The 288,358-nt window shown below is 42.0% G+C and overlaps 5 protein-coding genes, 1 long non-coding RNA gene and 1 pseudogene across 25 annotated transcripts; 3 read left to right on the top strand and 4 right to left on the bottom strand.

The window, feature by feature from the left end:
• Window positions 1-18,759: 18,759 nt before the first annotated feature.
• On the bottom strand, window positions 18,760-47,132 carry LOC123276971 (protein disulfide-isomerase-like protein of the testis). The gene is made up of 11 exons (XM_044747488.2): window positions 46,931-47,132; window positions 39,897-40,103; window positions 33,412-33,545; window positions 32,390-32,527; window positions 29,347-29,457; window positions 29,141-29,266; window positions 26,323-26,520; window positions 23,376-23,496; window positions 20,734-20,912; window positions 20,233-20,322; window positions 18,760-18,993 (listed from the first exon to the last, which is right to left on the bottom strand). The coding sequence occupies exons 1-11, from the start codon at window positions 47,130-47,132 to the stop codon at window positions 18,760-18,762; spliced, it is 1,740 nt and encodes a 579-aa protein (XP_044603423.2).
• A 6,571-nt stretch (window positions 47,133-53,703) lies between these two features.
• LOC106839038 (uncharacterized) lies at window positions 53,704-69,056 on the top strand. Of its 2 annotated transcripts, none has more exons than XR_011494236.1 (8): window positions 53,704-53,812; window positions 55,864-55,965; window positions 56,317-56,377; window positions 56,492-56,527; window positions 56,796-56,890; window positions 58,050-58,118; window positions 61,945-62,109; window positions 68,618-69,056. It is a non-coding gene; the product is annotated as an uncharacterized lncRNA (long non-coding RNA). The 2 variants fall into 2 exon arrangements; XR_006513556.2 differs by lacking the exon at window positions 68,618-69,056 and adding an exon at window positions 57,033-57,144.
• A 9,330-nt stretch (window positions 69,057-78,386) lies between these two features.
• On the bottom strand, window positions 78,387-128,225 carry LOC106839008 (acyl-CoA synthetase medium chain family member 1). 7 transcript variants are annotated; one of them, XM_070484713.1, is made up of 16 exons: window positions 127,776-128,220; window positions 123,121-124,950; window positions 118,045-118,287; window positions 110,447-110,657; window positions 107,931-108,138; window positions 105,944-106,084; window positions 103,538-103,697; window positions 100,105-100,184; window positions 97,662-97,785; window positions 95,259-95,339; window positions 94,644-94,745; window positions 82,346-82,473; window positions 81,184-81,283; window positions 80,192-80,311; window positions 78,613-78,733; window positions 78,387-78,494 (listed from the first exon to the last, which is right to left on the bottom strand). In XM_070484713.1, the coding sequence occupies exons 3-15, from the start codon at window positions 118,234-118,236 to the stop codon at window positions 78,647-78,649; spliced, it is 1,734 nt and encodes a 577-aa protein (XP_070340814.1). In that variant the 5' UTR covers window positions 118,237-118,287; window positions 123,121-124,950; window positions 127,776-128,220; the 3' UTR covers window positions 78,387-78,494; window positions 78,613-78,646. The 7 variants fall into 7 exon arrangements, with proteins under 7 accessions (XP_070340814.1, XP_070340815.1, XP_070340816.1 ...); XM_070484714.1 differs by having other exon boundaries at window positions 118,045-118,283; XM_070484715.1 differs by having other exon boundaries at window positions 78,387-78,733; window positions 97,662-97,779; window positions 127,776-128,225.
• Window positions 128,226-133,323: 5,098 nt separating this feature from the next.
• On the bottom strand, window positions 133,324-208,289 carry LOC106839009 (acyl-coenzyme A synthetase ACSM2B, mitochondrial-like; annotated as a pseudogene).
• On the top strand, window positions 208,264-216,647 carry LOC106839003 (ERI1 exoribonuclease 2). 6 transcript variants are annotated; one of them, XM_070484708.1, is made up of 10 exons: window positions 208,264-208,730; window positions 209,274-209,345; window positions 209,976-210,043; window positions 210,128-210,211; window positions 210,729-210,856; window positions 211,346-211,502; window positions 212,385-212,485; window positions 212,759-212,840; window positions 213,444-213,532; window positions 213,734-216,647. In XM_070484708.1, the coding sequence occupies exons 5-10, from the start codon at window positions 210,833-210,835 to the stop codon at window positions 215,069-215,071; spliced, it is 1,791 nt and encodes a 596-aa protein (XP_070340809.1). In that variant the 5' UTR covers window positions 208,264-208,730; window positions 209,274-209,345; window positions 209,976-210,043; window positions 210,128-210,211; window positions 210,729-210,832; the 3' UTR covers window positions 215,072-216,647. The 6 variants fall into 6 exon arrangements, with proteins under 6 accessions (XP_070340809.1, XP_014708917.1, XP_014708918.1 ...); XM_014853431.3 differs by lacking the exon at window positions 209,274-209,345; XM_044747336.2 differs by lacking the exon at window positions 209,274-209,345 and having other exon boundaries at window positions 208,687-209,273.
• LOC106839004 (acyl-CoA synthetase medium chain family member 3) lies at window positions 215,427-239,139 on the bottom strand. 4 transcript variants are annotated; one of them, XM_044747339.2, is made up of 15 exons: window positions 239,000-239,139; window positions 238,183-238,282; window positions 233,720-233,989; window positions 232,904-233,114; window positions 228,579-228,786; window positions 226,130-226,273; window positions 225,859-226,015; window positions 225,504-225,583; window positions 224,119-224,242; window positions 223,147-223,227; window positions 220,424-220,525; window positions 219,297-219,424; window positions 219,087-219,186; window positions 216,498-216,617; window positions 215,427-216,106 (listed from the first exon to the last, which is right to left on the bottom strand). In XM_044747339.2, exons 3-15 carry the CDS (start codon window positions 233,918-233,920, stop codon window positions 216,020-216,022), a joined length of 1,743 nt encoding a protein of 580 aa, XP_044603274.1. In that variant the 5' UTR covers window positions 233,921-233,989; window positions 238,183-238,282; window positions 239,000-239,139; the 3' UTR covers window positions 215,427-216,019. The 4 variants fall into 4 exon arrangements, with proteins under 4 accessions (XP_044603274.1, XP_070340810.1, XP_014708919.1 ...); XM_070484709.1 differs by lacking the exon at window positions 226,130-226,273; XM_014853433.3 differs by lacking the exon at window positions 238,183-238,282.
• Window positions 239,140-255,240: 16,101 nt separating this feature from the next.
• On the top strand, window positions 255,241-287,255 carry LOC106839005 (heparan sulfate glucosamine 3-O-sulfotransferase 4-like). Of its 5 annotated transcripts, XR_011494233.1 has the most exons (4): window positions 255,268-256,513; window positions 264,043-264,095; window positions 269,867-277,316; window positions 279,059-287,255. XR_011494233.1 is itself a non-coding variant. In XM_070484699.1 (3 exons), exons 1-2 carry the CDS (start codon window positions 256,224-256,226, stop codon window positions 264,062-264,064), a joined length of 312 nt encoding a protein of 103 aa, XP_070340800.1. In that variant the 5' UTR covers window positions 255,265-256,223; the 3' UTR covers window positions 264,065-264,095; window positions 264,741-269,859. The 5 variants fall into 5 exon arrangements, 2 of the variants coding, with proteins under 2 accessions (XP_070340799.1, XP_070340800.1); XR_011494232.1 differs by lacking the exons at window positions 264,043-264,095; window positions 269,867-277,316 and having other exon boundaries at window positions 255,241-256,513; window positions 279,059-281,116; window positions 285,869-287,239; XM_070484699.1 differs by lacking the exons at window positions 269,867-277,316; window positions 279,059-287,255 and adding an exon at window positions 264,741-269,859 and having other exon boundaries at window positions 255,265-256,513.
• Window positions 287,256-288,358: the final 1,103 nt, after the last annotated feature.

Below are 288,358 nucleotides of genomic sequence, written 5' to 3'. Positions count from 1 at the left end.
CTTATCTGGAATACCTATAATTCTTATGTTGCATTTCCTAATTGAGTCAGATATTTCTCAGAGACTTTCTTCATTTCTTTTTAGTCTTAGTTCTCTCTCCTCCTCTATCTGGAGCATTTCAACATGTCTATCCTCGATTATGCTGATCTGCTCCTCTGTGATACGCACTCGAGCATTCAGGGTATCCATATTTTGTTTTATCTCTTCCATTGTGTCTTTCACCTCCAATATTTTGGAGTGATTCTTCTTTATAGTTTCAGTCTCTTTTGTGATGTAGCTCCTGAGCTCATTGAATTGTTTCTCTACATTCTCTTTTAATTTGTTGAGTTTTTTGATGACACCTATTTTGAATTCTCTGGCATTTAGATTACATATTTCTGTGTCCTCAGGACTGATTTATGGGTATTTGTCATTTTCTTTCTGGTCTGGAGATTTAATATAATTTCTGATACTGCTAGAGGGTGTGGTTCTGTTTTTGTGCATAGTGGTATTATTTGGTCACAGTTACTGCCTATTGCTACTGGATGGGGGTCAAGAGCCATGACCTCTGAGCCTTCTGAATTCTGCTGAGATCCCAGGCACTGGAGCCAGTGCTGGGCTGGTGGGGGAGAGGGCCGCTTTCTTCTGTGTGCTCTCGGGGTTTTCTCACTCTGCTCTCACTATCTGCTCTCCTGGGATGTTGGCTTGATGAGGTCACCCCCCCAAGATAGATTTCATCTCAATAGAGGGCTTCCCTCTAGGCCTTGAGGGCCCTCAGGGATCTTTGATGTTCCCTTAAACGAACCTCCCCTCCCCCTTTCCTTCCCTCTAGGAGGCTGTCTGGGGTCCCAGATGGCAGTCTTTTGGGTAGAGAGAGAAATTTTCTCTTACCCCATTCCACCTCCTCTGAGGGGGGCTCCAGCCTCTCTGCCCTCCATCATATGGCTGCATGGGTCTCTCAGACAACTTTTGTGTGGTGTTTGGATGTCCTCTGTTGGGGTATGAATGTCTTTTTTGTTGTATGGTGGAGGGGAGAGATTACTGGGAAAGCTCATTCTGCCATGATGCTGACGTCACTCCTCTAAACTCACCCTAAAATATTTTAGAGCAGAAACAATACTGTTAAAACAAAAGTGTAGTCCCCCAGGGTGGTTCATTTGCAGTGTGAATTTGAATGTTTGTACTACTTTCTTTTAGGATTCTTCTCTGGTCTTCTAGCTGAAAGGAATTTCTTTTTCTTCTGAACTCCTTTATCAAATTATCTAGGACGTTTGTGATTGCATTAAAATTGCTCCTCCATTTATCTTGTCTCCCCTAGGGTAGTTTCAGGTCCTCAAAGGGTAAAGACTTTGTCGTATTCATTTTTATAATACCAGCTCTTAGCTCAGTGATTTTCACTCTCCAGACTTTGGGTAACATTTCAGAATAAATGTTAAGAAGAAACATATCATTGCTATTTGGCCAAATAGTGGCATTAAAAAATATATGTTATTTTACACTGTGGTTAGAAGTATGGCCTCTGGAGTTAGACTTCTTGGGCTTGAAAGTAGACATTGACACTTATTAGCTGGATAATCTTGGAAAAACTACCCAACCTCCCTATGCCTCCATTTTCTCATCTGTTAAATGGGGATAATAATAGTACCCTCACTCTAGAGTTGCTGCCATGAGAAAATGCAGTAATGTTGCTAAGTGGTAAGGACAGTGCCTGGCGCTCAGTAATAGCTCAATTAACAATGCTTTCCTAATCATTACTTATGATCTCTTACCTGGACAATATAAGGCGGCAATGGTTTCTGTAGAGAATCGGGCTTCAATTATGTTCTTTTAGAAGTGGCACAGGACAGCCCATGTTTAAAGAAATGTGGATAAGTTTTTTGCCTTTGAAAAAGCAGTGAATTAATGGATCTAGTCCTTGATCACCAATGGCTGCTGTCATCATGAAAAAAGAGATAACTAAATGTTAATGTGCCTCCTGATGAAAGAACACCATATGACCTAAGAAATAGTCTTGACAAAAAGAAACAATCAGGCAGGAATCTGATTAACCTCTAGATCTATCTACCAATTTTCAGCAAATACAGAGGACAGAGGAACATGTTAAGCACCACAGGGATGCAATTAGCAAATTCTAGGCTGTGAACTATTAAAAACGACCAATGACTCAGTTTCTTCAAGTAACAAATTGCAACAATAAAAAAGGAGGCAATGAAGGAATCCATAGATTAAAAAGATACATAAAAAATTTATCAACTAATCACAATGTGTGGACCTGACTCAAACAAATGGTAAACAAGAGAGCATTCATGACTTGTTTGATGGATGAAAATGAACAGTGGACATTTGATGATAAGAGGAAATTATTAACTTTTAGATATAATAACAGAATGTTTGTTTTTAAAAAGTCATCATCTTTTAGAGGTATATACTGAAACTGTTTATGGATAAAATATGGTTTCTGGAGTTGGTTAGGCAAAATGATGAAACAAGATTAACCATAAAGTAATAATGACTGAAATTGGGCAATGGATACATGGGAATTCATTATTTTTGTATATCTTTGAGATTTTTCTATAAAAAGTGCTTCAAAAATAGGTAATTGTTTCAGGATGCTGAGAGATACTTCAGCACAGTGTGTGGGACTCCCAAAGGGAGCACAGATATCTTCCTTAGAGGACATGAGAATTGAATCTTGTATGAGTGAGTCATGGGTATAATGAGATAGAGAATTTTTTATACACCAGAATTTTACAGGAACCAGGGAAGATGGACTTATTAGCAGGAGAGCCTGGTTCCTATGAGAGAAATATTCTGAGCGGAGGGCTTGGACTACATTTCCTGGAGTGCCGAATATTGTGGGAAAGTTTAGGAGCTCAGGCTTCTGAAATGCAAGGTGGAATGATCAGCAAGATGACAGGAGGCAAGCAGTGCATGATGGGATTCCTCTCCATAGTTCCCCAGGCTACACCAACGCTACTTCTTTTGTGAATTTACACATGTGATTGGTGTATTTTGGAAAACAGCAAGGGACAAATGGAGTTAGCACCCACAGATGTAGGAAAAGAGAGAGGGAATCATGTGGAAGTAAGGTCAGAATTCACACAAATCAGACAGGGCCCTGCATTTTAACAGGTTTTTTGGATTTCAAGGTTCAAACTCAAAGGGACATGAAAGCCCACAAGTGACTTCTGAGACAGATGTAGTATACTCATTAGAGTAAGGACTGATCCTGTTCACTTTATTTTGCAATTTTGGTGCTCCAAGATTTTGCACTTGTTGGTTTTCTACCCTGACCACTTTCTCCATCCACTTCCCCTTCCCATCCCAAGAAGCTGTCTCTGATTCCCCAGGCTTAGTTAGGAGTCCCTTCTATGCACTCCCAGTGTAACCTGTGTTTCTACTTTATCACACTTTCCCCACTATATTACAATTGCCTATTTCCTTGATTGCAGTCTGTGAGAGCAGGGATCCTATCTTGTTCATAGTTATGTCCCCAGCACCTATTGCCGAATCTTGCACATAAAATCACTTAAAAATTTTGGTTGATATTGAGTCGTATTTACCTGATACTATCCACTTGGGGCCCCCTAGACTCTTCAATATTTTCAAAGATGGCCCTAGGGATCCCCCTGTAGTGGACTGTAGCAACTATAGTTTATTTCTACCTTAAAGACCTTCCCATCTCTTATTTTCTGGTTCCTTTAAGAATTCCTCCTCCTCTCCATGTAATCCCAGCGAAACTGGCAATCTTGGTTCTTCAACCCGCCCCCTTGGAACAAACAAATATTCCAGGTTGAACCTCTTAAGACACAGTCTCAGGGACAACCATATGACAGAAACCTGGCCAATCAGAGCCCTTTCTAAGAATTTTCCAAAGTGGAGGTGGAAAAGTAAGGCTAACTAGACCTTGAACTGAAGAGATGTGAGTCTAGGGTTGCTAGCGGCCATTTTATCTGCTTTTTGGAGGAAACCCTTCAGAAAACTACTCACAGAGAAAAGCAGACAGAGAGATTGAGAGCAAGAGGGAGAGAGAGAAAGAGTGGTCTGAGGTTATTTAGTTCTGCTTTTTGTGCCAGAATTATGACTCCTTCAATCTGTTATAAGCCACCCTGATGGTCTGCCCAGCAGAATGGATCTATCATTCCCCTCTTTTGCTCAGGCTAATCTCTGTTACATGTATCCCAAATAATGCTGGTTAACACGAGGTTCTTTAGCTGCTGCTGGTATTGTACAATTGGATGGAAGGTGTACATTTTCTGCTTTGCAGGCTGCATGGCTAACTAAAAATACCAAGTTTGTTAGCTATGCTGGAATCATATCAACTCAATGTGTCGACTTTGCTCATTTCAGAAATTCTGAGTGTCAGTCATATCTGTCTTTCATAAAAAGAAAGATAAAGCCAAAATTAATATTGCCTATGACATGCAGTATCTCACTAGACAGAATTTTTCACAACATGAGATCAGTGGAGGGAAAGAGTGCAATCAGTCGAAGATGACTAACATGTCAAGTGTTTGGACTTAATTAACTGGATCTATGAGTATGGTATAGACAGAGTCTGAGATGGAATTGGGCCACTTCTCAAGTTCCCTTTTTCATGGTTTTGAATCGTAACCTGCCTACCATTGTGTGATCTTGGCTATGAGGTCTTGAAGATTTGAATCCTGTCTTCTGAGTTTTCTTTAACGTTCTAAATGAGAGCATTTCCTGAGCCACATGGGACCAGATGGTTCCACCAGAGTCCTCAAACTATAAGCCTCCCCCCAGGGCCTGGGCAATCAATCTAGACTGCCTTTGTCTCCCTCCAGATAGGCTGGGGTTTTCCACTCATCACAGAATGCCTTTGGATGTATAAGGGCAGAACTAAGCCCTATAATAAGGCTTTGGTGTTACAAAGATTACGGAATTCCTTTCTCAATGTAATTCATAAAAACAATAGTAATATATGAAACAAATGTAAGACATTCCAACAACACCCTTATTTTTTCCATGTTGACTATTTCAATGTTTTTTATTTTATTTTTTATTTTTTTGCTGAGGAAGATTCACCCTGAGCTAACATCCACTGCCAATCCTCCTCTTTTTTTTGCTTGAGGAAGATTAGCGCTGAGCTAAAATCTGTGCCAATTTTCCTCTTTTTTTTGTATGTAGGACGCCTCCACAGTGTGGCTGGTGAATGGAGTAGGTCCATACCTGGATCTGAACCTGCGAACCCACGCTGCTGCAGCAGAGCTTGCGGAACTTTGACCACTCGGCCATGGGCCAGGCTCTCAATGTTTTTTAAAAAGTATTGGATGTTAAATTCTTTCAAAGAGTATCTTGTGCACTCTGGCTTCTCAGGTATCCTGTTTTAGGGACCATCTAGCAGTGAATGCAATTAACTCAGACAGCATCTCTCTATTTTCTATTGCTTCTATCCACCAGAAGAACAATGAGATGAATTCTTGTAAAACTTTGGCAGCCAGAAAAATGTGCCCCCTCTCACATTCACATTATCTGAAGTATATCCATTATATGAACACCTCTACTTAATTCTCTTTTCTTTCTATCTCAACCTCATTTGCACAGGAATAGGACTTTTTGTTCCCTGCCCCTTACTCTCCCTCCAAATCTTTGCATGGTACCCTCTAGATTGAACATCAGTTGAGTGGTTAACAAACTCTTCTACTTTCACATTTTCTGCATCCTCTTCGCTGAATGTTCTTTTTGTCGTTTGCATTATAGAGATCTGGCTCTTTATGAGAATAGATTACTATTTCCCCCTTTTAAGTGGAGGCTGTTGATTCTTCCATAATCCTTGTGTTTGGCACCCTCCGAGCTTCCAGTATGACCTCCTGACCATTACCCCTCTCACCCTATCTACAATCCCTCTCTCTCTTTGAGACTCACGCCATTTACCTTAACCACCCTCTGACACTCCTGGTTGTTGTAATTTACCAACCTCCCAGTCATTCCTTGTCCATTAAAGCCTTTAGCATAAGGTTCTTGATCTTTCCTTTGACTCCATGTCCCACCATTATCCTGAGTGACTCCTACATCTATATGGATGACCAATCCTACACTCTAGTCTCTTCCTTCCTTGACTTTTACCATCAGGGAGTTTCATGACACTTACCCCCTCTTGGCCATGCTTCTGACTTTGGCATCACTTGTAAATGTTTCGTCTCTGAAATCTTAAGTCCATGCATCTCATGTTTTTATTACTACTGCTGTGGACTTAATTGGTCCCCCTAAAACTTGTATATTGAAGCCCTAACTCCCAATATGATGGTATTTGGAGGTGGAAACTTTGGGAGGTAATTAGGTTTAGATGAGGTCATTAGGGTGGGGCCCTCACGATGGTATTAGTATTTGTATAAGAAGAGACACTAGAGAACTTGGTCTCTCTTTCTCTCCACCATGTGAGGACACAGAAAGCAGCTGTCTGCAAGCCAGGGAGAGAGCTCTCACCAGAACCCAATTATGCTGGCACCCTCATCTTAGACTTGCCTCCTCTAGAATTGTGAGAAATAAATATCACTTGTGTAAGCCATTCAGTCTTTGGCACTGTTATGGCAGCCCAAGCAGATTATGACAATTACCTTCACTCCTTCCACCTCTACTAACGCATTCAGTACCTTGTCTTCTCACCATTGATCTGCCTTTTTCTTGAATTCACTTCCTTGCCTAATCAGCTTGGATTCTTAGTCCTTCACTTTAACCATTTTCTTGCCAACTTCCCAAGATCCCTTGCCGACTGCCTTTTTATTTTGCCTTCTTGGAAAAACCTTAATCCTGGGTCATTCCTACTCTTCACTTGTATTTGTGATTTTCTGCAATATTTAAGGGTGATGTTCTCAAATATTAGAGAATATTTCTCCAATATTTTAGAGTGAGTTGGCAGAAATCACACAACCACATAGAGAGTGACTTTGAAGATGGATGATCACCAACCTCAAATGTGTCCTTATCATCACCCATTTCTCCTGCATTTCTGGCATCTGCTCTCTCTTCCGTTTGCAGCAGTGATAATTTTTTTTAAAGATTTTATTTTTTTTCCTTTTTCTCCACAAAGCCCCCCAGTACATAGTTGTATATTCTTCATTGTGGGTCCTTCTAGTTGTGGCATGTGGGACGCCGCCTCAGAGTGGTTTGATGAGCAGTGCCATGTCCGCGCCCAGGATTCGAACCAATGAAACACTGGGCCACCTGCAGCAGAGCGCACGAACTTAACCACTTGGCCACGGGACCAGCCCCCAGCAATGATAATTTTAAACGTTGTCCACTCAGACTTCTACAGCACCTTTTTCCCCCATTCTCATCAGGTGATACTGAGTCCTATTTCACAGAGAAAATAGGATTCATCAGGTGGAAACTAGCTGAACTTCCTACTATGGAATCTACAAGCTTACATTTGTCTGTACCCCAGAATCTTTTGTCTTGTGATGGAAGAGGGATCCCTTTAGTTTAAGTCAGTTTCTCTTCCCATGTTTAAGATCCAGCTAGTTGCATTTCTAGTGTGTGCCTTGTGCTTTGACGGTGCGTTTATGTAGTGGATGGACAAGTTTGGCCATCTGGCTGAATGGCAAATCAGCATCACCCTACAGTTTTGGCCTGCCCATAGCCTTCAGAGATGTCCTACTTAGTGATGTTTCCAGCCCTCCATCTCCTCAGGGCTGATGAATCTTCTTGCAGCCACACAGTGCTTCAGACTCTTGAATCCATAGCAAAAGCGATCAAAAATTGTTCTTGCACTTCGTGAATATTTCTACCTGTAGTAGGTCTGTTGTAAGGAGGAGTCTTGGAGAAATGATGCAGATATTGTCAAATATACGAGGCACTCATTAAGTAGTAGTTGATGTTCTTATTACCATTCTAATAGATAATCTATTCAGACATCCCATTTGGATCGACTTCCCTGAAGACACTCTTCTTGAGAAGAGGAATTAGTGTTAAACGTGAGTCAATCAAATGATAGTACTAACTGAAGGAAGCCAGCCTTCTGAAGAAACCCTTCTGAGTTTCCTTTACTTCTCCAAAGCCTGAGCTGTGTGAAGGATGTGTCAGAAATGGTAATATAAAGCAGAATCTACTTTTCTGAACTCTGAGGATAAAAAGAAAGCTGTTTATTTTACAAACTGGGCTCAACATCTCTGGATATTATGAGAAGTTTCCACAGGGCCCCAGGCATAGATAGGATAGTGGTGAACACCTTTTATAAACCCATAATTCATTTTATGAGTATTTGATTTTGGTGAGAGTGGAAGAGTCAGATGTGGGAAGAAGATTGGAAGAAAACTCTTTGTGGTCTCAGATAGAGGCAGAGTGACCCGTTGTATTTTGAACATGAGAGTGTCAATTAGTGGTTACCTGGTAGCTCATCTGTGTAGAGAATATCTGACTACCCATTCAGTTCCTGAGAGTAAGAAAGATCAAAGTTGGAGAACTGTTTCTAAATTAATTCCAAAATCATCATTATGTCCTTGCCTTTGCATTATCATTAATTTCAGGGCACAAGTGAGAGTTGACTATTTTGAAATTTTTAAGTGCTTCTCTTTTAAGAGTGTAAGAAATAATCCAGTCATTTCATAAGGTGATAGTATGTTGGTGAATGAAGATATGCCATATTTAACATAACACATTTTTTGCTGCTCCATAAAATGACAATGAATTAGGTCATGTGCTTTCTTCATGTAATCATAATGTAATATGCTAATATTATTTCCTACCACAAACGCTTCCTTCTGTAGAATATGTGTCCTTGTCCACATAGCTATAGTGAAATTTAGAGTGAAGTGATTATTTAGCAAACTCTGAGGCCTGATACAATGCTTTGGGCCTGTGATTTCTCACTAATCTTCATTGATGATGATGAACAATTCCACTTTGCAGGTATCCTAGAGAATTCTAGGGTATATGCAAAGATGCTGTTTTTAGCAGCTTGGAAAAAATCCAAGTATCTTTGATAGGCACTTTGATAGTTCCATACTAAGGGACATTATGCAATAATTTAAAAGAATAAGATGTACAATCACATGCTGTCGTGAATAAAGCTCTAAGGTACAGTGTGGAGAGAAAAATGCAAGCTTCACCATGACATACAGAATGATACCTTCTACGTAATCCACCCCCCAATATTAGAATGTATTTCTACGGGGATAGATAGATATAGGTTTAGATATACATTTATTTTTAAAATGTCTAGAAGGATCTATATCCAGTAGGAGAGGTGGTCTTTTTCTTTAATGTTTCCATTTTTTTTTACATGTAATATATTTTTCTTTAATGTTTATATTTTTAAAGGGAGGTATGATTACAAATTAATTAAACACATCCAACCTTTTGTTTACAATTAGGTTTTATATTCCTAACTACTTTGGAGCCAGTAGATATGGATTCAGAAGTGTCACGGGAATAAAAAATCTCACAACCTAGTGGAGTTATTGTCATAAATGGCAACAAGACAGATGCTTTAATGAAGGGTAGAATTGGATTATTTCAATAACTTGAGGGTTCCTAGTCTCATTTGCGGCACCATGAGTGGAAGTGGACTCTTTGGAGAGATCTTCTGTTACCTGGCAAAACACTTGTGTAGAAGCAGTTCCTGGTACGTCCCTGGATTTCTAGGTAGGATGATGATGGGAAACCTGCACAGGGCCTGGGCCCCCAAGGAGGGAAGAAAACAAAATCTGTGTGTGAAGATGGGAAAGCCAGTGAGACAGTTGTGGAAATGTCCAGGGGACAGGATCACTAACATCAAGACTCAGCTGGAGCAAGTCCTTTATCTTAATGAGCCCTGGAAGAGGATTTAGCTGTTCCTATCTGGATCTAGGAGCTACAGTGTTAACCATCCAAGAACCGAATGGATACACAGCTTGGCCTTTACTTCTGGATCCCAGAAGCCTTTTGCCTAGGTTTATTGTTTTGAATAATAATCCTGGATCTTGTCACTGAAATTTTAGATTGTGAAGATATTTTAGAGATTAACACAGCAGTTTAGAGATTGTGTGATGGAATCCAATAGGCCCAGTTTTATTTCTGGTTCCAGCTCTCATTCCTTGGGCTAGTTAGTTAATCTCTCTGAGCCTCAGTTTCCATGGTTTCTACCTCACAGTGCTGTTGGGGAGATGAATGAAATAATGCATGTTAGGAGCCAGTATCTGGTGAATAAAAGATAGTGGATATTAACATTATCATCTTCATTATCATTATTGTCTGTTAAAATTTTCATTTTCAGCGATTCAACTGAAGCAGCCAGCTCCTCCTGATTTCAAACAGCCTAGAGAAGTGAGAGGACATTGTTCTCAGAAGGAGGGAGAACATCTTCGGGTCAGGATCACATTTCAAATTTAGTTGTTGATTCATCTCATGTTGGGACGAGTCGCTGGGCCATTGCTAATGTTTCCTTTCTGGCCTTTGCCCGGCTCTCACAGGGAACTGGTCTAACGTTTAGAAGAGACTCAGGGTGGAAGGTTTGGTTGTGATCCAGAAACACACAGCTCCTTAAAGCCAAGTTCCCAAGACATTGCTCAGAGACAAAGTTTCACCAAGAGTGTCACCCAAACACCACAAGACATCTGCTGCCTGAAAGTCTGTCTAGTGTCTAAAGAGGAATGGGAAAAACATCTGAATTCTCTTGCGTTGGTACTAGCAACAACAAGAAGAATTGCTAGTTGTCAAGCACTAACCTGTGGAAATAAAAACCATTCAAATGAGAACAAGCAAAGGCTATTTACTCAGAGTTTGCTATAGCAAGGGATTCGGCCCCCATCATTTGCAGTTTGGCAGACATTCAGGCAGGCAGAGGACTGTAAAGCTTTATAGTGGAGAGAAGGGAAGGATCTGGATGCCCCCTGAGTGGAGGCTGTTGGCATGGGGAAGCTGTAGGCGGGCTAACTAGAGGTGGACGTCCTATGTGATCGGTTAGGGGTGCACGTTTGGCTGTCACTGGTTGGTCCTATGTTAGAAGCGGGACAAAAATTAGGGAAGCTGTCAGTTATTAATTAATCCCTGGCCATTTGGGGCTGATTGCTGCAGGGGTTATTGTTTGGCTTCCTGGGCTGGTTGCTGGAGACAGTGGTCTGACTTCCTCCAGGTCTGATTTGGAGATAGCAGGCTGGCTTCCTGGGCTGGTCTGTAGATAATGGGTTGGTTTCCTGGGCTGGTTGCTGCAGACTGTGGGTCAGAGTTCTGTTTTAATATGTGATCTGGCCATTGTCCATTTGTATATTCAGGCTCTTACGCTGTATGTGTGGTACTGTGTTCACTGCTTTACACACGTCAACTTATTGAATACTTCCTTCTATACAAACAGCACACTCTCCACAATGTTCTGCACTGCTTGTTCTCCTGCACAGTGCATGCTGAAGATCTTTCCATATCAAACATATAGAAGTGCTATATTTTTAAAATAGTGGCATAATATTTCATTGGATAGATGTACCATTATTTGTTTAACCACCCCCCAAACCCAATCTTTTGGCTATTACAAATTAGGTTGCAACACCTATCCTTGTGGTGATGACAGCTTGCATGTACAGCAAGGGATCTGTGGGATACATTCCTGGAAATGGACTGCTGGGTAAAAGGGAAGGTGCATTTGTAATCTTGAGAGATGTTGCTAAATTTTACCCCAAATGATATCTAATTTAATTCTTATAAAAACACTATATGATTGGCGTTTTGATAGACGAGGGAACTGTCTCATAGACATGAAATAGCTGGTCCACAGCGGTGAGTGCAGCCTTGGAATTGGAACCTCGGTCTAGCCAGTGGGCTCTGAAGCACTGTGTCCTACTGCCTCCTCCCCGTGTTATGGTGGCTACTGTTATTAACCTCCAGCCTCAGGCCAGGCACTGAGCTAAGCATGCTCTGTACAATAGCTCATTTAAATCTCACAACCTTGGGAGGTAGATGGTACTGTATTTAGTCAATCTAAGCTGCCATTAATTGTGAATCACACCATTGCTCTATGACTCATCAAGAAAACACAAAGCAATGCTACTTAAACTTGGCCATGCTGTTGATTGTAAGGCACTTTCTGATTTTAAGAGAGTGAAATGTAAAGAAATGTGCCTCTTGGAGTCCACAAAATACAACATGATCCTGTTTTACAAGTGAGGACATTGAAGTATCGTGAGGTGAAATGACTTGCCTAAGGTCACGCTAGGCACTGGCAGAATTGAGGTTTGAAAGCTTATCCGTTTAATGCCAGAGCCACCTCAGTACTCAACCCTTACCTTGCTCTTGTGCTGGGAGCAAATAATTCTTTGGTATCTGAGCTTCTCCAAGTAAAGTAGTGGTACCAGGGAATTCTCCAGGTTTAGATGGCAGAACAGGAGGGCTTGGAAATGTGCAGGGTTGTTATCCTGGCTGTAATGAGCTGAACTGCCACAGACTCTGCCTCCTGGTCTAATCATCTCGTGTTCTAGAACTCTGTTGTGATTATCACATTTTCCTGCTTTAAAAAAAAAATCCTCCAATGGCTCCTCACTGCTGTCATGTTAAGGTAAGGGTTATATTCTTTTCTGATAATCAAGTCCATGTGACTTCACCCTCACCTCTCATTTCTTTTCTTTCCACACCTTATACTTCAGCCAAACTGGCCTTGTGCTCCGTACATCATCTTGCATTTTCTCTTCCAGGCTTTGGCCTGATTTACACTGTCTCCTTTGCTCTGAGTGCTCTTTCCACTCTCACCTCCACGTAATCAAATCCCATATACAGAGTTCACCTCCAATGCTTTATATGCCCCTCTCTTTTGGAAATGATTGCTCTGTCCTCTGAGCCTCCTAATGCTTTCTCCTAAAAAACCACAAACTTTCTGCCATGAATTAGTTATTCATATGCTTGTCACGGCTCTCTGACTAGCCTGTGGACTTCTTGAGGGTAAAGTTCACACCTGACTCATCTTTGAGCCCTTCCTTTCACCTGATCTAGTGACCAACACAGAGTAGAGATCAGATACCACCCTTACTGTATGGAGCCCTACAATGAACACAGAATTGGAAATGACATTAGATAGAGACTTTCAAACCTGCTCTCAATTCCTGTACTCTTTGACTGACGTCTTTAAGGCAAGTTGATTCTGCAGGGTCCTAAATCTGTGTTTGGATCTCCTTGATTGCTTATATCTTCTGATATTTGCTTTAGAACACAAGATGTGTTAAACACCTGCCTGTAGGCCTCTGACCTGGTTTCAGCCCTCCAGGTGCCTCAGGTCCCCTCTTGTCTCAGTATCCCCATCACAGTGATGTGGATGGTTCTGGTGTTGTGTTGTGAGGGAGGTGGAATTGGAGACCAGGGACTTGGCACAGATTCTAATCCTAGATCTTAAAAAATCACTGTGAAAGCTCCTTTCTTTCTAGATCTGTGTGACTTGGGGACATTTCCTGACTCTCAAGGTATAACCGTGAGGCCAATAGAATCTCCTTAAATTCTTAATTTTTTCTTATTGCAGTAACGTTGGTTTATAACACTGTATAAATTTCAGATGCACATCGTAATATAGTTCAAATTCTGTGCAGATTATATCATGTTCCCTACTCAAAGACTAATTGCAATCCATCACCACACACATGTGCCCTGTCACCTCTTTTGCCCTCCTCCCTCCCCACTTCCCCTCTAGTAACCACTAATCCAATCTCTGTTGCTATGTGTGTTTGTCCTTGTTTTTATCTTCTACTTTTGAATGAGATCATATGGCATTTAACTTTCTCCCTCTGACTTATTTTACTTGGCATAATACGCTCAAGGTCCATCCATGTTGTCACAAATGGCTGGATTTCATCATTTCTTATGGCTGAGTAGTATTCCATTATGTATATATACCACATCTTCTTTATCCATTCATCCCTTGATGGGCACCTGGATTGCTTCTAAGTCTTGGCTATTGTGAATAATGCTGCAATGAACACAGGGGTGCATGTATCTTTATGTATTTGTGTTTTTATGTTCTTTGGAAAAGTACCAGCAGTGGAATACCTGGATCATATGGTAGATCTATTCTTAACTTTCTGAGGGAACTCTGTACCCTTTTCCGTAGTGGCTGCACCAGTTTGCACTCCCACCAGCAGTGTATGAGGATTCCCTTCTCTCCACATTGGCTCCAACACTTATTTTTTCCTGTCTTGTTAATTATAGCCATTCTAATGGGACTGGGGTGATATCTCCTTGTAGTTTTCATTTGCATTTTCCTGATAGTTAATGATGTTGAACATCTTTTCATGTTCCTGTTAGCCATGTATATATCTTCTTTGGAGGAATCTCAGTTCAGGTCTTTTGCCCATTTTTTAATTGGGTTGTTACTTTTTTGTTATTGAGATGTATGAGTTCTTTGTATATTTTGGATATTAACCCCTCATCAGATATATGGTTTACAAATATCTTCTCCCACTCGTTAGATTGTTTTTTTCGTTTTGTCAATGGTTTCCTTTGCTGTGAAGAAGCTTTTTAATTTGATGTAGTCCCGTTTGTTTATTTTTTCTATTGTTTCCCTTGCCCAGTCAGACATGGTATATGAAAAAAATGCTGCTAAGATCAATGTCAAAGAGCATACTGCTTATGTTTGCTTCTAGAAGTTTCAGTTTATTTTATTTCCCCATCTTTGAAAAGAGATTAAATAAGAATCTCATTGAAATAGGATTCTTATTTCCATATTTGTTTCCTACATTTAAAATGCCACTAGCTAAAACTTGTTTTCTTCAGGGATCATAGTCATGTTAAAAAGTTATTTATGCTCATAGTGCCAGATAATGTGCTTTTGCTGTTGACACATTGAGGTAATTACATTTTATTGGTTTTGGTAATAATCTTAGAAATGGGTTTTTTTTATCTCTTTTTAGTTAATTTCCATCACATTTCTGAGAAGATTAGGAATTAAGTGAAGGAAAACTCAGAAATGGTCTAAAAAGTAGCCATCTGTGAACAGAAGGTATAATCATCCTTTAATTTTTATTTTCATGGCTTCTCCTTGAAGTACTTCCCCTTTCTTCTAGTTCACTTATTTTTCTCTCTCTTCTTTCATGCTAGTGTCCCATTTCATTACATTGTATAACAGTCTAAATTCAAAGCAAGCGTCTTATATGTAAAGCACCACTTTTTAAAATTTCTGTATGAACTTACGCACGGGAGATAGGCTTCACTATCACTGTAAATAATATTTTTGAATTCTGAATCCATTATTACATATCTGTATAGATCAATGAAGCGAAGAAACATGCTCAAGAAACAAAGGGGCAAAATAAGATTCTCTGTGATGAAGTACATAAATTTAAGGTAAAAATCCTTTCTTTTTCCTAGATTGCACTCTAAAAACAGAAGTAAAAGTAATAAGTAAATATTACTAATCTCTATGTTTTGTTGAAGAATAACATCGAAACACCTGAAAGCACTAATGAAATTGTTAACGACATCCTTCCACGTATATGGGCTAAGTTGCAGTGAGAGAGAGATGGGAACATGCAGAACTGGGACTTGGTGCGAGTTATGACCATAATTTGACTTTTGAGATTTTGTTCACTGGGTAAATTGAGCCCTGCATTCCTCCATGCTGTTCACTGCTGTTTCAAGTACTAATACCCACAATGCCTTTTTTATTTAAGGACTTAGGAAGAATTTTTTTTCTGATTTTACAACCCTGGGTTAATTGTTTATATCATTCAGCACTCCCTCCCCTCCAAGAAATATAGAACTGAGAAACTGTAGGAAAGAGTACTAGAGACTTCTAGCCATGTTGAGCAGTCCTAGCCCCCTGAATGCAGAGCAGAGAATTTTCAAAGTGAATCTAGTGACAATATTTATCTCCCACTAAGAAACAGTTCCTTTCAGTTGTTTGACTTCAAGATTTTAGACTTTCTTTACTTTTGCCTCATCAGCCAGTCCAGTATCCCATTGTCTTGAAAGTAGGAACGTTGGAGCGCCCACGAGATATTTGTGACTTCGGTTATTCTTTTAGTTCCTCATTTCTTTCTGTGTTTGACTTTTCTTCTCGACTTAAACTGGATCAGCTGCTTTTAATGATTCAGGGGCTGATGTATGCTTTGTTGGCATTTCTTCTTTTTAGCATATCGTCCAGATTTCGGTTGAAATCTAATACATTTTGTTTCTATTGTACGTGCAGAGAGTAGAAAAGAAAAATATACAGAGAGTTAAAAGGTGATATTTCAGTGAACACCTCAGGAATTTCAGAAGTAAACTACCTATATTTGCTGCAGGATTTTCATTGTACACCTTAGCTTTGATGAAGAACAAATATGACATGTCTTAGAGTATTAAATTTGTATGTCAGCTATTAGGGATTTTTCTTCTTGGGAACTAAGTCATTAGTGAGAGTGTTTTGCTTAAGTTCGAATCCCCCTTAATGAATTTCATGTCAGTGAAGCGAAATTGAAGTCTGAAGAAAAACATGTACAGAAGGAAAATGCTCAGCTTAAGGTCAAGTAGGAGCAGAGAACAAAAAGTTACTTCCATAGGTTACATAAATCAGAGAACTAAACATCATTACTTCCTTTTTAATTTTCTTATTTTTAATTGTGGTAAAATACACATAACATAAAATTTACCATCATAGTCATTTTTAAATGTACATTTTAGTAACATTAACTACATTGACATTATTGTACAATCATTACTTCTTGAATACCTTTTCTCAGATCTGTCTTCAAGTCCAGAGATATGAGTGTAGGATTCAAGGAGTCCAAGCAGAGAGCCTCAATACCTAATAAATGTACCCTGGAAGGTATGTTGTTTGTGGGGAAGAAAACCCCATATAGTAAAAATGAGTTTTCATTGGGAAGGTAAAAAATGGCTTCTTGCCCTCAAGATTCTCTCCTTTCTCCTCTCCCCTCCACAACCCAGTTCTTGGGAACATGTGCACACACACAAACAAAATTGTTTTATGTTTTACAGAAAGGAAAAAGAAGCTAGAAGACAACTGTGAGGCATTGAGATCTGTTAAAGTGACAAAGAAATCAAATTAAAAATGTTAAAGAACAACATAGGTGTGATTGATGAAATCTGTGGACAAAGAAAGATGGTCACAGAGGAGTAAGATATTCACGTGTTGTTACAAATACTGTTGTGTTAGTGAATGTGGGGAACAATGTAGATAATTATAATTTAGAATATTAACCACCATATTTTTGCCATATTCATTCTATAGAGAAATGTTTCCCGTTTCTGCCTTGACTTTTGTAATCTGTACCTTCCGTTCCATTCTCACTGGTTATCAGAGATTCTTATTTGTAATTAATTTCAGATTGGATGGAGTATTGGTACCAGCTTTAATCACTTCGTTGTCTGGAACCCTGTGGGGGCATTTACGTTGTACTCTAGGTTTCAATCCCGTCATAGTATCATGACCTGCCATATGTCTATCATTTCTTATTAAATTCTAGACATTGGGTAGAAAATATGTAGAGAAAAATTGAGGCCTCTTGTTGTGTTATCTTGCTGCAGAAAATCTGGGAGTTTACATCTGGCGGGTGATCAGGGATGCCAGCAGTACTGAATCCTATTCATCCAGTTAGCAATTCAGACCATTCACTGAAGGCTCAATCCCTCCTAAGGCCAGTGTGTTTTCTGTCCACCTTTATTCTTCGTGTGTAATCTCCTGGGACCCAGCTAAGGCCTGCACATTTTTCTAGGGATGACCTTCATTTAGTGACCGTGAACTCCAGTTGTTTCACTTCTGTGCCCGTGGATGTGTGCAAACGCTGCTCAGCTTCTTCGCATCGCAGTAGTCTCCTCTAGAATTACTTGATGAACCCTGGGGAAAGTGGCCCCAAATGCCAGGCTGACCGTAATCCTGGGCTTCCTTCTTCTCCATCTTGACCTCATGTTTCTTTATTGGCTTGTTAGTAATTTGGTGCAATCATGAATTTCCTGTCTTGGCCAGTGTTTTCTCTTGTTCTCAGGGGGAGATGAGGGACTTCAGACCCACTCATCCATGTTCAAATGCAAAATTTTTCTTATATTCCCTCAGGAGTCAGGTTTGTGTTATCCCTTCCCAAGCCTGAGGGGTTGCTCTGTCCTCACTGACATCTTGTTTGCATTAAACTGTGAGATGTTTTAGGGTGGGAATAGTGCCCTGCTTCCCTCTGTGTCCTCAACACCTTATAGTGCACCCACTACATTCCAACAAGTCCAGAAAGCATTTGCTGAAAGATTGCTGGGTGGAGTCACATGAAGTGAAGTAGGTGGAGTCAACATCTCACTTATTGAGATGGGGAAGACTGGGGACAAGTTTGGGGTTTGATCTCTTTCCTACTGTGCCAAGATACAGCGTAAACAAATCAGTCCACCTCATTTGAAAGTTTTAGCCAAACTCTTGGAACCCAAACCTGGTGGAGGTGGTGTGCATAGTGGTCAAATGCGGTATCCGGAGTGAGATTGCCTGGAATTATCTCTCAAGGGCTTTCTAGCTGTGTGATCCTGACTGGTTGCTTAACTTCTCTTTGCCTCACTTTCCTCATCTGTAAAATGGGGATAATGAAACCCGGCTCCCAGTGATGTTGTGAGAACTAGATGAATGCACAGCCTATTGTAAACACTCATCAGAGGTGCCTATTATGGCTTCCCTTGCAGCCATGTCTGAATTCCAAGCCAAACAGCTCTTCTAAGGCAGCACCAACCAGGAAAAAGTGGGAATGAGTAAAACAGGATCGAAGACACTCAGGGGCTTTTATTATCCAGCCCCTACCCACCCACCACAATGATAAATAATTTTATTGGAATAGATCACCTCAGAAAATGATGCCAGGACCTAGAAGATGGGCACCTTCCCTCCTGGCTTTGGAGAAGCTACAGTTCTTCCTTGACTCTTGGTTTCTTCTCTTGTCTTGGAGGTCCTTTTGGCTTAGCCACTTTCCTCTCCTTCTCAGCTATTTCTTTCTGCCCAGCTGGGTATTCTGGCTTGGTCCCATTCTCCAGCTCAGGCAGCTTCTGCTCAGGTAACTCTTTCTCCATAAAAGGTACCTCTTCTTCCTCAGCTAATACCTCCTCTTCTATCACCGCACTTTGCTCAATAGACAATAGCTGTTCAAGAAAAGGAAGGAGGAAGGGAAGAAGGAAGATAAAGGAAGAGGTAAGATGGGCCAGTCCAGTGGCATAATGGTTAAGTTTGCACACTCTGCTTCAGTGGCCTGGGGTTCACGGTTTGGATCCCAGACATGGACCTACACACTACTCATCAAGCCATGCTGTGGCAGCATCCCACATACAAAATAGAGGAAGATTGGCACAGATGTTAGCTTAGCAACAGTCTTCCTCAAGCAAAAAGAGGAAGATTTGCAACAGATATTAGCTCAAGGTCAATTTCCTCACCAAGAAAAAAAAAAAGATAGATTGTAATTGCCAAGGCCACTTTTTCTAGAAATGCCCAGAGAGAGGCATCTGGAGGATCCTCTTAGATGCAAAGTCCATTTGGCTTGGGTGGGGATGTTCTCATCTGTGATTTTACCCCTCCAATAACAGGACCTTTGGGGAACCACCATTTGTCCACTCTTTAATCCACAGATGTGGCTGCCCCCTTGCCTAGCTCAAGGCTGGACATGTGACCCAGGCCTTGCTAATGAGGTCCCTTGTCAAGGACATTTGCTAGGACTACTAAGAAGTAGGTTCTTTCTTTCTAAGATAGGAGGATATTAGTTTAGAGCTGTGGGGCAATCTTTGACCCTCTGTGGGGAAGTGACTGCTTTGGAAAGAAGCAAACATAGAGGAGAACAGAGATGGGGAGATGGAAAATGAGCTTGAGCTCTGGATCCACCCATGCCTGAAGTTCTACCCGTTATGTAGGATAAATTCCCAATGTTGCTTAAGCCAAAGAGTAGTGATTCTGACATTGGTAACTGAAGGGTCCTAACTAATACAGATGGCACCTTCCAGCAGATGGCCTCACTAAGGCATGAACAGGATTAGGAGAAAATGGGGAGTGTCATCCCATCCATCAGGAGAATAATGCCACAGGGCAGTATGCCATCAAGACATCTGGTTACCAACTCAGGAACAGTGGACCCAGGGAAGCAGCCTTGGGAGCTGTGTGAGACCACAGAACCTTTGCCCTTCTGAGTGTTTCTAAATTCTGCCATTTCTGCTTCCTTGTAGTAAGTGCCTTTGAAATAAAATCATCCAAACTGGATGGTTGTTCAACCATCTTCAAGTATCTCCTGAGTGCACAAGAATAATGGAACTCTTGGCACACTCTTTCCTAGTCCATTGAGGTCTTGATGATTCTGTGTGGGAAAGAATAACCCAGGGTGCTGCTATTTGCCTTACCTCATCTTCATCCTCAATCCTGGTCTTGATTTGACTTTCCAGAAAGTCTGAAAAGCCCTTCATGGTGTATTCTCCCTTATATGGTACAGCCTAGGAAGAAAACAGAACAGGGTCAAAATGGTAGCCTCTTCCTGCAGAATACTCAGGGGCTGTTCCATAGGTAAATCCAGAGTCCCATTCCTAACCACCTGAGTACAGTGGGCAGGTTCCTTAACCTTTCTGAGCCTCTATTACCATGGCTCCAAGAGAAGGATAATAAAAACTCCTCCATCCACAATGATTGGGTCAGGGATGAGCAACTGACCTAAGCTGGACTCCATCTGAGTCTTGGGACATTGTGGAAACCAATGGAAAACACTCTTGAACTTGAGAAGGTAATAGGAGCTGGAGCTAAGAACGAAGCTGATTTGGTAGAAGGCAGAGCAGGAGAAAGGGAGGAATTGAGTCTATGCTAATAAAGCAACAACATTTCCAGTTATGTGAGTCCCAAGAGCCCCTCACTTGTTGAGAGTCGGTGGGGAAGAGCCTGAAGAAGGGGTACCGGTCCAGGTTCATCAGCTGAATATCATTTGCCGTGATGTCGATCTTGGCGATGGAGACTGTGGAGTGGTTTTGATATTTTCTGCCCAACTCCTCCAACACTGGGAACAGCGCCCTGCACTTTTCAGACCAGGGTGCATCTGGAAGAGAGGGGCCATTGCTCAGGCTCACACTAATGAGGACTCTGAAAGCCAACACTCCCCATAAACACCATCACTGTGTTCTACTAATGGTTCTGCTGCTTTGCAAATTGTACTCCTTATTTCTTTTAATGATATATTAGGGTATTTTACATTTTAAACATAGAGGCTTGTCATTATTAAATAAATCAGAAAAAAATTAACCTACTCTCCTTTTGCCCAGACACTAACACTTTTAGCATGTTGGGACATTTTCTTCTATTCTTTGTTTTTCCTTTTACATAGCTTTCCACTCCAGATGAAGAAGAAAACCAAGAAAAGTATTTATGCTAGATGCTTCCTCATGTTCTGCTAGAAAGCATGTGTGTGTGTGTGTGTGTGACAGCACTAAAAGTTTCCAATGGAGGTTAGACTTGTAGCCTAAGGTCACCCAGTGAGTTAAGCAGAGGAAGGGGGATTTGAAGACAGGTTGCTTTGACTTGTGACCATCACACCATACTGCCTTTCAGTCTGGTGGAGAGAATCCGCCCAAGAAGTGAACAGAGGTTGTGACAAGTACCACTACCCCAAGAAAGGGGACATTGGACTTCCCTGTGGGGCAATTCCTTGAGCTGTGATTTTGGACCAGGCACCCAGCCCTTTGGAGAGAAATCAGGGACCAGCTCCAACACGAAAGGGAAATCGAACCTTGCCTGCTGGTCGTTCTGTTAGTTTCTGGCTGTGTGGGAGGAATGGCCTCAAAGGCCCCGGACACTCCACATTTGGATGATCACCCCTCCATTTACAAACCAAGTGCCTCCAGGACCACCTGCTCTCCCAGCAGCAGACCCGCAGCTCCCCTGGAGCCCGATGGGCCCTGAGTTGGAGCAGGAGGGAGCATAATGGCTGCAGTCCCAGGGGGCCAATGTGACAGTCCTGCTTCCAAGAAAATGAGGCTGCTTTTACCTTTCCCCAGAACCAAGTGGGCACTCTCATAACTCCAGGTGTCAGGTAAGTACAGAAAGGGCCACTGCAACCTCTCACTTAAAGGCAGCAGATCATGATTATTTAGCCACGCAGACCTTAAACACCTCACCCTGTGGATGAGAGTCCATTTCAGTGAGATTTAAAAGGGCTGCATGATGCAATCCAGCCCTCCTTTCACCCTCCAGGAAGTGATTGAATCAGAGCTCAAACTGACCTTTTTGCCTTGCAGCTTACTTACAGTGTGGCCTAGGGTAAGGCAGTTAACCTCTGTAAGGCTGGGTTCCCTGATCTATATTGTGGGGCAATCCACTGGGCCATCCTAAGAGGCTTGTTTTGAGGAGGCAATGAGAGCAGGTGTGTAAACAGCAAACCCATGTCTGGCTCATGGTATGTGCTCAATAAAATGGTAACTGCATGTTAAATAAAAGAGATGTCTGAAGCAGCTTCATTATCATCCTTCTCTGTGTCTCAGGATGAGAGACAAGGTCCCTGGCTTTGGCTCTCATGGGCAAATCAGAAACAGTGGGGAAAGGGCCAGAGTCCTTAGGTGAGCACTGGAAATAATTATAACAAAAGAAATAATAATAGCAATAATAACTGTCATTTGTCAAGTGCTTACAACATGCCAGACACTGCTAAGTCCTTTACATGCATGATTCGGGTCCCCCGCTTGGCCGCACCAGCTCAGGTGGGTTAAATACAGCACATTTGGTAAGTCACATAAAGCCAGAAGCAGCGGGAATCCGTATGGCAGTTACCAGCATAGGCACTGGAGTCAGGCTGCTTAACTTCCAATTCCAGTTCCAGCACTTACTAGCTGCCTGATTTTGGAAGTTTCTTCACCTCCTGGGACTCTGTTTAGTCATCTGTAAAGTGGGAGGAGCAATAATAGTAGCTACTTTCAGAAGTATGTTGTAAGGATTAAATGAGATAATGTGTAACAAGGCCTGGTGTATCTTGGCATTCAGCCAGTGTTAGCCATCAGCATTATTATTGATGTAAATAACCACAGTCCTGGATTCTGTGGAAAGAATTCTACCCGTTCCAAGAATTCAGCTTTTGAGGAGAGTTGCACTGTAGCTGATTAGCATCATGTTTTTTAAGATTGGCCCTGAGCTAACATCTGTTGCCAATCTTCCTTTTTTTTTTTTCTTTTTAGGTTTTCTCCCCAAAGCCCCAGTACATAGTTGTATATCCTTGTTGTAGGTCATTTTAGTTCTTCTATGTGGTACGCCACCACAGCACTTGATGAGCAGTGCATAGGTCTGCGCCCAGGATCCAAACTGGCGAAGCCTGGGTGGCTGCAGAGCACACAAACTTAACCACACTGCCAAGGGGCTGGCCCCTGATTAGCATCTTGATCCAAACTCTTTGGATATCTGAAGACCATCTGTGCCATGATGCTTTGATAGATTTTGGTGCCCAAGAATGCAGGAGCAACACTTGTAAAGTAATGTCAGGGCCATTGCCTCCCGTGGCCTCTGTGGAAGTACTTACAGAACATCACAAATACATCCCTCTCCTTGTCAAAGACGACGACATTGAAATTCTTCCCAACAAGCTGCTTAACTGGCCCTTGGTCCCAAAATTTTGGAATCTCTTCACTGGATTGATGTTTCTAGGAGGCAAATTTGAGAGGTCTAGCAATCTCCAGAAAGGGATTGGCATTTGTTGCTTCAAAACCAACTGAACCAGCATCAAAATCAAGATAATTTACATGACCTATAAGATCTTTATCACATTTCGGTTCCTGCCAACCTCTCCAAGCTCCTCACCATTCCCTTGCTTTCTTTAGCTACACTGGTCTTCTATACCCCAGAGGACTAGCCTTCCTCCCACCTCAGCCCTTTGCTTATGCTGTTCCTCTGCCTGGAGGGACACCCCCACCCATTCTTACATTCCCTTCTCCATCTAGTTAACTCAGATTTATCCTTCAGAGTGACCTCAAGGGAGGACTTCCCTGACTCTCATCCAGACTAGAGCAGATCCTGCCAGCATACATTCTCATAACACTTGGTACTTGTCCTTGTATCACTTATTCAAGTATATCATTTATATTTATTTTTCCGGATATTTGATTAATGTGTCTCTACTACACTGGACAGAATGTCACAAGGGACTTTTCTTCCCCCATCTTTGAATATCCACTGCCTGGTACATACTAGGACCTCAATAAATATTTTATATATAAATATTTTGTAAATGAAAGAATGAACCAAGCTCTTGCTCCCCTTTGAAGGAAGTGGTACAAATTTCAGAACCTATGTTTCTCTCTACAGCCATTACTTCCTGACTATCTCTTGAGTCCACACCCCTCTCTCTGTTTGCACTGCTGCTACCCTAGTCCAGGAAGCCTTCCTCTCTCATCTAGATCACTGGGATAGCCTCCTAGTGTTCTCTTTGCATCTCCTCTTAATCCTCTACATGCCTGTATTCTCCTACAAGCAGCGTTCTGCCTTCACCATGCAAATGTAGCTTCCCATTGCTTTTAGGATACCAAACCCTTAATATGCTTACGTGTCCTTGCTGTCAGGTCTGCTCAGCTCACCAGCCTTATCTCCCACATTGCTCTCCCTCATTTCCACCCCAGCCTCTGGAAAGGACTTGAAGATTCTTTCCAAGGGGGCATACAGGGGAGTGGGGGCTGGGCATGGGAGATGGGAAACGGTGAACATGATGGAGAATTAGGAATGGGCCAGATCAGGCAGACCTCATCACTCATGTGAACATCTTCATTCCAAGAGCACAAAAGGACCCCTGTTGTCCCTAGAGAGGGAGACAGACACCTTCTGAGGTATAACCAGGGGGAAGAGAAAGAGGATGGGTAGATCTCCACGTACGTTTGTAGATGTGGGGAGGGAAAGTGAGATGCCTTCTATTTTCTTAATGATACGTGAGTCAAGTACTCAGCTGAGACTTGGGGTATGAAGAGAAATAGATTTAGAGATTAAGAGAATGAACGCACTAAGAGAAATTGACATAGAAATATTAGGAAATTTCTAAGAGCCCATGGGAGATTTGGTTTATGATTCCATGAAGGCAGCCTGCCTCACAGTGATGTTCTTTTTTCTCCAGGATAGGCCTGGAAGCAGTCAGGAAGGTAAGTGGGTTCAACTGGGGTTGTGATTTTGCTTGGTAGATACTACAGGATGTAGAGGAGCTAGAAGGTGGAGGGGATAAAGGAGCTAAGGGGATCAAGACCAGAGTGATGAACGATGGAATTGGAGTTCACAAAGGAGGGCACTAAAGAGATTGTGAAATGACATCAGGAGGTTGGAGTCCGTGAAAAGGTAAGGAATTGTACCAGTGTGTATTCTAGAGAAGGGATCTAAGAGGATGAGAAGCTTGAAACCGGACTTTCAGAGGGGTTGCCATCTCTAGAGTTTGGCCATGAGTGGCTGAGATGGCATAGACACGCCAATTATGGGAGAAAAGACCAAAGTTTTAGATATGGACATCCCTGGAACTGATAGCAGAGTAGGGATGAAGGGCAAGTGAGGAGCTGAAGTCCTCAGAGGGTGAGAGGGAGGTGATCAGAGGACAGCAACAGGGAGTGGGATCAGGTAATCTAAGGTCCAAAGGCATGGACTCCACAGGGTCTGGAGTTGCTCAAGGTAGGAGTACAGATGGTTTGGAAGTGGTGTGGAGGACACCAACGTCACCACTTGACCTGTGACAGCATGCATCAGAGAAAGAACAGCTTTCACTTCAGAAAGCTGCAAGGGAGGCAGTGTCTGTGGGAGAGCAGACAGAAGGTAATGAGTGTCCTCAGAGGTGACCATGCATTCTGGTTTGTCCAGAGAGTCCCAGTTTTTTCCTGCTGTTCTAGAATAATTTTAAAGAATGCCCCATTACTCTCAAAAGTGTCCCCATTTAGAAAGTAAAAAATATAGTCACCTAACTCTGCAGGGAAGTTGAGGATACAGCAAGTGTTCAATAAATGGCAGGTGATATTGTGTTATGTAGCCATCATTTTGCAGCCTCTCCTCCCTTTTAGCAAAATAGGCTCCCTTCTAACCCCTCAAACAAAAGGTCCCTAAAGTCTTTGAGGTTAAATCCTGATTGCTGAATACGTTCCACCCCATCTTCTCCCCAAAAGCAAGCTCTAGCCTTGGGCCAAGTGAATCTTTCACGTTAGAGTCTGAAAGAAGATTAAGAGCCCCATTTTGGAGGATGTTAGCCCTGGAAGTGCCTGCATTTCAGTTGTAAATAGCTGCAGAGGAAACATGCTTACGTTAAGAATAAAGAATTAATGGTGGAATTATAGAGTCAAGACAGATCAAAAGTTGAATAGATTTGAGGTGGGAGATGGAGGTATTTCCTCACATTGAGCCATAAGGTTCATCTTTATCCTGCCTCCGCATTCAGACGACCAAAGCCAGCAGAATTACCAAAAAGGGACGATTTGTGATTCTGGATAAACCTTGTCAAAGAACAAACTTACCTTGGCACTATTATTGAGGAAGCTGCGGCCGAATTTCTTGAGGTTTTCATAGGTTATCTCTTCAGAAGGCATTTTGTATCTCGCATCAGAGCTTAAGTTTAGGATCTGGACAGATGGGATATTGACCTCTGTGATCCGGAAGTATTTGAAGACATGTCTGTTTCTGGGTTCATCTGCATCCACAAGGATGAAAAGGATCTGCCAAATCAAGTGAAACCTGTGTCTCTCTGGATTCAAGGCCATGAATAAGGTAAGGATTTGAAATTGGGTAAGGAATCCCTTACCAAGGGAGAGAAAGTGTTGGGAAGTTGTAGGAGGGGACTAATGGAATGCAAGTAGCAGGGTCTATGGAGTGCGTCTGAAAGACTTGACAAAGCCTCCCTTCCATCAGACAAGTGTGGCCCTGTGCCCCAGTGCAGAGACAGGCATCGGCCTTCAGCCTGGTGTTGCCATCCTTGTGCAGGGCACCAGCCACACAACTGTAGCAAGTCAGGAGGTCCTGAGCTTTCATCTCTCAGTTCCTTGGGCAAAATATTAACTTCTCCTCTCTGTACCTCAGTTTCCTTATCTGTAAAGTGGTGATTATAATAGTACCCACTTTGTAGGGTTCCTAAGAATTGAACAGGACAATGTATGTACAGGCTTAGTTCAGTGACTGGGAGGTAGAAAATGTTTAATACATGTCAACTCATCATTATTCTAAATTATTCTTCTATCAAGGAAATTCATGACTTCATTCACTCATTCATTCAACAGGTATTTGTGGAATACCTACTAGGCATTTTGGTAAGTGCTGGGGGTACAACACTGCCCAAGGCAGACAAATCTGTGCCCTCATGAAGCTTATGTTCTCGTGGAGAAGACAGACAAAAATGTGTAAACAAATTAATAAATTCAGATAGCGATGAGTGCCAACTAGACCATAAAACAGGGCACTGTGTTAGAGTGATTACACAGACAGGGTGAGGTAGGGGCTCAGCATTAGGTAGGAAGGTCAGGAGGAGTATCTGAGGAGGTGACATTTTAGCTGGGACCTAGGAGATGAGTAACAAGGCAGGGGAACCTTGATTCAGGCAGTGGAAACTGGGAATGCAAAGGCCTGGGAGCTGTTGTGGGGGAAGTTTAGAGTGTTCTAGAATAGAAAGGAAAGGCCCATGTGGCTTCAGCACCACGAGGGAAAGAGTCATGGTAGACAAAGTCAGAGATGTGTCAGAGATGAGGTCAGAACTCCAGCACAGAGCTTGGGTTTTGTCTGAACAAGATAGGAGGCCACTGAAGTATAGGAAGCTGGAGAGTGACATGATAATTTTTAAAAGATTATTCTGGTTGCAGAGAAGAAACAAGAGTGGAAGCAGGGAGACCAGTTAGAGGCCGCAGAGAGTGACATCAGACACTCTCAGGTCATTCACTGATCAAAATATGAAGGAGCCTACTATGTGCCAGACACTCTTCTAGGGGGTAGGGAGACTGTGAAAAACAAAGCAGACCTATGAAAACCATCCTTGTATACTTTCAACAAACACTGCTAGAAGTGAATAAGATAAGATATGGGGGACATGAACTGTTGGAATAATATTCATCCAATGCTTTATCTTTGGGTTTAAAATGGATCCCAAATAATAAATAGCATTTGGGAAGCTTGTTAATGGAGGTAAAGACAATTTAGAACTTCATCTCACAATATATAGCAAAATAAATTCCACCTAGATTAAAGAGTCAAATTAAAATATAATCTAGAAGAAAATGTGGGTGAATATTGACTATTATAACATGGGAGAAATATAGGGAAAGTAATCAGATTGTGATCAATTTAATTACATCAAAAATCTTAAGGTTTAAAATTGAATAAGCCAGGAAATATATTCACTAGAAGTTTTCCTGTAATTGGAGCAACTTTCCTGGAGGACAATGTGGTGGGATATAGCATGAACATTAAATATGTTCATGCCCTAATGTTCATGCCCTAGTGGCTTTACTTTGTGCTTATTTTGGGTTTCCAGGATTTTATTTGTTTCATTTGATTTCCAGAATAATTTTCTTCAAAAGAAAAAATCTTCCATTACTGTGTTTCTTATAAAAACACAGAGAAAAATAAATAGCCCCCATAGTCCAGGTGGTGATAACTACCTAAATTTAGATATAGTGCTTAGGAAAAACAGATTTGTTTCTAATGATGATAATGATAGCAATAAGAAGAAGCACTGTGTATCATACTTTTGCTCATTGCTTTACATATAGCGCTTCCAATTCTGCACAGAAATTCTCTGTTTTACGCATGAAGTGATTGAGACTGAAAAGTTAAGAAACTCACCTAAGACAAAATCACTTGTAAGGGGAGGAGAATTTGAACCCAGGTCTGTGTGATGCTAAAGCCCAGAATCTCAGCAATTCCTTGTCAGATCATCTGTGCTGTGTCACACCTTCAGGCTTTTCACACTCCCTGACCTCAGGCAGGAGGGATCTTTCATGCCCCTCACTTCCAGGCCAAATGCTACCCATACTGCAGTCACCCGCGCTTAGTCCATCAAAAAAGCCAGCTGAACCATCATGTTCCCGTAGTAGACTTATCAAAAAGATGAAAGAAGGAGGAGCATGCATTTGGAAAGAAAGAAAAAGACACTGGACAAGAAGAAGGGAGGGGGCTGGTTTAAATAGTGAATAATACATAGCATCTATATGCAAATCAGGAAATTGGTATGCAAATACAAATCCTTCCTGGGTTAATTTATAATCAGTAGGGCAGGCAAATGGCATCAGAGTCTAGAGGTGTTGGATCCCCATCTAAGAGCCCCAAAGAGCAATGGCACCTTCCACAAACCTTGTTTTGGAATTCCTTCAATGCCAACTTATAATGCTGCATTATCGTACCAAATGACTTGGAGCTTTTGGAGATGAAGAGCAGCATGTGGTTCAGGATGTTCAATTCGTAAATCAGATCCTTATTCTGAAATTACAAGGAAAAGAGGTCATTCTATGCATACAGCTGCCCCAGCTCCCCGTCTCCCAGGGTCTCTGCTCACTGACCTCAATGTTGTATTCAATAACAAAATCTGTGAGGTGCTCTTTTATGACTTGACTGAGGACTTGTTTGTTGGTACTGTCATAAATAAGCTCCTGGCGTTTCGCAATTTTTCCCTTGGACAAAAGAAGAAAAACATTGGAGGGTGGTAGCTTCCATAATGTAGGCACTTAGTAAATATGAATAACACAAATTTCCCCTTGGATAAAAGGAACACACCATGGTGACAAGTATAATCCATAATCTAGGTACTTAATAAATATGGATGACTGGGTAGATTAGCCTGTGGGTAGGATATGGGAATGTGGCAGCCATGAAAATCTCCTATCCACAAAGACAGGGAGTGTGACTGACAGCTGCAGCTGCCTTGCTCTGAAATCCATCAACATATTCATGCTGATGCTGAGCAGTTTCTCACACACTGCTCCTAACAAATAACTGAACGTGTCAGGGATACTATTTCTGAGAGATGCAGGACTTGTCTGATGATGACTTTGACAAACTTTCTAAGAACTTCACTGCAGTCGAAGACTCTTTCACTCAACCTTCTTTCCTTTTGAAGGGTCAGACCTACATCCTGGCCTGATGGCTCTCTGAGTCTCCCTCAGCATCCTCTCTGTTTTCCTTCACGGGCATTTTCTCTAATAAATCTTTGTATGTCTGATCCTATTTGGTGACTGCTTCTTGGAAAGACCTGAGGACTAACACAGGGAATGATATAATTCTCTGTAGCCCAGGATCAAAGTTTTGGGGGAAGGAGAAAGAAGCAGCTATCTGCTAATTTCCCTCTACTCTATCTCCTTCTCTTCATCTCCACCAATCCCATCCTGTAGTCCAAACCTCTTCCAGGACTCCCGCAAAAGTCTCCTGATGGTCTTCCAACTTCTCCCCTTATTTCTCTCCAATGCATCCCCCACACTTCAGCCAGATTGATGATATTAGAACGCAAATCTGATCATGTCATTCTCTTGCTTAAACACTTCATAGCCCCCATTGTCCTCTGGATAAAGTCCAAATTTTTCTGGTCATAACAATAGTCTAATAATACTAATTAGACTTATTGAGAGCTCATATTGTACCAGCCACTGTTCTAAACGTGTTATATGCATAAACTCATTTAATCTTCATGACATTTCCTTGAGCTATATATTATTATTTCTCTCATTTTAGTTGAGGAAATTGAGGCACAGAGAAGTGAAGTGACTTGCCCAAGTTTGCTAAGCTCATAAGAGATGGAGCCAAGATTCCAACCCAGACAGTCTGATCTAATGCTCATGCTTTTAACCATTAAGATAGACCAAGTCTCCCCTCAAATGCCTGATCTGAGTTTGCTGTTTGTCTTTTGATTTTGTGATGGGGTTTATTCTGCAGAACTTTTAAATTTTTATGTGGCCCAAATTTATCAGTATTACTTTCGATAGTTTCTAGGGTTTCTGTCATGCCTTGCAAAGGGGCTTTCCCATTCCAAGTTTAGAAAGCAAACTCTCCCATGGCATCTTCTAGTTTTTACATGGTCTCAGTGTTATATTTTTAAATCAGAGATCAATCTGGAATTTAATTCGATGGAAAGAGTGATATATGGATTTAGCTTTAGGTTTTTTTTTTTCCAAATGGCTACCCAGTTCTCTTAACACCAGTCATTGAATAACACAGATTTTTCCTGCTGATCTAAAATATCATCTTTATCATATACTAAATTTCCAAATGTATTTGGAACTATTTCTGGATTCCATGTTGTCCCGTTCAAAAACACAAATCACGTTGTTCTCCAACTTAAAACCTTTCAATAATTTCCATGGGCCCAAGTAAAAATGAAGTGGCTCACAGTCTTCTCTGAATGTCAAGCAGATCTGGCTGTCACTCCACCTACCTCCTATATGGCCTTGGGCAAGCAACCTAACCTCTTTTAACCCACGTCTCTCAGTAACGTGGTTATTGTAAGGATTTGGCTTTGTGTGGGAGGGAGGAAGGCATGTTTCGGGAACCAGACTACAGTATCTAGACTAACACTCTTCAATAGAACTTTCTGTGATGATAGAAATGCTCTGTAAATCTATGCTATCCAATATAGTAGCCTTTATCCACATGTAGCTAGTTTGATCAAGGAATTAAAATTTTAATTTAATAAATCTTGATGTAAATGGTCACATGTAACTAGCAGCTGCCATATCGGACAGCTCAGATCTAGAATCCAGAGAGGGAGAGGAGGAAGGTGTGTAATAGAGGCTAGACTGTGGAAGGCCTTGTGGGCCTCTTTAGGGACTTGAGTCTTTATCCTAAGAGTAACAGGAAACCATTAAAGATTTTCAGTGGGAAGGAGGAAAGTGACCATCAGATTTGAATTTTAGAAAGTTTACACTTCAGAGGACAAGAGAGAATGTGGCATGTTGCATTAGGGTGGATGCTGCATTAGTTTGTGGGAGATGATGGTCCCTTGACCTAGGATGGTAGCAGTAGAGAGAAACGGATAGATTTAAGGGGTATTTTGTATTTAAAATGAGCAGGATTGGGGTGGTGGATTGGTTATGAGGGGTAGAGAAGAGGGAGGTGTTAGAATGATGCCTGGGTGTTCTGGCTTTGCTCAGATGGGAGATAGGAGAGATGGTGGCACCATTCATTGAGAGAGAAATGCTGGAAACAGATTTGGAGGAGAGATTATGACTTTAGGCTTGGCCATCTTGAGACATCTGATGATAGATATAAAAGTCTGGAGATTAGAGAATTCTGGCTGGAGATAGAGATTTGTAAGTCATGGGTGTATGGATGGTAATTGCTGATACAGGGTGTGAAGGGGGTGCATGGAGCAGAGTAATACACAGGGCAGAGGATTAAGCCTTAATGAATTATATTTACTGGTTAAGGAAAGGAGGAGGAGCTTACAATGGAGAATGGTTGGAAAGGCCAGAGAAACAGTGGGAGAGTGATTTTGCAGAAGGCACTTAGCTCACAGGTGGAAGAAACAGAATTGGTACCCAAGCCCTTCCATACATGCGTAGTCCACTGTTTTGAACTAGAGACCGCTCACCAGCAGTAAGGTCAAAGTCCTACCTTTTTGAACACCAGAACACTGTCCAGGGTGACGTGGAAACGCCCAATGGCATTGCTAATTGATGTCACTCCAAATGTCAGCTCTGGGAAGTCTTTGATCACATCGTAGAACAACTCCGCTACTTCTTCCTCTAAATCCTGTTTGGGAAGGATGTTTGGTGAGGCTTCGGTAGGAAGCAGAATGCCTGGCTTTTTTAAGGGCAAGGCAGAAATGGTGACCAATTCATCTCCCCTCCTTTCCAAGTTCTGGTATTTTGCTGGGTCACCTAAATCCTCTTCTCTGGCTATGACTGAGGCCAAAATAGGCAAATTCACAGAGAAGAATGGAGAGAATTGATAAACTTGACCTTTTCTGAATAGAACAGTGTTGGATGTTCTAACATGGGTTGAGATTTTTAAATGTTTATCCTGTTACTGCTTTCAGAAGAAGCAATTGATTTGACCACAGGTGGTACCAAATACAAACTTGGTATCAAGATATGGCTGTAGTTCCAGCCTTCATTCTTTAGCCTGAAAGAAAATTGGGACTGAAAAACGCTGTCAAAAAGTGGGATGGGAGAGAAAGAGGCACATACTCTCCCCATGTATAAATATAACGCCAAAGTTCTAACTTCTACTGAGAGAAGCGGTGAAGTCATCAGATTATGGAAAATGAATTAAGACGTGTAAGAAACTCATTCTCCAAAAGGAAAAACAATTTGCAAATTATTTATTATTCAGTCATGTTCTAAATGAACCCCAAAAGTTCCGTTACACTATCAAAACCAATTCAATGAATATGTCAGTCTCCTCTCCTCTCTCTCCATTCCTCTCCACTTTCTAGTTAGCTTCTCCTACCACTTCAGCTTCCATTTTTTCTTTATTCATTTTAACTGTGCAGTTCCTCCAGAAAACCAGCTCAGTGGGAAAGGAAGAATGGGCCTGCAATTAACTCAAATAGACCTCTCCTCCCACCACCCCCATCCCAGACAGAGGGCTCTTCACCAGTCAAAAAGGCACCTCCCACCTCTTGAACCCAGTACCTGGAAGAAGCCAATGATGACCAAGGGCCTGGATTTCACAAATTCTACCACCTGCTGGGTATCAGTGAACAAAAATGCTTTCTGGCTAATTTGTCTTCTCAACCAAACAACCAAGGCAGTAGATTCAACCACTCCTGGAGAGAGATACAGTTAAACGGATCCCAAGGAAGTTTCCTCTTGAACTGGAGCAAGGCCTGTCTTCCCCAGGTTTAATGAGTAGAAGCATCTTGTCTTGGGCTCCCACCCCTGGAAGGCCAAGTTCAGTTCTTCAACTCTCCCCTCCCCCACGCTCAAGTTCCATGGCATGAACATTAACAGCAGCAGCCAAACTGTATTGAGTGCTTATCAAGGACCAGGCACGGTGCTGAGAGTTTTGCATGTATCCCATCCCCAGAGCAACTCCACAGGATAGATATTCTTACTCTCCTCATTTTGAAGGTGAGGCTATTGAGGCTCAACTTGCCAGTGGCCACCCCTCCAGCAAACCTGGGAATCAAACCCAGGAGGAAGCATGCCCAGCCTTCTTTTTTTATATACTCTCCAATGTGACAGGAAGATGGATGTATTTTTAAAATATATAAGTAAATAGAATGTAAATTAAAAGACTAGCTAGCTCTGTGACCTTGGGAAAAAAATTCTGTTATCTCCCTGTGCCTCCAATTTCTCAGCTGAGCCACAAATGTCTGCTAAGGCCATAGATTTCAACTTCCATTTCTCAGCTATCATGTGGGAGGTGCCAAGCACACGAAAGTCTTAGCTTCTGAAATTGGGGCACATATAGCATATCTGGGGAGACATAATGGTGGGCCAGAATGTGCACAAGACTACAGATGGACTGTGTTTGCCAGGATCCTCAATTTCACATGATGGCAGGTAATGTAAAATATTATTTTATATTAAAGCCCGCTGTAGAATAAAATGGAACATTTGAAATGAGTTTATGAGATAAAGCAATGTGTGTTGTGAGGAGATTTGGACCACACGTGCAGGCCTTTACTCCTGCACTCAGTCATTCATTCCTTCACTCGTTCGTTCATTTGACAAATGTGCATTGAGGGCCTATTATGTTATCAAGAGCTGTGCCACTGTTTTGCAGCTCTCATTCTGTTAAGTAGGCAACTCATCAAATAATTACACCAACAAGTGTATAAGTACGCCTAAAGAAAGTAGTCAAAAGCAAAGTTCTTTGAGCCTGTAGCAAAGATACATGACCTAGACTGTGAAGTCAAAGAGGGCTTCCTGGAGGAAGTCACTTATGAGTTGAAAACTGGAGGATGCGTAGGAGTTAATCAGGAGGCAATAAGGAGAGGGGAAGGCTGCCAGGCAGAGCAAACAGCTTGTGCAAAGGCCCTGGAGCAGGACAAATTTCTGCATGGGGCTTGGTGAATGCACACTGAGTTGGTAAATCAGCTGGGAAGGACTCTATTTTCAATGTCTTTGCTTACACCTCCTAAGAACATTAGGCCATTTTTAAAACTTATAATGAAGTACATTTACATACAGAAAGGTGCACAAATTATAATGTATAGTTTGATGAATTTTCACAAAATGAACACATCAGAGTGTTGACGTGTTCAAAATGAACATTACCGCCCTGATCAAGAAACGGAACATTATCAGTCCCCCAGAAGTCCCAGCCGGGCCTCCTCCCAGCCCAGCCCACCTCACCTAGGGGTAACCAATATCCTGACCTCTAATGGCATGCATTAGTCAGCCCGCTCTTGCACTTCATGTAAATGGGATCCTACAGTGTGTGTTTTGGGGTCTGGCTTTGTTACGTTTGTGAGCGTCATCCATGTTGTTGCGTGTCCTCGTAGATTCTTTCCCAATGCTGTGTAGTATTCCATTGTCTGAATATTCCACAATTTATTTATCCATTCTCTGTTGATGGGCATATGGATTGTTTCCAGTTTGGGGTTATTAAGAATTAATTCTTGGGGCCAGCCCGGTGGCGCAGTGGTTAAGTGCGCATGTTCCGCTTCTGTCGGCCAGGGGTTGCCAGTTCGGATCCTGGGTGCAGACAGGGCACCGCTTGGCACGCCATGCTGTGGTAGGCGTCCCACAGAAAACAAAAAAGTAGAGGAAGATGGGCATAGATGTTAGCTCAGGGCCAGCCTTCCTCAGCAAAAAGAGGAGGATTGGCAGCAGTTAGCTCAGGGCTAATCTTCCTCAAAAAAAAAAAAAAAAGAATTAATTCTCATGCATGTCTCTGGGGGCACATTGTACCCACTTCTGTTGAGCACATGCCCAGGAGTGGAATTTCTGGTCATAGGAGATGCTGTATTAAGCTTTGGTAGATACAGATTAGTCCATTGTAAAAGCCACAGTGAGTCAGGCCTAAGGAAGTTCATTGAAGGAGGATGTGATGGCCTCAAGGGACACAGAGGGCTGGCGAGGCTTCATGCCACCCTCAGACCATGCCACTCCGCCCCACTGCAGTCACCCCCTCCAAGTGGACTCCAGCCACCAGGTTGAGTTTCTATTTTCACGGTGTTCTGAGCCAACTTTCAGGAAGAAACAGGCACAGATCATCAAAACAAACGTTCTCTTATAGGCTCTTGTCTGAAAAAATTATGTTGTAAGTGCCCTGAAAATAATTTGTTTAACAATTCTGAAATATCAAAAAAGGTGAACAAAACCCCTCCAAACAGGTTAGAATTTCAGGTCATCAAAATCATTGCTCTGTTCTCACTTCACACCGCTCTCTCCCTCTGTCTGAGCTCCCGCCACACCCTTACCCTCCAGCACACCAGGCTCTGGCATCCACCAGTCCCTCCGCCTGGGCTGCCCTTTCCTCAGCTCTCAAGGGCATCTCCTCCTGCTTATTCAGTTCTCAATTGGTCTTAACACCCTTCTTGTCATTCTCTATTTTATGACCTTTTGTATTTTCTTCATTGAGTCTGTCTCTTTCTGAAATTATGATTTTTGGCTAACTTGCTCAGTAGCTCCTGTAATGTCTGGCCCATACTTGGTGCCCAAGAAATAATTATTGGATGAATGGATGGGTTGAATGAATCATTAGATAAGCCAGCTTGAAGGAACTTGATCTTGGACTCTCTTCTCTGGAATGCATGAGTTCTGTTTGCCCTGCTGGACCCCATGGGACTGAGGTAGCTCTCAACTTGGCATATGGTTTGTCCCTGAGCGCCTGCAAATTGAGAACTGCCCCTGTTGGGCAGGTGCCTCTCCTGGCACTTGGCTCTGAGCCAGAGGACACGGTGACAACCAAAGTGTGAACACTATGTCCATGATTAACTGGGGCTGTCGCTCTGCTGCATATTTCCAGGCACAAGCTGTGAATGCGTCATTAGCTGAGGACCTGGAGGCCACCTGATTCTCCCTCCCACCAGGGAGATGGCCAAGGCCAAGCTCCCACCATCAATCCACGGAGGTTAGAGGACGGGGACTGGGGCTTTGACCCAGCAAGGACTAAACTCCACCTGCCTCCTAGGGAAGTTTTCATAAAAGTCACAGTGCAGGAAACCAGTAAAGCACTGTCGTCCCTCTCAGCTCAGGGAAGCCCTGTCAAGTCCGCCAAACTGGCACTGTTCATCCTGCTTAGAAAATGAGAAATTGGAAGGCTGGCTCAAGTTCTCACAGCTAGTGCTTGTGCTGAATTCCAGGCCCTGGCTCCTCCCAGCATCCCGCTGTCTCTTTCCCTGGTGGGTGGTAACACTGAGGAAGAAGGGGGATGGGCAAGCCCAGCAGAAATATGGGCTGGCTTCTTACCCCATGCCTGCCTGCAGTGGGTCCCTGCAATTCCATCCCATTCCAACTCAAAAACCATTCCTTAAGAACCTAAGCGTTCCAGGCACTGGACCAGGGTCAGGAAACTAATAGTTGATGATAATAATAACCATATCTGCCATTTCCTTAGAGTGCAGCACAATGTAGAACAGGGGTCAGTCAAGTGCAGCTCATGGGCTAAATGTGGCCTGTCAAGTGATTGTATAATAAAGTTTTATTGGAACACAGCCACGCCCATTTGCCTCCGTGTGGCTGCTTTCACACCGCATCAGCAGAGTTAAGTAGTTGCGACAGAGGTTGTCTGGTCCATAACCCTTAAAATATTACCTGGTCCTTTACAGAAAAGATTTATGGATCCCACTGCTTATTAGCTGGGGAGACTTAGGAAGTTTTTCCACTCCTCCATGCCTCAGTTTCTCCAGCTGTAAAAGCACCTCCTACAGTGGGTTGTTGTGACATGTGAGAAGGGACTAGAACAGTGCCTGGAATACAGTAAATGCTTCTGATATGTGTCGGAAATACATATGCTTGTGCTTTGCAAACTTATTTCATCTTCCCAGTAACCCTAGGAGGTAGATGGCTTTCACCATCCTCACGTTACAGATGAGGACATCGAAATTTGACAAGAAGAAGTGGTTGTTCCTCTTGGAACAGTGGTACGCAGTGTACAAGTGGTACTTAGTAAGGATTTGAAGCCAGGGAGCATCTGCCAGTTCTGGCAGGCTCTTTGGAGGACCCAGGAAAGGAAGTGAGATCCTTGCCCTTGTTGTGCTCTCCGGCAGGTAGACGATGAGGAACAGATGCAATTCTGTGAGGTGAGGTCGTTGATGGAGGAAGCTCAGGTGCTGTGGGACCAAGAAGAGGGGCAGGCACTCCAACCCGGGAAGTCAGAGAGGCTTCTTGGAGGGGGTGATACTGAAGCTCCCTCCATGGCAGAGGAGGTTCCAGGCACTGATTCATACCACAAACGGGGCTCAGACAGTCTGGAAGTTGCCACATTGTCACCTGTTGCCTCTAACTCTCACCTGGCCTTCAGGAGGTGAGGGCATCGCAGAACCTGAGCCACTTCATGAGCAGATGTGGACTCTACTAAAGTGACCTGGGGCTTCTCGTTTCTTCTCAGCCCTCCTCAAAGCCAACACTCACTAAGGGCTCCTTGCTTGGGCTCAGGGGGTCACCATCCTTGACAGTGGTCACTCAGTATCCGTAGGAAGCAGCAGTCTCTGTCCTTTCTCTCACTGCTCCTGCCCTCTCTCCCATCTCTTCTCTTACCCCCTGCACATGCCACCCTCACACAAGCCTACTGGGAGCCACAGCACTGCCTGGCCCTTTATGTCACCTGCCCTGAGGTTGGCCCTTTTGCAGCACTGTCCTCTGCAAATCTGGCCTGTGTGTCTCATGCCCCTTTGTGTCCATCCCGAGAACTGCAAGGCATGGAGCAGCCCATGCAGGAGATGGCTCTCCCCACCCCCACCCCTTTGGTTCCTGCAGTAACACTCAAACAGGCTTCTTACAAGCCTGCTAAATACCAGAGCTGCAAAAGGCAATCTCAGTTTCCTGAGATTCAGTCATTCAATACGTATATAATGGGAACATCCTAGTCATGAGCCATGTGATGACATTTCGGTCAACAATGGACCACATACACAATGGTGGCCCCATAAGATTAGTACCATACAGCCTAGGTGTGTAGTAGGCTATACTGTCTAGGTTTGTGTAAGTGCCCTCGATGATGTTCGCACAACTAATGGTGCATTTCTCAGAGCACATCCCTATTATTAAGTGACACATGACTGTACTAGCATAGTAGGGACTGTGCTGGGCACTTCTGTGTTCATCAGCTTTGTTCCATCCATCCATTCATTATACATACATTTATGCATTTATGTATTTAACATTTAAAAAGTTAGGATGTACCATGTGCCACACTGAGGCACATAATCCTTCAAGCATCCTCAGCATCAAGACCGGCTTGACACATGGTAGGTTCTCAATAAAAGTGTGTTAAATAAGTGATTGAATGAGTTAATGAATGAAATGGATGATGACAGAAGCTAAAGTGTTTGGTAGTCACCCTGCCCCAAACCCATCTTGTTCCATCATCTCCCAGTCTCCCTTTAGGTTTGCCAGTGTTTCCTTGGCCTAGGACCCTGTCAAAACCATTCTAAAGTAGATCAGGGCGGGGTCTTGGAGCTGGAGGTAGGGACTTACTTTCTGGTCTCTGGTAGTTTGTAAGCCATGCACCTCACTCTCCCACCTCTAGGGCCCACCAGCTGAGATGCAAGCTGTGGTGAAGGCAGCTACATGTTCACTAAAATCTATTTTCTTTTCCTTATGGACACAGAGCAGCATCATATTTCGCAGTTTTCAGTCGGGTGGGACCATGTAACAGAATTTTGGTCAATGGAATGAGAACTGAAGTAATGTTTGCCACTTCCAGGCCTGGGCCATGAACACCACCAGTGGTGATACCCTGTCTCCTTGTCCCCACTACTGGCTGGATAAAGAGGAAACAGCAGGGGTCTCAGAGGCTGTAGGGGAGGGCAGAGCCACAAGCTGGAAGGAGCCTGGGTCCATGAAAGACTGTGTGGAGCAGAGCCCTCACCTCCACCCTCTGGCTGCCATCTGGGCTTTGTGTGGCAAGAAATAAGTGTGTAATTGTGTTAAGCCCCTGAAATGCTGGTGTTTATGTGTTTCCTTGGCTAGCATTACCTTGACTGATGCCCGCGTACCATTACCTTTGCAGCTGATGGGCTCTGATCTGTTCCCCTCAAAAAACAGCTTCAAATCTGGGGTTGTCTTAATGTCAAACTCCTTCTGAAGTTCTTTCTCGATGGTGATGTCCACTTTGCCAAAGCCAACCCCGTTCTTGCCTTTGCCCATGATCTCCACAGCTTTGCCCAGCTCCTCAGCCATGTTCCTGGATTGCTTCGAGGATGGGTTGTCTGAAAGAGCCAGTGTGAAGACAGAACTCGCTAGAGCCTCACCCCCTCCCCCTCTCCCAAGGAGGAGGCTTTGTTTGGTCTGCTTAGCTCCTGGGCCTTTCACGTGCTCTGCTGCTAATGGGTAAATTTTCAGAAGAGTGACAGGATGTGAGACACGAGATTCATGGAATTGGCCAATTTGGAAGACACACATCAGGGTTCTTTGGGTTCAGCAACACTGGGCAACTTTGGGCAACTCGCTCAATCTCTCTAAGCTCCACGTTCATCACAGGTAAAATGGGGAAAATAATAGTGGCTATTTCATGGAGTTGTCAGAGTCGAATGAGATGTATTTAACAACGAGTGATACAGTGCTTATGATTTTCTAAGAGCTTTGCGTGGATTAAGTCACTTAGTCCTCCCAGTCCTCCTATGGGGTGGGTGGTGGTGTTATTATCTCAACTTCCTAGATGAGGAAACTGATGCACAATGAAATGACCTGCTCACCTGAGGCCATGTGGCAGTGAGGGGTATAGCCAGGATCCAGACCTGCTCAGCTCTCTAACCTCACTGGGTCTGTAAAACCCTTAGCATAATGCCTGGCATGTAGTAAATACACAATGCATTATTATTACTACAGACATTATTATTGTGAAATTTCCATGGTAAGAAATTATATGGAAGAGAGAGAGTTTGGGGGGGGGGGGGAGGTTGGGCGAGAGAGAACAAGAGAGCATGGGTGCCATCAGGTGGAGAGTTCTGGAGCTAACAGGCCAAATTGGGCCCTGCCAGTTGCCCTGTAGCTGCATATAATGTCAGGTGACTCTCAAGTAGAGAAGGCCATGTGTGGGAAGGGTTGAAGTCGGGGGGAGGTTATGATGCCCCTTACCCTCTCTGAGTCCATCCCCTTGGGGAGAGCATTGAAGAGACCTTGACATTCTCGATTAAGATTCCTTCACCCCTTACATTGCTGAGCCAAGTGGGGTGGGGGTAAGAAGGGGGAGCCCTTTTCTGGAAACAGCCTCAGGGAGCTGGCTCTTGATCCTGGCAGCGGGAGAGGCCTTCCTGGTCTAAATGGGAGGGGACCAAATGGCTCTCAAGTTTGCCTGCCTTCGCCGGATAACACTGTGAGTCTGCAGGTCCCTCTGCTGGCCCCGGATGTCTGCCACACGTGGGCCAAGCCAGGACGAGGGCTCACTGATTCCCTTTCAAGCCAGAACACTTTATCTTTTTCAAGCCCCCTTGTCCATCTGGAGCACTTGGAGAAAGTACAGAATACCACCACTGCCATGGACAAGTTCCAAGTCCAACAGAGAGGTCTTTTGTAAAGGAAAACCAGAAAGCTGGCCCCAGCAGGCACACGCCCCATTGCCAGTCAGCATACCTGCTCCTGTGACGGAATCCGAAAGTGAAGGATCATTTTCGTTAAACCCTTGATCAATGGACAGGAAGAGGGACTTTTCACAGATCGATGCCTCTCCACTGCCTGCTCTGTCACCCTCATTGCCTTCGATAGCCACCATCCATCACTCCAGCAGGTGCTGTCCTATGGCTGGCCACCAGCTCTGGCCCTCGGGGCTCTCCCTGGCTTCCTTGTGGATTCAGTCATGCCCCGCTCAGGGTTGCTGATCGACAAAGCATCCAAATCTGAGTTTCTAAGGGAAGAACCTCAGAGCAAGACAAACACTTGGAGTGATTGTCCAAATGGTGGGGCTTTCAGAGGTGCCACACCTAACCCTGAGCTCCTGGGTGTCCGCAATGGAAGTGAGAGAAAGGTGTGACAGCTGGAATGCTGGGACCTGAGAGCTAAATGGATGGGACCTAACACTAATAGTAATGAGGATTCATTCGTTCATTCATTCCTTCAACAAATCTTTTTTAGGATCCACCATGCGCCAAGCACTATGCTAGGTGCTGGGGATTTAACAATGAACAGATCGATAAAAATCCTGTTCTCACTGGAGAAGGCAGAAAGTATACAAAATAAGGAAGTAGAATCTATGCCACGTTAGATGCTAAGTGACGATGCTCTAGATGCTCTAGAGAAAGAAGCAGCAGAGCTGCAGGTTGGGAGTGTCAGGGGAACTGTGAGAGCAGGCAGGGAGGCCAAAGGAGGCCTCACTGGGAAGGAACGTTTTAACAAAGACTGAAGGAGGTGAGGGAGCAAGCTATGCAGAAATCTGGAGGGAGAACGTTTCAGGCAGAGGAACTGTAAGTGCAAAGGCCCTGAGGTGGGAGTGTGGGGGACATGTTTGAGACATGACAAAAAGTCCTCTGGGCCTGGAGCAGAGTGAGCTGGGGTGGGGGTCTATAGTATAAGCCCTGATAGTTGGGGATTTTTCTCTTGTTTATAATGCAAGTGTCTGACTTAAGCTTTGATTGCCAAGGCATTCATTTCAAAGAGGCATCCACTGCAAGAGGACTATCTGGAATAAACACATTGCCTGCCACACACTAGGTAAAGAACCAGGCTGCCTGCCCCACTGAGTGAGGCCCCTTGATTCGGAGATCTTGGTTGATTTCAATAATTGATCATTTGGGCCACTTTTTTTTCTCTCTCTCTCTCTCTTTCCTGTGCTTTAAATTCCTGCTCTTATGTTTTAAAGTCACCAATAAAGAGTGAGCCCAAAAACCCAAGGCCCCCACCCTCGACCCTAGTAAAAGCAGAACCCCAGGCCCACGCACTCTCTCTCTCTCTCTACTTGTGACCTCACTGTTTGGCCTCAGATGTGCTGTGTAATTTCCGGGTCTTATAAGTAACAAACTTCTATTTTTTCAAACTTTCCTGATGGTTATTGGTCTTGCAATCATAATCAGAACCACAAGAGACAGTCTAACCGCAACATTGGTTACTGATGGGCTGGGACCAGCACACAAAAGGGTCAAATGACGTAGGGCCTTGCAGGCCACTGAGTGGACTTTCCTCTGAGGGCTGTGGAAAGGGACTGGAGTGTTTGGAACAGAGGTAGATGCGATTTGACTTACTCTTTAACTGGATTGTTCTGAATGTTATATGGAGATTAGACTGAAGGAGAAAAAGAGTGGATCTAGGTAGACCAGTTGGAGGCCACGGTGATAATCGAGGTGAGAGACAGTAATGGCCTGAATCAGGGTAGTGGCAGTGGAGGGGGTGAGAAGTGGTCAGAGTCTTGATTGACTTGATTGACATTGAACATTCAATGAATGATTGAATGTTCCAGTTATCAGGGCAGTTTTGTAAGAGGGATTGAGCACCAATTTTGGTGTCAAACTTGGTCTAAAATCCAAGCCTCATCACTTATCAGTTATGTGACTTTGGGCAAATTATCCAACCTTTCTGAAACTTATTTGCTCTGATGTAAGATGGAAGCAATGAGACCAAGCACAGTGCCTGGAATGCAGGTCTCAGTAAATGGCAAAGTCATTATCATCACCGTTGTTGTCATTATCATCATCATCACCATAAGTATCTTCATCACCATCCTCATCCACATAACTATCTTCATCATCATCACTCTCATTGTCTCACCTGCTCCCAGAGCAGAGTCTTGCTGCCTCTGCTTTAGGGACAATTACTAAATGATCCTAGACATTGCTCCTGATAAATCTCATTTTGGCTTCTCCCCACTAAATGTATTCTTCCTTATTCTCCTTGTCTCATTCATGGAGAACATTATGGACCAAAAGAAAGCTCATTTCATTCACTCATTCATTCGTTCAGCTTCTCTCCAGGCCTGCCATTCTCTAAGCACAGGACCAGATGTTAGCAATCAGGAGATGAATAAGATTTGGCCCCTGTGCCCCATGGAGCTCACAAGTTTAACAGCAGTTTCAATGCAGTGTGGCAAATGCTATGAAAGGAAGGGTGCAGAGGGCTGTGTGAGCACGTGGGAGGACCTCCTAGCCCAACTAGGTGGGAGTGAGGGTGAACACAGACTCCTGACAAGGTGACTCCATGAACTTAAGCCTCACAATCCAGGTGAAGAAGTTCAGGAAGGACACCATGGGCAGAGGGAACTGTAAGTGTAAAGGCCCTGAGGCCCGAGTCAATGTGCCCTATCTGGTAACCACAAATCACTGAGGGTCTAGACCATAGAGTTCAAGTGGAGTGAAGAGGTAGGCCTAGGTTAGCTCCAGCAGAGGATGTTGTAGCCACATTAAGGAGTTTGGGGTCTTAGAGAATCTTTCAGGGTTTTTAATTAGGGAGTGACCCAATCAGATTTGCATTTTAGAAAAAAATATCTCTGGGAATACTGTAGAGACAGTGCTGGAGGGGAAGGGAGACCATCTAGAAAGATGCTGCAGTGGATCAGATGGGGAATGATGAGGCCAGAACTAAGGCAGTGGCTGGGGGAAGGGGGAAAATTGGTGATTGCAGAGGGCTTTAGGAGGCGGTATCAGCAGGACTTGGTGGCTGATTAGAGGTGCGAACAGAGAGGAGTCAAGAGTGACCTTGAGACTTCTGACTTTGACATTGGGTGGATAGTGGTGCTGTCGGTAAGGCAGGACGTAAAAAGAAGCAGGTTGTTGAGAGTGAATCAAAGACGCTGAGGTCTATTTTTGACACATGTGGCCTTTGAGACAAGTGAGGGACATCCAAGAGGCAAGGTTCTGCTGACCATTGGCTCTTGAGCCTGGAATCCTCAGAGAGATAAGAAACTGGGCAGCAGCTAAGGATCTGAGAGTTACCCGGGCAGTATTTCCCTCAGGACAAGATTTGAAAAATCCTTTCTGTAAAGAGCCAATCTTTCCCTGGAAAAAAGCTATTGTAATGCTTTCCCCAAGTAATTACCTTTTCCACAGGTCACTCTAGAAGGCCTGCCAGTTTTTGAGAATTCATTTTGATTTAAACTGTGTATTGGAAGGAATCAAATATTCAAAGGTAATGAGTTTGAGTGTCTCTTCTAGATAACAAAAACGCTGCTGGTGTTCACTGCTTTGAAATACCCTCTGGTTGGAATGCTTTAAGTTCAAAGAATTCAAATGGGTGGTTATCAAATGCAATTAAAGAATGTAAAATTGAGAGGCTCCCTGTGCATCCCCAGGTTCAATCAGCATCAATCCCTAAGTTATAAGACAACAGAGCCACGAACTTGCCCTTCTGCCCTGATTAAAACAGAGTAATCATTGGACAGTCTCGCATTCTCATGCAGACGGGGCAGGTTCCCAGTCTTGTCCACCTGCTGTGCCATTTTTGGAAGGCTAAATGTGTGTGGAGACGTGGGTTGTGTTGTGCAAAGTGCGTGGCTCTAAATCCTTCAACACCCCCATTGGGCCCAGGATTCAGAGATTAGGGCTGCGGCAAAAACGAGCAGCTGGCTTAGATGTCTGACCTGTGCACATCCTTAGCTTACAATTCCACCGCAGGCGGAGGAGGGCTGCAGGGTTCTCACTTCTTCCCTGAGAAGAGAGCCATGAAGCAGATGCTCAGGTGGTGGCCCGAGTCCTGGTGTGGATGGGGGCTGTGGGGAACCGGCTGGAGGAGTCGTTCAGCAAAGCAGACTGCTTGCCCTGCTCACAGACTCTCGTAAAGAAAATGGCCCAAACTGGATCATTCCTGCAAGATCTTGCTCCATGGGCTTGAAGTAAAACTGAGCACATCCCCTGGCACTTAGGTCAAAGGAAACCATGAACAGCCTGGGCTAGACAGAGGTCAGAGGCTTGCAACCATTTTGATGGAACTTTATGCAGTAGGCACGCTCCATGTTGGATGGAGGCAAAAATGAGCTGATCAGATTTTCCCTTCTGGGAGCTGTCAAGGTTAAGGGCACAAAGAGAATGTTTTTGTTCTCTCTTGGTATGAAGTGGCTGCGCAAGCCCGCTGAGGAGGCAGTGAGACCCAGGGCAAGTTGATGCTGTCACATCCTCAACTCCCCCATTGAAGTGGCATCGCTCACAGAGAAGGTATCAAATGAGAAGAGACAAGAGTCGAGGAAGGAGTGGGAAGGCCTGAATTTCAGGCAGTGGACACAAACTTGAATGTGCTGGGATGCGGCAGGGGTGTGCTGTGTGGGGGTGGCTGGATAAGGAAACTGACAGCGTGTTTTCTGACCAAGAGGGGACATCATTACTCAGCTCCAGCCAATTATCACGTGGCAGGAATGTGAGCCAATGCTGCCTGGTTTTTTTAAGAACAGATGTACATTCAACTTTAATTGTAACATGTCCCCAAATAGGGACATGAATAGTGCCACCACACTGGGTTGTCGTGAGGATTCAATGACTTCACATTTAATGAGCTCCAAAGGACAGTGCCCCACACACAGTGAGGGCTTGCTGTGTGAGAGCTGTTATGAAAATCCCTCCCACCCTGTGCCAAGGCCAGGTCTGTGCCAACGCCTCAGGAAAAAGAAGCCTGTTCTTGCTGCCAAAGTGTCTGCTGAGGCAAAGAGCATCCGTCCAAAGAATGAAAGTGGGCATGCAAAACTCAGATGATAAAGGTGGTGGTCTAAAAATCTTTTCTCAAGAGCTTGCCCATAGCTGCCATCGTTTATTGCGCTCTATTGTGTTCCAGCAACTTATCATATGGTCTCATTTAATCTTCACAATAACTCAGTGTGGGCGTTATGTTCATGCCCACTTTACAGAGGAGGGAACTGAGGTTCCAAATGGTGAAAGACACCTGAGGGGAAAGCCTGGCTCCTTGCCTTCAGTGGGACAGAGGACCCACACAAATCGAGACTAAATGGCAATGTAGATCTTGCAAATTGCTTGACCTCCCCGGACCTCAGTACTCTCTCTGGAAATAGGGATGATAAGATATTAACCATACGTGTTGAAGCCAGATATGAAACTCCTCTGGCCCCGGGAGCAAGGAGGTAGGTCTCAGCCCACCCCTCACCTCCGCCTAGTGGGTGGGGGACACTCACAGAAAAGCACCATGAGGAAGCGGGTCTGGTTCAGCATGTGGGTCAGGCCGGCAGGTGTGAGCACCAGCAGGTTGCGTTCCACCAGGATGTGCAAGGGCTGGGACGTGTTGATGCTGGCCTCCTTGACATCCACCTCTCGTGAGCCCTGGACAGTGGAGGTACAAGAGGCCACCAGCAGCAGAGACATCCGGAGCCACTCCATGGCTGTCCTGCAGGGGCAGGAGGAAGGACAGGAGTCCTTATCAACATAGGTGGCGGGCCCCCATGTCTTCACTCCCTCCCCATCTCCTTCCCTGGCCAGTCCATGAATGGAGAACAGGGCCTGAGCATGGCCACTGCCTCCCTAGCAGTGCCCACAGCTCAGCAGCGGCGCTGGAGCAGAGGCAAAGTGTTACGTTAACCTCAGGGTCCATGAATACTACACAGGGGTAGTTCAGGTGGCAGGGCCCCACTCAGAGCAGCAGGAAGCTGAGTCACATGCTCACCTCTCGAGGCCACTTTAGTCCCATTCCAGAGTCCTAGGGTGAGCCTCTGGATCTCAGAGACAACTTGTCCAATCCCCCATCACAACCTCTCCTTCATGCTTCTCCAGCTCCTGCTTGAATGCCTCTTTTGATGGGAAGCTCACTACCTCACAGTGTACCCCATTTGATTTTTGAACAGATTTTCCCCTCAAGTACAAATATTTCTTTCAAAAGTCATCACCATAATATACACTTCTGAAAATTCCAAACAATACAATAAAAATGTGTTAAGTAGAAAATAAAAATCTCTCCCCTAATCCTACCACTGAGAAAGCTACTGTTAGTAGTTTGGAATGAATCCTTACAGACAATTACAAATGCCTATATGAATGCAACTTTGAATGTACACATTGAACATAAATGGAATCAGGTATGTGTATCATTCAGTGTTCCAATTTTCTTACCGAATCATGTGAAATATGGCCTAGATTCCTTCCCATAAGAATGCATATCAGATCTATAACATGATTTCCTTCCTCTCTTTTCCTTGGCCTTTATTTATCTATTTGACCAATCTTCACTGTTCGAATGGTCTGGTCAGCAGCTGCCTTCCTGTGAGTTCCACTCTCTCTAATAACATATGTCTTTCCCAGCAAGTTAGAGCATAGAATCAGCTCCTCAGCTCTTGGCATGTTCTCCTCAAGCCTAGAGCCGTTTCCCCATGTAGCATGCAGCCTACATGAGTGTCTCAAATAAGAAGACGGACAGCAGGTGTGCTCTAGGTCCCTCCTTCAGACAGCTTGATAAGGACCTTAGCTTCTTTGCTGACTGCTGCATTTCTAGCACCTGGCATTTTGGTAGGAAAATCAACATGAATGAATGAATGAATGAATACACACTTGATATTTACCTGGGAAATATGTTTGGCAGATTGTGTGAAGATTTTTTTAAAGTAGATCTTCTAATGTAATTTTTTTGGCCTAATATATAGAGAATTGTGACCAATTCTCAGTGCTAAATTTTATAAACACCTGTAGCTAAACATACTTGTCATGCACCAGACACTTCTAGTGCTTTCTGTGTCATCACCTCTCTTATGACAATCCTATGAGGTAGGTGTGGTACTATTATAATCCCCATTTAGTGAGCATAAAATGAGGCATAGAGAGGTTAAGTAATTTGCCCAAGGTCACACAGCTAACAGATGACAGAGTCGGGATTTTAACCCAGGCAATCTAGCTACAAAATCCATGCTCTTAACCGCAATGACGTACCGCCTCTCTAGTGCCCCGCTGCAGAATGGAGGCAGGGAACAATGTTTTGAGACATTAACTGAGGCTCCCATCCTCCCACCCTGGTATCCTTTAACCTCTCTCCACCATTCAACGTGGCATTCTGTCCTGCCTCAGAAGGGGAGGGCTGAGGCTGGCAACAGAGAATAAAATCAGATTTTTGGTTTTTGGTTGCAAAGCAGGCCTTTAAAAGCCATAGCAGGGACAAGGCACTTGTAAGCCAGGGCTCAGATTGCAAGAACTGGGCAAAAGAAAGAAAGATGTTTTTGCTGTAAACTCTGGGTTTGGAAGAGCATGTTGTCAGAAGGAGCGGTTACCTGCCCCAAAGGAGATAAAGGCTTGCCTTCCCGTCAGGAGGAGGAGGATGGGGAAGAGGGGAGAGCCCTGATGCTGCCGGGGTCCTGAGAAAGGGGTCCCGCCCTCTGTCCCTTCTCCGGGCTGAAACCCCAGCCCCCTCTCTCTTCACTCCCCATGGCAGCCCCAGTTCCCAGGGCCGGGCCTGCCCACAGTAATAAATAAGTGACTGTGTATTAGGCCAGTATTGGAGCTTTACTCTCACCGTCCCATTAATCCTCACGGTGCAGCTGTGAGGTGGGTACAGTCATGGTGCCCACTTCACAAAGGTGGAGACCCACCCAAGATCACCCAGCTGGTGGATGAAGGAGCATGACCTGGGCTCAGGTATATTTAAGCCCAATGCCCATGTCTACACCGGGGGTCAGCAAACAATGACCTGCTGCCTGTCCTTGTAAAGACTGTTATCGGATCACAGCCACGCCCACTCCTTTACTATTGTCTATGGCTGCTTTTACTACAATTCCCAGTTAAGTAGTTGCAACAGAGACTGTGTGTGGCCAGCAAAGCCAAAAATATCGATCATCTGGCCCTCTACAGGGAAAGCTTGCTGACCTCGGGTCTAAATCACCAGACCATGCTGCCCTCACACCCGCACCTCAGATCCTGGACTTTGGCGATGTTCACAGATCCTCAGACTTGCAAAGCCCACCGTCAGAGTGTAGCGTCCCCATCTGTAGAATGGGTGAATAGTCCCTGCATCCAGGGTCGTTGTGAGAACATGATGATGAGCACTTCTTATACCTAGATGCACATGAAAATTCTCTCGGGAGCTTTTAAGACAATACTGATGCTTCGTCTGACCAGTTAATTCGGAATTGCTCAAGGTGGGGTCTAGATATCTGTATGTTCTGAAAGCTCCTCAGAGGATTCTTTTGTTCTCTTTTTTAACTTTCTATGTGGTTTTTCTCTTTGCTTTCTCCAGTTCACTCCCCACACAACGGTTAGCAATTTCTCTTTTAAACGTAACTTAGATCACATTGCTGTCTTGTTAAGGGGTCCATGACTTGTCATCACGTGCAATCCTACCCTGTGCTGGGTTCTATCAGGCCCCACTGGCCAGCTCTGGACCCCACTGTCCTTTTCACAGCGCACCAGCCATGCTGGTCTCCTTCTCTCTCCTCAAGCACACCTGCCTCAGGGCCTTTGCCTCTGCCTGGAACACCCTTACCCTGCTCTTCAGCCTTTTCTGGTCATTCAGGTTCCAGTGAAAACACCAGCAACTCAGAGGGATCTTCCCAGGCTGCTCTGTCTCCCCCTGCCTCTGCTTCCAGCGTTCTCGGCCCCATGACCCCTGTTTGCTTCAAATTGTGTATGATTATTTTCTTTTTTTTCTAAAGATTGGCACCTGAGCTAACAATTGTTGCCAATCTTTATTTTTTTTAATGCTTTATCTCCCCAAATCCCCCCTGGTACATAGTTGTATATCCTAGTTGCATGTCCTTCTAGTTGTGGCATGTGGGATGCCGCCTCAACATGGCCTGACGAGCAGTGCCATGTCTGTCCCCAGGATCCGAACCAGCGAAGTCCTGGGCTGCCACAGCAGAGCACGCGAACTTAACCACTCAGCCACAGGGCCAGCCCCCTGATTATGTTTTTGTGTACCTTGTTTATGTTTCTAAACTTTTTAATGCAAGTGCCTTTCTTCGTGGCTGTTTCCTGCCTCCTAGGACAATGCCTGGCCCAGATTTGGAGCTCAATTAATGTTTCTTGAATTAATTAATGAATAAATGACCTAATTTAATTCTCACACAAACTCCACAGTCCATTTCAGTGCTTCTCAACCATGACTGGTATTAGAATCTCTCAGGGAGCTTTAAAAAATTACTGATGCTCAAGCCCAAACCCGATGGATTCAGTTTCATTGGTCTGGGGTGGGGTGAGTCTGGGCATCTTTTTTTCTTTAAGCCCCCTAGGTGATCCTAATGTGCAGCCATTTAGGCTGAAATCCACACTTACATCTGTGACCCCCTTGGCAGAAGGACGGCTGCCGGGGCAGGGCCCATCAGTCAGAATTGCCACTTCACTCAAGCTCATACCTGCAGGAAGCCTGGTTACTCTGAGGCCCACTGGGGCCCTACCAATAAACTCTGGGGCACTTGAGGAAGGAAGTCGTGGCCTGAAGAACAGGCTCCTGGTTCCCTTTGTGACCTGAGCAGGACCCGCAGGCAGCTGGGTGTTCTAAAGAAATCCAGAGGCAGAAATGGAGTCCCTTCCTGGACACACTGAGGCCACAGCAGCCTCAGCCACAGTGTTCTGAGTTCCGGGGTGCTGGAGGCCCAGGGGTGGCCCTGGGGAAGAATGGGCCATTGTTGAGTAAGAGGGGCCCTGCCCTGCCCTTGCTGAGAGGAGCTTGCCCATGGACAAAGGCGGGGGCTGGGGGTCACATGGGGGGCCAGAAACAAAACACTCTGGGGCACGGTGTGGCATTGAATGTTCCTGAACTCAGGCATATAGATTGGAATTTGAATCTCAGCTCTTTTTTTTTTTAATTGAAGTAACATTGGTTTATAACACTATTTAAATTTCAGATGTGCAGCATTATATTTCAACTTCTGAGTAGACTGCATCCTGTTTACTGCCAAAAGTCTGGTTCCCGTCCATCAACATACACATGTGCCCCTTTACCCCTTTCACCTCCCCCCACCTCCCTTCCCCCTGGTAACCACCAAGCTGTTCTATGTATCTCTGTGTTTGTTGTTGTTGCTTTATCTTCCTCGTGTATGTGAAGTCATATTTGTCTTTCTCTGTCTGACTTATTTCACTTCACATAATACCCTCAAGGTCCATCCATGTTGTCACAAATGGCAAGCTTTTGTCTTTTTTATGGCTGAGTAGTATTCCATTGTATATGTATGTACCACATCTTTATCCATTCATCATCAGTGGGCACTTTGGTTCTTTCCAAGTCTTGGCTATTGTGATAATGCTGCGGTGAACATGCGGGTGCATATATCTTTTTGAATTAGTGTTTTCATGTTCTTTGGATAAATACCCAGAAGTGGACCAGCTCTGTCCCTAAGCAGCTGTGTGGCCTTGGGCATGTCACTTATGCTTTCTGAGGCTCAGTTTCAGATGGATACAACTCACAGGGGTGTTGGAAGAGTTAAAGGAGATGATTCGTGCCAAGTGAGCTGCTCAGCACCTGGAAGGCAGAAGCCCTGCCTGGCCTCACCCCCTAGTGATAGTCATCTACAGCGTACACACATGTCATCATCACATTGTACACCGTAAATATATACAAGTTCATTTGTCCACAGACCTCAATAAAGCTGGAAGAAATAAAAATAAAGTGTGTTTAAAAAATATATTGAACATTAGAAAGTGATACATTCTGAGGAGGAACGTCAAGCAGGGAATGGAGAGTGGGAAGTGTCAGACGGGAGAGGCATCCATTCTTGGTTAGGGAGCTCGTTGAAGGCTCGCTGAGCTGAGACCTGGGGGTGGCGAGGCAGTGACCCCTGTGGAGCGTCCTGGCAGAGAAACCAGTGAGCACAAAGGCATGAAGAGCACTGCCTGGAGTCAGCTTGCAGGGCCACACAAGAGGCTTAAGATTCAGGAACTTCACAAGCTGGTTGTTAAAACTTTGTTAGCTTGAAATTGGCCATGGTGAGAAGATTTACTCACAGATATTGGTGAACACTATAAGTGGGGACATTTTTGTTTGTTTGTTTTGCTGAGGAAGATTCCCACTGAGCTAACATCTGTTACCTATCTTCTTCTTCTTTTTTTTTTTCATGTGAGCCACCACCACAGCACAGCCACTGACAGATGAGTGGTGTAGTTCTGCTCCTGGGAACCAAACCCAGGCCACCAAAGCAGAGCTCACCAAACTTTAACCATTAGGCCATAAGGGGACCATAAGGCCAAAGTGGGGACATTTTTGCTGTTGTTCACAGAGAGCCAGTTTACCAGCAGCTCAGCTGCAGGCCAGAATTTCAAAGAACAGGCAGCAGGGAGACCAGTGTAGTTAGAGCAGATTGGGCAAGGGGGTGAGAGAGGAGTAAGAACCGTGCCATCGAGTGGGATCCTGCAACCTGCTCTCAGGACTTTGGTGTTGACTCTGAGTGAGATAGGGAGCTGTAGGAGGGTTTGTTAAAAAATAGCTTTATTTCGATATAATTTAATATCATAAAATCCACTCATTGTAAGTGTGCAATAACTATTATTATTACTATTTAGTAAATTTACAAAGTTGTGCAGCCATGACCATAATCCAAATTTAGAACATTTCCATCACCTCCAAGAGCTCGCTCGTGCCCATCTACAGTCATCTCCCATTCACGTGCACAACCAGAGGCAACCACCGATCTGCTGTCTGTCTCTGTACTAGAGGGTTTGGAGCAGAAAGGAACGGGGTTGAACTTATATTATTGTTATGATTGTATCCTTCCTGTACAATATCATAAACTTTCTGTTCCCTTTTCAGATGAGGTGGTGGCTTGAATTTTCAGGGACAACCTCTACCAGGTCCAGGACACTCACCAGGCACTGGAGCTGGAATTTAATCTCCCAGCCACTGTGAGCTGTGAGCAAAGCTTGGCTCACTGGGTCAAAGTGTGCCGGCCAGTTGAGGCCAGTTGAAGCCACTGTGTCCTCCACTGGCTTCTGGCTCTGCCCACTCTTGGCTGCCTTTGGGGCCAAAGTTTCCCCAGGAGGCGGAGTCAGCAAATTGCCTTCCCCAACAGGAATATTTACAGGCCTTAAGGCCTGTGTTCAGCTGAAGCAGAGCCTAGAAGTCATTTGCATTTCCTGGGAACGACTAGAACAAGGTAATGGGGAGAGAAATCCTTCAGTGACATGTGTCAGCTGCTCCTGAGGCCCTTGCTGATTAAGCCAAGAAGGAGGCACGACTGAAATGGCCTTACTGGAGAAGAAGTCCTGGGGATTCTAATTATCAGCTGTCAAGGGGCCAGGGCATCCAGGGTGGGAGGTGGAGGAAAAGGCTGGGGTAGAATTCCAGAGAGGTGAGGAGTGGGGAAGGAGAGGCCAGGGGCGGGGAGTCTGAGGCCACAGGCCCCAGAGCTGGTGGCCAAGCAGAGGCTGGGACCTAGCGCTTTTTGGGAGGTGAGACCTGGAAGTCACTTGTCCTCTCCAAGCCTCACTTTCTTTATCTGTAAAGTGGGGAAAATAACACATCATAGAGTTGCTATAAGGATTTAAGGAAATAACGTTTATAAAGCACTTTCCAAATGTTTGGTATGTGTTAAGCTTTCTGTAAGCGGCAGTTATCATTGTTGTGACACATTCTTATTGTTGGTTATTGCGTTAGTCCGTTTGGGCAGCTATAACAAAAGTACCATATACCAGGTGGTTTAAACAACATTTATTTCTCCCGGTTCTGGAGGCTGGGCAGTCCAGGATCCAGGTGCTGCAGGCGGATTTGGTGTCTGCTGAGAGCCCACTTCCTGGTTCATAGACAGCTGTCTTTTCATTGTATCCTCACCAGGCAGAAGCAGCAAGGGAGCTCTCTGGGGTCCCCTTTATGAGGGCTCCACGCTCAGGACCTAGTCACCTCCCAAAGGCCCCACCTTCTGATGCCATCACAGTGGGGCTTAGGACTTCACATATGAATTTTGGGGGAACACAAACATTGAGTCTCTGGCAGTTATCATTATCATTTCTGCTGTTATTATTATTACCAAGAGGAACTTGGCGGAAGGAAACTGAACCTGGGGTTGCAGCCCCTAGGCCTCTGCTTCTCAAACTTTAATGTGCACACAGCGCCCTGGGGTTCCTGTTACAGCTCAGAGTCTAATTCCACACGTCTGGGGTGGGGTCTGAGCTTCTGCAGGTGATGCTGGTGCTGCTGCTCCATAGACCACACTTTCAGTGGCGAGACTCTAAAACTGCACCGTCCAATGCAATAGCCACTAGCCACTTGTAGCTGTTGAGCACTTGAAACGTGGCTAGTCCAAACTGAAGTGTGCTTGTGAATATAAAATACACATAGGATTTTCAGGTCTTACTACAAAAAAAAGAATGTAAAATATCTTTTTAATAATTTCTTCTTATATTGATTATATATTACAATTATAGGATATATCTGGTTAAATAAAATTTATTATAATTAATTTCACCTGTTTCTTTTTACTTTTTGAATGCAGCTACTAGAAAATTGTACATTGCAGGTTGCTCACATCATACTTCTGTTGGACTGCACTAATCTAGAGCTTTCTTTGGCTTTGTCAGGCCAGTTCAGGATTTGCCAAAGGTTTTTTGAGGGATTCACTTTGAAGGACTGAGCCTTGGGAAATGGGCTTTGAGTGACTGACTTCAGATCCAAAGAGATCCACAGGCAGTGAGAGAAGCCTTGAACTGTAGAAATGTCCAGTAGTTAATTGTTCAATGTTATGATGCCATGTCCTGGAAGGATCCATGGCTGTGTCATGGCCTCAGGACTCTCCCTGGGAGAAGTCAGACAAGTCATGAACCCCTGGTTCATCCTAATGCATTTAGTTGTGATGAGTTGGTCAGGCCTGGTTTCCACAATGAAAGAAAATGAGCTTATGCTGTCCCAGTCACAAGAGACTGAGCATGGGAGGGCACGTGGCGCATCTCATATGTGCTTTTCATGTTTGTTTAGTTTGTTTACTAATGACTAGGAATACACAGCTGGGAGGAGAAGCTCAGAATTGCCAAAGACCTGCCAGCAGTCCAGAGTTTGGTTTTTCTTTGTCCCCTAATGGAGGGGGACAATCTGTGCATTTATGGACAAGGATGGGAGGGTACATTTGAATTTTGCCCTTTAGATTTCTGGGAAGGAAGAGAGGCAGAATGTCACGTGGGCTACTGGATAATGCATATTGCTTTCCCCTCTCAGGAAGCTGACAATGACAGATCATAAGCAGGTGGAAAGGGAGAAGCAGCTCTCAGGGGCAGAGAAGAAACTGAAATTGGCTGCAGAAAAAACGCAGAACTACAAGTGAGTTCAGCTCCTGCATACAAGCGGCTCATAAAACTCCTGTTAGATTCTTTTTAACTTTTGTATAACGTTTAGACCCAACTCATACACAAATATAAACAAATGTTCAGAATACATTTATATAGAGATTTCACACAAGAAAGAAAAATAAGTTTTACAAATGTTAATTAATAAGGAAACAATGTAGCAATAGCTTTGATCCTACTGTACCTTTATAATCATATGAAACGTGTCTTATAGGATTGGATAATGAGTATAAGGGTAAAGTTCAGATAATGGGAATGCAGGCAGATTATTTAAAATAATCCTCAATATTGTGCTTTATCTGATGAAAGCAATTGTCACTCACAGGCCACAAATTGAAGAAATGCGAGAACAGGTGGAGCGAGCAGAGTCCACTTTCAGACACCAGGTAACCCACATTCTGCCCAAAGTTCCTGGATCCTTCAGCACCTAATACAGAGGGTTACAATGGCCCTTGGGAACCCTCAACATAGGGTTTTTATTGACATGTTGGCTTTTTCAGATTGCTGCTCATAAGAAGATGGACCAAGACAACTGAGTAAGAATTTTTTTTCTTTTTTTCCTTTTGTGCACAGTCTGACATGACGGCACATGGATGCGTTTTTCTCCCACAGCTCAGGGCTCGTGATTTAGAGAAGGTGATGGTGGAGCAGAGCAGGGAGCTTGCCCACTTGAAAAACACGTACAGGATGTTGACATGTGTTTTTTAAGGGTGTTTTGAGATTTTTAAGGTGAAGCTGTTTAGCATCTCACGGAGGAATTGGTGTTGTAATTCTTATTGAATCCATTCTTTCTCTATCCTCAAGATTGGCAGTAATCCAAAAATGGAGGCTCCCAGAGGAATACAGGAGGCAGAATCCAATCCTGGGAGGATTAGACAGTCAGGACCCTCCTCAGAGAGGTAAGGAACATGTTGCTGCAAAATCCACACAATCGACGTCTCGTTCTAGTGGGTAATTGTCACGTTTCCTGGAAACAATCCCATACGCTTACTGGAGAGAACAGCTTGTCTCGCAGGGGTGACCGGATGCTGTTTTCCACAGGTGCCCTCAGCCAGAAGGACCCTTTGGATCTGTCCCTTGTGAATAATGGAGCTCCCAGTCCTCCACTGATCGTGGACCCCCTCCAACCTCTTGGTTACTCTTAACTAGAGAGGTGTGTGCTGGATAGGAAGTGGGTCAGTGCCTCCTTCCCACCTTGAGACAACGTTGAAGCTTCTTTTATTTGAGAAAAATAACATGAACAACATTTTAGAATCGAGGCTGTAAGTCCTGATGAGAAAGAAATTTTCCTGATTTGTCTTTATGGATAAATCTTCTATACAAGATCTACTTTAAGACAGCAGGCATTTCTCTACTATTTTTGGAGGTACCTTTATTCTTTAAAAAAAAATTTATATTGAGAACTATAGTACCCCATTAGTAAATTAAATGTCTATGTCATTTCACTCCACTAATGTTGTAAGGGCAACTCTAAACTTTACAACTAACGCCCCATAGCATTAATCTTTCCTTTCCTCATGACTATAATATTAGTCTCTTTAAGACCATTTCTGCTCATAAATACTTACATAATACCTGGTCAGATTTATAAGGCAGATTATCCATGGTCTAAAAGATTTAAAAAATCTACCTGTGGCTTGAAGAGAAGGACAGGTGCTCTTCGTGTTGAAGACTTATTGATATTATCCTGTTTAAGGATATTCTGATTTTAATCTTACTCTATGGTGAAATTGTGACTCCCCCTCATGTGTATTGGGAAACCTCTGTTTCGTCGTTGATTTCAGCTAGTTGAGCCTGGATCTGTCCACGGGCGGCTGATGAGTTATGAAAACCCATGAACCAGGGTCCTGTGGTGTCTTCCTCGAGGGTCAGGGGACCAGTCTCCTCCTCATCCTCATGGGTCACCTCAGGCATGTGGGGAACCCTCTGCTGCTGATAAGGGCCCTGAAGTGGGAAAGAGTGTCAGACAGTGGAGGAAGGCGTGGAGGGTTTGTTTTCCTTCCACATAGTCTGTGCAAACCCGACTAAACCTTCTCCCTCCTCTCTGGCCTTTATCAGATCCAGGACCTGGTGCTGCAGCTCCCATGAGGAACAGCTCCCCCCATGGAGGAGGAGGATGAGGGCAAGGTAAATGCTGCAGTCACTTTCAGTGGTAACTCTTTCTGGAAGGTTTTCTGTGTGTATGCAGCAGCCCCTCTGGCCTTGTCTCTGGTTTGTGTGTTCTGTGGTACGCCTACCGTGTCATTTACTTTTCCGAAAGTAAAGTCTTCCCCAAGAGCCTTCGGTCTTCTCCACTCTCAGCTCTCATCTTTGGTGGTGACTCCAGAAGCTGTAAGTGCTTAGAGACTGAGGGCTGCTGGGCTTTTACTGTGTGTTTCTGGAAATAACATGAGGAGGATCATACCTAACTCCACACTTAGGTCTCCAGGCACAGCCGACTCCTTCCCAACCTCCTTTATGTGAGAACATTGCTGGGGCACTGAAACATGATTATTATCGTTATTTTACCACTTTCCTGTTCAGGCTAGGTCACTGACCTTTTTAGACAGTCTGCTGTAATCTTCACAACTGAAAAATGTGAAAAGTCACATACAGGTTAACTTTATATTGTGTGCTTTGCAATTCTGAATGCTCTTATTCAAAGTCAATATTTTTCTAAATTTCATAATTCATCACTGTCCCATTTGTTTGGAAATGTTCTGATGCAGAGTTTTCCAGTCATACACTTGCTAAAATATTCTGAATTATTGGAAACCTCTTAGTTGTAATAAAAAATGTAACCTGGAGGTGAATTAGTGAAAAGTGAAAGTCAGACCTGTTGTGCCGATTTCCAGAAAAGACCCTATGTTGTAGTCACACAACCAGGTTTTTTATGGCCAGTGTAGCTGTTATAGCTGGTAAATCTTCCGATCATACCTTATTGGACTTTTCCACATTGATGTCAAAATAGATTTATTTTAATTCTGTCCCTTAGAATTCCAAACATATTTTGCCATACGACAAAACTAGTCATCTTGCCATAGTGTACTTCAAACTTGGTATTACCTGTAAAATAAGATAAATACTAGAGCTGTGCCTAATGGACTTCTATAGGTAACATTGTTCCTCTCAGAAAAGACTTTCCCAGCTTCCCTGCAGGATGCAGGAATCCTTACCTCCTCAGAGGTCTTTGTGGCTAATGGGCAGTCCCTCCTGAGAGGGAGCAGGGTTAGCAGAGAGAATCAGCAGGGCCGTGCTGGCAGAACTGGTATTGACTCCTGCTGTGCCTTTTGCAAGCTGTGTGACCCTGGGAGAATGACCTCATTCCTCTTAAGGGCTTTGTTCCCTTACATTTAGAGCAGGATGTCATTCTTACCTTGCTGAGTTCTGAGAATCAGAGATAGGACATGAAAAGCATGTAGAAGTTTCTCTCATGAGCAGCTATGATTCCATGTGTGGAGGATGGACTTAGATATAAAATAAACAACCTCACTCTACACCTCAAGGAACTAGAAAAAGAACAAACTGAGCCCAAGGTTAGCAGAAGAAAGGAAATTATAAAGGTTAGAGCAGAAATAAATGAAATGGAGAACATGAAAACAACAGAAAAGGTTAACAAAACTAAGAGTTGGTTCTTTGAAAAGATAAACGAAATTGAAAAACCTTTAGCTGGACAAACCAAGGGAAAAATAGAGAGGGCTCAAATCAACAAAGCTATAAATGAAAGAGGGGACAGTCCAACTGATAGCACAGAAATACAAAGGATCATAAGAGGCTACTGTGAACAACTATATGCCAACATACTGGACAACCTAGAAGAAATGGATGAATTCTTGGAAACATACATTCACAAGACTGAATCAGGGAGAAGTAGAAAGTCTGAACAGACTAATTACTAGTAAGATTGAATCGGTAATGAAAAAAACTCCCTATGAAGAAAAGCCCAGGACAAGACTGCTTCACTGGTGAATTTTACCAAACATTTAAAGAAGAATTAATGCCAATCCTCCATCTCTTCCAAAAAATCAAAGAGGAAGGAACACTCTCAAACTTGTATTACGAAGCTAGCATCATCCTTATACCAAAGTCGGAAAAGGACACTACAACAAAAGAAAACTACAGGCCAATATCCCTGATGAACATGGATACAGAAGTTTTCAAGAAAACACTAGCAAAATGAATTCAGCAGTACTTTAAAAGTATTATACACCATGATCAAATGGGAATTATCCCTGGGATGCCAGAATGGTCCAACATATGCAGATCAATAAATGAGATCCATCACATTAATAGAACAAAAGAAAAAAATCATATGATTATCCCAATAGATGCAGAAAAAGCATTTGACAAAATTCAACATTTGTTTATGATAAAAACTCTTAATGAATTAAACATAGAAGGAATGTACCTCAACATAATAAAGCCCTCATGTGACAAGGCCACAGCTAATATCATACTCAATGGTAAGAGGTTGAAAAATTTTCTTCTAAGATCAGGAATAAGACAAGGGTGCCCACTCTCATCACTCCTATTCAACATAGTAACGGAAGTCCCAGCCAGTGCAATCAGGCAAGAAAAATAGATAGAAGGCACCAGAATTGGAAAGGAAGAGATAAAATTTTCTCTATTTGGAGATGACATGATTTTATATATAGAAAATCCTGAAGTCTCCACAAAAAAACTATTAGAACCAATCAAGAAATACAGCAAAATTACAGGATACAAAATGAACACACAAAATCAGTAGCCTTTCTATACACTAACAGTGAATTATCTGAAAAAGAAATAAAGAAAATGATCCCATTTTCAATAGCATCAAAAACAATAAAATACTTCAGAATTAACTTAACCAAGGAGGTGAAAGATCACTACACTGAAAATTACAAAACATTGATGAATGACATTGAAGAAGACACAAATAAATGGAAAAATATTCCATTTATGTTCATGGCACCTCTCACTAGGCCGTGCTGAGGTGGCTTCCCACATAGCACAGCCAGAGGCACTCACAACTAGAATATATAACTACATACTGGGGGGGCTTTGGGGAGAAGAAAAAGAAAAGAAAAGAAAAAAAAGATTGGCGACAGATGTTAGGTCAGGTGCCAATCTTTAAAAAAAAAAAGATTCCAATGTCATTTTTGCATAAGTAGAAAAAACAATCCCCAAATTTATGTGTAACCACAAAAGACTCTGAGTAGACAAAGCAATCCCAAGAAAGAAGAACAAAGCAGGAGGCATCACACTTCCTGACTTCAGTTATGTTATAAAGCTATAGTAATCAAAACAGTATAGTGCTCACAGAAAAATTGACACAAGACCAACAGAATAGAATTGAGACCCTAAAAATAAGCCCATGCATATATAGTCAGCTAAGATTTGACAAAGAGGCCAAGAATACTCAATGGAGAAAAGACAGTCTCTTCAATAAATGATGCTGGAAAAATTGGACATTCCCATGTAAAAGAAGGAAACTAGACGCCTATCTTATACCACTCACAAAAATTAGCTTGATAGGGATTAAAGACTTAAATGTAAGACCTGAAACTATCATTCCATCTCATTCTCACTGCTCTTAATATGGAAAGATGGAGCTTTTGTGGTGGTGAAGGGCAGGGTGGAGAGTGGTCCTGGAAATAGATGCCTGTTTGTCTGGAACATACATTCTTTAGTAGTCTCGAATTGTCTCTATGATCCTCTAGGACTTACCCCTTACTGCCCTACTTTTGCAGACACAAGCAGTTGGTGTGTGGTGACAATAATTTGTTGCCTTGACTTCTATAACTACTATAAGCTCTCCATGGAACCCACTGGGAGGGGTAGGGTTTTGTGGCACTGATACTACTCTTTTGAAACCTGGTGGAGGGGAAGGTGACAAGTATTGTTCCTGCTTCAATGAGGGTCAGCTTTTGTTGCAGTTGGTGTTTTTGCCCATAATATTAACATGTTTCAAAACTTTAACTCTGTTCCACAGGTCAATATGGCTGCAAGAACACATGCTCCTTTCCCAGAATTGCCCTAAATGCCCTACCCGTGGGTTGCCCTTTACCACTACTCAAGGCCTGTGGGCCACCTCCACCTCCTCCTCCACACTAGCAGCCTCTGGGACTTCAACCATTGGCACTACCTCTACCAATTGGTAAGATGATCTGAACACTAAGTGTTGACTTGTAGAGCATAGTCATCTTTTTCTTGTTGAGTCTTTGGAGATGTAGAGATGGCACTACAGAGCTTTGCAATGCAAGTGTAAACCTAGCTGAGGACATTCTAACGTTCCTCAAGTTTCTCAGGACATACATAACATGGGCTGTGTCATTCCTCCGTCCTGAGCTGACAGCAGGTGTCTCTTGTGGAGAAGGAAAGAGGGTTTTTACAGAAAGGCACAAAGAGAAGTTCTGCAGATGCACATTGTTTAGAGACCATGTGCCGGGCTCTGTGGGGGATGAGGCGCACCCCTAACTTCAAGGGCTTGATGTGTCCTAGAGCAGAGAGGGACATTTCCATTAAAGAGCTTCTATTCACCATGATGGAAGCACCAGTGAAGGGCTCCAGAGAACAAAAGAGGGAGATGTGAATCTCACCAGGATGAAAGGGGAGGTTGTGGCAGAGAAGGAGGAATTGAGGAGAGGCCTGGTGGGAGTTGGCTGGGTTCCCTTAGATGGAGCTGGAAGGCCATTCCCAGCAGGGCAAGCAGCTTGAGCAGGGAGTGTGAAGGCAGCGTGAGGTCCACGCAGAGCCACTGCGTGTTTTCCAGTCACACAGTGTAGGCAATGCAGTTATCCTCACCAAGATGTCACTGTTGCCATAAAGCCCTTGGTTCATAATCTAAATAGAGATCTTGTTTCCCTTGGACTTCTGAAAGTTCTGGGTCTGTGTGACAGAAAAAAACCCTGGAGGTTTGGCGATTTTACTTGGTTCTTTCAGGATGCTGTGTCTGCCTGAGTTTATTGTGCCCCCATGAGACTAAGAGTGCAGACAGGATCTAGATCAGCCGAGCGGCTGCCTTGGCCTTCAGTGAGTCGGACTCTTTGGGGGATTCAAGGTTGATCAGCAGCCACCCCTGCTGGACCCCTCTCACCACATCCCTGCATCCTCCAGTCACCACCCCTGACTGTCAGCTTTGCATCTCCCTAAGCTTACCACACAATATCCCAGTTCTTTGCCTGTGTTCCTGCCCCTAATACCAGCTCTCAGTGGGGCCTGCTCAGAGGCTCAGCCCGGTTGTCTGTGAGATGGGGTAATACTGGTTCCTGAGGTCATTGTGAGGAAGACGAGATTAAGTGCATAATGAAAGTGTCTTGCAAAATGGCTGGGACATGTTGGCACTCACCATTCTCACTGTACAAATGAAAATATCTCCACACAGAAGATTATCAGAAGATGGTCACTGAAGTACATTCAACTAAACTAAGGGCGTAAGAACTCAGGCCCAGAGATGCACAATCCTTGTTTCAAAGATAAGGCAAAGAGTCCCCTTTTTCCTAGTGAAATTCAGGGCCTGCCGGTTAAAGGAGGAAAAGATAATTATGAGAATGTGTTCAGAGATCTGTACCTGAGATGTGAAGACAGTTATCTTCCATTAAATACAGACACACAGATGCAGCCACACACTAAAGTTTCGTCAGAAGCCACAGATATTTTATAGAAGACAAATGTATACAGGAAGAAATAAGCTCACAATGAAATAAGCCCAATTCTCTTTGCCTTATGTGACAATCATTTTGAAGGAGGACCCTGAGCTGTGATAAACAAGTTATGCCACTTAATTATGGTTTTCCCTTCCTGATTCTGCCCCCTCCACTTTTATTTCTCCTATTGTCACCCCTAATACACTCTTTACAGCTCTAACTCAGTATTAGTGTTTGCCTCTTGAAGGACCAACTGACTCATCCTCTGGAGTGTACACAGTGTGATTCTTGTACATACAGTTCAAAGACAGGCAGAAACATTGGTGATGGATAATAGAAGCAAGATTACCCTTTGTGGTGGTATTAACTACAAGGAAGCCTGAGGGAGTCTTCTGGGGTGGTGGAAACATCCTATATCTAGATCTATGTGGTTGTGCTACTTTATTCTAGAAATATTCATTGCCTGGTGCCTGCCAGTCACAGAGGTGCCTCGTGATCAGATAGACAGTTTATGTCCCTAGGAAGTGGCCTATTTCTAGTGGTGGGGAAGGATTAGGGGCCAGGAGTGGCCATGGGAGACCAGTAAGGAGGCCCCACAGTTGGCCAGGCCCCATCAGTGCCCTTGCACCAGGATGCCAGCTCTTCCCAAATGGCACCAAGTGTAGGAGTGCTGTGAAGGAAGCTTAAGTGGGAGCAGAGACTTCTTGACAAGTCCAGTGAACTCCATAATCCTCCTGCAATTTTCTTAGTGAGGGATGAGCGAGGCAGAAGTCAATAGCGAGAGACACCTTGAACAGGGCTGGAGTGGAGCAGTGGGCCTGAGAGACTGAGGCAGAGAAAGGGACAGGCAGAGAGTAGAGACAGAGAGATGTATAAAATTGGAGTATCTGCCTCTAAGGATAGAGACGAGGGCTGGCTAAGGAAAGATAAACTCTCAGCTCAAGTACCCAAGACATCCACCTTACTCTCAAATACCTAATAGAGGAGGACCATGCTTTTTGCCATAATTGGTAAGGCAGCTGGTACCATTTCATTAAAATTAATCCAATTATAAAGCTTTAATCATTAAAATAGTGCAATAAAATTATATGAATAGACAGACAAATACCATAGAAAAGGAAGTCCAAGGTAGACTGAAATACTTACAGGAATATAGATTATGAGAGAGGAGGCCTCTCAGTGCAGGGTGTTCAGACACCTGGGCAACGATCTGAAAACTAGGAAATTAAAGTTTAGCTCATACTTCAAAATCAACATTAACATAAATTACAAATGGATCATGATTTACCATTTAAATAAAAAGCATATGTTTTCATGGGGGTAAACCCATGAAGTCAAGTCTCATTGAATTATGCCCTTTAAATGGAGGCCATTTGTTATATATAAATTATACCTCATTAAAGTTGCTTAAAAAACATAAAAATACTAGAAGAATTGTAGGAGAATTCCTTTATAATCTTGAAATGGGTGGATGATGGGAATTTTTCTGACCATGTTTCAAAAATCCAAAAAGACATTAAAAATTTAAGAAATTTGACTACATTAAATCGAAAAACATCTACATGGCATAAAACACCATAAGAAAAATCAAAAGACAAGGCAAACTCAGAAAATATTTTCAACTCAGAGCACAGAAAAAGGAATGGCCTCTCAAATATATAAAGAGTTTGAAAGTAAGAAGAAAAAGCCAAACAACACATTAGGAAAACACGCCTAGAAGAACAGAGTTTCACAGAAAAGGAAAACAAAATGGCTTCTAAACACATCCCCAAATGATCGGCTTTACTGACAATAAGAGAAATGCAGATTAAAACCACACTGGATGTAACTTTTTACATCTTTGATGAATGAAAAATGCACAAGTTTGAAAACACACTGTGTCAGGCAAGCCTGGGAAAGGCAGGACTAGGATGCTCTGCTGGGGGAGTGTAACTGTAAGCTGGCACGATTCGCATGAGAGGAGGTCTAGCAAAAGTAGACAGGCGTCTACCCTATAACCCAGCATTTCAATGAAACAAGGTGAAAACTAGTGTATAGAGAGGCTACCTCTGCGAAAAAGGAGACATTGTTTCTTACCTGTGAATAAAATACAACTAGACCGCCGTATAAGGAATTAGGAAGAGAGGCTCTAGAGAAGTAGAAGAGAACCAGCCTTTAGTTGATAGTTTTCCAGATGACAAGGCGCCCCGGCCTTGTTAGAGAACTGAGCGATACCCAGAGAGCCTGCATTCTGAGCTGGATGTAGCAATTCTAGGAGACTTTGAGGTCATGTTTCTCGGAGATGAGATGAGGATATTCTATGTGTGGGACACATGCTCTATGTGTATTTGTGGATATTTGGCTACACAGAGGAGTAGACTGTGGCAGAATCTGTTAGTTGTCTCTCAACATTCATGCCCTCCTCTTGCTCATAGAGATGGAATCTCTATTTCTTAGCTGAGCGCACAGCAACTCAGAAGAAACATCACGTTTCCCAGCCTCTCTGGAGGCTAGTGCAGCTGTATGGCTAGATTTGGATGACTGGAATGTGAGCAGAAGCAACGTGTGAACATTCCTGGTTATTCACTTAGGCCAGGGAATGTCCTTCCCTTCCCCCACCCGCACTTCCTACCGGCTGGAAGGTGGACACGATGGTTAGTCCTCTCAGCAGTACCCTGGAGATGGTGGAGCAACTTTACAGAAGGAGCCTGGGTCCCTGAGAGGGTGAGCTGCTAAACCAGTAGGGACTGCATATGCCCAGACTATTAAGTGAGGAAGAAATGAGTTTATTATTTTGTTCTTGAAGCAACCAAACCTATATCTAAGCAATACACCACAGCAAGGAATTTCTTCATCTTGAAGGCAGTGGGAAGCTGTTGACAGGATGTGAACTAGATGATTTATAGGAATATTTTAGCTGTAATGGTAAGATTTGATAATTCCATTTATGTGCAGTTCTGTTATAAGCAAAATGAATCTACAACGGCAAAAATCAAATCGGTAGGTGCCTGGGGCCAGGGTGGGGCAGTTACTGCAAAGAAGGACAAGGAGACATTTTGCAGACTATAAAAATGTCCCATATCTTGATTATGGTGGTGGTTCTTATTCGTATAATCAGAAAACCAGTAAGCCATTCCCAATTTTCAAAAGGGATGTCTCAGAGTTCATAAGAAATATTGCAAAAACAACTGTGTACAAAGGTAAACTCTTATCCCCAAAAAGCCTTCGAAGGAATAAAAATTGTAGATTTTAGACATTAGACATTCTGTATTTTCAAAGTAAAAGATATTCTCCTAGCACAATAGTACACAGTCAAATTAGAAAATTGTCAAATAGAGATACATTTGGAAAAAGAATAAAAAATTGCCTCATCTACTATAATTATTATTTTTACCATTTCATGGCATTTTTGTGCAGCATATTTTTCATTCTGTGTGTGAAGCATATACACTTTTAACTACATTATACAGAATGTCATGATTTCTGCTGTTTTCCACTTGACATTAGACTGAGACCACTGTCCATTATCCTGCAATGTCTTTGAAACATCTGAATTTTAAGAGCTGCCTAGTATTCTGTTGTATGGGTGTACAATAATTTAACAATTCCCCTACCATGTATCATTTAGGTTCTTGTCATGTGACTATAATAATTATTGCTCCATTGAATATCTTAGCCTAAGGTCTTTTAATGTATGTCTGGTTGTTTCATTATAAGTAGATCACTAGAAGTGGAATTATACTCTCTAATGAATCCAAAACGTATGACACCTTTCAGAATTAATAATTCCTTAAAAATCTTTACATATTTTATTCAACTAAAAAACATCTCCTGAGCCAGTCCTGGTGGCCTAGTGGTTAAAGTTCAGCACTCACAGTTTCAGCAGCCTGGGTTCGCTTCCCACTTGCAGAACCGCCACCTGTCTGTCAGTGGCCATGCTGTGGCAGTGGCTCACATAGAAGAACTAGAATGACCTACAACTAGGATATACAACCATGCACTGGGGCTTTGGGAAGGAAGAAAAAAAGAGGAAGATTGGCAACAGATGTTGGCTCAGGGCAAATCTTGCCCTACAAAACAAAACAAAAAACCCACAAGTACTTGGAAGTGGCCATAAATTTTTTTTTTAAACCAAACGTCTCCTATAAAACATTTGAGGTTTCTGTATTAAGTAACCTGATTACAGAGAAATCAAGACTGAAGTAGTGGGACACAGAAAGGGCCTGGAGTATGAAGAAAGATAGCAGCAGCTCAGCAGCGTAACTGCAGGTACAGGACTCCCTTCCCTCACACGTCCCCCCAAATTACAGGCAAGAATCTGCCAAACAGACAAAAAGGAAAGAAAAACTCAGATTACAGAAATCAAGGCAGAAAGGACCAAGACAATTCTGTACTGATTGCGTATCGTAAGAGTATTGCAGTAATATGGTACAAAATCACAGTCATCTGCATTGGTCTACACATTCACTCATACACAGTCTTGGAATCAATGAACACATCAACATCTTGCTCTTCTGTGGCCATCTTTCCCCATTCATAGATTTCCTCAAGAATCTCCATATTCATTGTCATGGTTTTGCATTCTGCTTCCCTTGCAGCTTTTGTAGACCTCAGTGAATTGAGGTCATCTTCCAATTTCCTTTTGCGTTCTGTAAAGGATTAAATGTTTGTCCTCTGTGTATGTCTACATAGACCTCTGAACACGGTTGGGGTGGTGAGAAGAGAGGGGTGAGAATCCAGAAGGCAGGAATCCATTATTTACCTTTCTCATGCAATATCCTTTTGTCTATATGGGGCTTTCTTCCCAAAAGGCAACATACTTTTCAGTACCTGTGAATCAGTGCCCTCACCTTACAGTGTAGGAGTTTCAGATCATCCTCAACTGCTGGTATTTCAGTATTCCCATAAGAATTCCACAGAGAGAACTATTGTTAAAAATGAGGCATAGTAAGAACTTCCCAGAAGCAATTAGGCTATTCTATAAAGATATTCTACCCAGGAGACATCCATCATCTCTGTCATTTTCATTTTCTGTTTCAGATCACTTGAAAAACAAGATAATTTGCTTTATCCGTCTTGCTGCTTAACACTCTATTTTCTTGATCCTAGAACTCTCCAAGAAACTACACACTTATTTCATCATGCTCAACATTAAAAGAGAAAATAAATCAGCTAGCATGATTAAGAGTACTTGGCTTTTAAAAATTGCGTTACAACTTATATACCATAAAGGTCACTCTTAAAATGTACAATCCAGTGGTTTTTAGTATTTTACAAACTTGTGCAACTATCACCACTATCTAATTCCAGAACATTTTCATTAACCTCAAAAGGAACCCCAATACCTTTATCAGTCACTCTCCAGTTTCCCCAAACTTCTACCACCCCACCCGCCTCCTTGGCAACTACTAATGTACTTTCCTTCTCTAATGGATCTGCTGATTGTAGACATGTCATATAAATGGAATTATACAACTTATAGCCTTTCGTGTCTGTCTTTTTCACATAGCAAAATATGTTCAAGGTTTATCCATATGGTAGCATGTATCAATACTTCATTTCCTTTTACCGCCAAATAACATTCCACTGTATGGATGTACTACATTTTACTTATCTGTTTATCAGTTGATGGACAGTTGGGTTGTTTCCACATTTTGTCTATTATGAATAATGCTATTATGGATATTTGTGTACAGATTTTTGTGTGGATGTATGTTTTCATTTCTGTTGGATATATACCTAGGAGTGGGATTGCTGGATCATATGGTTATGCTATGATTAACATTTTGAGGAAATACCACGCTGGTTTTCAGAGTGACTGCATCATTTTACGTTCCCATTACCAATATACAAGCCTCCCACTTTCTCCACATCCTCACCAACACTTCTTACTGCCCATGATTTTAATTGTGGCCATCCTAGTGGGTGTGAAGGAGTATCTTATTGTAGGTTTGGGGTTTTTTTCCCTTTAATTAACAGCGTCCCGTCTTGCCTTCCCCCCAGCCCCTGGCAACCACCATTCTGCTTTCTGTTTATTTGAATTTGACTACTCTAGATACCTTTGTAAGAGAAATCATAGCATATTGTCTTTTTTGTCTGGTTTATTTCACTCAACATAATATCCTCAAGGTAGTCCATGTCATAGCATGTGTCAGAATTCCTTCCTTTTTAAGGCTGAATAATATTCCACTATTTTGTGTATGTATCACATTATAATATATATGAATTATATATATTAGTTACATTTAAAATGTGATATATGTATATATATATATATGTTTGTTTATCCATTCATCTATAGGAAGACACTTGTGTTGCTTCCAGCTCTGGGCTGTTGTAAATAGTGTTGCAATAAATATGGTGTGCAAATACCTCTTTGAGATCCTGCTTTTAATTCTTATGGATGTATACCCAGAAGTGGGAATGCAAGATCATATGGGAATTTTGTTTTTATTTTTTTGAGGAACCACCACAGTGTTTTCCATAGTGGCTGCACCATTTCACATTTCCACCATCAATGCTCAAAGGTTCCAATTTTCCACATTTTCACCAACGTTTCATTTCATTCATTTGTTTTGATAGTAACCATTACAATGTATGTTGAGGTGATATCTCACTGTAGTTTTGGTTTACAATTCCCTAATTGTTAATGTTTTTATCATCTTTTAATATGCTGGTAGAACAATTGTATATCATCTTTGGGGGAATGTCTGTTCAAGTCCTCTATCCATTTTATAATGGCGATATGCATTTTTTGTTGTTATTGAGTTTTAGAAGTTCTAATGGATTCTGGATAATAGTTCCTTATCAAATATATGATTTGAAAATATTTTCACCCATTCTTTAGGTTGCCTTTTCATTCTAAGTGTATCCATTGATGCAAGGGAATTTTGAATTTTGACGTAGTACAATTTTTTTTACTTCTACTGTTGCTGCCTGTGCTTTTGGTGTCTGATCCAAGTCATCCTTGACAAATCCAGTGTCAGGAAGTATTTCTTGTGTTTTCTTCCAAGTGTTTTATAGTTTTAGATCCTTGATCCTTTTTGAGTTAATATTTTTATATGGCATAAGGTAAAGTTCCAACTACATTCTTTTGCATGTGGATATCCAGTTTTCCCAGTACATTTGTTGAATAGACTGTCCTTTCCCCTTGCATTGTCTTGGTACCCTTCTCAAAAATCATTTCACCATCAATGGGAGGGTTTATTTCTGTGATCTATGTTCTATAATCTGTCTATATTCTAGTACCCAACTGTTTTGATTACTGTAGCTTTGTAATAACGTTTGAAAACCAGAGGTTAAGACCTGCAACTTTGTTCTTCTTTTTCAAGATTGTTTTAGTTGTTTGGGATCCCTGGAGATTCCATATGAATTTTATGTTGGCTTTTTCTATTTCTACAAAAAATGCTATTGGAATTTTGATAGGGATTGCATTAAACCCGTAGATTGCCTTTGGTAGTATTAACATCTTAACAATATTGTCTTCCAATCCATAAATACAGGATGTATTTCCATTTATTTGAGTCTTCTTTCATTTCTGTCAGCAATTTTTTGCAGTTTTCTGTGTACAAGACTTTTACCCCCTTTGGTTAAGCTTATTTTTAAGTATGTTATTCTTTTTGTTGCTATTGTGATTGTAATTGTTAATTTCCCTCTCAGATTGTTCACTGTTAGTGTATAGAAATGTAACTCATTTTTGTGTGTTGGTTTTGTAACCTCACTACTTTGCTGCCCCCCTGTATGATGAACTGTTCTCTTTAGTAAGTGCTTAGGATTATTTCTGGGCAGCACAATTATCACAGGAACAAGAAGCATGCAATGCGGATTTTGCAGCAGAAATTCAGCTGCTGCTCTTCACAACATGCTCCCAGATCTCTGTGGAGGGTTCTGCTTGTCAGATCTTCCCTCTATTGGTGTCTGCATCCTGCATCCCTCATGTAGCCTCTTTGTTCCTGTCTTTAATATAAAGAATGGACTTGAGTGAGAATGAGAACACCAAGTTCTTTACTAGACACTAAACAGCTTAACCTTGAAAACTCAAAAATACCTTTAAAAATGCACATCAAAATCTCCTTTCTGTGTCTCAACTGAATGGCTTCCCTGGTCTGCTCTGCCATCTCTCTTTCCATATGACGTGTCCTGAGCTTTGGGAGAAAAACACATCTATGTTCAGTCAAGGCAGACTGTGCACAAAAAGGAAAGAAAGAAAAAAATTCCTTATCCAGTTATATGAGCATTCTTTTCATTAAGACTAATGTGAAAACAAAACAAATCAAATTATGTATGTTTGGAGGTCTTAAGGACCAGTGTAATCATCTGCATGAGGTACTGAAGGATTGTATAACTGTCTAGCAGAATGCAGGTTACTCAGTGTCTGAATGCATGCTCTGCTTGCTGCAGTTTTTCTTCCATTTACTGAATTTGTTGCCTATGAGTTACAATTGCCATCAACAGATAAAGCACAATATTGATTAAAATTTTAAAGAATCTGCTCATTTCCCATTACCCTGGCAGCTGTATGCTTGTAGACTGTGTTCATACCTATAAAAACACATTTCAAAAGACTGTAGGAGTACTGTAGCATCAAAAGTATTGCTGTATATTTTCTTTATTTTTAATGCCTTAACAGTTCTGAGTTAATAATACAATTTCTTTAATTCTCTAATTCATCCTTTATGAATGTCTTTCATCATAAATCTTTATTCTTTCTTCCCTACTATCCTTAGTAAAAGAACAAATCTGAAAGGATAAGAGACTGTATTTGAACTGAATGAGAAGAGGTCAATAAAATATGTCTCTGTCTGGCCTAGGCATTCCATTTTGTGGGACAAGATGGTATGGTCTCAGAAACACCCCTTAGAATCTAGAAATTTGAATACCTTAAACAAGAGTGGATAAATCTTCTCTCTGCCACTCTACTACCTGCTTCTGTGGGCTTAAAATTATGTACATAAAAGGGAACAAAAGACAAGTTGACTTTCATGATTGATCTCCCAGGGATCTCTAAGAAACCCATAAATTTTGAGAGAAATTTCTTCAGCTTCTCTCCTGTTAGACTCAGGGACAATACCTACAGTTCTTGGCGGGACCAGGAGTTACAAGTGGTTGGGTCCCTCATAAGGTGACTCTGAGACCAGGATGTGAGGGCAAGTAGTTTATCTGGGAAAGGCCTTCAGGAGGCATCTGTTGGAGTTGGGGACATGAGGCAGAGGAAGAGCCAACACCTGATACAGGGTGTTAGTGGGAAGGTCACTGCTGTCGGCAACCATGGCTCAGTCCCACGGGGAACCTCCCCAAGACTGTGCAGAACAGCCTTAGAGTCAGCCCCTCCAAGTGTGGGAAGTGACACCAATTCCTGTCCTTCACAAATTGAGGGCTCCCATGGACATTAATTCCCTGACAGGAGAGCTCACTGCCAGGGCCAGAGGAAGCCCTCAGGTAGAGAGCTGCAGATGGTTGCAGGAAAGTCACTGTAAAACAGCAGGGAGTGCCAAGGAGAAGACCAGGGTACCAACACAATCCTCCCCCACCTCAATTCTAATAACACGGCCCAAGATATCTAGATCATTGAGAAAGTGGTGTAGTACTGAGACATCAGAAGTAAAGAGACTGACATGTTTCCTAGCCTAAGACATTATCATTCACAGTCCAACACTGTCACCTTTTAAATACAATGTCTTCCTTCCAGTGACCACCCCAATCACAGTTTCACTCTGGAGGCTTCAATTCAAGCCAACTCCAATGTAAGCACTCTTCAAAACTCGCCAGGGACAAAGACCCACTCCTTTATGGCACTGCCTAGGGTGCACGACTTGTACATAAGAGGAATGAAGAGTTTCTTCCCTCAGGAAAAAAATGCCCACTCCTTGGAGTTTCAGAAACCACTGGATCTAAAGCTTAGAAGTGCTGAATGTCCTCGAAGTCAGTGTTAATGAGTCCACTTCTTCAAACTTCACAGTAATTGAGAATTTGTTTCAAAGACAGTACATTAACTCTAAGACAGTACATTAAACAAACAGAAGTATTCATTCAAAAGAACATAGTCAGCAGGTCAGTGGGACACAGGACAGGTGAAGTGGACTCTCAGGAGCAGCTGGAGGAGACGAGCCTCCTCTGAGCCTTCTCCTGTTGGGTGCAGCCTTAGCAACACAGATGCTTTATACAGTAGTGCCCCTTATCCACGGTTTCACTTTCCTCGGTTTCAGTTACTTGTGGCCCAAAAATATTAAATAGTAGGTTCCAGAAATAAACAATTCATAGGTTGTAAATTGTGCACTGTTTCAAGTGGCGTGATGAACTCTCTCAACATCCTAATCTGTCTTGCCCAGGACATGAATCATCCCTTTGTTGGATCCCCAACCATCAACATAGTCTGCTCCTGACATCAAACCATTGATATGGTCATGGCTTAATGATCCTCCTCCTGAGTATGATCAGAAGGTCAATACAGCCTAACATCATGTCACAATGCCTATGGCATTCACCTCACTTCATCTCATCAGGTAGGCATTGTATCATCTCACATCATCACAAGAGGAAGAAGGGCGAGTGCAGTACAATAAGATACTTTGAGGGAGAAACCACATTCACATAACTTTTATTACAGTACACTGTTGTAATCATTCTATTTTATTATTAGTGATGGTTGTTAATCTCTTACTGGCCCCAATTTATAAATTAAACTTTATCACAGGTATGCATGCATAGGAAAGAACATAGAGTATATAGGGTTTGGTACTATCCACAGTTTCAGGCATCCCCTGGGGGTCTTAGAACGTCTCCCCCTCAGATAAGTGGGGACTGTGGTACTCTCTCTTGACCAATCTCCTGCCTTCCCCCGTTCCATCACAGTGGACCCCATGTGACCTCATTTTTAGAACACCCCTCCCTGACCTGATGCCCCACCATACCCGAGCCTAACGACAGTTCCTCTCTGGAACCTTCCAAGACCTTGTGATTCTGGTCCTTCCCACTCAACCCCCTTCTTTCTGGAACACTGCAGGTTTCCCCACAGTCAGTCTCGGCTGCAAACCATATAAAACAAACGATGGCGGAACTGCAAAAAGAATCAAATACACAAGCAGAGTAGGAGATTGTTACCCTCCCTCTCAGCAATTCACAGACTAAGCAGATAGAACATCAGTAGGGATGGAGAAGATTAGAACAGCAAAGCATCTTAGCCTGATAGAAATATATACAGAGAGAAATTATTACACCAAACAACTGTGGAGTATACATTATTTTCAAGCACATGTGGTACATTTACAAAAATTAAATAAAAATTAAACCCATTTGGATATAAAGCAAATCTCAATATATTTCAGAGGAATGAAATGACACAGAGCATGTTCTGAGATCATAAAGTAATTGTGCTGGAAATCCATGATAAAAACATAGACTAGAAATTTCCGTAAGTTTGGGAATTGAAAAGTACCCTTAAGAATAAGGGTCAAAGACTATATTAGTACTGAATGATAATGATCATAATAATATAGCAATAAAATACATCTCCATCTGCCCTGGGAATTCCACTCTGTGACAAGAGTGTATGGTCTCAAAATCACCCCCAATTAAACAGACAGGTTCACACCTGAAACAGTGGTGAACATGTCACTTATCTGTCACCCTGCTGCCTGTTAGCATGGGCTTTACATTATGAACCTCAGTGGGGAAAATCCAAGCTCACTCTCTCATAATTGATCTCCGGGGATCTCCAGAAAAGTGAGAATTTTAAGAGAGAAAGGTCACCAGCTTCTCTCCTGGGGGGACCTGGGGACAACACCCAGGGAGCTTGGCAGCACCAGGAGTGTTGGGTGTGAAAAGCCAAGCAGGTAGAAGGGGCCCAAGGACCCAGGTGACTAGGACAAACCCCACTGGAGATCATCTCTCCTGGGCCCCGTCCTGAGGCGCTGTTCCCTAAAGCACTGTTCTGCATGATTGCACACAGTGTTTCCCCAACTTGTTCAGGCCCATGGCAGCTTAAAATCATTGCTTTAAATCCCACCACTTTTTATTATTATGTAAATCTATAGCAAACAGGAAACATTCCATCACTGTTATAATGGAAAATCAATGTCTAATACCATAAATATAAGGAAACCATAAAAACAAGCAAAACACAAACAAAACAAGGACAACAAAACAACAGTGTGTATGAAATTCCGTTTAGATGCTGTTGGCTGCCTAAAGAGCCCCAGAGGTGGGCCGTCTTGGTTATACAAGGAGGCACCAGTACAGAAGGCGTGGAAGTCGGACCAGCCCAGAAGAGAACAGGAGAGAGGTCCAGTCTGTAAGGGACCGGGGAATTCCATTAAGGATGCCAAGGTCATCCTCATCAGCGCTGCAGTAGGGTTGAGGGGGAGAAGGAGAAGTGACAGAGGTTTGGGGCCTGGAACAGGGGAGATCATTCCTGCAACTGAGGAAGCGCTCGCTCCCCAAAGCCAGTGTCAGCCTCCCATGGAGGGGAGCCCTTCGTGGCCCCTGGAAGGCAGGCCAGGAGCCTTGGGCTCGAGACCCAGCTGTGCTGCTTTCCAGCTGTGTGACCCTGAGCAGGTTTCCTTCATTAAAATGGAAGCTTCCATGCCTGCATCCAAAGACTGTTATAAGGACAAGAAGAAGTCACGTTCTGAACCCCTGTGCACATCAGCAGCATCATCTCCCAGGGGAATCTGTCCTCCCAGAACTGGTGCCTTGAAGGTGTACAGCCATTAAAGGCATCAGTGACAACCAAAGGCCCCTCTTGTGGGCCTGTGCTAAGCACTGCACTGTGCAGGCGTCATCTCATGGGATCCAGAGGTCGGTACCATCTCTATCCACCTTGCACACATGGGGAATCAGGTTGAGTGCGGGCAGGGAAAGGGCTGTACCCAGACTGAGAAAAGGGTCAGAGGGGACTTTGGTCTGGGAGGTGATTTTGGGAGAGGGGGAGGCTGAGGCCTGGAGACCACAGAGGGAGAAGGGGCCAATGAGAAGCTTTGCCCAGGGCCCAGCTTTGCTTGGGGTCTGCCCTGCTCAGACGATGAGGCCAAACCAGCCAGCTATGGTCACACCCCCTTGCTCTTCGACCTGAGACTGACTGGTGGTGATGATAATATTGTCATATAATAGTCCTGATGATGGCATTATTGTTATTGTCAATATCGTCAATATTGTGGGAGAGTCCACTCTGAGGCATGGCAGGGTCCTGGGGAGGTTTGCCTCTCTTCCTCTCTTCTCCTTGGGATCTGCTAAGCCCCATCCAAAACACTGTGCACACTGTCAGGGTCCCTGTCCCTACCCTGGGCCCCTGTCCCCAGAGCAACCCTGCCCTGGTCACTACTCTCTGGCATCTCAGGACGCAGGCACAGCCATCCAGAAGGCCCTGGCGTGAGGCAGATCCCCAGCCCTTGCTTTGGAATCAGGAAAACGCCCCCTTTCATGACAGCTTAGGTGGGGCAGGTCATGCCGGGGTCTATTCATCCTGTCTACCTGCGGTGGCCTCCATTGAGTGCCAGGGCTGTCTGTCTGTCTTGTGGGCTGGGATAGGGGATGAGGGTCGGGAGTGTGTGTGTGTTTGTGCATGTGTGTTTGGCTGTGTAATTCTGCATTATGGACCTGAGAGTCTGAGTTTCTGTGTCTGTGAGTATATTGACTGTGGACATGAGTTTTCTGCTGTGTGACACTCTCTGTGTCTCTGTGTATTTCTTTATGCATTTGTGTGTCTGTATCTCTAAATGAGTGTGTGTCAGTTGTGCAAATCTCTGTGTGTGTCTCTGGGCATGTGTGTCCCTGCTGGAGCATCTGTGTCTGTATTTTATATCTGTGTGTGTTGGTTGTGTGTGTGAATTTGCTGCCCCTTTGGGTGTTCTTGATTGTATCTAAGTGTGTGTCTGTGTTCTCTGTGTGTGTGTCCAATGTGTGTAGGGTTTGCCCTATAGGGCTGTCTCATGTGGCCCTAAGTGTGTGTGTCTGTGCATGCATATGTTCTCCTCAAGGGTTGTTGCCTGTGTCTGCAGTGTGGGTCTGTGTGTGAGCCTGTCCCTGAGCCCTATGCCTGAGTCCCCAGGTGAGGATGGAGGTGATTCCATGCCTGTGCTTGTGATATCTTATTTCCCTAGGAGTGTGTGTGTCTGTGCCCCAGAAAAGGGCAGCTGCAGAGGGGATTTCTCCAAGGGTGACCCTAATGGTGGGTGAGAAGGAGACAGTATGTGCTTCTCCCACCCGCAGCCTCGGCCCCTTCTGCCTCTGCTCCTCCCAGCCTCTGCTTTTCCCCCTAGTGGTCCCATCTCAGTCTCCAAGGATGGACAGAGTGAAGGATCAGTTCACAGAACCACAGGCCAGGGGGGCAGGAGGGCTCTGAATGTCAGGAGGGTGTTATAGAGTGTGAGGGGAAGGATGTGGGGGGGGATACTGGACCCCTGGGAAGGGCTGGGGGATACCTGGGCCTTTGGAAGAGATGAGTGGGTGGGCACATATCGGGGAAAGCTGAGAGGCAAAAGCTCCTGGGTATGACTGAAGGACTGGGTACCTCTGGAGAGGTCTGGAAGAGTCCTACAGGACTCCTGGGTTCCCAGAGAGCAGGTCCCTCACTCACCCATGTGGGACTTAGGCTGGGACCTAGGAGAGACTGGTGTCTGGGGCTGCTCAGAGCATCTCTCCTGGACCTCTGTGTCTGGGCCATCTACTGGGTGCACAGGGCCACCCAGGAAGCTGGGGCCAGCAGGGAGAATCAGGCCCCGGGCTCTCTCTGATGGGGATTGGGGCCAATTACAGAGGGACCAGATTTAGCATAAGTTCATCAATAGAATGAATGCACAACACAGGGGCACCGTTGATGTTCATATTCATATTTTATTACCTCCAGCCCCAATCTGTGTGCTCATCTGGGCAATCCAGAAGGAAGAGGAGACTTGGAGGAAAAAGAGTGACTGATATTAATCTGAAAGAAACAAAAATGCTGAAATATTGGCACTCCTGATACTCTTCCAAGTCAACTCTCTCAACACCCCCATCCTCACCCTCGCCATATGGGGAAACTGAGGTGGCCAGGGATTTACCCAGTCACACAGTGGTTTCTGAGTTTATTGACGATTACAGCTGACCAAACTCCTTTTTCCGAAGTTCATTCCTTTTAATCTTGCCAGTGACGGTTTTGGACAGCTCTGGGACAAACTCCACCTGGTTGAGGAGAAAGCAAATCCACCCTGACTTAGTCCCGCTGTCATTTCCTACCAATCCCCCCTCCCCTCCTTTGCTCCTGCATAGTGCCCCAGACTGCACAGTCCCCCTGAAGGGGGATGCAGCCCTGGGACAGGCTTTGATCGAAGAAACGTGAGTGGAAGTGAAGTGTGCCACCTCTAACAGAAGAGTTGGGAACCACTGAGCCTGGCCACCCTCTCTGTCCATCTCTTATAGCACCTGGCAGATACCTGCATGGTGGCTGCTCCTTTATCCTGGTCCCAGGAGAGCCTGGACATGGTGGACATGTGACATGAGCAAGGAAGATGCCTTCCTTGTTATAAGCCACTGAGACTTTGGGGGCTATTTGTTCCCCACAATAACATCTAGCCCATCCTGCCTGCTTCGTGCCCTCTGTTCTCTCTGGGAGGCAGCAGAGCCTGATGTTAGAAGCATGAACTCTGTTGTCAGGTACACACGGGTCTGAGTTCAGCTCTGCTTTTTATTAACTCTAATCTCTGGCAACGTACTGTGAGTCTCTGAGCCTCAGTTTCCTCTCTGTGAAGCAGTATGATTAGAACATCTCGGGTTGTGGAGATGATTAAATAAAATAGCAATGCATGTGAAGCACTGAGTCCAGGGCCTGGCCCACATGCTACACGTTCAATAGATGTTAGCTCTTTATTTCTAGTCTGTATTGTCAACATTCAGACAATGAAGCGAAGTACGATTACAGAGGAAGAAAATGTGAACTTTTGGCATATGTATCCTTTCAAACTTTGCTTTTAAAGCAAATAAATAGGATAATATCATGTATATTCTTTCATTTCCTGCTTTTTTCTCTTAATAATATATTGTTGTGATATTTTAATATTAAAAATAAAAGATTTGCAATATCATTTTGAATTACAGGATAATATTAAACTTCATGAATAACTTAATCGTTTCTCTATTGTTGGACATTTTTGGAGTTTGCATGCAGCATTTAAAACGAAGTAGAATAAAGAATATCAGAATACATTGCATGTTGTAAGGATAAATATCATTTTGTCAATTTTTATTTGTTATGTATGTATATATGTTTTGAGCTGCAATATAGAATGTATTTCTTAGCATGAATTATGTTTAAAAACAGTTTGGAAGCTGCTGATTTGGATTTCTTTCTCAAATTTTGAAAGATTTTAAACAACCTTCTTGGATAGCGTTGGGCACTTGTCTGATTTTTTCCTTTAGGTTAACGTGCCAGCGATGGATTCTTTTTGGGTTTCTGAGACAGGATAGAGGTTCCATTGGATTAAGTTGGCTCCACCCCACCCCTACGCCAATTGTCTCATCTGAAGAGAAAAATGCTAGTCCCATTGGCTGTTTAAGGTTCACCCCAGCCACCCTCTGAGACTTGGGGCAGCGAAGCAGCAGGAACGGCTCGGGGGACCAGCCCGTCCGTCTGCCCTCACTCACCTTCCTCGGGTACTTGTACGGAGCCGTCACTGACTTCACGTGCTCCTGCAGCTCCTTGGTGAGCTGGTCCCTGTCCCGGGACAGAAACTGTGGGGTCAGGACAACAAACGCCTTCACCACCTGCGGTGCAGAACCAGATGGGAGGTTCAAGGTGAGTGCCAACCAACTGAATAGTTTAAAAAAGTAAATATTTACTTAATGAACAAAAAAACCAAGTTGACATTTGAGCCTTTGGAACAGGACAGGACCAGGTTCTACTGCCAATACTTCCAGTCTCCACTCTACGCCTCGCAAAGTTACTTAACCTCTCGTACCCTCACTTTCCTTCTCCGTGGAATGGGCACAGTACAGGTTCATTCCTCGCTGGGTTTATGTGAAGATTCCACGAGATAATACATGTAAAACATGAAGCTAGTTTAACTTTATTATTATTCCGATCAGCATTATCATCCTCATCATTTTTGCTATTGTTGTATGTATACTTCTGTGCCTGGAACCTTGTGGGCATTTAATAATTGTGGTAATTTATTATTCTTATGTTATTATTTATGGACAGGGCCTTGTACATAGCAGGTGCTCAGTAAACATCTGCTGAATCAAGGAAGGCATGCTCTGGAGCCAGACTGCTTAGATTCTCATTCTGGCTCCACCACTGTGTGATCTGGGCACGTTGTTTAACTTCTTTAGGCCTCTGTCTCCTTATGTATAAAAAGGGTATAATAAGTGTCCTGAACTCACTAGGTTGTTGTGAGGAATAGATGAGTGAGCACATAATAAGAGCTCATTAAAATATTAGACGTCAGCAGCAGCAGCAGCAGCATTTTCAGTCACACATGAGGCCACAGTGCCCCCTGGTGACCACACAGTGTAAGTGCACACGCACACCAACTGCGCCCTCCCTCCAGCCTAGGTCCTGGGTAGATATGGCCTGGAAGTTTCCCCTGCACCCAGTGCCCACACAGACACGATGCCCTCCGTGTCCTCTTCCTCACCTCCCCTCGAATCGGGTCCGGGCTGCTCACCACAGCTGACTCAGCCACTGCTGGATGCTCGGCCAGGGCACTCTCCACCTCTGTTGGCCCGATGCGATACCTGCAGGATCGATGGTTCCTTCTCTGGTTCTGAGCAGATGCCAGGGCTGGGGTGACCCAGGCCCTCGAATCTCATGTTCTGGGGGCTCATATCTCCCCTTGGCACAGAGGGTAACTGTCACAGGGAGTCAGAGGCCTGCGAAAGGCTGTGTAGCGGGACCACTACAGGAGACCTGGACGTTCCATGCTAAGAAACACGAGGCACAGATGCTCTTCAGGGCGTCTGACCTCGCTGCTTCTGGGAGGGAGGAGAGTGGAAGCTCCGTCCTCCTAGAGCTCTGCAGCTCAGCTTAAGGAGCCTCCTCCAGCATGGAACCTCTTGGAAGCCTCAAACTTTATCTTAAACATTCATGAAAGTTCTCCATCCCATTCCCCACTACATCAGCATTTGTTTTAGAAATTAAAAAATAAAACAATCTCAATTTCCGTGAAATAAGAGAGCTTTTTACTTGTGTCATTTTCCCCCCTAGATCACGTAAGGGTTGGGACAACACGTTGGGAGACACCCTACCTTGGTTTGAATCTGGTCTGCAAACTGTACTGTCTTTGAAACTTTAGACAACTTACTTCACTGGTCAGTGACTCAGTTTTCTCATGTGTAAAATGAGAATAATTGCATCTACTGGGTTATACAAAACACTGAGGAGAGTGCTTTCACATAGTAAGTACTCCATAATGCTTAGCTGCGATGATGATGATGATGATGATGATGATGATTTTCTGTGACATGTGCCCATCAGAGGAGCACGGAGAACAATCTCCTCCCACCAATAGGAGCCAAAACAAGTCTCTCTTCCCGTGCCATCCCTTCTCTTTAAATTGCGTGATGTCTTATTATGGTTTTTCTTCCAGACCTTCTTGAACTTCGTTTTGATTGATTCTTCTGGATGCAGGGGTTGGGGGAAGTGCACAGATACCCCAGGGCCAGGGCCCCATAGATGTGGCTCTGTTCAGAATTAGGCTGAGGGTCCCATGCCCAATGCATGGAGGAATGTCTGGGAAAGCTAGACCCCACCAGGCATGTGAGGGTGATCCCTCCTGGCTCAGGGTCAGCCACACCTACCCAGAGGCATTGATGACATCATCACTCCTCCCCAGGAACCAGATGTAGCCCTCTGCATCCATGGTCGCTCTGTCCCCAGTGTTGTAAAAGTCCCCACACTCCGTTTCTGCTGTCTTCACAGGGTCATCCTGTAAACAGAACAGCACCCCTTTATGGAGAAGGCAGCGAGTTTAGAGATGAAGAACTGCAACCTGGGGCTCAGATCTGGGTTCAAATCCTCTTTCTCGCTCTACCTGGCACCTGGTCAAGTCTCATCACCTTTCTGAGTCTATTTTCTTTACATGCAAACACTTAATGCATGCTACTGCTCCATTAGTGGGCAATATTAAGCCAATTTTAAAGATAATTTTTCAAAATAACACCTCACTTTTGTGTGGCACTCCAGTAGAAGACAATGTCCACTGGAACATGAACTTGTGTATTTGGTTCACTGTGAGAAGATCAGCCTTCACATAGGGCCTGGGCAGACAGGAGGTGTCAATAAACATTTGCTCAATGAGTTTTCTTCCCAAAACACTACCTCATCTGATCCTCACAGAAAGTCTATGAGGCTGGTATTATCTTAATTAAACTTTTAATTTTAAGACAATGGTAGATTTGCATGCAAGCTGTAAGAAATAATACAGAGAGTGCCTGTGTGCCCTTTATCGAGTTTCTCCCAATGGTAACATCTTGCAAAACTTAGTTTAATGTCACAACCAGGATATTGACATATATGCAATCCACTGAACTTATCCAGATTTCCCCAGATTCTTACTTGTACTCAATTGTGTGTGTCTGTTTGTGTGTGTGTGAGTGTATTTAGTACAATGCAATTTTATCACATGTCAGCTTGTGTGTCCACCACCAGAGTCAAGAGACAGAACAGTCCCGTCATCACTAGGAGCTCTCATGTGGCTTTTATATCCACGTCCAACTCCCTCCTCTTCCTTCTTCTACCTCACTCTCCATCGCTAACCCCTTGGTAATGACTAGTCTGTTCTCCATTTTTATAATTTTGTCATTTTAAGAATGTTCCCTAAGTGTGTAATATGGAAGCTTTGGGACTGGCTCTTCTTTATTTTCTCATTCAATGTAGTTCCCTAGAGATTCATCCAAGTTGTTGTATTCATCAGTATAGTTTGATCCTATTTATTGCTGAACAGTATTTCATGTTTTGAATGAACCACAGTTTGTTTAACCATTCACCCCTTGAAGGTCGTCTGGGGTGTTTCCAGTTTTTAGCTATTGTAAATAAAGCCGCTATGAACAGTTGTGTACAGGTTTTGTGTGAGGCTGGCATTTTTTATAGCCCACGTTACAGAAGAGGAAACTGATGCTCAGAGAGGCACAATCACTTGCTCAAAGTCACTCAGCTGGTCAGTGGAAGGGTTGGTATTTGAATTTAATTTTTGGTCTACAGACTGTGCACTTGGCCCCTGAGCCAGTGTGTTGGCATCTTCCTTGTTGTGGAACGTGACATGATTTTAAGAAGTTCCAGAAAAAAACATTTTAAAAACGTTGAATCACCCCTCTTTTTAGATTTCCTTGCAATTGTTCTGATTTGGCTCTGACATGTTTTTAAAAGCTCTGGAACTACCAAGAGGAAAGTATGTTTCAAGATTAGAACTTTTAGCAGGAACAGGATGTAGCTAAAATTTAAGAAAGTTATTTTGTTTGTATTATTGTTATGGTTATAATTGCCTTCTGCTTTTGGCAAGTGACGCTGTTTAACACTTGTGATACGAGATCAACTTTTTTTTAAAACAAATGTTTTAAAGTAAAATAATAAGTGGATTTAGAGGGAAAAATTAAGTGATAATATAGATGGTGCACAGACAAGGTAAAAAATAGTGGATGTGGACACAGATGACTGAAATTTAGAAAGCACTGCATCAGGGGGTACAGCAAAGTCCCACCCCCATTCATGTGCCACTTGAACTGCTGTCCAACTCAGTGTGCTGTGTTTTGATACAGCTGACCTGACACACCGCTGTGGACAGGTCTTCCATGGGAATGAACTTTCTTCATGCTGGTTATCTGAGGTAGGGTCAGAGACTGAAATCTGGATGATGGGACTCACACATCCAGGGAAGGAATGATGCTCTTAAGGCCAAAGAAAAGCTCCTGAATGGTAGGGGGACAGTATCCCATCTACCACACAGATGTGGGCAGAGTCCACAAAGACACCCAAGTGGGTTCTTAACCGTGCCTGCTTTTAAAAAATGCTATGGGGAGTGATGTAAAAAAAATGGCCTACTAGGAAGCTCTAAGCTCTTAATCCCCAAAAAACATCAAAAACAAACAAACAAACAAACTATCAGGGTCTGTCTGAGCTGACTTTGTCCAGGAGCTCTGGAAAAGTGTCAAAGGTTTACAGCAACCATGCAAAGACTCAATCAAGAAAAAGCCATCTTCAAAATGATAGGAAAGTTTCATGCCATTTTTATTCAGTCTTGTCCCCCCTTTCCCCAGCATGGCAGATTTGGTCTTGAGTAGACAGTAGCCAGGTTCCCAGTCCCCCTGCTCCAACCAGAGGGAGCAGAGCAGATCTTATTTGAAAATTATTGTGTACATCTGTTCTAACTTGTCGGGGGGGACACCTGAAGGACTGATGCAAGGCACTCATTTCACACAATTCAGAATACAGATGGGAAGAGCAGCAGGAACTGCTCATAAAAGCTACAAGGCAGACTATGAAACTAAAGATGCCAGAGCTAAGAGATTATGGGTGGAGATATACAGTAGACCATCAAGATCTGGAGGAGAAGCTAGGGAGAGATTTTCTGGGAAATTAAGACATTCAAGACAGCTGTGAACATGGGGGAATTTTTAAGGCCATCACATCCCCAGGCAGGACGCATGCTCAGAAAGTCCTGAGAAGACATGAAGCTTTCACATCAGGCTGATCCCTAGGCTCAGAGCAAGCTTGGCTAAGTGCTGGAGGGGTGCCTCACACAGAGCGCACTGATCTTGGAAGAAGAATAGATGAACACAGTGAGAACTTCAACAGAGAACTGGAAAATATAAAAAAGAACCAATCAGAACTGAAGAATATTATACAATAATAGAAATGAAAAATTCACTAGAGGGAATCAACAGCAGAGTAGATGACACAGAAGGATGGATCAGTGACCTGGAGGAAAGAACAGAAGAAATCACTCAAGCTGAACAGAAAAAAGAAAAAATAATTTAAAAGACGAGGACAGTCTAAGGGCACTCTGGGCCAACATCAAGCATACTAACATCCATATCATCAGTGTCCCAGAGGAGAAGAGAGAGACAAAGGGGCAGAGAACCTATTTGAAGAAATAGTCACTGAAAACTTTCCTAACTTAAGGAAATAAACAGATATGCAGGTATAGGAAGCACAGAGAGCACCAAACAAGATGAACCCAAAGAGGCCAACACCAAGACACATTTTAATTAAAATGTCAAGAATTAAAGATAAAAAGAGAATCCTAAAAGCTGCAAGAGAAAGGCAACAAGTTACATGCAAAAGAAACCCTAAAAGGCTATTAGCTGACTTCTCAGCAGAAACCTTACAGGCTAGAAGGGAGTGCCATGACATTTCAAAGTGCTGAAAGGAAAAAACTGACAGCCAAGAATACTCTACCCAGCAAGGTTATCATTCAGAATGGAAGGAGTGATAAATAGTTTTCCAGAAAAGCACAAACTAAAGGAGGTTATCTCTAAGAAACCAGCCTTACAAGAAATGTTAAAGGAACTTATTTAAGTGGAAAAGAAAAGACCACAAATAGGAATAAGAAAATTATCAAGGAAAAACCGTCACTGGTAAAGGCAAATATGCAGTAAATGTAGCAGATCATATAAAGCTAATATGAAGGTCAAAAGACAAAAGTACTAAAATTATCTATTTCCATAAGAAGTTAAGGGATACACCCACACACAAAAAGAGGTTAAATACGATATCAAACACATAAAATGTGGGGGGAGTGAGTAAAAGTGTAGGGCTTTTAGTAAGACGTCAAACTTAAGAGACCATCAACTTAACATAGATTGCTATTTACGTATGTTATTATATATGAACCTCATGGTAATCACAAACCAGAAACCTATAATAAATACACAAAAAATTAAGAGAAATAAACCCAAACATAATACTAAAGAAAGCCACCAAATCACAAGGGAAGAGAGCAAGAGAAGAACAGAGAAAAACTACTAAAACACCTGGAAAAAAGTAACAAAATAGCAATAACTACGTACTTATCAACAGCTACTTTAAATTTCAATGGACTAAATGCTCTAATCAAAAGACATAGGGTGGCTGAATGGATAAAATAACAAGACCCATATGTGCTGCACACAAGAGACACACTTCAAACCTAAAGCACTCACAAACTGAAAGTCAAGGGATGGGAAGAGGTACTTCATGCAAATGGCAATGAAGAGAAAGCTGGGATACCAATACTTATATCAGACAAAATAGACTTTAAAACAAAAACTGTGACAAGAGACAAAGAAGGGCACTACATAATGATAAAGAGAACAATCCAACAGGAGGATATAATACATGTAAATATCCATGCATCCAACATAGGCGCACCTAAATATAGAAAGCAACTATTAACAGACATAAAAAGAGAAATAGACAGTAACATAATAATACTAGGGGACGTTAACTCTCCACTTACATCAATGGATAGATCATCCAAACAGAAGATCAATACAGAAACAATGGCCTTAAATGACACATTAAACCAGACAGACTTAGTAGATATGTGCAGAACACCATCCAAAAACCACAAAATACACATTATTTTCAAATGCACACAGAATATTCTCCAGGATAGATCACATATTAGGCCACAAAACACGTCTCAATAAACAGACAATACAAGAAGATTGAAATACTACCAAGCATCTTTTCTGATCACAATCATATGAAACTAGAAATCGACTACAAGAAGAAAACTAGAAACGTCAAAAATATGTGGAGATTAAACAAAATGCTACTGAACAACTATTGGGTCAATGAAGACACCAAAGAAGAAATCAAAAAATACCTGGAGACACATGACAATGAAAATATGACATACCAAAATTTATTGGATACAGCAAAAGCAGTACTAAGAGGGAAGTTTACAGTAACACAGACCTACCTCAAAAAACAAGCAAAATCTCAAATAAACAATCTAACAGTGCACCTACAGGAACTAGAAAAAGAAGAACAAACAGAGCCCAAAATCAGCAGAAGGAAGGAAATAATAAAAATCAGAAGGGAAATAAATGAAATAGAGACCCCAAAAAATAGAAAAAAAAATCAATGAAACTAAAAGCTGGTTCTTTGAAAAGATAAGCAAAATTGACGAACCTTTAGCTAGACTCACCAAGAAAAAAAGAGAACACTCAAATAAAATCAGAAACGAAAGAGGAGAAATTACAATGGACATTTCAGAAATACGAAAGATTATAAGAGAATACCACAAAAAGCTATATGCCAACAAATTGGACAATCTAGAAAACATGGACAAATTCTTAGAAAAATACAACCTTCCAAAAGTGAATCAAGAAGAAATAGAGAATTTGAATAGACCAATCACCAGTAAGGAGATCAAAACAGTAATCAAAAACCTCCCAAAAAACAAAAGTGCAGGACCAGACGGCTTCCCTGGCAAGTTCTACCAAATATTCAAAGAAGACTTAATACCTCTACTTCTCAAACTCTTCCAAAAAATTGAAGAGGAAGGGAAGCTTCCTAACTCATTCTACGAGGCCAACATTACCCTGATACCAAAACCAGGCAAGGACAACACACAAAAAAGAAAATTACAGGCCAATATTACTGATGAACATCAATGCAAAAATCCTCAACAAAATACAAGCCAATTGAATACAAAAATACATTAAAAAGATCATACAGCATGATCAAGTGGGATTTATTCCAGGGATGCAGGGATAATTCAACATCCACAAATCAATCAATATGATACACCACATTAACAAAATGAAGAATAAAAATCACACAATCATCTCAACAGATACAGAGAAAGAATTCAACAAGATAAGGCATCCATTTATGATAAAAACTCTGAATAAAACAGGTGTAGAAGGAAACTACCTTAACATAAGAAAGGCCATATATGCCAAACTCACAGCTAATATACTCAATGGTGAAAAACTGAAAGCTATCCCTTAAAGACATGAAGCAGACAAGGATGCCCACTTTCACCATTCTTACTTAACATAGTATTGAGTATTGGAAGTCCTAGCCAGAGCAATCAGGCAAGAAAAAGAAATAAAAGGGATCCCAATTGGAAAAGAAGAAGTAAAACTGTCACTATTTGCAGATGAAATGATTTTATATAGAGAAAACTCTAAAAAAAATACACAAAAAAACTATTAGAAATAATAAATGAATTCAGTAAAGTTGCAGAGTACAGAATCAACATAGAAAAATCAGTTGCATTTCTACACATTAACAATGAAATAGCAGAAAGAGAAATTAAGAATACAATCCCATTTACAATCACAACAAAAAGAATAAAATATCTTGGAATAAATTTAACTAAAGAGGTGAAAGAACTATACACTGAAAACTAGAAAATATTGTTGAGAGAAATCAAAGAAGACACTAAGATATGGAAAGATATTCCATGTTCTTGGCTTCGAAGAATCAAACAGTTAAAATGTCCGTACTTACTAAAGCAATCAACAGACTCAATGCAATCCCTATCAAAGTTCCAATGACATTTTTCATAGAAATAGAACAAAAAATCCTAAAATTTATATGGAACAATAAAAGACCCCATATAGCCAAAGAAATCCTGAGAAAAAAGAACAAAGCTGGAAGTATCACACTCCCTGATTTCAAAATATACTACAAACCTATGGTGTTCGAAACTGCATGGTACTGGCACAAAAAGATACACGCAGATCAGTGGAACAGAATCAAGATCCTGGAAATAAACCCACACATCTATGGACAGGTCATTTTCGACGAGGGAGCCAGGAACATACAGTAGAGAAAGAAAACTCTCTTCAATAAACAGTGTTGGGAAAACTGGACAGCCACAAGCAAAAGAAGGAAAGTAGACCATTCTCTTACACCATATGCAAAAACTAACTCAAAGTGGATTAAAGACTTGAATGTAAGACCTGAAACCATAAAACTTCTAGAAGAAAACATAGGCAGTATGCTCTTTGACATCAGTCTTAGCAGCATCTTTTCAAATACTGTGTCTTACCAGACAAGGGAAACAAAAGAAAAAATAAACAAATGGGACTACATCAGACTAAAAGGTTTCTGCACAGCAAAGGAAACCATCAACAAAATGAAAAGACAACCTAACAATTGGGAGAAGATATTTGCAAACCATACGTCTGATAAGGGGTTAATATCCAAAATATATAAAGAACTCATACATCTCAACAACAAAGAAACAAACAACCCAATTAGAAAATGGGCAAATGATATGAACAGACATTTTTCCAAAGAAGATATACAGATGGCCAATAGGCACATGAAAAGATGTTCAACATCAGTAATTATTAGGGAAATGCAAATCAAAACCACAATGAGATACCACCTCATGCCCATTAGAATGGCTATAATTAACAAGACAAGAAATAAATAGTGTTGGAGAAGATGTAGGGAAAAGGGAACTCTCATACACTGCGGTAGGAATGTAAACTTGTGCAGCTACTATGGAAAGGAGTGTGGAGATTCCTCAAAAAATTAAGAATAGAACTGCTATATGATCCAGATATTCCACTTCTGGGTATTTATCCAAAAAACACAAAACCACAAAAGTGTAAAGATAGATGCAACCCTATGTTCATTGCAGCATTATTCACAATAGCTAAGACTTGGAAACAACCTAAGTGCTCATGAAGAGATGAATGGATAAAGAAGATGTGGTATATATACACCGTGGAATACTACTCTGCTATAAAAAAGATGAAATCTTACCATTTGCAGCAATATGCGTGGACCTTGAGGGTATCATACTAAGCAAAATAAGTCAGATGGAGAAAGTCAAATACTGCACGGTTTCACTCGTAAGTAGAAGATAAAAACAACAACAAGACATGGAGATTAAATTGGTGGTTACCAGAGGGGAGGGGAGAGGAAGGGGGGCAAAAGAGGTGGTAGGGCACATGTGTACGATGATGGATGGCAATTAGTCTTTGGGTAGTGAACATGATGTAGTCCACACAGAAACCAAAATATAATGATGTACACCTGAAATTTATATAGTGTTATAAACCAATGTTACTCAATAAAAAAGAAATAAAGTAAATAGATATGAAGAACAAAGAAGCTACCTGCAAGCTTCTTTGAGAAGTGTTCTTTTTTTGAATGCTGGAAATATCTGTCTTGTAATATATGTAGTGAAGTGTTTACCAAGACTTGTAATAGCAAAGTTTCTAACAAGCTATATGAAAACTGCATTCAGGAAAGTGCTCTTTCAGTGAATGTAGTGCTACCCATTCTGTACTGCATGCAGGAAAGGGTTTAACAAGATGTAATAAAGATGTTTCTAACAAAGGTACTTGCAAACTGAGTTCAGGACACTTTTTTCAATAAATGGACATAATACTGGTTCTTGTAACACATATAGTGAGGTGACTAAGACTTGTAATACAGATTTTTCTAACAAACTGAAAACAAAACAAAAAACCAGTAACTGAATATAAGCTAAAAGAACAGAAACTTCAGTGATCACACATGACAAACAACAGTCTTTGCAAAAAAGAATTTGGAAAAATCTCAACACAAAGAACTACCATAGCCTTCAAGAGTTAAAAACAAAAAACTGAGCAACTTCTTCCCCTCGAGAAGTGGGAGAATCGGATTTCCAGAATTACCACATTATAATAGTGAAAGGCCCAGTTTTCAACTAAAAAATCACAAGGCAAAACATGGCTCATTCAAAGGAATGAAACTGATTGATAGAAACCATCCCCGAGAAAGCTCACACATCAGACCTACTAGGCAAATAATTTAATCAAATGTTTTAAATAATGTCAAATGGCTCAGGAAAAAAATGGACAAAACTAAAGGAAGTCAGGAAAATGACATGTGGACAAAATGAAAATATTAACAAAGAGAAAGAAACTATAAAAAGGAACCAAATAAAAATTCTGGAGCTGAAGAGTACAATAACTGAAATTAAAAATTCACAAGTGGGTTTCAACAACATATTTGAACTGGTGTAAGAAAGAATCAGAGAATATAAGATAGAACAATTGAAATTATTGAGTCTGAGGAGCAAAAAGAAGAAAAATGAATGGAGTCTAATGGACTTCTGTGATACTATCAAGCAGACCAACATATGCATTATGAGAGAAGGAAAAAGAGAGAGAGAGAGAGGCAGAAATATTATTTGAAAAAATAATGACCAAAAACTTCCTAAATGTGATGAAACTCTTGAACCTACAAATTCAAGAAACTCAAAAAAATCCAAGTATGATAAATCCGAGAGACCTACACCAAGACACATTATAATCAAACTCTTGGAAACCAGAGAAAGAGAGAATCTTGAAGGCAGCAAGAGAGAAGTGAGTCATCACACACAAGGAATTCTCAATAAGATTATCAGCTGATTCTCATCAGAAACTTTGAAGGCCAGAGGTGGCAAGATTACATACAGTTATATGTCCACTGGCAACAGGGATATGTTCTGAGAAATGTGTCATTAGGTGATTTCGTCATTGTGTGAACATCACAGAGTGTACTGAAGGGGAACAAAATTTGCCACCCCAAAATGTATCTCTTTAACATGAGGATTATTTTAGGCTGATTATTTTTAAGAAATAAAAGACTCAGAAAGTGTTTCTTGTTACCTTCTCCTTAACTGCATAAAAGAATTCAGGTTAAAAAACCTGTCTCAACAAGCAAACTATCACCTTAACATAATATGAACTAGGTGGTAGACAGAGAAGAATCTAGACAAGCCTGTTCGTTGGGCTCCCCTCTGTGTTATTCTGTTTCCGTGTGGTCAAACACTTGTTTTCCAAACATTTGCTCCTTTTCATCTACCTGTGAATTGCCTTCTTTCCCTTTGCAGACCCTGACTTTCCCCACCTGCAACATCTTCTTTTGTCTGTAGCTGAGGATGGTATTTAAGGTGAAGGCTTCAGCTATTTTGGTGAGTTACTCGGTTTTCCTGGGTTTCTTCCATCTAAATGTGTTATTAAAGTTTTGTTTGTTTTTTTTTTTCCTGTTAATCTGTCTCATGTCAATTTAATTCTTAGACTAGCCAGAAGAACCTAGAAAGGTAGAGGAAAATTTCTTCCTCCCCTACTGTACTTACACAAACCTAGATGGTATAACCCACTACACATCTAGGCTATATGGTACTAATCTCATGTGACCACTGTCGTATATGAGGTCCATCATTGACAAAAACGTCATTATGTGGTGCATGACATTGAAGAGCTCCTATAACTCAACAACAACAACAAAAATCCAATTTAAAAATGAGCAAAAGACTTGAATAGACAATTCTCCAGAGAATATCTACAAATGGCCAATATGAACATGAAAAGATGCTCAACATCAGTAGTCATTAGGGAAAAGCAAATTAAAGCCACACTGAAATAGCACTTCACACCAGTTAAGATGGCTATTATCAAAAAATCAGAAAATAACAATCTTGGCGAGGATATGGAGAAGTTGAAACCCTCGTCCATTGCTGATGGGAATGTAAAATGGTGCAGCCACTTTGGGAAACAGTTCCTCAAAAAGTTAAACATAGAATTACCATAAGATCCCAAACAGCAGAAATAACCAAATGGCCATCAAGAAACTACTGAATATACCAAATGTGCTACATACATACAATGGAAAACTATTCAGTCTTTAAAAAGAATGACATTTTGTTACATGTTACAATGTGGACGAACCTTGAAAACATTGGGCTAAATGAAATAAGCCAGACACACAAAAGGGCAAATGTTGTATGATTCCCCTTATATGAGGTACCTAAAACAGGCAAATTCATAAAGACAAAAAGTAGATTAGAGGTTTCCAGGTGCTGGGGAGAGAAGGAGAGGGAAGTTCTTGTTTAATCAGATCTGAGTTTCTGTTTGAGATGCTGGAAATTTTCTGCAGATGCATAGTGGTGATGGTTGCACAATATTGTGAATTGACTCAGTGCCGCCGAATTGTATGCTCAAACGGTGAAAACAGTAAGTTTTATGTTATATATATTTTATGTCAATAAAAAGGAAAGAGGAAAGCAAACAAATCTCAATGGAACAGTATGATCATCTCATTGTCCTGAGAGCATTGTGAAAAGGGAGACATAGGTGTGGGCATATGTGAGGACATCTTTGCAAAATAAAATATATCATGTCCAATAGAAAAAAGTCATTGCTCTATCACTCCAGTTCAATTTAACCAGAATCACTGTGGTTGGATCTAAGAACTAACATATTTTTTAAAAATCTCCTCAAATGATTCTAACATTGCAGGTATGGTTGGGAACCACTATCTATCCACATGTAACTCTGTGCTTATTTTCTCTTTTATACAAACAAAGTTGTGCTGCTGAGAATTAAGGCTAAGGCCTTCATGTTTGCTTTTGAAGAATAGTACCACAAGAGGCCACATCAAGGCCATTGTGTGAGGACAACAGTGGCACCAAGAGAACCTCCAGTGGCTGTGACTTTGGAGAAAGGAGATGGAGTCTGAGATCAATTACAGGGTCTGTCCACCCTTCCATGGCCAATCTTGGGAGCTAAGAATTTCCTCTTACTGGTCAGTACTGACCTGGGAGGGCTAGGGTTTGTATGATTAAGAGTTTCAGCAGGATACCTTATAGCCTATAGCAGTTTCCTATACTGCCTGGATTTCTCATGTAGAGTTTGGAGCCAAAACCCCTAATTCATTGGTTTGAATCTTAGACCTGCCATTTACTTGACATGGGGAAGACACCACTTCCAATCTGCAGTTTCTTTCTCTGTAAAGTGGAGACAATGGCACCTCATGGAGGCTCAGTGAGGTTAACAGATTTGTTCACACCCTGTTGGTAAGTGGGATGATAGGATTTGAACCCAGTCAAAGCCTGCATTCTTAACCACAGGAGATCACTGGACCCCAAGTCTGGTGGTTCTGAAGCTGGTTTTCTTTCCACCCCATCAGTCAGCCCATAAGTGCCAGATGGGTTAGGAGAGAAGGAATGTGGGAACAGACTATGAACTTGGAGATTAACTAGAACAGTCTTCACTGAGTTAGAGCGAATAAAGAGGTGAAGTCTCAGGATGCAGAGTTGAGTCCACTCCCTTATCACCTGCACGGCTCCCTGCAGGGATCTCTGGGCCTGGCTGAGGGCAGATGGGGTGCCCTTACCTGGTAGCACATGAAGAGGCCTATGGGCTTGGTGGGCTTGATCCTGATGCCAATGTTTCCTTCGGTGTCGGGCGGTAGGACATTCCCCTTGTCGTCAATGATCTAGAGCAAGAGGCCTATGAATACCAAGCTGCAGGGTTCCCCCAACACTTCTGCTCCACCCCAACATTCCTGGCTTATACACGTGACACCAGTGGGGATAACTGCGGGAGAAGCCCTGTCGGAAAATAAAATAAAACTGTCAAAAGTTTTGAAATCAGCAAATGGTGAAACTCAAGTCATGGGTCTGTTTGTATCATGGATATATAGACATAGCAAAAGTGCCTTCCAGTTAGAAAACGTGAGTAAGGAAAAACTAAAGCACCAGCTGGTGGAGAGAGCTGCCCGTGCTACCTCCAGGTACTTTTTTCCCACCCACTGTGTGGGGCTCTAGCTGTCATGGTGAGCTGCATTCATGCCCAGAATACCACAGTTCTCAAATGAGACACCCACAGGAAACTGGAGGAAAAAACAGGAGGAGAGGAGGAAGGACAACTGGTGGGCACCACTGGTGTCACATAACGGTCCAAGCTGAGCCCTAACTGCTCCCTGCCAACAATGCCTTTAGGATCAGACCTGGACGTCAAAGGGTGGGATGGCCTTCCCCATGGAACCCGGCTTGATCTTCATTCCCCGGAGAATGCCACAAGTTATTCCCTGTTCACAAAGGAAAGAGAACTGGGGTTGGCCAAAGAGTCCAGGCTGATCACAAGGTAGCAAGAATCACACGCAGCATCACCTTTGCTCACAGATATCATCTGATGCTGCACAAAGAGCCCCTGTGGGGAAACTAGAAGATCTGGATTCTAGATTCAAGGCACTGACCCAACTCTATTCAGCAGACATTCACTGTGCCCATCATGGGTTGGGCCTGTGCTAGGTGCTGGGGCTACAGAGTCCAGTAGGCGAGGCCAAGAGAGAAGCAAAGGGCTGAACCAGGGGTTGTGGGCATGGAATGTGGGGTCTGGAGTGCCTTCTCTTTGCCAGGCACGTGTCCATTTGCCAGGGGAAGGCCACAAGTCCACTTAACAAACATTTCCTTGGGGCTGTTGAACAGTGATAGAATGTTGCCTCAACTACTCCTCAGAGCTGCGTTGAGATTATTCAGATTGTCATGGTGTCCCCTCTGCCCCCATAGCCCCATGCCCATTTATCCTCCCGATGAACATTATTCCTCCTTTACGGTTCTTTGAAATATCATTCTTTCTAAAGCTAACTGATTTACAGTCAGACCGTGGTTTGAATCTTGACTCCAACACTCACCAGCTATGTGCCAATCAAACTCCCTTGATCTCCCCCTCTGTCTAAGTGGGGTAATTATAACACTGACCTCTCAGAGTACTTGTGAGTGCATGGGAAATCCTTCACACAGTGCCGGGTGCACACCAAGTTAGTTCAGTAAATGACTACTACTAGCTATTACTCAGGCCCCAGAAAAGTCATTGGGAGATTCTCCTTCTGTAGTATTTCCCCCCATACTTCTATTGTAGCCAACCAGGACACTATATTTATTCTTGCTTGTCTGTTCCCTCTGTGGATAGCGAGCATTCTAAGAATAGAGATTGCCCCATCCATCTCTGCACTCCCAGCATCTAGCACAGCACCTACCTGAAAACAGCAAAGGCAACAGTAGCTGCAATGTGAGCATATACTAGGGGTTGGACACTATGGCCAGAGCTTTATATACTTCCTGTCAGTTACTTGATCACAACCCAGCAAGATTGGCACTGTGGTTTCCATTTTGGAGATAGGGACGCTAAGACTCTGGAAGGTTCAATGATACGCTACAGTCTTGAAGCCTGTAATTGACAAGGCTGAGACTTGAACTGGGGTCTAAGCTCCTGGGAGAGGAAGCTCTTGCCCCTCTGCTGTGTCACTGCTTAACAGACAGGAAAACGTTGCACAGATGAGTGAGTAGGTGTGAAAGTGCTTTGAGAAATAAAGCACCATCTGGGTATAAAGGAGTATTCTATTGTTGCAAATAGTTAATGCAAAGGGACTGGGGCCATGAACATAGTATAATTCATAGGTGAGTGTAATTCTCGCCCCACTCTCCTCCTTGTCCAACTATAAACTGTGAGCCATACAAGGACAGGCCCAGAGTCTTAATATATCTCAGGCCTGGAAGCAGACCAATTAACTGCTTACTTAAAATTTTTTTGCAGAAAAATTACAGACAGGTATGTGAATTGAAACTAAGACATCATTTTGCTACAGGTCCTGAGATGGCAGTCATCCCTCTGTCAGCCAAAGGGATGATGGGCAGGTGGGGAAAGTGGCTCTGTCCAGCTTCAGAAATGGATGGGGAATGTGTTGGAAGAGAGATACCCACCCACACTGTCACTGATAAAGTTCTTGAGGTTCAAGACACGCATGATTCTCTGGATGCCCCACCCACCTGGCTCTCAGTGATGCCCTTTGGGATCACACTCTGTGTGTGTCTGTGTGTGTGTGTGTGCACGCATGCACATGTGCACACACAGAAAGTTCCTGCTACCTCCTCCACTCCTGCTAGTGTCCTACAATCAAACCTGTGTGCTGTCCTCATAAGCACCCAGAAATGAACTTCTGGAGCCAGCTCTGCCTGCCCCTGTGGTTTATGCCTTAGGACAGGATGGTGAAGTACACAAGACTTGTGGGTGGTGGCTTCCAAGTTGCTAGAGAGACTCTTCTATCCTCTCACTCCTCCTGGGCTCCTCTGAGCTAATAATCACAGGGTCTGTGACACCAAGTCCTTAGATCCCTTTTTAAGTTTTTGTCCAATAGTTTTCAGCACATTGGTCTCCTGACAAATCGAGGAGCTGTGAATTGTCTCTCCACAGATCAATTTGGGGCAAATTAGCCTAGACCCCTGGAGCCTCCCACAGGCTTCCATCAATGCTGTGGGGCCTCTGCACACACTGGTGTATGATTCAGCCCATCTGATGGGCTCTGTGGCTGAGCGCATCCTGCCTGGCCCAGAAGGGACCATCCACTTACCGTTTCTGACTGTCCATACACCTGGTAGAGCAGAACTCCTGTCTGTCTTCTCCACTGCTCTTGCTCTTCAGGCAGCAGGGCCTCCCCGCCAGCACAGGTGTGCTCCAGGGTGGGGAACCTGAGACTTAGCAGAAGGCAAGGTGTCAACAGAGCCTCAGGTCAGGCCTTGGACCCTCTGCCCCAGGCCCAGGGTGTTAAGAGCTCACAGCGTTGTCATCTGGATCATTCACGCTTCTGCTTCGTCACTTTCTTATTTGCCTTCTGGGCAGTTTACTGATGGTCAAGGCCATCGAGTGAGTGGAAGTCACTCACTTCCTGTTAACTCTTCTGGCAGGGGCTAGGTGGTGTTGGTGAGGCTAATGGGTTAAATCAGGGAGTTTCAGATTAAATTTGGATATTGATGTAATAAGAGGGTGAAAAACATGTTTATCAGACCTTGTCTTAGAGAAACGTTCTATGTGGCTAAGAGGGATATTTTTATAAACCATAAAGGGGTGAGGAATAGGGCCCCAAGGACATGCTAGGATGGTAATAGAATGGTACTGCCTTCCATGGAGAGTGGGGTTATGTGAACTGAAGGGCTTTTGTATTCCTGAGTGGAGAATGCAAGTTAGGGGTTGGAAATGAATTGCTCAGGACATCAAGGAAGGTTGGGCTGAGTGGAGGTAAAGAGAGGAGGAGGAGGGACATTGGTAAGAGCCCTAAGGGAAGGAATTTTGGAGAGAACAGAAGGATCTGCTGTGAACATTCTAGCCCTTTGCTAGGTACCTTGTGTGATGTAAATCCTCTCCTGCATTTTCCCCATGAAATTTTCCAGAAACATTATAAAAACAATCACAAAATAATGATGAATTCCCTAAAGGAAATGAGGACAAGTAATTGAGGTCCGAGTAGTGCTGGCATGGGGCTGAGCTGGGCCAGCTCTTGGGGATGAGGGAGGTGGCAGATGTCCGGTTCACCTTTCCACACTTGTCACTCTTTCCTGGTACATACAGGTCAGGGGTGACCGACAGGAGGGCTGGTCTCATTGAGGGTGTCTTTCTTATTCTTCTGGAGCTTTATCCAAAGCAGATAAAGTGGCAGAGTCTCTGATGGAGTCATTAGTTATGCCCTGGGTGGATTTTTACTGAGTTTGGACAAAGGTCACCATCTGAGGAATGTTGCAAAAAGTGGCTGTAAGATGAGCTTTGAAATACAGATGGAAACAGAATCCAGCCAGTTTGAGGCTTCATAAATAAATCAAGTTGTGTTTCAGAGTTAGCTTCGTAAGGGTAGTCATTGAACTCCTTGGTATTTTAACTCATGTCTAAAACACGCTAGCTCTGATTTTGGAAGTAGCCATTTCAATTTCACAGTCTCTATAAGATACATAAATTCCCATAAGTTTCAAAGAGCAGATTACAGTTTAGCTAAAAATTAATCCACAAACACAGGGAAATGCAAAAATAAAACTAGAGTAAGATAATACTATACACCCATCAGATTGGCAAAAATTAAAAACTCTGACAATGGCAAATATTGCCAACGATGTGAAACAATGGTAATTCTCCTACCTGCTAGTGAGAGCATAAATTGGTTGAATACTTTGGAAAATAGGGTGCTAGGGTGCAGTGTCAGTGTGACCTAGCAATTCCTCTCCCAGAAAAACTCTACAGAAATGTGTGCTTAGATGTCCCAGCGTGCATGTGCAAGAATTCAGTACAGCATCAATCACCAAAAGTCCAAACTGTAAACTGCACAACTGTCCATTAATGGTAGAAATGATTTTTAAAAAAGGTGGTATGTTCATAAAGTGGAATATGATACAGCAATGAGAATTAATTACAGCAATATGCAGCAACAGGGACACATCTCAGAAACCGAATGTTGAAAAAAGAAGCCAGATATTACAGAATAATAAGATTAAATAAAGTTCAAAGGTAAGTAAAATAGAATAATTTGTTTAGGGATAGTTCCTTAGGAGGTTAACTATGAGGGAAGGTAGGGAAACAAACCCATTAAAAACCAAGATATTGGATTTCTTTAGGGGAGATGGAGAGGCGTGAGGAGGTCTCTGGGATGCTGGCAATGTTCTATTTTTGTGACTTGTGTGATTGGTTACATAGGTGTTTTATTTTAAATAATTAATTAATCTGTAAATTTACGTCATGTATTTTTCTATATATTTCACAATAAAAATGTTTAAAAGAGAATACACCCACAATGATGCAAGCCTCACTGAGTGTTTCACTCAGATTTCTGAGTCTCAACTTAATGAACTAATTAAAATGATAATCCTGATAATTATCACCAACACTTACCACATATGAGCACACGCACACACACACACGTACACACTACCCTCAAAGAATCAGAATCAAAAACAGTCAGACCACGGTGCACTGGATTCCTTAAAATCCTACCCAAAGATGGTCATTACCAGCTACAGCCACTTCTGCCATACCTGGTGAAATCCTGCTGCAGAATCATTCGAAATACGGATGGTGCAGCAAGGCATTGGGTGATGGGGTATTTGGAGAGTGTCTAAAAAGTGAAGAGAGAAGGAATTTTACTATTGTAGCTAAGATTAAAAATATCATCCAATTATTAGCATTTTAATTCTGATCCCTCCTCTAGGGAAACTCATTTATTCATTTGTTAATTCTTTCAATATACATATATTGAGCATGAATTTTGTACGTGGCATTTGTCAGGTACTCTTGGGGACACCAGGAGAGTAAGATAAAGTCCCAACTCCTATGGAGAGTAGGTAATAATAATAGAGCAGATAAAACAGGACTCAAATGATAAGGCAGAAGTTGGGAGATGTCATAAGAGAAATTTGGAGAAAGTCCTGGGAGAACGTAGGAGAGGGAAATATTCCTTCTGAAGAGGTGGTCCAGAAGCATCACTGGAACAGGTGGCATTTCGTTGGGGCATTTAACAAACGGCTACAGTGTCTACAGGCAAAGAATGGGGGAGATTCTTGAAGATAGAAGGAATAGTTTCAGGAGCTGAAGAAACATTGAAGTAAAGTTAAATAATATGATTTATTTAGACACATAGGTGAGAAATAAGAAGTAAATTTAAGAAGACTGGGGTTAGTTGGAGCCAGATTACTTAGGGTCTAAAATGTCTGGCTTTCAACATTGTTTAGCTGGAGGTGGGAGTCCTTCAGAATTTCAGATCAGGGTGCAGATCTGCTGGGAGAGCCAGGAACACTGAAGGGAAAAGAATGTGGCTTTGGGGGTCTGCCTGGCATGAATTCAAATCCTGTTACTTCATTTCTCTGCAATGCTGTTTCCTCATCTGTAAAGTGGGAGTATCCGTGTCTTCCATGTAGAACCATGATGAGGTATGATAGGCGCTTAGGAGAGCTCTGCCTCCACCCTCTTTCCCTCTCTTTATGAGTCTAATCAGCTTTTAATCTCTGGATTCTATCTCTGCAATATCTCACATTCACATTCTCTTTTCAAAAAATTTTAGTTCTCTCCTCACCCCCAGTCTCACTGTTCCACATGCAAAGAGCACCTCTCCATACTCTCGCTCTAGTCCACTCCAGCCACTGTAACTGGAGTCTCTAACTCCAACCTAGGCACGGAGCATTGGATCAGTATCCTGGTGACAGACAATTGACTTAAACTGGGCCACTCGGCTTCTAGTGGTCTGGCCTGGTCATCTGGACAGAGAGAATATCAACCCAGGAAGGCTGCGGCCACCATGTTTGGCTCCCTGCATGTCAAGAAGCAAAACTAGGTCTGCAGAGAGAAAGAAGGGAGCAGATATACAGAGAAAAGCAGAGGAGACGCAGAAGCTGCCTCTATTCCTGGTGTCTTTCTGGTTCCTATTCCAGACCCTTGTCAGGCTCAGCCTCTCCTCTTCTCTTCCAGCATCCTGGCATGTCTCAATGCCCTCTCTCCGTATAATCCCTTTTTCCATTAAGCTACTTTGAAGTGAGTTTCTGGTACTTGCACCCAAGGGAGCGTTGTTTAGTACATAAGAATTAGAGATAGTATGTGTCATGGGTCTTGCCCAGAGCCTGGTGCTTACTAAGTCCTCACCAAACGTTGGCTCTGGTCGTTATTGTCTAAGTTGTAATTTATGACTCATCTTGCTGCTTTGCAGCTTTTGGTAGGAGTGTGCAGCAGGCAACAGGGGGCTCTTGCAACAGATGTGGCAAGAAAGTGCAAGTTGAGGTGGTGGGCAGAGAGGAAACGGAGGGGAAGTTTTGTTTTGTGAGTTTAAATAGTAAATTTTTAATTTAACATTTTTTATTTTAGTTAATATTGCCCATCTTTCATAAGAGGGACTGAGTAAAATTAAACTAAATTAAAATTTTGTTATTAAAAATTCACAAAAGTAATGAGTGGAAAATAAATCAAAATAACTAAACTTTCAAATGCTGAGTTTGTTTTTCTTTTAGTAAATTAGTAGGATTAATACTTTGAAATAATTTAAGCTTAAAACACGCTAGCACTTTGGGGGCACTCTGTGTAGTGGAGGGAGGATTAGACCTGATAGGGTGGGGTGTGTGGAGGTGGACTCAGTGTTTTCTGTGCAGCTTTAAGCCTCAGGGACTGGCAGAATGTGGGAAGTAATGATGATGGAGAGGCGGATACTGATATGGGGGCAGGGAATGAGAAGTGGGAAGTGCGGTTTGAGGTGCTGCAGGAATGATCAGATGGACTTGACCAACCAGCAGATAAACATGGGAGAATTCGCATGGAGAGAGAAGACCAGACCCAAGGTGCCATTTTGAGAGCTACCTGAACTGATGTGCTTGCTGGAGAAATGGACGTGAAGGAAGAGGAGAAGTGAGAGGAATGGTGAGGGCAGACCCTTGAAGGACTGCAATGTTCTGGAGCAAGCTGGGTGAAGAGCAAGCAGCTGCAGCAAGTGGAGAATGTTCTATGGAGAAGTCCTTAGGTTGATCCAATGTGTACCAGGGTGAAGGGAAAGTATTTTTAGGATGGGAAACTTTGAATATGTTTATGGACTGAGGGAGTAGAGTTAACAAAAGGTGAGAGATTAAAAATACAGGAGAAAAGATTTACTAGATTAAAGATTAATAGGGAGGGGTCCCTAACAGAAGGGCAGGGAAAAGAGCAGAATCCCCAGTGGTTGTGGGGAGAGAGGTAGACTTTGAGAAGTGGAGGGGCAAATCTGCTTCTGAGCAAGGGTGCGAGTGGAGAGGCAAAGAGAATTTTTAGGTGAAGGGAAGTACATTGAAGGAGTTCATGCAGGTGACCTCAATTATCATCGTGATGTTTACCTAGCAATAACAGCAACTGCTACCACTTATTGAGTGTTTTTCTGTGCCAGCCTCAGGGCTAAGCACTTTATATACTTCGCCTGTATCATCTCATTAGTATTCCCAACAATTTTATGAGGTAGTAACTATTAACCAAAACTCCCATTTTACAGATAAGAAAACTGAGGCTGAGAGCGGCAAGTAAACCACTAATAAATGTCAAACGTGGGATAAGAAGCTAGATCTGTCACATTCCAAGGGCTCTGTTTTTAAACACTTCATTAAATAGAGTAAGCACACACACACACACACACACACCCCAGCTGCCTGGCCCTGGCAAAGCCAGGATCCAGGAGACCTGAGCTTGTTCTGGTTGCTTTAAATTCTCAAAATGTATATTCTGGGTCCCAAGTCCACAAAATTTGATCCACAGGTCTGGGGAAGGGCTTGGAAATGTGTATTTTCTTCAAGGTTACGTCTTGATGTGATTCTGTTACAACAATTGATTCAGTGCTACATACTCTGAGAAACCCAGAATCAGGGTTATATTATGCCATTGGCTTCTTTGCAAAATAAAATATTTCTTAGCAAGGACTAGCTTTTGAGCTTGAAACATGAGTTTCTTCTGGGAGTTTAGTCTTCTTACCTGGACAATGACGTTGGGGTCAAACCGGGGCAAATGATGGATAAAGACCGTAGACCCTGCTGTCCATGCTTCAAACATGGACGCCAAGACAGCCAGAATCCAGCCTGGGTCTGACAGGCACCAGAAGACATCAGACGTCTTCAGCTGCAGCAATTTCCTGCTAACTCCAAAATACAGTGGCCTCAGCTATGTGATCATGGGAGGATGTGACCAAGGGATGGGGATTCTGGTTTTCGGGGAGAAACCCACCCATTTCACTCTCAGTTCATGTGTTTTGCGTGGAGCTCCAGACCCACTCCTATCCCAGGTCCCCAAAATATGCCAAATCATATTTCCTAGTCACATGTGACTTCAGATGGTTCAGTCATAACGATTCTTAAGGCTTCTTCTGGAAATGCTGGAACAAAGTCTGTTGTTCTTTTCCTCGATTGGAATCTGTTACTGATATAGTCCTGGGTGATGCTGGCAGCCAGTATGGAAAAATAAGGGATGAGCCTTTCTGAGAACAATATCAAAACATAGCAGAAACAGAGCTGATAGATGGAGAGACAAAAACCTAATCCAGAGACTATCTTGCTATGTCTGAAGCCGAACTCTGGAGGGCCCTGCTTCATGATCCAATAAACTCCCTTATTCACTCTTTGGCTTAGTGATGTAGATTGGGCTTTCTGTCATTTGCAACAGAGAAACAGAGAAAGAGAGAGAGACGTAGACAGACCTAATTAATACTCCATCTTGGCAAAGGACTGGAAACAATTAGCCAAAAGGCAATAATTGAAAGGTGGAGTAGAGAAGGTCTCTCATTTCTCTACCTACTCTTACTGTTTCCGAGGGACCTCTGAAGGGATAACTCCTTGAGAAAACACAATTTAGCAGACTATGGCTTTGAGGAGCTTTTCTATTAGTAGGAAGTGACTTTGATAAGCCATCCACTCTCCTTCATCTCATCTCTCTTAGGATTGTAGCTCACCCACAGGAAATTACTAACTAGGAAGACCTCTCTTCTGAGCTTCAGACCCAACTACCCACTGACCACCTCTTCTGGGGTGTCTTTCAGGAACCGTCCCCCCTCCACCTTCCCACCCCTGCTGATCCTAATCTCTCCTGCCTCCCTTGTACTAATTCTTTCTCCTCCAGTGTTTCCTGTATTTCAGTGAACATCATTACTCTCCTTGAAATTGTCCAAGCCCAAAATCTGGGAGTCACTATGGACTTTGCGCCTCTTATCTCCCGCATCTAGCCAGAAGATTCTATCTCCTAAAAATCTCAAATGTATTAACTTTCTTCTTGTCTCTAGCATCTTGTCCAAGTCACCGTCATCTTAGATTATTCTAACACCCTCTTACTGGTCTTTATAACTCCATTTTAACTTTTTCTAATCCATTCTCCATCTTGCACGCACAGTGATCTTTTCAAAATACAAATCTGATCAGGTCTCTCACTTGCTAAAAATCTTTCAATACCTCATTGTTTTCTTAATAAACTCCAAATTCTACATCAAGGGCCACAAGCCCCTGAATGATCTGGGCCCTGCTCACTTTCCCAAATCCTTCCACCTGTCCCTCACCCGCCACCCTGAGCACCAGCTATTCCCAAGTCTCTGCAGTTCTACGAATGCTACTTTTGGTATCTTTGTGCCTTTGCCCTTATTTTCAGACTGCACAGAAAGCCCTCCCCTTCTTTCCACCCCTATTCCTCCAGGGTTTTTCTACTCAATTGTTACCATTAGTGCAGATACCCACTGCCCACAAGAAGCCTTCTCTGCCCCTGGTCTGGTTAATAAGTTAGAAAATATATAGAACTTGGTCTAGTCTAATTATTACTAGTTGGGGGAGGGGCAGAGAAGGTGTTTGGTTTAAAGTTGATTAAATGATTAACCCAGGGCTACAGCTTCAGCCTGTATGATTCCTTGCTCTAGGTTAGGGGCAGGGGCTTGGTGTGGCTTGGTTCCAGGTATGATTTTCCCTAAGAGCTCATGATTGGGAAACTCCAAGTCTGATTTGTCCATAATGGGAGAAAAGAGAGGACCTGTCACCGCAGGTCACAGTGCTAGAACATTCCGTCTTTCCCCACCAAACCCTGCAACCACTGACAGGGACACAATGGCTTGTCATTTGTGTGGTTTGCAGAATTCCTACTGCTTCCACCCTCATTTCCTCCACATCTCCTGTGAACGTGCTCAGGCAGGACCCAAATGTGCGTCCTTTCATTCAGAGGCCTCTGTCAGCAAACACTTAGGATTCCCAGCCTTCACCTCTTAGGCCCTTGGTGGTCTGAACGAGAGCAGAAGGGAGAAACAGGATGGAGTCCATTCTACTTAGAGCCCCTTTCCCAGCACACACACACAGACACCCACACCACCCCAGGTCTGTGGCCCAGCCTCTAAGTTGGTGCCCTCTTTCCTACCATGAAGGGAAGGAGGATCGTAAGGCAAGTCCCTGGTTGTGTTTTGCCATCTTGGGCAAGCCCGAGGTCCCACTGGTGAAGAAGATGGCCATTGGGTCCATGGTCTTTGACTTAACACAGGTGTGATCTGAGGATGCTGATCTGCAAAGGGATTCAAAAAAGGAGAGAAGTCATGTTTCCTGTTTTTCCATCCTCTAGGGGAGTAAAAGAAACAATATGAGCCTCAGAGTTGAAAACTGGGGGTTTGCAACACTGGAAGAAAGACTGGTTCTCCCAGTGTTAGGCAGCAAATGGAGTTTTTGAGTGACTTGGAAAAGAAGACTGAGATTTCTTCATTCAAAAAATGAGGAGGGGCTGGCCTGGTGGTGTAGTGGTTAAGTTTGTGTCTGTCCGCTTTGGTAGCCCAGGGTTCACAGGTTCGGATCCCGGGCATGGACCTAGCACCGCTCATCAAGCCACACTGTGGCAGCATCCCACATAAAATAGAGGAAGACTGGTACAGATGTTAGCTTAGCAAAAATCTTCCTCAAGCAAAAGGTGGAAGATTGGCAACAGGTGTTAGCCCAGGGCCAGTCTTCCTCACACACACACAAAAGATGGGGACAATACATCAGATTATTTTTTAGTTGAGCAAACACTGAAATACCACCAACTATGTTTCAGATAATGCTCTAAATGATTTACAAATAAGAACCCAATCTTCAGAGCAACCCTGAGAAGTGGGTACTGCTCTTATCAAGCCCATTTTGTGGGTGAAGAAATGCACGCTCAGAGAGCGTAGGTAACTTGCCTGAAGACACATAGCCAGAGAGTGGCAGAGCCAGGGTTCAAACCCAAACAGTCTGATCCCATGGACTGTGCTCTTCTTTATCACACTGCTGTTTGTTTTTTACACAAACCAGCTTTACATGAATTTAACTCCATGACCATGGTGATGAGGGGTGGGGAAGAGAAAGTGAGGGAGAGTGAGAGTGAAAGAAACATATCCAGCACCTGCCCTGGTGTGAGCCTGAGAGGACAGATAGAACCTGCAGTTCCCTCAGTCGGCCTGGACTCCTGGGAGCTTCTCCTAGACTGAAAGTCTCTTGGAGCTTCTATGATGGTAAATGTAGGTTTCCTATACTGTTCAATCAAAGAACTACAAATCATATCAGTGCTGGAGGGAACAATAGCTCTACTGGTCTTGCAGAGAAATGGTACCCTACTGACTCTGGGCAATTTAAGGGATTTTTAAAAAGCATTCTTTATTTAACTATTTCATTTAATTCTCTGACTTCAGAATCTAGCATAATTTTTGAATTCACTGTAATACTTGCCTTTTGGGGTTGAAGTAAAGAGCTTTAAAAATGAGAGGTTACCTCAAGAAAGCAGACCCAGAGTCATTTGTCTGCAGGATATGAAAAATGCCTGAAGACTCACAGAGTCAGAGTTTTGGAAGTGGAAGGGGATCTTCCTAACCTTCAATACTTCCCTAACTTTTCCTGCAACATGTCCCTAAAGGCACCCAGCCCCTGGGAGATAGGAAGTGTTCGCTCCCAAAGCTTCCTGCCAGCAACAGCCTCAATGTTTCTTGCAGTCTCCAATATCACCTTAAAAATTCATTTTAATCTTTCATCCAACTCCTTCATATATTTATTTATTATGTAAAAATAATATTTTAGATTTCTCACCTACAAAGAAGACATAACACAATAACCCTCTGACTTTAAACATCTCCTTTGCACAGTCCCAGGGTGATTATACTTTAGTGAGAGAAGCAGAGAAGTTCAATTTCCTTATATTACAGAGAAAGCAACCACAGCCAAGAGAGAGGAAGGAACCAGCCCAGGGTCACACAGCAAGGCAGTGGAATAGCCAAGAAGAGAAGTTTTTTGGTCTCAGACCTGGTGAGCTTCCCACCACTGGCTGCCTGTCTACCAGCACTTGGGAGTGGAGGGTCTTCCCCCACCATTCCTCAGAAAGCACATCTATCAGACCAGAAACTCACTTAATAAGTGATCGGAAGTCCAGCCACCCTTCACGGCTGTGGTCAGATACCAGGAACTTGATTTTCAGAGCAGGACACTCAGAAGCCACAGAGTCCACTTCTGGGGCAAGGGTATCTGTGGTTATGATCCCCTTGGCTTTAGACACCTGTAGTCGGTAGAGAATGTCCTTGGCCTTCATTAGGGTGGTCCCTGGCGTGAAAACAATCCCTGGGGATAAGAAAGGAAATTTGTTTCAGTTTCTCTCTCACAACCATGGGCTTCAGGCATGGCTTATCAGCATAGAAATCCCCTAACCTCTTGCTTGCAAAGTACAGTCTGCAGGCCAGCATCATCAGCACCGCCTGATACATAGAACATCATGCCCCACCTCAAACCTACTGAATCAGAATCTGCATTTTAACAAGCTGCCCAAGTGATCTCCATGCATGTTAAAATGTGAAAATGCTGCACTAATCTTTTCTACACTAGATGGATCCAGCCGGCAGACAGGTGGATCCTACTTTACACAACTTTACATGGGATCTGGGAATGTAGATGCAAGTAGGACAGTGTCCCTGCATCAGGACTAGCTGCATCACTGCCCCCACCTTTCTCTTCTCACTTCCCTCTCTGTCGGTTCCTTGTTGTAATCTTGAATCTCTTCTCTTTCCTTCATTCCTTATATCCAAATGTAACCTCATTGTCCTTTGAAGTTTCCTCCTTTCCTTTCCATCATCCAACACCAACAATTAGGTCAAGCCTCTGTGTGTTTCTCTCAGATTCTAATCTCTCCACAAGACGCCCTGCTCTGAATCTTCCTACCACCCATCTTTCATATTATCACCTGCTTAAGTTCCATAGAACACTGACTTTTCCCCTCCACATTTCTTCTCTGCACTAACACCTGTGGCCTCTCTCAGGAAAACGCTACATTCCCCATCCTGACATTGAAGGCAGTGCCCACTCTTCACCTTTCTCTCCCACAACTCTATTCTCTATTTCAAAATGACCATTCCTCATTATCTAGGCTGCTCCTGACTCTAAGTCTTTGCATGTGCTATACCCATTCATGGAATTCTCTTCCTTTGCTTCTACTCTTCTTTAATTCTACCCATCCCAGGGGGCTCTGCTCATGTCTTGGATTTCCCATGGGCCATCTCTTAGATCTACAGATGACACAGTTTCTCTATGCTCCCTCTGTCGTTGCTATTAGTTCTTGATTCTACATGATCTTGATGGATTAGCCATTTTATTTGTGAGAGAGTATGAGTCAGAGAGAGAAATATGAGCAGAAGCATGACAGCTTGTTGTATGAACATGCACAGAAGAACTGAAGTGATTAAAAAAAAAAATCCATGAATCCCAGACTGATTCTAAATTATATAGCTAAATAGATAGATAGTTATTTAAAAGGAGAAGGGAAATCTCTACAGAAAAATTCTAACTAATAAATTTAGAGAGAATGATATAAATAGAAAATCCTCATATAAAACCACCATAATAATAGTAAATTTAGTGAAGAATCATCAATGGATACTCAAACCATAGGGTGAAAGGCTGTTGGGGAAAGGGATATTCACACAGCCTCATAAGTATTACACCACAGATTACGTGTTAATTACAAGGGGAAAAGGTACCTTTACAAAGGTGGATGCCACCTTGCTAGAGTGATAAAACAATATCACTGGTGATAGGACAAACCAACTCATATACCACCTGATGTGATGCACTGAGAAAGACACAACATCGCCCATCTACTACTCCTGCCAAAAATGTTTAACCTGAATATAATCAAAAGCAAGAGTCAGAATTGGAAATTCTGAGGGATGTTCTATAAAACAACTGGCTTAGATACTTCAAAAATGTCATTTTCATCCAGAAAAGCCTAGGAACCATTCTAGATTAGAGACTGAAGAGACATGACAACAAAATGCAATGCATGACCCTTGATTAGATTTTGAATTTAAAGGGAAAAAAAGGCTATAAAGGACATTATCAGGACAATTGAGGAATTTTGACTATGGATGTATATTGGGTAACTATATTGTATCAGTGTTAGACTTCTTGTATGTTAACTCTGTTGTGGTTCTGTGAGGAGAATGTTTTGGATCTTAGCAGATGCATATTCCAGTGTTTATGGGTATTTATCTGGTATTTATGGGTCTCACAATGTCTGCAACCGATTCTTAAATTACTCAGTGGGGAAGGAGGGCTTAAATATGGTAAAATTTGATGAATAACAATTAATTAATATTTTTTAAAAGTAATAGTACCTGAGACGGTGCAAGAGAAAATGTGTGTGTGTATGTTTGTGTATGTGTATGAATGGGAAAGAATTATGATATTGGTTTTGAGAGTGAGTGAGCATGAGGGAGAGAGTGAGTGACAAAGAATAAAAGAATATATGAGGGAATCTGAGAAAGAGAAAGACTGTGAAGAAGAAAGAAGGCAGGGTAAGAGAAAAAACCTAATATTGCAGGACCAATTGACTCTAGGTCAGCCCTAAGGTCTATTGTGGTCTTTCTGAGTCACTGACCTGTTCGGATGCAGCCCACAGTCACCAGCCACCACTCAGGCACTCGAGGCAGAATCAAGGCCAGATGGTCTCCCTGTCGCAGGCCACCGGTTTGCGTAAAGACGTTGGCTGCACGTCGGGTTAAGTCTGTCATCTCTCTGAAACTCCACTTCACTTCATCCCCTTGGTCATTCACCCACCACAGGGCTGGGTTTGGACCTCTCTTGCCCTCCTGGTCAAGATCATACACCATGTTACTTCCTGCTTTGAAGGAAAAGGGCGCTTATCCACTGCCATAGTCATATTCCAGTGTGAGCATAGCTCAAGGACTGAGACCCCATTTTAAAGCATTCAAGAGCCAAGAGAAGTTAGGAGTGGGTGTGATGCAGCCAACTTCTTCTGGCCTAGTGTAGCCACCTTCTCTCAAGTCACATAAAACCATGAATAGCCTTCGTGTCTTCTATTGAAGATTTAAAGCTCCTTTCTCCCAGGAGTCTGAGCTCCATATAGACAGTGGGTTCCCCTCTATGCCTCAGTTTTCTCATCTATGAAATGGCAACAATAATACTACCTAGAAGGTAGTGAATTTTAAATGAGTTATTTAAGTGAATTTAAGTTTATTTAACAGTGTATTTAAATTTATTTAACAGTGTCTGGCCCAAGTAGGTGCTCAATAAATATTACTATTGTTATTATTGCTACATCATAAAATAAAGAAGCTAATTTAGTTCCTGAAGATTTGGGGGAATTTATTTTTAAATAAATTACTTCTAGGGGTGAAATCAGCAAGAAGACAACTCCAGGCCCTCGTTCCTTCAGAGAAACATCAAGTAAGTAAACAACAGACCAAAATGGTTTTGTGGGAGCTCTTAAAATAATCAAGGATCTGCAGCAACCCACAAATGCCCAAACAATAAAAGTCATACTCAAAATGGAAGGAAATTTTGTGATGTTTTTCTCTCTTGCACTACCCCTTCTCTGATGTGGTGCAGCATGGTCAGGAGGAAGCCACCCATTTCCCATCCCCTTTATGGGACAGAAGGAAAAAGAGTGTAACTTATTTGCAACATTCTGGCTTGTCTGGGGGCTGCTTAAGGGATTGGATTCTGTCTCATCTAACTTGGTGCTCAGATGGGAGTGGTGGCATAGTTTGAATATCAGGTTGAAAGCATCTGAAAGCAGTCACAGATGCCATGGTGTGTGAAGACTGTAGCCACTTAGGGGCAAGAAACTACAGACAGAGGAATACAACAGAACATCTAAGGCCCCAAGAAGATGCAAGGATAAGAATTTTATGGAAATTAAGGCATAAACATCAGCCATGTGCATGGGAAAATTGGGGAAAAAAGAACATGCGTGGGCCCAGGAAAGAAACATGGCAGGAAAGACCTGAGAAGGCCTTAAGTTTTCACACTGAGAAAATTCGTAATGGTCTTCTCCTGCATGGAGCCAATCTGCAAAGACTGAGCAGGATGGCTGCTTTTTTTCAAATGTTGAGTTTTCCACAAAAGATCACAAGGTCTACAAATAAACAGGAAAATATGGCCCATTCAAAGGAACAGAATAAATCTCTAGAAACTGACCCTAGAGAAACCCAGGCTTCAGCTACTAGACGAAGACTTTTAAATGACTGTCTTAAATATGCTGAAAGACCTAAAGGAAAACATGAACAAATAACTAACACAAATCAGGAAAATAACATATGAACAAAGTGAGATGATGAACAAAGAGAGAGAAATTACAAAAAAGAACCAAATAGAAATTCTGGAGCTGAAAGATACAACAGCTGAATCAAAAACCTTGCTAGAGGGGTTCCACAGTAGACTCAAATAGGCAGAAGAAAAGATCAGGAAACTAGAAGACAAGTCATTTGAAATTCTTGAGTCTGAGGAGCAAAAAGAGAAAAATGAAGAAAAGTGAATAGAGTCTAAGGGACTTATGGAACATCAGAAAGTAGACAAATATACATATTATGGGAGTCCTCAAAGAAAAAGAAAGAAAGAAAAAGGGACTGAGAGCTTATTTGAAGAAATAATGGCTGAAAACATCCAAAATTTGAGTAAAGACACGGATATACACATACAAGAGGCTCAATTAACTCTAAGTAGGAAAATCCAAAGAGATCTACACAGAGACACATTATAATCAAATAACAGAAGCCAAAGCGAGACTCTTGAAACAGCAAGAGAAAAGTGATTCATCATGCATAAGAAATGCTTATTAGGATTATCAGTGGATTGCAGGCCATAAGGCAGTGGGATGATATATTTTAAAGTGCTGAGGGGGAAAAAACCTATTAACCAAGAATTCTATATCCAGCAAAATTATCTTTTGAAAATTAGGGAGAAATTAGGACATTCCCAGATAAACAAGTTGAGGGAGCTTATCTCCACTAGACTTTCACTGTAAGAAATGCTATGAGTCCTCAAGTTGAAGTGAAAGGACAGTACAGAGTAACTGAAAGATGAAAATATGAAGCTCTTTGATAAAAGTAAATACATGGACAAATATAAAAACCAGTATTATTGCAATTTTGATTCATAACTCTGCTTTTTATTCTTTCAGAAAATTTAAAAGACAAAGCATAAAAAATAATTATAAATCTATGTTAATGGATACATAATACATAAAGATGTAATTTGTGACATCAATAACATGAAGTGGAGAGGTGAGATGGAACTGAAAAGGAACAGATTTTTGTATGTGAATGAAGCTAAGGTGTTATTAGTTTACAATAGATTGTTGTAGCTTTAGGATATTATATGTAATATACACAATATACAGAATATACAAAAGGAAATGAGAATAACACCAAAACGCATCACTAAAAAAAAATCCAGCAAGCACAAAGGAAGGCAGTAAAAGAAGGAATAAGGGACCAAAAGCTATGACATCAAGAAAACAATTAACAATATGGCAATAGTAAGTTCTTCCCTATCAATAACTACTTTAAATGTAAGTGGACTAAATATCCCAATCAAAAGACAAATATTGGAAGAATTGATTAAAAAACAGGATCAAACTATATAGTGTCTATAAAATGAAAGAATATGATAAAACCAATTTAAAAAACTCTCAGAAATTTTCTTGCAATAAAAATTGCTCACAATATAATATCAATTTTAAAAAGCAAAATCATATTTACATTATAATCCAAATTTATATTAGTAATATTCACTCATTCATTCAATATTTCCAAGTTCTCATTTTTTCTAAGGCCAAATGTTTTTAGAAGCCATTACATTCTTAGACCAAAACGATACAAGGATGAACAAGACACACATATATGCACATATGTAAATGGTTTTAAATATTTATGGCCAATTTTTGTTTTCTTGTTTAAATCAACTTTCTATTTTACTATAATTAGCATGCTTTTTTTGAAGATTTATTTATTTTTATTCCCCAAACAAACATATTCAGACTAAAATTCAGGCAAGGCAGAAGCTTATGAAAGAAAAGATTCTTATAAACAGAAAAATTTCTTCAGATTTCTCATCACATTTTCACTCCCTGAATGTTAACACTGATAATTGTTTGGTGTATATTCTTCCAGGAATTTTTTTCCACTCGTGAAAACATGATCCTACTACCTTTGACTCAGATGATTGGGACAAAGAATGTATCTCATCTGTAGTAAGATTATATATATATATATATTCACATCTATGAAAAAATCACTGCTATGAAAAATATTCTTGCCCAATAGATTAAAGAATATTAGCAAATATAAATCACTGGTGTGCACTGCTTATACAAGGTGAGAAGAGCATGTAATATTCCTCTAGGAGTTTTTAAAATGATGGAAAAGCTGGTGTATCAAGGTAGAAAACAACTGTTGTTGCTTAGAATTCAGACAGTATTTTAGCCCTTCACTTTCACAACTTAGAGAAGACATTGCTTAAGCAGTTATGGATTTTTGCACTAAGGATTAAGCTGATAACGTGATATTAAGGGAAGGCTGGAAGAAAACACACAACTCTTAAACTGTATTTGAACTTTAAAGTTTTATGCAGTGATGTTTGAAGCCGAGGGAAATTGAGAAATAGTTTTAAAAGATAAAATGCTGAGTAAGCAACTCAGCAACAAAAAGAAATGACCAATTAATACACAGGGCAACATGATGAATCTCAAAAACATTATGCTGAGTTGCTCAGTAAAAGAAACCAAACACAAAAGGGTGCCTACTGTATTATTTCATTTCTGACAAACCCTAGGAGAGAACTATAATTTCTAGTGACAGCAGATCAGTGGTTGCCTGGGGCTCAGGGTGAAGAAGGGTGGCGATTGACTGGGAAAGGACAAAAGGAAACTTTTGAGGTGATAGAAATGTTCTAAAACTTATTAAACTTTATTCTTAAAATGTGTGCATTTTATTCTATGTAAGTTATACATCAATATAGTTGACTTAAATAAACAAAAACCTACATAGCTACTCCCTGCCAATCTCTAACTAAAATATACTTTGAAAAAAGAAAATTGGAAAGGCTTATCAATTACTTAGGTGACTCATGAGTAATAAGATTATTTCTGAATATTAAAACACATGAGAGTTTATTATCTATAGAAAGGGTTTGCCTCAGAATTAATTAAAATGAAATACAAGTAGAAATTTAATGATTTCTCTAAATTAATGATAGAATATGATAGACTGAGAAAATTTAAATCCTAATTGACATAGATAAAACACTTTCCCAACAGTAATATAATTCACACTATTTTCCATTGCATTTGGAACATTCCAATCTCAAGAAATTTCAAAAGTTTAAAATAGAGTATGTTTTCTGACCATAATGGAATTAAGCTAGAAATCATTAACAATGAGACCATTAAAAACCCACACCAACTATCTGGAAACTAATCAATACACTTCTGTATAATCTATGGGTCAGAGAAGAATCAAAAAGGCAAATATAAATATTTTAAACTGAATGATAAAATATGACATATCAGAATTTGTATAATGCACCTTAAAAGTGCATTTAAAATTTTCAATGCATATATTATAAAAGAAGGAAGGCTGAAGAGTAAGGACTTAAGCTTCCATCTCAAGAAGCTAAAAAAAAGACCAGCAAATCAAATCAAAGGAAAATAGAAGAAAAGAAATAATAAAGATAACAGCATGCATCAATGAAATGGAAAACAAATACACAATAGAGAATATCAGTAAAGCCAAAGCTGGTTTTAAAAGATTAATAAAATTGATAAACTCTTAGAAAGACTTATCAAGAAAAAAAGAAGGACTAAACATATTAACAATATCAGGAATGAAAAAGCATACATTATTACAATTCTTACAGATTTAAAACAGCAATAAGAGAAAATTATAAATAACTTTATGCCAAATCTGACAATTTGGATGAAATGGACAAATTGCTCAAGAAAAAAAATACGACTTGCCAAAGCTGATAAAATCACAATCTTAATAACCTAGTATCTATTAAAGAAATTAAGTCCTTTACTAAAAGCTTTCTCATAATGAAAATCCCAGACTTTTATGTCTAAAATTTTGGGTACGCATACTAGTGTGTTAAGAGTTTGACTTGAAAAACTGATGCTTTTCTGTTTTTTTAAAGAAAATAGTGATAGCTGTATGTCAATTATATCTCAATAAAACAACAACAAAAGAAAACAGTAATAAACTTTAAAATTCTTTATGAAAGCACTTAGAAGAGCACCTGGCACACTGTAAATGTTCAGTAAATATTTATTGAATTAATAAATAAAAAACAACTCTGGGATATAAATAAGGAATGAAAAGGAACTTCAGGGTTAAATTAAATCTAAAGATGGGATTAGGCTTTTATTTCTTTGGATGAAGAGGATGATTTGTTTCTTTAAACTGGGCAATGATCAAATTTTCTGGATGTAGATTATGACCAAACTATTCACTTTAAAAATAAGATTGATTGTAATTTAACTTACAAAGAAAGTAGTTTAAATGTAACATGACAAATGGGCTGCTATTCCTTTGTAGATTGCCATTGATTAAAAAAATGGATGTACTCCTTGTAGGCTCACCAAATGACCAATATACAGTATGATATGTCAAACTGGGAGACGCAGTCATGGATCAATTCACATGGATGAACTAGTAATTGATTGATATCTAGACTTTAAAAGAATTTACCAAGGAAGATTACTTTAAAGGTCTAGGAGTTAAAAATTTTTGCTTTATATTTAATTGGGAAATAATATGTATTATTCGATTAATATTTAGATGAGTTGGGATAATCTTGTTTTTATACCAGAGGTTGCAAACCCAGAGCCTATGGAGACCAGGCAAGTAACAAATGAGAGAAGCCTTGGGGGCAAACTGGTGAGCCACGGACCTCCCAAGAGGGCAGCAACCATTTACCTCTACCAATTGTTGCCATATGGAAATGAATGTTTAGTTACTTTGAGACATGATTTTTACATAAGAAGCCCCAAAGCCCAATCCTGGTTTCTGAACTCTGTTGCCTTCTTTGCATGATGCCTGCCTGTGCCAAAGATTCCTGTATTCCCCTGTACATGTTTACAACACGTCCATGAGGAAGTAAACAGCCCCTTGCTAAAATAGAACCAAGTCACAGCCAAGAACCAACGCTGTTTATCTTGCGCTGGTTGTGTTGCTGTCCAGGGTGCTGCATGCATTTAGATTCGTTCAACAAATAGTTAATGTGCCAGGCATGTTCTACATGCTGGGGATACAACAGTGATCAAAACAGCAAAAAATTCCACAACCTCGTGGAACTTACATTCTAGTGCCAGTAACACTACATGTGTATAAGAATTACAAAACATTTAGACTCTCTGTGAATACCATGGAGGAGTCCTTTATGGGATGCTGTGACAAAAGTCTAATAGTTTCAGAGAAACATGAGGACCCTTTAGAATTGTATTGGTCCTAGGACTGTTACTAATTATTCATGTTAAATTATGGAATTAAATTCAGGAGCCACAAAACACAGACCCATCAGCTCAAAGAAATCTAGGCAGACATGACTATTGGATAGTAAGGAATTTGGAATATTTGGCAGCACATAAATTAATTTCCTTGGGCAACAGTACAGGACAAAGAGCTATTACATGGCAATGACATTCAGCTATTTTTTTAAAAATCTTTGTGTTTAATACATATTTGACTATATTTATTGAGCAATGTTTAATGTTAAATTGCATCAGAGATTGATAGGAAGAACTTGCTCATGTCATGATTTTTTTGCCAAAACAAACAGAAGTTAATGTATCAGATGCTGTACTCATCTCTTCTAAGACAGATAGTTAGACTCACAATCCCATTCATTGAAGATTAACAGACTCAGACTAACATCAATTTGTTGACTTTGTGATTAGAACTTTGCACTTGTTCACAATTATGGAGCACTGATTGTGCATCTGCTGTCTGGTTTCTTAAATGAGATTATTCCTATTTTATAGATGAAACCACTGAGGCTTGGAGAAGTGAGGAAGTGGCTAGGCTGAGAATTGAACCCCAAAACATAAGTTTTTTCTGTGACACTGGTAAGCTGAGGCAGCAGCTGTTCTTGTTTCTGCTCCCCTCAGCCTACTACGAGCAAGATAAGGGCAGTAAGGCCACTGCTGTTCTCACCCTCCCATCACAGAGCCCTCCTCACCTTCTCCATTTGAGTCCAATAGTCCAATACACCACTTGCAAAGTTAAATTCCTCAGGTGTATCATGGTCATTCCATCTTGGGGCTTCAGCTCCTGATAAAAACTGGCAGCGCAGGTGTCGAGGTGCAGGGAGGAAGCCATGGCAGGATTTGTGGATGCCCCAGAGGACCCGGAACTTCATCAGCCACTGCATGGTGGGGCAGTCCTCAGGAAGCAGGCGCAGAATTCTCAGGTCACCGCCTGCCTTGGGAAGAGATGGCTAATAGATTGGTCAGGGAGCAGGAATTTCCTCCACAAAATGGAGGCACTCCTGGTTAACTGCTAGGGTTACAGCTTTGTTTCAGCTCACTGAACTTTGGAGGGCCCTATTTATTGATTTAGGTGGGGATGTCTCTTACCGGCTAAGGAAGCACAAGGCAGAAAACAACAGGGAGAAGCTGTAGATACTAGATGAGGTTGGGACCCATTCCTGAGGGTCTTCTCCTTCTCCTTTACCCCCTTGGATTTAAGCTCAGGATGGTAGCCATGTGGACAACCCCTTTGTGGTGGAAACTCACTATTTTGAAAGTCTTATATTCCATGCTATCCTTGCTCTGGAGACCTATCTTCCTGCTGAGCCCAAATGTGTGGTTCTGATGGAAGCTGTCATATTTTTAGGTGATTCCAACTTCTGTCTAAAGTTGATTGGTCCAGGGTTGAGCAGTCATTCCCCATGATTTTTAAATCCAAAGTGGGCTAATCATAATCCCTCCCCAAAATGTGTGTGTGTGCTTGTTACCAAAGAGTATATAAGGCAGTCTCTCTCTGTTGGACTCTGCAAAATGCACATTTTTGGAACTGTCTGTAGTTATGCTTTCTGTCATGTGGAGGTATCCATTCTATATGAGAGAACAAAAATGATATTGAGAGATGTGGAGATGAGGGGCAGAGAGTATCTCAGAGGAGTTCAAGTCACTGGTTCATATTGTGCCTGAGGCCCATCCACATCTCTACTCCATTCTTGTTAATATCCTATCCTGAATTTTTATGAGCCAACCATTTTTCTTGCCTAAGATTAGATTTCTGTCACTTGAGACTACGAGGATATTGACAAATATACACCACCATACTCAGGACAGATGAAGTAAATATCACAGCACCGTCTTTACTGGACTGGGGCCTGGCTTCAGGGTCTTCCCCAGGACAGCTTCCGGGCAGCTGTTACCAATCCATTGGAGTTGACACGTGAAATGAACCTCTGCACCACTCCAGACCCCAACAAATGCCACAAACATGGGAACAGAACTCTCATTTATTAGGGTCCTTCTTGAAATTTGATTGTGAAAATTGGCTTAAGCTGTAACTATCTATCCATGAGAATGTTGCCTGAAGAAAGCCACTTTGCACACAGCTTTGAGATTCAAGCACTTTATCACTGCAAACAATTAAGCCCCTCCTCCTCAGTTTCAGCAGCAAAATAATCCTGTTTGACAACAGACACATAGAACAGAGCAATAAAACTTGACTCAATTTATTTTTAGACAGTCTAGACACAAAATACCTAACCCCAACTAATTTGGATTCTGCCCCCAGAACCCCGCTAAGTATTTCTAGTAGAGGCGGCAGTGCTAAATATGCAATTGGGTTACTGTTGCAGAAAAGAGGATAGATATATGAAAAGTTCATCCCTTCGAGTTTGCTTGTCAGCACAGATCCTTGGGCCACGTGAACTGAAGAATGTTCTCTTCTCTTTTAGTGCCCGTCGATCAATCAACAGTACCATCTTTGGTTTCATCAGAGCACTTTTGGGCAAGAAGACCCGAGATATCAGCTGGCCCAGACCTGGACCTTGGCCATATTCCTTTTGACTCTCAGTCCTTGGAGGTAAAATTTGAATTGCCAACATGTAAAATTTGTGAGATCTCATTTAAAAGTCTTGAATGAAGTTTTCTCTTGAAAACTTAGAAGGGCTAGCAATACAGGGCCTTCATTTCAAGCTAGCACCAACTGACTGGACCTGAGAATTTTCTGCTTAACTTAAACGGGATGTTCTCCAATTTGACACTGTTTCCACCACTCTCTTTTGTCACACCTATCTACTTCTCCACTTACTGCTCCTGTCTAGCTCCTATGGACATTTGAGCTTAAAATCCCTGATCTAAGCCAACATCCCAAGAGAGACAGGGATTTCCCCAAGGTTGCAAGGCAAGTTTAGTAGCAGAGCTGGTTTCTAGAAGCCCACCTTCTCTGCTATTTTTTTCCAATGCATACCTCCCTTCACAGGCTGGAGCTGATTTAGAGCAAGAATGCCAGACTCAGTTGCCATTTTTATACATAGGTGTATAAATGACCTCAGGGTCTTCCTTAAAATCCCCAAAGACAATGCAAACAACCCCTTAATAAGTGGCTAAAGACCAAAAGAAGAGGGAGAGAAATAGCGAGGAAACTAATTAAGCCTTTATTATGGGCTGAATTATGTCCCCTCAAAATTCGTATGTTGAAGTCCTAACGCCCCAGTACCTCAGAATCTGACTGCATGTGGAGCTAGGATCTTCAAAGAGGTAATTAAGTTAAAATAAGATCATTAGATGGATCTTAATCCACTATAACAGGGGTCCTTATAAGAGAAGATCAGGACAGAGGGAGAGGGAGAATGCCATGTGAACATGAAGACAACTATCCATAAGCCAAGGAGCAGGGCCTCAGAAGAAACCAGCCCTGCCAACATCTTCATCTCAGTCTTCTCACCTATAGAACTGTGAGAAAACAAATTCCTCTTGGTTAAGCCTCCCAGTCTGCAGTGTTTTGTTACTGCAGCTCTAGCAAACTAATGCATCCCTCTTTTTTAAAAATTTATTTTATTGAGATCATATTGGTTTAATCAAATAAAAGAGAAATGACTTCAGCATCATCTTACAAATGTGTTTGCAATTCTAATTTAATCTTAATCACATGAAAGGGCCAAACACAGTGTCCAGCTGAGAACTGTGGTAGCTGAGAGCATGTCCATAGGAGTTACACAGCACAGGTTCAAATTCCAACCTCTTCACTCACCACTCATGTAACTTTGGGCAATTTTATTAACCTCTCTCTAAAATATGAAAATATTGGCAGCACCTATTTCCTAGAGTTGTGGTGATGAATGAATGACGTCCTGTATAAAGCATGTAGCACAGACTCAGCAAAAGTAAGTACTCCATAAATGGGAGCTATTGTTTGTTAGCACTCTCTCTGGGGAAACTCTCATTGAACAATCAGGCCTCACAAAAAGAAATGGCTGTCTAACCTTTGAAATTAGAGTTTGAAGAGAAGGAATGGGAATAAATTCCTGAACACAGATACTTCAGGGTCCAGCTACTGCATCAATAAGTAAGAACCTAATCTCACAGTGTGTTAAGAGGACGAAAGGCCAGAGATATCTATATCTATATGTCTATCTCTGTGTATATCTGTCTTTATAGCTATATCTGTTTCTGTATCTATATCTACAAATATGCCAATACCTATGGCTATATCAATATCTGTTACTATCTATATCTACAACTAGATCTACATCTATATCTGCATTTATATATTTATGACTATATCAATATCTGTATATCTACCACTATATATACTATATTGATATTTATAACTTTATAACTACATCTGTAACTACATCTATTCCTCACAATACCTGACACATGATAGGTACTCAACTAAATGTTACATTCTTCCCTTTTGGCTGTTATTCAGAAAACTAGAAGATGAAAGTTGGAGAGAGAAAAGCAGTGTGCCTACAGAATGTGAGAATTACAGAAAAATATATTTTTCATTCATCAGCTATTTATCGAGGATGTGCCATTTGTGGTTTTAGATAACCAGAGATTAATTAGACTGCAAGAGTTTCTACCCTTTTGGAGTTCATAGTCTAAGGACATCCTATGAAATAGTTTTAAAGAACAATCTTTTCATGTGCTTTAGAGTGTATTTTGTAATCATTTTGGCAATGTGGCTTTGAGAGGTGGCCAGGCTCGCCACTATGTGCCTAGGTGGACAGTGCCTTGAAGGGTTCCTGCAACAGAGCTTGGATTTCACAAGAATTTGCACTAAAAAAGCTGTTTGTTTTATGACACAACATACTTGTGTGCTACAGAGGATCCAAGAGTTACAGAGCCAGGTTAGGCTCCATTGCCTAGCAGCTAGGTGATCTTGGCCACTGTCTATGTCTCTGAACTTGAGAGCACAGTAATGATACCTACTACCCCACTTTCCACAAAGGATTAGTGAGATAATCTACAGAAATCACTTTGCCAACCCTGGGTCTAATTCACAGTAAGGGCTCAATAAATGTTGAGGTGCTCTCTAACTCCCAGACAATTCCGAATCCAAAATCCCACAGTTAGATAATAAAAAAAAAAAAAATTTTTTTTGAGGAAGATTAGTCCTGAGCTAACATCTGCTGCCAATCCTCCTCTTTTTGCTGAGGAAGACTGGCCCTGAGCTAACATCCGTGCCCATCCTCCTCCACTTTATATGTGGGAGGCCCGCCCCAGCATGGCTTGACAAGCAGTGCATATGTCCACATCCCAGGATCCGGGCTGGCAAACCGTGGACCGCCGAAACGGAACATGTGAACTTAATCGCTGTGCCACCAAGCCGGCCCTCCCCACCCCCAAATTTTTTTGAATGAAAGCATTCACTTTATATAATGTGAACCAACGTCAACATAATGGAGTTTACTTTCAAATGTTCACCTTCTGGGTCTCTTTTTCTCCCCTGTGCACCCTCCTCCCACAGCCCACCATATTCAAAGTTGCCTAACATGAAACCAATCACCTTCTATGTGCCAGCCACTGTCCTGGGCATATCACATGTATATTCCAATTTTTCCTCTCATTCACTATCACCATCCTCATTTTGCAATTACAGAAATGAAGTGTCAGAGAAGTTGAGAGACTTGCCCAAGGTCAGCCAACCTATAAGCAGCATTGCCAGAATCTGAAAGAAGGTCTTCATATTTTAAGTTCAGGGCTCTGTATATACTTTACTGCCCTGTGGCAGATACACACACAAACACACACACACCCATACACAACTCACAGAAGTTGTCACTCACCTCAGTCTTACGTGGTACTGTCTAGGAAACAGTCGGGCTAGGTCTTGGATTCATATAGAACAGGGGATTTTGCATGTTCAGCTCTCTCTGATCAGAAGTTCCCAGGAATGTGCACACAGTGGAACTTGCCTCCTGGCCCCAGCTGGGGTTGAGAACTTGGAAGCAATTGGATGATCCCAAAGTGGGAGGAGATGCTCAGTTAGGAAAAGACAGAAAGCAATCACAGGCCTCCATGGAAAGACAGTTGGTTAGAAAACCTATAAACTTAACTTCAACTATAAGTAACTATAAACTTCAACTATATGAAGTCACTTCCAATTCTTGGAGGATGACTTTCAGGGTGAATCAACAAATAAAGTCAAAAAGGAGCACTTTCACTAGTTCTCTGTGGCTAAGCTGCTCCCCTTTCCCAGCTCTGTACCTCCAATGTTTTCATTTAAATGACAGCCAAGTGGCAGTGTGGCTTAGTAGTTAAAGCCTGTGTTCTGGAGGGAGAAAGATTTGGGTTTCAGCCTCAAGTCTGCTACTTACCATCTCTTTGACCTTCATTGACCTTCTTTCTCTATGCTTCAGTTTCCTTATTTGCAATAGGGGAATGATAATAGTAATGCCAATCTCCTTGGTTATTTTGTTGTTGCTGTCATTGTTAGGCTTAGATGAAATAATTCATGAAAAGCATATAGCATAGCACTTGGCATAACCAATGTTGGCTGCTTCTATTAATTTGGGATTCTAAGAGAAACAGTTCAGTGTACTAGTAAAACACAAGGTCTTTGGAATCCCAAATTCTTGAGTTTAAACCTTGGCCCAGCCACTTACAAGATGGCCATGCGCAAGTCACTTACCTCTTCTAACCTTGGTCTTCTCATCTGAAAAATGGAGGAGTTGGGGGTTCTTAATAAGATTTGTCCCATGGAATCTTTGGAAGGATTGCATGATGTAAAAAGTCCGTAGAGTGCCTGGCCCAGGCATGTGTATGCTGGGTTGATGATGTTGCATTGGAAAAGCCCAGATTGTCATAGATGGTGGCTTGTACTGATAGTTTTCTACTAGAGCCATTATGGGGGTGTTGTTGGGTGATGGGGAATCTCCAGTATCCTGGTCCAACTTTCCTAGCACCTTTTCCCTCCTAACCTCCGTGGAACCAGGGAGAAAAATGCCTTTGCTCCAAGTCACCACCGGAGCTTGCTGGAGACACCCAGAACATCCCTGCCAGGACTGAGGGGCATGCCTGGCTTCTGAGAAGTGGGTTTTGCTTTTCCTGGCCAATTCACTCATGATGAACTTTCAGCTCAGGCCAGGCTTTTATTTTATGGAGTGGAGTGAGGACTAGTTGACTGGCCTCAGTAAGTTAAAGATTAAACATCCAAAGTATCAAAGTACAAAAAACACTTTTACTCGAACAGAATAGGCAGTCACTTTGAGAAGACAATGGGAACAGGAGGAAGAGTCCATGAGACACTCTCTGGATCTCAGTAGATCTTCCACATGGATCTCAGTAGATCTCTCATGTAAACTGTGACACCAGTGTTGTGGTCAAGAAGATAGGCTCTGAGGCCAGGCAGCCTGGGTTTCAGTCTAGCTTTTGTCAGTTACCAGTTCTGTGACATTGAGCAGGTTTCTTATCCCATTGCACCTCAGTTTTCTCATCTCCAGTAGAACTCTCTGAAGATTCCATGCACACTTCTCTTTCATTTCTTGTAGTTAGGGTGAGGCTATTGAATTCCAGTTCTGGACAATGAACTCCAGGTGGAAGTGACACAAGTCACTTCTGGTCTCGGGCGCTTAAGGACAGGTATGAGTTCTCTCTTTTCCCCTGACTCAGTAGTCCTGGAAACCATATGGAGATAGTAACATCAAAATCTGGCAAAGATTCTCTCAGCCTAGTTCTCTGAGTGACACTGTATAGCCATGTATCCTGTCAATTTGAGTATTTTACACCCATTATCCTCCTTAATCTTTTTTTTTTTTTAAAGATTGGCACCTGAGCTAACAACTGTTGCCAATCTTCTTTTTTTTTTTTCTGCTTTTTTCTCCCCAAATCCCCCCAGCACATAGCTGTGTATTTTTAGTTGTGGGTCCTCCTAGTTGTGGCATGTGGGACGCCACCTCAGCATGGCTTGACGAGTAGTGCCATGTCTGCACCTAGGATCCAAACTGGCAAAACCCTGGGCCATCGAAGCGGAGCGCGGGAACTTAACCACTCGGCCACGGGGCCAGCCCCGTATCCTCCTTAATCTTATAACAAACCTGTAGTACATTCATTCATTCAATAGATATTTAATGAGCACCCTCTATGTGTAAATATAACTTTGTTCATGTCAGACAAGGTTACTGCTCTCAAGGAGTTTACGTTCCCATGACAGAGAGGCAAAAGACAACACATAAAAGATCAATTAAGTAGACAAAAGGATAAAACAATATGTGGAAAGTACTGTTATCACCACCATTTTACTAATGAGAATACTGATGCTCAGAGAATTTAAGCTACTTGCCCACCGGCACAGAGCCAGGAAATAGCAGAAATACTATTTGAATCTAGATCCACTTGGCTCTAATCTTTGACTCTTAGTCACCAAGTTCATTCACCAGTGTAGGTTGATCCTGGCGATAATTTCTAACTGAAAGAACACACAGTTCTTTGCTTTGTTTTGAGTTTCAGAATTAACCTGTTCTTGATTCCAAGTGAAAACACCCTGAGACAGAACAAAGCTGAGCTTTAAGCTTGTATACTGATTACAATCCACAACGCTCTCCCACACTGTCCTGGGAACTCCTAATGCATATTATCATAAAATAGCATTTTGGGGGGGTTAATGTTTCTAATTGAATTAAAATGTACACACAATGAGTTTGGGTGGGAGGCAGAGATTAATCGAATTATTCTCAACTAGGAACATAATTGCAGAATTTGCAATATGGAGTAGTATCTCCCATAAGACTAACTTTCTGAAAGATACTAAATATAAACCTGGGACAAAATATGAAAAACAATACCAGAATGTACTAAAGAGCAACCAAAAGCAGGCAGAAAACGGAGGGAGGAGATTGGAGGAAATGAATGGCCCTGGGCAAGTTTCCCATTTTTATGGGGAAAATTCAAGAAGGAGAGAACCAGGGAAGGAGATCCCCCAATTCTGTCTATACATTTTGCCCAAATTTCTCAGGGATCCCTGAACTACACAGAATCCTTTCAGTCTCAGGTTAAAAGAACTGAACAGAGTTTTCAGTTGCTGGACCCTGCAGGGAGTTTGGAGTATGGCTAAGTTAACTGCCTGCTAAAACAAACAAATAAAATAACCACACTTCAGAAAAATATAACAAAATCCAGAATCTCTACAACATATGATAGACAATGTTCAGCATAAAATCCAAAATTTTACTAGACATACAAAGAAACAGAAAAATATGACCCATTCTCAAGAGAAAAAGGACATCAATAGAGAAAACTGATGACCCAGATATTAGAATTAGTAGACATGGATTTTCATAACTATGCTATAGCTTTAGTGACTATGCTCAAGAATTAAAGTAAAATATACTCATGATGAACAAATTTAAAAATTTAGGAGAGAGATTATTTTTTTAAATTGAGAATCTCTAACTGAAAAATACATTACCTTAAATTAAAAATTCACTGAATGGCCTTTAAAGTAGATTGGAGATCACCGAAGAAAGTCAGTGAACTAAAGGTAGATCAAAAGAAATTATCCAGGGGCCGGCCCCGTGGCTGAGTGGTTAAGTTCCCATGCTCCGCTGCAGCCACCCACGGTTTTGCTGGTTCGGATCCTGGGCACGGACATGGCACCACTCATCAGGCCACGCTGAGGTGGTGCCCCACGTGCCACAACTAGAAGGACCCACAACTAAAATATATACAACTATGTACAGGGGTGATTTGGGGAGAAAAAGCAGGAGAAAAAAAAAGATTGGCAACAGTTGTTAGCTCAGGTGACAATCTTTTAGAAAAAGAAATTATCCAGTCTGAAGAACTGAGAGAAGAATATTGAAAAAGAATGAACAGAGCCTCAGTATATATATAATATATTATACATGGCATATATAATATATATGTACATTAATATACTAGAATTGTATGTACATCATATGTACATACATGCACACGTACACACAGCTACACCTTGGCTGAATGCTTTTTCTATTGGAGTTTCCTGTCCAAACTGACCTGAAATCCAAGTTCCTTTAAAAACAGAGTAAGTTTTTTTCAACTTCTAGGCTCCCTGAACTGGAATTTTACTGCTAACACAGAGCGTTAATGAAAATTCCAAATACTGCGACACCCAGGTCTTGCCTGCAAGAGCATGTACAGCCTTTGCTGACAACCCAGCTGCTCAAGTAAATATGGGACTGAGCCGGAGAAGCTTGCCCTGGAGTGAGGACGAAGGAAGGCAGGAGCCCACATCGGTGTTAACTTAGAACAGGCTTCTCAACTTTGGCACTGTTGACATTTTGGACTTGGTAATTCTTTGTTGAAGGGGTGCTGTCCTGTGTACTGTAGGATGTTCAGCAGCATCCCTGTCCTCCATCTACTAAATTCCAGCAGCAACTCCCCAGTTGTGACAATTAAGAATGTCCCCAGACATTACCAAATGTCCCCTGGAGGGTAAAATCACCCCTGTTTTGGTACCACTGACCTAGAGTCTAGGTGCAGACACTTCTTTCCTTCGGCAGCTGTAATTCCTTCCCGCAGCTGCAGCTGAATCCAGGCTGCACTTCTCCCAGCACTTGCAGACCCAGCGGCAAGTCATGCCTGAATTAGGAGACACTAGCACCAGCTGGCCTGTGCCCATCCTCAGAAGTCTGGGCCAGCCCACGGAGCCCCTCCTCTGAGCTCAGAGACATCAGCCCAGCTGAGTAGTGCCCCTCCTTGTAGATCGGAGTTTCACACCACCACCCACCAATGGGCTTCCTCCTCTGAGTTTCTAAGTTTTCCCCTTGTTTCTTCAGCTGTAGGAGTGGTAGCTGCTTCTTGCAACTGCTACCTTCATGATGCCTTAGAGTGCCTTTTAATCTCTCAGTCACTTAGTGAGTGATTTTGTAACTAAACAGCTTTTTTATGTTAAAGTCTCCATGTTAAAATAACTGAGGTGATTTTCTCCTGACTGGACTGATTGATGTAATGTTCTCCCTCTCTCCCGTCCCCTCCCTTCTCTTCCTTTCCCCTCACTTCTTTTCTTGTTCTCTGGTAAACTTATACTCCCTTTAGAGCCCTGACAAATATCATCCTTTTCTGGAGCTTTCCTGGACTCTGCTGGGCAGAACCAACCACCCTCCTCTGGTCCCTGGCACTTGGTATAGTGCTTCTCACCTGTGGTAGAGCCCTGTGTATATATCTCTGTTGCTCCTACTAGACTGTAAATTCCTAAGAGCAGGAACCATATAACATCATTTCTGCATTCCTGGTACAGTGCTGTGCACGTATTCAGGCTTGGTAAATGTCTGTTGAATGAATGAATGAATGAATGAATGAATGAAGAACTGCGTGCCACAGGACTTCTGATTGTTTCAAGTCCAGTCTGGTGCTATGTTTCTCCCTCCTCTCTTTCTGCCTAGATGGCAGTCTCAGTGAGCATTGGCATGGACTCTCTTTGCATTCCCTCCAATGGCTGGCCCACTGCTTGGCAATGACACCATTCCAGCACCCTTATTGTGTTGAGTTTCTCTTAGCTGGGTCTCTTTTCCTCAGTAGATATTAAGCTCCTTGAGGATAGGGTTTCTTTGGCATTAAAGGAGATTCTTACTATATATTTTGCTGAATGAATTGCTGAAGGGATCTAGGGGAGGTTTCGAGGGAAAACCCTTGAAGGATGGGGAGGATGTCTAGAAGTGGAGCCTTCATCCTTGGTAGCAGAGATGGTGGGAGGAAATTCAGAGAAATTGTTTAGGAAATCATTGACTATTCTGGTCTGGTAGAACGCAGGGCACATGGAGAGGAAATTTGGGAGACAAGGCAGCATAGCTGAGTAGGACACAGATTTTGGGTGCTGAGAACCAGATTAAGCAATATGTGCAGTATTTCACGGGGAGGTCCAGGGGTCCTGGTGTAAGGGACTGGCATCATCAGACCTTCATTTTTGAGAAGAGCCCACAGAGTGCTAGAGGAGAAACTAGTGGAGGAGGCCATTCAGGAAAAGCTGTGTGCTGTAAAACCCAACAGGAGGGTTAACTCAGAGAGCAAGGATCCCACTGGCCTGATGGTTCTATTCTGTAAGAAGCGGATTCTCTTCGTGGAGGAAGATGATGAATACTCCATGCTATAGACAATGGAGACCAAAAGGAAGTGAGAAAGGGAAAGAATCAGAATGTAACAATTATCCCAGGTTGAATGGTTTAGCTTCATCTTTTTTAATCTAATTAGCGTAGAGTTTTTCAGAATTTGATGTATTTTGTAAGACATGAAAGATAACAAAGAAGTGTCTGTCTTGGCTTTTAAGTAGATGTGTGTGGCTGGGCAACAGCGGTGTGTGGAATTCAGCTGGGTTCTGTTTCAACAGGGAATATGAGTCCCTTATAATTCTTACAGAAAGAAAACGACAGCAATTTGAGTATGACCTGCATTATCATCATCTTTCAAATGCAGTTAATGATATCAGCTTTCCTTTGTGGTCTAGGGCTTTTTGGAAAATTAAATAAGATGAAGGATGTAGAAGTACTTTGTAAATCATCAAGTGCTTACAAAATCCATCCATTCTTCCAGCAGATATGTACTAAGGTTGTCGGATCTGACATGAACGAGGGCAGGCCCTTGGGGTTGCAGGCTTGAATAAGCCCTGGTCTCTGTCCTTCAAATCTCTACATGAACTGATGAGCTTTCATAAAGATACTCTCCATGCCACAGGAGAAGGTTAGCATACTTTATAAGGGATTGTTACTAATATTACATTTAGTAAGGTGGGCTTTGTTGCTACTGGCTGCCAAGTTGATGTCTTCGGTTTTTCTAGAAGAGTACTCAGGGAGGCAGTAATACCATGTGATTAAAAGGAACTGGGCTTTGGAGACAAAGGATGAGCTGCAAGCTTATCCTCACTGGTGACACTGGCGTAACTCCTATCTAACTCAGAAGGTTACTGAGATCACTATATCGACCACATTAGAATCTCTTGTTCACATCCATTTATTCATAAAACTTGTAACTCTAGGTGTTTCCTACCTGCTGGCCAGAGAAAGACAGAGAATAAGTAAGTAGACAAATAGACAAGATACTTTTAGTTGACGAGAAGTGCTATGAAGAAAATGAAAGGGGTGATGTAATGGGGAGTGATGGGGTGAGGGCTGCTGCTACTGTAGGGCTATCAGGGAAGAACTGTTTGTGACAGGGACATTTGAGCCCGGACCTAAATGACAAGAAGCAGCAGCCAGGTGAAGAAGTTGGGGGAGGAGCATGCCAAGAAGTGGAGCACCTGGCACCCTGAGACAGGAAAGAGCCAGATCCATTTGATGATCAGAAGGAAGGTTAGCGATCTAAGTGACAAGCACAAGGGAGAAAGATGTAGCACATGAAGTCAGAGAGGCAGGTAGGGGCCAAATCATGTAGGACTTTGAAGGCCATGATGAAGAGTTCAGAATTTATTCTGAGAGTGGGAAGCCACTGGCAGGTTGAAGCAAGGGAATAGTGTCAGTTGATGTACATTTTGAGAAGATCAGCCAGGCTGCTGTGTGGGGAATACTCTATGGAGGTGACAGAATGGGAAAGGAGAGCAGGTAGGAAACAGATAGCTGTCCTGGCAACAGGCAATTGCCAGCTGGACTAAGGCAATTGTAGTAGTGGTAGTGGTAGGGGGGTTGCAGATGGTAGGTCAGACAGCAGACAAGCTTGGCCCTAGCATCACGAGTCTTACCCGTGCTGGTAAGGTCATTTCATTCATCTGATGACTCCATAATGCTTTCCCTGGCTTCTTGAACTTTGAACTCTACTCGTCATTGGAGCAAAAGTAGTGGTGGCTTTCTTTCTTCAGCACTTCAGACTTGGCTTTTTTGTCTCCAGCTCCAGTTCTTCTTAGATCAGGGGCTTTGAAGTGAGACAGACCTGGATTGGAATCCCTGCTCCAACACTTACTACATAGTTGAATGGATAACTTTTTAATTTAATATCTCCAATCCTCAATTTCCTAGCAGCAAAATGAACTTAATAATAATGCCTGCTTCTTGGAAACTTATGCTGAAGCATCAAGTGAGATAATATTTGTGGAAAGCTTCTCAATGAAAGTCACTTGACTTTCACTCTGAATTATCTCCTTCAACCTCCCACCTTAGACTGGGATGGGAGGCCACATGTTTCTGCTGAAACTCCAGCACCAGCCTGGCAGCCAAGTCAAATTTCAACCTCAGCAGAAAGACAAATTCCCACTTGAAAAGCAAAGTCTTTGCTAATCCTTATGGTTCCCTGGTGAGAATTTTTAAAAGGTGCCCCTGGGAAGATGCACTTCTGCTGGGGATGGTCTGCGCAACTCTGAGCAACAGCCTCAATGAGAAAAACTGTGGGCAGATCAAAAAAAGGAGAAAACTTCCAATGTGAATATTAATTGTGAATGTCAGGTACCTTCTGGATCATCACCTGTGCGTTTTGGCAAAAAGAAAGGAAACTAGAGAGTAAGTCTAACAGAGACACCCCTTTGTCACTGTGGGCAGACAAGAAACGAGCCCCTTTCTGTGCCTCTCAATGACCTGACATGGCATCCCAGTGGCCCACTCAACAGTGTTTAAGGAGGGAGGAGTGGCTGTGGAATTTTGTTGTAAGTCTGTCAGAGACAAAAAATCTGCCAAAAGTATACAGTTCTATTTATTTCACTCCAGGTATTTTCTATCCATAAAAATGGAAAAAAAATGCAATCACTCTCTTTGATTCTTACCTGCTTAATTTTCTCCATACCAATTACCACTACTCATCCTAATCCACATTTTGCTTATTTGTCTTAAATTTTGTCTGTTTCTCCCTTCCCCCTCCCACAACAACTAGAATGTGAATTCCACGAGGGAGGGAACTTTCCTTTTAAAGCTGCATCCTCCCTGGGGAGGACAACACCAGCACTAATAATCACTTACTGGCTGTTAGTTGAGTAAACGAGTGCAAGGCTTTGGGAGTCACCTGGTGGAGAGACCAGCTGTTACCCACATGCAACAGAGCTCTGCCTGTTTTCCCTTTGCATCCTTCTTCGTTTGGTGTGCCCAGGAATCTTGGGGGATGGTGGCGGTAAGAACCAGGCCACATCCATGCCCTGACAACTGTGCCACACTTACCAGGCCTGGCTCTGCCCAAGAAGCTCAGTCTTGCTGGTGCCATCCCCAGAAGGAAATGGAGAACTTGGAAATCAGCTAGGCCAATGCAAACAAGAAGCCCTATAGTGACAGGGAACTCACTACCTCCTAAGGCTATCTGCCTTCATGCCTTGTACCCTCACTGTTCCTAGATTGATCCGGGAGCCACGTAGAACCAGCTTGCTGTCCAGGCTCTTCTGAACCCATCCTAGGCTCCTTGGGAAGCGAATGCCCCTGGGCCTTTGCCCTCCCAAGTGACCATGCCTAGGCAGGAGGACCAGACCCTGAACACCAGCACAGCATCCAGCTTCTAGGGTAATTTTGGCTGAAATGCTGACCCACGTGCACAAGTCAAGACCACAGTGATGGAGGTTCCTGAGGCTTTTCCTGTTCCACCCACACTGCTGGGGAGGTGAAAGGATCTGAGAGACAGTGAGTTCTCTCTTGTAGGGGGAGGCCAGAGGGGACTCCAATGGAGTGCAAATCACAGGATAATCTGAGTAAAGAGGGAGAAAACCAGCTAAGCTCTCTACCGTCTGTCTCCCTCCAAATTTTCCCCCAGTTGTTGTTGGAAGGATTCACAAAAAATTGACATCATTTACTTCTAGGGAGGAGAACTGTGATGGAAGTAGGGGGTGGTTTTTATTGGATACCCTTTAATAGCTTTCAGAACATCTTTCAGGTATTACCTGAACATTAAATAATAAAATTAAAATGATAAAACATCAAAGCTTCTTTCACCTCTGTAGCGCCCTTTCTGCATGACAGGTTTCAGATATCACGTTCTCTCATCTTCTGTGCAGCTTACTGGGATATCGGGACCTGCCAAACCAGTTGCAGGATGGACTCTATCCAGCTCAAAGCCCCAGGGGTCTCTGTTTGTCTTATCCCACCATCCTCTTCTTTTTAGAGCACTCGGACCTTGGAAGGACCAAAAAAAGTCATGACTCCATCAAAAAGCTGGATCTTAGTTTCCATAAATACCCTGCTCTTCCAAGCAAATGCCCTTTCTTTGCACACTCCTCCCCCTATCTCTCCTTCTGTGGGCAGACTGGCTTTCTAGGTGGGCTGAAGTTTTACTTAAGGGTAACAAAAATTAAATAAGAGGTTACTTCTGATCAGAACTCACACAGCTGGGTTGCTGTGCCCAGCCTGACTGCACCTTTGCTTGCTGAGGCAGCATTCATTCTCTGGGCTCCACCTCTGCCCTTCACACATGTACCTCTCAAACATCAATCCCTGCCTGGTGGTTTACCTGAATCCTATGAGGTGCTTCCTCACACATGAACTCCATGAATCTCTACTGCATCCTTGTGGTGATGTTGGATCCCTCCCAATTTTCAGATGAGGAGACTGAGGTTCAGAGTGGGCAGGGCACTCCACTAACAGAATCAGAACTCCACCTCGCAGCCTTTAGCTCTACAAGTTAGCTACACTCCCCATTCATCCTTGGCTACTTCCTTTTAAGTAAGATGACACTACTTGCACTTCCTTTTGAGTTTTCATTTTGGTCCCATCCCTACCCTTCTCCTCTGTAACTTTGTTCCATTCTTACTTGAATGTTTCTCAAACATCAGTCATTCATGCCTCACCTTCATTTTCTTTTTCTTTTTCTTTTTTGCTATAAATAGGCACTATTGCCTCTAGTCTTATTTACTCAATATTTTCCTTTACATTGATCCTCTCAAAAAATTAAATAAAAACCAAAAAATATATCAATCCAAATGAAACTCTGTACTACTACTATCGTTAAGAAATTAATTCTATCTGCCACAACAGAACTAAAAAGAAATACAAAGAAAGCACATATTGTTATTGTTATTAAATCCCATTTGGATATAGTTCCTGCCAAATATTTGAGACTAGTGTGTTCTGTTTTTGTTAAAAAGAGGAATTAAGGTTTTATCAATTGTTTATTTCTATGATAATGTCGTCTAACAAACAATCCTCAAATCTCAATGGCTTACAGCAACACACATTTATTTCTCACAAGTCACCAGGCTGTCTTGGAGGCTCAGTTTCAGGCTGTGGGTTGGGGTATGTCTGCCCTACAAGTCTTTCACTCTGAGACCAGTGGCTATCTAGGGCATGCTCTTCTCATGGTGAATGGCAGATGAACCAAAAATCAAGGCAAACCATGAAAGCACATATAAAACCTCTGCTTGCATCATGCTCGCTTGTATTCCATTGACCAAAGCAAGCTACACCACCAAGCTCAACCTCATGGAGCAGAGAACTGTATTCCTCCCTGGAGTACAGGTGGAGAGGGATGAGTAGAGAGTGAATATTTGCTGAATCACGAATAAACTCCACCACAAAGGAGTGGAAGACACAGAAGGAGCAAACTGAAACTTTCTAACTGACTTAATTCAAGAGAACTGGAAAGGACTTAACCCAACTGTAATGCATGTCCTAGTGGTGAGCTCACTCTGATTCTGAACAAAATCAGGGTTCTTTTAGCAAGGAACAAGATGGTGTGGAGGTGGTGGTGATGAATGGCCACTGGTCAAGTGTATTTGTCTGCTAAGGCTGTTATAACAAAATACTACACACCAGGGGGTTTTAACCAACAGAAATTAATTTTCTCCAAGTTCTGGAGGCTGGAAGTCCAAGATCAAGGTGCTGGCAGTGTTGGTTTCCTCTTGGCTTGCATATGGCCATCCTCTTGCAGCCTCTTCATATGATTGACCCTCTGTGCACACACCCCTAGTGTCTCTCTGTGTGTCTAATCTCCTCTTCTTATCAGGACACCATGATATTGGATTAGGGCCCACCCTAATGGCCTCATTTTAACTTAATCATCTCTTTAAATGCCCTATCTTCAAATATAGTCACATTTTGAGGTCCTGGGAGTTAGGGCTTCAACATATGAAATTTGGGGGACACAATTCAGTCCATGACCATAGGAGAAAAGCAATGTTTGTCACACATGTTCAAGTCCCTCCCTCCTTCAAAAATTGTTTCCTTGATTCTATATCTTTTCTTCTATTCCTTCCCCTTCCAATTAATGTTTATTAAAAAGAGTAGACTACATTAGCTGTTTCCATTGCTGTCCATCCCTCACTAATAATCCACAGCCATCAGTTTTCTACTCTTAATTACTCTATTGAATTTTTTTGGAAACAAGTTCTCTAATGTTCTTGCTGCCAAATACAATGGATTCTTGGCCATTCTTGTCAATGATAATCAATTCTTGAATTGCTCTCTTTCATCTTTCTGTTATCACACCCTGCCTTTTCTGAGTCTTCTTTCTCAACATTGTCCATGGAATTCTCTTCCTCTTTCTTCTCTTTAAATATTATTGTACTTCAAGGACTCATCCTCAGCCAACAATTCCTCTCATTCCATATGCACTCTGTCCATCTCTCTCTCTCTCTCTTTCTCTCAATAACTTACTAAACCACATTTAAAATCTTGACCTCTCCCCTGAATTCACACTTAAATATCCAACTGATTACTAAATATATGCTAACCTTGGTCAGAGAGGGTGATGTCAGCATCATGGCTGACTGAGCTCTCCCTGTAAACTCTCCCTTTTAAGATACAATGAAAACGACATTCATATTCCAACAGAGAACATCCACACAACACAAAAGACATCTGAGAGACCCATGCAGCCATGTGGCAGAAATGTAGGAGCTGGAGCCTCCTCCAAGGAAGTGGAAAGAGGTAAGAGAATTCTTCTCTTCCTCCCCAAAGGGCAGTAACCCAGGCATTGCATATAGCTCTGAGAGAAAAGGGAGAGGGGAGGCCCTCCACGGGAACACCAGTGCTCTCCAAGGTCCCTCACAGCCCAGGGTAAAGCCCCACACAGAGGTCACTAGCTATTGTGGAGATGTCTTCATTAAGCTAACACTCCAAGAGAACATATAGTGAGGTCAGAGTGAGAAGCCCCTGAGATCATGCAAGAGAAAGAAATTGCCTCTCCCCCAACCCTCTGTGCCCATTCAACACACAGGAGCTGTGCTGCAGATTATGATGGGCTCAGAATACACATCTCTTGACCCCCACCCAGTGGCGGCAGGTGGAAGTGGTGATCAAATACTACCGCAATGAGGAAACACAAATCCATGCTGTCTAGCAGTATGAAAAAATATTAAATCTCCAGACCCAAAGGAAAATGACAAGTACCCAGAAATCAATTCTGAATGCACATAAATCTGTAATCTAAATCACAGAGAATTCAAAATAGCTATCATAAAAAACTCAACAAGTTACAAGAAAATGCAGATAGAAGTTCTAGGAATTCAGGACCTACTTCATAAAAGAGATTGAAACTATAAAAAAAAAAACCAGAAATATTGGAGATGAAAAACACAATAAATGAGATTAAGAAAAACATTGATTCCCTGAACAATAGAGCTGATATTATGGAGGAGTGAATCGGGAATCTTGAGGACAGAAATATAGAAATGCTTCCGATGGAGGAGGAAAGAGTACTAAGACTAAAAAAGAATGAAGAAATTCTCTGAGAAATATCCGGCTCAATTAGGAAATGTACCATAAGAATTATAGGTATTACAGAGGGAGAAGAGAAGGAGAATGGAGCAGAAAGCTTGTTCAAAGAAATAATGTCTGAGAACTTCCAAAACCTAGGGAAGGAGCTGGAAATACAAGTGAAAAAAAGCAACAGATCTCCTAACTATAACAATGTAAAAAGACCTTTTCCAAGGCATATAGAAGTAAAGCCGGCAAAAGTAAATGACAAGGAAAAAATATTAAGGGCAGCAAGGCAGAAGAAAAGAACTTCAAAGGAACCCCTATCAGGCTTTCAGTGCATTTCTCAGCAGAAATCTTACAGGCTAGGAGAGAGTGGAATGATACATTCAAAATTCTGAAAGACAAAATCTTACAGCCAAAAATACTCTATCCATCAAAATATCCTTCAGATATGATGGAGAAATAAAAACTTCCCCAGATAAACAAAAGCTAAGGAAGTGCATCACCACAAGACCCCCACACACAATAAATCCCCAAGAAGGCCCTTATACCTGAAAAAAAAAATAAAGGAGTTACAAAGTCCTGAGTCAGGAGATAAACAGGTAGACAAAATGAGAAAATTGTAGTTATCCATCAGAACAGGTTAGCAAACACTCAAGTATAACGTTAAAGGTAAAGGTAAGAAAGACACCACAAATAAATATAATCTTTTCATTTTAACCACAAACTCACAATACAAGATGGCATAAGATGTGACAAAAACAACTTAGGAGAGGAAGAGGGAAGGGATGGAATCAGCTTAGTCTAAGGAAATAAGGGGTTATCAGAAAATGGACTATCTTATTTATGAGACTATTCATACAAACCTTATGGTAACCACTAAACAAATAAGTAAAACAGAGATACATAATAAATAAGAAGAAAATCAGCACAGAAAACTACCTAATAGAATGGGTGGTTTGAATTACACAGGACAAGAAACAAAGGAAATGCAGGAGAACTGGAAAATGAGTGATAAAATGGCAGCATTAAGCCCTCATATATCAATAATCACTCTAAATGTAAACGGACTGAATTCTCTAGTAAAAAGACACAGAGTTGTGGGATGGATCAAAAACAAGATCCAACAATATGCTGTCTCCAAGAAACACATTCAGCTCCAATGACAAACACAGGCTCAGAGTGAAAGGATGGAAGATGATACTACAAGCTAATGGCAAACAAAAGAAAGCAGATGTTGCCATACTTACATCAAACAAAATAGACTTCAAGATAAAACAGTTAAAGAAAGAGACAAAGAGGGGTAATATGTAATGATAAAAGTGACACTCCACCAAGAAGACATAACACTTATAGATATCTATGCATGCAACGCAGGAGCACCAAAGTACATAAGCAACTATTAACAAACCTAAAAGGAGATATTAACAACAACAAAATGATAGTAGGGGACCTCAACACTCCACTCACATCAATGGATAGATCATCCACACAGAAAGTCAAGAAGGAAACAGTGGAATTAAGTGAAAAACTAGACCAGATGGACTTAATAGATACACATAGAACACTCCATCCAAAAACAGCAGGTTACACATTCTTCTCAAGTGCACATGGAACATTCTCAAGGATAGACCATATGCTGGGAAACAAGGCAGACCTCAGTAAATTTAAGAAGATCGAAATAATAACAAGCATCTTTTCCAACCACAATGCTACAAAACTAGAAATTAATTACAAGAAAAAAGCTGAGAAAGGGACAAAGATGTGGAGACTAAACAACATGCTACTGAACAACCAATGTGTCATTGAAGAAATTAAAGGAGAAATCAAAAAATATCTGGAGACAAATGAAAATGAAAACATACCATACTAACTCATATAAGATGCAGCAAAAGTGGTCCTAAGAGGGAAATTCATTGCAATACAGACTCATCTTAACAAACAAGAAAAATCCTAAGTAAGCAACCTCAACCACACCTAAGAGAATTGGAAAAGAAGAACAAACAAAGCCCAAAGTCAGCATAAGGAGGGAAATAATAAAAATTAGAGCAGAAGTAAATGAAAATGAAACAAAAAAGATAGTAGAAATGATCAATGAAACAAAGAGCTGGTTCTTTATGAAAATAAACAAAATTGGCAAAGCCTTAGACAGACTCACAAAGAAAAAAAGATAGAAAGCTCAAATAAATAAAATTAGACATGAAAGAGAGGAAACTGCAACAGATACCACAGAAATACAAAAGATTATAAGAGAATACTATGAAAAACTATATGCCAATAAATTGGACTATCTAGAAGAAATGGATAAATTCTTAGATTCATACAACCTCCCAAAGCTGAATCAAGAAGAAATAGAGAATATGAATAGATCAATCACAAGTAAAGAGATTGAAACAGTAATCAAAAACCTCCCAAAAAATAGAACTCTAGGACCAGACAGCTTCCCTGGAGAATTCCACCAAACATTCAAAGAAGAGTTAATACCTATCCTTCTCAAACTATTCCAAAAAATTGAGGAAAACGGAACACTTCCCAACACATTCTACAAGGCCAACACCACCTTGATACCAAAGCCTGACAAGGAAAACTACAGGCCAATATCATTGATGAACATAGACGCAAAAATCCTCAACAAAATATTGGCAACCCAAATACAGCAATACATCAAAAAGATCATACACCATGATCAAGTGGGATTTATACCAGGGACACAGGGATGGTTCCACATCCACAAATCAATCAATGTGATGCACCACATTAACAAAAGGAGGAATAAAAACCACATGATCATCTCAATAGACACAGAGAAAGCATTTGACAAGATCCAACATCCATTTATGATAATAACTCTTAAAAAAATGAGTATGGAAGGAAATTACCTCAACATAATATGGCCATATATGACAAACCCTCAGCCAACATCATACTCAATGGGGAAAAACTAAGCGTCATCCCTCTGAGAACAGGTACAAGACAAAGGTGCCAACTTTCACCACTCTTATTTGACATAGTACTGGAGGTTTTGGCCAGAGCAATTAGGCAAGGAAAACAAATAAAAGGAATCCAAATAGGAAATGAAGAAGAGAAACTCTCAGTGTTTGCAGATGACATGATTTTATATATAGAAAACCTTAAAGAGTCAATTGCAAAACTATTAGAAATAATCAACAACTACAGTAAAGTTGCAGGGTACAAATTCAACTTTAAAAAATCAGTTGCTTTTCTATACTCTAATAAAAAACTAACAGAAAGAGAACTCCAGAACACAATTCCATTTACAATCGCAACAAAAAGAATAAAATATCTAGGAATATTTAACCAAGGAGGTGAAAGACCTATACAGTGAAAATGATAAGACATTACTGAAAGAAATCAATGATGACATAAAGAAATGGAAAGATATTCCATGCACATGGATGAGAAGACTAAACATAGTTAAAATGTCCATACTACCCAAAGCAATCTACAGATTTGATGTAATCCCAATGAGAATCCTAATGACATGGAATTAGAACAAAGACTCCTAAAATTCACATAGGGCAACAAATACCCTGAATAGCTAAAGAAATCCTGAGAAAAAAGAACAAAGCTGTAGGCCTCACAAACCCTGACTTCAAAATGTACTACAAAGCTATAGTAATCAAAACAGCATGGTACTGGTACAGAAACAGGCACACAGCTCAGTGGAACAGAATTGAAAGCCCAGAAATAAAACCACAACTAATCTTCTACAAAGGTGCTAAGAAGATACAATGGAAAAAAGAAAGTCTCTTCAATAAATGGTGTTGGGAAAACTGGATAGCCACATGCAAAAGAATGAAAGTAGACCATTATCTTTCACCATACGCAAAAATAAACTCAAAGTGGACCAATGACCTGAAAGTAAGACCCAAAACCATAAAACTTCTAGAAGAAAATATAGGTGGTACACTCTTTGACATTGGTCTTAAAAGGATCTTTTCTAATACCATGTCCTCTAGGACAATGAAAGCAAAAGAAAAAATAAACAAGCGGGACTTCATCAGACTAAAGAGCTTCTGCAAGTCAAAGGAAACCAGGATCAACACAAAAAGACAACCCATCAATTTGGAGAAAATATTTGCAACTCTATATATGACAAGGGTTTAATCTCCATAATATATAAAGAACTCACACAAATCAACAAAAAAAACACCAAACAACCTGATCAAAACATGGGCAGAGGATATGAATAGACATTTCTCCAAAGAAGATATACAGATGACCAGTAGGCACATGAAAAGATGTTCAACATCACTAATCATTGGGGAAATGCAAATCAAAACTACACTAAGATATCACCTTACATCTGTTAAAATGTCTATAATCACCAAGACAAAAAATAACAAATGTTGGAGAGGTTGTAGAGAAAAGGGAACCCATGTACACTGCTTATGGGAATGCAAACTGATGCAGCCACTATGGAAAACACTACAGAGATTTCCCCAAAAGTAAAAATAGAAATACCATATGACCCAGCTATCCCACTATTAGGTATTTATCCAAAGAAAATGAAATCAACCATTCAAAGAGACTTATGCACCCTATGTTCACTGCAGCATTATTCACTATAGCTAAGACATGGAAGCAACCCAAGTTCCCATTGACTGATGATTGGATAACAAACATGTGGTGTATATATACAATGGAATACTACTCAGCCATAAAAGAAGATGAAATCATCCCATTCACAACAACATGGATGGACTTTAAGGGTATTATGTTAAGTGAAATAAACCAGACAGAGAAAGACAAACATCATATGATTTCACTCATACGTGGAAGATAAACAAATACACAGACAAAGAGAACAGTTCAGTGGTTACCAGGGAGAAAGGGGCTGGGGGGTAGGCACAAAGCACGAAGGGGAACACTTACATGGTGATAGACAAATAATAATATATAACTGAAATTTCACAATGTTGTAAACTATTACTTCAATAAAATAAATAAATACATGCTAACCTTGATATTCCATAGATAACATAGATAAATTAACATGACCACAACTGGATTCAATGTTCCTCCCTCCAAATATGTTCCTCTCAGAAAATATTATAACCACCTACCCCAGTTTACCTGATCAAAAAAAACCTGAGACATCATCCTTCAGTGCCGCCTTTCCCTTAACCCCATCTACATAATTTAGTTGCTAAGTCATCAAGTTCCGGGGAGAAGGAATTCTTTTAAGTATTTCTCAATTTCTCCTGTAATACATTTGCCACTCAGCTACCAAGGTAATCGCTTAGAAATGCATTGTTGACTGAGTTCGTTACTCTCCAGATGAAGTCCAAACTCCCTATCATGTGATATAATGACCACCCCTCTGTCATTTCACAACTTGAACCTGATGTTGAAATAATAGTGAATGTCAGCTGAGGTGACTCCCCGTCTCCAGGGTAAGTTCCTCCTTTTATGTGTGGATAATTGCAGCCAGCCTGGGACTTTAATAGACTAGAAAGGCTTTTACCAGACAAGGACACGAAGGACGAGGTGGTCTATCTTTACCTCATCCTGAAAAAGACAAGAGAAGGTTATTTAACTGTAGTCACAGTAAGCAAACCTTTCAGCCAGTCTGAAAGGTACTGGCTGAATATCGTGATTGCTTTTACAAGCCATTTGGAGAAGGGGATGGAGCAGAGAAGAGCCAGATCCTTTTCTTTGGGTAGGTCATAGACCTCCCCTAAAGGTATGGGTTCCCAACACCAATCATTCCTGAGCCTGGAGAAAGTAAGGAGAGTGTGGACTGGGCACTGAGTAAAGGCATATGACTAAAAACAGTCTCGCTATAGGATAAAGATAGCAGTGAAAGTGTCAGGATGAGCAATCTGCTAGATTTTAAATTCTTGGAAGCCCTCAGTTAAATGATACTCCCTTAAACATTGATAAGTCCAGATTGTGAAAAACAAAGTATTCCTATTTGATTAGCAGATTGCATTTCTCTACTAGGCCAAACAAAACTCTGGCATATTTAGTGGACTCCAGGAGGAGTATATCACAGTATCTCCACATTCTAGTGGATGTTTTAAAAGACGGCTGTAAGAGAAGTGTTTTGTCAAGGGCCAGAAGAGCAGGAAAGCAGATTGAAGGGGTGCACGGGCATGGTAGGCAGACAGGCGTATGTGGGAACCTGACGCTGTGTGACTTTGGGGAATATCACGTAATCTTTTCAAGTCTTGGTTTCCTCCTCGTCAAGGAGGAAAAATAATAGTACGTGAATCAAAGGGTGACTGTAGACATTAAGCAGGATATACATATACACGTGTTTTTTTGGCACAGTGCCTGATACATGGTACGCACTTGGTAAGTGATGGCTATTATTATTACCATTGTTGTTATTATTACTCAGTATTCTTAAGAAGAGTCATAGACCCTCAGAGATCCTTTGCTGTCTTCTCCAGCTCACTTGAATCTGCTAGGAAGTTTCACCTTCTGTCTCTGAGTTGTGGTGAAGCCCTAATGGTCCTCACCCCCCTGTGTCTCCTGGACTCCTGGCTTGGGATCCCAGAGGCCCCAAGAACTGAGTCTGTGTTTTGTTTTTCACCAATTGCCACTCTCTCCTTCTTTGTTTTCCCCAAAGACAACCCTCAGGGTCTTGACTGAAAAATGATTTTATTACTTGATTCTAGGAAGACTAGACACCACCACACACATGAGCCATGGGGGAAGGGACACCTTTTGGAGGTGCTCACACAGTTCTCACAGCTATGACCTGAGGTCTGTAGATGCCACACTGAGATGAAACATGACAGGATTTATAAAATGCCTAGCACAGTGTCTGGCACATGGCAAATGTGCAATTAATGGTGGTTCCCCTTCTCTGGTCAGGGTCACCCTAAGGTTTGGTGTGACTTGAGGATGATGACACTCTCCCAACCACATACACAAGCCTCTCTGTATGGAGGTCTTGTCTCAGGGGTGAGATAGGGTGCCCTGGCCTTTCATTTTTAAGATCCAGTTTTCTGCTTGAATCTGTTGATCCAGTGCTGCCAAGTCCAGCTAGGCAGCCAGCCAAAGGGGTGGACAGAATTAATAGACAGAACACAATCTACATTATTCAATGGGACAGGGGACCATCAGCCTCAAGGACTGAAGTGAGGTCCCTCGGACTGCCACATATTTATTTGCGGGTAAAGAATTTCAAGCAAGTACAATAGCCAGAACTCATTCCTGCAGGGACATGCAAGCCAAAGTCCAAAGATTCTATTCTTCATCCCCCTGAAGCACACCAGCCCATCCCAGGTTAATCCCTTGGGGAGTATTTTAAGAACAATCAGCAAGGTATGCAGACGGCATTCCGTTCCTGCAATGGCTGGCGTTCCTAAGCCCCTTGCCTTCATGCTTGATAAAATATCCCCTTCCGGCCTTTGATTCCAAGGCACAAACAATCTGGTATCAGCCTAGGCTTAAAGCCTAGAAAGAATGCTGCTATGATCTCCTGCAGCAATCCAGCTCTTTCTTTTCTTTTATCTCTTTTCTTCCTTCCTCCCTCCTTGCCTCCCTCCCTTCCTTCCTTCCTCCCATCCTCCCTTGTGTTTCTTTCCCTCTCTCCAATTCTTTCTATCTTTCCTCCCTCCCTCCAATCCACCTTCCCTCACTCCTTCTTTTCTTTCTTAGTTGCTCTTTCTTGCTGTTTTAATCCTTCTCTCTCATTTTTCTTGCCTTTTTCTATGTTACCCTCTCCTTTCTGATGAGGATTATTTTAGACTGGTTACTTTTAAAAACTGCAGATGGTAAGGAGACTCCGAGGAGTAGAATTTACTTACCCTTTGTTAAGAGACATTTACATTGTAAAGGAAATCTCCATCTGTAAAGGTGTCTCCCTCTCTGTACCAGGAAGAAGGGGGGATGACCTTATCTCTAGAAACTCTTAATCAATGCCAAAGGCAAGGACTTCAATCTGCATCTTGTTTACTGTACTTGTGTGGTAATCTCCCATGATTGACTCCCCCTCCATCCCCAACATCCTCATTTATCTTTAGCTAAAAATAATATTTAAGGTGGTGGCTTCAGCCATTTACTTAATCTGTTTTGAGTCTTATCTAAAAATTATAGGACCACTCAATAACCAGACCCCACCTGCACTGATACCATTTTAACAACTATTTTTACATATTCTTTCCTTTGTCTTGTAAAGAGATAATTCACTTATCTATGCCTTAAATTTAGCCCTACCCTCAACCCACGTTTGCAGCAGCTCTTTACTGCCCATGGGTCCTGACCCCATGCAGCAGCTCTGACTGCCCATGGGTCCTGTCCCCATGCTATTCCACACTATTCTCTGAATAAAAGAGCACTACTGCCAGACCTTGAGAGTCCAAGAAATCTTTCTTTCAACTCCTCAGCTTGCTGACCCTGCATCACTTTCCTCTCTCTCTCTCATTCCCTCCTTTTCTCCTTTCAACATCTAACATGGAAAGATTTTGAGGTCATAACCAAGGAAAGACAAAAATCATATACATGTCTTATCATAAATAGTCTCATATCCCCAGAGGAAGACAGAAGACCCAAAGGGGAATGGAAGGGGAAGAAGGGCAGGATACAAAGGAAAGGCCCCTGCAGGCCTCACTGAGCCCCAGCTCACCTGGATCTCTTCCACTCGTTGTCATTAGATTTTCCCTGTGACTGTCTTGGGCAGGTCCAAGATAAACTCCATGTGTTGGGAAAATCAGTCCAGGGTGAACTGTCCATGACCCCAAAGAGGTTGGAATTTTCAAAGGAAAAATACGGTGAGGGGAAGCTCTTGAGTCTAGAGGCTCCAGGTGAGTGAGAAGTGAGCGTAGAAAACTCCCAGGGCAACCCCCTGGGCAATAAGAAGCTTCAGAAAGTCCTCTGGGACAAGGACAAGAGAAGAATGGCTAGAACTGGACATAAAGGTCAGTCAACTGATCTCTGACATTCTCTAGGACAGGGAAGAAGCAGTACGGTGAACACAACATGACATGTTAGACACCTGAGCTTTGACATCAGACTCCCTGGGCTCTAGTCTTTCCTCTACCACTTGCCTGGCTTTGATAAGGTCACTTGGCTTTTATGAGACTCAGTTTCCTCACTGAGTAAGCTGAAGGATAACAACAACTTTGTTGAGTTGTTGTGAGGACAAAATGAGATTTCAAGGCTACATTCTTAGCATGGGGTAAACAACCAAAAATATTAGCTGTGGTTATTAATCTGGACCAGAGAGAACAGACAACTAAGAGTTAGGAAGCCTGGTTTTTAATTCCATCTCAGTCATTTCCTGTTGCTGTGTCCTTGGCAAAACTATAAAATCTCTCCAACTTCACTTTTCTCACCTGTGAAAAGGAACGTTTGACATAGAGGACTCCGCCATCTTCAATATTCCTGAATCCTAATATAGCGATGATAAGGACAATTCATTGAGGCTTCGCATTATATGGTTCAGCTCGTCAGAGCATTGGTTTAGGAGTCAGATGGTCTTGGGTTTAATAAAACATAATAACAATAGGGATACTGATATGAGAAAAGTATCTTCTTAGCAGCTGACGTTGGAATCCTTCATCAGGCAAGACTGACTTTATTGAGGAAGCAGTTTGTTAAAATCACAGTGGGGTAGAGCAGGGTTTGGCAAACTATAGCCTGTGGGCAAAATCCAGCCCTCCTCTTGTTTTTGTAAGTAAAGGTTTATTGAAACACAGCCATGCCTATTCATTTATAATTGTGTCTAGCTGCTTTTACACTACCAGGACAGGGTTGAGTAGGTGTAACAAAGACAGTATAACATAACATATATTATTATTTGGCCCCTAGAGTATAGATAGAGGGTAGAAGGAAGCCACAGGGGAGATCCAGGTTTAATCCTGAGAAGAAAGCTACTCTACATATCATGAAGAACATGAGATCAACAATACAAAGAGATTTATGCACCCCTATCTTCATTGCAGCATTATTCACAATAGCCAAGATGTGGAAGCAACCCAAGTGCCCATCAACTGCTGAATGGATAAAGAAAATGTGGTAAATATATACAATGGAACACTACTCAGCCATAAAAAACACAAAATCATCCCATTTGCAACAACATGGATGGACCTTGAGGGCATTATGTTAAGAGAAATAAGCCAGACAGAGAAAGACAAACACTGTATTATTTCACTCATATGTGAAAGATAAACAAACACATGGATAAGGAGAACAGATTAATGGTTGCCAGAGGGGAAGAGGGTGGGGGGAAGGTGAAACGGGTAAAGGGGCACATACGTATGGTGATAGACAAAAAGTAGACTATTAGAGGTGAGCAAGATACTAGTCTATATAGAAATTGATATATAATAATGTACACCTGAAATTACACAATGTTATAAACCAATATGACCTCAATTAGATAGATAGATAGATAGATAGATAGATAGATAGATAGATAGATAAAGGAGCAGAAGAGTATGGTCTCTGCAAGGAGGGAGGAGGGGGAACGAACCTGCTGCCCAGGGCATTCTAGAGGAGAGACTTGTAAAAAAGAGACACGTCTATTGAATAATACATTGTTATACTGTGTGATAGGACCCCTTCTCTGGATCCCCCCAAATATTCAGTTACAACTCAAAATTCTGATGATGTTTGGTGTTATTGGATTTCTAGTCTACTTTTAAAATACTTACTAAATGCTTATTATGTGTCAGTCACTCTTCTAAGCACCTTATGCCTTACAAATATCAACTCTTCTTCTCAACAACCTGTGAAAGAGTAACATCATTATCCCCATTTTACAGATAAGGAAACTGCGGTACAGAGAGATTCTTGAATAAGTAAGTGGCAAGATGGATTTTGAATGCAACAGTCTGATTCCACAGACTGTGCCACACTGCCTCTCTATCAGTTTAAGGCTGAAATTCTGTGTGGTGGACTCTTTAATGTGCTTAGATCCCCCCGGAGGAACAAAAGGCTTACGCCCACACTGCCAGACCTCTTTGCGGAGTGCACAGCTAAGGAGAGCTGTCTCTCCCAGGGCCATGCCCCCTTCCTAGGGCAGCCTGCATCCATGCCTGACCAACATGTGGCTATAAAGGCCCACCCCTTACCCCATCCATCCCTTTAGGAAACTCTGAAAGGTGGTTCTAGCTTCAGAACGCTCCATGGGATTGGCTGAGGCCTCCATTGAAACCACATCATCGTGCAACTTGACCTGCCCAATCCCATTCCCTTCCTGTCCATCTCCTTCCCCAGGTGTTGATGCCAAAGCACTCCCTAACAAACTTCTTGCAGGTTAATCTCCTTCCCAGAGTCTGCTTCTCAGAAAAGCTGCCTATAACAATTAGCCTGTGCTGACAAAGCGTCAGTGAGCATCCAGGTTACATAGAATCTGGGGGCTTTAGGCTTAATGTGATTGCTCTCATCATCTACCCCAGACTCAAAAAGAGAAAATGTTTTTCTTTCCCTGGTGCAAGCTCCCATTTTGTACCCAGCTCCAAAAACTGGGTCCTTCTTCTGTGTCAACCTCCACGCTTTAGTGTTAACCTCCATGCTCTGCCCCAGAGTGACAACAGATATAGCAGATTCTATGCTTTTTGCCTTTTCTGGTAGGAGCACTTCCAGTTTCCTGGAGGGAGCCACCCCTCCCTCACTCAGTCCATGTCAAGGGTGTAGCGCAGCTCTCTCTCCCATCCTTCCTGCACTTGCTCCGGGGGTGATCACATGACCCAGAACTGGCCAATCAGAATGTCCCTGGCTACAGGCATTGGTTTGAGATGGACACATGACCTGAATTTGTCCATAGAGAATCGACTTGAAGACTTTTGCTGATGCCTGTGGGGAAAAAGATGCTCTTTTTCTACTGGGATTTGCTAGGCTGCTAAAAATGTATGTTTAGAGCTTCTGGAGGCCATTAAAAAGGGAGAGCATTTCAAGAAATGAAGCCAATACAGAAAGAAGGAGAGTCAAGGGTTGAAAGAGACATCCCTGGTCACATCATTTGAATGCCTGTTACAAGCCATGACTGAAGCTTCACCTACTCCTGGGACTTAACAATTGTGTGAGCAATAAACTTCAAGCTGGATTTCTGTCACTTGCAACTGAGAGAATCCTGAATACTATAGCAAGACCTTGGTGCAGAGAGTGGGACTGTAGGCCAGGTATTGGCTAGAACTTGTTCCCATGGAAGCATCTGACTTTCAGTTCAGAGTGAGTTAAAGGCTAAGGACAATTTTCAGGCATCTGGACAGTTGCTGGATTGTTTTTTTGGGCTTTCTTGGTCATAGTCAGGTGGAACTTTGTACTTAGAGGCCTCATCCTCAGCCTGGAGGAGAGAAATACAAGAGGAAAACCATCCCTCCTTCCTCAAGTTTGGGAAGGATGGGAGCCCAGAAGCCTCACCTTCCTCAGATACTTGTATGGGGCTGTCACTGACTTCACATGGGACATGGGTCATGGGACAGAAACTGTGGGGCCAGAACCACAAATGCCTTCAGTACCTGCAGTGAGGATGAGGGCCAAGAGAGAAGGGATCAGGGGATGTCGTCATCTCCTGGGATAATGCAAAATCAGTGTTAAGAATTCCACCACAGCCACCGCCTGTATATCCCCTCAATTACTCCTCCAGATATCCAGGGCAGTAGAAAAGGAGAAATTGAGGATAATAATGACCAAGATTCCAACTCTCTCTCAAGTGGCATATTGGATGGGCAGGTAGGACTGTAGATGGAGACCAGGCTCACCTCATATCCCCAGGACAATAGAGACCGATGGAGAGAAGCTAGATACAAGAGAAGAGAGGAAAATAAAGACTGGGGACTATGAGCCCAAATGATTTACTTAACCTCTCCGATCTACAGTTTGCACATCTATAAAATGGAGATCCAATTGTCATACTTACTTTATGGGAAATGAAATGAATTCATATATAGCATAGCTTAGTACAGTGCTTGGCACACAGGGTTTTCTCAGTAGAAGATCCCCCTTCAGGCCCCGTTTGCCTAGTTGCTCCTATGATTTCCATGGGTGATATGTCCCACACCTGCCAGAGGTTTGACATTGTCAGCTTCCTACAGAAATGTTCTTGGGCATTGACCCACACCTCTGCACCTTAACTTTTCCCTATACACACACCACGCTCTATTAGACTCTATCTGGACCTATTTCTATAACCCTGGCATTATGGGGGGGAGTCTTTCTTCTTATTGTAAACCCCATGGCTCAGGGGCTCTATATCTTGGCTCAAATTCCTCCTCATTTCTCTGGTCAGGGATTGGATTCTGATTCAAATACCAAACAGCAGTGGAATCTATTTAGCCCCATAATAATAGAGGTTATGTGGTGCTTCTATGTGCCAGGCCTTATTCCAAGCACTTTACAAATATGAACACATTTAATCCTCACAACAGACCCTCATCTTACAGATGAGAAACTGAGGCTCAGAGAGGCTAAGTAACTTGCCCAAGGTCACACAGCTGATAACTGACAGGGCTAAGATTTGGACCCAGGCTGTCCAGCCCCCAGAGTCCATGCTCTTAACTGCCCTTGTTTCCCAAATCTGCAGACCCCCAGGCTGCTGCTCCCCCATCATCTCTCCTTGGATAGGGTCTGGGCTACTGACTACTGCTGTCTCCACCACAGTGTGGTTGCTCCATCAGTGCATTCTCCACCTCTGAGGGTCCAATCTGGTATCTGTAGAAGAACCTGTCCTTCAGAGAAGGCTGGACACTCAACCTCTAGGCCAGCCCCAAAGTCTAGAACCAGCCAGAATAAAGATCCAGGTTACCCTTCCCAGCCCAGAAGCCAAGCTCACCCGCTGGAGTTAATGATATCATCTGCCCCCCCCACCCCGCCCCCCATGAACTGGAAATATCCATCTTCATCCTTGATTCCCCGGTCTCCCAGGAGCCAAAAATCTCCTTGGGTGTTGGCCACTGTCTTCTCAGGATTGTCCTGGTGACCACAGAAAGACAGAGTCATTGTTCCTGCAAAGCCTAAATCCTCTGCCCCAGGGCTGCCATGAACAGAGGGCAGGTTGTGCATTTTACAACTGGAACAACTAAACATGGCAGGCTTGCCCTGAATCTGTCAATCTCAGTCCCCAGATGGAAGTGGACCTTCCTTCTTTATTTCAGCTATTCCACTAGGGTCTCTTACCTGCTCCCCAGGGTTTAGTCTGATGGACAATATTGATGCATTCATTCATCCAAGATCTAGGGCATTTTCCCCAACTGATTCAATGGTCATCCTAACCCCAACTCCACTCCATGACACTGATCAAGGGCACCAAAGTTTATTAGACATTTTTCTTGGCTCCTTTGTTAAATTTGAAAGTTCTAGAGATACATCAGCAAGCCCCTAGTGCCCTGGCCAATGTGCATATTTCTACAATGCCCAGGCCCCTCTATTCAGCTGAGGCACTTGTTCATGAGCAGTGAGAAGGTTTGAGGTTTTCTTCTTGTTAGTGCATCTTTATGTCAAGTGTTTGTTCAACTGTTGAGGTGTGGGATCCAGATTAAGTGTTCAGTCACTGGTTAAAAGGCAGAATAGGGTATTCACAGCCTAGCCCCTTCATTTGGATAATAGGGGTATTGAAGATTAGAGAGATCAAGAGGCTTGTTCAAGGCCAAACAAATTTTACAGATGGCAGAGCTGAGACCAGAAGTCAAATCTCTTGACCACCAACCTGACTCTTTCTCCTGGTCACCATGCAACCCCTGCTGGCATTAACTTTGCAGGCTTGAGTCAACACATCAACTCCCGAGTCTGTTTCCTCATCTGTCGAATAGGGAGAATCCCATGCCTTAGCTATCTCACTGGCATGTGAGATTATAGTGGGAGAGTGCACAGGAAATGCTTGAAGAAGTACACAGTGTGGCTGTGCCCTCTTCTCTGAGGCTCGATTTTCCTCATCTGTACAACAGAAGTTATAATTTCCATTAAGAACAAGAACAGCAATTCTTCTATTTAACGCACTCTTACATAGCACTGTTCTAAGTGTTTCCCAAATATTAATGCGTTTAGATATCGGTCATAATGCCAAAAGATAACATAATACATATTTCACAGGTGAGGAAACAACGGCATGAGAGATCAGCAACTTGCCCAAGATCACACGGTAAATAGTGGAGCGGGGTTTTGAACTCAAGCAATTTGTCTCCAAGAACCTCGTAGGGTCATTGGGAGGGTTAGATGAGTTTAATGTATGTGAAGTGCTTTAGGATAGTGCTTAACACATAGTAAACACTCAACAAATGGTAGCAATGATTATTATTTAATTTATTATTTAATGTGTTTGGGGCTTGGGTGAGTCGTACGACTCACAAGTCAGATGAGTCTAGCTTCACCATCCTCACCTGTAAAATGAGGCAGTTAGACTCAAGAATCATCTATTTCTAATGTTGAAAGGTCTGAAGACAAAAATGCCTCCAACTATATGGTGCAGTCAGTGTAGTGTCTAGCATGGCTCTAAAGGAAATCAGTGGCATAGAGCAGAGGAGATATTTGGGGGTGGGGGCAGGGCTGCCCTTGGAAAAACACTGCTGTACATAATTGAGAGGCAATAAGCTTTCTGGTATGAAACAGTTCTTGAGGGTGGAAAGGGCTGTCCAGAGAAAGATGATTCTTCAAATGGGATCTTAGTGACAGGCTAAGAGTAGCAGGGTTGAATGGCCAATCGTTTCTCTTGGCAAAGCACCCATTCTTGGACACTGGATCCCTCCCCTCCTGGTCCCTATGTCTTGCCAGTGCCTCTTGGGAAGTTCACAACTTTGGGAACCCTCGCTTCCTTCTTAGAACCCCCTATCGCCACCAGGGCACAGATGGAGGAGCGTGGGTTCCTCATCACGTAGCCAGAGAAGATGCCTATAGACCTCATAAGTTTGACCCTGATGCCCAAGTCTCCTTCTGCACCAGTGGGCAGGATGTTGCCCTTGTCATCTACAACCTGGAGGAAGAAGCAGATTGGAAGAATCATCTACATAACAGGAAATGGCTTGAATGGCAACATGGAAGAGCTGAGTTGGTCAAGTGGAAGACCCTTTTGCTCTAGTGCTCGCTGAAAACAAGAACCAGAAACCAAGGGAAGACAAGAGTTTTAAACCTAGATCTCCAATCCATCAGGCTGGGATAGTTTAAGAGAAGCCTCTTATTGAGACTGGACCAGAGGGGCTTGGGAAGATTCTTCTGGCCTTAGGAGTTCAGGAAATATAATAGCCTCCCATTATCTTTGAGGCCCATGGACTTGGATACCAGATAGATCAAAACTCAAATTATGACTCTGCTGCCTTACTAGCTGTCTTTGAGCTACTTAAGCTCTATATCTCAGGGCCTTCGTCTGTAAAACAGATAATGACAGCTTATTTCACAGGATTGCACAAGAATGAGATAAGATACTTTAAAAAATGGATCTGTAAATGGTTATCATAGTCACAGATGGGAGAGCAGACAATTACATACAACACTGAATAGAGTATAAATTGTTACCCTTTAGATACATGCACCCACACATAGAACCATAGATACACATATGCACATTCTATTTCTTGGAATTTAACCCAAAGAAATAACGGAAAGGAGCAAAATTTTAGCTACAGCACATTCATTGCAATGTTGTTTTTACTAGTGAAAAATTTGGAAATCATCTATTGACCAATAAAAGGTGTAAAGAGTGGTGGAGCCATACTACCTACTATGTAGTCATTAAAAATTCTGCCGTAGATTGGTGTTAAATGAACTGGAAAGATGGTCACTCAAGATTGTTCAATGATAAAAGTAAGTTACAAAATGGTATGTTAAGACTCACCCCTATTTTTTTAAATGTATACATTTATATAACTAATGAAGCTATACATTTATATAACTAGCTATTCAAAGTACTTTTCTCTGGATGATAAGAATATGAATAATTTTCTCTTTTCCTTTCTGTCTTCCTTCCTCCCTTTCTCCCTCCCTCTTTTTTAAATATTATTTTAATATCTTTACTTTCTATTATTTTTCCTCAGTGAGCAATTTAATAAATAAATCAATGAAAAACTGATGTTTTCCCTCCCTCCTTAGTGCCCCTAACAAACCTGCACATCGTAATGGGGAGTGGTGGTTCCCAGGTAGCCAGGTTTGACTTTCATTGTCTTGGAAACTCTGCAAGTGAGTCCCTGTGGAAAGTTGTGGACAGATCAGCAAACTTCACAGTCATGGGACACAGAGAAAGGAAAGAAAGCTTCAGCAGAGCAGGTCCTGACACAGTCCTGAAGTTGCCTCTCATTTGGTGGCTCCCTCCCTCCCCTTTTCTTGGCTCTCCCCTTACTGGAACCCCATTCTAGGGGGTGCCTTAAAGTAGAAAGCAATTTGATTGACCACTCCCCAGGGAAGAGGAACTAACAACCACATTATAATCTCTTCAGAGGGAGCCATACTTTAATAAGGGACCACGGACACCAAAAGTCCCTTAAAATAATATGGGATTAAATTATCTCCCATAAGAGGACCAGCTCTGCTTGGATCCTGAAATGAATTCTAAGGAGATGCTGCTGTCCAAAGGAGCAGTCCCTAAACATGGCCTCCTCTGAACAGCTGGAAGCCCTTGCCACGACTCCACTGTCCTTCCCCACATTTACCGAGTTCTTCCACATCACAGCCCTACTGTGAGCCTTCTCAGGAGTTCTGCCAGGGGACACACTAGCCATAGAAGGATGTTAGGTAAAAGAGTGGAGAGCAGGAGGCGAGAAGTACTGAGTCCCAAGAAGAAGCACTGGGGAAAGGAGTTGGGGGAAAGGATTACCCGGGCTGTTTGGGTAAGTGGCACAATGTAGAGCAATATGAGTCCACGCCATGCTCACGGGGCCCCAAGAGTTCCAAGAAGGTATCTCAGCAGGTGAGGTGGGGTCCTAGTGTGTTCCTTTCCTCACTTCTCACTTCAATCTGAGCAGCTTAGTACAGTGCCTGCTTGTTTGATAAACTCAGGTCTCTTCAAAAATGTTACACCATTACAGGGGACTTTCCTGACCATCGTATCTGAAATACCAGCCCCTCATCCAACCTCACCCCATCTTACCTGTTTAACTTTTCTTCATAGAACTTCTCACCCATCATATATTTATTAATGTCTCCAACTCCCTCTAGAATGTTATCTCCATGAGAGCAGGAGCTTTGATTTTTTTGTTTCTGCTGAATTGTCAATACCTATCTCATAGTATGTGCTCAATAAATATTTACTGAATAAGTGCATGATAAATGGTGGCTCATATTTTTACTATCAAAGAGCCATTTGAAGTCCACCACATTCACCAGCTCATGGTTGTCCCAGGAGCAAGTATCATTTCTGTCTGGCCACAGAATTCTTGGATGTCCAGTCCTGTCTGGGCCCTCCACTTCTCCAATGTGTCTGGAAGGAGGGTCTCCCCTCTGCTTAAGCAGTTCTGTAGATGTGGGAGCTTGTACCTGAAAAAGAGAAGAGAGGTAATTGTTCCCCTTAAGCCTCCTTAGAACTGAGCTCTGCCCAGGCCTAGAGCTGGATTCTGGGGGCTTTGACAATAAAATTGGCTTCATCTGGCTACCTATGCTCAGAGGGTCAGATAGATGAGCAAGTGTGTACGAGGGGGAGGCAGGAGGATGGACCAATAGACCAGAGGCTCTCACCAACCCCCAAAGTCCCATCACCTGGAAAGATCCTGTTGAATCAACATCCGGTGAACACTGGGGGCTCCTACCACATTGCTGACTGGGTAGCTGGACAGTGCCTGGAAGAAGAGAGCCAGCTGACACTGCCCATCAGGTCAGATGCCAAACTAACTGGCATGCACAGTGGTTATCAGCATGGGCTATGGAGGTGGACTCTGGATTTAAATCCTAGCTTCTTTAGTGTGTCTATTTCAGTCCAAATGAGCCCAAATTCTCATGCATCCTCAAGTCAAAAATGACAGGGAAGTAACCACCTATAATTATAAAGAAAAGATCCAGGACTAATTTGGAATCTTTTTGTCAAATCCTGGCAGCCCATTCCCATCAATTTAATGACTTGCCCCCATAAACTCTCCTCTAGAATTACGTAAACCCCCAATCACCAAGAAAGAGATCAACTGTTGTTGCAAATCAGCTGTGTGCTCTTGGTTAAGTCCCTTAACCTCCTGGGACTAGCTTTATAACAGATTAATTCCAGCCCTATTGTCCCCAAGGGACACAATTCAGGTAGAAAAGTGCTTTGAAAAGTTAAAAGCACCTATAGACAATTCAGAAGAAGCACTACTAAAAAATAGCCAGTACTGAATACTTGCCAGGCCTTGTGCTATCTCATTTAATTCTCACAATAACCTCATGGAGTTTGTATTATCAATCCCATCTTAAAGAGGGGAAAACTGTGACCCATATACTTAAGCAACTTGCCCCTGGTCACACAACCAGCAAGTAGTGTAACCAGCATTTGCAGTCTGTGCTCTTAACTGTTATGTAACACCACCTCCATCCCATGCTTTGCTTTGTGCAGAATTTATTACAAAAAATGGTTTAGGCAAAAATGTCCGGAAAAATGATTAACATTAGTACATCATGCCATTATTTCCTCTGAGTGCTTTTGATGAACTGGTATAAGCTACGAAAATCATCCCATTTCACTAGTTGCTTTGCCTTACAGGAAGTTCACCATGCAATTATCTATTTATTTGCTGTACTTCTCCTTACTCTCTTTAGTCCTCCCACCGCCCCAACATCTCCACTCTATATTTTCCTAATAGGCTGTATAATTTTACATTGTTTTCATGTTGTTCTTTTCTTCTATTTATGACACTTAAAAGCCACTTTAAATCCTCTTTTGGAAGGAGGCAAAGTAAGAATTTGTTTAAAACAGAGAATGACAGAATCATTTGAAGAGAATCTCCTGAGAGAATCCAACCATGCCTGACCTTTAAGGAGGCCATCCATGACTGTGTGTGCTCCTGGGGTCTCTGTTGCCAGCCAAACAAAAGTCTGTGTGGGCCATCAACTCCTTAAGAGACCTGGAGGCCCCAGGATGTCAATGACCCAACTCCCCATCACAAATAGAGTCTGACATAGGGCATGAATTTACAAACAAAATGCATCCATTTCCATTGCTTTGTTGCTCCAGGGTAGTGTAGTTTATAGATTTTATTTAATGGCCACCCCATCAGGTTCCACTAGAAAAACTCCTATTTATTCTTCAAAACTTCTCATAGATAATAGCCCCAAACTGGAAATAACCCTGATGTCCATCAACAATAAGATGGAAAAAGAAGTTGTGATAGATCCACAGAATGGACTACTATACAGCAATTGAAAAGAACAAACTTCTAATATGTGCAACAACATGGACAGCATTCACAGAGAATACGTTGAGTGAAAGAAGCCAGACACAAAAGATTACCTAGTGTACGATTCCACTTACACGAAGTTCAAGAAGAGGCAAAATTAATCTATGGTGGTAGAGGTCAAAAGAATGCTTAACTTACGGGGTGTGGACAATGGCATGAGGGGGTATGAGCACTTTCTGCAGTGGTGGGAATGCTGTACGTCTTGATCTGGTGGGGGTTATATGGGTGTCTTCTATGGACTGAATGTTGTCTCCCCCACAATCCACATGCTGGAGCCCAGCTCCCCTATGTGATGATATTTGGAAGTGGGTCCTTTGGGAGATAATTAGGTTTGATGAGGTCATGAGGGTGGGGTCTCCATGATGGGATTAGTGTCTTTATAATAAGAGGAAGAGACACCAGAGCTCGCTCTCTCCGCCATGTGAGGGCACAGTGAAAAGGCAGCCGTCTGTAAGCTAAGAAGAGAGTTGTCACCAGGAAACCAATCATACTGGCACCCTAATCTCAGACTCCCAGCCTCCAGAACTATGAGAAATAAATGTCTGTTGTTTAAGCCACTCAGTCTACAGTATTTTAGCAGCTTGAGCTGACTAATAAGGTATCTAACATAGGTAAATTACTTCAAGCTGTACACTTATGCAGATTGCACTCTATGCACACACACATACATATGCACACACACACATACAGATGGCATCATCTCCAATATTCCATTCTTCTCTTTTACACTTGGTTCACCACCATCTATCTGACACTTGACACCAGAGCAAAAACCTATTAAACATGTGTTGAGTGAATGAATGACCCATGATGCCTGTCCCCTGAATATATTTTATCTGTATATGGGTCTGTCTCCTTCCCTGGACATGAGCTCTATGAGAGCAGGGACCATTCTCATCTTGCTTACTGAACACCGTCTATCCATGTAACAGGGTTAGTCAAAATTAGGTTAACTAAAGGAAACTGCAATAAATCGGAGTGTTCAAACCTTGGGCTCACTCTGACCATCTGGTGCAAACTGGATCCTCTCTTATGTTTAGAATGAGCAGTGGGTCAAACTTTGGCAAGAGATGGATAAATATGTGTCCTCCTGATGTCCAGGGCTCCAGAAATGAGGCCAAAAGTTGTCACTATCCAAGCTGTGTCTGAGATGCTCCATATGATGTCAGAGGCTTGCAGGTCTGTCCATATGCTGAGAATATAGAGGAAATGTACATACATGTGAGTGCATACCAGAGTGAGTGAGCATGAGTGTGTGTGTATGTGTGGGGAGGGGTAGGTGTGTGTGCACAGGTCTGTGTGTACCTGAGTGTGTCTGTAGGCGTGTGTGTAAGTGTGAGCAGGCAGAGGGAAGGAGAGGTGATCTATCTACACATCCTGTATCAAGAAGGGGCAGGTATTTAGAAGATGGGACCCCAGCTCCCATGACTCAATAGATAATTGGGTCTCACTCTCACTTTATCCCCAGAACTTAGTACAGTTTTGGCATGTGGTAACCACCCAGGAAATGTTTACTAACAGAAGACACTAAGTGAATATTCTGACAAGAGTCCTTGCAGAGTTCAAGTTTGGCTGTGTAGATCTTTGTTTCTCTTTTCTCAAAGAATCATGAATTTCCTGAGCACAGGCAAGGGTCTTGTACAGGGAAAAACTCGTTCCCTTTCTTCAGGCCAGAATAAAATGTATTCGGTCTGTTTTAAAGCAAAAATGAATTAGGCTAGACATGAAGAACTTCCATGGCTGGGAATCTCCATAGTATGTGTCCCTTCCTCAAGAAGATTAAAGCTTTCAACTCTGTAGGGAAATTGGGTCATAGCCTATTAGGACCAAATTTTGGAGGGTCTGGGAATTTAATATCTTATTTACATTTAAGTGATTTATCTTCCCATCTTTTATAAACTGAATTGTACTATAGCTCTTCCATTAAATAATTTCTATTAAACAATTTAATTTTCTGGTAACACAGGCTCACAAGTAGGACATTTAAGTTTTTGAGATTTTTTGTAATAAAATATTTTTCCATAGCCAGCCCTGATGGCCTAGTAGTTAAAGTTCAGTGCACTCCACTTCAGTGGCCCGGGTGTAGAACCACGTCACTTGTCTGTCAGTAGCCATGCTCTGGTGGCAGCTCACATAGAAGAACTAAAAGGACTTACAACTACAATATACAGCCACGTACTATTGCATAACAAACTTGGCACAGTATTATCTGATTCCACTGATGGGGCTGATGTAGAGCAGAAGGACGTTCTGAATTATGAGATCTGAGATCCAGAAATCTGAGATCTCAGTTCATCTAATTAATCCAATTACAGCTTCTACTTCAATGGATTTGAAACGTAATTTTTTTTTTGGTGAGGAAGATTGGCCCTGAGCTAACATCTGTTACCAATCCTCATTTTGCTTGAGGAAGATTGTCCCTGAGCTAATATCCATGCCAATCCTCCTCTATTTTGATGTGGGATACTGCCACAGCATGGCTTGATGAGCAGTGTATAGGTCTGTACCGGGGATCCAAACCCACAAACCCCAGGCTGCCGAAGGGAAGAGCGTGAACTTAACCACTACACCACTGGGCCAGCCCCAAAAAGTAATTTGCTGCTGACAAAAATGCCTTCTTAGAATGCAGGCAGCATCAAGCAAATTACCATCACCCCAAAGTACAAGATATAGATTAATCTGGGGAAAAACGTGTATCAATTTTATGTTAATCATTCAACCTAGTAGACACACGGCTCAAAGCACTGAAGAGGTTTTGAGATCCCATGTTACCTGAAACAGAAATGTCCCACCGAAGGTCAATGGATGCCCAACTTGCTAAGCCATACTCCCTCATGTCCCCCTTCCCAACTATCTTTCTCATAAGCATCAGATAGTAGCCCATCCCAGTAGAACTGGATTTGAGCTCAGGAAAGTCTCAAGGCCTGGTTGTATAGTTCTCTGTAAAGAGAAAGAGCTCTTCTCATTCAGCATCCATCTTGGCCTTGATGCCCAGACTTGAGTGAGAGTGTTCTGCCATCTTGGGAAGGCTACTGGTCCCACTGATGAAGTAGATGGCAACTGCTTCTTGGCTTCCAGTCTGCATACAGCAATGAGTGGTAGATGCTTCTCTGACAGAGACACAGAGTGTCACCTTCTCAGATCTGCCCTGGACACTAGATGTCCTGGTGACTCATCTCTTCTCACCTTCCCCCATGCTGGCAAGGGCAAGTCACCCAACCTATTTCAGCAGTGGGCTGATGAGTGATTAAGATCATGAGATTCTGAGTTAGTCAGACTTGGGCTTGAAAACCACTCAGGTTTGGCACTTTGTTAACTATGTAATTTTGGACCATTTATTTAAGTTCTCTGAGTCTCACTTTCCATATCTGTGAAATGAGATCAACAATACCTGTCTCTTTCATTGAGTTATTGAGAAACTTAACTGTAACACAAAAAAAATGAGCAACTAGCTCAGCAAGGACTCAATAAATGTTAATCTGATTGTTATTGGGAGCACTAGCCTGATACCAGGTGAACAGAAGGTGCTCAATTGGTATGATTTTCCCCAGTGCACCCTCTTCTATTTCATTGAAGCATCTGTACCTCTCCCAGACATGTCCTCCAGTGTCCTGATTTCAAGTCTGTCAAAGCTGGCCTCATGTTGCCTACTTCTCAGACAGTTATCTTAAAGACCATGACATTAGAAAAGCTTTCATTCTCCCTGGGGGTTTCCTAAGGTATGTGTCTCTAGTGGGGGGGATTTCAGACATGTCACAGGGAAACTCATTCTTCCAGCGAGTCCTGGTTTCGACAGTTGGAAGGACCCATAGAGTCCTCTGTCTTTGAGAAGCAGCCTAGCTTAGGGATACAGAAGGTGGGAAGAGGAGCCGGGAAACTCAGTATATTAGCCTTCTCTTGTGTTTTGCCTCATACACTCTTGGCCTAAACTCTGATTCCAGCAATGGTTGTAGTGAACAGCTCCAGGCAAGTTTCAACACATACGGTGTTCTTTCTAGTGTGGACCATGGATGACTCACTTTGTGCGCAGGGGCTTCTCTGTTGCCACCATGGCATGGAACTCTGAGCCTGCTCCACATGCATGCATGTGCAGCTCAGAAGTGTGGGGTAGATAATGCCCCGCAACGCAACTCTCCACCAATGGGGGTCAGGTGCTGATGGGCCAGCACTGTCAATCCTTTAGTGGACAATCCTGAGAGGCATTCTGTGTGCTCCTCAGAAGGTTCCTGCAGATCAAGTCCCACTTATCCATGCAGTGACTCAATAATAAACTCTTGTATTAGCTTTTCCTTCTCCCCTGCTTCACTCTCCCCAACATTCTGATTCCTGGACCTCTCCAATAAAGTGCCTGCACAGAAGTAGTTGGTTTAGTTTCCACTTTTGGTGAAAACCCAGGATAAGACACGTAGATACTCACTGTAGTAGTGTCTTGAAGTCCAGACATCTGTCTCGGATTTTCTCAGACATCAGTGGGTTTGTTTTCAGAGAAGGGGAGTCAGGTGCCACCATGTCCACTGCCTGGGCCACTTCATCCCCAGCCACAATGACCCTGGCCTTGGACACCTGCTGCCTATAGAGAAAGTCTGGCTTTCATCTGGATGGTCCTGGGCATGAAGACGAGGCCTGGAGAAGCCAAATGGCTTAGAGAGAACTGGGAGGGAGGATTGTCTTCTTCCCCAGAGAGGCCTGATGTAAACAGCCAGAGGGGAGTAAATGGGGGAGGGGAGGTTGGGTAGTGGTGACCAGTGGGAGTAATAATAACAAGGGGACTGAAGATCAGAGATTGATTTGAACCCAGATTTCCCCGGGTTGTCAGAGCTGTAAGGGGTCTACTGAGACTAAAGAGAGAAATTGGGTTACCTAATGTCACACCATTGACAGTCTAAGGCCAATATAATGCCTCCAAACCTTACACAAAATGCCCTGCAGGAGTTTCCTGTATCCAAAGACCCCTACAGTCATTAAAATAAGGAAAGTTACTTGGAATTGTCCATGGTCCTGCAGCACCATAGTGCTCTAGGTACTGGCTATTTCTCCCAAAACTGGGACACGGAATGCATTTTCTTAGCCAAGAGTGCTCTTAGTTTTTCTTTGTTTTTGTTTTCTATCTTGATGAAACTCTTGTGATTTTATTTTATTCTTCCAGAGAATAACTAGTCTTATGTTTCTTTCACCTTTTATGAAGCTGATTTCACATGCTCCTCCTGTTGAATAGCTCTTGCCCCAGCTCACTTTCTTCCCACTCTCAACACTTCAGGAGCCACATAAAAAATACTTTATTACTAAAAAATTCTAACCATCATCTGAGCCTTCAGCAAGTTGTAATCTTTTTGCTGGTGGAAGGTCTTGTAAAAAACACAACATCTGTGAAGTGCAATGAAGGGAGGCACGATAAAATGAGGTATGCCTATAATTTTATATATGTATATATGTGAAATGATTACCACAATAGGTTAACATTCATCACCATACATAATTACACATTTTTTTTCTTGTCATGAGAACTTTTAAGACCTACTCTCTTAGCAATTTTCAAATATACAATACAGCGTTGTTAACTATAGTCCTCATGCTGTACATTACATCCCCAGGACTGATTTATCTCATAATTAGAACTCCTCATCCCTTCTTGAACATCACACAGGTACCCCCAACTCAACAGTTACCAAATTGAACTTGTCGTCTTTCCCAGACACCCCCATACCTGCTTCTCCCTGCGTTCCTCCTTCCAGTGAAAGAGAGCCGCATGCAGTCAGTTGCCCAAGTGTCTGTGACTTCTTCGTCTCCCTGGCCTTCTTCCTCTATAGTATATCATTCACCAAAAAGTCCTGCTATCAGTTTCTTCCTCATTGTCTCCTAAATCCATCCACTTATCTCCACCCCATCCAAGGTAAAGCCACCATCATACCTCGTCTCCTATCTGGGTTTCCCACTCCCATTCTTGCACTCCTTCATCCTACCGTCTATGTACCATCCATAAAGACTTTTTACAAACAGAAAATGATCATATCACTCAATCCATCCATGGTTTGCCATTCCTCACTGGATAAGGGCCAGAACGCTTACCAAGGTCTACCAGTTTAGCACCTCTACATCTTTCCAGGCTCATTTGCTGCTCCTTCCTCCTTGCTGCCTGGACTGCAGGCACACAGACATGCTTTCAGCTTCTCTCATAATTTTCAAGCTCCCCTTCCCTCTGTGTGTTCCCTCTGCTTGTAGCACTCTTCTCTGCCTCCTCTCCTGGCCAAATCCTACTCATCCTTCAGCTCTCAGCCCAAATTTCACTTCCACTGAGCCTTCTGTGACCCCCACAGATTAGTCAGTTCAAGTCTCCTTTTATAGCAAGATTGTCAAAATTTTTCTGCAAAGGGCCAAACAGTAAATATTTTAGGCTTTGTGGGCCAGATGCTCTCTGTCCCAACTGCTCCAGTCTGCCATCGTCGTGCAAAAGCAACGAGAGAATATGTGAGCAGGACACGGCTGTGTTCCCAAAGCTTTATTTACAAAAACAGGCTGTGGGCTGAATTTGGCCTACAGGTCATAGTTTGCCAACTTTTCTTTAATAGGTTCTTATAAAATTCTCATGCCATTCATCAAAATTGTGATTAAATAACATTTGTAATTAATAGTTTAATAGTTATCTTTCTCCAAAGACCTGTAAGTACCATGAGTACATAGACCCTGTTTTGTTCACTATACTTTGTTTACCATACTAGCAACCTCTAGTTGTGCCTGGCACATAGTTTGCTTAAATAAATGAAAGAAGAGTAGCATTTCCATATGAGGAGGGACAGCATGCTATGCTGAGGGGGCATCTTTTGGGAGGGATAGTTGAATTTCTCTGCCATCAGTTTCTTTCACAAAGTACACAGTGCCCAGCCCAGGTGGTCAACTACCAACCTGCTCTCACGCAACCCAGGGTCACCAGGCACCACTCAGGCACTCGGGGCAGCACCACCACCTCACGGTTCCCACACTGCAGGCCACAGGCCCCCGAGAGGACATTGGCTGCCTGCTGGCTGAGTTCACTCCGTTGGCTGAAGTTCCACATCACTTCATCCCCATCGCCACTCACTCACCACAGGGCTGGGCTGGGGGGCCACTTGCCAGCCTGAAAAAAGAGAAGGCCTACTGATTAGGGTGGGCCGGTACGCAAGCATGTAGAATAAATGCCAGTCTTGGGATTGGCCCTATCAATGTATAGTCAGCTTTCTAATCTCAGGACCCCTATACATTCTTAAGAAGTATTAAAAACCCTGAAGAATTTTTATTTATATGAATTCTATCAATCAATATTTACTACATTAGAAATTAAAACTGAGAAATTTTATAAATGTGTGCTTTTTAAAATAACAGTAAGAAACCCATTATATATTACCACAAATAAGATACATTTTGATACAGAGGTAAGTATACTTTCTGAAACAAAAAAAAATAATGAGAAGAGAGGCATCACCTTACATGTTTGCAAATCTCTTTATCGTCTTCCTTAAAAGAAGACAGTTGGATTTTCTTTTCTGTTTCTGCACTTCCATTGTTGCAGGATCACCTATCATGTAGCCTCTGGAAAATGCCACTGTGCACTTGTGAGAGAATGGAAGTGAAGAAGGCAACTGTTACCTTAGATTTATGTATTTGTTTGTTTGTTTCTCTCTCTTTATTTGTATATTTATTTTTGTTTTCCTTTTTTATTGTGGTAAAATATGCATAAAATGTACCATTTTAACTATTTTTAAGTGTACAGTTCAGCAGCATTAAGCACATTCACATTATTGTGCAACCATCACCACCATCCATCTCCAGAACTTTTTCATCATCCAAAACTGAAACTCTGTATCCATTAGACAACTCCTCAATCTTGCCTCCTCCCAACCCCTGGTAACCATCATTCTACTTCCTGTCTCTAGGTATTTTGACTAATCTAGACACCTCATATAAATGGAGTCACACAAAATTTGTCCTTTTGTGTCTGGCTTATTTCACAACATAATGTCTTCAAGGTTCATCCATGTAGCATACATCAGAATTTCATTCTTCTTTAAGGTTGAATAGTATTCCTTTGCATGGACATGCCAATTTTGTTTATCCATTCATCCATTAATGGATATTGGGTCGTTCCTATCTTTTGGCTATTGTCAACAACGATGAGCATGAGTGTACAAATATCTCTTCCAGATCCTGCTTCTGATTCTTTGGGATATATACCCAAAGGTGGAATTGCTGGATTATACGCTATTTATTTTAATTACTAAAATTATTTAATTATTTTAAATTTTTTGAGGAACTGCCATATTGTTTTCCATAGAAGTTGTACCATTTTACATTCCCACCAGTGATGCACAAGGGTTGCAATTTGCTTTGAAATAGTTTTGATTTCACAGACTCCCTTGAGTCTCTGGTATCCTCAGGGATCCCCATGTGACAGCTTGAGAGCAAAGACACAAAGTCAAACAGAAAATGTATTGGTGATTGTGTTAGATATTTCAAAATTCCTCTCCATAGGAATTATACTATTTTGCACTTTGACCAGTAATGTGTGAGAGTGTCTATTTCGTCATAGCTTTGTCCACAGAGTATATTGAGTTAACTTTTCTGTGAACTGCCCACTCATATACTTTGCCCACTTTTATATTGGGTTGCAGCTCCTTATTCTTAACTTCTAGGAGCTCTTGTTGCGTTAGGGATATTAACATTTTTGCTGTATATGAGTTGAATACTTTTCCCCTGGTTGTCATTAGTTTTTTGATTTTGCTTATAGTGTTATTTTCAAAGGAGAGGTTTTTTGATGTTTACATAGCAGATTTATTAAATCACTTCTTTTATGGATTCAGGATTCTGAGTCATGGTAGTAAAGTCCTTCCTCATTATTCCAAGGAAGTCTAACTTTTAAAGAAAAGCCAGAAATCTAAATTTTTATCTGAAATTTTTCAATTTTAAAATATTGACCAAATTTTTTTATGAGTACTCTGCACCATGACCCATCTTCAGCCTAGAGGCCCAGCATCTGCAATTTCTCTATTAATGTTGTGTCATGATGTCGGGACCTCATGACAACATCACAGTTACAACTCCCTCTGAGCACCATGCTTTTAAGCCCATGCTGACAGATCCACCTCTCCCCCTGTTCCAGCCAAGATGAATCATTCCATCCTCTATAAAAGCACACAGAACTTCAAGGGACAGCAGTGGCGGGATCAGCAGTGAGTGGGGAGGAATTTTAGAATTCCAGAGCAGGAAAGGAAAATTAGATATTTCTGAATCACTCACTTTCTCTGATGTCTGATGTTGCAGCCCTTTTGGCAATCCCTGCTTAGTGGCCATCCTGCTTACACACCCTTGATGACAAGGACACATATCTTTCTGAGAAGACTGCTGCAGTCCTGAGTGCTGATTTTCTCTTATTAAGCCCAAATCCACCTCCTCTATGACCCCAACCCACCTGTCCTTGTTTCACTCTGGGAGGTCACAACACAGCATGTGCAGTAGGTGCAGGCAAACTGTGTGTCAGCCGCCCGTGGTTTTCACTCCGCTCTGCACTGGTCTCTTAGATCCATCTTTCTGCCAAGCTCATGTTCTCTTGCTCCCACCCCATGCTGCCTTCAAGGGAGGTGGACATCATCTTCATAGCTCATCCTAGTGCCTGACACATAAGTCCTCAATAAAAATTTATTACATGAATGGGTGATTAATGAACTCAGCCAATCCGTCCAACTTTGTGCCTCTTCTCCACCCCATTATCTTCTCCATGCCAGCCCAGTGACCCACCACATCACTAGCAAAGTTAAACTTGGCAGGGACCTTCTGGTGGCCCCACTGCAGGGCTGCCAATTGCCTGATATGAATGTGGACAGCGCTATTAGACATCCAAAGTCCCCCACAGGATACAAAGCCCCTGGAGTTTCCACAGCCAGTGCATGGTCAGACCTGTGAAGGAGACAGGAGACAGATGAGTCTTTCTTGTAAAGTCATCAGTTGCTTTCGGAGATTCATCCAAGCCTCACAGGGTTCTTCCAGAAATCAATTTCTGGTGGTTACGAGTGAATTGGCACTCAGCATCCATTTTGGTTTCTTTTTGGTGAGCCATTCTCCAAAAGCACCGCATCTTGTCTAGATCCTATCTCTCCAGCACCTCTGACAGATTTGTGAACACCCAATTCTATATAATAAACCCCTTTGTGCTTAAAATACAGTGATGTGGTAGATTGAATTGTTCCCAATAGTTTTCCCCCTCCCTGTAGTAGGATTATATTCCCCTCTTCATTTTCATGTGAGTTTCCCAGTGCAATCTGGGGAAGAGTATGTATTCGCCTCTCATTGATTCTGGCTTGCCCATGGACATGCTTTGGTCAATAGGTGGATGTGGTTGTGTGGTTGGTCAGGAACTCTAGCATTTCTGCCCTCTATCATGAGAGTAGAATGCCCCAGATAGCTGTCTACCTTCAGCCTGGGTCCCAGAATGTAGCACATGTGGAGTTGAGCTGAGCCCAGCACATCCTCAGCCAATCCACAGACCCATGGGAAAAACCATGCATCATTATAAGCTGCTGAGATGTCCTGGATGTTTGTTACTACAGTAAATGCTGAGTAATACAAGTAGCATCTATTTCCTTCAACTGAACCTTGACTGAGATGTCTTGAATACTATGCACCTAGCACAGAGGACCTAACACACAGAATCACTTTATAAATTGTAACAGTTGTAATTATGGTTTCCATCTGTGCACTGGCTCTAGGGAAAGTCATTCTAAACCTGTGTAGGCTGGCCTCTGAGTTTCTCCATGTGTACCTTGATGGGGGTCACAGAATTTAAATCTAGAGACCTTTGATTCCAAGAGTCTCACCAATTGACTGCATTCTCATCCCCTGTTATCTAGGCAGCAGCAGCCAGAATGCTCAAGGTCTCTGACATTCATGCCTACTGTCGACGCAAATAATTCATAATCAACAATAACCACCAGGAAAGTTTGAAAGAATAGAAGTTTGTTACTTATAAGACCCGGAAATTACACAGCACGTCTGGGGCCACACAGATGAGTGTGGTCACAGGTAGAGAGAGAGTGTGTGTGTAGGGGCATGGGTTTCTGCTTCTGTTGGGGTTGAGGATGAGGGCCTAGGGTTTTTTGGCCCACTCTTTATTGGTGACTTTAAAACATAAGAGCAGGAATTTAAAGCACAGGAAAGAGAGAGAGAGAGAGAGAGAAAAGTGGCCCAAATGATCAATTATTGAAATAAACCAAGATCTCTAAATCAAGGGGCCTCAGTGGGGCAGGCAGCCTGGTTCTTTACCTAGTGTGTGGCAGGCAATGTGTTTATTCCAGATAGTCCTCTTGCAGTGGATGCCTCTTTGAAATGAATGCCTTGGCAATCAAAGCTTAAGTCAGGCACTTGCATTATAAACAAGAGAAAAATCCCCAACTATCAGGGCTTATACTATAGACCCCCACCCCAGCTCACTCTGCTCCAGGCCCAGAGGACTTTTTGTCATGTCTCAAACATGTCCCCCACACTCCCACCTCAGGGCCTTTGCACTTACAGTTCCTCTGCCTGAAACACTCTCCTTCCAGATTTCCGCATAGCTTGCTCCCTCATCTCCTTCCGTCTTTGTTAAAACGTTCCTTCCCAGTGAGGCCTCCTTTGGCCTCCCTACTTGCTCTCACAGTTCCCCTGACACACCCAACCTCTAGTTCTGCTGCTTCTTTCTCTAGAGCATCTATAACATCACCACTTAGCATCTAACGTGGCATAGGATCTACTTACTTATTTTGTATACTTTCTGCCTTCTCCAGTGAGAACAGGATTTTTATCAATCTGTTCATTGTTAAATCCCCAGCACCTAGCATAGTGTTTGGCACAGGGTGGATCCTAAAAAACATTTGTTGAAGGAATGAATGAACGAATGAATCCTCATTACTATTAGTGTTAGGTCCCATCCATTTAGCTCTCAGGTCCCAGCATTCCAGCTGTCACACCTTTCACTTCCATTTCGGACACCCAGGAGCTCAGGGTTAGGTGTGGCACCTCTGAAAGCCCCACCATTTGGACAATCACTCCAAGTGTTTGTCTTGCTCTGAGGTTCTTCCCTTAGAAACTCAGATTTGGATGCTTTGTCGATCAGCAACCCTGAGCAGGGCATGACTGAATCCACAAGGAAGCCAGGGAGAGGCTCGAAGGCCAGAGCTGGTGGCCAGCCATAGGACAGCACCTGCTGGAGTGATGGATGGTGGCTATCGAAGGCAATGAGGGTGACAGAGCAGGCAGTGGAGAGGCATCGATCAGTGAAAAGTCCCTCTTCCTGTCCATTGATCAAGGGTTCAATGAAAATGATCCTTCACTTTCGGATTCCGTCACAGGAGCAGGTGTGTTGACTGGCAATGGGGTGTGTGCCTGCTGGGGCCAGCTTTCTGGGTTGTCCTTTACAAAAGACCTCTCTGTTGGACTTGTAACTTGCCCATGGCAGTGGTGGTCTTCTGTACTTTCTCCAAGTGCTCCAGATGGACAAGGGGTGGTTGAAAAAGATAAAGTGTGCGTTCTGGCTTGAAAGGGAATCAGCGACCCCTCGCCCTCCCTTGGTCCACATGTGGCAGACATCAGGGGCCAGTGGAGGACCTGCAGACTCACAGTGTTATCCGGGGAAGACAGGCAAACTTGAGAGCCTCTTAGTCCCCTCCCATTTAGACCAGGAAGACCTCTCCCGCTGCCAGGATCAAGAGCCAGCTACCTGAGACTGTTTCCAGAAAAGGGCTCCCCCTTCTTACCCCCACCCCACTTGGCTCAGCAATGTAAGGGGTGAAGGAATCTTAATCGAGAATGTCAAGGTCTCTTCAATGCTCTCCCCAAGGGGATGGGCTCAGAGAGGGTAAGGGGCATCATAACCTCCCCCCACCTCAACGATTCCCACACCTGGCCTTCCCTACTTGAGGGTCACCTGACATTATATGCAGCCACAGGGCAACTGGCAGGGCCCAGTTTGGCCTGTTAGATCCAGAACTCTCCACCAGATGGCACCCATGCTCTCTTGTTCTCTCTCCCTCCCCCCTAACCCCCCACCCCCGCCACTCTCTCTCTCTTCCATATAATTTCTTACCATGGAAATTTCACAATAATAATGTCTGTAGTAATAATAATGTATTGTGTATTTACTACGTGCCAGGCATTATGCTAAGGGTTTTACAGACACAGTGAGGTTAGAGAGCTGAGCAGGTCTGCATCCTGGCTATACCCCTTACTGCCACATGGCCTCAGGTGAGCAGGTCATTTCATTGTGCATCAGTTTCCTCATCTAGGAAGTTGAAATAATAACAACACCACCCACCCCATAGGAGGACTGGGAGGACTAAGTGACTTAATCCACACAAAGCTCTTAGAAAATCATAAGCACTGTATCACTCGTTGTTAAATACATCTCATTCGACTCTGACAACTCCATGAAATAGCCACTATTATTTTCCCCATTTTACCTGTGATGAAAGTGGGGCTTAGAGAGACTGAGTGAGTTGCCCAAAGTTGCCCAGTGTTGCTGAACCCAAAGGACCCTGATGTGTGTCTTCCAAATTGGCCAATTCCATGAACCTCGTGTTTCACATCCTGTCACTCTTCTGAAAATTTACCCATTAGCAGCAGAGCACGAGAAAGGCCCAGGAGCTAAGCAGACCAAACAAAGCCTCCTCCTTGGGAGAGGGGGAGGGGGTGAGGCTCTAGCGAGTTCTGTCTTCACACTGGCTCTTTCAGACATCCCATCCTCGAAGCAATCCAGGAACATGGCTGAGGAGCTGGGCAAAGCTGCGGAGATCATGGGCAAAGGCAAGAATGGGGTCGGCTTTGGCAAAGTGGACATCACCATCGAGAAAGAACTTCAGAAGGAGTTTGACATTAAGACAACCCCAGATTTGAAGCTGTTTTTTGAGGGCAACAGATCGGAGCCCATCAGCTGCAAAGGTAATGGTACGTGGGCATCAGTCAAGGTAATGCTAGCCAAGGAAACACATAAACACCAGCATTTCAGGGGCTTAACACAATTACACACTTATTTCTTGCCACACAAAGCCCAGATGGCAGCCAGAGGGTGGAGGTGAGGGCTCTGCTCCACACAGTCTTTCATGGACCCAGGCTCCTTCCAGCTTCTGGCTCTGCCCTCCCCTACAGCCTCTGAGACCCCTGCTGTTTCCTCTGTATTCAGCCAGTAGTGAGGACAAGGAGACAGGGTATCGCCACTGGTGGTGTTCATGGCCCAGGCCTGGAAGTGGCAAACATCACTTCAGTTCTCATTCCACTGACCAAAATTCTGTTACATGGTCCCACCCGACTGAAAACTGCGAAATATGATGCTGCTCTGTGTCCATAAGGAAAAGAAAACAGATTTTGGTGAACATGTAGCTGCCTGCACCACAGCTTGCATGTCAGCTGGTGGGCCCTAGAGGTGGGAGAGTGAGGTACATGGCTTACAAACTACCAGAGACCAGAAAGTAAGTCCCTACCTCCAGCTCCCACCTCCCACCCCGATCTTCTACTTTAGAATGATTTTGACAGGGCCTAGGCCAAGGAAACACTGGCAAACCTAAAGGGAGACTGAGAGATGATAGAACAAGATGGGTTTGGGGCAGGGTGACTGCCAAACACTTTAGCTTCTGTCATCATCCATTTCATTCATTAACTCATTCAATCACTTATTTAACACACTTTTATTGAGAACCTACCATGTGTCAAGCCCTGTCTTGGTGCCAAGGATGCTTGAAGGATTATGTGCCTCAGTGTGGCACATGGTACGTCCTAACTTTTTAAATGTTAAATTCATGAATGCATAAATGTATGCATAATCAATGGATGGATGGAACAAAGCTGATGAACACAGAAGTGCCCAGCACAGTCCCTACTATGCTAGTACAGTCATGTGTCACTTAATGATGGGGATATGCTCTGAGAAATGCACCATTAGTTGTGCGAACATCATTGAGTGCCGTTACACAAACCTAGACAGTATAGCCTACTACACACCTAGGCTGTATGGTACTAATCTTATGGGGCCACCATTGTGTATGTGGTCCATTGTTGACTGAAATGTCATCATGTGGCTCATGACTAAGATGTTCCCATTATATACATATCGAATGATTGAAGCTCAGGAAACTGAGATTGCCTTTTGCAGCTCTGGCATTTAGCAGGCTTGCAAGAAGCCTGTTTGACTGTTACTGCAGGAACCAAAGGGTTGGGGGTGGGGAGAGCCATCTCCTGCAGGGGCTGCTCCATGCCTTGCAGTTCTCGAGATGGACACAAGGGGGCATGAGACACACAGGCCAGATTTGCAGAGGACAGTACAGCCAAAGCGCCAACCTCAGCGCAGGTTACAGAAAGGGTCAGGCAGTGTTGTGGCTCCCAGGCTTGTGGGAAGGTGGCGTGTGCAGGGGGAAAGAGAAGAGATGGGAGAGGGCAGGAGCAGTGAGAGAAGGGACAGAGACTGCTGCTTCCTATGGATGCCGAGTGACCACCGTCAATGACGGTGAACCACTGGGCCCAAGCAAGGAGCCCTTAGTGAGTGTTGGCTTTGAGGAGGGCTGAGAAGAAATGAGAAGCCCCAGGTCACTTTGGTAGAGTCCATATCTGCTCATGAAGTGGCTCAGGTTCTGCGATGCCCTCACCTCCTGAAGGACAGGTGAGACTTGACCTCACTTAGAGGCAACAAGGTGACAACATGGGAACTTCTAGACTGTCTGAGCCCCCTTTGTGGTGTGAATCAGTGTCTGGGACGTCCCCTGCCATGGAGGAAGCTTGATTATCAGCCCCTCCAAGATGCCTCCCTGACTTCCAGGGTCGGAGTGCCTGCCCCTCTTCTTGGTCCCATAGCACCTGAGCTTCCCCCATTAACGCCCTCACCTTACAGAATTGTGTCTGTTCCTCATTGTCTACCTGACTGAGAGCACAACAATGGCAAGGATCTCACTTCCTTTCTAGGTGCAGTGTGAAGCGCTTGTCCTAAACCCCACCACTAAACAGAAGTTGGTACAATGTGCCCCTAGAGACATGCACAAGAATTAATTCTTAATAGCCCCAAACTGGAAACAATCCACATGCCCATCAACAGAGAATGGATAAATACATTGTGGAATGTTCACACAATGGACTGCTACACAGCAGTGGGAAGGAATCTACAAGTACACACAACAACATGGATGAATCTCACAAACATAACAAAGTCAGACCCAAAAACACACACTGTATGATCCCATTTACATGAAGTGCAAGAGCAGGCCAACTAATGCATGCCATTAGAAGTCAGGATGTTTGTTACCTCCAGGTGTGGGTGAGATGGGCTAGGAGGGGGCACAACTGGGACTTCTAGGGGACTGGTAATGTTCCATTTCTTGCTCTGGATGGTAGTGTTCATTTTGAACGCGTCAACACTCTGATGTGTTCATTTTGTGAAAATTCATCAAACTATATGTTATAATTTGTACACCTTTCTCTATGTAAATGTACTTTATCATGTTTTAAAAATGGCCTAATGTTCTTAGGAGGTATAAGGAAAGATACTGAAAATAGGGTCCTTCTCAGCTGATGTACCAACTCAGTGTGCATTCACCAAGCCCCAGGCAGAAATTTGTCTTGCTCCAGGGCCTTTGCACAGGCTATTTGCTCTGCCTGGCAGCCTTCCCCTTTCCTTATTGCTTCCTGATTAACTCCTATGCATCCTCCAATTTTTAACTCATAAGTGATTTCCTCCAGGAAGCCCTCTTTGAGTTCACAGTCTAGGTCATGTATCTTTGCTATAGGCTCATAGAACTTTGCTTTTGACTACTTCCTTTGGGCGTAATTATACACTTATTTGTGTAATTATTTGATGATTCTCCTCCTTAACAGAATGAGAGCTGCAAAACAGTGGCACAGCACCTGATAACATAATAGGCACTCAATGCATATTTGTCAAATGAACGAACGAGTGAAGGAATGAATGACTGAGTGCAGGAGTAAAGGCCTGCACGTGTACTCCAAAACTGCTCACAACACACATTGCTTTATCTCATAAACTCATTTTAAATGTTCCATTCTATTCTATAGCAGGATTTAATATAAAATAATATTTTACATTACCTGCCATCACGTGAAACTGAGGATCCTGGCAAACACAGTCCATCTGTAGTCTTGTGTACATTCTGGCCCACCATTATGTCTCCCCAGATATGCTATATATGTCCAATTTCAGAAGCTAAGATTTTTGTGTGCTTGGCACTCCCATATGTAGCTGAGAAATGGAAGTCAGGATCTATGAGCTTAGCAGACATTTGTGTCTCAGCTGAGGAACTGGTGGCACAGGGAGATAATGGAATTTTCCCTAGGTCACAGACCTAGCTAGTCTTTCAATTTACATTTTCTTTATTTATATGTTTTTAAAATAAATCCATCTTCCTGTCACATTGGAGAGTACATAAGAAAAGAAGGCTGGGCATGCTTCCTTCTGGGTCTGATTCCCAGGTTTGCTGGTGGGGTGGCCACTGGCAAGTTGAACCTCAATATCCTCATCTGCAAAATGAAGAGATCTATCCTGTAGAGTTGCTCTGGGGATGGGATACATGCAAAACTCTCAGCACCGTGCCTGGTCCTTGGTAAGCACTCAATACAGTTTAGGGGCTGCTGTTAATGTTCATGCCATGGAGCTTGAGGGTGGGGAGGGGAGAGTGGAAGAACTGAACTTGGCCTTCCAGGGGTGGGAGCCCAAGACAAGACGCTTCTACTCTAAACTTGGAGAAGACAGGCCTTGCTCTAGTTCAAGAGGAAACTTCTGTGGGATCCGTTTAATTGTATCTCTCTCCAGGAATGGATGAATCTACTGCTTTGGTCATTTGGTTGAGGAGACAAATTAGCCAGAAAGCATTTTTGTTCACTGATACCCAGCAGGTAGTCGAGTTTGTGAAATCCAGGCCCTTGCAGCACTGGTTTCTTCCAGGTACCGGGTTCAAGGGGTGGGAGGTAGCTTTTTGACTGGTGAGGAACCCTGTGTCTAGGAGGTTGGTAAGGTGAGGAGAGGCTGTCACTTGGGTTAATTGCCTGCCCATTCTTCCTTTTCTAATGAGCTGGTTTCCTGCAGGGTTAAAATGAAGAAAGAAAAAAATAGAAGCTGAAGTGGTAGGAGAAGCTAACTAGAAAGTGGAGAGAAATGGAGAGAGAGGAGAGGAGACTGACATATTCATTGAACTGGTTTTGATAGCATAACTGATCTTTTTGGGGTCCATTTAGAACATCACTGAACAATAAATAATTTGCAAACTGATTTTCCTTTTAGAGAATGAGTTTCTTGCACATTTTAACTTATTTTCTATAATTTGATGACTTCACTGCTTCTCCCAGTAGAAGTTAGAACTTTGGCATTATATTTATACATGGGGAGAGTATGTGCCTCTTTCTCTCCCACTCCAGTTTTTAACCGTGTTTTCAGCCCCAATTTTCTTTCAAGCTAAAGAATGAAACTGAAACTAAAGCCCTATCTTGATACCAAGTTCATATTTGGTACCACATGTGGTCAAATCAATTGCCTCTTTCAAAAGCAATAATGGAATAAATGTTCAAAAGTCTCAACCCGTGTTAGAACAACCTTCACCATTCTGCTCAGAAAAGGTCGAGGTTATCAAGTGTCTCCATTCGTCTCTGTGAATTTGCCTATTTTGGTCTCACATCATAGCCAGAGAAGCATTCTGGGCATAAAACAGATGACCCAGAAAAACACCAGAACTTGGAAAGGAGTGGAGATGAATTGGTCACCATTTCTACCTTGCCCTTAAAAAAGCCAGGCATTCTGCTTTCTACCGAAGTCTCACCAAACATCCTTCCTCAAACAGGATTTAGAAGAAGAAGTAGCAGAGTTGTTCTACGATGTGATCAAAGACTTCCCAGAGCTAACATTTGGAGTGACATCAATTAGCAATGCCATTGGGCGTTTCCACATCACCCTGGACAGTGTTCTGGTGTTTAAAAAGGTAGGACTTTGATCCTACTGCTGGTGAGCGGTCTCTAGTTCAAAACAGTGGACTATGCATGTATGTAAGAGCTTTGGGTACCAATTCTGGTTCTGCCACTTGTGAGCTAAGTGGATTCTATGAAACCATAGTCTCCTGGTTTCTAGCCATTCTCCATTGTAAGCTGCTCCTCCTTTCCTTAACCAGTAAAAGTAAACATCATTCACTAAGGCTCAATCTTCTGCCCTGGGTTTTCTTCTGCTCCATGCTTCCCTCCACATCCTCCATCAGAAATTACCATCCACACACCCATGACTTACAAATCTCTATCTCCAGCCAGACTTCTCTAATCTCCAGACAGACCTTTATATCTATCATCAGATGTTTCAACATGGCCAAGCTGAAAGTCATAATCTCCCCTCCAAATCTATTTCCAGCATTTCTCTCTCAATAAATGGTGCCACCATCTCTCCCATCTGAGCAAAGCCACAACACCCAGGCATCATTCTAACACCTCCCTCTTCTCAACCCCTCATAACCAATCCATCACCTCAATCCTACTCATTTTAAATCCAAAATACCCCTTAAATCTATCCATTTCTCTCTACTGCTACCATCCTAGGTCAAGGGACCATCATCTCCCACACCTAATGCAACATCCTCCCAACTGATTTGCCACATTCTCTCTTGTCTTCTAAAGAGCAATCCTTTCAAAATTCAAATCTGACGGTCACTTTCCTCCTTGCCATTGAAAGCCCTTTAATGGCTTCCTATTACTCTTAGGATAAAGACTCAAGTCCCTAAAGAGGCCCACAAGCCTTCTACAGTCTAGCCTCTATCACACACCTTCCTTCTCTCCCTCTCTGGGATCTAGATCTGAACTGTCCAATATGGCAGCTGCTAGTCGCATGTGACCATTTACATTAAAACTAATTAAAATTTTAGCTCATCAGTCAAACTAGCTTCATATGAATACTGGCTACTATATTGGACAGCACAGATTTACAGAGCATTTCTATCATCACAGAAAGTTCTATTGAAGACTGTTAGTCTAGACACTGTGGTTTGGTTTCTGGAACATGCCTTACTCCCTCCCCACACAAAGCCAAATCCTTACAATAACCATGTTACTGAGAGATATGGGTTAAAAGAGGTTAGGTTGCTTGCCCAAGGCCAAACAAGAGGCAGCTGGAGTGACATCCAGATCTGCCTGACTTTCAGAGAAGACTGTGAGCTACTACATTTTTACTTGGGCCCATGGAAATCACTGAAAGATTTTAAAGTGGAGAATAATCTGATTTGTGTTTTTGAATGGGACAACATATAATCCAGAAATAGATCCAAATACATTTGGAAATTTAGTATATGATAAAGACGACATTTTAGATCAGTAGGGAAAATCTGTGTTATTTAATAACTAACGTTGAGAGAACTGGGCAGCCTACAGAAAAAAAAAAAAACTAAACTAAAGCTAAGTCCATACATCACTCTTTCCATCAAACTAAATTCCAGATTGATCCCTGATTTAAAAATACAACGATGAGACCATGTAAAAACTAGAAGATCCCATGGGAGGTTTGCTTTCTAAACTTGGAGTGGGAAAGCCCTTTTGTAAGGCATGACAGAAACCCTAGAAACTATGAAAAGAAATACTGATAAACTTGGGCTACATAAAAATTTAAAAGTTCTGCAGCATAAACCCCATCACAAAATCAAAAGCCAAACAGCAAACTTGGACGAAGCATTCGGGAGAGACTTGGTCTATCTTAATGGTTAAGAGCATGAGCATTAGATCAGACTGTCTGGGTTGGAATCTTGGCTCCATCTCTTATGAGCTTAGCAACCTTGGGCAAGTCATTTCACTTCTCTGTGCCTCAATTTCCTCAACTGTAAAACAGGGGAAATAATAGTACATAGCTCAAGGAAATGTTTATGAGGATTAAATGAGTTCACGCATATAACACGTTTAGAACAGTGGCTGGTACAACAGGAGCTCTCAATAAGTCTAATTAGTATTATTAGACTATTGTCATGACAGAAAAGAGTTTGGACTTTATCCAGAGGACAATGGGGGCTATGAAGTGTTTAAGCAAGAGAATGACAGGATCAGATTTGCGTTCTAACATCATCACTCTGGCTGAAGTGTGGGGGATGGATTGGAGAGAAACAAGGGGAGAAGTGGGAAGACCATTAGGAGGCTTTGGCAGGAGTCCAGGAAGAGGTTTGGACTACAGGATGGGATTGGTGGAGATGAAGAGAAGGAGATAGAGTAGAAGGAAATTAGCAGACAGCTGCTTTCTCCTTCCCCCAAAATTGTGATCCTGGGCTACAGAGAATTATATCATTCCCTGTGTTAGTTCTCAGGTCTCTCTGAGAAGCAGTCGCCAAATAGGATCAGACATGCAAAGATCTATTAGGGAAAATGCCTGTGAAGGAAAACAGAGAGGATGCTGAGGGAAACTCAGAGAGTAATCAGACCATGATGTAGGTCTGACGCTTTAGAAGGAAAGAAGGTTAGGTGAAAGAGTCCTTGACAGCAGTGGAGTTCTTAGAAAGTTTGTCGAACTCAATTATCAGAGAAGTCCTGCATCTCCCAGAAATAGAATCCCTGACACATTTGCTTATTTGTTAGGAGCAGTATGTGAGAAACTGCTTAGCATCAGCACAAATACTTGGATGGATTTGCAGAGCAAGGTAGCTGGGGCTGTCAGTTAATTATACTCTCTGTAGATTGGAGATTTTCATGGCTGCCACCTTCCCATATTCCACCCACAAGCTAATCTGCCCAGCCATCCATATTTATTAAGAACCTAGATTATGAATTACACTTAAGTGCCTACATCATGGAAGCTACAGCCCTCCAATGTTTTTCTTCTTTTGTCCAAGGGAAAAATTGTGAAATGCCAGGAGCTTATTTATGACACTACTAACAAACAAGTCCTCAGTCAAGTCACAAAACAGCACCTCACAAATTTTGTTGTTGAATACAACACTGAGGTCAGTGAGCAAAGGTTCCCTAGGAGAAGGGGTGCTGGGAGAGCTGTGCATAGAATGACCTCTTTTCCTTGTAATTTCAGAATAAGGATCTGATTTATTATTTGAATATCCTGAATCACATGCTGCTCTTCATCTCCAAGTCATTTGGTACGATAATGCAGCATTGAAAGAATTCCAAAACAAGGTTTGTGGAAGGTGCCTTTGCTCTTTTGGGGAATTAGTTGGGAATCCAAGATCTGTACACCCTGACGCCATTCACCTGCCCTGCTGATTATAAATTAAGCCAGGAAGGATTTGCATTTGCATACAAATTTCCTGATTTCAATATAGATGCTACATATTATTTACTGTTTACTTTCAAACCAACTTCCTCCCTTCTTCCTGTCCAGTATCTCTTCCTTTCTTGTCAAATGCATGCTCCTTCTTCTTTCATCTTTTTGATAAGTCTACTATGGGAACATGATGATTCAGCTGCTTTTTTGATGGAATAAGTGTGGGTGACTGCATTGTGGGCAGCATTTGGCCTGGAGGTAAGAGGGACAAAAGACCACTCCTCCTTGAGGTCAGGGAAAATGAAAAGCCTGATGGTGTGACATGGCATGATGATCTGACAAGTAATTGCCGAGATTCTGGGCTTTAACATCACACAGACCTGGGTTCAAACTCTCCTCTTACAAGCAATTTTGTCTTAGGTGAGTTTCTTAACCTCTCAGTCTCAATCACTTCATGTGTCAAACGCAGAGCTGTGGTAGAATTGGAGGTGCCATATGTAAAGCAATGAGAATGTGTATAATAAACAGTGCTTCTTCTTATTGATATCATTATCATTAGAAACAAATCTGCTTTTCCTAAGCACTATGCCCAAATTTATGTAGTTATACCACCTGGACTATGGGGGCTATTTACTTCATTTTTCTCTTTATTTTTATAAGAAGTATGGTAATGGCAGATTTTTTTATTTTGAAGAAAATTATTCTGAACATCAAATGAAACAATTAAAAATGTTGAAACCCAAAATAAGCACAGAGTAAAGCCAACAGGGCATAAACATGTTTAATGTTCATGCTACAGCCCACTGCATTGTTCTCCAGGAGAGTTGTTCCAATTACAGAAATATTTCTGGTGAATATATTTCCTGGTTTATTCAATTTTAAACTTTAAGATTCTTGATATAATTAAAATGATCACAATATGATTGCTTTCTCTATATTTCTCCCACATTATAATAGTCAATATTCAACCATATTTTCTTCTAGATTATATTTTTTTAACTCCTTTCATCTAGGCAGAATTCATTTTGGCACACATTGTGGTCAGTGTCATGGCCGAGTGAGCTTGCCCGGGACTCTCTCCCCTCCAACATACCACAAAAAGGAGCAACCATATTCCAACAAAAAACATCCTAATAGCACAGGAATCCTCAGAGACCCACAGCAGCCAAAAAACGGAGGGTGGAGAGTCTGGAGCCCCCCCTCGGAGGAGCTGGAACAGGGTAAGAGAGATCTTCGCTGCCCCCCTAAAGACTGGGATCACTGCAGCGGGAGGTTCGGTGAGGGAAGGAGTGGGGGAGGGGCCGCACATCCACAGGATCATCCAGGACTCCAACAGTGACGCAGCCCAGATGGAAGCCCTCTAACAGGGGAAAGCTTTCACGTGTGGTGAGTTCATCAAGTCAAGACCCCAGGAGACCAGATAGGGAGAGCTGATCGGAAATTGGGTCTACCCGCAAGAGAAAGTGCCCCTCCTCCCCCAACCCGCGCTGTGCACCACCATCTTGGTTGAAGGCAGAGGGCTCACAATACGCAGCTCTTACGCACAATACGCACCCCCATCTAGTGGCGACAGGCTGTAACTGCAACTGAATAATATTACCATGGGGAAGACTCGTCCTCCTTCCAGCATCCATCAATTCATCAAAACCCCAGACCAGAGGGAAAACAAGCACCCAGAATTATGCTCTGAGGACTCAGAAATAAGTACACTAAGCGACAATGAATTCAGAATAGCTATCATCAAAGAACTCAATGAGGTAAAGGAAAATATAGACAAACAAGTCAACGAGTTCTGGAGTTACTTGACAAAAGAGGTTGAAACTATAAAGAAGAATCAATCAGAAACACTAGAGATGAAAAATACAACAGAAGAAATAAAACATCATATGGAATCCCTGAATGCCCGTGTGGACATCAGAGGAGCAAATCAGCATAATCGAAGATAGACAGGTTGAATGGCTCCAGACAGAGAAAAAGAGAGAATTAAGAATAAAAAGGAATGAAGAAAACCTCTGAGAAATAGCTGACTCAATGAGGAAATGCAACATAAAAATAATTAGTATCCCCGAGGGCAACAAATAGGAGAGTGGAGCAGAAAGTGGGCTCACAGGAATAATAGCAGAGAACTTCCCAAATCTAGAGAATGAGAAATGTGTGTGGAGGAAGTTTTCAGGTCTCCTAGATATGTCAATGCAAAAAGACCTACTGCAAGGCATATAGTAGTCAAACTGGCAAAAGTGAATAACAAAGAAAGATTACTCAGCAGCAAGGCAGAAGAAAATAACGTACAAAGGAACCCCTATCAGACTTTCAACAGATTTCTCTGCAGAAACCTTACAAGCTAGGAGAGACTGGAATGACATATTCAAAACTTTAAAAGATAACAATCTTCAGCCAATAATACTCTATCCAGCAAAAATATCCTTCAGATATGAGTGAGAAATTAAATCTCTCCCAGACAAACAAAAGCTAAGGGACTTCATAGCCACGAGACCTCCTGCCTAAAAGAAATCCTCAAGAAGGCCCTCATACCTGAAAAAAGGACAAAAGGGAGAAAGGGGTCACAAAACACAGAGTAAGGAGACAAATAGAATCAGAATAGGATAGCAAATATACAACTATAGCAATAGGATAAAGGGAAGGAAAACAACAAAAACAATCTTATCACTTTAACTACAAACTCACAACACAAGTTGGAATAAGAGATGACAGTAACAACTTAGGAGGAAAGGAACTGAAACAGTTTAAGCTAAGGAAATAAGAGGCCACCAGAAAATGGACTATGTTATACATGAGATTCTGAATACAAACTTCAGGGTAGTCACTCAACTTAAAAACAGAACAGAGACACAAAAAATAAGTAAGGAATTAAGAATGTGATGTCAATGGGTAGTCCAAAACACACAGGACAAGAAACAAAGGTAATGCAGGAAAACCGGAAAACGAGTGACATAGTGACAGCATTAAGGCCTCCTGCATCAATAATCACCCTCAATGTAAACGGATTGAACTCTCCAATAAAAAGACACAGAGTGGCAAGATGGATTAAAGAACAAGATCCAACAATCTGTTGCCTCCAGGAAACACACCTCAGCTCCAACGACAAACACAGGCTCAGAGTGAAGCAGAGGAAGATGACAATCCAAGCTAATGGCAAACAAAAGAAAGCAGGTGTCGCAATATTTATATCAGACAAAGTAGATTTCAAGATAAGGCAGGTAAAGAAAGACAGAGGGTCAGTATATAATGATCAAAGGGACACTACATCAAGAAGAAATAACACTTATAAATATCTATGCACCCAACACAGGAGCAACAAAGTTCATAAAGCAACTATTAACAAACCTAAAAGAAGATATCAAAAATGACACAATAATGGTAGGGGACCTCAACACCCCACTCACATCATTGGAAGATCATCCAGACAGAAAATCAACAAGGAAACGATGGAATTAAATGAAAAGCTAAAACAGTTGGACTTAATAGACATATATAGAACACTCCATCTAAAAACAGCAAATTACACATTCTTCTCAATTGAACACGGAACATTCTCAAGCATAGACCATATCTTGGGAAACAAGGCAAGCCTCTATAAATTTAAAAAAATTGAAATAATAACAAGCATCTTCTCTGATCATAATGCTATAAATCTAGAAATTAATTACAAGAAAAAAGCTGAGAAAGGGACAAAGATGTGGAGACTCAAAAATATGCTATTGAACAAGCAGTGGATCATTGAAAAAATTAAAGAAATCATTTTGGCACATACTGTGAGATGAGGTTCTAAATTGCCTTTACCTCCATTAGCAAGTTCCAACATGCTATTTATTGATTGGGATCCATTTTAGAGCCAAAGACAAAGAGCTGGATGAATATTATTCCAGTAGGCCATACCCCCCATATCTTACCTTGTTTACCTCTAGCCAACATTTGTTGAAAGTATACAAGGTCTGCTTTGTTTTTCAGTCTCCCTACCCCCTAGAAGAGTGTTTGGCACATAGTAGGCCCCTTCATATTTTGATTGGTGAATGACTTGAGAGTGTCTGATGCCAGGTGTCTGCTGCAGTCTCTAACTGGTCTCCCTGCTCCCACTCTTGTTTCTTCTCTGCAACCAGAATAATCTTTTAAAAATTATCGTGTCACTCTCTGGCTTACTATTCTTCAGTGGCCTCATGTCTCATTCAGACAAAAACTGTGCTCCAAGCTCTGTACTGGAGTTCTGACATCATCTCTGACACATCTCTGACTTTGTCTCCCATGACTCTCTCCTTCATGGTGCTGAAGCCACATGGGCCTTTCCTTTCTATTCTAGAACACTCTACACTCCCTCTCAACACTCCGTAGGCCTTTGCACTCACAGTTTCCACTGCCTGAATCAATGTTCCCCTGATTTGTTACTCATCTCCCAGGTCCCAGCTAAAATGTCACCTCCTCAGATACTCCTCCTGACCTTCCTATCTAATACTGAGCCCCTACCTCATCCCGTCTGTGCAGTCACTCTATCACAGTGCCCTGTTTTATGGTCTAGTTGGCACGCTTCGCTATCTGAATTTATTAATTTGTTTACACGTTTTTGTCTGTCTTCTCCACGAGAACATAAGCTTTATGAGGGCAAGATTTTGTCTGTCTTGGGCAGCACTGTACCCCAAGCACTTAGGAAAATGCCTGGTAGGCACTCCACAAATATCTATTGAATGAAAGAGTGAATGAAGTCACGAATTTCCTTGGTAGAAGAATAATTTAGAATAATGATGAACTGACATGTATTGAACATTTTCTACCTCTCAGTCACTGAACTAAGCTTTTACATATATCATCCTGCTTAATTCTTAGCAACCCTATAAGGTGGGTACTACTATAATTACCACTTTACAGATAAGGAAACTGAGGCACAGACAGCGGAACTTACTGTTTTGCTCAAGGAACTGAGAGATGAAAGCTCAGGACCTCCTGACTTGCTACAGTTGTGTGGCTGGTGCCCTGCACAAGGATGGCGACACCAGGCTGATGGCCAATGCCCGTGTCTGCAATGGGGAACAGGGCTGCACTTGCCTGATGGAAGGGAGGCTTTGTCAAGTCTTTCAGACGCACTCCATAGACCCTGCTACTTGCATTCCATTAGTCCCCTCCTACAACTTCCCAACACTTTCTCACCCTTGGTAAGGGATTCCTTACCCAATTCCAATTCCTTACCTTTTTCATGGCCTCAAATCCAGAGAGAGACAGGTTTCACTTGATTTGGCAGATCCTTTTCATCCTTGTGGATGCAGATGAACCCACAAACAGACATGTCTTCAAACACTTCCGGATCACAGAGGTCAGTATCCCATCTGTCCAGATCTTAAACTTAAGCTCTGAAGTGAGGTACAAAATGCCTTCCAAGGAGATAAACTACAAAAACTTCAAGAAATTCAGCTGCAGCTTCCTGAATAAAAGTGCCAAGGTAAGTTTGTTCTTAGACAAGGTTTATCCAGAATCTCAGAATTATCTCTTTTTGGTCATTCTGCTGGCTTTAGTTATCTGAATGGGGAGGCAGGATAAAGGTCAACCTCATGGTTCAATGTGGGGAAATACCTCCATCTCCCACCTCAAATCTATTCAACTTTTGACCTGTCTTGACTCTATAATTCCACCATTAATTCTTTATTCTTAGAGTAAAGGCATTTCCTCTGCAGGAATTTCCAATTGAAAAGCAGGCGCTCCCAGTGCTAACATCCTCCAAAAGGCGGCTCTTACTCTTCTTTCAGACTCTAATGTGAAAGATTCACTTGGCCCAAGGGAAGATGCTTGCTTCGGGGAGTAGTTGGGGTGGAATGTATTCAGCAATCGGGATTTAACCTCAAAGGCTTTAGGGAGCTTTTCTTTGAGGGATTAGAAGGGAGCCAATTTTGCTAAAAGGGAAGAGAGGCTGCAAAATGATGGCTACCTAACACACCATCACCTGCTGTTTATTGAGGAATTGCTGTATCCTCAACCACTCTGCCAATTTAGGTGACTAGACTTTTTACTTTCTAAATGGGGACACTTTTGAGAGTAATGGGGTATTTTTAAAAAGTATTTCTGGAACACCAGGAATAAATTGGGACTCTCGGGACAAACCAGAATGTACCAGAACCTTACCTCTGAGGACACCCATTACCTTCTGTCTGCTCTCCCACACACTGCCTCCCCCACAGCCTTATCAAGTGAAAGCTGTTGTTTCTCTGATGCACATTATCACAGGCCAAGTGGTGAGGCAGGTCTCCTCCACTCTGCTTCCAAACCATTTGTCCTCCTCCTACCTTCAACAACTCCAGACCCTTGGGAGCCCATGCCTTTGGACTTTTGATCACCTGATCCTGCCTCCTGTTGCTGTTCTCTGATCACCTCCCTCAGCCTCTGAGGACTTCAGCTCCTCACTTGCCCTTCTTCCATACTCTGCCATCATTTCCAGTAATGTCAATATCCAAAACCCTGGTCTTTTCTCCTACAATTGGTATGTCCATGCCATCTCAGCCACTCGCTCTTATGGACACACTCTAGAGATGGCAGCCCCTCTGAAAGCCTGGTTTCAAGCTTTCCATCCTCTTAGATCCCTTCTCTAGTTGTCACATGGCTACAATTCCTTACACTTTTCATGGCCTCCAACCTTCTGATCCCATTCCACAATCTTTTTAGTGCTCTCCTTTGTGAACTTGGATTCCATGGCTCATCTCTCTGGTCATGACCCCCTTAGCTCCCGTATCCCCTCCACTTTCTACCTCCTCAACATCCTGTAGTATTTACCAGACAAAATCACAACCCCGTTGAACCCACTTACTTTCCCTACTCTCAATGAAAATAACCAATCTATAGATAAGAAAAATAAGGTGTGTTTTACCTGAGTTACAGTGGGGATTATAACCTGGGAAGGCCTTAGAACGCATTCTGGAGAAGCATGGTTTTCAGTATGGTCTCATATCTTTTTAGAACAAAAAATACACCCAGAATACATTTTCATCAAAGTTTCAAAGAAGTATTTAGTTGCAAATTAGCAGGTCAACATGACCCTGATGTTAGGAAAGGGACTAATCAGGGAGTTACCAATAGGGCGTTACCAATAGGGTGTTACCAATAGCATGTTACCAATTGGGTGTAGGAGGGGAAGTGTGCATTCTTATCCTAAGAGAGTGCATTTTTCAATGGTTAAAGCAGATGTACAATGTATATTTGATAGGCCACAACTCAGGCTTTTTTACTTCAAGCCAAATCAGTTTTGAACCTGAATAGTTACCCTGTATACATAAATATGTGAAAATCTCATCACTGCTGCTTCCAGGCCCATCCTGGAGAAAAAGAACATCACTGTGAGGCAGGCTGGCTTCAAGGAATCACAAACCAAACCTCCCATCGGCACTTAGAAATGTCCTAACGTCTCTTTGTTTCTCTTAGTGTATTCATTCTCTTAATCTCTGAATCTATTTCTCTTCATACCCCATTCCTACTTTCAGTCTCACCTGAGCACTTGACTCGTGTGTCACTAATAAAATAGAAGGCTTCACACAGGGGACCCTTCACTTTCCATCCCCCCATCTACAAATGTACCTGGAGCTCTACCCATCCTCTCTCTTCCCTCCAGTTATACCTCAGAAGGTGTCCGTCTCCATCTCCATGACCAACAGGTGCTCTTGTGCTCTTACAATAAAGATGAGTATCCTTCACATGAGTGATGAGATCTGCCTGATCTGGCCCATTCCTAATTCTCCATCATGTTCACCATTTCCCATCTTCCATGCCCAGCCCCCACTCCCCTTTATGCCCCCTTGAAAAGAATCTTCAAGTCCTTTCCAGAGGCTGGGGCAGGAATGAGGGAGTGCAACGTCGGAAGTAAGGCTGGTGAGCTGAGCAGACCTGACAGCAAGGACTTATACGTATATTAAGGATTTGGTATCCTAAAAGCAATGGGAAGCTACATGCGCACGGTGAAGGCAGAATTCTGCCTGTAGGAGAATAAAGGCAAGCAGAGGATTAGGAGACAATGCAGAGAGAACACTAGGAGGCTATTCCAGTGATCTAGATGAGAGAGGAAGGCTTCCTGGACTAGGGTAGTAGCAGTGCAGACAGAGAGAGGGGTGTGGATTCAAGAGATAGTCAGGAAGCAATGGTTGCAGAGAAAAATATAGGTTCTGAAATTTATACCACTTCATTCAAAGAGAAGCAAGAGCTTGGTTCATTCTTTCACTCATTCATTCACAAAATATTTATCGAGGTCCTACTATGTACCAGGCAGTGGATACTCAATGATAAGGGAAGAAAAGTCCCTTGTGATATTCTGTCTAGTGTGGTAAAGACACATTAATCAAATAACCAGAAAAATAAGTATAAATGACACACCTGAATAAGAGATACAAGCACCAGGTGTTGTGAGAACGTATGGGAGCAGGATCTGACCTCGTCTGGATGAGAGTCAGGGAAGCCCTACCTTGAGGTCATTCTAAATGGTAAATCTGAGTTAACCAGATGCAGAAGGGAATGTAGGAACGAGGTGGGGAGGCCCTCCAGGCAGAGGAACAGCACAAAGGGGTACAGAAGACCAGTACAGCTAAAGAACGCAAGGGATGGTTACGAGTTTAGAGAGGTTGGCAAGAACCAAAGTGTGATAAAGATCTTAAAGGTCATGTAAATGATCTTGGTTTTGATGCTCTGAAAATTGAGGACAGCTAATTTTTTATGGGCAGAACAAACTAAGATGTTAAAGACATGAACCCCACTCTCATCTAAGAATTCCAAGAATGCTAGAACCTGTCCCAGTTTGGAGCCCTGCCTCCTCGTCAGTCCTCTGATCCTAACTGGCCCTGGACAATCCAGGCTTGACATCAAGTCATGATCTGTCTCAGCATTTCAAGCTCTTTCCAAGTCTCTTGTAAGAAGAAGAGAAAATTTTCCATTCTTCCCAGTCAGGACTGGGAGCCCCAACTGCCAACCCCTTTCCAGAGACTCTCAGACCTCTCAAATTTCCTTCCTAGAACCATCAATCCAGTGAAGAGATTCCAAAATACTGGGACCAGGGGACGGTTAAGCAGCTTGTTGGGAAGAACTTCAATGTCATCACCAAGGAAAGGGACTTATTTGTGATGTTCTGTAAGTACTTCCACAGAGGCCACGGGAGGCAATAGCCCTGACATTACTTTACAAGTGTGGTTCCTGAATTCTTGGGCACCCAAATCTCCAAAATCTATCAAAGCACCATGCCACAAATGGTCTTCAGACATCCAAAGAGTTTGGATCAAGACAGTAATCAGCTACAGTGCAACGCTCCTCAAAAATCGAATTCTTGGAATGGGTAAAATACCTTCCACTTAATCCAGGCCTGTGACTATAACAATAATAAAGCTGATGGCTAACACTGACTGAATGCCATGGTACACCAGGCCTTGTGCTGAGCCATTCTCTACGTTATCTCATTTAATCCTCAAAACATACTTTTGAAAGTAGCTACTATTGTTGTTCCCACTTTACAGACGACTAAACAGAGTCCCAGGGAGGAGAAGAAACTTTTCCAAAGTCACGCAGCTAGTAAGTCCTGGAACTGGCATTGAAACCTAAGCAGCCTGACTCCAGTGCGTATGCTGGTAACGGCTGGACTGAATCCCTCTGCTTCTGGCTTTATGTGACTTACCAAATGTGCTGTATTTAACCTACCCGAGCTGGTGTGGCCAAGCGGGGGACCCAAATCATGCAAGTAAAGGACTTAGCACAGTGTCTGGCATGTTGTAAGCACTTGATAAATGACAGCTATCATTGCTATTATTATTCCTATTGTTATAATTATTTCCAGTGCTCACCTAAGGACTCTGGCCCCTTCCCCAGTTTCTGATTTGCATGTGAGAGCCAAAGCCAGGGACCCTGTCTCCCAGCCTGAGACGCAGAGAAGGGTGACAATGAAGCTGCTTCAGACATCTCTTTTATTTAACACGCAGTTACCATTTATTGAGCACGTACCATGAGCCACACATGAGCTTGCGGTTTACACACCTGCTCTCATTGCCTCCTCAAAACAAGCCTCTTAGGAAGGGCCAGCGAATTGCTCCACAATACAGATCAGGGAACCCAGCCTTACAGAGGTTAACTGCCTTACCTCAGGCCACACTGTAAATAAGCTGCAAGGCAAAAAGTTCAATTCGAGCTCTGATCCCATCACTTCATGGAGGGTGAAAGGAGGGCTGGATTGCATCATGCAGGCCTTTTAAATCTCACTGAAATTGGACTCTCATCCACAGGGTGCAGTGTTTAAGGTCTGCGTGGCTAACTAACCATGATCTGTTGCCTTTAAATGAGAGGCTGCGGTGGTCCTTTCTGTACTTACCTGACACCTGGAGTTATGAGAGTGCCCATTTGTTTCTGGTGAAAGGTAAAAACAGCATCATTTTCTTGGAAGCAGGACTGTCACATTGGCCCCCTGGGACTGCAGCCATTATACTCCCTCCTGCTCCAACTCAGGGCCCATTGGGCTCCCGGGGAGCTGCGGGGCCGCTGCTGGCAGAGCAGGTGGTCCTGGAGGCACTTGGTTTGTAAATGGAGGGGTGATCATCCAAATGTGGAGTGTCCAGGGCCTCTGAGGCCACTCCTCCTGCACAGCCAGAAACTAATGGAATGACCAGCAGACAAGTTTCAATTTCCCTTCTGTGTTGGAGCTGATCCCTGATTTCTCTCCAGAGGGCTGGGTGCCTGGGCAAAAATCACAGCTCAAGGAACTATCCCACAAGGAAGTCCAGTGTCCCCTTTCCGGGCATAGTGGTACCTGTCACAACCTCCTGTTCACTTCTTGGGTGCATTCTCTCCACCAGACTGAAAGGCAGCGTGGTATAATGTTCACAAGTCAAAGCAACCTGTCTTCAAATCCCCCTTCCTCTGCTTAACTCACTGGGTGATCTTCGGCTACAAGTTTAAGCTCTGTTGGAAAACTCTTGCATGCTCTCTCCCTCTCACACTCACTCACACACACACGCACACACACTCACTTACTGGCAGAACATGAGGAAGCAACTAGCATAGATATTTTCCTGGTTTTCTTCTTCATCTGGAGTGGAAAGCTATGTTAAAGGAAAAACAAAGAATAGAAGAAAATGTCCCAGCATGCTAAAAGTGTTAGCATCTGGGCGAAAGGAGAGTAGGTTAATATTTTTCTGACTTATTTAATAATGATCAGGTACTATGTCTGAAATGTAAAATAATCTAATATACCATTAAAACAGAGAAGGAATGCAATTTGCAAAGCAGCAGAACCATTAGTAGAACACAGTGATGGTGTTTATGGACCAGTGTTGGCTTTCAGAGTCCTCATTAGTGTGAGCCTGCGCAATGGCCCCTCTCTTCCAGATGCACCCTGGTCTGAAAAGTGCAGGGCGCTGTTCCCAGTGTTGGAGGAGTTGGGCAGAAAATATCAAAACCACCCCACAGTCACCATCGCCAAGATCGCCATCACGGCAAATGATATTCAGCTGATGAACCTGGACTGGTACCCCTTCTTCAGGCTCTTCCCCACCGACTCTCAACAAGTGAGGGGCTCTTGGGACTCACATAACTGGAAATGTTGTTGTGTCATTAGCGCAGACTCGGTTTCTCCCTATCTGCAGCTCTGCCTTCCATTAAATCAGATTCGTTCTCAGCTCCAATGACCCTCTCATGTTCATGTTAAAGAGTGTTTTCCTTTAGCTTCCACAAAAGTCTCAAAACTCAGATGGGGTCCAGCTTAGGTCAGTTGCTAGTCCCTGACCCAATCATTGTGGATGGAGAAATTTTTATTATCCTTCTCTTGGAGCCATGGTAATGGAGGCTCAGAGAGGTTAAGCAACCTGCCCACTGTACTCAGGTGGTTAGGAATGGAATGGGACTCTGGATTTACCTATGAAGGAATCCCTGCAGGAAGAGGCTACCATTTTGACCCTGTTCTGTTTCCTTCCTAGGCTGTACCGTATAAGGGAGAACACACCATGAAGGGCTTTTCAGACTTCCTGGAAAGTCAAAGGAAGACCAGGATTGAGGATGAAGATGAGGTAAGGCAAACAGCAGCACCCTGGGTTATTCTTTCCCACACAGAATCATCGAGACCTCAGTGGACTAGGAAAGAGCGTGCCAAGAATTCCATTATTCTTGTGCACTCTGGAGATACCTGAAGATGGCTGAGCAACCATCCAGTTTGGATGATTTTATTTCAAAGGCACGTTCTACAAGGAAGCAGCAATGGCAGACTTCAGAAACACTTGGAGGGGCAAAGTCTCTGAGGTCTCACACAGCTCCCAAGGCTGCTTCCCTGGGTCCACTGTTCCTGAGTTGGTAACCAGATGTCTTGATGGCATACTGCCCTGTGGTATTATTCTCCTGATGGTTGGGATGACAATCCCCATTCTCTCCTAATCCTGTTCATGCCTTAGTGAGGCCATCTGCTGGAAGTTGCCATCTGTATTAGTTAGGACCCTTCAGTTGCCAATGTCAGAATCACGACTCTGTGGCTTAAGCAACAACGGGAATTTATCCTATATAACTGGCAGAACATTAGGCATGAGTGGATCCAGCTGAAATTCATTTTCTGTCTCCCCATCTCTGTTTTCCTCTATGTTGGCTTCTTTCCCAAGCAGTCACTTCCCCATGGAGGGTCAAAGATTGACCAATAGCTCTAAAGTACTATCTTCCCAGCTTAGAGAGAAAGCACCTACTTCTTAGTAGTCCTAGCAAATGTCCTGGACAGGGATCTCATTAGCGAGGCCTGGGTCACATGCTCAGCCGTGGAGCCAGGCATGGGGGCAGCCATATCTGTGGACTTAAGAGTGGAGGAAGGCTGGTTCCCCAAAGGTCCTGTTATTGGAGGGGCAAAATCACAGTTGAGAATGTCCCCAACCAAGCCAAATGAACCTTTGCATCTAAGAGGATCACTCAGGTGCCTCTCTCTGGGCACTTCCAGAAAAAGTGGCCTTGGCAATTATAATCACAATTATCACATATTTCTTGCCTCTTTATCTTCCTTCTTCCTTCCCTCCCTCCCTTCTTTTCTTGAACAGCTATTGTCTATTGAACAAAGTGAAGTGACAGAAGAGGAGGTATTAGCTGAGGAAGAAGTGGTACCTTTTATGCAGAAAGAGTTACCTGAGCAGAAGCTGCCTGAGCTGGAGAATGGGATCAAGCCGGAAGAGCCAGCTGAACAGAAGGAAACAGCTCAGAAGGAGGAAAGGGTGGCTAAGCCAAAAGGACCTCCAAGACAAGAGAAGAAACCAAGAGTCAAGGAAGAACTGTAGCTTTTCCAAAGCCAGGAGGGAAAGTGCCCATTTTCCAGGTCCTGGTATCATTTTCTAAGTGGAGCTACTCCAATAAAATTATATATCATTGTGGTGGGTGGGTGGGGGCTGGATAATAATAGCCCCTGAGTGTCGTCAGCCCTGTTTTATTCATTCCCACTTTTTCCTGGTTGGTGCTGCATTAGAAGAGCTGTTTGGCCTGGAATTCAGACACAACTACAAGGGAAGCCATAATAGCCACATTTGATGAGTATTTACAATAGGCTGGGCATTCATCTAGTTCTCACAACATCACTGGGAGCTAGGTTTCATTATCCCCATTTTACAGATGAGGAAAGTGAGGCAAAGAGAGGTTAAGCAACCAGTCAGGATCACACAGCTAGAAAGCCCTTGAGAGATAATCCTAGGCAATCTCACTTCAGAGACTGCATTTAACCACTATGCACACCACCTCCACCATGTTGGGGTTCCAAGAGTGGCTAAAACTTTCAAATGAGGTGGATTGATTTGCTTATGCTGTATGTTGGCCCATTAAGAAAGAGATCAAACCCCAAACCTGTCCCCATCTTCCCCATCTCAACAAATGAGATGTTATGCTCAACCAATAATTGGCTAGGATAATCCTCAAGTCCCTTCTTTCCTTTTACTACCGTAACACTAACCCTACTAATCCATGTGACTTCACCACTTCCTTCCACTGACCACCCACATCCCTCCACATGACTCCACTCACTTCCTTCCATGTGACTCCACTCAGCATTCTTTCAGCAAATGCTTTCTGGACTGATTGGAATGTAGTGGGTGCATTGTAAGGTACTGAGGATACAGTGGGACTGGAGGGCACTATCCCCACCCTAAAATATCTCATGGTTTAATGTAAACAAGATGCAAGTAAGGACATAGCAATCTCAACCCTGGGCTTGGGAAAGGATAACACAAACCTGACTCTTGAGGGAATATAAGAAAAGTTTCACTTTTGAACATGGATGAGTGGGTCTGAAGTCCCTCATTTCCCCTTGGAACAATAGGAAACATTGGCCAAAATATGAAATTCATGATAGAATGCACCAAATTGCTACCAATCCAGTAAAGAAACATGAGGATAAGATGGAGAAGAAGGAAGCCCAGGATTAAGGTCAGCCTGGCATTTGGGGCCACTTTCATCAAGCAATTCATCAAGTAATTCCAGAGGAGACTACTGAGATGCAAAGAAGCTATGCAGCATTTGCACACATCCACGGGCACAGAAGTAAAACAACTGGAGTTCACAGTCACTAAATGAAGGTCATCCCTAGAAAAACCTGCAGGCCTTAGTTGGGATCCAGGAGATTACAGACTAAGAATAAAGGTGGACAGAAAACACACTGGCCTTAGGAGGGATTGAGCCTTCAGTGAATGGTCTGAGTTGCTAACTGGATGAATAGGATTCAGTACTGCTGGCGTCCCTGATCACCCGCCAGATGTAAACTCCCAGATTTTCTGCAGCAAGATAACACAACACGAGGCCTCAATTTTTCTCTAAATATTTTCTACCCAATGTCTAGAATTTAATAAGAAATGACAGACATAAGGCAGGTCAAAACAATATTATGGGACTGAAATCTAGAGTACAATGTAAATAAACCCAGTGGGTTCCAGACAATGAAGTGATTAAAGCTGGTGCCAGTACTCCCTCCAATCTTAAATTAATTACAAATAAGAATCTCTGATAATCAGTGAGAATGGAAAGCAAGATGCAGATTACAAAATCAAGGCAGAAAGGAGAAACACATTTCTCTGTAGAATGAATATGGCAAAAATATGGTGGTAAATATTCTAAAATAATTATAATTATCTACATTGTTCCACACCTTCACTAACACAACAGTATTTGTACCAATCAACATATAAATATCTTACTCTTCTGTGATAATCTATTTTTGTCCACAGATTTCCTCAAGAATGCCTATGTTCCAAATAAGTAATCTTAAAGTAGACCTAACAGAACTAGAAAAATAAGAACAAAGCCCAAAGTCAGCAGAAGGAGGGAAATAATAAAAATTAGAGCAGAAATTAATGAAAACAGAAACAAAACAAACACAGCAGAAAGGATCAATGAAACTAAGAGCTGGTTCTTTGAGAAGATAAACAAAATTGACAAACCTTTAGCCAGACTCACCAGGAAAAAAGTCTCAAATAAATAAAATTAGAAATGAAAGAGGAGAAATTACAACAGATACCACAGAAACACAAAGGATTATAAGGGAATACTATGAAAAACCACATGCCAACAAATTGGATAACCTAGAAGAAATGGATAAACTCTTAGAGTCATACAACCTCCCAAAACTGAATCAAGAAGAAATAGAGAATCCGAATAGATCAATCACAAGAAAAGAGACTGAAACAGCAATCAAAAACCTCCCAAAAAATAAACGTATAGGACCAGATGGCTTCTCTGGAGAATTCTACCAAACATTCAAAGAAGATTTAATACCTATCCTTCTCAACTACTCCAAAAAACTGACAAAGACAGAACATTTCCTAATTCATTCTACGAGGCCAACAGTACCCTGATCCCAAAGCCAGACAAAGACAACACAAAGAAGGAAAATTACAGGCCAATATCGCAGATGAACACAAATGCAAAAATCCTCAACAAATACTGGCAAAACAAGTACAACAATACATTAAAAAGATCATACACCACGATCAAGTGGGAGTTATACCAAGGACACAGGGACGGTTCAACACTCGCAGATTAATCAATGTGATATACCACATTAACAAAATGACGACTAAAAACCACATGATCATCTCAATAGGTGCAGAGAAAGCATTTGACACAATGCAGCATCCATTTATGATGAAAACTTGCAATAACATGGGTACAGAAGGAAACTACCTCAACATAATAAAAGCCATGCATGACAAATCCACAGCCAATATCATACTCAAGGGGAAACACTGAAAGCCACCCCTCTGAGAACACAAACAAGACAAGGATGCCCACTCTTGCCATTCTTATTCAACACAGTAGTGGGGGTTTTGGCCAGAGCAATTAGGCAAGAAAAAGAAATAAAAGATATCTAAATTGGCAAGGAAGAAGTGAAACTCCTGCTGTTTACACATTACATGATTCTATACACAGTAAACCCTAAAGAATCCATCAAAAAACTATTAGAAATAATCAACAACAGCAGCAAAGTTGCCGGGTACAAAATCAACTTACAAAAATCAGTTGCATTTCTATACTCTAACAAAGAACTAACAGAAAAGAGAACTCAAGAATACAATCCCATTTACAATCACAACAAAAAGAAAAAAGTATCTAGGAATAAATTTAACCAAGGAGGTGAAAGACCCATACAATGAAAACTTTTAGACATTAATGAAAGAAATCGAAGATGACATAAAGAAATGGAAAGATATTCCGTGTACATGGATTGGAAGAACAAACATAGTTAAAATGTCCATGTTACCTAAAGCAATCTACAGATTCAGTGCAACCCCAAACGGAATTCCGATGACGTTCTTCATGGAAATAGAACAAAGAATCCCAAAATTTATATGGAACAACAAAAGACCCAAAATAGTGAACACAATCATGAGAAAAAAGAACAAAGCTGGAGGCATCACAATCCCTGACTTGAAAATCTACTACAAAGTTATAGTCATCAAAACAGCATGGTACTGGCACAAAAACAGACACACAGATCAATGGAACAGAACTGAAAGCCTAGAAATAAAACCATACATCTATGGACAGCAAATCTTCAACAAAGGAGCCAAGACCATACAAGGGAGACGGGAGAGTCTCTTCAATAAATGGTGTTGGGAAAACTGGACAGCCACAAGCAAAAGCATGAAAGTAGACCATTATCTTACACCATACACAAAAATTAACTCAAAAAGGGTTAAAGACTTGAAGGTAAGACCGGAAACCATAAAAAACCTAGAACAACATATAGGCAATACACTCTTTGACATTGGTCTTAGCATATTTTCGAATACCATGTCTACTCAGGCATGGGAAACAAAAAAAAAAATGGGACTACATCAGATTAACAAGCTTCTCCAAGGCAAAGGAAACCATGAACAAAACGAAAATACAACCCACCAACTGGGAGAAAATATTTGCAAATCATGTATCTGACATGGGTTAATTTCCAAAATATAGGAAGAACACATACAACTCAACAACAACAAAACAAACAACCTGATCAAAAAGGATATGAATAGACATTTTTCCAAAGAAGATATACAATGGCCACAGGTACATGAAAAGATCTTCAACATCACTAATCATTAGGGAAATGCAAGTCAAAACTACACTAAGATATCACCTTACACCTGTTACAGTAGCTATGATTACCAAGACAAAAAGTAAGAAATGTCGGAGAGGATGTGGAGAAAATGGAACCCTTATACACTGCTGGCAGGAATGCAAACTGGTGCAGCCACTATGGAAAACAGGACAGAGATTTCTCAAAAAATCAGAAATTCAGCTATCCCACTACTGGGTATTTATCCAAGGAACTTGAAATCAACAATTCAAAGAGATTTATGCACCCCTATATTCATTGCAGCATTAGTCACAATAGCCAAGACATGGCAGCAACCCAAGAGCCCACTAGTGATGAATGGATAAAGATGTGGTGTATATATGCAATGGAATACTACTCAGCCATAAAAAAGACAAAATCAGGGCCGGCCTGGTGGCGTACTGGTTAAGTTCACACGTCCCACTTCGGCGGCCCAGGGGTCACCAGTTCAGATCCCGGGTGTGGACATGACACTGCTTGTCAAGCCATGCTGTGGCAGGCGTCCCACATGAAAACTACAGGAAGATGGGCATGGATGTTAGCTCAGGGCCAGTCTTCCTCAGCAAAGAGAGGAGGATTGGTGGCAGATGTTAGCTCAGGGCTAATCTTCCTCAAAAAAAAAAAAAAATCATCCCATTTACAACAATGTGGCTGGAACTTGAGAGTATTATGTTAACCGAAATAAGCCAAGCAGAGAAAGACAAAACACTGCATGATTTCACTCATATGTGGAAGATAAACATAAGAACAAAGAGAACAGATTAGTGGTTACCACAGGGGAAGGGGAAGGGGAAGGGGAAGGGGGCGGGGGGGGGGGGCGTGGGCGAAAGGGGTAAAGAGGCACATATATATGGTGATGGACAAAAATTAGACTACTGGTGTTGAGCACAAGGCAGTCTATATGGAAACTGATAAATAATAATGTACACCTGAAATATCACAATGTTATAAACCATTATGACCTCAATAAAACAATTTTTTAAAGGACTGCCTATGTTCTTCTTTAGCATTTTTAATTCGGCTTACTTTGCCACTTTAATAGATCGCAATGCCTCTCAGCTGTCTTCTAGTTTCTTTTTCCTTTCTGTAAAACATAAAAAAATTTTCTTTGTGTGTGTGCACATCTTCCCAAGAATTTGGTTGCAGTGGAGAGAGGAGAAAGGAGAGAATCTGAAGCCACTTTTTACATTCCCAGTGCAAACTCATTTTTACTATATGGGGTTTTCTTCCCAACAAGCAACATACCTTCCAGATTACATTTATTAGACATCGAGGTTCTCTGCCTTGAATCCCGCACTCGTATCTCCTGACTTTAAGAAAGATCTGAGAAAAGACAGTCAAGAAGTAATGATTGTACAACAATGTGAATATACTTAACATTATTAAAATGTACATTTCAAAATGGTTCTGATGGTGAACTTTATGTTACGTGTATTTTACCACGATTAAAAATAAAATTTAAAAGGAAGTAATAATGTTTAGTTCTCTGATTTTTATAAGCTATGGGAGGAACGTTTTGTTATCTGCTCCTTCTTGATCTTAAGCTGAGCATTTTCCTTCTGTACATGGTGTTCTTCAGACTTCAATTTTGCTTTACTGACATGAAATTCATTAAGGGGGATTCGAACTTAAAGCAAAACATTCTCACTAATGACTTAGATGCCAAGTAGAAAAATTCCTAATAGAGAACATACAAATTTAATATTCTAAGACATATTTGTTTTTCATCAAAGCTGAGGTGTACAATTAAAATCTTGCAACAAATACAGGTAATTTATTTCTGAAGTGCTCATAGAAATATCACCTTTTAAGTTCTCTGTAGCTTTTTCCTTTCCTATCTGCATGTAGGATAGAAACAAAACATGTACTAGGGGCCGGCCCTGTGGCCAAGTGGTTAAGTTCACGTGCTCTGCTTTGGCGGCCCAGGGTTTCACCAGTTCAGTTCCTGGGCACAGACATGGCACCGCTCATCAGACCATGCTGAGGCAGCGTCCCACATAGCACAGCCAGATGGACCTACAACTAGAATATACAACTATGTACTGGGGGGCTTTGGGAGGAGAAGAAGAAGAAGGAAAAAAAAAGATTGGCAACAGTTGTTAGTTCAGATGCCAATCATTAAAAAAAAAAAGTACCAGATTTCAAAAGAAACACTGGACGATATGCTTAAAAGAAGAAATGCCAACAAAACATACCCTGTATCAGCCCCTGTATCATTAAAAGCAGCTGATCCAGTTTGAACCGAGGAGAAAAGTCAAACACAGAAAGAAATGAGGAATTAAGAGAATAGTCGAGTCACAAATATTTCATGGGCACTCCAACTTTCCTACTTTCAAGATAATGGGACACTTGACTGGGGGACAAGGCAAAAGCAAAGAAGGTCTAAAACCTTGAAGCCAAACAGCTCAAATGAACAGCTTTCCTCAGTGGAAGGTAAATGTCACCAGATTCACTTTGAAAATTCTGTGCTCTGCCTTAAGAGGGATAGGACTGTTCAATGCGGCTAGAAATCTCTAGTACTCTCTCCTACAATTTCCCAGCTCTGTGTTTCTTGGAGGGGAAAGAGTGCTGAATGACGTTAAAAAAAATTAATCCAGGGTTGCAAAAAAAAATTCTTCCTAAGTCCTTAAATTAAAAAAAGCATCGTGGTATTGGTACTTAAAACAGCAGTGAACAGCATGGAAGAAAGCAGGGCTGCTCAATTTACCCAATGAACAAAAAGGCTCAAAAGTCAAATTATGGTAATAACAGTAGCGAAACTCTCACTAAGTCCCAATTCTTTTTTTTTTTTTTTTTAAACTTGGGGAAATGGAGGAGTTGCTTTTTTTTTTTTTTCTTTTAAGATTGGCACCTGGGCTAACAACTGTTGCCAATCTTTTTTTTTTTTCTGCTTTATCTCCCCAAACCCCCCTGTACACAGTTGTATATCTTAGTTGCAGGTCCTTCTAGTTGTGGGATGTGGGACGCCGCCTCAACGTTGCCTGACGAGCGGTGCCATGTCCGAGCCCAGGATCCGAACCCTGGGCTGCTGCAGTGGAGCGCGCGAACTTAACCACTCAGCCATGGAGCTGGCCCCTAGGTCCCAATTCTTGATGTTCCAATCTCTCTCAGATTGCAACTTAACCCAAATATGTGGAATGATGTCATTAATGATTTTGTTAGTGCCTTCAAGTGTTTTGATGTTATTCTTCAACAAAACACATAGAGATTAGTAATATTTACTCATTACTTTTACTTCTGTTTTTAGAGTGTAATGTAGGAAAAAGAAGGGATTTTTACCTCAAATTCACATGCTTTCATCACAGATTATCTTATTTTGCCTTTTGGTTTCTTGATCACCTTTCTTTGCTTCACTGATCTATACAAACATGTAATAAAGGATTCAGAATTCAAAAATATTAATTATATTGATAGCAAAACCTATCGCCCGTGAATAAGTCCTTAAAGAAATTTTAAAAAGCAGAACCTTACATATAAGATGCTTGCTTTGAATTTAGACTGCTACATAATGTAATGAAATGGGACCCTAGGATGAAAGAGACAGAAAAATAAGTGAACTAGAACAAAGTGGAAGTACTTCAAGGTGAAGCCATGAATATAAAAAGTAAAGGATGATTACACTTTCTGTTCACAAATGGATATTTTTTGACAAGTTGTGTGAGTTTTCCTTCATGTAATTCTTAATTTTCTCAGAAATCTGATGCAAATTAACTAAAAAGAGATAAAAACCATTTCTAAGATTATTACCAAAACCGATAAAATGGAATTACCCAATGTGTCAACAGCAAAAGCACATTACTGGCACTATGAGTGTAAATAACTTTTTAGTATGACTACGATCCCTGAGAAAGCCAGTTTTCATCAGTGGCATTTTAAATGTAAGAAACAAATACGGAAATAAGGATCCTATTTCAGCGAGATTTCTATTTAATCTTTTTTCAAAGATGAGGAAATAGAACAAAATGTCTTAGCCTAACATCCCATCATTAAACAATATCCTTAGAAAATGTGAACAGTTCAACAGCCCTGTCATCACCAGAGGAGAAACAAGAGAAAAATCAAGCAACCGATGTGCTTATATTCTGTCTTCCAATTATCAAATAAAATAAACAGATCAATGCAATTGCTTTAAAAAACAAAAATCGAAAGGAAAAAGAAACAAAAATACAAAACACCTGACTTCTTCCAGGTTTTCTCCATTTCTACCTACCCTTTAAAATGACCCACAGAGGTCCTTCTAAATGTCACTTGACTGGCTACTTGAAAGCCTCCAATGCCTTTCTGCTGCCCAGCAGATTGCCTTTCATGAGAACCACAGTGGGAGGCTCTTGAGGACAAGGTCTTCGGAATCAAACACACTTGAGTACAATCTCAGCCTTACCATTAGTTGCTAGAGGACCTGGATAACTCACAATCCCTGTAAGACCAGCTTCCTCAGCCCCAAGATGAGAGTGTTACTGATCACTGTTACAGGAAAACAGTGCACATAAAACACCCAATTATAGGTGGAAAACACATGTGAAGCTCCAGAACACAGGCCACAATTCCAGACTCCTCTCAAAGGTATTTAATTCTCTTACCTGACTACAAAGTGCAAACTTATCTTCTATTTACCCAAAATGAGCGATCTGATATCCTGATCACTCTTCTCACCACCACCACTGCCTCATTCACGGCGACAAATACCAGCAGTTGAGGGCCTACTAAGTGCCAGGTAGCCACTGTGACTCTCAACAGACCGAACCACTTAATTATCACTGTCTATAAAGCCTGTACAGAATGTCTTATTCCTATTTTGCATCATGTTCATTTCCCCTCACTCTCCACTGGCATGAGTGGCTCCCTCCACTTCAGACTCATAACCCATGGTTGTGACACACACTTTGCCTGGCAATATCTGGGTTCTTCGAGGCCACAAGCTTCTTGATAGGTTTCAATGGTGTTCTATCATCTTACATTTCACCAAGAAACAGGTCATGTCAATGTCCAAACTTCAGACTCATACCATCCCTTGCTTCCTAAACATTTCTGCGCAAAACTAAATTCATCCCATTGTCCCTACTCCCGTGATCTGCTCCTCCTCCTGTTCTCTTGTCTCAATAGATGGCAACTCCCTCTACATTGTCACTTAGACTCCAACCCAGGAAGAGTATCATCTTCAAGTGTTAAATGGTCAACTGGACATCAGAAGTCACTGTATTTACTCCCAATTGTATTAAAATCCACATCAAACACCAGAACTGAGAAAATATCACAAAGAAAACTAAAGCCTAAAATCTTACCTTGATATACTCGAGGCTTTATCTAGAAGAGGAAGAAACAAAATTTAAATTTGATGTCAAAATGTATTATTAGTAAAAATGTATAGTTCTGATAAAATATCAAAATAACAATCCAATGAAATTGTAATCATTTTGTTCAGCATAATGATTCATATTAAAAATAAAAAACTATACTTCCTCTTTAAGTATGAAACTTCACAAACCATCTCTGATAAAGAGCACAGAGGTAAATAACATATTTTTGATCAAAAGATCTGTTTACCTTCTGTTAAATGAACACCAATCATTTCATTTTCATGATGAATGTGGCAGGCATTTTTATAAATACACTAGCGAATCATTTACCTGATTTTTTTTGTCAACCCCAATATCCACAGTGAAGTCTAGAACCTGGGATTGTTTTAAAAGCCTCCAAAAAAATTTTAAAAAGAAAAGAGAAGGCAAAATCTTTGTACTACGATGTGCCTCTCTCAAGCAATAGAAAGCTTTTCTGAAATCTCACACAGAGTCGGCTGGCTGCTAAATTGATAAACAATTACAACATATCAGGTCCTGTGATTTTCCCAGACCTCTAAAAACAGAGGGTCATCAAATGAGAAAGACAGTGGGAAGTGGCTAAAGAAAAGCACAAGCAACAACAGAAATGACATCTAACATTTTCAAGAAAGGGTAAAAAGTGCTTCCCAGACCCCAGTCATCCCCTGTGGAATTACAGCTCAATAAAATCCAGGCAGGAAGAACCCCATTTTAATACTACAGAAAGACATATTTTCTTGACCCGTAAATCATATTTCCCCATTCAAGAGTTTTAAATGATGATGAGATGCTTAAGCCAGCCCAAAAAAACTTGCCAAGATACTGGAATATTCTTACAGTATCAGAAGCCAGTCATAATAATGTTGTTATAGGAAAATGCATCCACGTAGGGCAAACAGAAAATCACGAAGATTCCTTTAACTTCACACGATTCTCAGGGAACAGTGAGCTTCCCTGTCACTTGTCACCCAACCCCAAAGGCAGGGGCATGCAGGATGAGGGACGGGCTTACAAAATACTTAATATTTATGTTTTCTTTTTAAAGGTCAAGGTTTATAAATTGTAGTTTTCTCATTGAGAATATATTGTTGTCTTACTTACTGGCTTCTTTTTAGAGTATTTTACAAAGTTAACTTCCATTTCAAACATTAATTTGTGTACAAGTTAGTGATCTAAAGGAAACAACCAAAAGAGATGGCCTCCTGGATTCTGGTCTAGCTTGTAAGGAGCTTGGAAGTTGTCACTCTTGTCCACTTAACAAGAAAAAAGCTGAACAAACTGAAAAGCAAAAATTCTTCCTAGATCTACCAGAGAACTGATATCACAGGGCCAAGTGTTGCCTGTAGAATTAGAGAACGAGACCTGCAGATAAAGACAATCACCACTTACTGGAGCAGAAGCCCAAGGTCAGAAATCTCCATAGGAATCAGAACATCATAGTAGGAAAACTTATGCTGTAATTGATGAAGTCCTGGACACTCAGCTTGGACAAGCATGAGATTTAAAAATGCCAGGGTGCCCCAACCTCGAGGAGCTGCCATACTTGTGTGAATTTTATCTTCAGGAATCCTAACAGGTTCTCACAGTAAATACTGGAGAAAAATCTCCTCATGCTATCGAGGGAGAGGAGAAAAACAGCCACTTAGAAATAAACTCATAGTATTCGGTTCCTCTTAAAAAGACCTGCCCTCAAGAGAAACTGTTTTAGCAGAGCCTAAGTCGTGTTCTTCCAAAGACTAAGTGACCTTGGTTAAGGGAAATTACCCAGCTCCAGAGCTCTCTCTTCTTCCTGTCTCACCTAAGAGTAAACTCAGCCTAACCTCTAGCCAGACAAATATAAATCCTCACACTAAAGACCTGTTTACCTCAGTTGTTCCCTTAAATGAGGACACAACATCCAGCTTTCAACAAAACCTTACAAGGCAGACTAAAAGCAAAAACTACACAGTTTGAATATAGAGGGCAAGCATTAGAATAAAACTCAGTATGGCAGAGATGATGGAATTTTCAGGCTAAGAACTGAAAACTATGATGATTAATATGCTAATGGCTCTAGCAAAAAAAGTGGACAACACGCAAGAAGAAAAGGTGAATGTAAGCAGAGAGATGAAAATTTCCCCCGAACTGCATACTTCAGCAATTCACATGGCTGGCTATGGGTTACTTCACAGTTTTCAGCCAATAAAATGGTAGATAAGCAGACTTTCGGCAAACATAAATCAGGGCATAACAAATTATGACTATTGAGAACAGCAACAAAACAAGGCAAATTACTACAATATTCTAGTTTCTGATTATTTTAGCACATACTGAAATATAAGCTTCTAATTAATTGGAAATGAAGGTCTTAAACAACATCATGTGCTATGACATTATTAATGGAATATTTAATAAACATTGATACAGAACCTTAATTACAGATACCTGTTTATGTGCTAGGGATAGTAGGATGAAGAAAACATGATTCATGCTCTCAAGGAGCCATCCTGGTAGGGGGAAAAATGCAGAAACAAGTAATTACAATGCAAAGAGGCTAACTGCCTTGGGGGTTAGAGTTTCAGGGATAGCTTCACTGGGATGAAAATACTGGGGCTGAGCCTTGAAAATAATGAGTCAGCCAGGTAGGAGGGAACACTGTATCTACACGCGGAGTTTGGTTTGGCTGGAGCCAAGACTGCATGTTGCAGAGCAGCGGAGACAGGAGAGGAGCGGGCAGTGGGAGCCAGATCACACAAGATCAATGTGGTCAAAGGTAAGGAGTCAGACTTCATCACGGAGGCATCAAGAAGTTCCCTGAAGCTCCTTACTCCTTAAAATAGCTTTGCATTTGTATCTGGTTATTCAAGCAATTCATGCTTGTTAAAAGAGTGAGATAACAGAGAAAGGTAACATAGATAAAAGACAGTTAACAGATAAATTAAAATAAAAGTCACCTGGACTTGTACAACTCGGAGATAATTACCACTGTCATTTTGGTCTGGGAGGCAGCAGAGTATAGTGGTTAGGAGCTCAAGCCCTGGAGTCACACTACCCGAGTTCAAATACCAAGCTCTACTGTCTGGGACATGTGCCTGAACCTAAGAGTCGGTTTCTTCATCTACAGAGTAATTATAATTGTACCTCATGAGATCACTGGGAAGACCGATAAGGCAGTGCAAGCGCAGTGTACTGAGGCTAGTACCTGACATATCATAAGTACTTAATAAACATCAGATATTATTACTATTATTTTTTCCCTGTGACTTTTTAAAGTTAATGTTGAGCACTTATAATCAGCCGCTTACAGTTCTGAGCACTTTACATCTATTAAACCATTTAATTCTTACAAGTCGTCTTACGTGGATACTACTATTATCCCCATTTTACAGATAAAGAAATGGAGGAACAGATAAACGGTAGAACCAAGACTGGAATGCAGGCTCCAAAGCCAAAACTCTCTTCATCTCTATATTATACCACCCCCAAGGGATTATAGTATACATTCTGTTTTGTAACCAACTCCTCCCACCAAAAAAATTAAATCTACAGATCTTTCCACATCAGTGAAATATAACGTCAATTTTAATAACAGTCCAGTCTCTAAATTTACCTAAAAACTTATTATTTATCTGAAAGAAACTCCTGTGTGGACATCCTTGTACACTTGTCTATTTTCTGAGGATAAATTCCTGGTCAAATAAACACATATATTTTACATTCTGACAATATTGCTAACTCCTGAAAGAATGTACCAATTTATACCTACCAACCAAAAATATATGAGATTGATGAGTTGGGACTGAGTCAGGTAGGGGTCCATAGGGTCGTGAGTAATCAAAGTTGCTGAGCACGGGACATCAGAGCCTGAGTAGGGTGAGGAGGTCGTCCTAAAGGGGAGACAGCGCAGGACTAGGGGTAGAAACCCAGGACATACATGTAGGAGGGTGGCCTGGTGTGAGGTGTCAAACCCTGAGAGGTATGAGGAGGGCATCCATGCTGTGGGATGGAGAGAGCAGTGGAGCCTCCCCTCAGATGTCAGAAACTTTAAGGTAAAAGACGGCGTCATGCTGAGGGACAATGGGACCCCTTCACAGAATTCAGAGCTCAAACAGGGTCAAGATGTCCATATGAGAAGGAAAAGGGCATTCACACAGGAGGGTGACCTGGTACAAGGCCAGAGTGACAGAGCCCAAGAAGGGTGAGGAGTATGTGGCAGCAATGGGAGACTGATCAAATATACTGAAGATAATGGGAGTCAGATTTCTCACTGTTAGAGATATACCCATATACACACATATTCCCTAGCTTTATTGGAGGAGTACTGACATCCCAATAGCAATAAGCACATCTAGCACCCAGACCTTGCATTTCTAAATGTCATTCTCCACTAAAAAGAACCAAATATCTAAGGAGAAATGCCTGATTCCAGGGCTGGGGCAGGGAAAGCACAGATGAGCTTGGAACAACATCCTTTTGCCCCAGAAAAGTAAGGAAATGCACAAAGAAAGATGAGGTCATGTCCAAAGGACATAGAAGCTAGTTTCATGGCCAAATCTGGGATATTTTCGGTATCAAAATAAATACAGTAATGGATTATAAACCATTGAATAAAATAAGTAACCATGAGTTCATATTGATAAAAAAAAAAAAAAGAATTGCAAGTTTAATGAGGAAGCATCTCCCTACAAAATTACAGAGAAAAAACAGTAAGTTTAGAGAAGCTTAGCACACACTATGTTAACCAAGTAATCAAGGTTAGTATCACAAGTAATATCATGTATGATTACTGGTATGATATTACATGATATCCAAATCAGAATCATGTACAACCTGATAAAATACAAGAGAACAGAGCATCACTTCTGCAATATTCCTGCCAAAGATGTTAACCTGCATCTAATCGATGGGGAAACATACAAACCTAACTTGAGGGACATTCTACAAAATCACTGGTCCAGGATTCTTCAAAAGTAGTAAGGTCATGAGCAGCAAGGAAGACTCAGGAATTGTCTGGATGGAAGGAGACATGACAACCATTTGTACCACATTCTAGGCAGGATGTTATTGCTTAAAAAGGACTTTACTAGAAGTGGAGAAACTCCAATGAGGCCTAAGGATTAGATGGTAGCAATGAATCAGTTCTTTCCTGATTTTGGTGGTTACAGAGGATTGTTTGTAGGAAATATACATTAAAACGGGGGAGGGGAGATGGAGCATTGTGTTAGCAACTTCTTTCAAATGTTGGCTGGGGGAGTTTTGGGTACGGTTCTTGCAACTTTTCTCTAAGTCTGAGATTATTTCAAAATTAGAAAGTGATGAGACTGTCGATTTCCTTACACTTCTTACCACATTAACCTTTAAAATATTGCTTTGCCAATCTGATAGGAAAGAAAAAAAAAAGGTGGAATCCCCCTTCAATAAAATCTGTTTCCGAGCACTAACTCCCGTCCGGCATCCTGGATGACACATCGTATCTTTTGTTGATCTTCTGTCTCTCACCACTGGAACCTAAGCAGTGGTCTTCCACTCCCTGCTGCAGCCCAGGGGCTCAGGGCGGCGCCCAGCACCCGGCCCACAAGACACAGGTGACGACTGACGGATGAACGACCCATGCTCAGCTCTCAGCAAATGGCAGGGACGACCAGCAGCCTCACGACTCCCCTTTGGAACGTAAACTGCACGAGGGCAGGGAATCGTGCTTCCGTGCGCCGGGATGTCCCCGGCACCTAGAACAACCCTGGCACACGGACCATCTGAATCAACGTCTGCCGAGTGAACATCCGTCCTGTGCGCCAGGTCTACACAGGTCTAACCCGCCAGTATCTCCCCGGAGGTGGGAGGCGTTGCCCCGTCACTCCCATTTTACAGCTGGGAGAGCCGCTTCCCAGAGGCCGGAGGGCGGGGCGCCTGAGCAGCGTCCAGCGCGGACCGGGCGCTGCCGGCCGCTGGGCCGAGGGGCTGGGAGCTCCGAACCGCCTCGGGCCGCCCCCTCAGTCCCACCGCTCACCTTGGCTCCGGGCCGCCTCTCCTCAGGTTCCGAGCGGGCTCTCCGCGCCTCGGCCGCCCCGACGTGCTTGCCGCGGGCGCGCCTCCTCTTCCGGCCCTTCTGGAGGAGCGCCCCGGTCCTTCCCCTCTCGGGCTCCATGAGGCTGCGCAGAAAGACGGGCGGGAGCTGAGGAAACCCCGACGCCCGGCTTCCCGAGCGGGGGGCAGCAGGGCGTCCACGGCTACCGCCTCCCTCGGACCCTCCCCACTTCCGTTCACACAGCGCTCCCCGCCGCGGAGCGAACCGCGCCGCCCCAGGCCCAACGGTTTTACCGTCCGCGCCGGAGGCAGGATTCCAGACGGTTCCCCAAGGGCGCAAACGCGCCTCCTCCCCTGGGAAAAGACTGAAGGGGGCGCTGCCCAGCGGCTCCCTCCCTCCCGAAAACACGCCCCACATGCTGCAGTCCGACCCTCCTCCGCGCGCGGCGTTTGAACGGGCCGGAAGTGGATTCGAGCGACTTCCGGCAGTTGGGCTGTGAAGCGAAAGGGGTGTCGTGAATGGCGACCAAGAGGCTGGCCCGGTACGCGAGGGAGTTCGGGGGACGGGCGGGGCGGGGTCGCTCCGAGTCTCGCGGTGGCGTCCGCCGCAGGCTGGGCAGGGGCTCGCGGCGTCAGCCTCCGTTCTCTGCAGCCCCGGCGTCTCCGACCCGCGCTCTCACGCCCCGGCTGAAAGGTGTCGGCCTGGAGCCTCAGGCCGCCCTGTGCGCGAGGTTGGAAGGACCAGGGTTCTTGACTGTGTGGCCTGGAGCCCGTGTCGGCGCGTTCTAGGCCTCGGGAAACGACTGGACGTGACAGCGCCTTGTAGACCGGTCGCAGGTCTCAGGCAGCCCCCAGCGCACCCTTGAAGCCGTTCACCCCACCACGTCCTAGTGAGCCGTGTAACTCGTAATGTGGATCGTTGTGGCCTTGTGCCTGATGCCTGGAAACGCTGTGCACATTTCCGATTTCTGAAATTGGTGTAATGGAGAAAAGTGTCGGTTCGGAGTTGGATGACCCCGGTTCACGTACCAAATATGTGTTCTTTGGCAAATAACCGAAATTGTTTTCTCATCCATTACATATAGGTAGCAAAAGTGACTACTTTGTACAGTTGTTGAGGATTAAGTGAGGTCGCCATCTTCAGTGCCTGCTATGTAGTAAGCAGTGAATAAATGTTACCTATTATTCCCAACTCCCCATCACACCTCATAAACAAAAAACTAGAACAGGAGGCACCTGCCTTGTGAAACTAGCTACTCATCAAGGTGGTCTTGCCATGCTTAAGACCTCAGGAAACTCATCCCTTTCTGTGGACTCAGGGTCTTTGGGGATCCTTTATCATATACTACCTTCCAGTAGTTTACCATGGATGTCTAGGGTTTTTTCTCAGATATTTTAAGCTCCTAGAAGACTGGACCTGCCCTGTCTCCTCAGAACTGGGCTGTATACACAGCAAGGGCTTGAACAATGCAGAGGCAAAAATAAACTTTTCTATGTATCTTTACCTCTACAATCGTTTCTTTGGTATTACTGTAAAATAAGGGGCGCAGAAAGAATTAGTCTAAGTTTGCAACATGTACTTTGAGGCTCATGCAGATAAAAATGACTACTAAAATCAAGAGAGGGTGGCACTACAAAAGTCAAGGTCTTTTGCCCTTAAAGTCTAGTTCAGTTTCCTCTCAATCACAATACATTAATAATGAGGGTTATACCATTAGTTTGTTAGCCTATTCAAACAGGAGTGTGAATGGGTTTGTTGAACATACTGGGTTGTTTTACATTTTTAGGCAGCTTGGATTAATTAGGAGAAAGTCAATTGTACCAGCAAATGGAAATCTAGGAAGCAGCAAATCCAGTAAGTAGTGTGCTTAGTTTCTTTACATGTTGTAGCTGCACTTTTCACACTGGTAAAGCATAACAATATCCTGACCTTTTGCAGAACAGTTGTTTGACTACTTAATTGTCATTGATTTTGAGTCGACATGCTGGAATGATGGGAAACACCACCAGAGCCAGGAAATAAGTAAGTCTGGACTGCTGATGGCCAGGACTAGCACTTGATGAGTAACTTGAAGATTTATAGATAGAAATGAGTCAACGGTTAGTTTAAGAAAACAAAATGGTCTATGAATTGGTAGTTCACTATAAAATGTGATTTGACACAAAAAAGAAGAAAAACCTGAATACCTACATGTGTCATCATATAAAATAATTGTTTTAGGGTTACATCTCAATTGCACAGAACCTCAAAAAAAATACCTTTGCAAAAACAAGTACATTTCAACTTCCTTATGGTCTTCATACTTTTTTTTTTTGTGGAAATACATTCAAGAGTTTTAAGTAGATATAACTTTCATATTTTTAGTTATTCTTTGGCATAACGTAATTGTTAGATCACACTGCTTTGGTCATTTTAATATGCTTTTACTGAAACAATTGTTCAATAATGCTATATGAGGGTAATCTATGTTTAATTTAGAGTGATTACAGCATTAATTTAACAATTATATATTCACGTATCAATTGATTCTTTCATGTAGTTGAATTTCCAGCAGTATTGCTGAACACATCCACTGGAGAGATTGAATCTGAGTTCCACGCTTATGTTCAGCCTCAAGAACATCCAATTCTTTCTGAATTTTGCATGGAACTGACAGGCATAAAGCAGGTATGCCCTCCTCTTTTCACCACCTCTCTTATGCCCTCAACAAACAAGCAGGTATGATGCAAATACTAAAATTCAGAAATCAGTTTCAAAAAGACTGTAAAAGCTATATACCATTGGAATTTCATTTATTCAGTGTTAAGAGAAATAATGTCCCCTCCAGAAGTCCATTGGAATTCTTTACAAATAAGGAAGAACAGTGTTGTAAAAATGAATATCAAATTTATTTTGTGGAAATCAAATGACATCAAGTTTCTTTCAGTATGGATTTAATTATTATATTTCTGTGTGATTTTAGATTGCTCAACCTAATTTTTCTTACCTTGCAGAGTTTGAATCATTATATTGTCTCTTAGGTGTTTTAACATCTTTTCACTAGATAAAATTTTGTCAGAACCTCTTCTTCTTGTTATATCCCTTCACAGTATTTAATTATGTGCTCAATAATTATGGAATTCAGTTGTTGAATTCAGATTTTGTGACTCTCTTTAGGCTCAAGTTGATGAAGGAGTCCCTCTGAAGATTTGCTTATCTCAGTTCTGTAAATGGATTCAGAAGATTCAGCAACAGAAGAAAATTACTTTTGCTTCCGGGGTTGCAGATCTTTCTACTTCCGAAGTAAAATTATGTGCATTTGTTACTTGGTCAGGTAAAAAATAAATTATATCTATCAATTATAAGTGAGTAGTGTTACCAGTATATAATTCTTTATCTCTAGTAAGAATTATACTTGTTAACCTCCTGGGCCAGGAAAAGAAATCCAAATGCCTAGCAGATGTTAAACAAGAATAGTAAATTTAATCATATTTTTAAAATTACCATTCTGGGATACCTTAAAATTTTAAGCCTTAATCTTAAGAATCTTTCTAGATTGTTCCTCTCTGTTCTGAGTCCAGGTAAAGACGATTATCTAGTGAAAACTCTTATCATGCTATTTTCCCAACCTTGAATAAAAAGAGTTCTCATTCAACTCACATCCTTTGCTTTTATACTTTCACACCTACTAATATAAATATCAAGGGAAAAATGAGCCATTTAAGGTAGATCTTTTATATGCCCATGATATAGCATTGTCATCAATAGTCATTGATAGCAGTGCTGTGCCATTGATAGCATAGCACTGATAGTCATATTTGGTTTCAGGCTGCTATAAGATATTTGGTTTAATTACATTAATATTTTCTTAGAATGTCGAAAGCAAATAACCTTCTCCCTATACCTTTGTAATTTGACACCTTACTCTTCTTTCTGAAATATTCAGTGTGTTTTATTGGGTATTTAAGAAACTTTGAAACTCTGTTACCAACCTAATTTCTTAATAGAAAGTTATGTAAAGTGAGTAATTATTAGATATTAGCAGAGAAATTAAATCTTACTACTTTATATTATTATAGCATAATAATATGCTATTATTTTAAATCTTACTATTTTACTTTCTATCATCTTTTAGCATTTATTTATAAATGACAATAGCATAAGTAAACTCTGCTGGCATCATTGACTTTGTTCTATTTTAATATATTTTATGCAGACTGGGACTTGGGAGTTTGCCTGGAGTATGAGTGTAAAAGAAAACAACTGTTAAAACCTGTGTTCTTGAATTCTTGGATTGATCTCAGAGTAACTTACAAGGTAAGGGTCAAAGATGGGGACGTGTTCACTTTCCTTCTCTTGAAAAATGACTAAACTTTATCCCACACATGGGTATGGGTTTCTACAAATAAAGTCTTTTCTTTTGAAATGTTCACATAGATACATTTCTTAAAGTATGTAAAAACAACACAACAAAAACAACCACATTCCAAATCTAATAGAATGAAAAATTATGAAAGGTAAGTGGGTAATACAAAGGCTTTCGAATAGTAATCCTTTTTTTTTTAGATATGTCTTCTTTTATTTGATTAGATTTTCTATAAGAGAAAACCAAAAGGACTAAGTGGTGCCCTGCAGGAAGTGGGAATAGAATTCTTGGGACGAGAACATTCTGGTTAGTATAAATTGAAAATCATTGTATTATGTAAGTTATTTTAGTTTTGTAAAGTCTTTCAAATGAATCTTACTTTTTTATGATGTCATGAATAAGGAATATCCTTCAGCCTAAAAAAAAACTCCTGATCTATGCAATTCGAATTGTTTCTAAGACTTTCAAATGGACTTTCATAAAGTATTGTAAAGACAAGACTGCCATCTAGTGGCTTTTTAGTTGCTAAAAAGAATGAAAAGAATTAGCCAAATCAAATGAAGATTAAATAAATGCCCAAATAACACAGTGGACTAGTGAAAAAACTAAACAAGACTATTAGATTACGCTTGAAATGTGATCCCTACCGAATGTTGCTCACATTTTGTGAACTGTCTAAGAAATGTTCACTTCCTCCTCTGTAAATGTGGGAGATCTTGTCTTTCATTGGGAAGGCTGCTGCAGCTTTCCACAAGACCAATTTGTCATGATTAAAATTAATAGAGGATCATAAAACTGACAGTATATTCCAGTTTCTATTTAAGTGGCGGTTTTTGGTTTTGGAGGTTTTTGTGCTATATATCTTTACACTGGTACCACTAAATTCATGTTTGGTATCTATTTCCTCAGGGTTGGATGATTCTCGGAATACTGCCCTTCTTGCTTGGAAAATGATCAGGGATGGTTGCTTCATGAAAATTACAAGGCCCTTGAAGAAGGTTAGTGGTGTCTTGCCTCTTTATTCTGTCATCTCAAACTCCAGAAGTAATCATAGGCTCATTGATATGTAGATGTCATGTGTGCAATCATTCATAAATCAATTAATGAAGATATTTTTCTTGTCATATCATATAACGTATATTAAAAAAATTACAAATACACAGTTTCTAAAGCTGTTGAATTTGTCTGTGGAATCATAGGTCCCCACTAAGAAGAATCCCAACATTTTGGCCAGAAATTTGAATACAAATCAAGTTGAAGAAACATCAGCCTGCAACAGTAACACTCAGGGTCCCAGCATATTTGATAGCGAGCCTAAAAATGCAATAAATCCTCATGAAAAAGTTAAAGTGACATCAGTTGGTGTGAATCCTCCTATAATGGTACAGCAAGATCAGTTACAACTAAAGAACGACATAAAAGTGGATCTTCACAATGTCAAAAGCTGTTTCTCTCTTTTCAATACTAAGTCCTCCACATCTCTGGGGCAGTTGCAGTCTCCCAGTTTGGATACACCTATGCAGAAGCAAATAAAAAATGAACGTCTTGCATTTAATACCAAATCTAAGTCTTCAGCAATTGGTTCAGAATTGGTACGTGTTTCAACTACCCTTTCATCTGTTAATCATGTTTCTGATACAGAAATGAGTTCTGCTTTTCACTGTTTACCTATGTTGGCTGATTGGGAGGATATAGCTTTACTGCCAGCTTCTCAGCCTGAGCAAAGTGTAGATTTTATGCCTGCCATTAGTGACTCAAACTTAGATACTTCATTTAATTCTGGAGAAAGATTAATGGTTTTAAAAGAGTCTGAAATGCTGAGTCATGAAAACTTGGGAGGCACAGAAGAAACTCCTCAAAAATCTGAAACCTCTAAGTCTATTGTGTATAAGAGTCCACACACTACTATTTATGATGTAAAAGAACCCAAAAATCCAGGTTCAGATGTTTCTGACTTTAAATTACCTGAATGCAAATCAAGTAGCTTCAACAGCGTTAATGCCAGTATGTCTCATCTTTCAGTTTTGGGGAAACATCCTCTTCTTTTAGGTGGTACTGAAAGGAGTCCATCCGTTCCCTCAGCTTTCCCACCAGCCAAAAAACAGACCTTCACTAGTCATGAAGAAAAGCCCACATCATCTCTTGGCTCCCCAGGGAGAAGGTCTTCCCAGAAGGTTCTCCCCTCTGTCTTAACTTCTACAGTTAACCTACGAGAGCCTTGGAAGAGTGGGAGGATGACACCTCCTTTATGCAAGTGTGGCCGAAGATGTAAGAGACTTGTTGTTTCTAATAATGGACCAAACCATGGAAAAGTCTTCTACTGTTGCCCTATTGGGAAATACCAAGAAAACAGAAAATGCTGTGGTTATTTCAAATGGGAACAAACACTTCAAAAGGAAAGAGCCAATAGCATAGTTCAACCTCATTCCCCAGGGGGACTCGCGTTTAGTTCTCCAGAAATAAGCCCTATTTGTGACAGAAATGTAAATTTTTCTACTGAAAATTCATTAAGACTCAGACCTTCAATGAGGAATTGATAAACTTTTTTACATCTAAACTATATTTTTACTTTAATGTGACTTTTAGTGCAGTAAAGAGAAAAAAGTGTATAGGGCTACAAGTTAGGAGGATTTATCATACATAGTCTGTAGGTGACACTGAGGCTACTAAACACATAGACTGAAAACAGAGGAAAAACAAATTTCACAGGCTTCTAATTTCATTCACCAGTTATCTAACATCTGTCTTCTGTTCATGTATCTTTCTTGATTGTTCCTTGAATTCCCAAACATCATGAGTATTCTAATAATGTCTTACCCTATTTAATTTATATTTCATATATTACCATTTGCCAAATTTATCATACTTTTTTGAAGAACCACAAATGAAGTATTCTGTAAACTATATTTATTAAATTAAATATAATAAGCAACAATAGCATATCCTTTTTTTACTATTAGATCTTGAAACAAATTTTAAACTCTTTATTTGAATAAAAATGTGACTAATAAAAATCCCTAGCCTATTTTCAACTAGATACTTGTACTTTGAGAATTGTGATAATCTTCTGATATGGTTTATTTTTCTGAACTTTTATGAGTTGTTAGTTTTATTTCAGTGCTTGAAGATTGGTTCTGATTTGTATATCAACATATCAGAAGAATTATTCAACTCATTTGAAAATCAACAGATTTGGTTCAGAAATTGCTTCTATACTGTATACTTAAAAATTCCTCAGCAGTCGATGGTATTCTTTTTATGTTACCAAATTATAAGAACATTGACACTAAAGCAGAGAAATTGACTGAATATTTTATTTCAAAATTCAGCTTCTGATGTTATAACCATAAGATATTTTAAATCCATAGTTTATAAGCATATTATCACATTTTTCATCACCTTTCCATAATCTTGTGGTTTCTACAGAGTCTTTGTTTTATAAATACCATGGAATCTATAATACTGTGGAAATTAATGGAATGGATTTAAATTGTTTCCCATTCTTGCTTTCTCAGTTCATTTCTTTTTATCTTCCCACTGATAGTCTTTGGCAGCTCTTGAATAAATTCTACCTGTTGGAATCAAGGAAAGAAAATTAGCCCAAAAGTTTTCATCTTTAGATAAAGTCAATTATATAGCAGTTCTATTATGAACTCTCGATTAAAGATTAGGACACCCATTGGAGTGGATTTTTTAGTAACAACCAAAAAGGGAGAAGGGTATTGTTGAGGAGATTTTTCTTGATATTTAGTATTTACAATGAGTCTGGTGAGCCAATGACCCAACAAATTAGGTTCAGAGTTTCATTTTAATCACAAAGATTCTGATTCTTATCCATGTCCTTAGTTCATTTGGAACATTTGGTGTAGCACGTTTGAGAGGAATGTTCATTAAAATGGAAAAAATAATGAGCTGAAATTTTCAGAACGCTAAGGAAATACTCATCAGAATTAGAATACCCACCTTTCTGGGATATTTGTAAGGTGCTGTAGTTTTTTTTACATGCTCCTGAATCTCCTTTTTCAGTTGTTCTTGATCATGTGACTTATAATCAGGACTCAGAACAATAAAAGCCTTTACTACCTAAAATAAATATTTGAAACACCAGAAAAATGAGTTGTGTATTTTTATGTTTTAGTATGTCTTGTTTACTTTCTCTAACTGGGAACCTAAGTGCCTGGTAGGGTGTCCCAGAAGGTTTATTAGGGTTTGATCCCAGCTCTCTGCTCTTAAGCCATCCAGTTGACTCACATACCTCTTGCTCTTTATCTAATAGAAGAGAGCTTCTGACCCTTGAATCTTCTCATCTAACTACATCTTGAACTCCACTTTCTGGCCTGTTTTTGATTATCTCTCTTCTTGACTTCTTGCTTTATCTTTTATCTCCTTCAAAAGTTTCCTTTTGGAAACTTGGCAACGCACTAAACACAGTCTCTTGTGTAACAACCCAGCTTGATCTAGCCTAGCTTGTAGGTCCCGCCCTCAGCGTGACCCTTATAAGCAGTATTCACACTAGGTTGCTATATCCTTGTTAACAGGAACAGTTCATTAAGATTGTGCACTCCATTCCAAAGACACTTCTGTTGATGCGAGGCTGTGAAGATTCCAACAGCCACTTTCCTGTTGCTGTGACCCACTTACCTGGCCCTGCGGAACAAGAGCAGAAGTGGTGGTGGCCCCTTTTCTCTAACTGGCAGAAGAGAGTCACTTTATCACTATGTTCACAAATCCTGTTCCCCAAAGTTCACTCTTCCTTGAAATGTCTTGGAAAATCCTGCCCAGAGGTTTTGGACTTCTAATGGAGAAGACAGAAGGACATCCCTCATGTGTATCCCCCTTCAGGAGTAGATTGGGATTCTGAATGTTCTCTCCTGGGGCACTGCCAACACTGCCATTCACTGCCTTTTCTAAGGCAGGACTCTAGGTGAGTCAACTAGTTTCTACCACCAAATCCAGATTACCAGCCCAGGGTTTGCCATGGAATGATGTTTCCTTGTGGGCACAGCTCCAGGAGAGGCTCCTGCAACTTTTACAATGAAATACCCTGCACTTAAAAGGCTGAGATCTTGAATTCATGGATTCATGTATCCAGCTTGGAGATAAGCTAGCAACATTACCTATCCATCTTGGTCTGGGAGTAAATATTTGATTGAAAATGAACTGTTTGAAAGAATAAATCACTCAGGACAACCAGTTAGTGAGAAATGAAGACTTGCAGTGATAAGTTTTTCACATATTGATCATTGTTTACCAGTAAGAAGTTTTACATTTTATGAGCAATTCATTTTTCTCTTCACCAAAACCCCTTGAACAGTTCTAATTTACATGTGCCATGGGGCAGTTGCACAACCTTGTGTGTGTGTGTGGTATGTAATTTTAGTGCTATCCATTTTTTGACATTTCATAACATTATATGTATTTTTGCCAGCTCTGCTGCTTTATCAACATTTTTATGAATCTTTAAAAAATTTATCCTTGCTATAAGTGAATCATTCAGAGGCAACTTATTTTAATAGCTAATGTTTGTAATTACTGGTTTGCATATTGATGATTTCTACACCTTGGATAAAGTCTACTTTATCATTGTAAAAGTCTTTATAAACCATTACAGAAAATGACAAGTTAACAAGGAACAGCCTAACGTAGTTAAGAGCATGAACTCTGAAGTCAGTCAATCTGGGTTCGAGTCATACTTTTTTGTGTAATCTTGAGTAAGTTAGGACACCTCTCTGTGCCTCAGTTTCCTTCTTTTAAAAAGAAGTTGTGAGGATGAAATAGGTTAACATAGATAGAGGGCTTACACCAACACCTGGAACACACTAAATCATCAAAAACATTAGGTATTATTGTAGAAGTAGTAGCACAAGATTTTTTTAACCTAAAATCCATAAGCGTGCTTCTGAGTTTCTCTGAAATTCTATGCAAAATTTTGCATTTTTATGAGAAGAGTCTGTGGTTGTGCTATTCAATATGGTAGCCACAAGCCACATGTGGCTCTTTAAATTTAAATTAATTAAAATAGAATAAAATTGCCTCAGCTGCACTAGCCACATCCCAAGTGCTTGATAGCCATTGTGGCTATTATATTGGATGGTGCCAATACAGAACATTTCCTTCATTGCGTAAGTCCAGTAGTGCCTTATGGCCTTCAAATTCCTAAGAGCTGTGTGATCCAAAAAATTTAGGCGCCCAGTGACCTAGACAAATATTTCTCACTCTTTATTTCACATTCCAGTGTTAAAATAGTATTTAGTGGCCGGCTCGGTGGCACAGCGGTTAAGTGTGCATGTTCCGCTTGGGCAGCCCAGGGTTCGCCAGTTCGGATCCCGGGTGCAGACATGGCACCACTTGGTAAGCCATGCTGTGGTAGGTGTTCCACATGTAAAGTGGAGGAAGACGGGCATGGATGTTAGCTCAGGGCCAGTCTTCCTCAGCAAAAAGAGGAGGATTGGCAGCAGATGTTAGTTCAGGGCTAATCTTCCTCAAAAAAAAAAAAAAGTATGCGTTAGATGGCCAACACATTATAAAGTGGAGATTAATCCATTCTTTTACCTCTCCTCTGATGGGGTCTGGGCTGCTGACAACAGCTGACTCTGCTACCGCAGGATGCTCAATCAGGGCACTTTCTACCTCAAAAGGTCCAATTCGGTAGCTGGGAAACAAAAGATATGGCAGGAATTTATAAAGGTGAGCAGCAGGTTCACTCCAGGACACCGATGATCAGTTAACACAGACATATGCACAGAGGAAAAAGAAAATTACCCAGAGGATAATATGATATCATCCGATCTTGCAACAAACCAGAAATATCCATCTTCATCCATATAGCCTCTGTCCCCAGTGATATAGAAGTTGCCTCGTAGAGTTGAAGCTGTTTTTGTAGGATTATCCTGTGAAACAAATAGCATTTTGTTAATATTATTGTGAATGCAACTCTTCTCTTCTGTTGGATTTTTAAATGTTGAAGGAAAAAGAAAAGTTTGGTTCCTTAGAGAAGCCTTAGAATGAAGAGGAGCCAGTGCATGAAATGAGGATGAAGTTCCAGCATTGAGCCAGCCCCATCTAAGAAAGGTAAACTACAATTCCAGAGACTAGGCATGCTTCCATCCTGAGAATTTTCTTAGATGGATCACAAAATAAATATCGCAGGAGCTCACAGCTCAGAGGAGTAGGCTAAATAAGTCTTTTGCTAATTGGTTAATATCTAACACTGGTAGGGAAAGAGAGAAAATACTCAGAGTTAAAAGAAAGCACCAACACCTAATCATTCAAAGAACAGACAGTATTTTTGGTTTTGTATTTTATTTTACACAAAAACAATTGGTTCTGTAACATTGGCAGGAAGAACACTGAAGTGTTGTTACATTATGGAAAATTCACTGACAAGTAAAACCTGGAACTTTGATTATATTGATGTAAACTTTGCTCTAATTTGCATACTGTGATTAGAGATGAAAATATGTTTGCAAAGAGTAAGGAGCTTGCAAGGCCTCTAGTGAAAGAAATTACTTCATCTCATTGTTCATTCTCTCTTCCTCTCCCTCCTCCCAAGACACGAGACCGCTAATTAGATTTCAGGAAAATGACTGGGTCCTGTTTTATAGTGGAGAGGATCAATGGATATTAAGAGGGCTGTCTTCCTTCTAGGGCTCCCTCCTCTTGCCTTCATGGGCCTGGGGCTGTGATGTAGCTTCAGGGGACCAGCGTGCCCGTCTCTAGTAAGGATTTGGGTGTTTCTTCAGTTCCCTGTCTGAGGGATTACTAGTCAGGACGATGAATCTCTCAGAAAAGGTCAAGTGCCTAGGTGTGTTTTGTGGCAAGTCAGGATAGTTACCAAGCACTTTTGAGAAATAAATAGAAAATAAGACATTATTTAATAAGTCTCTTACTACATAATGAGTAAAAAGGCCAAATGGTCGGGTAGGGAGAACTTGAATGCCGATATCTCCTTCTTGTCCAGGAGGTAGAACATTGCCATTTACATCTAAAATCTAGGATAAAACAGGACAATTTATTTAAGAGAATTTTTATTTAATGCTGCATCTTAAATCTTTGCATGTTCTATTTTGTTACCATTTAAGAATTTAGACTTCAAAAAGAACTTTAAGTATACTTTAAATTCCTAAGAGAAATGTATTTATTTAAATTCTTATTGCAAAATATATATAAAATGCAAGTTAACAAAATGTGAAAGAAGAAGAAAAATTTTCTTTCATTCTACCATCTAGCAATAATCACAATTTGGTGATATCTTTTGAGACAACATAGACACCAGGAAAAAATAGGAGCACTTTATAATGCACTGTTTATAAACTGCCTTTATCATTTAGCAATATCTCTTGATTGTCTTCTCCTCTCCAATCAATATTTCATTGGTGGTTTTCAAACTTTGTTTAACTGTAGAACAAACAAAACCTGACTTCAGAAGCCCAAGAGAAGTCAGCAGGAAAAGGGGAATGTTCTCTGGTTGAGATAGTGGTGGGTCAGCCAAAGCCTGGCTCTCTCAGCCTCTCCCAGTCATCATGGTTCCCTGAAGTGCCTGATGGAAGCTACCAATTATTAAGCACTTACTGCATCCCGAGTAATAAATGCTACAGCTCTAAGTGCTTCACGTTTTCTTTAGTCCTTACAACAGTCCCATCTGGTTAGAACTATTCTTAGGCTCATTTTATGGAGATGGATAGTGGAGATGATTGCACAACATTATGAATGTATTTAATACCACTGATTTGTGCACTTAAAAATGGTCAAGATGGTAAATTATATGTTATGTGTATTTTATCACAATAAAAAAAATTGGAGAAAAAAATGAAGGTAGTGATGCTGCTGGGGGATGCATGGCAGAGCAGTGTTTTCCTCTTGGCCACACCCTTTTGCATTCAATTATAGTTGCTCCAGAAAACCACTAGGCTTGAATTACTGAGGAACTGGTGGTACACTGCAGTTGGGATCACTGAGTACAGCTGCACCTGTGAGACCATCACAGCAATGCAGGTTGGGAACTGTCATTAAGAGGGGAGAAAGGAACACAGCTGTGTGAAAGGCCAACTTGATTGCTTGTAACGCAGACATGATAATGCTTAATTATCAATATTTCTGTCTCTAACTGAAGGCAGCCTACAAGCCAATGAACTGTTGCTAAGCCTGTTTACAGAATGTAACTAGGGCTCCCCTACCATCTCTTCTTAAAAAAGCTTTTCAAAGGCAGGGAGTGCAAGAGAGAAGTGAATAATAATAATGGCACCTATCTTCCGGACCTTTATTATGTACCAAGTATTTTGCTATGCTCTTTAGAGATGTTATCTCATTTAATCCTCACAAGAAACCGATAAAATCAATTCTGTTCTTACGATTACCAGCCTTCTCAGTTTGTCTGGGAATGAGGCAGGAGAGTGTCCCTGGGATGTATGACTTTCACTGCTAAAACCAGGCAAGTCCCAGGCAAACTGAGGCAAGTTGGTCACCCTCGTCCCCATTTTACAAATCAGGAAACTGAGGCTCTAACAGCTTATCCAAAGACACTCAGCTAGTGAAGAGCAGAGCCAGGCCTGACTCAGCAATCCCATCTTTAGACAAGGTTCCCAGAGCAAAGTTAAAGTAAGGGAAAGAGCCCAGCATCTGGCTTATTCTATAAACAGTGAAATTAGCAATGAATCTCATCTAAACTTTCTCAAACTCACCTGATCATAAGAATTACCTGGAGCGCTTGTTTAAAACATAGATTTCAGGATCCCATCCTGAATCTATTGAATCAGACTCTCTACGGCAGGGGCTGAGAGTTAGCATTTTTAACAAGTGCCCCTGTGATTCTTATGATCAGATAAGCTTGGGAAACATTGATCTAACCTACAACTAACCCTCATTTAAGTTTGGTTCTGAGCTCTCCATTCTGTAAACTCATCCATTTTGTGTTCTGTTGCTATGGTTTTCTCTCAGGTGTTAGTGTAAGTTCCTTTGGCTATGCCTAGCCTTGGCTGGGTTGATCTGAGAAGAATTCGAACCGTGTGCAAAGCTTGCAGATGGGATCATAGGATGCCCCCTAGGGATCAGGTGGTAGTAATGGCAGTGGTTATGGAGAGCCAGGAAATGGCCAGGGGAGGCTGGGGCAAGAGAGGGAGAATGCTGCCGCCACTATAAACTGTAGCCTCTTTTGGCCTACTTGACCTCATCAGGAGGTCTTGACCTCCCTCACCAGAAGGGGCAGGGTGGTGGTGTGGTTAAGAGCAGGGATACTGGAACCAGACTGCTTGGGATTGAATCCCAGTGCTAGAAGCTACTAGCTGTGTGACCTCAGGGAGTTCCTTACCTCTCTGTGCCTCATCTGTGAAATGGTTCTTATAATAATATATCTCTCATAAGTTCCTTCTTGGAATTAAATGGATTAATATTTGTAAAATACTTAGAACTGCTTGGCACAAGCAACTGCTTTGCAAAATATTCAAGGCCAATAAACTAATGTTTCTAACCCAGTTCTATCTTTACATAGAAGTTAAGATAGGATGGAAATGACCTGAAATCATCACCACAACTAAGAGTGTGGGGAGGGTAGAGGTGAGGTGAGTGGTAAACAGGTTGGGTTGTTGAATATTCTCCTGGAAGAGGATGTGCCAACCTTAACGTCAAACGCAGGAGAAGGCTTTCCCATTGAGCCAGGCTTCACTTTCATTCCCTTAAAATTTCCACAGATTAGCACCTAGTTAGGAAGAAGAAGGAGTAAAGTAGTATTACAAGTAACTTAAAATTCATTTATTCATTTACCTGCGCTCATTCAACAATATTTATTGAGAACTTACTATGAACCAGGCTCAAAATAAAACAATTTCTCTGCTCTTGTGGAGTGTAGAGATAGACACTAAATGAATATATATATAAAATAAAGTTATAACACTTAATTTATCATTACTAAAATATCCATATTTATGAAAACATTTGTACTCATATTAGCATGATATGCTGTTTCTACTTAATACATCTGTCAATTTCTGTTTTTATTTTTGGTATTTTAATTTTTGACCAGGTACTACATTCTGATGGTTTATAAATTGAAGCATTACAAAAAGACACATCGTGAAAAATTTCTTTCAGCCTTTCCCTTATCTGCTCTATTCTACCCTTCCCTTTCCTTACATAATAACCACTTTTGTTATTATTTCATTCATCTCCTCTATAATTTCTTATTATTATTTCTACGAGCTCTTTAAATAACTCTTTTAAGAGTATGCCTGCCAAGGAGTTGTCCAGTAAACTCACAATACTTCAAGTAACAAGGAACTCAGCAGCCCTGACTAATATATAGGGGAAGTCTCTTTCTGTAGATTTAGCATGTTTTCATTTAAAACATATTTTAATGCCCTCACTCTGATCAGTTATATAGTGGTTTTCCTCAATGAATGACTATTTAAACAACTGTTATAGAGCTTTTTTGCAACCAGCTTCCCTCCAGCTTTTTTTTTTTTTAACTATTCTTCCAACCACTCCACTCCCTCCTTATCCCTCAAAGAATCATAAGGTCATAATAAACACTTTGGTTTTATTCATCCGACTAATCAAGTCCAGCCCTGTCTTTTCAGTGAGGTCCATGTACCGTTTCAGTCTGTCCATATCCTTCGTAGATATCCAGACCTGTCCTGTTTCTCCACTGTTCAGTCACTTCAGGGTTGATGGGTTCCCCAGCACTCACGCAGTGCTTTAAGCTTTTGAACTTATAGCTTCTCAGAAAACAGATAAGTTAAATTTAGGAGGAAGAATGGAGAGAAATGGAAGTTAGGATGATTTCCAGTGAAATTTCAATATAAAATGGGTTGTAGTTCCTTCCTTACTTCTCCCTCCAATACAAAATAAATGAACCATTCTAACACATAGAATGACTCCCAAAACACCAGCTTTTCTTTTTCTTTTCTGCCTTTAGTTTTTTTTGGAGGGGTGGGGTGTGACTTGTTGCAAAAAAAATGGTGCCATCCTCAGGCAAAGTACCACATAATAACATTTTAAATCAGTGATTAAAAGTTTACCATGTCTGGATAAATTGTGGAATATTCATGCAATGGAATACTATGCAGCTGTAAAAAAAAAAAAAAAAAAAAAAAAAACGAGGAAGCTCCTGGACAGTGCTGTCCAATAGAACTTTCTGCCATGACGGAAGTGTTCTATAATCTGCACGATCCACTACAATATCATCTAGTCCTGTGTGGCTACTGAGTACTTGAAACATGATTAGTGCTACTGAGGAACTGAGTTTTAAGTTTAATTTAAATTTAAATTTAAATATCTGCATGTGGCTAGTGGTTACCATATTGGACAGCACAGTTCCAAGATGTATATTTAGGCAAAAAAGGGAAGATTCAGAACTGTGTGCACAGTATGTTTCCATTTATCTTTATAAAACAGTGGAGGAGAACATAGGCACATTGGCTTGTATGTGCACAGATTTCAGGGAGAAGGAGAATGGAGACTGAGGACAATGTTTGAAGGATGACTTTTAACTATATATTCTTATAGACTTATTGAATTTTACATCATATGAACTACTTCCTATTCAAAAATTTAAAAAAATAAATTTCAAAATATTTACCAATCCACCCTTTCAAATGGAATTCATAATAGAATAAAAGACATTCATCCTTTTTCCTATTTGCTGGGATAAGGTTCCAAAAAGGAGCAATTTCTCTATTTTTGCCGCTCAGGTAACAGTCATCATCCAAAAGATTAAACACCTTCTCACCCATAAGCACAGGGCTCTGAGGTGTACCTGGGGCTTTACCCTCATTTTTCTCTCCTTGCTTGGGGCAGCCTGCCCTGGATGCAGTAATTATCACTTACAGAATGAAAGCAAGAAGGAGAAGGAGGAGGAGAGATTGTTAAATCCCGGACCTACTAGTCTGGAGCTATGTTTCAGGCAGAAAGATCTTTTATAGCTTCCTCCTCCTCTCCCTTCCCCCAACTAGGTGCCTATTTACCAGCCTTTCTTACCTGCTCATATCACTCTGTACAAGCATTCGGTATGCAGTTGGCGCTGAACAGAAGACTGTGATGGGAAACTTGGAAAGTGTCTGCAATGTAGAGGTAAACTCTTGGTCTTATGACAACATTAATAAGTGCCTAAATGTCTAGGGTAGGCACAGCACCACTTAAACATTCTTTATTCTAACATGAATGCACTCATGCCTTTCCTCTGTACATCTTTTCAGAATAACTGACTTCCCAGATGTGACATATCTTAAATCATGTTGTCTACTCTGATTTCTGCAAGTTACTGTATTCACCAGTCCTGTCAGTGACACTGCTAATGCATCTCTAAATGTTGACCTCTTGTGCTCTGCCTTACTTGCAAGATGGAAGTTGGCTCAAAACGTGGCAGATAATGTGCAAATACACATGCTCCCTGGATCCATGGAGAAAAAACACTGCTCCATGCAGACTTTGCCCAGCCTGTGTCTGAGGTATTCCACATCACATCCGAAGGTGTTAAATCCAGCCAGAACCTGGGAAAACAAGGAATAGCCCTGACATATACAGGAAAACAAATTTAAAAGACCAATAAATGGATCATCGCCTTGGCAGTTTTGACACATGAAGCTGCGGTTCTGTGAAAGTACCTTCCATTTACAGATAATCCTAAGCCAAAACTGCTGTGGGTGTGTCCGGTCATTTTAGGAGGTCCACTTGTTCCACTGGTGAAGTAAATGGCCATCATCTCATTGTGCTTTGTCTTCACGCAGGTGTGGTTGTCACTGGCATGTCTATGAAGGACAAACCACAATGATTCTGCACATTAGACACAGCGTCAGAGACTGTCACCACAGAAAAGGATTCGAGAAACCGTCTACTCGGACCCCTTCATCTCATGGATCAGGCCCCAGTGACTCAAGTCGAATTCCAAGGTAAAAGCCATCTCTCTCTGCATCTTTTTAGGTGCGTTCCAGAATCAAACTAAACTTTGCCATCAACAGCCCATTTATAACAGCCGATTTCATAGCTTTTTACTGTATGATAAAGAAGAGTTAAAGCATTTTAAAAATTCCAGAGTTTTATCATACCACCAGCAGAATGAGGATTCTGTGATCTTGTAATCGTGGATATATGAAAAACTGCCCCTTCCTCTTTACTGTGGATGCTTTAAAATGTGTTTTTTTTAAAAAAAATGGGTATGTTCATGGAAGTCCTGGGTAATAGTATAAAGCAGGGATCAGCAAACTACAGTCCCCGGGCCAAAGCTGGCCTGCCTCCTGTTTTTGTAAATGAAGTTTTATTGGAACACAGGCATGCCCATTCATTTGCATATTGTCCATGGCTGTGTTCACACTACAACAGCAGAAATGAGTAGTTGTGACAGACACTGCAAAACCTAAAATATTTGCTATCCACCCCTTTTATAGAAAATGCTTCCTGATCCCTGAAAGGACAGGTTTTCTGTTTCCCACAAGAGAGTCTACACAGTTCTGAATATAACGCACAGTAAGACTGAAGAGGATCTAAGCATCCATCCAGGGATGGGAGGGCTGCAGTAAAAGAGAAAGAAAACGTTTAGTTCTGAGGGATAATTGGGCTGCTCTATCAGTCATACATTAGGGCAGCTGAGAGGAGGTCAGCTCTGCACATCCAGTGTCTAAGAGGCACACAGATTTTATCTGGAAGTATTGGGTTGAGAATGGATGAATCAGAAACATCCAGGCCATGAGAAATAGAAAAGCTATTTTCAAAGACTAGCAAAGCTAGACCAAGTGTTTAGTCTATGATTCCATAATTATCTGCCTTAAAAATAATTAGTACCTATCACTGTGTACCTATGACTTCTATCATAGATACAGTTGCTTTGGAAACCTAAGGCAGGGTTATCGTACCAAGCTCTCACTACTGGAGGCAGTAAACCTAACAGTTAGGAGTATGGGCTCAGAAGCCAGACTGCCTGAGTTTGAAACCCAACTCTGCCAGATCCTAGCATTTGACCCTATTCATCTGTGTAATTATAGTACCTGCCCTTAGGTTGTTGTGAGATTTAAATGAGTTAGTATATCTGAAGTGCTTGGAACAGTTTTTTGCACATAACCAGTGCCATATAAATGTTAGCCTTATTGCAATTATAACATTGTTTTTGTTAGAATAGTACCTGGCCTTTGGTAAGAACTCAATAAATGTTAGCTACTTTAGAGAAAGTAGGAATAAGTTCATAGTTGCAAGCATGCTTCCAAATCCTTGAGTAAAGCATGCTCATTCTAGAGAAGGAATTTTCTGCCAAATATAACCAATGCCTGGTAGCAGTTCCAAGTAACCCTAGAAGCACCCCCATAGGAGAGCGTGAACATCAGTATAATTCAGTTTTATATTTGCATCCATTAACATTAAGTGTTCTTCTTATTATAACCTGCTAGAAGCATTGCTGTCAGCAAGAGAATTATATAGTCTACACAGAAGGATTGATAGCAGTCAATTTCCCTGGGAAATGATGACAGCTCTGTGGTTGATGCTGTGACGCACCTGCTAGATCCCACTGCAGGAATAAAGGACTTAGCCCCACAAGCGCTGATAGCCCTCTTTAAAGATTGCCTTGGCTGAAGAGAGCTGCCTTGCTCAAGGACACGCCACCTTCAAGGGACAGCCGGCACTAATTACTGATTAGTATGGGCATATAAAGGCCAGGACCTCTTACTTTAGCTGGGAACAACTCTGAGGGGCTATCCAAAGTCCAGAGGTCCCAGTGGGTTGGCTGAGGGCTTTTTGGGGAGTTCATGGCAGATAAATTTCTTCCTCTGCCCAATTCCACATTGTTCCCCTTCGTTCACAGGTGTTGATCCCAAAAGAACTCCTTAATAAACTTCTTACACAAGTAATCTCTGTCTTGGGGTCTGCTTCCTGGAAATCCCAACATACGAAAACACTCCAAGCTGCTTCCTGCCTCAGAGCTTTGCACTATTAGTGCAGAAATAATCAGTTGTTCCCTTTGCCTATTGTTTTAATTTTCATTTTCCTGATCACTTGTGGGTTGAGTAACTTTTCAATTTGCCTTTCTTTTGGGGAAGCTGTTCTACAACAGTGATGGCTACTCACTTCATCATCTCCTTGAGGTTCCCCCACCCCTCTCTGGGCTTCTGAGACACAATTAGCTTGGAGTGCAGATTTTCACATTTAGATGCAACAGCATCTACTGCTGGGGCTAAAACTTCATTGGTAATAATGCACTTTGCTTTTGAAGATTGTAGTCTGTAGAGGATGTCTTTCTGGGTCAGCTGAGTGGTTCCTGGAATTACAACCGTCCCTAAAGGAGCAGAAAAGAAACAGTGTTTAGAAGGAAGGATTTCCTTCATCATGTTCGTTAGGATAGTGTCGATGGTTCATGTACATTCTGTAATCTCAGAATGAGTTAGAGTACCAGCAAGGGATCTATTTGTCTTCCTTTCATTATTTTGCTTTGCCTTTCTTGGGCTCTCAAAGTTATGACCCTTCTAACCTAACATGAAAGGGTATTAAAAGCTGGATGATTATCTTCTGGCTGAAGATCATTCATACTGCTCAGCTTGAAGAGGGTTTTGATTGAAAAGTAATGTTACCAATGTTGATTGAGTACTTGAGTGCCAGGTGCTATTCTAAGTGTTCTGCATGTTTTAACTCATTTGATCCCCACCCAAAACCCCCAAACACAAAAGCTGTGAATAACTTGCCCAAGATCACCAGTAGGAAGTGGCAGTGTAGGAACTGAACCCTGCAGCCTGACCCCAGAGCTGTACACTTAACCACTTCTGTCCAGTGTCTCTTAAAATGGGCATGACTGTTTGATGGTTTCTTTCCAAAGGGAAGAATTAAGGCATTCATCTTTTCTGTGCTGCTATTCCGACCTGCTGTGACTTCCACTGTGAGGTGTAGTGGAATGGTTCAGAGTATGTCCTGGAGCCAGATACTCTTACAGCTTGGCCTTGGCAAGCCACTTCACTTCCATGAGTCTCAGGTTCTGCCTGGTCGTTCCTGGACTCTTGACACTGACTCATCTTTATTTTGGCAAGGACAAGCCCCTTCAATGGAATTCTTCAGGAAACAGACAACCACGACTAAAATTCAAGTTTCCTCAGAATATCTTCCCTTTCTAAACATGGCAATGTAATAACAGGTTTTTACTCCAAGGTTATTCCTTAAAGATGTGCCACCTAGGGATAAGTAGTTAGCCTCCCATGGCCTAACACTTTTCCATAATTTAAAGGCACTCTCTAGCAGTAAGCCCACTGCCAGCATTTCATGCCCAGAAGAAGCACTTTTTTAAAAACATTACCCTTAGAAAATTAATTTCTGCCAATATATAATTCATATCATATCTTTAAAAGAATCTATTAACAGTGATCAATCTTACCTATTAAAACTGTTTCCTGTCCAAACTAATTATTCTGGGAAACATTACATAGTTTCTTGTCAGGGAGCACACTGTTACTTTAAATAAAAAAACAATCTTCCAGAATTACTCTGGAGTAATGTCCAAGTTGATTATAAACACAATGGATTTGTTTATTCATTCATTCTTTTAAAAATATATATTGAGAGCCTACTATGTGGCAGACACTTTTCTAAGTGCTAAGGATACAGTAGAGGTCCCTGCCTTCATGGATCTTACATTCTAGACAGACATTAAGCACATACACAATATCAGGTGATAAGTGCTGTTTAAAAGGATAGGGAATGACCACTTTGGGTGGGGTGGGGGAAGCTGTTTTAGATAGGGTGCCTAGGATGGCCTCTCTGAGGAGGATTCCTATTTATATTTGTTTCATGTAAAAAAAAAAGTTCAAAACTTCCAGAAATAAAATGTCCATTTCTGCTTCATAGTTGTTATTTTGCATAAGGGCATAGGCATTGACACATGCTACTGACACCGGATAGAGAAAGCCCTGTGGAGCAGCAGAAAGAGCTCTGGGCTGGACATCTGGGCTCCAAGGTCCTTGTTTTGCCTATTTCCCTAATCAAGGAGTGACCTTGGCCAAGTTGCTGAATTTGGACCTTGCTTTCCTCATCCACAAATTAATGGGAGGACTAGTTCCTTGTCACTCGAAGGGTAGCCCCTGGACCAGCAGCATAGACATCACCTGGAGTTCTTAGAAATGTAGGATCTCAGGTCCCACCCAGGCTTATTGGATCAGAATCTGCATTTTAATGAGATCCCCAAGCGATTCACATGCACGTCAAAGTTTGAGAAGAATGAACTAGATGATTTTTAAGAACTGTTCCTATTTTGAAATTTTATGAAAATTCTAGAAAATGTTGGTGAGTGCCTTGGGCTCCAGTACTGACTTGCTGAGTGACTTTGGGAAAGCGAGTTAATGTTTCTTCCCCCTCATCTGTGGAAGTTTTGGCTTTCCTGTTTATAAAATGAGGCTTCTCCTTCCTAATCATAAGGCTCTTGTGAAGACAAAATGAGCAAATGAGAGAATGTTTATTATAATGCCAGAGGGACTACATCCATCTAGAAACTTCCTAAAGATCTGTGGACTGAGATGGGTGTTATACTAGCTTTTTGTGGTAGATATTACTTAAATAAGGGACCAACTCATTCAGAATTGATATTTTTTAATAATTATATACTGAGATTTCTGTTGAAATGGGATTTGGTCCATAATACATAGAGAAGAGTTTTATAATTAAAATGTGATATGAGAGTTTGTTGTTGGCACTGGGGGCTGTAGAGCAGATCTCTCTGAGAGCTTGGAAAAAAAGGAAATAGATTGCCTTCCAAGAGCTAAACCATAAAGTCAACATAAAATAGACTAGAACAGAGATTTGAAAAGTCAGTGTAAGCAGACATCATGATTGACAGAGTAGCAAGATTAAACTGTACCCTGATATACCTGTTCCCTGTGGCTTCAGAGCAAAACAAATAGAGATAGAAGCTGCCTGCTGAAGAGCCTGTTCGCCTGCAGAGGCCAGTTGTTCTTTCTGGACTTTTTTTTTCCTCTAAGATTCCCAGTAGATGTTCAATAATTCTCCTTCCTTATTCAACTAATATGAACGGCTTTCTGGTCCTGGAAATCAGTGAGTCCCTTCTAAGACAGTGAGCTTGAGCAGCTTTCAGGAAAGCAATCATTTCGTTAAAAAACTGTATAAAAGTGGACTGTGCAACTCTAGTGTCTAATTTCTATTTAAACATGAGATTAGAGCATATAACTCTCCTCAAATGTGAGTAATGATTATAATAAACTAAGAATGGTTACTTAATATAATGATTTATTATGACAATAGAGATACTAATTAATTCAACAAATATTTCACTGAGCATTTACTATACGCCGGTCATTGGAAATGCAGAGATGAATATATCACAGCCATTGCCTTTTAGGAGCTTACATAGTCCTTTGGGAATGACAGATTTATGATAAAATAGTATACCCAGACAATATAGTACAGGTTAAAATAGAAATACATACATGTTTCTTTGGGGAGCCCAAAAAAGAAAGTACCTGGATTGGGACATCAGGGTGGGGTTGCCTAACATTAGAACTGAGACTTGAAAGTCTAATAGGAGTTGCCCAGGTGGTCAGGCGTGAGAGAAAGGCTTTCCAAGAATAGGAAACTGTGTCCACAAAAGCCATGAGACGAGAGAGACCACAAACCTTATAGGAAACCATTTGTCATGGCTAGAGTACAGAGTAGGAGGGTGGGGAAATGAGAACAATGAAGGGAAGATAACCAGAGCCTTCCGTGACACACCTAAGTAAGTTCAGATTTTATCTGGTAGGCAACAGGAAGTTATTAAATAATGTCAGGTAGCAAAATGGCAGGATAAAATGTGTGTTCTAGAAAGAACCCTGGCTGTGGAGGATGAATTGGATTGGAGTGCAGTGTGGGCACACGTGAGACCCAAATTAGGGAGACTTCTGGGGAAATCTATTCAGGAGATGTTAAGTAAAGCAAGGGCAATGGAGTTGGAGAAGAGGGACTCTAGAGGCATGCAGAAGGTCAAATTTACAAAACTTAGGAACTGATTAGGAAGGAGTCTAGATGCCTGGCTTAAGGCACCACAAGAATGGTAATAGACCATGAGGGGAATAAAGGCAGGAAACAAGAAGTGGCATGGGTTCTTTGAGTTTGTGGCTGCCTTGAGTTTCACATGACTATGGGTCCTATGGGAGGAGAACAGCAGTAGGTATGAGGGTACATGATTGTTGATTGGCATTCATATAATAAAACAATTTCATTTTGAAAAACCCAATTCCCAGTTTAGGTCAAAAGACATGGCATGTTTCTAATACATTTCTAAGGTTCCTGAAAATAATACAATATTGTGAACAGTTCCTCAAATAATTTACCCAAATAAATGTTTTCTGATTAGTTAGATGTTTTGGAAAATCTCCCGTCCAGCCTCCTTTAAACTGAATCAGATTATGAACATTACTAACCTGTTCTCAGACAGGCTATGTTTGCAAGCCACCACTCTGGGATCCTGGGCAGAATCACAATTACTCGATCTCCCCTTTGTAGAGCACAGGCTTCTGCAAGTATATTGGCAAATTTCCTGGACAAAGATCCCAGTTCTTCAAAACTCCATCTCACTTCTTTTCCATTTCCACTTACCCACCAGAAGGCTGGATTGGAAGGTCTCTTTCCAGCCTGAGGAAAGACAAACCACTCATGGATTTAAAGGTGGTTATGCAGCTAAATTCTATTTCAACTGATTTACTGGAATATTTCCTCTGAAGAAAATTCACAAGTCATTATTGGGACATACATGGAGTATTTGGAAATAACTCTGAGGTCCTTATTTCTGGATGTTGAGAGCTATGTCATTTCCTCTAGCACATGTCATTTCTCATTGAGCCTGATTATTTTTCTTTCCAAAAAGTTAGAATTCTTGCCTCCGTTTATATTTCTCTCAATGCTGTTTCTAAGCCTCATTTCCTAACATTTCTGACTCTTGGAATCACTTTTCACTCTACTCCTTTTTGTTTTTTAAAAAATTAACCTATAATCATACATTTTTGTAACCCAGGCTTTATGGACCAGGAAACTTAAGATGTTGAGCCAGATAATTTTCTACTGTGGGAGACTGTCCTGTGCATTACAGGACATTTAGCAGCATCCCTGGCCTCTACCCATTAGCACCACCTTCTCTCAAGTCATGGCAACAAAACTGTCTCCAGACATAGCCAGAAGTCCCCTGGGGCAAAGTCACTCCCGGTTGAGAAACTATAGCCTGAATGATCCTTGCTCCATACCTTTTCCGTATTGGTCCATTTGTCCAGGACATCTTTAGCAAAGTTAAAATACTCTGGAACCTCCAGTTTGAAGTCCTGTTTTATGGATTCATAGTTGGAGAAATTCTGAGGGGTCACTATTCTGTAATCTTTATGCACTGCTCTCACAGAACCAGGAACTGCTAGGCGCTGAAAACACTTGGCACGAAGTAATATCTCCATGGTGACAAGAACTAGAATCAGTCTTGTTGGATGTTTTAGCACTCAGGATTTCCACGGAGATCAATCCATCTAAAAGTCAACCAAAAGGACAACCATTTGTTTCTGTCCTAAAGGTAGCCAAACACCAAAGCAGCTAAGTTTTATTATTCTTATTAAGAATCATCATAACAGTACCATTTTCTGAGCACCCACTATGTTCCAAACACTGTGCTCAGTGTTTTACTTACATCCGATTTATCATTAAATCTTCAGAGTAACCCTGTGAAATGGATACTATTATCATCTCTGTTTATAGATAGAAAATATGTCTACTAAGAGGCTGTCGTAGTCAGCTCTGGCTGCCATAACAAAAATACCATCAACCTAGTGGCCTAAACAAACAGACATTTGTTTCTCACAGTTCTGGAGGCTGGGAAGCCCAAGATCAAGGTGCCAGCTGATTCATTTCCCCCCGAGGGCCCTGTTCCTGGCTTGCAGATGGTCGCCTTCTCTCTGTGACCTCACATGGTGGACAGAGAGAGAGCAAGCGAGCTCTGGTTTCTCTTCTTCTTGTAAGGATACTAATCCCATCATGGGGGCCTCACCCTCACGACCTCTTCTAAACCTACTTACCTCCCAAAGACCCCACCTCCAAATACCATCACATTTGAGGAGTTGGGACTTCAACATGTGACATTGGGGGGACACAAACATTCAGCCTGTAACAGAGGCACTGGTTGGATTTGAACCCAGAGCTGTCTGGTCCCAGTCTATTCTCCTGACTACTACATGCTATTGTGTCCCATTAGCATTTCTAAAGAAGTAAAGACCAAGGTCACCCAGTTACTCTCAGTGAAAGCAAAGGGCTAAGCTGTTTTATTAATCAAGAAAATTGCTACCTTTAATCTGTAAATTTATATATTCAGAAGATTTTCATAAACAGAATACTCTGCCTCAAAGTATTAGGCATTTGTAAAAGTTAATCTAGAAACAAAAAGAAATATAAGCATATAGCAACAGCCAATTATATATCCTAGACAGGGTAAATAAAATTATAAAAAATATTTAACACACTTGAATAACTTTGTAAATTAAAATTAGGTGAAAGATAAAATAATACTATATTATAAAATGTATTTTATGTTTTGTAAATTATTATTAAGAAACAAGTTCTTTTTTTAAGCCTTTTTATTTAATATCTTTCACCTGCAGATTTCAAAAGTAGTGCAGGAATGTTTAGGAGAATGTTTCTCAGTGGATAATCCATAGATGAAGCGGCTGAGAGGAGCCCAGTATCAATCAGGCATGAAAGCACTGTGGGAGGTCCTCTAGTTTATAGGCTGCAGCTTCCACGCTCCCAATCAGCACCCATGCTATCTTCAAGTCCAGGCCTGGAGCTGCACTTACTGGAGATGTAATAATAGGGCTTTAACCTTTAGGGTTTTTGTGGGGGAGGCCCCTCTGGGCCACGCAGCCCTCCCTGCTTCTGTGGGAAATCATTTGATCATGATGGCATTGACTTGGCTGAGGTCTCATAAAGGAGGCTGTTAAAAACAGAGTTCTAGGAATTATAGGGTTCTCTTCTTTACACTTTCCATAAGCTTCCAAATTTCCTGCAATAAAACACTACCCTCACATTCATTAAATCGTCATTTTTACCTGCAATTCTAACTGTGTGGTGTATAAAGCAGTGTGGCTATGTGGAAGCATTTCTGTATTGATAAATTGCCAAACAATAATTAATAACAGATGTCAGCCATAAGTTTTACCCTAAATAGACCTGGTGTTTGGGCATCATGTTGCTGCACCCAACACACTGGAGATGTGGATTTGTCTTCAGACTCTTCCACCTGTTTGTGTGAACACCTGACAAGTCAGTGAGCTTGAGCCCTCTGAGATCAACTCCTCACTTTTCACCCAACTCCTCACTTTTCACCCGCAAAGAAAATGGAGCCCCAGAGAAGGGAAGCAACTTGCTACAATGTGTCGTATGAGTTAGAACTAGAATTCCTAATTTTGGACTCCTATTTGAGTGTTCCCTTTACTACAGTTCAACAGGATTTCCATAGAGCAGTGATTCCCACCCTGACTGTATATTTGAATCACCAGGAATGCTTTATAAAAATACCCATGCCTGGGTCTTGGACCAATTAAATCAGAATCTCTAGGGGTGGAGCCTGGGCATCATATTCTTAAAAATTTCCTCAGAGGATTCTAATGTGCAAACAAGGTTGGGAATCTCTGATCTAGAGGCTATGTTCTGTGAAACAGCAGCATCAGTACCACCTGGAAGCTTAGAAATGCACATTCTCGGGCCCCGGTTTCACATTTACCAATAGAACCTCCATCAGAGAGTTGTCCAGAAGATTAAATAAGATAATGCATGCCAAGTGCTTATCATGGTGCCTAGCATATTACTATCCACTGGAACATGAGTTGGCAAGCTTTTTCTATAAAGGACCAGATAGTAAGTATTTTAGGCTTTGCAGGCCACCTGGTCTCTGTTACAACTGCTTAACTCTGGTTGAGATGGTAGCCATTGAAAATACATAAATAAGCAGGCATGACTGTATTAAAAAATAAAACCCTATTTATGGATACTGAAACTTGAATTTCAGATAATTGTCATGTGACGTGAATTATTACTTCTATTTTGATTTTTTCCAAATATTTAAAAATGTAAAAACCATTCTTGGTTCACAGGCTGTACAGAAACAGGTAGAGGGCTAGATTTAGCCCATTGGCCATAGTTTGCTGATCTTTGTGCTAGAATGTGAGTTCTACGAGGGTAGGGGCCTTGTCTGTTATGTTCACAATACTATCCCTGGGAACTGTAATAGTGTTTGGCCCATAATAGGCGCTTATTAAATATTCGTTGAATGAATAAACAACTTTTCCAGAAGGGAGAACTTTTACACATGGTTTTATTTCAATAACTCAGGATTATAATAGACCTGAGAAGTGCCTCCATAGCTTTAACCAGATTTATGTGATACCTGCACTGTTCACATGTGGGTATTTAAATTTAAATACTACGGAAGAATCAGTTTTTCAATCACCCTAACTATATTCAAAGTGCTTAATACTCACGTGTGGCTAGTGGCTACTGTATATGGGTCAGTGCAGACCCAAAACATTTCTATCATTGCAGAAAATTATTTTGCACAGTGTGATCTATGTTTATAATAGCTCACAACTAGAGTGACATGAAGCATTAAAATACAGCAAAATTAAGGAGAAGGGTCCCCAAGGTAAAATTTTTCTAAGGGTTCAGGGTTAGTAAAGCCTTTCCCATCACTGTTCTCTTGTGTAAGGGCTAGGAGAGGGTAAGTGTTACCAGAAAGCTCTTAGAGGTTCTCTTAGGCTCTAGGAGAGAGGCTGCTCTTTAGAATATAAATAAACCCCAAGTCCTCAAACATCGTGTCTGGCAGTGGGGTTGAGGGGAGAGGGAACCACCCTTCTCTGGTATTTGCTGGCACGTTACAGGCCTCACATTTGGCAGCCGTCTCCCCTCTTACACAATTAGCATCAGGTTTCCTTCAACTGAAGGAACAAGTTAAGTAGTCAACACCCAGTTTTTAGTGTTGTAACTTTTCTGTCTTTGTTTTTAAATTTTTCTGGATAATGTCTTCAAAGGGCTCAAGAAACATAAAAAGTACACAATGAAAAATCTGCCTCCCAGCCCGAGTCTCACAGCTCCCCAGTTTCGTCTCCCTCCCACTCGCTCAGGGAACCACTATGATTATTTCCATGTATCTTTTCAGAGTTTCTTTATGTGTATTCAAGCAAATATGACTGTAGATTCTTATTTCTTCACCACTTTTACACAACAGGTAGCCTAGAAGACACACTATTCTGTCTGTTAAAAATAGTTTTCTACAGTGAAATTGTGGAGTACACGTATCAGTACACAGAGATCTTCCTTACTCTGTTTTTGTTTGTTTTTAAACAGCGGCATGGCATTCTAGTCCCCTATTCATCATCATTTGTTTCCAATATTTTGCAATTTAGATGAAATTTTGAAACTATTTCCTTCACCACATTCAGAATCCTTCAAATAGACATTGAAAAGAAAATTGACCAGTCATTTGGAGCTTAAAATCAGCCAAGCCGTTCTGTTCCACCAAAAAGAAAATATCAACACTCCCCTCATCAAAACTGTAAGGTTCCCTTCTCCCCAACAAAGTTATGTTCCTGTCTTTTCACTGATCTCAACATTGCACAACATCTGTTTTCAAAGTCTCCAATATTCTTTGCCAGTGAAAAAGCTGACATAACCTTACCAGTGTGAGTCCAGATTTTTATACTGAGCCACAGAAAACTCTTCTGAAAGACAGTCCCACTGTTGGTCAGATGGGCTTTTGAAAGTAGCGAAGGTCTCATCTGAAAGGCAAGCTCTACAGCCATAAAAGCAGCAGTGCCAAGGGAGCCTTAGCCTCCCCACATCTCTAACAGCACCTCCCCCGCCAAGCAATCCAAGCAATCACAGTGCCTTGGCATACAGAGCCTCCAAGCAGGGTGGAGCCCCTACTATTCTCCCTAACCCTACCAAGACCCTGCCTTAAACTTCTCTAGAGGATTTTTGGAGCTGCCCTTGACTACCTAATGGAGAAAAGTGGCTGCCCCCCAGGTTATTTTCTTAGATTTGCATGTACATGTTTCCAGAAGTTGCCTAGAGGTAGTTGGCATACTATCTGGATGATGCAGAAAATGAATTCCTATCTGCCACTGAGCTGGGTGGGGAGCTAAGTAGACAGTACAGTGAAAAACTCAGCTGCTACTCAGACTCAGTTACATTTTTTCTAAAACATTTAATGGCATTAACACGTACACATAGTTTTTAAAAAATTAAATAGCACCAAAAGGCTTAAAATGAAAAACTCAGCTGCTATATTTACAGCCTTTTGCGTGTACGTACTGCTGGTCACTTACTAAATAATATTCCACAACAACTCAGAAATTCTGATAGAAACACCACGGCTGACCAAGACTTCAGTGAGAGCATTTTTGATTTGTTGGTTTTGTTTGTTTGTTTGTTATCTTTGCTCGAAAGTGCCTGCGCCAGCCCAGCAAACCTTGCATCGGAGACAAAATACTCACTAAAGTGACAGATTCTGACACAGCTGGAGATGATGGCAGACCTGTTTCCTAGAAGAGCAGCCCGAAAACGTAAACTCTCACACCTGCTTCAGTCCTGGGAGCAGCCAAAAGAAGAGAGAGGAGCAGTCTGACAGTTGGAAGAAGCACGACCTGTCCTGAGTGCCTTTCCTTGATTGGTGGAGACTTTGCGGAGGGAGGAGCAGGAGTTCTGGGCTAGGTTTACACTGAAAGTTTACACAATTCCCGTGCAGGCAGTCATCCCTTTTACCGTTAATGATTTACATACACTGCAAGTTTTGGGGAGCTGGGAAAGTATTCATAGGGAGGAAAGTGCCCAAGGAGCTGCTGGAGTCCTGTGAAGGGATAGAGGAAGTCTTCTCTGAGAAGGAGGAAAGAAAACAGGGTGGAAGAAGACGTAGAGGGGTTTTGAAACGGAAAGGAAAGAAGTTGTGGGGCGAGTATGGGTTGCTGTAGGTCTCAGGGAAGCGGTTGCTGTGTTTATCTGTTGAACTGGTCAAGACTAAACATAAATGCTACCAGGTAGCTCCTCTGCTTAAATCCTTCAGGGCACCCCAGCTCACTCCGGTAAAATCTCAGGTCCTTCCAAGGACTGCTACCACTTTCATGATCTGGCACAGGGCCCTCTCTGACTCACCTCCTCCTCTTCCTCACTCTGCTGCAGCCACGTTGGCCCCCTCACTTTTTCTAGAACATACCACACATGTTCCAGCCTTGGCCTCCTTGAACTTACAGTTCCCACTGCCTAGAACCCACTTCCCTCAGATATCCCCTGGGCCAAATCCCTCATTTTATGAGGAGTCCTATCAAAGACGTCTTCCCCTACTACATTTTGTGAAACAGCACCCGTCATTTTTTTCTCTTTAATCTGTTTTAACTTTTTACATCTCTTACCACACCCTTGAGAATTAGAACTCTGTTTTGTTCACTGATATATCACTATTACCCGTAACATCTGCTGGCAAATTTTAGGCATTCAATAAATATTTGATGGCAAAATGAATAAATAACTGACTCGTTCAGCCACACATGGCAGAAACCCAACTCAAATTCAGTTAACAGAATGAGCAATTTATTGGTCACTTTTTAGTTCTAGGAGTTTTTGTTTTTGTTGATTCCTTGGGATTTTCTACGTAAATAATCACATCCTCTGCAAACAGGGACAGTTTTACTTCTTCCTTTCAGATCTACATGCTTTTTATTTCCTTTCCTGCTGTATTAACACTGGCTAGACTTTCCAGCACTATGTTGAATAAGAGCGGTGAGAGCAGACATCCTCACCTTGCTCCTGATATTAGGGGGAAAGCATTCAGTCTTTCACACTTAGGCACAACGTTAGCTGGAGATTTTTTGTAGATACTTTTTATCAAGTTGAGGAAGTTCTCCTCTATTCCAATTTTTCTGAGAGTTTTTTTTTTTTTTTTCCTGAGGAATATTCACCCTGAGCCAACATCTGCTGCCAATCTTTCTCTTTTTGTGTTTGGGTCACTGCCATAGCATGGCCACCAACAGATGAGTAGTTGTAGGTCCATGCCCAGAATTGAACATGGGCCATGGAAGGGGATCATGCCGAACTTAACCACTAGGCCATGGGGCCAGCCCTGGCTAGAGTCAATTTTAAAACTACATTTTTCTATTTGAACTGTATTGATCAATATCTACTTTGAGAGAGTAATCAATTGATACATTCTATTTCTCCTATCTCCCTTCTCTTAGACCCTTGATTTTTGTTAGTTATATTACTGTCAGGTTTTGAGATACATGCATTCTCTTCTGTAACCAAAACTTCCTCAATTATCAAGCATTAGTTTATGTCAGCGATTCCCACCTGGGGGCACTTGTGCCCCAGGGGGATGTTGGGCAATGTCTGGAGACATTTTGGGTTGTCATACCCTGGAGGTGCAGGGTTGGTGCTATTGGCATCTAGTGGATGGATGTAGACCAGGGATGCTGCTAAATATCTCGCAAGCACAAAACAGCCTCTGCCACAAAGAACTAATTATCCAGCCCAAAACCCAACAAGTGCTGAGGCTGAGAAACCCGGATCTATGTATAAGTGGATTCAGTGCTCACCAATAGTCCTTTTCGCACAGCTTCTCCTTGTATTCTTCACTGTTTTTCTTTGTTAGTTGAATTTAATATCTAGTAGATTTTTTTTTCTTCACAAACACTTATCATGACTGTATTCCCTCGCTTAGTTGGTAAAGTCCGTCTATTGAATTTATATGGAAAACAACTTGGCTGAGTTTAAGCTTCTTATGTTAAATTTTCTTTCCCTCAGAAAACTGTAGAGCTTGTTCCACTGTCTTCTGGCATTAAATATTACTTTGGAGAGGTCAACTAGGTTCATTTCTCCTAGTATGTGCCTGTTGTATAATAAAAAATTTGGCCTTTGTCCCTGGTTCCTAAGTCCTTGGAGACTCTAAATCCTTGGAATTTCCTGAGTAATAGGAGTGCTTTTGTTATTCATGAACCCCTTAATTCACACCTGAGTTTATGCCAGCAAGATGATTCCCGATGAGGGGTCTGGTCACCAGAAAGATCAACCATGTGATTAGATAGTCGGAGCTTTGAAGCCAGCCCAACCTCTGGGGAGGGCTGGGGACTGGAGAGGGAGTTCGTTCCAATGGCTAATGATTCAATCAGTCATGCCTACACAATGAAACCCCAATAAAAACTTGATGAAGCTTCCTGGTTGATGAACATATCCATGTGCCGCGAGGCGGACCTGCCCTGATCCCACAGGGAGAGGGCGCAGAAGCTCTGCATTTGGGACCCTCCCAGACCTTACCCTATCTTTCTCTTCCTTTGGCTGGTCCTGATCTATATCCTTTATAATAAAACTATAATCATAAGTATAGCACTTTTCTGAGTTCTGTGAGTTGTTTTAGTGAATTAATGAACATGAGGGGATTGTGGGACCCCCTGATTTTGTAGTCAGTTTGTCAGAGGTATGGGTGGCCGGGGGACCCCCGAACTTGCAGCTAGCATCTGAAGTAAGGGCAGAGTTGCTGAGACTGTGCCCTTAAAGCTGTGGGGTCTGACACTAAGCCCAGACAGTTAGTGTCAGAATGGAACTGAAATGCAATATTGTAGTGCCTTACTTATTCTGCCTGGGTGCTTATGTAATGCTTTCTTTATTCATAAAATTAATTAACTTCAGCCAGAGATGTTTTGGTCTTGTTAGTTCTATATCAGATCTTACCTAGACACAATGTGTCCTATTGTTGGGCAGATTCTTTCTTCTGTTATGCTAGTTTATGGTCTTTCTCTATTATAATTTCTGCAATCATTCTTGGTGACTTTGGTCTTCATGTGAATGATCTATTCAGTACCCTGGTGTTTCATGTCCTTGATCTCTCTACCAATGACCTTGCTCCTACCCAACCTCAGTCCTTCATTATCATGATTATACCCCACACTTTCTCATTATCACCAACATATTTCCTCCAAAATCTGTTTGAACACCCCCCTTTTTTTTTTTTTTTACTAATTCCTCTTGTCTTGGCAGTTTATTTCCCTTTAGTACCTTTATCACAATAATTCCCAGATCCCACTAACATCTTCAGTCTGTGCATTTGAACATCGCCTCCTTTATATCCTCACTTATCTCTTGCCCATCTTGGATTCTGTGTACTACTCAGCTCCTTTGCACTGCTCTCCCTCACCATACTCATCTGGCAAAACCCAGCTTTCTGCAAAGCTCCAGATAGTTCTCTGCCTGTTTTGTGCCTGCACATGAACAGGTTAACATGGTTCTGGAGAAATGTACTTAGGATGTTGAAGGTACTTGCTGATGGCCTTAAAAAATCCCAGTGGGCTCTCCTCACTGCCTGACAACCCCGCTACATTTCTATAGTAGTTGGAGATAACCATTTTACACCTTCTCCTATTTCTTTAAACCTCCACCTCTCCTTCCTCCCTCTTATTTCACTGAGATTTATAAGTGGCCAGAAGAGAATGTCCTCAACCCCCTACCACATAATTAACCAATACTCCTGCAACTCTGCCCATACCCACTGCATTCCTTCCAGTGATGATGAATGAGCTATCCAAGTTCCTAGCTTGGGCCAACCTCCCCATCATGCACTTGACAGTGTCTGCTCTCCCCTGCTCAAGGACATTACTCCTTAAATTACCCCTCTCTCCTGCATCATCAATTTCTTGCTCTTTTTTGATCTAGAAGTTGTAGTAGAGAAAGATAATCAGCCACAAACCCACAGTAATATCTTCCAAACTAAAACAAAATATCTTAGGCCATTTGTCCTCCTCCACTTCTTCATTCTTCTTTTCTTTTACAGCCAAATTTCTCAAAATAGTTATCTATACCTGTAACCTTTACTTCTTTATTCTCTGACTCTCTGTCTGTCTCTCCACCTCTGTCTCTCTCTCCCTCATTGTGGAAAAATTTCAAACATATGTAAAAATAGTTAGAATAGTGAAATAAACTCCCAAGTATCCATCACTCAGCTCCAACAATTGTCAGCACATGGCCAATCTTGTTTCATTTAAATCCCTACCCACTCATACCTCTCCTTGCTTTACTTTGAAAGAAACTTAAATATCATATCATTTAATTCATAAATACTTCCTTATGTATCTCTATAAGAACTGTTTAAACCTAACCACAACACCATTATAATACTTGAAAAAGCCACAATAATCCTTTATTATCATCATCAAATATCTTAAGATCATTCAAAAATTTCACATTTTCCAGATTGACGCATAAAATTTTGTTTTACCATTGGTTTTCTTTCAACTTAGAGTCCAAACAAGGCCCACATATTGCATTTTATTGATACATATCTTAAGGTTTTTTTATCTATAAATTCCACCTCTCTCATCTTTTTCCTTGTAATTTTTTTTGTAGAAAATAGGGTATTGTCCTGAAGAGATTCTGAAATTCTGGATTTTGCTAATTCAACCCTACGGTTAAATTTAACATATTTTTCTGTCCCTGCATTTTCTGTAAACTGATAGATCTAGAGGCTAGATCAATTTTTAGCAAAAAGATTATATAAGTAGTATTGACTAATTCCTGTTGTGTGACATCTGGAGAAACATGATGTGTAACTGGCTCTCCTTTGGTGATGTTAAGGCATCAGCCTGATCCACCCATTATAAGTTTCCATCACTGAATACAGCTATTGATAATCATTATCTATATCTGTTATTTCCTGGGATCCCCATATTCTCTGGAAACGAATCTAGTTTTCTTCTCCAGCACTCAACTGAAGTGTAATCCTGACCCCCACACCAGGTTTAATCCTCGAGAGTAACCCAGTGTACTTGAGTCTTCTTTTAAAATTACTTGAAAGGAGATCTACTGGAGGATTCTGACCTAAGCTATTGGAATCATTCTTGTACCCACGTGTCTTGAGAAAAACCTGAATAAGTAGATATACTTCCCAGCCAAGACCAGGCTTTTGAGAGATTCTCCTAACATACACTTTCCCCCAATTACTTTCTCTTATCATCAGTCAACAACAAAAAGGAGAAAAGGATTAGTGTTGGGACCATCCCTTACATGGAGTGGAAGAGAATTACCATTTATTGAATGTTTTCCATATGTCAGATGTTTTATATACTCATATCATTTATTTCTCACAGCAGCTCCGTAACGTAAGCAGAACTATGCCCATTTATTAACAAAGGCTAGTAGAGTGCAAATAACCTTGACATAAGCCACAAAGCTTGAAAGTGCCTCTGTTGGAAGGGTAATGCCCTTCTAATTTAATGTCAAGTTGTTTGATTATACCTAGAGTCACCTTGACTGGAGCAAAGATTTTGACAAGGAACGTGTCAAAATAGCCCTTAAGGTTGATTTTTGCCTACCCATAAAGCTCCCAAGAGAAGGGGCGGGGGAAAAAGGCAAGGTGACATAAGTGATATGTGGTGAGACCCCATCTTTCCATTTCTCTTCTTCCCAAGAGCCCCAGGCTCCTACACAGACTAACTCTGGTATACAGAAGCACAGGGAAATGGCAGGCCTTCTCTGAGCCCCACTGAGCTTTTCCATCACTTGCAGAGAGCTCGGGGGGTTGTTTTAAGGAACTGGCATAATTCAGTCAAAAGAGGAAAAAAGGTACCTGGAATATTCTCTCAATCTCTTCTGGATTCCTGTCTCAGCAGCACCAGCCAAAGCTGGCTAAATCTTTTGTCAAAATGTAAAATAGTCTTAAGTTATGAATCTTTCCCCCAAATAATTTAAACAATAATTTAAAAAATACTTCAAAAATAAAAAAATTTTCATAAACAATTCTACAAAAAAAAGGACAAACCTTTATAGAACCATCTCAACCATTTTGTAAGCTATTTATAGATAGAAGAACTTTAATTCTGTTCCATATACATTTTTTAATGAGAGAGTGAGAGGCATTTCATGGTGTTCTGGAAAGAAAATAGAAGCCTGACCACTGGTGCAGGATTTCTCTCTGAGTCTACCAATAAAACAACTGAACTGGGCTTTCTACTTAGGTCTGACTTCAAAACCCATGTCTCTTCACTTTGTTATGCTCTCTTAATTTGTTCTTTGGCCTGTTCTCTTAATTTGTCAGAAGGACAGTGTTCATAATCTTTATGCACAGTAAGATTTTAAGAAGAATAGTAGGACATTCTGAGCTCTAGATTTCCAGTGTATTAGTCAAGGTGTGCTAGGCTATGTTGCAGAAACAAACCAACCCAAGCTCAGAGGCTTAAGTCTAATGAAGAATTTCCTGGTTGATGGGCTTTCCTGGGGGGATCTCCTCCATGCAGTGACTCAGGATCCTTATATTCACAGGCTCCAATCTCATCTAGGCCTCCTGAGAGTCCTGTGTTGGATCCTCTGAAATCAGCCAGCTGACAAGCAGGAGAGCAAGAGCCAGAGCAAGGGAGCACCAGAGAGAAGAGCATTTGTGGGGTATGTCATATGAATTTAGGTCTAGAAGCATGGATCACTTCCACCCACACTTCACTGGCCCCACCCTCACTTCCATGGGGTTGAGAAATTAGCCCAGCAGTAGACCCAGGAGGAAAGACAAATACTTTGGCGAGTATCCACAACAAGAAAGTGATACTTTATTTTAATTTATGAAAATAATACATGCACATGGCTAAAAATAAAAGATACAGAATGATATAAAGAGTAAAGTGGTCACCAAATGTGTTGCAAAACAAGGTGTGTGTGTGTGGAGGGGGATGGGTGGGATAGATATATGTAACTAGTTTTTCAAACAAATCTTAACTCTGAATGTTATATTCCCCCCCAATTTCTGTTTTCCTCCTTGCTATATCCAATATCCCTTTCCCATCACTTAATGGCCTCTTGGGATGATCCCGCAACTTCCCAATAATTTTCAGTTATTAAAAGTTTGCCCACTCAAAAATTTTAATCTCACACTGAGTGCACAGTGCGCCTTTTCCCCTCTCCCCAGCATAGGCTTGCTGTGTTTTGGGGGACCCACAGTGGACAGGAGGGCTCTCCACTCTGCTGCTGCTCTTCCCACTCCAGCACCTAGAATAGAGACAAGTGGTCTTGGCTGTCTCCCAGACACCTTTACCCCCTCCCACTTCTAAGCTCTAGATCCTCTGTTGTTGGGGGTAAGGAAAAGAGATTAGGGTAAGAGGGTTTACCGCACTGGGTGTGACGTTAATCCTCTGTCTGTGGGTCTATCTGTTCAAGCCCAGGCACCTTTTTTTTTTTAAAGATTTTATTTTTTTCCTTTTTCTCCTCAAAGCCCCCTGGTACATAGTTGTATATTCTTTGTTGTGGGTCCTTCTAGTTGTGGCATGTGGGACGCTGCCTCAGCGTGGTTTGATGAGCAGTGCCATGTCCGCGCCCAGGATTAGAACCAATGAAATACTGGGCCGCCTGCAGCAGAGCACGTGAACTTAACCACTTGGCCACAGGGCCAGCCCCAAGCCCAGGCACCTTTTAGGAGTCTACTTGACACACCAGATACTCACACATCTTTAGGACACCCTATCTAGGGCCACAGGCTGCTCCTCTGTTGTCTCTCCACCCTACTCCACTCTCTGTGTCCTACTATGTGTCTCTACTTCCCTTTCTGGCTCATTTCCTCACTTAACCAGGCCCAAGGGGACATCACCCCATGAATATGATGCAGGTCTCTTCTTTTTGTGGGCACCTCTAACCTTTATGAGAGATTCCCTTGGTGTCCCTCTCAGCAAAGGGTGTCCCTCTTCCCTCCCCAGGTTTCTGATATAGCTGAGAAGCAGAGTGGGACTGGTGGGAGCAGGGCCAGTTGAGCCACCTTTTTGCAAACCTGGAGGGAGGTGACTAACTTAGTCTTTGTTGACAGCTCTTTTTAGAACCAAAAGGACAGAGACTTAGTGCCTCTTCATCCTTAGCTTTGGGCTTTAGTTGAGAAATGTGGAGAAACAGCGGAAGTCTTACTAAGCATCATTTTGATATACACATAAAATATAGACATATAGTATTAAAACAAGCATATCTGTTTATATATATATGCACACATATGTATGTATGTGTAGATATGCACTATATATTATCTTTAAAACATGAACTGCTTCCTACTACACATACCTCACTTTGATTTTTTTTCCATTTTTCCAATGTATCTTGTAAATCTCCCCATAGTAACACATTTAGATATAATAAGGTGTCTCTTCAACTGGGAATCAGTAAGGGTTGGCTGCAGACACTTCAAAGCAAACTGACCAACACAAAAAGCCTGGGTCTTAACCTCAACTCTTGTTGGATAAAAACTATTCCCATCAAACCTTCCAATTAGCAGCAGCTACAACAAAACAGCAGCAGCTAACATTTATTGGATATTTTCATGTGTGATTGGCATGAATTATCTTATTCAATATGCACAATGACCTATAAGGTATATACTATAGCTATTCCTATTTTACAGATGAGGAACATGAAGGTTAGAGCCATTAACTTGGCCAAGGTCATAGAGCTAGCAAAGTGGTGGAATCAGTATTTAAACCCAAGACTGTGTGACTCTCAAAGTATGTTCCTAATCAATTTGTTCATCTATACATTGAATGGTGTATTCTCATCAACTTCCCTCCAGTTTTTAATTTAAATATAAATTATTCAACCTGGGTATTCATGTAGGTCATTCTTATTTAGGCTTCATCTGTGCTGAAAGATGTTCTAAACCTGAGTCACCCTGGGCTCTTCAATACATATGGTACCTCCACTGAATTTATTAAAATACTAATTCTTGCATTAGTCGTTTATCCAAGATTAGTGTTATGTGTTGGTGGAATGTGCAGTTCATAGTATGATTTGAGTTGCAAATGGAAGTATTTCTTTCTAACTTATCAAGTCTGAGATTCCACCATTAGGGATTCATTCTTAGGAGCTTTGACTAAAGCGGAAATAAGAAGCAGGAGAAGATCTAGAAGTGCTCAAAGAAGTAAAACTGAATAATAAAACAATTAAATTTAAATGTATAGTTTTCACCAAATCTCAAGGGAGTAGGGAGGAAGTACCCATGAAACATCAGGAACAGTTTTAAGGAGAAAGACTCGTGCAAGTATAGAGTATAAAATTGGAGAAGAAAATTGGAGGGAAAAATGTTCATGCACTTTTGCTTTTAAGAGCCTAGGTCCACAAAATGCTAAGTTTGCCTTAGAGAAGCATACCTGTCAAAAATGAGACTCTAGAAATGGTGGGTGAAGCAAATTGGGGGAAGCTGGGATCAGGAGTTCAGGACACCCAGTAGGGCTGAGTGAAGAGGCATGAAGCAGCAAAGAGCTGGGCCAAATGTGGCTTCTCAGGGATGGGCCCAAGTTCACATGGGTTCAAAGTTAGGGGGATCAGGCTGTGGGGCGTCTTTCTTATGCAGCTTGTGGGTGTGATGAAAGTGTAAGTGTGACACAAGTGCTGTCAGCGAAGATAACAAGTCAGTGAAAGGCCTGGAGTGTCAGTCACTCAAATGTGAGGCAGGAACCAGTTGGCAGCGGTAAGCACATGTAGGTGTTATGTATTATATCTTATTTTATTTTACACTATTTAAAAAAATTTATTTCCCTTGTAGCCTCCTTCCTAAAAGGATTAAATTTAGCTTTCAATAAGTCACACATATAAAAGAGCCATTCAGATAAGAAATTAGGAGACAAAGAGTTTAGGAGACTGGATTGGGGAATGGACACTAGTACCAAAAAACTAGGCTTCCATGAGTCACAACTGAGCCCCAAACTAGCTGTTTTTAAGTTCACATTGATTGAACAGTGACTATGAGCTTAGTACTTGTCAGGCCTGATCTTCATGAATTTTCTCAATAATCTATGATCTTGGTATTATTATTATTATTACCTCCACTTAGATTTTTTTAGCTAATGAAGAAACCTGGCTTAGGTAACTTGCTCAGAGTCCCATAGCCAGGACATGGCAGAACTGGGATTTGAACTTGATTTGACTTTAGAATTTGGGCTCTTAATCCTACATGATACCAACTCAAGGTGGTAGGTACTGAGAAATCAAGTCAGCAGGAGACTGGGGTTCAGTGTTAGGACATCTATTACCTGAAGAGACTGGGTAACAAGAGAATAAGGCAGGAAACCCTGGATGGATAGCGAGGTCAGAGAAGGAGGAGTATCTAGGGTTGTCTCCTACCATGTTCAGGACCAGGACGGATTCTGTACTGAACATACAGGAAGAAGTTAAATGGTGGAACTTTGAAGGTTAGGAAAAGAAAGAGAAAGTGAATTTAGAATGTCTTACACCATGCCCCCCTGCTGGGCTGTAAGTCTTTCTGCATATGGGAAGCAAATAGGTTAATTAGAATAAAAGGCAAATTTCTCAGAGCACCTTCATCCACTCCACAAGGTGTCAAGTGCCCCTTTCTATAACACCAACATTCCTTCTCTTAAAAAACACTTAGGCATACAGGAACCAGAAGATGGGGTTTATAGGCCACATCATAGAGACCTTGGTGCCCAATGATAGACATTAGTCCACTGACCATGACTGGTAACCTAAGGAGGTGAAAGTTCACAAGAGTAGAAACTTTATACAAATGTGTTTCCAGCATTGCCAAGGAAATCTCTCTCAATGAAATAATGACTTAGTCATGCAGAAAAAATAAAAGAGAATAAACGAAGAATAATCAAGAATAAGCAAAGGCTGAGTTATTTAGAGCTGGACTAAGGGCCTGGTTCAGGAGGAAATAAGTGGAGGTGTCATCTGCGGTTGCCACAGGATGAGGGGACAATTTATATAACTCTAACATCTAGATGGGGGTTGGAGGTTTGCATATTTTTCTCACCTAATAGGGATGCTCCTGGAGTAGTCAGCAAACATGAAATACAATCAATTGGTTTTTCAAGTTTGCCTCCTGATTGGCACTTCCAGCATTAAAGACTCAAATATGCTTGGGGCTCAAACTATGTATCTGAACTCTTATCTGTATGCTAACTTCGAAGATCTTAAGGACAGAGGGCAGTGTATGGGCAACTGAAATTAGCCAGTCGAAGAGAGATTCTGGGAGAGCCAATGCTCTTTTCTAGCTCCTCTGGCGTGGTTTAATGGGATCAGGACTTGGGTGTACTTCCCTTCTTAGCAGCATGAGTCTTAACCTTTTTCCTTTATTGACCTTTTTTGGCTTGAGGGCAATTCAGAGACATTTTTTGAGCACCTACTATGGACCAGGCACTGTGCTAGGCACTGAGGATGAAAAGAAAAATAAAACAGAGTTTTAGCTAGCTCTCTTTATGCCCCCTGACACCACGGCAATACTAGTGTAATGAGACTCTTCTTCACAATCAACTGAGGACCCCCAGAAATCTATGCTATGCAATCTCCAGCAGTGATGTCCTGAAAAGTAAAGACTGGTGAATATATAGGTGGAAGCAAAAAATAAGAGGATGACAAATTTGGAAATAGTGGTAGATCTGGGGATAGAACCAAAGATCATGGACCCTCAGCTCAGTGTCCCTTTTACAATATCAGACGACCTCTTTTAGGATTTGTAGGAACTCAAATCTGGCAACAACTTTGTACCTGAGGAGTAGTTGGGGGCGAGTATGGGGAGCATTTGCTCCTCCAGAACACCTTCTTCAAAAGTGACATCTTTTCACTGATTTAAAAAATATATTAACATGAGAGTTGCTAAGATTATGGATAAAAAGACCACAGAGAAAGCAGTGTGAAACACTTACAGAAGCCAACATTCTTGGTTGTGAGTAGGCAAATTTATACTGAAAAGGAATTTATTGGAAGCCTTTGGGAAGCTGACAGAATTATAGGGAAGGCTGGAGGAACAGGTGCCAAGATGGTTAGGGGAGCTAGGAGGCTGGAACCAGCATCAGTGTTCTGGAATGTTTGCCACTGCCACCACTTCTGGAGTCTCTACAAAGCTGCTGATACTGGATTTGAGATGGTGCTGCCATTGGTGGGATGAATTCTGAGTGGGTGCTACTTCTTTACACACTTCCTCCCAATTCTCAGTCCCAGACAGGGGCATCCGATGATGAAGCTGAAGTCATGTGCTCACACCACAGGGTAGGAAGAAGGGATACCTGACATTTCAAGCTTCCTTGAAAGGTGGGGCCCTGCCTTCCACTCAGACTCATCCAATGATGGATACCCCCCGCTCAAAAAAGGATGGGGGTTCATTTGTTGGATAAACAAATACAACAACTGTTAACAACAATTTAGACCAAAACTACAGAGAGAGTAGTCATAGGTGATCACGATATGTATTCTACCCCGGTCTTCCCCTGGGAGAGTGGAGGATTAGAAGGTTTAAGAGACTCCATGGAAAGGACAGGGTCATAGAGGAATCAGATAAAACACATCAAATCACCCTCAAAAGAGGAAGTCCAACACTACGTGCTGAAATACGGAAGACAGGCGTAAGACTCGGTAGTCCTCAGCACTGGCCACCAGCACGCTGCTGCAAGCGGAAAGGCTCTGGAGGTGTCAGCCTTGGAGAAGCACTGCTTCCAAGGGAGAATCAGAAATTTGCAAAAGAGGTGGTACTCCTCCGAGATTGGGCCATAACGAAAGAGGATGGAAGGAAAGAAAAAAGGAACAGGAAGGATTTTACATAAATGAAAGAGAAATATAAAATATATCTCTTACTTTCCAATAACATTATCCATTAAAGAAACTGCACTTCACGATACTGACAGAAGTGGGCTCTCTCAAACTAGGAACCCTGCCCATACAACATCTAGGAATAGAAAAACATAAACAAATTCCACACAAAGTTACTGTAAGAAGAAAACAGAAAAAGTGAATCATAACATTTCAGTTAATAAAAATTTTCTCTTCTTCCCCTTAAAAACATGAAGGAGAAAAAATAGCACAACACTCCACATTTAATTATTTCAAACAAGCATTTGAAGATATTATAAAAAACAGCTAGATTTAGAAATCCAAACATTAAGAACAGAAATGGACATAGCAGAGAAAGAAGTAACAGTGAGATTTGATCAATTTAAAAAAAAAGAAGAAGAAAAAGATAAGGACTAAAGTAGAAGGTGCCTCAACAAGAATGCATTTACTTTATGTGAAAATTTAATTAAAATGTTGAAGAAAGGCATTAAACCACCAAATGGTTGGAATGGAAGATAGGCAAGGAAGGTCTACATAATACATGTAATTGGAGATTCTTGGAGGTGGGAGCAAGAAAAAACAATGGAATAGAACTAGTACTTAAAACTGTAATTCAAGGAAACTTTCTGGAAATAAAACAAAACTTAAATCTGTATTTTGAAATGTGCATTTGTTCCTGGGGAGAACTGACCTGACAAATTCTAAGTCATATCCTTGTAAATGATTAAAATTCAAAGACAAAGACAAAAATTCTCTGGGCTTCCAGGCAGAAAATAAAAATCAAATTTATTTCTAAGAATAAGAAAATTAGGCTGGCTTCAGACTTTTTAAAAGCAACAACAATTCAAGGGGACAAGAGACCTCAAGCCATAAGAATTAAATGCAAAACATGATTCTGGACCAGATCCTGTACTGGTGGGAGAAAGATGTTGTAAAACACGTTATTGGGAAAATTGACAAAATTGGAATATAAACTGAGGTAGATAAAAGTGTTATGTCAATGTTAAAATTCCTGAACTTGATGAGTGTACTGTAGTTACATAAATGGGTATCCTAGTTTTTAGAAAATACACAATGATATATTGGAGAATACATTATTCTCCAATTATATATGTAAACTACTCTGAAATAAGAAAGAATGAGAAAAGAGAGAGGAGAGAACAATGAAACAAATGTGGCATGGCAAAAATGTTAACAATTGGTAAATATTGTTAAAGGTATTTGGGAATTCTATGTATTAATCTTGTAAATATTATGTAAAGTTAATATTTTTTCAAAATTAAAAAATTAAAAATAAAATGCGGGTGCAAATATAAGTTAGACAGAATTTTAGATCTTCAAATTATGAAACACATGTACCAGTTGACACAATAATTCAACTGCTAGTATATACACACATATATACATGCAATATATGTGTGTATATACCCCATATATGCAATATGTGTGTATATACATAGTACACGCATACACATGTATTATGTGTGTATATATATGTGCATATATAAATACTCCCAAATTGGAAATAACCTAAATGTCCATCAGTAGGAATATGTAATATCTTATGGTAAATGAATTTCTATGTAATACTCTGTGGTCATCGAAAGGAATGGGGTAGATCTATATGTACTGATAAGAAAAGTCTCCTAAATCTTTGTGACAAAACGAACTTGGTAAATATTATTTATTGTATAATCCAATTTTTATTTATGACAGGAAAAAAAAGACCAGTGCCTATCAAACTGTTAACAATCGTTACTTAGGGCAGGTGTATACTTTGGGATAGACTAGGTTCTGAACGGATACTTGTAAATCCAAGTTTTCAGTCCAAAGTAACTAAGATTTAAACTTCTGATCCCCATTGCATTTCTGCCTAAAGGGAATGTGAACCGATTTCTTTGAAGCTTGAAAAACAGGCATATTCTTCTCCCTCTTACAGATATATTTTCTAGCAGATTTATTTTCCTGAATAGATGAATTTTGTCTTCCTTGGAAATCTGTTAAGGCAGGTATTTGTCTCTTCCTGCATAATTTGTTAGCGTCACACATTATTCTTCAGCAGTTAGAAGTCCACGTGTGCTGGTTTGCCACTCACATCAATGGTGTGCTGATTCTGACACACCTGCAACCCTGGTGGGAATAATCTGTGAGACAAAAGAGTCATCAGCAGCCCCTTACCACTGACCTACTTAGTCCTTCAATTCCTCATATCAAGTCTTGTCAACAATTAACGCCAGGCAGATGGACGTCTGACTTCTTTCCCTCACTCAAACAGCTTTTCTCATTTCTTCATGAACACGGTTGATTTCATAGGCATGATTCTCTTCTCATCTTGCACAATTCATTCTTACTTCAAAATCATTCACTCTCTCACATAATTCACGCAGATCACATGTGCCACCTTCTTTTCCTTGACTCCATTTCCAGAAATCTCTTTCTTTCCTTTTTAATCATGTGCCCTTTCTTAGTCACATTGTCAATATCCTTGCTGCTTTTTCACCTATCAGATATGACGGTTTCAACAATACTTGTAAAATATCTAAACACTAAGCATAAGCATGGCAGACACACTGTAGACTGAGCAGTGGCGTGAAGACCAGGGTGAACAGGATGACATTATCTGTCAGTGGCAGACTCCATGCACTTTGAATGTGAAAAGTAGCTTTCATTCTATCTAGGATAAATTGTCAGTTCAATATTTGTTAATAGAGCTTCCGGTTACATCTGTATTCTTGGATTTATTTTTTGCTAAATTTACTACTATGTTCACATTTTATTTTGTAATCATAAAAACAGAAAATAACAGAAAGGTAAGATACCTTATAATTGTGTTATCTACTGGCAGGCAGAATTGTACTTTTGTACAGATAGAGCAGGTGCAGTTGGGGTCCCTGCGCCCGCCTTGGTCCCCTTGTCAGAGGCTGAGGGGAGTGGCGGGGGCCCACCCTGACTGCACGGCAGGAGCGGGGAGGGGGCCATGGGCTGGGCTCGGCCCGCGCACTGGGCTAGGGGCCAGGGCCAGGCTTGCAAAGGCGGAGCTTCACGCAGCCATGGCAGCGGCAGCAAGTGGACCCACGTCTGGGCAGCGCCTGGGCTGCAGCCGCCAGGAGCCCCGAAGGCCTGAGGCCCGCACTTTCTCCGCCTGGCTTCCAGGCCTCCGCCACCCCGCCTGTCTGCTAAAGGGGCGCCTACGCGAAAGCTGCTTTTTATTTGCACCTTGTCCCTGACCATTGCATACCTGTGAAACTAGCAAATATAGCCATTGATGGTTAAGTAGCTAGTAACTAAACTTTTTTCCTTTTTGCAATTCCGGATTATAGCTTTTAGTGTTCACCCACCCATCGTTAACTGTGCTGTTTAGGCAATATGCTGACTCCCACTGGGCTCCTGTAGATAACATGTGCCTGGCACCTGGGTCATCATGGTAATGGATGCTTGAGCTGTTTTTAGGAATTAGAACTCCTTGTCCACTTCAGGCTGGTTGAGACCAGCAACCCATCAACTGGGCCAGCTAGATGCCCCATAAGTGACTTTTGGGGGTCAAGAGGCTAAAAACACCACCCTCAGGTCACGCTAATGCCGCTATTTTGTGAATATGCACCTTACGAAGAGATATGAAGTCTGACTATGCTTGTGTAGATCACCAATTACCTCACCTCTCCTCACCTCCAATCATCTATCTCCACATTTCAGGCCACGTTGCCCCTTTGCCTCATAAATATCCCTGCGTCCCCATCTTCAGGGAGGTGGGTTTGAGTCTCATTCTCCCCTTTCCTCACTTGGCTGCCTTGTGATTAAACTCTCCCTCTGCTGCAGTCTCCTCCTCTTGGTGTTTGGCTTTCCTGGTGGCCGCAAAAATGAACCCGGCTGGGTAACAGCTGTGCTACTGCCTCCTGGGCGGCTCAGGCTCCCTGCAGGTCCCCCTGCCGCTGTAGGAGGCAAGGAGCCCGGGCCCAAACCGCCGCCCCCCTCTCTGCTGCTGCCCCCAGTCCCCCGCCTGCCCCGCAACCGGCCCTTGTGCCTTGGCGCCCCCTCGCAGCCGCCGCCACTGGACAACGCGAGCCGTAGGGAGCCGCCAAGGCCAGCGGCTGGGCACGGGCTGGAGGCAGTGAGAGCGCTCCGGACACCTGGCTCCGGACCCCGCTGTCCCCGGGGGAGATGATCAGGGCGCAGAGCGCGCTGCTGGAGAGGGAAGCGCAGGAGTCCAGCACCGCCAACGAAGAGTTCGCAGGCCAGCGAGTGGCCAAAGGGAGCAGCGAGAGGGGTGGCGCCCTCAGCACCCCCGACTATGGGGAGAAGAAGCTGCCACAGGCGCTCATCACTGGGGTCAAGAAAGGAGGGACCTGCGTGCTGCTGGAGGCGATCCGAGTCCAACCTGACGTGGAGGCGGTGGGCGTAGAGCCACACTTCTTCGACAGGAACTACGAAAAGGGGCTGGAGTGGTACAGGTAGGACCCCCAGCTCGGCGCAGGGGATAGATGCGTGGGGAAGGCCCAGAGGGGAAGCTGCGGCTTCCCACGCCCTTCGACATCCAGGCACCTCTCCGAGAGCCCTTCGTCCCACGAGGGCTCTGCAGACCCTGGTGGGGCTGCTCGGGGGAGCGCGGAGAGGGCTGGAGGCTGGCCAGGGATCACTGTATTTCAGGGCGAGGGGAGCTGGTGTCCCACTGCCCTGCCTGCCTCAGGCTCCTCACCCAGGGAGGTGCTTTCTGAATCTGTCTAGCTCCACGCCTGGGAATGCCCAGCCCAGGTGCCCGTGGAGTGTTTCCCAGCCCAGGCTCTTGTGGGGCTCTGCGCTCCTGCGTTGGGGACGCAAAGGCATGAAGCCGGATAGCTAGATTGACTGAAGGGCTTTGAGATCTCCTGGAATCTCTCAAAGTCGCCCTCAAACGTATTTGCGTGTCTGGAATCCGACTTTAGTATTTTCAGCTTAGAGCAAAATGAACAGGGAACAGTTAAAGGATGATGCTGGCGAGTTTTGGCTTGCTAGAAAAGACTGAGGATGTTCCCCATCTCCAGGACTTTCTATCCCTGGGTGGCTGCAGGAACCCTGGGTTGATTTTTCATCAGGAGCACCAAGGTCTGCACAACAGTCGGTGCCCTGAGAGTTTTTACATCCTGCACCCCTGCCCTTTTTAACCGGCGCCTCCTTGGCAACAGATTAGAGCTTCTGTCTTGTGAGATGTTCATCTCCCTTCTCTTCCACCGTCTCCAAGCGGTGAGAGAAAGGAGAGGCGAGTAGAAAGTTAAGTGCAGGTAAAATAAATTTAGTAATCCGGCTTTCTTGCCAGCCATAACATTTAAAAAACACTGGAGCAGATGCCCAAAAGGCAAACCTCCTTTGCTCCCCCCAACCCCCACCTTTTATCTCTTTCTGGAAAACATTTGGATGGCTGGTCCCATCTCTGTTGCATCTCAGTAATTAATTGGAATTGTCAGACAAACACAGGCTTTGTCAGCTAAAGTGATATTATCATCTTCACAAGGCCAATAGGTAAAATAAGATTGTTTCCCGACAAGTTGCCTTGCTGTTGAAGAGATGTAAGTTTAAATTACAGCCTATGAAAGTTTTAGAAATAACCTAACTTCAGAAATATATAGTAAATGTGTATTATATAATATATATTACTATATGTGTGTATTATATATTATATATGAATATGTAATATGTATTGATTGATTTCTTCCACTTTAAAAAATACGCCTTATGCTTTCAAAGCTTGAGAGAAGTACACTTAGGCATAAACATTCCAGCAGGTTAAATGGAAACAGCAAATGTGTCTGTTAATGTCTCGTCTGTTTCAACAGAGAGAACTATATGCAACATTTTAGGAGGCTTCAAACAGCCCCTTCCTATCAAAATGGAAACCAGTCAATGCCTACTTGAACTGGAAAATCTGTATTTATAACATTGCACATCATGGCTTCCAGTTTGCAACCATAATCAAAAAGGTGTCAGGATGATTAATGCAACAACAGCAAACCAGAGAAAGAAGGAGATGTTTGGGAAGGTTTCGGTTGTTTAATTGTTGGTTGTAGGAATGTTCTGATTTCTGCTATGGGGTAGCTTCAGCCCTATGAGGGTAACTGTGGTCTTTCCAGTTCTAACTTTAAAGCTGTGTATCTTGTGAGAAGTGTCAAATGCCCTTTGGGGGAGAGGAAGGCCTGAGGATCAGACCTTTCCAACATGTGTTGTATTGCTTTGTGGCAGCTGGAAATAGAGATGGGGGTGTTTTATTCAGGTGACTTGATGTAGGGTGCATGGTGGAATGCATGTCAGGAGGTCCCATCGTAGGGTCTGGAGAATTTTCTGAATGAAAGGATAGAAGATGCCAGATTTTCTCATGTTCTTAAATACTGCTGTTGGGAAAAGAAGGATGAACCGGCCTCGCTGTCATGACATGGTTACTGAAGATGTCATTCCAGCTTTATGGTTCTCTCAGCCATCACTTGTAATATTTGGGGCATGGTGTCAATATTTGGTAGCCGCCGTATAACTGTTACACTGAAGAGACATGGATAGAGCTAGATTCCCTTGATCCTCACTTTAGAGGACCACGTGGTATCTCTTTGTCCTCGATCTACTACTCCAGCAATTCACCCATGCGAGACCCTTATGATGCTCAGTGGTGCTGATTGGAAGTTCTGGAGGAGAATCTATCCAACATAGAGGGAATCATTAGCCACCCAAACCTGTCTGTTGGGAAGACTCCCAGAAACCCCTTGGACCCACAGTTGCTGAGTGTGCTGGGACTGGCCTTGGATAGCTCTCCAGCCTTACGAGGGACAGCAGTGTTTTGAGGACATTTGTGGGATTTTCCTTAGCTCTGTCTCTTCTCTCTTTCTCCCATGTAGGAAGAGGGGATGACAACCTCACTCTATTGTAGAAAAGGAAACAGTGGCATTGATTCAAACCAGTAAAAGACACCTCTTGGTTCCCTGGTACAACTCCGTCTTTTAAATGGTGACATCTGTACTTACATGGTTATACCATGTATTCTGCCTGAAATCTGACTCTACTGTTTGACTAGTTAGAGATCCACAGGTTAATTAAAGACTTTAATTTTTCCCCCATTTATTTGTTTTTGTATTTCTTTTTCTTTTTGGTGTGCTTCCCAATAGCCTACTAATTCTGCAAGTGTTTCTGGTTGCTGTGTTTTCAGCAAGAGGGAGAGCAAGAAGAAATTAGGGCTGCTCCCAGTGCAGCTGGCTTTGGGTTTCCTCATATCCAACTAGGCAGCCCTAGCAGATTTATTTCTGGTGTCACTCCAGTTATGTTTAAATCTAGGTTTTGCTTTCTCTCATGCCATCGATCTAATGTGATTTAAAAACACATCTGAGATGAGACCATGTGCATTTGGTTTTCAGGGCAAGATAGACTGATGGATTAGGATGTGTGTGTTAAAGCTATGGAGAAGCAAGCCTCACTTGGTGGATGGACACAGGCCAATGATTAATAAGTGGGTGTAGGCTAAACCCTCCACTCCTTCCTCCCTCCACCACGCCCCCCCCCCCCAAGTAAAAGGGTAAAGCCACAACACACCTTTCAGTATGAGCTGATACACACTGTCTGGGCAGAAAACTTAAACTGATCTAATGGATGAGACCTTGTGGCAGGCCAACTGGCTGCCACGGCAGAACTCATCAAAGTGACAGAGACGACTCGAGCTGTGGTCTCCCTCGTGGTTTACAGACTGTACAGTAACCACGACCACTTTGCTTTGGAAACCACTCAGCTCCAGGGCAATGGGAAGTCACCCTCCATGGTTTCAAGTTGTCTTCATTGGGCCGCCAAAGAGGAATGTGCAAACTTAACCACTGCACCACCAGGCCGGCGCCAAATTTATCTTTCTGAACAAAACAAAAATATTTCCATTGTTTATACCTTCTTTACTGAAGCATACACCTGGCTTTTGTTGAATACAAAGATGTTTTCCTTATTAATTTTTAGTAGAATTTTGAACCCTTACAGACCTTAGTGAAAACTAAAAAGTAAGCAATTATGTACTGCTGGGAGCCGTCAGCCTAGAAGTTAAGCCTCTGCCTTGTGACACGGTCCGGGAGAGAGATGAGGGGACGCATGGCGACCCTCAAGGGAATCTACCAGGCTGCCCCTGCAACAAGTCTCCCTGATACTTTTGACTTTCCTGCTTCTGTTCACTCTGTTCTACACCTGGGGTTATTTCAGGGGAAGTCAGCCCAGCCCTGGGAATGAGAATGAAACAATGCAATATTCTAGGGAAAGTTCTGGGGAAAAACATCTTCTAGGGAAAGAACATTCTGACCCGTCCTTTGGTCGGGTAAAGCAATGGGAGTGGAGAGGGAACAAAGAAATCTGTAGCCCCCACAGATCTCTCTAGGAGGACCGTGGTTGCCACGGCCCATTGAGTCAGGAGGCCGCTGGGGGTGGCCTCCTTGAAGTAAAGAATTACAGAAGCTTGACTCCCCTCAGGCCTACACACAATCAATTACTCTTAGGCAGAAGCTTGACTCCCCCCAGGTCTACACACAATCAATTGCTCTTAGGACTATTGTTTACCTTACAAAAACCCACTTTCGCGAGCCAAAAATATGTACTGGGACTGTTTCATGAAATCATCCTTGCATACCCTGAGCCCTATATAAATCATACATACACAAAATAAAGTTAGACTTTGACAGCAAATTCCTTGTCTCACTGCCTCCTCCCTCGCCAATGCCATCCATCCCTCAGGAGACCCTGTTCATGCTGGGGTTGGACCCCGGCAATGTACTATCTTTTATATTAGCATTCTAAGCGCTTTTTATAGTTTCTAAAAACATGTTATTTCATAGTACAATCTTTAATAAAATACAATATCTAAACATATTTTAGTTTCTCAGTAATAAGAAGCCAAAGGTAGATAAACTTAGACATGTTTAGTGATAATGTTTCAATAGGTTACTGTATTTGAAAATTACCCAGATATCCAAAGAGTTTTTTATCATTTAATTTCACCTGGCAAAACTTCAAAGTTTCAAGTTAGCAGAAATATTTTGGAAGTGATTTTAAATACACATGCCATAACACATAATTGTTAAAATGTTCACCCAACACTCTTATCTTTTTCATGTCTATTTAGTTTACTTGTTCCCAATAATTATTTAGGTTGCCTGCAAAACTTCATGAGACATTAGACAAAATTATCCATCATTTTAAGTTATTACTTTGCAAACAAATTTGTAACAAGGATAACGTGGGCTTATTTGACTAGTAAACCTAGGCTGCCTGTCTGCTTCATATCCAATGTTGATAACTCTAGGGACATACTTATTTTAATCAAACCAACAAACTTAACTAAGCTTCTGTTTACCAAAGATTATTTCATATCATGTTAACTTGAAAGACATTTGGGTGGTTTCTATTCCATTTAGAAATAATTTATGTAAGTGCTTACTTTAAGCCAACTGCATATAGTTCTTTAGAAATTATACCATCTGGAGATAAAATATTACACATACAGCACACATAGAGACAAAGGGAAACTCCACAGCTATTGTTTTAAAATTACAGCTATGAATCAGGTAGAGTAATACAAAGTTCCCTGGTTATGAATCCAAGTTTTGTTTTAGGCCTTTTACTAATGTTTTGTGGAGAAGACACTCAAGATGCTAGATTTTTGGCTAAGCTGCTCTTATGGCCATTTTTCTTTCCTTCCTTTTTTACTTTTTTTCTCAGTCCTAGGAATTAATGATGGGCTAGATATTCCCTGGAGGGTTGGCAAGCTCTTTGAGATAACTGAAATTGGTGGAACCTGAACTGTCTATAGAGCTACATTCCCAGTCTTGCAAGGATTTTTTTAAGGACAATTGCTCTTGATTTCTGAGAAATTGGGTTGTACCTCAAATGACATTATAGGTTGATCTACCTGTCCAACTACATCACAAAGGCACAGAGAAACCACTCAAGTATTCTCCAAGATGGAGTTTCTGAGGCATAACTCATCCAATTGAAAGTGTTTCACCCGAGTGGTGAGTCTCCGGGGATGCTTGGGTTGTTCCCCATGGTGGTAAAGCCAGTGTCAAACTGACAGTGGGCCTGAAGAAGAGTGCAGAGCCCAACTGCAGGTGTCAGTATACTTATAAGATTTAGTCAAGTCCCATTCAACCTGGGCACTTAGTCCCTGAACCAGCACGAGGCAAGCCAGGGAGGCAAGAGCCAAAGGCTTTGAGAAAGCTGGGAGCTGGGGCTCCCAACGCCAGGATTGAGAGTTAAGTCCCTGGTAGAAAGTTTTTCAAGATTTTGATTTTTCAGAAGTTTCAGGTTCTGGGGCTGGCCCGGTGGCGCAGCGGTTAAGTTCACACGTTCCGCTTCTCGGTGGCCCGGGGTTCACTGGTTTGGATCCTGGGTGCGGACATGGCACTGCTTGGCAGCCATGCTGTGGTAGGCGTCCCACGTATAAACTAGAGGAAGATGGGCACGGATGTTAGCTCAGAGCCAGGCTTCCTCAGCAAAAAGAGGAGGACTGGCAGTAGTTAGCTGAGGGCTAATCTTCCTCAAAAAAAAACAGAAGTTTCAGGTTCTGCTCAGGTCCAGCCTGAATTTAACCTTGACTTGGTGACAACAGAGGAGGGGATGAATGAGATAGACAAATAAGGGAAAGAGGTGACCAGACTTTGCCCTCATGGCCTCTTCCCAAGGGTTATCAAGATAACATAACATAACAAACTTTCCTACGGAAGTAGGGAGCCAGTGTGGAAAGGAAAGGGGCCAGTGGCTGGCTCCCTTGTGCCTCCCTTGTGCACAAACTAATAAACTTTTACGTTTCTACTCCCATTTGTTGTCTCTCTTGATTTCTATCCTGGGGGACAACGAGAACCCAGTGCGCTGGTAACAGCTTCAATAGTCATGCTCATGCCTCCCAGAGGAAAGTGGTCCCCAGCATTATTCACACATGGTATCTGGAAAGAATGAAAGAAGACAGAGGAGAGGCACTGGCATTTCTTGAATCCCTGTGACTGTGGTGGTTGTTGCTTTATAGATGTGTTATCACATCGGGGTGTCATGATGAGGCTGTGAGTTAAACAGCAACATTCCTGGTTTACAGGTGGCTCCTGGAGGGTAAACCACTTGCTCAAGGTTGCTCAGCTGGTCAGTGGTTGAGTTGACCACATCTGTCCAATTTCAGAGTGCTGGTTTCTTTCCCTGTACCACACTGCCGCACATAAAGTACTAGAATGTCTTTTCCTTCTTTCATTCAACAAACATTTAATAACATTTACCACGGGTCCAGTACTGTTTGGATAGGTACTGAGGATAAAGTGGAGAACAAGACAGAGGGAGGACCTGTTCTTGTGGAAATGGCATCTTTTAGTAGGGCAGTAGAGGAGACAGCAAACAAATGAGTCTTTCTTTTAACCATTTTAATGTGGCTATAGAAAACTTAAAATGACACTTGTGACTCCCATTGCATTTCCACTGGGCAGGGCTCCTGTAGAGCAGTGCTTTTTAAACTTGAAATACACATGGATCACCTGGGGTGTTGTTAACATGCAGATTCTGATTCAGCAGGTCTGGAGAGGGGCCTCAGATTCTGCATTTCTATCTTCCCAGTTGATGTTGATGCTGCTGATCCCTGAACCTCACTTTGAGAAGCAGGAGTCTAGAGAGTAATTGGGGTGTGTGTGTGTGTGTGTGCGCGCGTGCATGCATGTATATTATTTTAAGTCAAATGGTTAGGGGAAACCTCTCTGTGGAGGTGTTGTAAATGAAATGAAAGAGTAAGATCCTTCCATGTGAAGATCTAGGTGGAGAGGTCTCCAATAGAGGGAACAGCAGGTACAAAGGCCCTGAGGTGGAAACAAGCCTCATGGGTTTACAAAAGCACAGTGTTTGGAGCTGGCTAAAACGGTTCATAACCTGGTTTTGCAACTTAATAGTTGGATGATCCTGGCTGGATAACCTATTTAAGGTCACTTGGTTTCAGGTTGTTGATCTGAGAGTAATTTCTTCCTTGCAGGATTTTTGGAAGGAGTAAATGAAATAAAAGTGAACGTATTTTCTAAAGAAAAAGTGAGTATCCTAGAGCAGAAAACCAAATGGACCCAACTACTGGGTTTTTCCATTTCTCAAATCATTTTGGTCTCATATGCCTTACCTTCTATCACTGCTATCATAATACTGACTGAAGAGTCTCTTATTGGGAATATTTTTGGGAAAAGTCTAATAATGATTGCCTTTGCAATCTACATCTTCTTAATGTCTTAAACCAAGGGTCACGAATTCAGATGCCTTCTGGGCCCACAGCGATTATATAAATGAGTGAAATAGACCAGGTGGGGAGAAACTGGGATGCATATGCTCTGTCTAAACCGGCAGCCACTGCTCCGTTCCAGCTACTCTTTTCCACGTGCAAATGTGGCGTCAGGGTTATGAGATCTTCCACTTAGTAAGAGAAACTGGAAATCCAGGTTTTGACGTGAAATTGTCTGGTTTTTAATATTGGCAACAGATCGAAATTTCTTCAGAGTGTGGTGTGGGCCAGGACTGCGGACAAACAAAACCCTCCTGTGGGCTGGATATAGCCAGCCGGCTACCAGTCTGTGACTCTGGCTTAAACTCATTTCAGAAAGTAATTGGCACACCCGTACCCTTTGTAGTTGTCAGAATTATGGCTTCCATGTGCTATTTTAATTTAGATTTTTTCCCCTCTTACAGATTTTGCAACAGCGTGGGGGAAATACTCCCAGATATACTGCAACCCCAACAAAAGGAGCTGGATAGAAACAGAAGCATTGAGGCACAAAAAGACAATTCACAAATAACTATCTCATTTCTTCCCAATGAACATTTTCTTGAAGGCAGGAAAATTCTCAGCTGTTCACTCATGAATCAGGAGTCCCATATTTCATCCATATAAACTGCACTTATAAAACAGATTCTGGTCAGGTGGACTGAGAATGACAGAGAGTTAGAAAAATTGGGTCTGGTTTTGCTTTGCCAGATAGTTTTATTTGATGCCAGGTTACTTATATTAATCTGTTTCTTTCTTTCTTGTTTTTAATCTGTTTCTTATCTCATGAGGTTACATTGTCTCCATAGGGTCCATGCACCCACTATAACACTATGGTTCTGGGACAAACTTCTGTTAGACCCTTCAGAGGAAGGAAGAGAGCAATTAGAGACAACATTGTTTGATGCCTGTTTTTGTATCTCTGAGTCAGAATCCACTGCATCCTCTTTGTGTGACCTTGGACAAGTTACTTACTATCATCAAGCCTCAATTTCTTCATCTGCAGAATGGGCTCAATATGACTGATTTGCAAGGGATTATGTGAGGATGAACTGAAATGGCATTTAAAGTGCCCCCACACAGAATATGTGACATAAATTTCTTCCTCCTCTTCTCTCCTCTTTCTCTCCTAATTTTCCTTTGCTTTTCTTCTTCATTTTTCTTAATTCCTTCCTTCTATCCTGCCTATCAGTATGGAAGGCCCAACAGAGAAAGCTGTAATGCAATGCCATTAGGATACCATCTTTTATTTCAAGATTATGTCTGAATGAGGGATTTCAAACCCTTAAGTAGCTCTTAAGTAGCTCCCCAGAGAATAATGCAAACCAGATTCCAGAATATGGTCTACTGTAACTTGAGCCAAAGGAGGAGAAGAGTCTGATTTCCTGGGGTACCTGCAGCCAGCCTTCTCCACTAAGGGGACGGGGTATGGAAGGGGGCAGGCTCTCCGGGCTTTCCTGCTGATGTTTTCTTGAGCCCACAGTAGGAATGGAGGCCGCTTGCCCTGGAGAGGGACTGAGGCATTTAGAATGCCGAGGGCATGCTTTGCCTTCCATTTTCCTGCAGAGCTGAAGGCATTTGAGAAGGCAGGACTGTTCTAGAAGACCCTGTCCAACTCCCATTTGAGATCAAACTATGTTTGAAATCAAACTACGATGAGATTTGGCCACTTTCACTGGTGTTCGCCAGACATCATAACATGATTTAATTATTTTTACATTTGTAAATCATACCAGGCATTTTTCATTTTAAATTGAGTCAGGAGAGGGGCCTTGAGACTTTAGGTGAATGAGAGATTGCCAGGGTTGTACATTAGAAAGTTTTACAGGTTTTGGGTTTGCATAATGGATATTATCTCTGAAACGGATTGAACCACTGCCCTGTTCAAGTCATCTCTTGATTCCATTGGTTTCTGTGGTTTGACAAGCTCCTCTATAACTGCCTTGGGAATTTCAGTCTAAAATTATAGTTCACTAAATCAGCTTTTCAGCCCATTTGCCATGAATTAAAAGCAGGCGATTGATTTTTTTTTTCCTTAACACTCACTAGTTAGGGTTGCTGTTGTCCGCAGCCGCAAAGGGTGAGGAATGACAGGTACCACCAAGGCTATTTGGTTGTTTAAGCAATCAGAGTTTATTGATAAAGGGGAAGAGAACAAGGAGCGGGGATAAAGAAGAACAGAACAAGGAGTGGGGAAGCACACAGCAAATCGGTACTTACAACATCCACACCACAATCAGCCAGGAAGTCCCAATAGTTTGTACGGCGGGCGGGAGTGCCGACTGTCCAGGTCTGAGGCAAAGCTTCCTGTCCTCAGTGAGACTCCCAGTTGTCCTATGCTTGTGACTCCCTTTTATTCTAATGTTTTCTGGGTTTTGACTCAGGGTTTCAGGCATTCAGATACTGAGAGTTCTTTCTTTTTGTTCCCATGGATGGGATTTTTTTTATCTTTTTGTTCCCATGGATGGGATGTTTCTCTAGTCCGGTCAAGTGCCCGCTTGGGTGGCCAGGCCAGACAAGCAACGTGACACAGGACATTGTCTTAGTAACTTGTACCTTGGGGTCAGGGTCAAAGTGGCCATCTTTGGCCTCAAGCCCAGACACATTCTTTCATGTAGGCCCCAGATCCCAGTGTCCCTGGAAGATGGGGTGGCCAATGAACTCTGTAAAGTTGCCTTCCTTTAAAAGTTTTTTTCAACCTTTATTTAAGAACATATAAAGCATATTTACAGGGAAACAAAGCAACACATCAATTAGGCAATATTTTTTTGGCTGTAAATGATAGAAATTGAACTTACACTATTATTTTAAAAAAAGGTAATTTATTGGCTTATGTAATTAGGAAGTCTGTGGGGTAAGTGGCTTCAGGAAAAGCTGAATCCAGGGGCTTAAAGGATGTCACAAGGTCTCTGTCTCTTTCCATTCTTTGCCGGGTTTGTCTCTACCTTGCTTCATTCTCAGATAGGTTATCTCACTACTTTTTAGGCCAGATGGTAAGCAGCAACCCTAGACAAACATATTTTATGTTTATCAATTCTTTTAGAAATAATTTTTCTTAAGGGCTTCTGTAAGCAATTCCTGGAGATGCCTTTCACCCAGGTTGGGAGCCGAAGATAACTATTATGTTTTTGGTGTATAACATTCCAGCCTTTTTTCCTAAGTGTTTAAACTCATATACACCACACAAACACATCCTGTCTCTCTCTTTCTCTCAGAAACACACACACACACACAACACACCCTGAAAAAAAAAAACAGGTTGTAAAATGGAGACAGCCTCAGGTGTATTTCTGGACCATATAGAAAATTTGTCTGTTCATCTGTCCATCTGTCCACCCAGCTCTCATTATGTCCTGGGCACTGAGCCAAGTTCTTGGAATAAAGAGATGAACAAAAAGACATGGTCCCTGCCCCCATGGGGTACCATCCAGCAGGGGAGATGAAGAGTGAACAAGGACACGGGTGGGAAGTGCTGCAAAGTAGTCTGTGGGAGTGCATAATAGGTTTCCCACTTCCTTTACACGGGAGTCCGGAGTTCTTAGCACGGCCCAGGAGATCCTGCGTGGTGCAGCACCTGACACCTTCTTCAGCTTCATCTGGAACTGTGCACCTCTTCCACCTCCAGTTGCAGCCGCACTGGCCTTTAGAGTTCCTTGCATGCTCCTTCCTTCCCTAAGCCTGCCTTGTTGAGACAATCTTCTCCCTAGATAGCTTCTCCTTCTAAGGCTCAGATGAACTGCCTGTTACCACTCTGAAATGCTTTTTTGTTGTTTTTACAGTCATGCATCTCGTAATGATGAGGGTATGTTCTGAGAAACATGTCACTAGGCAATTTCGTCACTGTGTGAACATCACAGAGTGTACTTACACAAACCTAGATGGTATAGCCTACTACACACCTAGGCTATATGTTACTAATCTTATGGAACCACCACCATATATGCAATCTGCTGTTAACCAAAAAGTCCTTATGTGGTGCATGACTGTATCTTACCAGCTCTTCGTTAATATCAGCCCTGATATTGGATCCCCTACAGTGAACCCAGCACATAGGAGTTAAAACCAAAAGCACACATTCCAAGTTCCTTGGTTCTTTAGTTACACTCTTATGTAAATATTTGTTTTTTTAACCTCTGACTCCCTGAGCTACAGAGCCAAATAGAAGTTACAAAATTGTTAAAGTCCCAATTACCTCTCACTGGGCTCCCACTAAAGTTGCGGCTAATTACAGGACCTTGAAGTTCTTTTACAGAGAAACTAATGTCCAGAGACTATCAAGAAACCGAAGCTTCCAAGGCCCAACTCCACAGCTTCCTGACATCAGAGTCTACCTCCACTATGGAGACAAACACCCAAGGACACTCGTCTGAGAAATCCTTTGTCTCCTCCGCTGGAAGCAGCCCCAGACACAGGCCAATGGGAAAATGCTGACTAAGAAGGCCATGGCCCGCCTCCCCTACCTAAAACCCCAAATAAAAACCCCTACCCACTTCTTAATGGGGAGCAAGCAATCTTTGGGGCACTGGCCCTTGCTTTTCTCCCTCTGCCTGGCAAAGTAAAGCTTTCCTTTTTCATCCAACTCTGTCCTCATTACATGGATTGGTACCGGGATCATAGACTGAACTTTCCATAACATGTACTTTATATTCATCTAATTCCACAAAGGAGTTGAGATCAATTACAAACACACAAACACATTCATTCTTTCGAGCATTCAGGTGTGTATTTATTCACTCAATGATCTCTAGGTGCCAGGCACTGTTCCAGGTGCTGGAGAAACAGTGATGAACAAGACAGAAGAGGTCCCTGCTCTCATGAGCCTTACTCCCTAGGAGGAGAGAGACAATGAATCACTGAACAAATGAATAATCAAGATAATGTCTGAGTATTAAGTGCCATGAAGAAACTAAAAGAGGGTGATGAGAGGAGAGTCAGACTAGAGGAGGAGGAGGGAGAGGGTCTTCAGCCGGGTGGTCAGGGAGGGCCTCTCTGTGGAAGCGGCAGCTGAGCTGAGACACGGCAGCAGAGCTGAGCTCATCAGGCAAAGATTAGGGGAAAAGAGTTCCAGGTTGAGGGAAGAGGAAGTGGAAAGGTTTGACAGTGAGAGCAAGCTTGGCACACTCAGAGGACAGCAGGAGGACAGTGCGGCCAATCAGTTACTGTGACTGGAAATAAAATCAGGAGGCACAGAGAGGCCTGAATAACCACGCAGGTCCCACCCAGTGGGAAGTTTCAAGAAAGAGTAATGGAACCTGATTTACTTTTTAAGAACTCATTGTGACTTACTTTTTGCTGTGTGTCCACTTATATACTTTTAATTTTTTACTCTGTGCATATTTTAGCTTAAAATAAAGAACATACATTATCAATTCTAAAATGCATATTTTTTTCACATTTTAACGTTTCTGGAATCAGGATGCCTCTACCAGTCAGTAAGGTACTGTGACCAGGGAGCCAGGCAAAGAAAGGGTTACTGATGATCTGATCAAGAACTAATATGGTCTGTCAAATGTTTTTCAGACAAAAAGAAACTATGTGTTCTGTTTTGCAGAAATTGAGGTCTCCGTTTTGCAGATGGCGCTATCTTGCAGAGAGAAACTCACACATTTGCAGCAAGACCCCTACAAAATGCTCCAGCTCCAAGCGTCCTAAAGTTACCTTAAACTTATTAGCATCTCAAATTCTCCTCTGCTGGGAGGGTCCAAGCAGCCATTTTCAGATCATGTGATGTATGTAGTAGCATGTTTGCCTGCTGCGCATGCGCCCAGAGTGAACAGTTGTTGCCCGGTTGTTACAAATAAACCTGTAATCCTCTGCTCTCCTGTGTATAAAGTTTCCACCAGCACTGAGCTCTGAGAGACACTGCCTGGTGTTCTCCATTGCTTGTGCAAGCAATAAACCTTTTCTGCAGGTACTTCTGCCTTGGTTATGCTTTTTGACTCCTCACACACCAAGAAATGAACCCAGTGAGTTCAGTTACAGTATCGGTTTGTCAGCACTTTTTCTTTTTTATTGATAGGTAAATAGTGGTGATTCTTACAATCAACCTCAGAGGTTTGACAAAAATAGCATAATTTTAAAATGAAATTTCTGTCAGTTTTATTAATCACCTATCACTTTTCTCAAATTTTCATTCACATTTCTATTTTATTTATTTATATTCAAATTCTCCTTTCTTAGTGTGATGGCAAGATCAAAAACTATAAAGGACGAGATTGGAAAATTTGCCTCAAAAGACACACACAGAGTTACAAAATCAATAAAAGATTAACGAAAACATCTGCAATAAAAAGGTTGACAAGGGACCTTCATCAAAGAACATATCTTTATGTCATAAAGGGTTCCTATAAATTGAAAAGAAAAGGAAGCAATGCAACTGGGATAAAAAAGGGCAAAGGAAATAAAAAAGGAAATTTACAAAGTCATCCCAACAGCCATGTAGGGGCACTACCCTGAGTGCCCTTTAAGAGCCATGTGTCGTCCTGGGCAGGATGCCAACCATCTGGACAGGACACCCAGCTGCTGAGATTTGTAAGGATCCTGGGCCTGGCCAGCCTGGATCTTACCTTATCTCACTCAAAGACCATCATGTCTTAAAGAAACACAGAGCCCCTCCACATGAACTGCTGTTCCTGGGAATGCCGGCCGTAACAGGGACAGCTCCTCTTGGCAAGCATATAGCCTTTGTGCCCCTTCCTATAGAAGCAACCCCCTCCCGACCTGAGGTAGCAGGTGCACACTTCCATCTAGCCGGCCACCACTGGACATTCCCTGTAAGTAACTCCTAATAAACCCATATGTCTTGTTTGCCATCTCCAGGTCTTTTCTTTGGTCTGTCTGCAGCCTATTCCACACCGCTCACTCAACTGGGCATGCGGCCAGACAGGCCAATAAAACTAAGGAAAGATACTCCATCCACCTCACTAGCCTTCAAAGTGATATAAAGTTTTAAAATAATAGGACATCATTTCAGCATATCAGATTGGTAGAAATTTTTAAAAATTACAATACCCAGTGTAAGTGAGGGTGTAGGGAAAGAGGATCTTGACCCACCTTTGTGAAAACAGGAATTCATAAAAAGGTCTTGAAGAACAGTTGGGCAGTAGCTAAAATTCATAATGGCCAATTCTTTGAGCAAACAGTTCCTGCAAATATGCACATATACATATGTCTCCTACAATACTGTTTGATACAAAAACATAAAAAAGACAGCAATCTAAATGACCATCAGTAGGAAAGAGATGAAATAAAATGGAATTTCCACGCAAAGGAGTACTATAAAGCCATTAGAAATACTGAAGTAGATTCCTACAGGCTGACATGAAAAGACAGCCATGATTTACTGGGTATGAAAAAAAGCAAGTTGCAAAACAGTATGTATAAATTATTCACTGTTAATTAAAGTTACATGTAAATCTACATTTGTATATAGAAGTTTAGAGTCATTCATTCAACAAATACACAGTGAACTACAACATATATTTATTCGATGTGTATATACATTCATTCAAAAAAAGAGTACTGAACGTCTTATGTGCCAGGCCCTGGGTTGTATTTAAGTGTGCATCTATTTACCTGTCTCTGGGTATACTGCTCATCTGTAGGAGAACACACTGAATAGTGGTTATCTTCTGGGGGTGGGTGAGATTATGGAGGGTCTTTACTTTCTATTTCATATATTTCTACATTGATTCATCAAAAGGAACACAAAGCATTAGATATTTTGTTACAGATAACCATTCTGACACAAATATTAACCAAATATATAGAAAATTATGATAGCAAAAGTGTAGAAAAGCAAAGAGGCGAGACAATGGCAAAGCCTGAATAGGTTCTACTTCCAATTGTATGAGGGAAACCAAGGATGGGGGAGATGTTTTCCGTAAAAACTTAATTGTGAATGTCATCACCAGAAGGAAAGAAGGACTGAAGCACTGTGGCTGTGTGTAAAAGGCAGCTTATCAAGCTGTGATGTTTCTGATGTTATTGTGTTGACCATCTGAGAAGACCATCCTCTCTAAGCATGTTTTCTGACCTGATTTTTTTTTTGAGGAAGATTAGTCCTGAGCTAACTACTGCCAATGCTCCTCTTTTTGCTGAGGAAGACTGGCCCTGAGCTAACATCCGTGCCCATCTTCCTCTACGTTATACGTGGGACGCCTACCACAGCATGGCTTGCCAAGAGGTGCCATGCCCGCACGCGGGATTGGAACCGGCGAACCCCGGGCCGCCGAGAATATGTGCACTTAACACCTGCGCCACCGGGGCAGCCCTGACCTGAATTATTAATAAGCCCCTTGATCTTCTCTGTCAGACATAGACTGAAAATGATGGAAGATTCTGGAAGAGGTTTACCATAAGTTGAAAGGCTTAGAAATGAGGAAAGTGTTGTTGGAAACACTCATAATTAAAACTTGAGGGGAAAAATTGACTGCAGGGGCTGAGGAGGTAACAGAAGTGAGGGAAGTAGGTAAGGTATAAGACAACGGAGAAGGGTGGGAACAGAAGTGGAGAACGCACGACCCCTCCAAACGAGGCGGCCACTGCTCAATTATTGCCATGTAGGAGTTCGGGTCTAATGTTGCCAGATGTAACTTTTCCAAGGAAAGCTGGAAATCAAGATTTTCATGAAAAATCTCCTGTTTTTGAAATGTAGGCAGCTAATTTAAATTTTTTTAAAAAGATTTAAGATTGGGGAGCTATGGACATTTAAGAAGAGTCATACAAGAAACTGTTCTAAATTCCTCCATGGTAACTGCAATAAAAGTCTAAATGTATCAGCAGAAGTACATGCTGTATGACATCGTGTGTAGCAATACAGGCCCACCTTAACAAACAAGAAAAATCTAAATTAAATAATCTTAAACTACACCTAACAGAACTAGAAAAAGAAGAACAAACAAAGCCCAAAGTCAGAAGAAGGAGGGAAATAATAATAATTAGAGCAGAAATAAATGAAATTGAAACCAAAAAAACAGTAGAAAGGATCAATGAAACTAAGAGCTGGTTCTTTGAGAAGATAAACAAAACTGACAAACCCTTAGCCAGACTCACCAAGAGAAAAAGAGAGAATGTTCAAAATAAAATTAGAAATGAAAGAGGAGAAATTACAACGGCTATCACAGAAATACAAAGGACTATAAGAGAATACCATGAAAAACTATATGCCAACAAAGTGGACAATCTAGAAGAAACGGATAAATTCTTAGACTCTTACAACCTCCCAAACTGAACCAAGAAGAAACAGAGAATCTGAACACACCAATCACAAGTACAGAGATTGAAACAGTAAGGAAAAGCCTCCCAAAAATAAAAGTCCAGGACCAGATGGCTCCCGTGGAGAATCCTACCAAATATTCAAAGAAGATTTAGTACCTATCCTTCTCAAACTATTCCAAAAAACTGAAGAAGACAGAACACTTTCTAATATATTTTATGAGGCCAACATACCCTGATCCCAAAGCCAGACAAGGACAACACAAGATAGGAAAATAACAAGCTGGTATCACTAATGAATATAGATGCAAAAATCTTCAACAAAACATTGGCGAACCAAATATAGCAATACATTAAAAGGATCATACACCATAATCAAGTGGGATTTATACCAGGGACACAGGGATGATTCAACATCTGCAAATCAATCAATGTGACACACCAATGTTAACAAAACGAGGAATAAAAACCGCATGATCATCCCAATACATGCAGAGAAAGCATTTCACAAGATCCAGCATCCATTTATGATAAAAACTCTCAATAAGATGGGCATAGAAGGAAAGTACCTCAACATAGTAAAGGCCATATATGACAAACTACTCAAGGGGAAAAACTGAAAGCCATCCCGCTGAGAACACTAACAAGACAACAGTGCCCATTCTTGCCACTGTCATTCAACATAGTACTGACAGTTTGGGCCAGAGCAATTAGGCAAGAAAAAGAAATAAAGGGTATCCAAATTGGCAAGGAAGAAGTGAAACTCTCAGTCTGCAGATGACATAATTTTATATATAGAAAACCCTAAAGAATCCATCAGAAAAATATCAGAAATCATCAGCAACTACAGCAAAGTTGCAGGGTACAAAATCAACTTACAAAAATCAGTTGCATTTCTATACTCTAATAACGAACTAACAGAAAGAGAACTCAAGAATACAATCCAATTTACAATCACATCAAAAATAATAAAATATCTAGGAATAAATTTAACCAAGGAGATGAAAGACCTATACAATGAAAACTAAAGACATTATTGAAAGAAATTGATGATGACATAAAGAGATGGAAAGAGATTCCAGGCACATGGATTGGAAGAATAAACATAGTTAAAATGTCCATGCTACCTAAGGCAATCTACAGATTCAATGCAATCCCAATGACATTCTTCACAGAAATAGAACAAAGAAACCTAAAATTCACATGAGACAACAAGAGACCCAAGTAGCTAAAGAAATTCTGAGAAAAAAGAATAAAGCATCACAATCCCTGACTTCAAAATATACTACAAAGCTATAGTAACCAAAACAGCATGGTACTGGCACAAAAACAGGCACACAGATCAATGGAACAGAACTGAAAGCCCAGATATAAAACCACACATCAACGGACAGCTAATCTTTGACAAAGGAGCTAAGAACATACAATAGAGAAAGGAGAGTCTCTTCAATAAATCATATTGGTAAAACTGGACAGCCACATGTGAAAGAATCGAAGTAGACCATTCTCTTTCCCCATACACAAAAATTAACTCAAAATGGATTAAAGACTTGAAGGTAAGACTCGAAACCATAAAACTCCTAGAAGAAAAGATAGACAGTATAGTCTTTGACATCAGTCTTAGAAGAATCTTTTCAAATACCACGTCTACTTGGGTAAGGGAAACAAAAGAAAAAATAAACAAACGGATTTCATAAGACTAAAGAGCTTCTGCAAGGCAAAGGAAACAATGAACAAAACGAAAAGACAACCCACCAACTGGGAGAAAATATTTGCAAATCATATATGTGACAAAGGGTTAATCTCCAAAATACATAAAGAACACACACAATTCAACAACAAACAAAACAAACAACCGGATAGAAAAATGGGCAGAGGATATGAACAGACATTTTTCCAAAGAAGATATACAGATGGCCAATAGGCACATGAAAAGATGTTCAACATCACTAATAATCATGGAAATGCAAATCAAACTACACCTTACAGGGGCCAGCCCGGTAACTCAGTGGTTAAGTTCACACATTCTGCTTCAGCGGCCCGGGGGTTGCTGGTTCAGATTCCGGGTGTGGACCTATGCACTGCTTATCAAGCCATGCTGTGGCAGGCATCCCATGTATAAAATAGAGGAACATGGGCACAGATGTTAGCTCAGGGCCAGCCTTCCTCAGCAAAAAGAGGAGGATTGGTGGCAGATGTTAGCTCAGGGCTAATGTTCCTCAAAAAAAAAAAAAAACACTACACCTTACACCTGTTAGATGGCTATAATTATCAACACAAAAAACAACCAATGTTGGAGAGGATGTGGAGAAAAGGGAACCCTCATATACTGCTGGTGAGAATGCAAACTGGTACAGCCACTATGGAAAACAGTATGGAGATTTACCAAAAAATTAAAAATAGAAATACCCTATGACTCAGCTATCCCAATACTGGGTATTTATCCAAAGAACTTGAAATCAACAATTCAAAGAGACTTGTGCACCCTTATTCAATTAAGCTCTCTATTCTTAATTTACGGATAAATAGACTAATGGTTTCAATAACGTGTGTGCTTCATGTTATGTTCATTGCAGCATTATTCACAACAGCCAAGACATGGAAGCAACCCAAGTGCACGTCCACTTATGAATGGATAAAGAAAATGTGGTACATACATGCAATGGAATACTACTCAGCCATGAAAAAACAAAAATAATCCCCTTTGCAATAACATGGATGGACCTTGAGGGTATGAAGCCAGACAGAGAAAGAAAAATACTGGATGATTTCACTCATATGTGGAAGATAAACAAATACATGGACAAAGAAAACAGATTAGTGATTACCAGAGCAGAAAGGGGATGGGGGTGGGCATGAGGGATAAAGGGGCACATTTATATGGTGACTGACAAATAATAATGTACAACTGAAATTTCCTAATGTTATAAACTATTATGACCTCAACAAAAAAAAAAAACAGGTGGTAGGCTAGATTTGGCCCGTACAACCTCTGCTCTAAAAGAGCAAAAAAGCATAATATGTTTCTTTTTTTAAAAAAAAAGGAACTTTAGATTTTAAAAAATCCCTTCAGACAAATATAATTATCAAACAAAATGAAAAACTTCCAGAAAAGACTTTCAGACCCTGTGCTTTTCTCCTTCCTCACTACTGACAGACAACCTTCTTCGTGGAAGGGGCACATAAGTGTACCTTGCTCAGAAATAAAAATCTCAAATTTATTAATTATTAACTCACTTGCAAGACAGGGGCAAAAAGTCAAACCATGTGACCAGTCAAAAGGGCATCAGGCCCAAAGGAGGGATTTCTCCAACGGCCCCTGTGAACACTGACACGGCACATTCACTTACACTGCATTCTCTTCCAGTTCCTTCTGCTACGCCCCAGTCCCTGCCTTACAGAGGCACAATCAACCTACAGAAAGGAACCCCTGGAACACCCACAGGGCTGTGTGTAGAGGAAAGGGGAAGGAGTCTGGAGTTCGATGAGCTGAGCTCCGATGTTTGTTCCACATTCCAATGCCACCAGATATGCAATTTGGGGGAAGACACAAGTTCTCGCAGCCCCACTTTCCCCATCTGTGTAAAACTCTCCCCTCTCACAGAGCTCTCATGTTAATTCATGAGGCCATGTATGTAAAAGCACCTCATAAATGTCAGTTATCCTATCCTAAATGAAGAATGCAGAGACAAACGGTTAATACTAAGACCACGTTGATGCCACCGACTTCTCGCTTGAGTAAGAGAAAGGTTGGGAGCTCTGATGACCAAAGACCATCTTATCAGGTGAGCTGACTAGGGACAAAACAGATATGCAGGTCGGGTTATGCCCACACACTGTAATTTATCTTGGTGTACATCTGGAGAAATCTGGGGAAATGTACATACCCATTACTGCCACATGACTGACCTGACAGAAGCCTCTGGAAAAATATGTACAAACCTACAAAAAAAGAAAATGTAATCAGTAAAATCTTTGTAGGGCTAACGTTTGTACCTAAAATTCCAGCCTAGGAGTCAAAGGTCGGTGCTTTAGTCCTGGTTCTGCCACTAATTAGATGCAAGTTTCCTTTCCTGTGAGTGGGTGTAATTACACCTGCTCTTGAACCCTGACATAGCAGTTAAAGGATCAAATCAGAGATTGGCTACAGAAGGGCGTTGTATCGTATTATCATCACCCAGCCTTGCAAATCTCCAAATTTTACCTAAGACACTGCTGTGCCGACAATAAAATCTTAGTTATCATCAAAATTACAAATGCACGTGCTCTTTGTCTCAGCAATTCCACTGGCAGAATTTTTTCTCCTGATATATTTCCACATGTGCAGAGGGAAATGTACACAAGGATGTTTATTATAACCCTGTTTGTAACAGCAAAAGATGAGAAACAACCCACAATCCTTCACTGGGGCCCCAGTGAGATAAAGTACGGGTCTGATGGGGGTTGTGGGGGGCGTGTGAGCAGGTGGGGACAGAGGTGGGAGACAAGCTGTCACTGCATCCCTTTTAATACATTTTTAAAATTTTTGAGCCAGGTGAACGTCTTCACAAAATTAAACAGTTGGGGAAAGAAGAGGGGGAATTTTCACTTACCTTTAATGTCCAGAAGGTGGTGTCCATCTTAGCCCCCAGGTTTATAATTTGGCACTGACATTCTGTCTTCCGTAGAAATGCCCTTATAAGCTGAGTGACGCCATGGACACGAGCAAAATATCCTCAGAGAGAGACAGAAACAAGCTGTCACTCAGTGATGAGAAATAATCCCTGCAAAGCCCTCTGCAGCAGGAGAGCCAAACAGAGCACTTCTGTCCTTCCTTGGGGCCGGTGGATTATCCGTGACTTTATAGGAGAAATAGCAAATTTTAAATTCTCTTCCTTTTTCTTTTCAGATGTTTGAATCAAAGTACAATCTATTTAATAGTAGAATTAACTCTCATAAGGAAAATAAAATGCCCTATATTTTACTTACGAAAGACAAGTGTTTTACATCAAAACATCTGATCTAAATGTTCCTCTAGGAAATGCGCCCTTTCATAGCTATAGTAAAAGCTACTCAGTACTGTGGTAAAACTCGAAATTGCAAGATCATATGCAAAATAATATTTTTAGGTCAGGAAATTGGATGGATGAGTGTCCAAGCAAAGAAAGCCACACTTCTTATTGTGTTCCTGTCATCTCTACCCTGTATGGGTTAGAGCCTCGGTGTTTGTAACACGGCATGACAGATTGGGGGAGGAATGCTTGTCTAAGAAACTGACTTGTTAAGCTCCGGGGTGGGGAGCTGGGCAAAGGAGATGAGAAATAAAGAAGGACGAAGGAAGATAAAGTCTGTCTGTGTTCTAAGGCTGGCTGCTCTAAGTGTGACTATTTCAAGAACGCAATTTGAGAGTGGCATTTAGAAATGTTTATTGCAATTTGACAGAGAAATATTATGCCTGTTGAATCTACTAATAAATAATTTGGGCTTGTATTTTGCCTGTCTTATTCATTTTATTTTGCTAGTAAATCATTTTTATTGTATTTTACAGAAATGTCATCCACAATGGATTGGATACTGGGGAAAAAAGATCCTCACCACACACTGTTTGGGAAGCACTCTCCTATTGGGCTGCAGGTCCCCAGTACACAGGCAAATCCAGGAGGAGGAAGAAGGAAGGAAGGAGGGCTGACATGCTGCCCGAGGCACAGAGTCAAGCGCCATGGTGTGTCCCTCTGCAGCATTCTGAAGGAAATCTGCCTCAAGAGCACAGGAGGGAGGCTTAAGGCCTCTTTGCCAGGCCTCGCCCAATCTTATGGACTCCTGGATTCACCCTCAGCTCAAAGGAAATACCGTGTCCTTATTCTCAGGAACCTCCACTTCAAAATTTCTTTGTATTTCTGAAAGAACCTACCTACAGGATCCATCCTTAGGGCCAAGATTCCCAGCATACACAAGAATTACCTGGTCAGTTTCTCAGTCTGGCTGAGGCTAAGCCACACTCCTGTCTCAAATTCTGTGACTTCCTTGATGGAAATTATTTGCAGAGCCTAATATTGTTACTAACACTTTAATAAGGCAGCAAAATAGACCATTCACAGTAAAAGATATATGAATGGCTTTTAAACATAGGAAAACGATCTTCAACCTTACCTGTAAATAAGAGGAATATAAAATAAAATTACTATAAGATACCATTTTTCAAGTATCAGATTAACAAAGATTAAACAGTTCTATAATACACTGTGTTGGTGAGGATGTTGGGAAATTAGCACTCCATATACTAGTGGAGAGAGTGCACACTGGAACTCTCTAAGAATGAATCCCTAAAACCTCAGGCCTCTCGGCTGATGAGGAGATGTTGGGGAGGGGGATGTTCACTTGCCTCTGTTAATCTCAGGGGCCTTCCTCTCTTTAGACAGTCTCACAAAATGCTGGAGGTAAGGGTCATGCCAGTAGCCAATGCTTACTGCAAACCTGAAAGGGATGAAAAAGGAGGCAGGTGAGTAGAGAACAGGTTCAGGCCGGGTTCCCAGGAGCCAGGTCAAGGATCTAGAGGAAAATTATCTGCCTCAAAAGGCCAACCAGGGGCTGGTGTGGTGGCACAGTGGTTAAGTTCACGTGCTCCAGTTCGGCGGCCCAGGGTTTGCAGGTTCTGATCCCGGACACTGACCTACACAATGTTCACCAAGCCATGCTGTGGTGGCATCCCACATACAAAATGGAGTAAGACTGGAAAAGATGTTAGCTCAGCAACAATCTTCCTCAAGCAAAAAGAGGAAGGCTGGCAACAGATGTGAGCTCAGGGCCAATCTTCCTCACCAAAACAAACACACACACACACATTTGGTGCTCTACCACAAATTTAAACACTCATCCATTCACCTTTTTATTCACCTACACACCCATCATGTTTCCCACAGTGTTCATTTTTCACCTCTCTCTTTCCTCATATCACTAATTCCTTTCCCAGAACCATAAATAGCAAATAACCTCACCTCATACTTCATATGGAAGACTTGCAACTGTTTATTCACTTAGCAAACTCACTGGTCAGATCTAGTCAGATAACTCTACTCAACCAAAAGTACTGTGTCCAGAGAAGGGAGACCCAGAAGTATCTGGCAAACATCACTAACAACTACCTAAGTACTTCTCCCAACTCTGTCTTAAGTGCCAGTCATTTCATGTCCCTTAAGGAGGTCATAGTGGGGAAACCAGGGGCAAATAAACAAAATAGCTACAACCTGGAAAATGCTATGGTAGCCTAAACTCTCTCTACCTCAGTGTACACTACAAGGAATTAAGTTTTTAGTATTCCAAGCCTAGGAGCTGAAGCCCAGATTGTCACTGAAAGTCTTCTGGCAACCATGAGTGGAACCAGCATCGGGACAACTGAGAAGTCATGGAGGGAACCTGGATCCCTAAGGCAATGCCATTGCCACACCCCTGTGGACCTGGAGCCTGCTCTACCTCTCAACGGATAGTTCATGAGATAATAAACATCTTCACCATTTGAGCCAACTTGAGCCCGGCTTCTGTTACTTGCAACCTGAAGCATCCTAAGTGATATCCCGAACAATACACTCATCTCCATGTTGCTTGACAAGTAAGCTGAAAATTAAGATATGGGTATGTGTCTGGGTGGGGGGGGGGGGATCTCACCCAGCTGGATTCTGAGCCCCCAGAAGCAGATACCATCTTTTCTTTACATCTACTCACAAGGCTTGCTGCTGCCTTGACTGCAATAGGTGCTGAATTCCCTACAAACATGTCCCCCACAGTCTCTCCATCCATATTTGTACATCCATAGACACTCATAAGGAAGCATATGCTCAGCTACTCAATGCAACAACTCAGCACAGAAACACACAAAGACTCGCTAAGGGACACAATTTGCTATAAGCCCAGATGTCCAAGGAAAACAGCAGATCCACAAGTTTTACAAGATTAAACTTGCTCAGTTATCTAAAATAGTGTTTTTCCAACAGTGAGCTGTTTTAAAATTAAATCAGTTTAATACTATATAAGTCTGCATTTAAAAAAACAAAGTAAAACGGAAAATATACGCATGCATTACACATAGTAAGGGTTAAGACTGTTTCGTGAAGCTTTTGTTTCAAGCACATGTTGGGAGTCTAAGTGCAGTGAAATGTTATCTCACTGTTGGTGGCCATGGGATGAACACTGATTTCAAAGGAATCCTCTGGTGCCATCTGGTGGTAAAAGCCATACCTGCAGTTGAGGCAGGAGTGGTAGAGCAGTGATGAGAACACAAACCAAACAGGTTAAGGGTAGGAAGCGGACTCAGAAATGATCTAGTCAACCCCAACACCCAGCGCAAGAATGCTTTCAACAGTATTAAGCCACTGCTTGACCACTCCCCACAAAGAAGGCACTCACTCCACTGCTAAGCAACTGCTGAAAAGCTGGTCAATTTGCCTCCCTCTAAGCGCTCCTTCCTGGACTTATTATTGCCTCTTGGATAACAAGGTGCAGTTTCTATTCCTCTCAATTCTGTATTATCAGTCGATTAAATATTATTGTTTCAGTCAAGCAATATTTACTGAGTGTCTGCTAAGTGCCAGGCATTGGGGATACAGTGGCGACAAGACAGACAAGGGACAGAGACAAACATAAATAAGAGATTATAACAAATGAAGGATTCAACAGTATGGAGGATAGAGGGACCTACTTTAGAGAAGGTGAAAGGGAAGGCCTCCCTGAAAAGGGGATGCTGAGTTGAGTCCTAGGGAATTGGAGAAAGTCAGCTGTGCAAAGGCATTCCAGACGGGAGGAACAGCAGATAGAAACGCTGTGGGGTGGGAATGGACTGGGAGCGTTCTAGTATCAGAAAGTAGGCCTGGGGGCTGGAGAACAGTAGAAAACAGGAAAAACCAGAGAGGACTCTAGAGAGAGAAGCCAGCTGAGGTCACAGAGGGCCTGGCAGGAGCCTGGGACTGATCTCAACAGCACGCTGGAGGCGGTCAGTGATGCGCAGCACAAAAGGTGGGGAGATGCAACAGGACGTAACACAAGTACATCTGATCCTAGTTCCCACAATTCCTGCTTCCTGGTGTTTCTAACACGTGTTTCTTTCTGATCTTCAAATCAAGATGACTGCCAGTGGTTCCCATGCAGTTCACAAAAGAAGATGTAGGAATGGCTGGCCAACAAGCACACAAAAAGTTGTTTAACATCATTAGTCGACAGGGAAATGCAATTTAAAGTCATCATGAGATGCTATTTCACACCCACTGACAATACCGAATGTTAACAAGGATATGAAGCACCTGAAGTTTTGATATGTTGCTGGTGGGAAATGTAATCTGATAAACCACTTTGGAAATTAGTCTGGCAATTAAATATACACCCACCCTCTGACTAAGCAATTCCACTCCTAGACATTTATCCTAGAGAAATGAAAGATAAGGATGTTCATTGCAGCTTATTCACAAAATATCCAGTCAAAAACTGGATACAACTCAAATGTCCAACATCAGGTGAATGGATGAGCAAATCAGAGTATATTCACACAACATAAAAAGGAGCAAACTACTTTACACTGACAAAGGTTCTCTCCCTGACCAAACTCTGGCCAGGCTCCTCTGAGCCCTCTTCTCGACAGGCCTCAAACTTGGCATTTTCTATAAAGACTTGAACAAACTCTAAGATAGCTTCTAACAGCTCAAAGCCACACCCCTAGGATGACTCTAGTCCCCCTTGAAGTGCCTGCCTAAGAAACCTCAAGGCTGGCAAAAGCATTTACTGTTTGTTCCAACCAACGCTTAAAGACAGGGCCCCAGTCTCCCAGGTAGCAAATTCAGATGGTTTCACATGGACCAATCCCTCTTTCCCACTTTGTGTAATTTTTCTCTTCTCTGACTCTACTCACCATCGTCCTTATTCCCTCATTCTCCCTTTAAAACGCCCCCTGTATAAATCAAAGTTGGGTTTAGTTCACACTGGACTCTTTTCCTTATTGCAGTAGTTATTAGTGATTAAAATCTGCCCTTACCACTTTAACTAGTATCTGGCTTTGTGCATCTTTGACAACACACACAACATGGATGAATCTCAAAGAATATGTTGAGTGAAAGAAGATACAGAAAAAATATATACTGTCTTATTCCATTGACATGATGTTCAAGCATAAGCAAATCTAATCTGTGATAGCCGAAATCAGAAAACAGTTGTTAGGTGGGGGTAAGGAGACTAACTAGAAAGAGATATAAGGGAAATTTCTGGAGTTTTAGAAATATTTTGTATCCTGCTCTTGGTGGTGATACACAGATACGTACAACTGTCAGCACTCATCAAACTGAACGCTGAGGATTTGAGCTTTTTATTATATAAATTCTCTCTCTCTCTCCCCCTCTCTCCTACCTCCCTCTTTTTCCGTCTCCTCCCTCTCTTTCTCAAGACCACCTGGGGAAATTCTGGGGGGGGAAAGAAGATGAGAGATGTAGCTGATACTTCTCTTTTCAATATCCACTCACCCCTTCTTCCTTACTACGAGGACCCCAATTTTGTTTGAGGTATCAATTTGCCCTACTGGAAATTCTCACCTCCCAACATGTTCCCGCAGCCAGAGGTGGGACCACATGCCCTAGTTCTGGCTAATGAGAAGTACGCAGAAGCCTACAGGGTACAGCTTCCTAAAAAGCTATTGCTTTTCTGATGAAAAGGGACAGGCGCAGGGGCCAGCCGGGTGGCGCCACAGCAGTTAAGCTCACATGTTCTGCTTCGGCGGCCCAGGGTTTGCCTGTTCAGATCCTGGGTGAGGACCTACACACCGCTTGTCAAGCCATGCTGTGGCAGGCGTCCCACATAAAAGAGAGGAAGACAGGCATGGATGTTAGGTCAGGGCCCATCTTCTTCAGAAAAAAGAGGAGGATTGGCGGTAAATGTTAGCTCTGGGCTAATCTTCCTCCAAAAACAAAAAAAAAAGGACAGGCTCAGACACACATCTTTCATTCATATCCCTTCCTTTTCTTTCTTCCTGGAGCACAGCTGCTCAAACAGACTAAAAAATCCTGCTAATCCCTGGTACAAACCTATTCTTACCCTGAGAAATAAGCTATAGGAGCTCCAAATCAATACACATCTAAGTTACTTTGCAAGTCAAAGTTTTCAGGCGTCAAAATGAAAAAAAGCAATTTCAACTGGAAGTCAAGAATGACAAATGAATTCCTGTGTTGAAGTATAGATAAGAATTTAGTATATAATCCAAGTGATGTTTCAAATCAATGGGGAAGGAGAGACCATTCAATAGATGGTGTAGGGACAACTGGCTAATAATTTGAGACTAAAGTAAGTTAGATTGCTACTTTATAACATATAAAACAATAAAGATAGATACCAAAACCATAAAAGTGCTAAAAGAAAATGTTAGAATGATTGAGAATAGTCTTTCAAAGCATTACCCAAAATCCACAAGCCATAAAGTTAGATTGTCAGATTCTGCACCATAAAGATTCACAATTTCTGTATTATGAAATGTACAATACAAGCTAAACTGAAAGATAAGCATCAGTTTGAGAGAAATTACTGCAACAAATACAGAGGCAACAGATTACTATCCCTGATATAAAAAGTTCTTACAAATCAATAATAAAAATACAAATAACCAAACAAGAAAAAGACAACAACCCAGTAGGAAAATGATACAGAGAAAGGGCTCACATAAAAAATATCAACGATAGTAAGCAGACTAAAAATTCTAAGTTTCTGTAGTGATTATAGAAATACAAATTTGAAAAAGGTATTATTTTCTACCTGCCAGTTGATAAACAATTTAAGAAACTGAGAATATTCCACGATTAGCATCTCATTCACTATGGATGGGAATAAAAACTGATATAACCTCTTTCGAGGACCATTTTGCAGAAACTTCTCCCCTGAAATCCATCTCATAGGAAAACTCAAACACACGTGCAAAAATCATCATCACAGCACTATTTTAATAGCAAAATCACAGCCACCGAAATGATGAACAATAGAAGAGTGGTCAAGAAAATTACAATCACACTGTGAATACTGTGCAGCCATTAAAAAGAAAGAGGTGGATCTGTGTGAAATTAGACATATAATAGGTTTATATTACACTATTGAGTGTGGAAAAAGTATTCACTTCATCATTAAAAAATTAAGCTTTTAAGAGGAAAAACGATGTGATATTAATATTCTAGATCCAAGATCATTATCTTTCCCAGATATTTTCAAAAATTTCATTCATTCTTTTTTAAAAAATGGGGGAGAGGGAATCCATGATGTGACTATTTTGATGGGCAAGTTTGGCAGCTAATTTATCCTCAATAGAATGTTCTAGTTCTAAAATAACATATCATCTCTGGGGCAGAAAGCAGCAGCACCTGCCTTCAAAACATTTCAGATGAAAATTTCAGCCCTGCTCTCTGGGGCACAGCTGTGAAGATATGATCAGTGTGCTGGAAAGACCAAGGCCCCCAGGAAAAGGCCACCCTTCCTGAGAGGTGACCAGTGACCCGCTTGCATGTCAAGGAGGACATTTTTCCATTTCGTTGAGAAATCAGATTAACCTCTATGATATTCACAATGGAATTTTAGCCTTATAGCCCCTGGTCTTGTCTCTAAAACAGAGAATACTAAAAACTAGAAAAACAGAATTTTAAGATCTCATCAGGAAATGTAATCTTGAGCATCTGCATTGAGCTCCTCTTCACTTCAGCCATCTGACAAATTATTATGTGTCTACAATGCACATGGCAATAGGTGGATATGGTCCTTGCTCTGAATCATGTTTACTCTAGTCAGACAGAAAAGCATGAAACAGGATGTCTGAATTACAACTGAGCTGATGACCACCAAGGCAATGCAGAGAGTGTCATGAGGACATATAACAGGGGCAAGATCTTGACTGCAGGTGTCAGAAAGGCCTCCTTGAGGGATCCATATCTGAGAGAAACCAAAAAACCTTGGAGTCATCTTTGACTCCTCAGTCTCCCCCACATCCAGTCTGTCAGCACATATTATCAGCTCATTCTCTCTTCAAAATGGACCCAGAATCTGACAGACTCTCAGAACTTGCTCTGCTACCATCCTGATCCAAGCCACAGCATCTCTGACTTGGAATATTCCAGTACCACTCACTCATCTCCCTTTTCTAGCCTTGTCTCCTACCGTCTATTCTCCACAGAGAAGCTGACGTGATCCTGTGAAAACTCAAGTCACGTCACCTCCTTCTCCAGTTCAAAATCCTCCAATGGTGCCTACCTCAGAGGAAAAGTTAGGGCCTTACAAGAGCCTGCAGCATCTGTACCCACAGCCACCCAGATTCCATCTGCTACTCTTCTCCATCTCACTCAGGCTGGCCTTGTGGCTCCTGGAACAGGGGAGGCCAGCTCCTGCCTCAGGGCCTTTCTGCTCTCTGTTCTCTCTGCCTGGACACCGTTACCCCATATATCCACAGGACTCACTCCCTAACCCTCCACAAGTCTTTCCCCAGCATTAACTTCATTGGGGCCTTCCCTGGCCATCCCATCTCCAGTCACAACTCCTTCCAACACTCCTACTGCATCTATCACCACCTGACACGCCAAATATTGTCCTTATTGTCTTTCTGGCTGTCTCCCTCCTGGAATAAATGCTGCCTAAGAGCTCCAGTTTTGTCTGTTTTGTTCACTTCTGTATCCATGCTAGAACACTGTCTCCAGAAACTGAGCAGGCACTCAATAAAGCATGTTGAATGGATGCCTCCATCTGAGAGATGACGTGGAACTACTGAGGCAGGGAGGGTGGGAGAAAGCATTGCGGGCAGAGGGAGCAGCGTGCTGAAAGACCCCAAGGGAGGCAGGAACAGGGCACATTTGAAGAACAGAAAGGACCCCTTAGGGAAGGGGGGAGTGGTGTGAAGGGAGGCTGGAGAAGTAGGACAGAGCAGGCAGGGCTGTGGAGACCACATAAGGAACTTTCGTCTTTCTACAACAGCCACAAGAAGCTAGTAAACTAGGGAGTGACAGGATAAAATATGCCCTTTACAAACCTCTGGGTTCACTATGAGATATGGGTTTGGAGGAGGGAACAGTGACTGGGGTCCTCAGTCAGCAGACTAGTGCCATACCTCAGACCACAGGTGATCTTAGCTTGGACTGAGATGGCAGAAGCAGAGGTGGAGAAAAGGAGGTAGATTCCAGAAATATCGAACAAATAAAATCAACAGGTCTGGGTGATTGATCGCATAAGGTGGTACACCAAAGGGCAGTTCCAAGCTGACTCCTACATTTGGTACTTGGGAACTGAATGCACAATGGCCCCATTCACTGGGTTTTGGGGTGGGGGTGACAAGGAGGAGAACACGTGAAGATGATGCGAGAGCACAGTCTTGGAAATAATGAATTTGAGATCATTCTGAGACATCCTAACGGATCTTCCCAACTGGCAATGGGTATCCAGGTGGCATGATCAGATGATGAAAGGTGTGGTGTGTCATGCAACGTCCTGTAGGTTTTTACCTCATGGCTGATGGGGCATCAAAGGTTGTAACTGACAAAGTGACAGGATAAGATTTGTGATTCTGCTAAATCACCCTGGCCACAGCATGATCACTGGGGTGGGGGAGGGGGTTAGACCAGAAGCAGGTCCAACACCAAGGACGTGGTGCAATAGAGCAGGTGAGAGAACAGACCTGAGCAAGGGCTGCAGCGGTGGGGACGGAAAAGAGCACAGACCTTCCCTCTGTCACCGCCCCATCTCCCCCACAGCTGCTGGGAGTCTTCTACAACACACACCAGATCATGTCAGTTCTTCCACTTAAAACCCCTCACGACCTTCCATTAGCCTTGAGACCTTCTACATCTCATTCTCTGACAAC

Source organism: Equus asinus, chromosome 14, assembly GCF_041296235.1.
Source record: "Equus asinus isolate D_3611 breed Donkey chromosome 14, EquAss-T2T_v2, whole genome shotgun sequence".
Taxonomy (NCBI): domain Eukaryota; kingdom Metazoa; phylum Chordata; class Mammalia; order Perissodactyla; family Equidae; genus Equus; species Equus asinus.
The sequence above is the reverse complement of the archived record's forward strand: the minus strand, read 5'-3'. Positions and strand labels throughout refer to the sequence as shown.

What these genes read in the sequence shown, in the direction of transcription:
- LOC123276971 (XM_044747488.2), bottom strand. Translation starts at nt 47,132, where the DNA reads ATGGAGTGGCTCCGGATGTCTCTGCTGCTGGTGGCCTCTTGTACCTCC. An exon ending in GTGTTCTGGTGTTCAAAAAG is followed by an intron (nt 29,458 to 32,389) that starts GTAGGACTTTGA and finishes CTTTTGTCCAAG; the next exon opens with GGAAAAATTGCGAAACGCCA. An exon ending in TCCCCACCGACTCTCAACAA is followed by an intron (nt 20,323 to 20,733) that starts GTGAGGGGCTCT and finishes TTTTCTTCCTAG; the next exon opens with GCTGTACCATATAAGGGAGA.
- LOC106839008 (XM_070484713.1), bottom strand. Translation starts at nt 118,236, where the DNA reads ATGCAGTGGCTGATGAAGTTCCGGGTCCTCTGGGGCATCCACAAATCC. An exon ending in TGTGGGCTGCATCCGAACAG is followed by an intron (nt 108,139 to 110,446) that starts GTCAGTGACTCA and finishes TCTTATCCCCAG; the next exon opens with GGATTGTTTTCACGCCAGGG. An exon ending in GCCTCTTCATGTGCTACCAG is followed by an intron (nt 82,474 to 94,643) that starts GTAAGGGCACCC and finishes TTCTGTTTACAG; the next exon opens with GATGACCCTGTGAAGACAGC.
- LOC106839003 (XM_070484706.1), top strand. Translation starts at nt 209,779, where the DNA reads ATGCAGATAAAAATGACTACTAAAATCAAGAGAGGGTGGCACTACAAA. An exon ending in TGCATTTGTTACTTGGTCAG is followed by an intron (nt 211,503 to 212,384) that starts GTAAAAAATAAA and finishes TATTTTATGCAG; the next exon opens with ACTGGGACTTGGGAGTTTGC. An exon ending in CTTGGGACGAGAACATTCTG is followed by an intron (nt 212,841 to 213,443) that starts GTTAGTATAAAT and finishes CTATTTCCTCAG; the next exon opens with GGTTGGATGATTCTCGGAAT.
- LOC106839004 (XM_044747339.2), bottom strand. Translation starts at nt 233,920, where the DNA reads ATGGAGATATTACTTCGTGCCAAGTGTTTTCAGCGCCTAGCAGTTCCT. An exon ending in AACCTCAAGGAGATGATGAA is followed by an intron (nt 226,274 to 228,578) that starts GTGAGTAGCCAT and finishes TGTCCTTCATAG; the next exon opens with ACATGCCAGTGACAACCACA. An exon ending in CTTACAAATATCCCAGAAAG is followed by an intron (nt 216,107 to 216,497) that starts GTGGGTATTCTA and finishes TGATTCCAACAG; the next exon opens with GTAGAATTTATTCAAGAGCT.
- LOC106839005 (XM_070484698.1), top strand. Translation starts at nt 256,224, where the DNA reads ATGATCAGGGCGCAGAGCGCGCTGCTGGAGAGGGAAGCGCAGGAGTCC. An exon ending in AAGGGGCTGGAGTGGTACAG is followed by an intron (nt 256,514 to 279,058) that starts GTAGGACCCCCA and finishes TGTATTTTACAG; the next exon opens with AAATGTCATCCACAATGGAT.